At 41.2% G+C, this 248,271-nt stretch overlaps 2 protein-coding genes and 1 long non-coding RNA gene across 4 annotated transcripts; 2 read left to right on the forward strand and 1 right to left on the reverse strand.

Annotated features, from left to right (window-relative positions):
- Positions 1-17,386: 17,386 nt before the first annotated feature.
- Positions 17,387-166,196, forward strand: Syn2 (synapsin II). Its single transcript, XM_040738367.1, has 13 exons — positions 17,387-17,923; positions 121,427-121,484; positions 122,641-122,732; positions 124,725-124,881; positions 129,261-129,350; positions 138,886-138,948; positions 139,312-139,454; positions 143,592-143,666; positions 144,105-144,207; positions 145,383-145,532; positions 158,394-158,454; positions 162,234-162,483; positions 165,310-166,196. Exons 1-13 carry the CDS (start codon positions 17,523-17,525, stop codon positions 165,443-165,445), a joined length of 1,779 nt encoding a protein of 592 aa, XP_040594301.1. The 5' UTR covers positions 17,387-17,522; the 3' UTR covers positions 165,446-166,196.
- On the reverse strand, positions 127,202-136,508 carry Timp4 (TIMP metallopeptidase inhibitor 4). Of its 2 annotated transcripts, none has more exons than XM_005066117.4 (5): positions 136,247-136,480; positions 135,010-135,107; positions 134,497-134,611; positions 132,295-132,419; positions 127,202-131,593 (listed from the first exon to the last, which is right to left on the reverse strand). In XM_005066117.4, exons 1-5 carry the CDS (start codon positions 136,383-136,385, stop codon positions 131,396-131,398), a joined length of 675 nt encoding a protein of 224 aa, XP_005066174.1. In that variant the 5' UTR covers positions 136,386-136,480; the 3' UTR covers positions 127,202-131,395. The 2 variants fall into 2 exon arrangements, with proteins under 2 accessions (XP_005066174.1, XP_040594303.1); XM_040738369.1 differs by having other exon boundaries at positions 131,476-131,593; positions 132,290-132,419; positions 136,247-136,508.
- Positions 166,197-170,360: 4,164 nt separating the features above from the next.
- On the forward strand, positions 170,361-177,630 carry LOC110340169. Its single transcript, XR_002381937.2, has 3 exons — positions 170,361-170,535; positions 174,363-174,543; positions 176,271-177,630. It is a non-coding gene; the product is annotated as an uncharacterized LOC110340169 (long non-coding RNA).
- Positions 177,631-248,271: the final 70,641 nt, after the last annotated feature.

A 248,271-nucleotide genomic window follows, 5' to 3' on the forward strand; every position in this document is an offset into this window, starting at 1 on the left:
CCCTCTGTGGCCTCTGCTTCAGTTCCTGTCTCCAGGTTCCTGCCTTGAGTTCTCGCCTTGACGTTCCAAAATGATAAGTCAGATCTGAATGTTGTAAGGTGAAATAAATACTTTCCTCTCCAAGCTGCTTTTGGTCATAGTGCTTTTCTCAGCAATATAAACCGTAAGTAAGACATGTGGGTTCTGGGAATCAAACCCAGGTCCAAAGATTTGTCTAGCAAGTGTGTATACTCATTGAGACATCTCACAGGTCTTTTTTCTTTTTGTTGAATGTAGAAACTCAGTATATTAAGAAAATTTGTCCTGTGCCTGTGGTGTGGATTGGAAGCTTCTTTTTTGTTGTTGTTTTTTTCCCCAAATTTGTCTTCTGCTTTTTGTATTTTTGTTTTGTGAGACAGGGCAACACCCTACAGCCCAGGCTGGCCTAGAACTCATTACATAGTTCAAGCTGTCTTCAGACTTGTGGCAACTTTCCCACTTCAGTCTCCTGAGTTCTAGGATTACCAGCATAAGCCATCATGCCTGGCTGCCTCTAGAATTTGTGAAAGCTTTTGTTTCCAGGGAGAAATAAAATCAGTCAAATTTATCAAATTTTCAATTTATGACTTTTGCAATTTATCACTCTTAAACAGCTATTTCTTATTCCAAGGTTATAAAATACAATTTCTTATTTTCTTCTACTATTTTGGTCTTAATCCATCTGGAAATTTTCTGGCATAATATGTGAGAAACGGATCTAAGTGACATTCTTTCCAAGGAAACTGGCTTCTGAGATAACTATCCAGTTATTACAATATTTCTTGTTTTTATCATTTTGGCGTCATTGATTTGAAATGCCATGTTTATTCCATACTCCATATCTGGATACACTTGGGTTTGTTTCTGAGTTTTCTATTTATTGTCTGCCACTTGTTATGTGAGCACCACAGTTTGTATTACTACTGCTTAATACCCATTCTAGCTGTGTAGAGACCACCTCTTTTTACTGCCTATTTTCAGAAACCTCTTCTGTCTCACTTCTTTTATGGATTTCTGAGCCAATTCCCCAGTTAGTCCCTCCCCAAATGTTGGTTTATTTTATGTTTGACTGATTACATTTCCAAACTGTTTTAGGCAGGAACAACATCTTTATGATGCTGTCTTCCTAAGACCATGATATACTTTTTTTTTTTTTTTTGCTCTTGTTCAGGGATTCTTTGCTGTCCTTTAGTCACATTTTTTTCCATTCCATATACCTTTGTCTTTCCTTTTTCTTTACTTAATACCAGTACCTTGTTTACTGTTACCAATTTTTTTGATTCACCCATTTTTTTTTTTCGAGACAGGGTTTCTCTGTATTGTTTGGAGGCTGTCCTGGAACTTGCTCTGTAGACCAGGCTGACCTTGAACTGTGCCTCCCGAGTGCTGGGATTAAAGGCGTGTGCCACCAACGCCCGGTTTTTCACCCATTTTCAATCCATCCTCCAACTGAGGATGTTCCCACAGGCAAAAGCCTTAGGATTTACACAATCCACCCTCCAACTGAGGTCGATCTCTCAGGTTCCCCTTTCTTTCTTGACCTTTGTTGGGCGAAGGCCTGGAAATTTAATCTGGCACCCCTAACTTGGTACCCCTTTTTAATACATCCTCATAGCCTTACTTACTGGCCAGCCTTTTAGATCTCTCAGTTCCCCTTTACTTTCCTGACCTCAGTGGATCGGGCGAGAGGCTGGAGATTTTTTATTTTACCTTTTTCTTTCTTTTTTTTTTTTCTCGAAATAGGGTTTCTCTCTATCATTTTGGAGGCTGTCCTGGAACTTGCTCTATAGACCAGGATGGCCTGGATCCTACCTACCTCTGCCTCCTGAGTGTTGGGATTAAAGGTATATGCCACTAACACCCGGCTCCCTGAAGATCATGGCGAACCTCCTCCCAATCTGGGACATTTAAGCCTCCCCCAGTAATGAACCATGGACTCACTCATTCAATCCATTTTAAAAAGCCTTCCATGGTTTTAGCCTTGATTGTAGTCCCCTGTTCTTCAAGTAACTTTTTTACTTGATACTGTAATTTAAACTTCCAGGGACTATTTCCCATCGTTCCTTTCCCTATTTTCCCCCATCCGTCCCTGGCTGGCAAAAGGGACCACCCTGTCCACTTACCTCGCTTTCACATCTTGCTGCGCCGGCTGAGCAGCCTGTATCCAAGAATGTGGCAAGGGTATCGGGATTGATGACACAGAGACCAGAAGGCTCCTCAAGAAAGCTCTCTTTTATTCCTACTCTGGCTGGTTATTATATACCCTGACACCAGAGGCCGTTAGTCTTTGGAAAAGGTCGAGGTCAGGGCGATCCCGTGGGTGATCCCCTTTCAGGAACTTATTGCCCCGCGCATTGAATTGTTTTTAGTAAACATTGTCTTACAGCTAGCTGCCTGGTCCCAGGCTGATGGGGAAGTGGGTCTCTGGCCAAGGTCTGTTGTCCCCACAAGTATTTCAACAATGATTTTCTCAACTTACCCTGATCATACAGTTGTGTTTGAGTTCACTGGGGCAAAAGATGGAGATCAGAACCTGTCCCAGTGTACCCAAAAGCTTATTTTATAAAAAATAAACAAACAAACAAGTTCTTAGTTGGAAATTAAAGAAAATTCTAGCAATTAGATCTCAGTTCCCTGAAGCCAGTGACTGAGTCACAAGGGAATCTCTTGGCATTAAAAAGTGTTTTGCCTGCAGGTATGCATGTGCACCCTGTGTGTGCAGTGCCTGTTAAGGCTTGAAGAGGGCAGCAGAGCCCCTGAAACTGGAGTTAAAGATTGTAATGAGCTGCAAACTGAAACCTGGACCTTATAAAGAGCAGTCAGTACTCTTAAACACGGAGCCATCTCTCTAGCTCCACCCCCTTTAATTATAATGTTCCCTTTGACTTTGGGTAGAGGGCTTGAGGATACCCACCCCAGTTACCCTGGGGGCAATTAGAGCCATGCAGAATTAGGCCAGCATATCCAAAGTTGTGGAGTTTCCCCTGAAGCCTGTAGTGAGTCTGTAGAGGTCTGGCTCTTCTGGATGGCACCAAGCACATTCAGAATCTTTGTCTACAGTCCTCTGCTCCGTAACGGTCAAGGTGACTTCACAAGGTGACTTCTGGGCCTCTGAATTCCAGTGCCCAGAAACACTTATTTATTGAGTACCTCTTGCAGTGCTGGGAGGTAAGACACAGAAATGAAATGAATTAAGTCACATTTTCTGCTTTAGGGGAGCCCATGGTCCAGAGAGGAGATACACAGAAAGTCACTTCAACACATTAGGAAAAATATGCAGTAGGAATGTGTTCAGCTTGTTCTGGCAATGCAGAGAATGCAGCTGTGAGATTTGTTTAAGATTGATCTGGGCCTTGAATAATGTGAAGTTGTTAGACTGGCAAGGACAGCAGATTGTACCAGTACCCTGTAATTTCCTAGTTCAGTTCCTGCTCTAGTGCAAGGAAGTGCCTGGCTGTTGTTCAGGGTGGAGTTGATGCTGCCAGGAGCAACACTTAACCATCTTCAATAGAGTCTGGTGAATATATGACTGAGATTTTTAAATCCCATTAGTGAGCTATCCTCCCAATGAGTCCTACCATGTCTACCAGGGTCCCTGAGTGGAACTGGCTGCCAATTGCCCATGCTCATGATCACACCTTTTTTGTTCCCTTCCATATCCGTGTATTTATTACCTCAACTGGGGCTTCTTTGGATGGCACATTTAAGAAATTATCTGACTCAAACCCCAGTCTTGGGATCTGCTTCAGGAAAAATGGCCCAGTCACATGCCTAGAGGATATCTCAAGCATAGGGAAACAGCACCAACAAAGGGGTATGACAGACAGGGAGGCCAGAGGATGAGCTAGAAAGGTAGAAGGAGAATCATGAGTTCATTGCTAAGAAGTGGCTTTACCCTCTATGGAGGAAGGATGGTGGAATTAAAATGGAATTTTACAAAGCCTCTTAAATGTTTGGTGGTGGGTATGGTCGGTGTCTGGGAAGCCAGGGGAAAGACCTCCTCCTCATCCCTGGCACTTCTGCCTAAGGCTCAGGTCTTCAGGTGCTGGCTCTGTACTGCCTCAGCCAGTCGCCTGCTTTCCTTCTGAGTCTGTAACTATCTTCATCACCTGCCAGGCTGAGCTGTTGCTGGGGCTGCAACCGCAGTTGCTGGAGGTGGGAGGAGCTCGAGTACCAGACAGCCATACCACACACACTGTTACCAGGCCTGGGGCTGCAGTCTGTCCCCATTGGCTAACAGACGGAATTTTCCTTTCTGCAGCTGTGACTTGCCACTCATCACTTGCCTGTCTGCACCCTGGGTGCGGGACTCCTCTGAGACTTCCTATTCAGACAGTCATTGTTATTCCTGTCTTGTGGGCTCTTGTCAATGGGGAAATTGGGAAGCATTTGCAAAGGAGGCTGGGAGAAGACCAGGTGCTTCTCCTGTCTTCTATACAGAGACAGGGTGCGTTTTTCTGCTGCAGTATTTCATAAACAGTCTTGTGTCTTGTTTTCATTTTCCTTCTCTTTGCTTCCTTTTCCTCCGTTCCTTCCTCCCACGTGGCTAAGGGCTAGGCATTCGAGATTTAGAGACAGACAGAATCTCTGACCATGGAAATATCCTAGACTAAGGAGGGTGGGAGAGTGGAGAGAACATGACCCATTTATAACAGTGTTGTGTGATAAGTTCTAGAATGACTTATTTATAGATTATAGATTTTAAATATCAGTCAATAGGCATTAATAAAATGTCAGGGCATAGGGGAGGGAAGCGTAGGCAGGAAGAGACCCCAGCAATGGTGGTAGGTGAACAGCAATTGTTAGGGCTGGTCATAACAGTGAATGTCTATTAGCTGTTAGGGACCATAGATGACCTTTGAACTTGAATCCTCAGGGTAACACTGTGAGGTAGGTACTGAGGATGCTCAAAGGGTGTGGATAAATCACCTGAGATCAGAAATATGCAAATAACACAGTCAAGATTCCAAAATGTCTATATCTACCACAATACCTGTGGCTGTCCAACTGTGGCATGCTTCAAGGTGAAGGGAAGGGTGTCCTAAGCAAAGATAACAGCTTGGGCAAAGGATAAGAGACACAGTACAGATTACACAGGGTAGATGCCCTGGACTGCCATGTTCTCTAATCCACAGACCTTCCCAAGCATTCATTATGACACATAGGAAAATCAAGAGGTAAGTGAATGTTCAACTCTTCCTTCTGAAGATGAGAATTTGGGTCTGGTGAGGTGACTTAGAGGGTAAAGTGCTTGTCCTCGAAAGCTAGATGACCTGAATTTGATTCCCAGAACTCATGTAAAAGTGGAAGGAGAGAACTGACTCATGCTACCCCCTTTATCATACACACAGAATAAATACATGATTTTTTTTACAAGTTTATAAATTTGGAATTTAAGTATGAATCTCAGTTTCTTTGTGACAGGCGGTGTGACCTTGGGGAAATCCCTTCCCGAGTCTCCAGTTCTTCATTTATTTAAATGAGAATGAGACTCCTACCTTGTAGAACCGATACAAGAATCAAGTTCAGATTAAAGCACTCATCATTATTGATCTGCTCAAGGTGACTTTAGGCTACCTAGGTTCAGCTCATGATGAAGAGGTTGGCTGAATCATCAGTCGAGGAGACTTTCAGATAATTGGATGGGGAATGCCTTCTATCCGCCAAGAAATGAGGGTGCTGGCAGACAGCCTATTGCTAGCCTGCTTCAAATGGACCAGATGCTATTTTGGAGATGAGAAAAGACATTCTTTTGACACCAGCAGTGCAGGGAGGAGAGAAAAACCAGTAAATAAAAATATTGACTTATTCCTGATCAGGAATAGGGGGCAGGTAAGCCAGTTGGATGTCTTGAACCCTCTGTTATTTATTGCTGCTTGCTGGCAGTAAAGGGGACGAGGTGGGCGAGGAAGTGCAGACAGGCTTGTTGGGCAGAATCTTACTCGAAAAGACAGCAGTCAAGTGTGAGATCTTGGAATATGATTGTTGTCTCAGATCCCTGAAGCTGGATGTTTTTCAATAAAAAAATGGGGCCATCTGCTTCAAGCTGGCCCTGGCACCAGGGAGCCTTTCTTTGGGGGACAGCCTTGTAGATATATAATGTAGTGTCATGGCTTGATGCTGGAGGAAAATTTCTTTTCAATGTACAAATATAGTAAGGACAAAATTAGAAGTTATTCACTTTTATTGTGCAACTTACTAATAGGTTATCCATATCCTTATACTGCTCATTTGCAAAAATGATGTCTACTTCATAACTGCTGTTGCCTGGATTAAATGAGATATCTAATGCATAGATAACATGTCATGCTTAGCACATAGATGGTCCTCAATAAAGGTGGTATTAGCATGACATTCCATTTCCCCAATTGCAGGGAGGGTACCTTTTTCTTTTCCTTTTAGTTCAAACCCTTACATTGCTATTAGAGAGACTGCACCATGCCTCCAAACTGAAATCTTCACAGAATCTCAGGTTGCTCCCAGGGCTTCAAAATTTAACTGCCTCGCAGTTAGAACATATATCTCATTAAGTTACTTTCTTTAAAACAACTTCAAATAAATTTTTTGGGGGGAGACAGGGTCACATATATTCCAGGGAGTCCTTGAACTCACCATGTCTTGTTGCATGACCTTGAACTTTTGATGCTCCTGCTTTATCTTCTGAATATTGGAATTATAGACATTTGCCACCCGGTTTATGTGCAACTGGAGGATTTAACCTATGCTTCACACATGTGAGGCAAACACTCTACTGACTGAGCCATACCCACAGACTTTCTTTAAAATAATTTCTATCATGAATATGTTCTTGCCATCTGCCAGACTTGATATTGGATACTATTTATGTGAAATCTCATTTAATTATTTAACAGTTTTGCAAGTAATAATTAGCTCTATAGATAGAGAGGTTTATTAAAGGAATGGTAATATGTTACTTGCTAATAAGTGATTGAAGCAGGTGATAAATCCACATGGGTCTGACTCTGGAGCTCTAATTAGCATGAAACTGGTGTTAACCGAGACAGTTTAGGAAGCCGAGAACTGCTTGTTGACTCTGTAAACAGCTCAGCTCACTCCTTTTCCTACCTGGAAGGTACCTCCATTAAACAGGAACTGTCCCAGCAGTAGGGGGAGGAGGTTGCCTTAGGCACGGATTAGTCTTGCATCTGGTGTGGGCCGAATGCTAAATAGTAGGGATGTGCTTTCACTCATCCTTGAAGCAGTATGAAGATGCTGCTGGAAAACAACTGCTGATATACCCTCTGAGTTTTCCAGGCAGAGGAAAACCCACTCTGTGCTGCTCATGTGTGACAGGTTGAGATGCTCCTCCGTCACTATGGCAACAGCCAACACACCAGCATCCAGGCAAGGGGCCAGGCAGAGCTGCTCTTTGGGGAGCTATGGTCTTAGCTGGGTGAAAATAAGAGTGGGGTGTGCTGGGGGAGGGGGAGAGGTGTCTCATCAGCAAGAATTTTTGCTTGGAATCTAGCTGTTTTCATGGCAATGGTGTTTACATGGGGGTCCTTGCTACATTAAACCTCATATGTTTCCAAGATTCTGGGTAACCAGAAGTGTCAGGGAAAATTACAAGGAAGAGACCATCCGGGCGTGTTATTTCAGCTCCAGTTTCCAATAAGCGCATTTATTTGGAAAGCTGCTGATGGATGGCAGCTTTCTTAGGGGCCTGTCAGTATATCCTAATGGAGAATCTCACAGGCTTTGCATTCAGTCAGACCTGCTTCATTTTAATTCTAAGTGCTAACATTAGCTGGTATAACCTCTCTGATTCTCAATTGCTTTATCAGCAAAAAGGGGAAATTTAACATTTCCCTTGTGGGGTATGAAATGAGATAGTACATGGGCAGTTTCTGGCATGAAGTCAGTATCGAATCATAGTTATTATTGGGTCCCCAGTAAACAGAGACTTGGCAGGGGGACTATCTCTGACTCCTTAAAATCAGAACCAACTGGGAACCTGTGCTTTTCTCTTGCTTACTAAAGCCATCTGCACTGTTTAGCGTTTGCTCCCAGGCCCCGCCCTTGCCTGTATTCCCTGGCTCAGCCTGCTGACTTCAGGTTTGTTTGCCTGGTGAGACTCCACCCAGAGAATCTCACATCAGACCTTGGGGATCACCTGCACAGCTTCCTCATCCTTATTTTCCACACTGGAGAACAGACTAGCCAAAGAGAGTAAAGAGCCTTGTTCAAGGTCATCCAGAAAGGTAGAAACGATTAGTTGAAGTGGTTGTTGCATTTATTTTAGCAGGTATGACTAAGCCTGAGAGTCACTGAGAAAGGGACAACCTTACACCCCACACCTGCCTGAGTTCTCTTGAGTGTTTAACACTGGGATAATTACGTGTGGGAAGAGTTTTTTCTACTTTTTTTTTTTTTTGGGTAATTTACTTGTGCTGCTAAGCTCTGTGTGATCCACTAGAGTTAGAAATATCAATAGCTAAAATTTGCACAGCGCTTTACAGCTTATAAAATGCACTCACTCAATCTTGAACTTCTCAATAGTTGTAACAATTATCACATTCTTTCACAGCTGAGGAAACTGAGGTTATCGGTGAGTTGGGTAGAGATATGCAGTTAACATAATTTAGGACTTGATTTAGATTTCTATGGTTCCTAATGATGGCACACTGGCCCAGCTGTGATTGGATGCTGAGGCATAGCTGTCCTCTGCTGACTATTCAGAAGTAGAAAAGGAGGGAATCCATGGGGCCCAGGCTAGTAGTGGAGATGATGGATCCTTTTCTTTGTTTGTTTTTGTTTTTCTAGACAGGGTTTCCTTGTGTAGCTTTGGAATCTGTCCTGGAACTCACTCTATAGACCAGGCTGACTTCAAATTCACAGAGAACCACCTGTCTCTGCCTCCTGAGAGCTGGGATTAAACGTGTGCACCACCACTGCCCAGCTGAGATGATAGAGTCTTAGAAGGAGCTCCAAAACCACCACAAGACAGTTTGGAAAAAAACAAAACAAAATAATAACAACAACAAAAAACCCAAAGAAACATGTCTCTTCTGGTAGAGCTTTGCCATTTTCAAAGTTCCTCTTAGGGCATGTCATGAGAGGTACCGGTCAGGTAGATACTACCACTTCCTGTTTGCATAGGAACTAAGAGATCTCAGCAGCCTGTGGAGGACTGCAAAGTCAGCAAGCTAGTGACATGTTAGGATAAGGTGCACAACTTCTGAATTCCAAACATTTCCATTTCTCTTTAGAGCACATGCATGTGAATGGGCTTCCTGAACCTGAGAAGTGAGCAGGAGCTACAAGTGATGGTTTAGAAACCAGACATTTTTCTCAGCAGCCACTCAGGTCTTCCTCCAAGCTAGGTTTCTGTCCTCCCCCTCCCTCCTTACCTTTCTCATTAAAAATTTAATAATAACAACAAATCACTGAGGGGTGATGAAGGGGGAGAGAGAAGTCAGAGCACAACAGAGCTGGTTCTCTCCTACCTTCATTTAGGTTCTGGGAATCAAACTCAGGGTGCCAGACTTGCACCTATACCTGCTGGGCTATTTTCCCCACCAACACCCCTTTCTGTTCTTGAAACAAGGCCTTACTATATAGACCAGACTGAACTTGAACTTGCAGCCATCCTCCTGTCTCTGCTTCTTGAGTGCTGGGATTACAGGTATGAGCCACTACAACATCTATCCTAAACTAGGTTTTTGAGTTCTGCCTATCCAAAGTATTCCTACCGCTGCTCCGATGGGGGATGCCCTTCTGTATATATGTTTCTCTTATTGGTTGATAAATAAAACAATGATTGGCCAGTAGCCAGGCAGGAAGTGTAGGCGGGGCTAGCAGATCAGGAGAAGGCTGGATAGAGGAAGTCAGAGAGGTATGACCAGAGAGAAGCCATGTAGTGGAGGAACGAGTAGCAAGTCTGGACCCTTCTCTGGTAAGATAAGATCATGTGGAAATACTTAGAAATGGGATATAATAACTACATAAATGGGAAATAATAGAAATAGGCTAATATTTAAGAGAGAGCTGGTCAATAAGAAACTTAAGCCATCGGCCAAACAGTTTAATAATTAAAGTGTCTCTGTGTGCTTATTTGGCAGCAGGACCAGGTGGGACCGAAACCTCCATCTTCACTGCTCAGTCACATCCTCAGCTCTTGCCCCTCTGAGCTTTCTCCATTGCACTGCTGCTCAAAGGAAGAGATATCAGAGAGCTGAGAAAACACTATATATATATATATATATATATATATATATATTTAAATTTTAGCAGGATTATTTGATCCACAGTTGTCAGATGATTACTTTTGCTTACAATTCAGTGAGAAGATAAAGATTACACATGAAAGGAATGCAAGGAATCCTGGGCTTTGACAGGAATACACCTCTGAGACTGACTGTTGGCTCAACTGGTCACTGAGGGACTAAGGGAGGCAGGAGGGATACCTCTGCTGATTGCTATGAGAGAAATACCTTTTAACAGGAGGTGGGGGTGGGGAAGGCTGGTTGGTTTCGGAGACAGACAGGAACAAAAGTCCTTAATGTTGCCAGGCTTTTATATTTTGTAGAGTTTCCTAAATCCAAACTCAGCTATCTCTTCAATTCTAAGTAAAAGGTAAGACAGAGTGATAGTGTGGCATTCTACCTGCCTCTGGAATCTAGACCCACAGGCAGGGAAAAGGGAAGGCTTCCATTACAACTGGATAGAACCCAAGCTTAGACTAATGCACAGGATGAAAGGATTCTGGTGAGGACCTCTGGATTGTGGAGGACATGGCTTAAACACAGGTGATTCACAGTTGTACCCACTGATGAACCCTCCTGATGATAGGCAACAGGTTAATGGTCACCTACACACAAATATTAGAAATAGTCACTATTTCTCCATTAGAACATATTTGTCTTAGGGGTTTTATTGCTGTGAAGAGACACCATGACCATGGCAACTCTTATAAAGAAAACATTTAACTGGAAAGGCTCACTTACAGTTTCAGAGGTTCAGTCCATTATCACCATGGTGGGCGCCTGGTAGCAGGTAGGCAGACTTGGTGCTGGAGCTGAGAGCCCTTAAATCTTGATAGGCAGGTAACAGGAAGTTAAGTGACTGTCATACTGAATGAAGCTTGAGAAAAAGACCTCAAAGCCCACTCCCACAGTGACACATTTCCTCCAACAAGACCACACTTCTTCTAATAAGGCCATAACTCCTAATAGTGACACTCCCTTTGAGGGGGATTTTCTTTCAAACTACAATATTCTTATATTTCTCTTTTTTTTTTTTTTTTTTTTTTTTTTTACGAGACAGGGTTTCTCTGTATTGTTTTGGAGGCTGTCGGACCAGCCCGGCCTCGAACTCACAGAGATCCGCCTGCCTCTGCCTCCCGAGTGCTGGGATTAAAGGTGTGTGCCACACCACCCAGTTGGTAGAACATATTCTTATTAAAACATACCTTAAGATAATGAATGAGTTTGTATAATATTTAATAAACATTTTTTTGTCAAGCAGCCTTGTAAAATGTCTAATAGAAGTATGGCTTTTTTAAAAAACATAAATTTTTTAATAGATTCTGTAGGAATTTCACATTGTGTAACCCCAGCCCCATTCACTTCCCAGTCCTTCCATATCCACCCTCTACCATTGTAACCTCCACTACAAAAGAAAATAAAAAATAACATTAAAAAGAAAGCACATGTCATTGGCTTCTTTGGGCAACCTTCTCCTCTGCTAACCCCAGCTTTCTCTCATACCAATCACAGCGGTGGCTGGACTTGTACCACTCTGCTCTTCCATCTTGCCTGCCTCGCCATCACATATCCATTTGTGGTAGTGGCTTGGGTGCTGTAGTGTGTCACATAGTATACCCTTTTGTAAAGGGGTCTTTCTTTGTCTGTCTTGAACCCACTGAACTGGTTTCTCTCCACCCACTGGTCCCAGCAGCTACTTATGAAATAACCACTCTGAGGCTTAATATCAGTTACAACTGTTTGGCCATTGGCTTAGGCTTTTTCTTTGCTAGCACTCTATTAATTATTGACCCACTTATATTAATCTGTGTATCACCATGTGGCCTTGGCTTACCTAGGTGATGCCTTGGCATCCTGCCTCCCTGGCAGCTACATGGCATCTGTCTGTCTTCCTTCTTCCTGCCTCTTTGTTCAGAATTCATGCCTAGCTAAATTCTGCTTGCCCATTGGCCAAAACAGCTTTATTCATCAACCAATAAGAGAAACACCTAATCACAGCATACAGAGGACATCACCCATCACCCATCACCTTTTTGCTCAAACAGCCATCATTGCGATGGGTTGTTCGTCTGGTTCAAAGCCTCTGGCTTCTGCTACACCATGGATACTGGACCCTCACCAAGATTCCTCTCAGATATCTTGCTGTTGTCCACAGTCATGCTGATCCTGTGGCCATGGTTCTGCAGGATTGTCTCCTTCATGTGCTTCAGCAGCACATAGAAGGGGTAGGAGTTGGGATGGGTCAACTCAGGGCCCTGAATCTGGGCCTGAGTGGTAGTTGAGTTGGTCTCTGATGGGTTTCTCCTACACCCATGTAGTGACCAGTGAGGGGTGAGGCCAGATCTCCCGTATTGGGCAAGGGGCAGGGCAAATTTATTATGGTACTTGGACTCAGGCTGCAGCCCAGACTATGGACATCCAAAAGGCTTTCGGTGGCAACATGGGCCGTGGACTTCAACACAGACCCCAGCTCTGTTTCACCACGTACTCCATCTTTCCCATCTCTCCATCACATACTTGCTCATTATCGTGGGCCCAGGGTGGGTGCTTTAATAAACATTTTTGATCTCATTGAAGACTCTAAAGCCAAGTAGTTTTCGGAGAATAGTAGTTCTCACCTTGGTGACAATTATGTCCAATAGCTATTTTACCAGCCTGTGTAGATCACCCTGAAAGAGGCAGAACTAATTTCTAATCTTGAGGTGGGATGGATACAATGACATAAGCACATAGAGAAGTCTCTGTTATCTGAGTTGAATACAATCCAAGACCCCTAAGGGCCCCAAACCATGCTCATATACACATGATGCATTCTCCTATATGGACATGTCTATAACAAAGCTTAATTTATAAATTCAACACAGCAAGAAATTAAGAATAATAACTAATAATAAAATGAGATAATTATAATATACTATCATAAAAATTATGTGAATGTGGTTTCTACTCTCATACCTTACTGTACTATAAATGTTAGCAATTAAGCATATATTTTTTTCTTTCTATAATAAACTGAGAACTTTTATCTTTTCTTTTAAAGGCACTTTATGACTTGTCCTTGGCATTTTCTCTCTGGTTAGAACCAGTATTCTTGTGCTTTGAGGTCATTAAGTAGAATTTGGTTTACTTGAACACGGGCACTGAGATACCACACTAGCTGTGATATCAGAGGTAATAACTAAATGACATAGTGGGTTAGCAGTGTCCACAGCATCAATGTGTTGGCAAAGGAATGATTCATATCCCAGAAGTTCCATCACAGTTGCAGAGGCATGCAATTTCAAGCTTTAAAAAATGTATTTTTTCTATTTTCTGGAATTTTCTTATTCAGGGTGTGTGTGTATGTATATATATGGAAGTCAAAGGATAACGTGTGGGAGTGGTTTTCTCTGCCACTATGTAAGTCCCAGGGGTGAACTATGTTTTTAGGCTTGGTGGCAATTGCCTTTACCTACTGAGCCATCTCAGCAGTCTCCCTGGAATCTTCTACTTAATGTTTCTGGATCACAGCTGACTTTAGGTAACTGAACTGTGGAAGACAGAACTATAGATAATAGAAGAATACTGTACTGGGAACAGTCTCTCTAAGTGTCCCCTATATATACTGCAGGGCACATCACATACCACACAAAGGTCCAAGGATTAAAATAACATAGCCAGCAATAGAGCTACACAACCCTCATACTCACCAGCCCACCCTCTCTGACCAATCTCCTGCTCTCCCTTTCTGGTTACTCACAGTCCTGCTACTGTTGAATCTCCTTTATCATCAGTAGCATACAATGCCTTATGTGTTTTCCATACTCAAAACATGTTTTTAATAGGCTGGTTTAAAAAAATGCTATATACATACTACAAGTTCAATATTTAGTGGGAATTCCTTAGTGAAATATATTAGAAAAATAACAAAATCATCCAAAAATAGAAGTTACATTGTGCTGAACAGTTTTATGTCAACTTGATACAAGCTAGAGTTATCTGGACAGAGGAAACCTCAATTGATAAAATGCCTCCCTAAGATCAAGTTATAGGGAATTTTCTCAATTAGTGATTAATGGGGGAGGGCCTAGCTCATTGTGGGTGGTGCTATCCTAGGCTGTTGGTCCTATGTTCTATAAGAAAGCAGACTGAGCAAACCATGAGGAGCAAGCCAATAACAGAAGTCTCTCCATGGCCTCTGCATCAGTTGTTGCCTCTAGGTTCCTGCCCTGACCTCCACTGATGGTGAACTATGATGAATATACCCTTTCCTCCCTGAGTTGCTCTGGTAATGATGTTCCATCATAGCAAAAGTAATACTAACTAAGACATACATAGTCTCTGAAATATTCCCAACAGAGAAACATGTTTGGGATTTTCTAAACAAACAAACAAACAAACAAAAAACTTTTAGGAAGGAAAAATATGTTAAATTATATTTATTTGATTATCAGTGACATCAATTTTACTCTTTGGTAGGAAAGAACTGAATTATGTAAGGATACAGTTCAATTCTAAAACAATTGAGTCCTTACTATATGACAGATAATATACTTGATATTGGGAAAGATGACTAAGACACAGTTCTAAACTTGAAAAGCTCATACCCTAGTCGCCAGGAGATTTGACAGTCAGTATAGAAATAGCCCATTCTGGAGGAGCCATGAGCTCACAGACATTCATTTCTTCTGAGCCTGAATGGTTCCTTCACTTCTCTATGGATGCACTCTTTACAAAATTATTTCTATTTATGTGCATATATGTGTGCATGGTAGTTTGAATAAGAATGGCTCTCATTGACTCATATGTTTGAATGGTCGGTCCCCAGTTAGTGGAACTGATTGGAAAAGACTAGGAGATATGGCCTTGTTGGAGGAGGTGTGACATTGGGAGTAGGCTTTGAAGTTTCAAAAGCCCATGCTGGGTTCAGTCTCTCTGTCTCTGTCTCTGTCTCTGTCTCTCTCTCTCCTCTCTTCTCTCCCCCTCTCTCTTTTCTCTCTCTGTCTCCCTCTTCCCCCCACCTTTCTGCTTGCATGCCTGTAGAAGATCAGGATGCAACCTCTCAGCTCCCTGTCCACATGCCCGCCTGCTACCACAATTTCTGCCAAGATGATAATGAACTCATTTGGTAAAACTGTAAGTGAGTTCCCAATTAAACATTTTCATCTATAAATTGTCTTGGTCATGGTGTCTCTTCACAGCAACAGAACAGTAACTAAGACAGTGTGTCTGTGTGAATGTCCTATGTGTGTGTGTGTGTGTGTGTGTGTGTGTGTGTGTACCCTTGGAGGCCAGAAGAGGGTGTTAGATCCCCTACAGGTGGTTGTGGGTCACTTGACCTGGGTGTTAGGAACCAAACTTGGTCCTTTGGAGGGGGAACAAGTGTTCCAAACTGTGGAGCCATCTTTCCAGTCCTGTTAACTGTTACCAAATGCCTCAAGACCTATTTTAAATATTACTTCCCCCGAGAAGCCTTTCCTAAGCCTCTGAAGCAAATCAATCCTGTCTCTAAGTCACCTTATTCAGCTGTGTTAACAGAATTTCTCATATCTCAGTGTGGTTAATTGTTCCCATCTCTGTATGTCATCCTCCTTGATCTCCAGGTCTTAGTTGTGAGTTTACCAGAGACAAGGGTTGCTTTCCAGTCTTATTGGTTATTTATCTATTTTCACTATTGGCTGCAGACCTCTGTGATACCATCAGCTCAGAGCTGAGTACCAGCCGGGATGTACAAAGTGAGACCATCCTGGTAACATTAGTGACAAGACACTCACTGATTCCATTCAGCCCAGTTAATACTTTACTGAGAACCAATTCAAATACTGAGGATTGAGGCACTACTACTGAAATATCTACTGTGTACCAGATGCTTTACCAACATGTTATCATTTACTCTAACAGCTTTGAAAAGTGCTATATCTTTTTTATTAGCTGTGGGAAAAAAGGTTCAGAGGAGTAATTTGTCCAAGGTATACTTCACTCAAGGTGGTCTGCCTGTCAAGTGTATCTGCTGTATTTTGCCCCAGTACAGTGTAGGGAACGAAAGTACTCGAACAGAGATCAAAACAAAGGTCTGAAGGGCACACAAAACTTAGAGAGTACACAGAGAAGTTGGCAATCTGGTAAACCTTCATGGAGATGGTCAGTTAGAGGACTACGTCTCCCTACAGCACTGGAAAAAAAAACCAATGCATTTCAGGGAAGCAAATTGAGGGGTAGTCTGAGGGATCCTGTGGACACCTTCCCAGCTGTCACGTGGCTTCCTCTCTCTGGTCAGTGAGGTGACAGAACTGTGCATGGTTAGGTGGGCCACGGAAATTGCCTCCAAATGCCGTTTCTGGTCAGTGTGAAGAGATCATGCTTAGGTCCCTTCCTCCTCAAGGAAGATGAGATGGCCCTCTCTTCACTGTGGTCTGGACTCACTCCATTTGGGTTAGGGGAAGGTCTTTCCTACTCAGCACCAAGCTTTTCACTCACTCACTCACTCACTCACTCACTCACTCACTCACTCACTCACTCTTCCCTTTCCCTCCTTCATCCATCCATCCATCCATCCATCCATCCATCCATCCATCCATCCATCCATCCATCCATCCATCCATCCATCCATCCATCCATCCATCCATCCATCCATCCTTCCATTCAGGTCTCAGCATACAGGGTGTGTGTTAGCAGAGACGGATTAGCCTGTTTTTTCACACCTGGGGATTGGGGCCACTGGCATCTTTCTCCTGAGTTTCAGGAAAGGGGATGCTTCGTTTTGCTCACTGAATGACATGCCTGGGTGTGCGCGCGTGCACACGCGCCAGAGAGGGTTGGCTCTTTTTTCTCACCTCAGGGTAGGGAAGCTGACACCTCTCTTCTATCCTGAGGACGTGAGGATGGTGTCTTCGCCTCCAACTGGGACACGACTCTCCTCTCCAAACCACGAAGGTGGTGGTGGTGGTGGGACTCTCGGCTTCCCTCCCCTCCCCTTGGCGAGGGCGTCTGGTTCCCACACAGTCACGCTCTGGTGGCGGGAGGCCAGGTTCTCCCCTCTCCCCACGCCAGCGCCTGAAGGCAGGGCGCGCGCGAGTAGGCGGGGGCGGAGCGGGCTCTGCGGCGAGGGGCGGGGACAGCAGTAAGCCACACCCTCAGCGCCGCCCACCGCTCTCTCGTTTTGCAGCCTGACTCCCCAGACCCAGAGCGCCGCGGCTGTCTGCTGGGTTCGCGAGCCGCGCACCTGCTTCGGTCGCCCCGCGCTGTCCTCCCCGCGCCGCTTGGCCCGCCGCCTCGAGCGCCCTCAGCCCCTCAAGCCAGATGATGAACTTCCTGAGGCGCCGGCTGTCGGACAGCAGCTTCATCGCCAACCTGCCCAATGGCTACATGACTGACCTTCAGCGCCCGGAGCCGCAGCAGCCCCCGCCCGCCCCTGGCTCCGGGGCCGCTCCGGCCTCGGCGGCCACCTCAGCCGCCTCGCCCGGCCCCGAGCGCAGGCCGCCGCCCGCCCAGGCGCCCGCGCCGCAGCCCGCGCCGCAGCCCGCGCCGCAGCCCGCGCCGCAGCCCGCACCGACGCCGTCGGTGGGCAGCAGCTTCTTCAGCTCGCTGTCGCAAGCCGTGAAGCAGACGGCCGCCTCCGCCGGCCTGGTGGACGCGCCCGCGCCGGCCGCTGCCAGGAAGGCCAAGGTGCTGCTGGTGGTCGACGAGCCGCACACCGACTGGTAGGCCCCTGCGGGGTCCGCCGGGGGCAGGGTGTGAAGATGGACCCTCGAGGTCACCCGGGAGAACACCCGGGACGAGCAGGTGTCCATGTGTGGGAGGGGCGAGGGCAACCACCAACCTCCCAGAGAGAGACCCGGGTCCTGAGGTGAAGGACTCGGTGGCCTCTGGGCTGGTGGCAGAGCCAGCTACCTCATTAAGCACCGGTGGGGCTTAAGAAATAGTGATAAGTCGACCACACTCCCGGGGAAGGCCGCACAGCCAAGAATATTTGGGCAGCACAGATTGGCCTTGATGGTGGTGGTGGAGACACCACAAAGTTGGGAGGGAAGGGAAGGGGCAGTGGATCTGAGAAGAGTTGGGGGAGGGAGGGTGAGGTGTACAACATTTTCAAAGAACTAATAAAACACAAAACCAAAACACAAAACAAAAAAGAAATACACGGGGGGGGGCAGACTTAACAGTTCAGACACATATAAGCTGAGGTGAAAATGGCCCCAGATGGCCATTAAAATAAAGCCTCCCCCCAAAGATTCTGGTCTGCAAAGCCTGGAGTGAATTGAGAGTGGATATTAGTATTTAAGGTGATATAGTGATAGTAATTTTTTTTTTTAAACCAGTACCTTTGAAATCTGGTGTCCTGTATTGACATCAGGGTGGGTTAAATCACAGATGTGTTAACTCAGAGTGCGATTGACATCTGCTTAAAAATAATAAGATTACTGTATATGTGCAGTTGGGAGGGGATATATGCTTTTACATTTTTGTTTTTTCTCTCTCTTTCTCGTGTGTGTGTGTGTGTGTGAGAGAGAGTGTGTGTGTGTGTGAGAGAGAGAGTGTGTGTGTGTGAGAGAGAGAGAGAGAGAGTGTGTGTGTGTGTGTGTGTGTGTGAGAGAGAGAGAGAGAGAATCATAGTGAATGATGGTGGCTTTTTCCAACCAAATGATGAAGACCTAAGTAAAGCATTACAGATGGTTAAAGGGCACAAATAAAAGGATTGGCCGTAATGCAGTAAAGGGGAAACTTCAAGAATGCTTTTCCTTTTCAAGAGATATATTGGGGATGGTGTTAGGTTCAATGGAGACAATCATGGATGAGGTCCACTGAAGACTAATTAATAAGAGCTTAAGAGTGGTTCCTTTGATGTAGCAGGAAGCTGATGGTGGGTCTGAAGACATGAAAGGCAGGGATTCTGAGGTGTTTTTTCTTTAGAAACGTGAGGAAGGGTTTTTATTTGTTTTGTTTTTCCCAAGGGGTTGAGGTTGATTGGTGCTTGCCAAGAGGAAGACACAGGGACCCCAGAGGTGTTTATTTCTCTGCTTCACTGTTTTCCTTTCTCTGTCATTCCTTCACTGAGAGACTTTGGAGGGAAGAGGGGTGCTGGTCTGAGTTGGTGGGAGTGAGATGTATGCCTGCAGATGTATGTCCTGCTGACTGCGGTTACCATGTGGGAATCATTTCCTTTGGGTGATATGTGTGATTGGCCTTTATTTTTCAAGATAGCAGAGTAGCAAACACCTTTATTAGGAAATAACAGAGGTACCACCAAGAGGGTAATGGGGAAAGTATGACAATAGTGCCACTGGCAGTCTCCTAGAAGAATTACTCTCAGTTCAAATCAACAAGTGTTTATTCAGGAGGAAGGGAGGATAACTAAGCTCTATTTAAGCACCCATAATTGTATGTCAGACTCTCTAGTAAGGACTCTTAATGTGATATTCCATTGGGTTGTCACCATAAAAGTGAGGCTTAGAAAAGGTAAGTGGTGAGCTTACAAATGGTTCAGTTACGTCGACTTTAGGACTATTTGGCTTCACTGCTGCCATCCCACTGTATTGTCTCATTATTAGAATGCTACTATGATCAATAGTAATAATACACTTCCTTTTAGGGGTTGGACAATGTTGGGAGCCTTTTGGAAAAGTCACTCATTTGGGTGACACAACAGGTACAGTTAACAAAGGAATCTAGAGTTATTGGATAAGATTATTTCAGGAATTAGTGAGATCGGATTATTATTATCTTGGTTATTGGTGAACTCATAAAAGTGAATAATAAAGAAACACCAGGAAACTGGAAGAAATGAGTCTGACATCTGTGTTTCATTTTTCTGTGTAGGAATCTGATTCTTATGAGCTTTGTCCTGGTCTCTCTCTTACCCCACTGAAGCTATTTGTTGGCACTAATTGCTAGTTAGATACCCACAGATAGGTAGATCAATGTTTGTATGTGTATATCAAGGTTCACCCTGAGTCTGCTTGGTTAGAAATGGGAGGTTTGAGATTTGAAATGCTCTGTAGATAGGATTATTTTCTAGGAAGAGTGCCTGGTATAAACCAGAGACTCTGCTTTGCCCTAGAGACTAGACTTCTGATGGAAATAATAGGATTCATTTTCCTGTGGACTGACTCTCAACTGCTTTGTGTTTTTCTCCAAAGTAATAACATTGATTTATTAAAACTCTTAAGCCCAGTTTGAGTCTGGGACTTGATGGTTGTTCTGTGTATCTGTGTTTTTTTTTTGTAGTTAATAACAATTCCCAGAATTTTGTCATCCTCTACTATGTCTAAATTTGTTTAAAGCACAAATATTGTGTTAATATTAGTTAAATATTGATGAGTGGTTTTATTGAAAGGTCTCTATGAATTAAGGAGCAGGTGGCTGCTTATGATAAACATAGTAGCTTACAGGGGTGCTTTGTGCTCTAAGGGCTAATTTAAATAATTTGTCTCACAGTGTAAGCTACATAGACAGACTTGAGTAAGCATGTATAATATATACCCAATGACATTTTTATGTGCTTGAATAGGCAGAATGCAGTATTCCAACAGAACTTAAGAGTATTGGTCTCATCTGAATTAAGAATGCTAACATAGAGAGGATTTTAACAAGCATCTAAATAATTTTAGCTTTTAAAGAAAGGCTTAAAATAGGTAGCTTCTGAGATCATTAATATACAGAAGATTCCTTTGAATTTCTTATCAGTGTAATTGTGGGCAGTGTAATTTGGAGCCCTGATTTCTGACTTGGAAGATGTTTCTTTCTTTTTCTTGAAATTCCATTATAGCCTGAGAGCTTTAGATTAATTGCATGCAAAAAGTTTGTTGAAGAATATGTATGTGTCTCTAAAAAATGAAATCAAGTTCATGATATATTATTGAATTATTATTGGCTTTTGTTTTGTCCTATATATATATATATATATATATATATATATATATATATAGGTTCATAGCTAAATTTGAAATGCAATTAAGACTGCACTTTAATGATTTTTACGCTTTATCATAGAGCAGGTGATCATTTGGCACATTATTGCCTCTTCTATTATATTCTCACTGGTGAGGAGGTTAAGTTTTCTACCAAATTTTCCCTTGCCTTCATGTAAGCAAACAACTGTGACTCCAGTCAACAAGTAAGCATTTCATATTGGCATACTTCAGCATATGATTTGGAAATCAGTGTGGCACAGGCATTTTTAATCATCTAGAATATGATGATTGCCACAGATGTGATTAGTGAACAGATGTTTATTAAGCATATTTATATGGTACTAAGAGAAATGATAAATAATCTTTGTCCTCTAAGAGCTTACTTTCCAGCTGAGCAGATAAGATAAATATACATTTTAAAAAAGCTTACTAAAATCTGTTTCTTGTGTTCAAAGTATGGTCCTTCAATCAACAGTATTGGCACCAACTAGAAACATTTTGAATAACAGAATCTCAGGTCCTACTTTCCTCCCACTGAAACGTATTTTGCATTTGAACAAGATCTTCATAATCAGATTTGAGACACAATGAACTGAAGGATATGTGACTAGTACTTTTAGTGTGGCAACATGATAACTACTATCATTTATTGGGCAATTACTATATATGTTATACTAAGCCCCATAAATCTCATTTGCTCTCTGTGATCATAGTGTGATTTAAAAGAATGAGAGATGGAGCTGGGCCGTGGCTCACACCTGTCATCTTAGCATTCAAGAAGCTGAGGCAAGATGACTGTGCTGAGTTCAAGCCAATGAGATTCTGTGTAAAGAGAGAAAGGAAAGAAGGAGGGAGGAACAGACAGACTATAGTTAGAATGAAAGGAAGAAACGAGACTTGAACTGAGCTTCAAAGAAACTGGATTTAAAAGAAACAGGTTTGACTTAGTACATTAACAAAATAAAAACAGTGCCAATAAAGGAGGCCACAAAGAAACTGGATTGATGTGCTATGCAGTCTCCATTTTTAATGGTTAACTTTTGACCATTTTATTAAGGATAGGAGAATGACAGATATGAAGTCTGTTTGGATCCATGTTTGTGAGTGACTCTAGGGAAATATTGGATTGGAACTTGGGAGGGGAGGAATTCAAAGGAGGTTTAGGGTTTATTTCTGACAAATATTATGTTTCCTATTTTTAATTAGCAGGAATGTAAAGTTTCCATATTATAACTGAAATATGGTCATCTGTGATAGTTATGAATGGGAAAATTTGACTTGAAGAAGGTAAGTGATTTCCTCAAGATTATTAGGCTAGTAACTGACATGACCAGAACCAAAATTTGTAATTTCAGCCTCTAACCTTTCTTATCTTTTCATATCTATTTTCAGTTCTCTCAACTATTGGTAGAGGCTTTTGATCTTATAATTACAGCACTGAAACTTGAAGGAAACTAGATAATCATTTAGCTTAGAGAAATGAAACAATCTGTTGAAGGTCAGATAAAGGGCTGGAGAGATGGCTCAGCAGTTAAGAGCACTTGCTGCTCTTGCAGAGGAACCTGAGGAACCTGAGTTCAGGTCCCAGCACGTATATCAGGTGGTTCACAGGGGCTCCAATGCCCTCTTCTGATGGCAGATGTCCTTCTGTATATATGTTTCTCTTATTGGTTGATGAATAAAACACTGTTTGGTCAATAGAGGCAGGAAGATAGGTGGGTCTAGGAGAAGGGGAGAATTCTGGGAAAGGTAGGCAGAGAGACATGGGGGGGGGTCAGATGCCATATAGCTGCCAAAGGAGTAACAGGTCTGGGCATTCTCTGGTAAGCCAAGACCACATGGAAATACATAGATTTATAGAAATGGGTTAATAATTAAGGCAGAGCTAGTCAATAGGAAGCCCTAGCCATTGGCCAACAGTTTTATAATTAACATAACATCCATGTGTTTATTTTGGGGCTGAAAGGTGGCTGTGGGACCAGGCTGAAAAGAAAAACTCTAGCAACATTTACATACCTCTCTCTCTCTCTCTCTCTCTCTCTCTCTCTCTCTCTCTCTCTCTTTCTCTCTCTCTCTCGCACACACACACACACACACACACACACACACACACACACACCCCATATTTGTACATGTGACCAAGGAGGACAGAGGAGGGCATTCATTGGACATTTGATTTTTTTTGAATCTGGAGTTTTAGGCTTTTGTGAGCTGCAGGGACCTGACCCTGGGTCCTTTGCAAGAGCAGGAAGTGTTCTTAATAACTGACCCATCTCTCCAGCCCCCTTTATCTTTCTTCTTTAAAGAGTCATTGAGGAGTTGTTATGATCACTTGAGCATATCACATAATACCTGGGATAGAAATCCCACTGTTAATAGGTTATTTATATTTCAGCATAGGTCATCCTAAAATTATTGAAAGATAATCTTGAAGACCTAGTCATAAAAAGTCCAAAACTCTTCTAATATTCTTAGGACTTGGGCTATAAAGGTGACCCTCTTTTCAGGAACCATTTCCTAGCTTACTGTTTTTGTCTGTCCAAGATTAGTTACTGACTTTCTGTACTCAAATTCAGTTCTGTAGCAACATTAGCCTTTTAAAATACTTTGCTAAAATATTTTGCTAAACAGGAAGATTTCCAGAAGTGTATACTTTTCTCTAAAAAGTACAAAACAATTTTAACTGGAATATGATTCATTGCAGTTGAGCATCTACACAAACCAAGTGCTGCAACTACAGGATGAATTGGGTACATGTATCTATTGGAATCTTCTGGCACATAAAGAAAGGATAGGATTGAAACAACTTTTTAGTACATTATGATACTTAGTGTGCGTGAGGTGCTACGGTACCATAGGGTTAGGTTATTGGGATTATGATACTATGAGGAAATGTTGCATAAAAATGTACACCATGCATTCTTAGGTAACATTTTGCATCTCTGGACTTGATTTTCTAAAATCTGTCAACTACAAGAATTGTTGACACACATTCTGTAAGATCCTTCTTTGCTATATCATATCTATGGTATAGTTTTTACTTATTTTCTCCCAGACTTTAGCTCTGTAGCTTTTTGTTGTTAGTAAGACCTGTAAATCTTTGTCAATACATGGTTAAACATTTATTTGAATAGAAAGTACACTTTTGAGTACTCTATATTTAGTACCTACTTACAGTTTCTCAATCACATGGTTTCCTAGGGGAAAAAGAGCCAAGCCAGTAACATTTGTTGGTGTGTCTCCTCATTAAGGGTAGGACTTTTTAGCTGAATTCTTTCCTCTCAGTAGACCAAAGACTTTTTTATACATGTAAAGTTGTTATTGAACAGAATTTATTTCTTGATTCCTGTGTTCTGTGCTTCACAGTTTCCTCAACACCTCTATATTCCTTTTCACATTGTATCTTCACAAAGATCCTGAACAGTAGGTAGAAAATCAATTTGACATAAACAGACTCAGAAAAATAGCTGATTCCCCAAGATTGACTAGTTTATACTGAAGAGTTGAGATCTGAACTAGATTTGATACAAAATCACCAAATTTTCCATCACAAGTTTGTTTTGTTTTGTTTTTGGGACAGCTTCTACTCTGTTTCTTGGGCTGGCCTGGAACTCACAACAGTTCTGCCTCAGCCTTCTGAGCTCTAGGATTACACATGAGAACTACCATACCCCCACTTAAATATTTTTCATTTATAAAGATGGTTTATTTTGTAATAACACATTTTTTTGCTTTTTTTCCCGAGACAGGATGTCTCTCTGGCTTTGGAGACTGTCCTGGAACTAGCTCTTGTACCAGGCTGGTCTCAAACTCACAGAGATCTGCCTGCCTCTGCCTTCCGAGTGCTGGGATTAAAGGTATGCACCACCAACACCTAGCTTTGACATATCAACTTTTATAATCTCTTGACAAGAGATTTGAGAAATTTTAACCATCTTACAGATTGTTATAAAATAAATTAATATTGTATTTAGTACTCCTACCTTTTTTCTTCATCAGTTTGAGGCAGTGTGAAGATACAGGACAAAGGATCAGAAGACCTAGAATTGAGCTCTGACTGTTCTATTAGTAATAAGACTTTATCAGAATTACATAATCTCTTCAGCTTTTCCTTATTTGACAGCTTTTCAGTGTGGGCCTACTATATGCCAGGCACTGTTCTGGGTTCTGGAATAAAACAGACAAAATTAGTCTCCTTATCTGAAAGATGGACACAACAATTATGTACTTCAAAATGCTGTTGTGAGAAACAATTTCCTGAAAAAGCATTTTGTAAAAGATGAAGAGCCCTACAAAGTAAGTTCCAGAGCAACCAGAGCTGTTACATAGAGGAGTCCTATCTTAAAAAACAAACAAACAAACAAGCAAACAAAAAACCCAAAAGAAAAATGAAAGAAAGAAAAATAAGAAAGGTGAAGAGCCACCCATGCTTTTACTTCATACATCCCTGTTTTCAGTTGTAAGTATCCAACCTGTTTGGGCACCACCACCCCCTTATTTCCCATTTATATGTGTGTGTGTATAGTATATGCCTGTGTACATGTTCACATATATACATGTATGTGCACATACACATGAGTGGTAGATGCCTGTATACACATATACGTGTGTGTGTGTGTGTGTGTGTGTGTGTGTGTGTGTGTGTGTGTGTGTGTGATGTTTGCTGTCTCATCTTACGAGTCTCTACATTGTTTTTTGAGACAGGGTCTCTTACTGAACCTGGAATTCTCAGATTTTACCAAGACTATCTGGCCAGGGAGCTCCAGGGTTCCACCTGTTTTTCCATTCCTAGTGCTGCTGGCCTTACAGGAAGCAAGATTGTTTGAATTTAGGAATTTGAGGCCAGCCTGGGCAACACAGCAATACTTCAGCTAAACAAATATTTTTTTATGGTTAGTGTTTTTTTGAAGGTGTGGTTTTTCTGGGTAGCCCAGGTTGGGTTTGACTCACTGTTGTAGTTCAGGCAGGTTCAATCGCCTGGTCCTCCTGCCTTAGCTTCTGCGCACTGGGATGACAGGCATGTGCCACTGAACCTGACTAGTTGTTTTAAATTTTAATTTATTTACTGTGTGTATGTGTGTATGTAGAGAACAATTGTGAGAGTTTTTCCTCCTATGATATTGGTTGCTGGAGATTTAACTCCATTGATCATGCTTGAAACAAGAGTTGTTTTTACCCAATGAGCCATTTCACTGGCTGAGCTGTTTTATTTATGTATGTATATATGTATTTATTTAATTTTTAGAAAGAAGTATTACTTATTTGATTCAGTTGTCTTTAACAATTTAGGGACAGGACTACCTAAGTTCTTATTTTACTAACATAAATGCTAAAATAGCTTCCATTTTACTTATGACTAATTAAGGCAGAGGTTAAGAGTGAAATGAAGGGAGAAGCATGGAGATGTATTTAAGAGATGTTGCTTATATTCTTTCCCTTATCCAGTCCATTGTTCATATTGCTTTCCAAGTATTTATGAACAAAACAGATAAAAGCATCCTCAGATCTTGTAATTTATCTCCTTCTCAATGTTCTTCTCTACCACACTACTAATTATGAATACTTTCTCACTTTATAACCCAGCTGCAGTATATCTTTTCAGGCTCCTTTTGGTGCTCTCTTGGTCACTTTACCATCCTGTGGATTACCTTCTCCCTGCACTTGTGCCAGACTTGAAAGGTTCTATGATGTTATTGTTCAGTTGCTTTTGTTTGGAATGTTCTTGGTTTGTGTATTTCTTAATATTTATTTCTCTTATTCTGTTCTCAGAGAATGAAAGTACCACTTATTTGAAAAGTCCTATTCCCTTGCTGTAGATTTCTTTCTTTTTTTTCTACCCTCTTCATACTTTCATTTTGTACTGATTGCTTCTTTTATTGGTTGTAAAGAAGCAAGAGAAAAAAACCCTATTCTTTGACCTCTTAATTCTTAACTCTTTTGGAAGTGAGACTCTCTTGTTTCTAATTCCTTATCCCATAATCATCCTTCTCTACAGATCTTGGGTGTCTGCTTTCTCTGTAATACTAAAATTTATTTTTTCCCAGGTACTGAGCTGCTAAAACCCAATGAGGGTGCCATTCATTGATGTTTGACAGTGTTTATCTTTCTTTCAACAGCCCCCTGGCCTCTGAACACTGTATTCTTTGTTGTCTTCTTGAAGTTTCTTTGCTTTTTTCATTAGATGGAGTTGTTCCTTGGGGGACTATTTTCTGGTCAATTTCTTTTTTCATTGGCATTTTTTCTACTGGTCCATCTATTCTCAAGATGTCACTTTCTAAATATAATCAGCTCCTCCTGCCCACCCCCTCCCCTTTTTAACCTTTTACCAGAAATTTGTCCTAATCTTCATTGGCTTTGTGGGCTGCTTGACATTTCCATCTGGGTGGTTAAAGACTGCTCAAGATAATTTGATCTGATATTGAATTTCTTTTTTTTCTATCTCAGTTCTTCTCATATTCTGTTTCACTTAGAGATACACAATGACTTTCTTTTCTATTGCTGTGATGAGATACCACAACTTATAAAGGCAAATTATAAAAGAGATTGTTTCAGAGTATTAGAGTCTGTGATGGTGGAGCAACGACATGATGGCAGGGACAGCTGAGAGCTCATGTATTTGTTGTTGTTTGTTTGTTTTGAGACAGGGTCTCCTTATGTAGTCCTTATGTATGGCTGTTCTAGAACTCACTATGTAGTGCCAGCATTTAATGACTTCTAAGTGCTGGCATTAAAGGTATGTACCACTATACTCACTCATATCTTGATCCATAAGCAAGAGGTAGAAAGACATACTGGGAATGGTGCAGGTCTTTTGAACCCTCAAAGCCTGCTTCCTCCAGCAAGGTCATATCTCTTAATCCTTCCCAAAGAGTTCCATATGAGTCTGTGGGAACCATTGTCATTCAAACCATTGTAACAATGATTACTTTCACCTAGAACTTCTGCAAATCTCTTCATGATTTCTATTTAATAACTTGAAGAGCTATTTGAATGTAAATTTGACATTTTTAGACATTCACTTAAAGCTTTCAGTAGCTTCTTATATCCTATAGGTAAAGTTCATGGTCCTCCTGTGATTTGACATCTTTGTTCCCCAGCCTCCTCCTAACCATTTCCAAACTTCATTTTCTAGTAACTCTAAACTGTTTGCAAATCTTTACAGAGATTGTGTCATTCCTTCTTATTTTTGCTTATCTATTAACTCCTCTTGTAATTGCCTTTGCTCTTTTTTCATTTTGTCCCTTGACCAAATTCACATTTCTGTTCTGAGATTGAAACAGTATCTGCTTTTTTCTAAACACTCTTCCAGTTACCTAGACTATGTTGTCTGTTGGACATCTTCACATACTCTTTCAAGTTTGTGGATCTCTTTCTCTTGTCACATTTTCTTTATTTAGAGTGTATATATGCCATAGTTTATATGTAGAGACCAGAGGACAATTGCTAGAGTTGATTCTCCTCTCCTACCATGTACGTTCTGAGGATCAAATTCAGGTTGCCTTTGTAGCAAGCTTTCTTGGACCACCAGCCCCCAAATCATGACATGCAGACTTATTATTAATTATGAATGCTTGGTCTTATCTTAGGCTTATTTCTAGCCCCTTTAAAAAAACTTAATTCATTTCTATTAATCTATGTGTGACCTCAGACTTATTTACCTCATCTATGTACTGTCTATCCTTTTTCCTGCTTCCTCCATGTCTGTTTGTCTGGCTGCCTGGCCTCTAGATGTCTGGCTAACTACCCTTTTCTCTCTGCCTACCAGCCCCACATATCCTTTCTCTGCCTAGTTATTGGTCATTCAGCTTTTTATTAAACAAATCAGGAGCCTTAGGCAAGCAACATATCTTTACATAGCTAAACAAATGCAGCATAAACAAATACACACAACTTTACATAGTTAAACAGGTATTCTGCAATACAAACAAATGCAACAAATCTTTACATAGTTAAACAAATATTCTGTTATACATTTCCCCCATTTTGTCTAAATAAAAGAAAAGGTTTTAACTTTAATCTAGTGAAACTATATACAATAAGAACAATTACCAAGGAAAAATTACATTTATAATATCCAGTCCATTTGTATTTGGCAAATTCAGAGGAAATACAGAGGAAATTATTTATCCTATCTTGGTGAGTCCAACGTTTTGTACCCAATTTCCCTTCTATCATAACTGTAACTATGATTGTCTAGTCTTAACCTCCATCAAAGACCCCAGAAGAATATAATATTACCTGAGTAAATAGGAATTGCAGTGCAAGTCACTTCCAAACTATAGAAATCACAGAGAGATTTGGCTTCCTGGACAGTCACCCAAGGTTCCTGTTCAATATTGAGCATCTATCTTCAGATAATAGGCATAGACTATCTGGTAGACTTTTTTATGAAGCAGGAGTTTTGAAGGACTGTCCTAAATTGCTTGGTAAAGTTTGGCAGTCACTTTCCTTTGTGTCTTGCAGAATATCTGACAGATTTTTCTGTGGAGCAGGAATTTTTTTTTTTGGTTTTTACCAGACAGGGTTTCTCTGTATTGTTTCGGAGGCTATCGGTCCAGCCCAGCCTCGAATTCACAGAGATCCGACTGCCTCTGCCTCCCGAGTGCTGGGATTAAAGGCGTGCGCCACCACGGCCGGGCTGGAGCAGGAATTTTGAAGAACTGTTCCATCTTGTCTGGACAAAGTTTGGCAGTCACCTTCTTTTGTGTCCTGCATGTCCAGTTTGGATAGTATACTGTCAGTAGTTGAGGCAAGGACAGCTGCGTGACTAAATTCGCCACAATGAAAGCAAACTCTATATGGAGGTTCTTTGGTGCCCATTATCTTTTTATGAAGAAGATTGGTACTGTCAGGAGCAGGCATGTCTCACTGTCGTGAAAAACCTTAGGTTATTAAACATCTTAAATGCCACATTCTGTAAGTCTGAAGCACTTGAAGATCACCTGTCTTTCTAAAAATATGTGGTTAGCCTTGAAAACATACCTAACATGACTACAAATTTGATTATTATAGATGATTAACTACCAACATTCATTTCTTTCCTTCCTTCCTTCCTTCCTTCCTTCCTTCCTTCCTTCCTTTTTTTTTTTTTTTGAGACAAGGTTTCTCTGTGTAGCTTTGGAGCCTGTCTGGGAACTAGCTCTTGTGGACCAGGCTTGTCTCAAACTCACAGAGATCCACCTGCCTCTGCCTCCCAAATGCTGTGATTAAAGGACTATGCCACCATCGCCTGGCTCAACCTTCTTTTCTTTCTTTCTTTTTTTTATTCATTCATTTTGTTTTTGTTTTTCAAGACAGGGTTTTTCTTTGTAGCTTTGTAGACCAAGCTGGCCTCCAACTCACAGAGATATGCCTGCCTCTGCCTCCTGAGTGCTGGGATTAAACTGCCTGGAAACCTGCATTTCTAAATTATGCATTTTAAAATGAGCTATACAGTAGCCCCCAAAAGTATAGAGATACACATATAACAAAATTAACTTTAAATTTGTATCAATATACCAAATCCATACCAATGTAAAAATTTGAGATTAATAGTTGTCTCTTTATCTTATATTTCTATATCTCCCATAAACATCCATAACCCACCAAATGACCAAAAATCACCCACTCCACTTCTTAGGATGTGGGCATTGTGTTCTCTAGACTGCTTCCTGTTGTCTGGGGTGACAGCATCTTTAGGGAACCCTGAAAAATTTATGATAGTAGTCAAGTCTTGGGAAAATTAGTTGTAACATTTGTCGTTATATGTCATACATCTTGTAGTTTTTTCTTGGTTTATTTTTTAAATGATCTCTGTATAATCTCTTCTCCAATGCAACACATTTTCTGAATTTCATTTTAAAGTTAAGACATCCATATCCATAAAGTATCTAGGCTGGTTTAACTTAGCAGTTATTTTACAATCCTTTGTCTCTTAAATTCAAAGTCAGTAAGGCACCATACAGAATCTAGATTCCCTGTGTATTTCCCAGCTTTACCGGGCTTATTCTTTTTACTTTACTCTTTCTTTAAAGACTTTATTTAATTATTTTTAAACTATTTATATTTTCTATGACTGTTCTATACCCATTTCCTTTTCTTTCTTAAGTACCTATGTACATTTTTAAACATACTGTAACCTGGTTAGAGTTTCTTTCCTTTTTTTTTTTTTCTGGTCTGGACCTGCTTTACTATGTATCTATTCTCTGACTGTCTGAGTCAAACCTTAAATGCACTGGCAGCTGACTTTGTCCCGCTCAAGTCCATGAGAGCTGAGGTTTACACCCCCCAGACCTGGCCAAGAGCTGTGTTTAATTGGGACTGCATTTAACTGGGAGTTGCCTTTAACTGCCCCATCTCAGGAAATTGGTGCCTGTGCTGTGGCAGGCGTTTTTTACTTAGCTTGTTGTTTCTGCTTAGTGTGCCAGCTGCTTAAGTGCTCTGCTGCAGAGCAACGCCTCTTAAAGCAACCATATCTGATTTTTGCTTGTTTGTCTTGTTTTGTTGTTTTTTGCTTTTCAATTTTCTCCTATGTAGAAATTCAGGCCTCATATTGGGTGCCAAAAGTAGTAGGCTTTCTTGGACCACCAGCTCCCAAGTCATGACATGGAGACATTAATTATGGATGCTCAGCCTTATTTTAGACTTATTTCTAGATAGCTTTAAAAAAACCAACTTAATTTAACTCATTTCTGTTAACCTGTGTATTACCCCAGGATCATTTACCTCATCTATGTGTTGTTCATCCTGCTTTCCTGCTTCCTCTGTGTCTGTCTGTCTGGCCCTGGTTGTGTGGCCTCCAGCTGGCTGTCTGGCTCCTCTTTTTTCTCTGACCATCAGTCCCACCTCTGCCTAGCTATTTGTCATTCAGCTTTTTATTAGACCAATCAGGTGCTGAGGCAGACAAGGTAAAACAGCAACACATCTTTACGTAGTTGAACAAATGCAGCACAAACAAATACAATACATCTTTGCATAGTTAAACAATTATTCTGCAACACAAACAAATGCAACACATCTTTACATAGTTAAATGAATAATCTATTCCACACCATGCCTTCATCTGCTGCGTCATCTGGCTGGCCCAAGTCTGGGCATATCTTTATCTCTAGATGCAACATAACAATTTGTTTGTCTGCTTCCACTTGTAGACTGAGTTCTTTTGAGCATAGGCTTAGTATTTTATTAATTTCTATAGCCTTACCATAAAACGTAATGGCTATACATAGTTTGAAGTAAATAAACTGTTGTAATATTGAGTTGAGCAGAAAAATGTTGAGAGATCGGAAAAGGGATTGAAGGGAACATTGTCAATATAGAATTATTCTAGGATTAGATATTGTGTTAGTTGGTGTTCCAGTGCTGGAAGAGATACTATGACCATGACAACTCTTATAAAGGAAGTTACTTAATTGGGGCTTGCTAACAGTTTCAGAGATTTAGTCCATCTGTCATCATGAAAGAGAGCATTGTGGCCTGCAGGCAGACATAGTATGGAGAAGTAGCTGAGAGTTCTACATCTGGATTTGCAGGCAGAAGGAAGAGAAATACTCTGGGTTTGGAATGGATGTTTTGAAACCTTAAGACCCATCCCCAGTGACATAATTCCTCCCATAAAGCCGCACCTCCTAATCCTTTCAAATAGTGCCACTCTCTGTTCAATAGTGCCATTCAAACCTATGGACCTATGGGGGGCATTCTCATTCAATCCACCACAGACATATGTGCTATTATATTGGAAGCCAACCATTTTTTTCTCTTCAAATATAAGCTTTAAATTGCTTGTATGAAAGATAAATGAATTAGCATTTTTCAAACTCTAGAAATTTAGCTCTGACTGTGAAAACCATACCTCCCATGCCAGTGGGACACATTATTTGGTCCATAGCAGTTCTAATTGAGTGAAGGCAAATGGAATAAAACATAGGATTAATTTTTTCTAACTCACTTAACTATATTGTCATTTGGCTTTTGAGGAACTGTTTTTTGGTTTGAATTCTTCCAGAAACCTTTCCCTGTGTTTAAAACTCCAGTCTTGAGCCAGCTTAGCTGCCTGTTCTTTCTCCAGAGAAGTAGTTCCCATGTGTTATTGCTTTGCCTATATTCTTACAAAAGCTTTTGTACCTTCTCCAAATAGCTCTTATGAGCTTCCTGCTTACTGGGAATGTGGGAATGTGTAGCAGGCTCACAGCTCACAAATAATGACATGTAAAATCATTATTAATTATGAAAGCCTGGCCTTTAACTTAGGCTTGTCTAACCAGCTCTTATAACTTAAATTAACCCATTTATGTTAATCTATGTTCTGCCAAGTGGTGTTACCTCTCTTCCATCTTGAACCCCCATTTCCTCCCCATGTCTGGCTGGCGACTCTGCCTTACTTCCTCCCAGCGTTCTCTCTCTGCCCGGAAGTTCTGCCTATACCTCTTGCCTAGTTATTGACCATTTAGCTTTTTATCATACCAGTCACAGCAATACATGTTCACACAGTGTAAAAATATCTCATAACAGGAAAGATTTAATTTGCTGATATACAAGGACTCTTCAAAATTACCACAAGCAATATGTTTATTTTACTAGAAAGAAACAACTGACTGATATGTTGCTGGGTCATTTGATGTAACCATGTTAGACTACTTGGGTTAACCAAATGTGCTATGACCTTGTGTCATCATTTATACTGCTAGAAAGGGTTTTCTTCTCTTGTGCCATTGCCTAGGTAGTTCTGAATAAGTGGAACTCGTTTATGTCTGTCAGTGGTTGCTTTATATTCTTTGATCAGTCACCAACTGTTTTATTCTCCCTATATATATATATATGTTTGGCCTTCAAAAGAAAAAGAACACAAAGTAGCAAATATGTTGGAAGAACAAGCCAAAAAATATACTGTACAGCCAAGAGTCCTGGTTACTAGTGTATTTTATTTAAGACTTTTGATAAACTAATAATATAACTGCTTTTGGTAACTAAGAAATGGGTAACTAAGGTGATAAATATATTCATTTATTATATTACCATAACCATTTTACTGTATAGTTATCACACAGTACACTGTACATTTTAAATATACATAATAAAGCTTATTTTTGAAGTATATTTAATAATAAGACATTTAATTATTGATTCCTCTAGATACAGGGCTGTAGTTAATCCTCCCTTAAATGTTTTTCAATTTATGTTATAAATCAATTTTGAGGGCCTGATATTGTGATTTCTTTTATTTTTTTTTTCTTTAAAAAATAAAACTTGAGAGTAATTGTTAGGGAATAAACTGAGAGATCCACAGAGCGATGAAGAGATGATTACTCTCCTCTCTCCACTTCCCAGATCAAAAGGACTCCTCAGCTCCTCCTCTTCCTCCTCTCTCCCTCTGAGTCAGCTAGGGAACTCTATGGTCCACTCCAGCCAGCTGAATGTGAAATTTGCCTTCCAAATTGAGGTCAGACTCTATTTGTGATATCAGAGCAATCAACACAAGCAAATCTCCTCCAACAAATCAGTGTACTTGTTTACCTTTTATAGTAGTTAACTTACTATATTATAATGTTTTGTTTAACAGTAATGCTGGTCTGTTTGTATTTTTCAAGACAGGGTTTCTCTGTTCTGGCTGTTCTGGAACTCACTCTGTAGACCAGGCTGGCTTCAAACTCAGAGATTTCTGCCTCCTGAGTGCCTGGATTAAAGACATGTGCCACCACTACCTGGCTCATTTAACAGTAATGTTTTAACACTTCTAGCACATGACAATTTATAAGATTTTGTGTATATAGCCTAACCTGGTGGTGCAGGCCTCTATTCCCAGCTTGTGGGAGGTCGAAGGAGGAGAGCTGCAAGTTCAAGCCTTGCCTAGGTTACAGAGTTGGTATTATGGGAAACCCATATTGTGAAATGGTTATGCTAGAGGAACACATTACTATAGTCATCATTTCACATAGTTGGCAGGCAGTTTTCTCCAGTACAGCAAGAACAATTATAATCCCCTTTACTTAAAAAATCTTGAATAGACTGCACTAGAAACTGTAGCTCTCATGTTTTAATAGTGTGTTTTAGGGGGCTTGCATATCCTACACATATGCTTTTAAAGGTCAAATACCATATCCACCTGTCTTCCTTATCTCCCCAACTTCAACAGTTCTGGGATTCCCTTCAAGGAAACGACTAACATAAAAAAAAAACCAAAAACAACTCAGTTTCCACCATGTTAACTTCATTGAATCTACTATAGACAGGTGTGCAAGAATTTTCATACATGTGGAGTAAAGGGTTGGGCCTCTGACAAGGGAGGCAGCTGTGAACAGTGGAGCACACAATAAGACTAAGATTTAGAATATAATATCCTTTGTGAAAAGACTTTAAGGACTGTCAAATAATGATCATAAGGATACTAAAAAAATCAGAAAACTGATGTTCAGGCACTTTGTAGTGGAGTCATAGGCCTGGGTCCAATAATATTGCTCACTCTCTTCCTTTCAGTAGACTTCACAGAGTAGGCATACACAATAAAACCCAGGCAGAAGGAGTTCATGAGGCGTGTCAAACACAGACTAGACCACATAGATCAGGCACAATGAACTCTTTGGGCATGTTGATCAAGTTGTTTCTGACAACAGCTGAGACATGGTGGTCCCTATGTATTCCTCTTTTCACTTATAGCTTGAGGGGAGTTCAGTGTCGCTGACCAAGAAGGTTTAGGATCCGTGTTGATTCTAGAACAGCCACCCTTTCTGGACGATATCTTCTGCTTGATCTAATTGACTATAACTTATTTAAGTGTAGGTAGGACAAAGAAGGCTTTTAATAATTAACTGTAGGATTGATCAATGATTCATTAAAAACTTACAAAATTATCATTGATGAACAAAATCACCTCTTTAGTTTCTTATAAATATGAAAAACAAACATCATCCACACCAATCAAGATAGCTAATCAATGATTAGTGAATTATTTATTTTTGCAGTATTATGTTTTAACCTGGAATCTCAGGTAAGTGCTTGAATTTTTATCTTCAGCTCTCTTTCAGTTAGAGATAGGATCTCTCTCAGTAGTTTTAGGCTGAGCTTGAGCTCACTCTGTAGTCCATGAAGGTCTTGAATTTGCCATGCTGCCTCAGCTTTTCATGCATACAATTACAGACCTGTTCTACCAGATTTGAATATATTTGTAAACATTTTATAAACTGTACAGTGCTATGAAAAACATTAATTGTTATTGCTTGATATTGACACCCTGTATACTTAGTGAGTCTGTTGATAAGCTTGTTCTGAGTTTCTCTAAGTCATCTCTGGTGATGTGAAATATCCTCCTGCTTGCTTGCACCTCCCAGAGAATGGCTTCATGTTCTTTGCTTCTCTGGGACACAGAGTTGACTTTGTTTACTTGAGCCTTTCTTACTATGGGTCTTGTCTTTGATTCTGAAAAAAAATGATGTGGGACCATTCTCCCATTCCAGTTCTTCCAGGAACAACTGAAATTAATTTAGGATACAAACCTCTTATCTGTTTCTATCTTTAAGGGGCCAAACTATTTTCTACAGTAACCCTAGCTTAATTTAATCCTGTATAAACAGGCTTGGACTTTTTTGGAGGACATAGAGATCCCCTTTGCTATTATGGACTTAGTCTTCAGAGGACCCTACTAGTAAAATGATAATGTAGCCCCAAACTGTTCTTTTACACTTTATTAGGTTACAGTGATGTTTTATGAGTTCTTTCATATTGGATCTTGTGATGTGACTCTAGAGATACATATCAATATTGTGATTTTTAGTCCTGTATCCTCCTGATGAATAACTGTTGTTGAGAATTTAATTTCTAATGTGCTGTATTCTCTGTCATTTTAATTGTTAGAGAAGAAAAAGAGGGTTCCAACAAAAGAGAATGAATAAACATCTCTTAAGTCAAGTGCATTAGGTGCTAGAAAGCAGTAAAACTAGTAAAATACTTAGTACAAAATGTGGTGTGTGTGTGTGTGTGTGTGTGTGTGTGTGTGTGTGTGTGTGTTTTCAGTTCTGAGAATTTCTGTGGATCTCAAGGAAAACAAAACCAGTACAGAGGACACAGTTTCAAACATTTATACCTCTGTGCTGCCATGCATTTATGTCACCACCATAGGCAATTTTAGGGACCTCAGTTTCTATTTAAAAAATTAGATATTTAAGCTCTTCTGTCTTCCAAGGCCCTTCTAAATTAATTTCTAGAAATTGAGTGATTTCTAAAATTTGAATTCCTTGGCAGTATAAAGAGTTGTTCAGAGAAGAAGATGATGACTGTGAACTCTAAGATTTTTACAGAAGGGACAGATTTGATCTGAAATTTGAAAGATGAGTAGGATTTATTTAGCTTAGTGAGAAGAGAAGTATTTCAGTTAAAAGGCAGGCAAGAACAAAAGCAAAAGCAAAATCGTAACAATGACAAGTATGGTATGTAGAGATTTAGGCTAGTTGCCATGAGGGTTTTGTGCAGAGAATAAAAGGTATATACATGGTAATAGTACATCATGTATTAGCCATATACAATGTTTCAGGCAGAAACCGCTTTGTATAGAAGTGTTAACTTATTATGTTATGAAATAGATTACTGTTATTAACCTAATTTTGCAAATGGAGAAACTAAAGCTTGTAGGCTTAGAATTAAGAGTCTAGCTCCTATGCCATACTCCCAGCCATCATACTCAATTTACTAGACAATACTGTTCAATATTTCTCCTCATCCAGACATTCCCATGTTTGTGATACAGAAACATGACTGAGGTGGGACAATTTCTCTTTCTATTTCTTTATTTTGTTATGGTTCTGGGGCCTTGAAAATGTTAGATAACTCTACAAGATGCACTGATATTGAATGATATTTTATTCCTTCTTTTGTATATTCATCTTTTTAAAGAGGAGATAAAATCTATCCCAGAGAGTTCTTAAGAGAATCAGTTGGAATAAACTTTGAAAATGCCTGCCATCATTACTGGTACACGAAAGATTTCAATAACTATTTCACTATGGCAGGCAGATTTTTATAGCACTCTTATGACAATAGCTCACCGCATAAGTGTTTATGGGAGTCTTCAACTCAAGTCACATTGTAGACAGGCTTGTATGACACCAAAAACAATTTTGAAAAATGAGACAAACACAGGTGAATATTTTACTCCTCCTTCAGATCTTTATAAAGAGAAGATACAATATATTTCATAGGGTTCTGAGAAGAATCAGTTGAAATAAACTTCCTTTTGGTTGATATAGTTGGTTGCATGTAGTTGGGAAAATACTTACTATGGGTGTTTTAAAACAATGTCCAAGGAGGACGCCTTTAAATTGGCTAATTTTTAGAATCTTTATACTTATGTTTGAATGCTGTCACATCTATTTGTTTAACCTTTTACTTTTCTCTAAGGAGGTTAAAATCATTATCTGATGCCACACAGCTGGGAAGTTATGGCATCAGGTCTAAAATCTAGGTCTTTGATTTTGATTCTGTATATATTTCTATAGATTTCCTAGACTGAGTCCCAGGTGCCTTAGGGCTAGGTGATTGGCTACTCTGTTTGAAAACACATGTTATCTAGGCAAAAGTTCAATACTTCAAGCCACTTCATGAGCTTCTTTGTTTTCCAAATCATTTAGTTGAATCATTTGGTGTTAACTGAGAATTTTTTTGTAGAATTGCTATATTCTGATATAAAAAATTAGCAAGGAGCTACTTTACTTTTTTCTTTTGGAAGGAGACAATTGCAAACTCCAGAGCAGTTTAAGTCAGAGCCATTACAAGGTGCTATCCCTCTCCAAACACTCATTTCCTTGTACTTAAACTTCCAGTTATGATACCCGAAGTACTGTTTCATATGATGTCTCAGAGAGCTTTGCATGCTATAGCACACTCAGTGGATTTCAGTATATTATATGGTTGGAGACTGTAGCAACTGGGGGAATGTAGAGTAGACATGTAAAAGAATTTTCCACTTAATTTCTTCTTAAGCATTATTGTAGGCAGTTTTTCTAGTTATAAGGAGTAAGAATTCAGGAGAAGAGTTTCCCCACAATATCAGGGCTACTGATTCTAGTTAGAGCTGTAGGAAATAGTAAATTTTTGTTTTTTTGGTTTTCCCTTCTTTCCCCATTGGTCTCTCTCATCCTTTGTGATAGACATATGAGGTAGGAACTGGATCCTATTCCCAAGATGAATATATTTTCTGAGACAAAATTGATATACAAAGTCTTATTTTCCAGTTTATGAAGTAGTGTGGAATATTTTGTCTCCCCAAATATTTTCTTTCACATTGAAAGTACAAAACAAAATACACAGGTCTAGGTATGTGAATCATATAGCTACACCTATCCATTATTTAGATATGTGCAAATCCATACATACATTCTTATTTATCCATCAGCACTCATTGAAAAAAAGCAATGTATCTCTAATAATTGATTATCAGTAACACTGAAAATATAAATGTCAATTATTTTCCTGTTATCACTGAAAAGAGTAGAAATAAGTGCTTTGTAGGAATAAGAAAATTACCCAAAACAAGTAAAATCTTGTGATATTTCTTAACATATGTTATATAGGGATAATTCATAGACGAACCTGTTAATCTTTAGAATCATTAATATTAAAATTCTTTATAGAAGATATTTTATAAGGTTAATTTCATACTATGAGTTTGGGTTTGGGTTTAAATGTAAAGGAAGGAATTTACTTTGCTTACTGCACAGTATTTCCAGGTCTCATTTTCTGTGATGTTAAGAACTTTAACATTATATGTTATGCCAGTCCACATGCAAAGTTCAGTTCTTTATGAGAGGCCGAAATTTTAGATTTACTAAATGTAGAGAATATATTAATGAATACACAGACACCTTACTAATTATTTTAACAAGTGATAACAGTTTTGTTATTCTAGGATATTATCTATCTTACATGCCTCATTTCTCTCTCTCTCTCTCTCTCTCTCTCTCTCTCTCTCTCTCTCTCTCTCTCTCTCTCTCCTCAGATGTTGGAACATATATAAACATATGTAAACAGGTACAGCTCATAATCAGTCGAACTTATACTAATGACTTCACACTAGTGACATAAAATATCTCTGTCATGTTTCCAGAGGAAATGTTAGACATAATCTATGCACTTCTCCCTTGTAATATGTACTGTGAAAAGCATCTGATTTTTCAGTCACTGGTGAATTTGGTGCTGGTCCCACAAACCTTGATTTAGCAAAGCAAAAGCCCCTCCTTTTCTGCTAGTCATTGTAGTTTTTGGTAGTTCGGATGCCAGAGTTTCATGATGACTTTTTTCAAAGTTGAGGGCATTTATAGTATAAGTAGGGATGACTTTACTGTGTATCGGCAAAGCTTTGAAAAGGTTGCATGGGTTTGTGGAGACAAAGATACAGGTAGAGTATCCCCAGTGGGTGACAGTAGGAATGTAGCTGGCTGCTTAGCGTCATTAGTGGATGTTGAAGAAGTTGGGTTCTCACTTCACAGGTAGCAGAAAAAGCTGGAGGATTTTCTTCTTAGCTGTTAGTTACTATTCCTCACGTAATGCTGTGAGGATCACATCAATACTGAAGGTGATTCATAGCTAGTAAGCTTTCTTTTCAGTACACCGGAGACTCATGTTTACAACAGCTGAGACAACTTCCTCAGTGTTATTAGGCAGCCCAGGCTCATAGGTGGAGCCCCTCATTCTGACTTCAGGCATTGTTGTATGAGGATAAAAATTCATGTTATTATCTTGGAGCGCATTTGCCACCAACTGCTGAACTCCAGAAAGGGGTCTTGAAACTAGGATCTATGATCAGATTCCCAGAGAACAAAAGACAGGTTATGTTTTTTGCCTCTGAGCTTCCCAAGTTTGCGTGTAGAACTCCTGTCCAGGGCAGACATGCCCCCACTGGTGTATAACCTAAAATCCAAAACATTGATAATAGCCAGGAGGAAATCATTCTGGAAATGGATATCTTCTGTGAGGGAAGTCTAAGCTTCAAGATCAAATTCATTTCTACTGAATCCCAACTTCAAGTTTACCCAGTGTTTTTAACATTGTTGTCCACCACTCCCTCAAACATTTCCTCCAGCTCACCTGGAAAGATCTCCAATGCACCATGAGGTTTAGGGTTACTGCAACTGAAAAACCAATGGTGGAAGATTTTGGGGTGCTAAAATTTGGGGAAATTTTGGTGAATGGAAATGACGAGATTGAAAACTTGAATTATCAGCTTCTTGGGAAATGTAGGCCAAATTACCGTTGGTATTTTTATTTCCTGTCACTTAGTTTCCAGCAGGTGGAGTTAAGCTGAGCTCAACTATGAGTTGTAATGGTTATTAACAATAATTTTTTTGCATTTCTATAAAAGAGCTATAAAAACTAAAACTTATGTAAATGGAAAAAGCAAATTTTAAACTCCAAATTTATGGAAAAATAGGAATCATTCTTCCTTGCTAACTTCATAAATGGGAAGTCAACTTTATGAAAGCATAAATTATTATTTGATTTGGCAAAGTAGAATGTGAGTGATTTCTTGTAGTGTGTAAACTATGCAGCTGTGGTTGAACAAGATGCACACAGCAGACCCTGAGAGGACATTGTGATCTGTACTATACATGTGAGTAGAATTTTACCATTTCCTGTATACATTGACTTTGCATATTGTTATATTTAATTGTCACCTAAACTTGAGAAAAATGAGTGTAGTTTCCTTTTTAGGAAGCCAAAACTCAGAAAGTTTGTGATTTTCTTGAAGTTGCTATAATCAAATAGAAAATTTGAAATTTAGACCCTGCTTTGTACCTTTTTTCCTTCAACTACCCTCTTCTCTGCATCTCAACTCCATGCTAAGTTCTGCATCAGTCAATTGATGATGTTCTTGCATGGAAACACCAAGTTTAGATAAAAATTGCTCAAACTGGAAAGAACCTGTATGGTTTGTGACAGGTGGTGCGTAGGTTGATTGAAAAATAACTTTAAGGACCGTCTCTTTTCCTTGTGTTTTTGTTAATTCTTGTAATACTTTTTAAACTTAGATCTCCTTCTGTTGCCTCTGGTATATTTCAGTCTGATTTTAAGTTCTCAGGAGAGGAAATTTTCACTCAAGAACTCAGTTCCTTTAAGGCTTTTTATTTTTCTTATACCATAAATTTATATTTTAGAGCCCAGGGTGGTGTCAGACTTAAGCTTCCACTAACAAGACTATTTTCTGTTAATGTATTTTTTCTGCCCTCTTTTTACCCCACATAGTTCCTCTGAATACATACAGCCTTGTCTCTCCAGTTCATTCCAGCTATAGTTATATGGAAAGTTCTGGGAGCCAAAGATAAATTTTAGAGGAAGGGAAAAGATTTATGAAGCTCCTGCTTCTGCGTTGGAGTCTTCCTTGAAAACCCCAGGGACTCCCTACTGTCCTAGACATCTCCTAGACATCACATTTTACTTTAGACCTTAGGAACTAAGAGCTGGTCAGGAGCTCTGAAAGAAGAGCCTCCAGACACTCTTACCTGAGTTGATTTTGCTTTTCTTGTAGTTAAACCTTAGAAACAGACATAAAGAGTTTTTTGTTTGGTTTAACAGGTCCAACTCTTCTCCTCTTCTTGGGGTTGTTTATTTTAAGGTTTCCTATGTATTTTATTCATTCTTCTATGGACTATTCCCTAGGAACGGGTGCTATAAGGCTAAGGATGGGAGACAGAATTAAACAAGCAGTGCAATAATGTGTTTTTATTGCTATGTCTACATGATCAGAGGGGTTTTAAATAGAAAGTATTTCTCTATATTTTTACCATAGCAATAGAGTAGAGAGTGTTTGCTCTTGCCATAATCTTTGTCAATATTTATGCAATATAAATTACTTCACATATCTGTGGCTAGAGTTAGTCTATTATTTATTTTTAACTTGATATTTTAAACATTCTAATATTTGTTTATATTTGCTTGAAGTATATGAACTGTGCAATTTTAAATGATGTGCTCATTGTCAATGAAGAGGAATGGATGATGATAGCTACAGTGACTTTTTGGGTATTTGTTTTAACTTGGTAAAAATAATCTGTGATTTTGAAGTTAAGAAAGGGATTTTGGGGGAGGTGTTTTGAGATAGGGTCTCACTATGTAGCTCTGGCTGGCCTGGAACTTGCTATGCAGATGAGGCTTGCCTCAAACTCATAGAGTTCCACCTGTCTCCACCTTCCAAGGGTTGGCATTAAAAGGGTATATCACTATGTCTAGCCCTAGAAAGGGATTCTTTAAGATAAAGTTAGTGCTTCAGGTAGGACTGAAGTATATGGAGTATGCTTTGAGTTTTAATGGGCCAAAGGACTGTTTTTGTTTTTAATATTTATTTTATTAATAAGTTTTATTTATTTTATTGTTATTATTTTTTTTGAGACAGGGTTTCTCTGTGAAACAGTCCTGGCTGTCCTGGAACTTACTCTATACACTAGACTGGTCTCAAACTCACAGAGATCCACCTGCCTCTGCCTCCTGAGTGCTGGGATCCAAGGTGTGTGCCACCACTGCCTAGCTATTTATTTTATATCTCGACCACAGTTTTACCTACTGCCTTTCCTCCCAGTCTCCTTCATACCCTCCTTGTTCCCACCCCAATCCACTCCTCCTCTGTTTATGTTTAGGAAAGGGCAGATCTCCTATGAGTAACAACAAAAATGGCTCATCAAGTTGCAGTAAGACTAAGCACCTCCCTATGTATTAAGCCTGGGCAAGGCGACTCAGTATGAGAAGTAGGGTCTCAAAAGCCAGTAAAAGAGTCAGAGACAGCCCCTGTTCCCACTTTTAGGAGTACTACAAGATGATCTGCGGTAATATTTTGTTTGTGCTCTAACACATAAAGCTTACCCGGAGATCAGAGTGTGGAGCTAGCCACTAGGTAACCATAGAGGCCAGGCAGTGGTGGCACACATCTTTAATCTAAGCACTAGGGAGGAGGAAACAGGAAATGATATGGCTGGGCAGAGAGAGGCCCATTTCAGGTTGAGGAGTTGGTGAGGTAAGATTGGCTGTGGCTTGCTCTTTTATCTCTCTGATCTTTCAGCATTTACCCCTATATCTGACTCTGGGATTTTATTACTAAGACCAATTAGAATTTGAGCTACAAGAACCAAGTTACACAGCCATAACATATATGCAGAGTGCTTAGGCCAGTCTTGTACAGGCTCTCTAGTTGTCGGTTCAGACTCTGTGAGTCCTTGTGAGGTGAGGTTAGTTGATTCTGTGAATTTTCTTGTGGTTTGACAAAGGGATGTTTTATTCTTTCCTTAACATCTTGCAGCTTGGCTAATAGTAAACTTCAAGTAACTGCTGAAGCAATATGAAGTTAGAGCCTTGACTAGTTATTTTCTAATATCTCTTGTATATCATCTTATATTATATACTATACCATGCATTCTTCCTGCCAGCCTGGTCCCAGAGCCACATAGGTCACAAATGAACATGCAGGATGCTATATTAATTATGAAGCTGTTGGCCGTTTGCTATGGTTTCTTAATGGCTAGCTCTGACTTAATTATTAACCCATAATTACTAACATATATTTTTATAAGGTCTTATCTTACCAAGAACGCAGCCTCATGCATTCTCTCTTCCTGGGATCGCATGATGACTCTCTTCTCTTGACTACATTTCCCAGAATCCTCCTCGACTCCTAGTCATACCTATCTTGCTTCTTTATTGGCCAACAGTGCTTTATTTATCAATCAATAGAACAACATATACACAGAAGGACTTCCCCCATCAACATACAAAATACTGTATTCTGATATTGGGGGGTCTTGGAATTGAGTATGTATAGTATGGTACTTTCTCATAGCTTATTGGATATTGTAACTATTGTAGAAGAATAACACCCATGCAGGGGTAGAATAGACACATGATAATAATGAAGTGGAGATTGGTGGGAAATATGCTCTTAAGAGTTGTAATAGCCTGTCAGGGGCTGGAGAGATGGCTCAGTAGGTGATTGCTAGTGTGCATCTATAACCCCAGCACTAGGTAGGGAGGAGGCAGGAAGAGTCCTAGTCTGCCAGTCTGTGAACTTCAGTTTCCATGAAGAGACCCTGCCTTAAAAAATAAAATGGATATCGATAGAGAAGACACTTAATGTTGACCTTCAGCTTTCATATGCACACATACATACATGCACATACAGGAACATATACATACTCAAATACTGTCCCCCACCTACAAATAATATGTCAGAAATAAACTTACTCTATTGCAGAGAATCCCAGGAATATGGGAATTTTTTAATCTTAGTGTCTTTGTCTGTAAATGTGCATGAGCATTCCATAGTCTAGGATTATCTTAAGACTTAATTGAAATAAAGAAGGTTATAAAAGTGTTCTATATACTCTAAAGTCTACATCAATAAAAACTTATATTCACTATCACTGTGGTGTAGGGAACCCGAGAATAGAAGAGTAAAATTGCCATTACTTTTTTTCCAGGAGGTTGAGTTATTCTTTATGACTTGTAACTAGTTTTTATCATTGTAAGATGACATTTAAGTGCATTGAAGTTTCTGAACATATTATCTTTCCCCTACCTCCTTCAAGAGATTTTGAGGAAGAATGGAAGGTCAAGAGTTGGTTTTGGGAAGATTGTAGGTTTGTTAAAGCTGTGTCATATTAGCACACAGCTATTACTGCCTGATTACTCTTCATAGAGGTCAATGAAAAGATGATAGAGTTCAGGATGTATTTTGTTTGAGCTATTTATTTCATTTTATTGAAGCCATTGGTCAAAATGAATTGATCCTAAAGTGAGGTTGGGACTTGGTATGGATTGCTATTTGTGCTTTATCCTATGGTTAGTGCAAAGTAGTGATAGTTTGGTCAGAGGCTGATTTGATTAGTGCAGTGCTTAGTAAAGTGTAGAAAGTATGGAGATGAATAATGTGTACAGCCATGATATATTGGAAGCTTGAAATAAACAGAATCTGAGCAGTGGAGAAGTGGGGATGGATTTGTGGTTTCAGGATGCAGTCCTGGGTTAAAGGAGCTCATGGACTTCATGATCCTCATTCTGATACTTCTCCAAGAGGTTCTTTTATGAGCTTTAAAAAGATTGCATTGAAAAATGACATCAATAAAATATACAAGTAATGATTATATATCTACATAACTTTTGTGAAGTATTCTGATACAGTTCAAGATATGTTACTAGCTCCTACTCAGTCTCTATAATACCAACTCTCAGCATTTCTTCTTAACTAGATGACTACCAATTTTACTTCCTTCATTGCATATTAATTTTACCTATTTTATAAAAACAGAATCATACAGTATAACCTTCATTTTATCTGGTTGTGGTGGTTTGAATAGGAATAGCCTCCATAGAATCATGTGTTTGAATGCTTGTCCCTTAGGGAGTGGCACTATCAGGAGTTTGGCCTTGTTGGAATAAGTGTGGCCTTGCTGAAGGAAGTGTGCCACTGTGGAGGCAGGCTTAGAGGTCTCATATATGCTCAAGCCATGTCCAGTGTGACAGTTTACTTCCTCTTATCAGCAGATCAAGATGTAGAACTCTCAGCTCTTTCTCCAGAATTATATCTACTTTCATGCCACCATGTCCTGCCATGATGATAAACCTCTGAAACTATAAGTCAGTCACAATTAAATTTTTTCATTTATAAGAGACATCATGCTGTGGTCATGGTGTCTCTTTATAGCAATAGAAAACCTAACTAAGCAACTGGTTTTGTTAGTTTGACCATATATTCATGAGATTCATCTGTTTCCTTTAACTAGCATTAGTTTATTTCTTTCACTGCTGATTTGTATTGTTATGTGACTACATCACAATTTATCTATCTATCCTGTTATTGTTGTATATCTAAATTTTACCCAGGAGACTTCACTATTAAATTGTTGATCACCTTGTCTGCATGTTTCTTAATTTGTAAATAGAATATGTTGGTTAGGTCATTCTTGGGCTCTTTTTAGAGTCTATGGTGAGAAGACCCACATGGGGAATATGTAGTGTCATTCACATTATTTGAGCCAGAACAGCTCTTGTTTAGTTGTTACATGTTTTACTGAGCTTCTTACTGAGGTTTCAGTTAAAGCAAAGTGTTATGTGCCAAATAATATGCTTGAATCTCTCTACTAGAAGGTAGAAGTTCTCCACTAAGATTCTTGTCACCTTTGTGACAGATTATGAATGGTAACACTGAAATAAGTAACATGTTTGCTTTTAACTTTTTTTTTAACATATGCATAAAGCCTCATATTGCTCTTTGACTGTAATAGGGGAATAGAGAGGAAATTAATTAATTTGCCAGGAATAGATGGTTAGTAATGGATTAGCAAATGAAACATTTGGGCTAGATTTAAAGGAAGAGAAGTTGACTGAGTGGATTGGGAGACTAAAGGAATTATGTATTTCAGGGAGAGGAATGAGGCAGGAAAGCATGGAAAGACATTGCTATTTTGGAATATTGTGTTTAATGTGGATACTGTTTATTATGGGAAGAATGTGACTGAGGAACACTAGGAGATAAGATTGGGAGTGTCCCTGGGCTCCTTTATAAAATGTTTTGAATACTATAGTGATTATAGCTAATAAATAATAATAAATATATTTTGGTTGTAAGCCTAACCTTTAATGACTGAGCCATCTCTCCAACCCTATAAATATCTTTTGGATGAATATTGAGCTCTACTAGATGAAACCAACTTAGTTTCATATCTTGATGAGTGCAAAGTCAAAAGGCACAATGAGGAAATAAAAGTAAAGGATATTCTGCTTGTAGTAAGTGAGGAGAGTACTAGGGTTGTTTGCAAAGTTACTCTCTCTCAACTAAGAAAACATGGACTTTTATTGGTGACTCTGCACTCATTCATATAGGGAAACAAAGGTAGGGGTGAGCACATTCCTGAGCATGCTCATTTCTGAGGTAGGCATTGGGGTACATTCCTTTAATCCCATCACTCGCAGGTGGATATTTGTGAGTCCAAGGCCAGCATGGTCTGCATTGAGAGTTCCATAACATCCAGGTCTACATAGAATGATCTTGTCTCAAACAAACAAACAAACAAACAAAGATAAACATTAGTGAGCCTAATTAGTTCAAAATCATAGAGCACATGTTTACAAAAGAAAGATGACATCCACATTCTGAGCATGTTCAGCTTAAGCTCGCAGAGCACATGTTCCAAAGTGAATGATGGCATGTACCATGCTAGACAGAGAATGTATATTCTAATGAGCACAGTGTACTCTAGATCACAGAAAGAATGAGATCAGGGTAACTTGGTAATCTTTTGTCTCTCCAAAGAGGGTTAGCTGAGTAAAATGAACAACTTTGAAGGTACATTTAGAAGATACATTTATAGGGGCAGCAGCTTCCTCATTGTAAAGTTAGAATTTGACTCTTAAGTCACCTGCCTCACTTGGCAGCTAACAGACGTAGGACCCTCACACATACAATATTTGAATGTTAACTCAGGCAGGGGCAGTGTTACACACAGAAGTGATGCTAATTATAGAAAGGTTTGATGATGCTCAAGGATATTGGAAATATGTTTACCACTTGTATCAAACAAAGGGATAAGGAGTTGAAGGCTATACTGAGGAGCAGCAAGTCTCACACTGGTAAATTATTAATGCTCTGGCTTTTTAAACTCATCAGTAGAGCTGGAGAATTATAATTTAACTTCCTATGTAAAAAATTGGAGTAGGCCTCCTGGCTCACTTTCCAGCTCCTCTCTGTAAGGGACATTTTCATTAATTCCCCAGAAACATATGTGTATTGTAATGTACTTCATTTATAGTAATTGGAGCATGCCTTTCCATTTTTCTGTCAAATACCCATGTCCCCTGTCTGTTGATCTTTAGAGCCCCATATAATGAGCCTATGAATTACATTAGGTTGGAAATCAGATCTTTAATTAGACACATATGAAGGATATTTCACTCATCAGCCTTTTAATTTTTTAACCATTGTGGTTTTCCGGTGTCTCTGGGTGCTGTGCAAGTTCTTAAGAAGAACTTCAAATTGGGGGACAGTATTTTTTTGGATGGGAGAAAATGTCATTTTATTCACTTACTAATCACCAGAGTAAATCGGTAGTTGTTGAGATGTTACTGTTAACAGGTTCTGTACATTACCCCTCTGAAAGCTTGCATTTTTAGAGGGATCGTCTCCATTTTACACACAAACAGTGGACTAACTAACTTCCCAAAGCACATCTACAAAGTGGTGAACAAGAAATTGAGTTTAGGTGTGAATTCATAATTTGTTCTTGAACTTCATTACTGAGACAGCAGAGTAGTTATATTGTGAAGTCAAACTGTCATAGCACAGTAGAGAAAGTTTAGGAGGAGAACTTTAGGTATCAGAAAAGGTTTTTTGAGAATGAGCACTTCCTGAGAATTGCAGCCTTTGAGAAGTATACAGAGTAGAGTTAGGAGCAGTTCCAATATTTCCTTTATCTTGGGAATGAAGTATCAAGCCAGAACTGTTGGTAAGTTAGGTAAGTTCCAGATGTGAGTCACAGTAGGATATAAGAAACTGTGATCTGAAGCTTGGACATTTTAAAATTGGGACATTATTTACATATTTATAAAATTCACTACTTAAACATAATTAATTGGTTGTTGTACATTCATAAGGTTGTGTAACTGTCAGCACTATCTAATTCCAAAATCCATTCCTCATCCTCAAAAGAAACTGCATACCTCTGGCATCATCCTTAAGTTCTCCTTACTTAGTCTCAGGCAAACACTAAGTTTGTTTTCTCTCTCTGTAGATTTCTCTCTTCTAGACATTTCACAAAAATGGAATAATATAACATGTGGCTTTTTGTGTCTGGCTTTTTAAATTTTATCCTAACATTTCGAGGTTGTTTTACCTTTTAGTATTTCAACCTTTTCTCTCGTTTTTTGAATTTTAAAAATGAGGTAGGGTCTCTTTGCATTGTTTTGGCTGTTCTGGAACTCTTTATGTAGACCAGCCAGGCCTTGAACTCACAGAGATCTTCCTGCCTCTGCCTCCTGAGTGTTAGGTGATATGTGCCAGCATGTCTGGTTGGAATTTTATTTCTTTTTACATAGTATCCTCTTGTCTACAACATATACCAAATTTACCACATTTTAAAAACCTAGACATCACTTAATGTACATTTAATTTGTTTCCATTTCATATGTTATAAATAATGCCACTATGAACATTTGTTGATTAGTGGACATCTCCTTCCCTTATTCCCTCTTCTCTTCCTTTTCCTCTTCCTCTTTTCATTTTCTACCTCTTTTTTCTTCTCTCTCTCCCTTCATCTCCAGCATCCTTTCTTCTTCACTGCCCTCCACCCCAAGCAGTGTACTCTTAAGTATGTGTAAATGAGTAGAGGTGCTGGGTCTGTATTTAACATTTTGAGGAACTGCCTGACTACTTTCTAATAGTGACTGCACCATTTTACGTTTTATATGGGTTCCCACCATCAATTTGTTAATCCTTGACACTAGTTATTGTTTTTGAAAAACAAATACTGTCATAGTCATCCTCATGTGTATGAATTGATGTCTCTGTGGTTTGTGCTTACATTTCCTTAATTAGGAATGGTGTTGAACATCTTTTGATGTGTTTACTGGATGTTTATGTATTTTATTTTCATAGAGATATATCTATACAGTTCCTGTTCTCTAAGTTAGCCAGGCTATTTGGTTAGTTTAATTAGATTTTTTTATTTCATTGTAAGAGATCTTTATAGGTTGTAGGTACAAATTCCTTGCTAGATACATAATTTTTGCTGATATTTTCTATTTCTTTGATTTGTCCTGGTACTTTTGGTAGACCTGAAGCACAAGCTTTAAATTTAAATTTATAGTTCAATTTATCATTTAAAAATTATTTTGTTGTTTGTTTTGTGTATGTATAGGAAACTGTTGTTGGGGCTGAAGAGATGACTCCTTGGATAGGAGTAAGTACTGCTTTGAAAGAGGGCAAAGGGTGAGTCATGTCATAACCGCCTGGATTCGTTCTAGGATCCAGTCCCCTCTTCTGTTCTTCTCTGACACTGCACTCACATGTATGTACACACACACACACACACACACACACACACACACACACACACACAAACACGATCCCCCCACACAATTAAAAGTAAAAATGAAATATTTAAAAAAGAAATTATTATCAAGTGAAAATTCACAAAGATTTATATCTGTGTGTTTTTCATATCCTGAGGGATTCAACCCAAGATCTTGCACAAGTTAGGCATGTACTTTACTGCTGGGCTACACCCCTAGACCTAACAACTACACTGGCTTTCAATGCTTTTGTGGTTTTATCTCTTCCATTTGGGACTTTGAATCGTCTTACCTAAAGTTTTGTTTATAGTGTGAGTTAGGAGTTCAGCTTCATTCTTTAAAATGTAAAAATGTGTGTGTGCATTTTTTCCTGGACCTTTTATATTTCACTCAAAAAGGGGTGGGGAAAGAAAGATAGATAAAGGAAAAGGATGTTATTGGTAGAAAAGCCAGGCATCATTTATCCACCTGGAGATACTGGGGTAACATGTGTTTCTCTGTTTCTTCTATATCCTGCAACCTGGAGGTAATTTCTTAGAACTGGAACACAGGGAAGAGAAAAAAAAAGATGAAGATCTGAAACAGATTTTGTTTCTACTCAGAAGAGAAAGGGATGGGTGTGGGTGTGGGAGCTCATGTGTCCAGGCATCAAAACTTGGCAGAGAACTTACTAAGAGCAGATGGAGTGAGGATTTCATAGCCTGTCAGACTGACTCAGACTTGCCTCCCTGCAACCAGCCACCACTGGGGATGGCTTGCATATCTGGCAAGAGCTATAGGATCATGCCATTACTCCTCCTGCTCTAGTAGTGGAGAACTCACTAGAGAAGAGCTGCCCAGTGTTCTGTAAGGAGCTGATGTGTTTGACCTTGGTCCTCAGGAGTGATGACTGGTGCGATGGGCATTTCTTAGTCTAACATATGCAAACAGTCTAAAGTGGCTCCTACAATCTGTACTGCTTTAGAGAGGGCTTCTAAATTTGATTGGAACTTGCCTGTGCATTCTCCCATCTCTTTCTCTGCCCTGCAATTATGAGAAATAGGAAATGGAGGCTTTTGTACAATCTAGTGATTGGCTTAGTGGAGTTAGTGCAGGACATGCTATGGGTGGGTGGGTGGCCTAGGAAAGGCTTAGAATTATTGTCTAAAAGTAAGCAGCTTTTTAGAAATTACAGATCTTGCACCAGTCACGATTTTAGAAACCTGTGAAGATGAACATGCCTTGTGCTCTTGCTTTTAGCTTCTTCCTTGCTAATCTAGTCTGGAAATGCTGCCGAACTCTCTCCAACAAATCCCTGCTTTCATCATGGCACACTGTATTCAGGTGCCCCAGTGCCTGCTGATCTGCACCAAGTCCATCATACTGCCTTGCTTTGAAATTTATGTCTAGTCATGTTTCTTATCTTCCTTCCCAGCATTTGTCACTTGCTCCTGACAGGCTTATCTCCTCTCTGTCCCCCAAGACTGTGTATTAATCTCTTCCTGTACCTCTTTCTCAATCAAAACAGTTCTTTCTTCTCTAGCTAAATCCTGTCTGTTCTGTAAGATTTAGCTTAACTTTGTCCTCTTTTAAGTATTATAGATTAATATCTTCTCTACTTCTCAGACATATATAGCAATTTCTAAATAATTTAATGGCAAATGGTGTCATATTTTAAATGTATTAGTACTGACTATGAGCCCTTTGGAGTCACAGAATATGCTTCCTTTTATTACCTTTGCTGATATATGGTTGGAGAGATGGCTCAGCAGTTAAGGCTGTGTACTGCTCCTGCAGAGATCTGAGTTCCTAGTGTTCATATTCCAGGGAACTAGGCTCTCTCTTCTGGTCTCCGTGGATACTGCACTCATGTGCTCAAACCCACATGCAGACATCATCACTTGAAAAATGAAAGTCTTTTAAAAAGATGGTAAGAGAGACAGTTAGAGAGACAGCTCAGTGGTTAGGAGTATGTGCTACTCTTCAGAGTACTTTGTTCCCCAGTGAGATTCCCTACCTTGGAGAAAACTAAATTTTCATTTGCAAGTGGTTATCAATTGGAGATAGCTTCTGGGTTAGGGATGGGGGCATGTGTCCACTTCTCTTTCAATCTCTAGGATGCCATCTGGTACAGACCCATTCAGGCTGCATGCTGCCTCAGTCTCTGTGAGTTCATATGTACTCCAGTCCTGTTGTATTTAGAAGGCCTTGTTTCTTACCCAGTAGTAGATGGCCAACAGAAAATGAACTTGATATCATTGAAGGTTCTTTGATTCATAATGTTGGATGAGGGCCTTTTTCAATTTTAAAATTTCCCTCTCTCCCTCTCCCTCTCTCTCCCTCCCCCTCTCTCTGTCTGTCTATCTCTGTCTGTCTCTGCCTCTCTCTCTCCCTATTGGTCCTTTGCAAATATATTATGGTTTCTAGTTTTGTGTTTTTATGGGATTCCTGAGTGTGACCTTTGCATCAATATATGTTTCTTGCACCTTTTCTTGGATGTTTTTCTTTCTGTTTGTTTTGTACTGTTCTGATTTGTTTTTGTTTTAGCTTATTTTATTTTATTATTATCCCTTAGAAGACTGTCTTCTAATGGGAAACAGAAAGGGCGTGGATACAGATGGGAAAAAGTTCAATAAAAGACAAAACAAAAATGAGTGCATACTACTCTTGAAGAGCACCTGAGTTTGGTTCCCAGCTATATCTGGCAACTCATGACAAATCATATCTCTAGTTCCAGGTGATTCAGTACTTTTGGACTCCTTAGACACTTCTATACACATACACATACCTACACACACACACACACACACACACACACACACACACACACACACACACAGAGAGTATGAAACAAATCTTTTTAAAAAAAAGTGCCTGACAGCATCAGTACTTTTACTGTTATCTAAATTAGAAGTTTTATAAATAATAACCAGTATTTACATAGTATTTTAGAGTTCAGAAATGCCTTTTACTTTATCATCTTTTAATTCTCTTACAAAATTGTGTGACACTCTCACTCAAAGATGAAAAAAAATGGAATCTTGCAGATGTGAAATAATTTGTTCAATGACTCACAGTTGGTCATTGGTGTAGACAGGACTGAAATCCAAAGTTTGAGTCTATTGGAAATGCTACCTAGCTTTGAAATTTGTAAAAAAAGAATCTTAGTTTTTCTTAAGGGATTTATGGGTATCATCTGATGCTTTGGAAATACTCTTGTAGCTCAACAAAAGGTTACATTTTATAGACTGAATAGTACTGAGTGTGCAGACAAGAGTGGATGTAAAATAAGGAAGGTGCAGACTCTACACTGTAGAGCAGTAGCAGTGGTTCCCAACCTTCCTAATGCTGCAATTCTTTAATACATTTCCCCAGCCATAAAATTAATTTCTTTGCTACTTCATAATAATAATTTTGCCATTGCTATGAAGTGTAATGCAAATATCTGACATTCAGGATATCTGATAGCTTTTACAGGAGCTATCAGATATCCTGTTGTTAGATGGGGTCTTGACCCACAGGTTGAAAACTGCTACTGTAGAGAATTGAATAATGCTCCTTCACCCCAGTTTATGCCCATGCTTACCCAGAACCTTAGAATGTGGCCTTATGTTGAAATAAAATATTTTCAGAAATAATTGTCTAAGGATTTTGAGATTATATCATGCTACTTTCAAAATGGAGCATAAATCCAATGGTGTATCCTTGCTAGAGAGGACACAAAGAGAAAAATGGTCTTTCACAGGGAGAGAAGGTCACGTGTTGCATCCTAATCATGTTGAGTCCTGGTACTCTGACTAGGGTGGCAAAAGGATAAAGAAATGACAGACGTGTGAACATAGAAAAGCTGGGATTGGGTGGGATGGATTCTCTGACGAAGAAGCTGCAGTACCTCAGAAGTTCAGTGTGTTTATTTATACAGTTGAAAGGGGAGTAGTTATTGCATATAGCTGAACAAGGACACAGGATTATTGCATACAGGTGAACAAGGAAGCAGGTTTAGCTCTCTGAAGGGGAACAGTTTCAGTCAGTAATATGGTGTGTGGGGAACTAAAGTGGGACATTTTCTGTATACATTGTCAACAATCACACTCAGACCAGTGGAAATCTTTGCTATCTTTCTGAGCTTACGCCTGAGAAGACCTGTTCCCCATGGTTCTAAGGAAGTGGGGTTCTTGACATGGCCATCCCCATGTTAATAACACATTCATTAAGGACTTTACTTGATTGTGTTAGCCATGCAAAGATGGAGACTTCATATAGGCAGCTACAAGCCAGGAACCAGCTAGGATTGCTGACAGTCACCAGAATCTTGAAGGAACAAGGCACAGTTGGTCCCTTACAGCTTTCAAAAGTAAAGTGACATGGGCAGAACCTTGATCTCATGTTTCTAGTCTTTGAGACTGTAAGGAGAACACATTTTCCTCATTACATATTTGTAATTTACTGAATTTTAGCCAATTCTATGCTGAATTAGCTAAAATTGTAAAAGTGGATTAGCTAAGAAGGGCCAGAGGTCTCATGCACCCTTTATTCTTGAGATTGTTCCAGTCTTGTCTCTCCTAACTCCACCTTTCACACAGTGACACCTCTTTCGTAGGCTTCCCTTCACCTGTTCTCCTTACTTCTTTGTTGCTATTCCCTCTCATATGAAAGAGAGAACTATTTCTCTCATATAGCAGCTCATCTGCTTCACTTCTTTTGCAGCATGTCTGTTATAGTGTGAATCCTGTTTTGTCTTCTTTGCACAGGCATGCTCCAATTGTCTTGGGGCTGGAGCTTGTCTTTCCATTCTTGTATCTCCATATCACCTACCAGGAACCTCATTCATAATACCTGCTATTTGTTGAGTCTGTCTTCCTGATCCCATGCTTAGCATTTTTTCTAGCCTCTCACTATGCAGTGCTCAATACCCTTTTCTTTATTTTTCTTTTTGAGAGAAGATCTTATTAAATTGTCTGCGCTGTTCTTGAGTGTGTCCCCTGGCTAAAATCCGTTTTCTTTTTCTTTTTTTTCCATAAAAACCACTTTATTTCTAATTCTTCCAGTTAGACTGTGAACTCCTCAAAGGCAGAGTCTGCCTAACTCACTTTGAGTCTCCAGGTGATGCTGAAGACAAATTCAGTAAAGTAAATGGAATATGAGGCTCCTTACATGTTTCACGTGTGGTGGAGATCAGCACCATTGGAAGCCCCCTTTTGCATTTAAATAGAATCTTTGTTGCAAAAGAATCATCCTTTTATTTCCCTCCAAACATCTCAATCTTGTAATGAGAAGCAGGTGTTCTTTGCTTTTCTTGGATGGATAAATTATAAAACAAAGAGGTGAGCAGAAGGCTCAGGAAAAGCAGGCAGCAGCTGAGGCAAGAGTGGGTTTGGGCTATTATACATCACTAGCTCACAGACATCACAGCTTGATTTCCCTCCTGAGTCTCTTCCCACATAGGGACCAGGGGCTGATGTGACTGCTGCCCTTCTATCCATAGTCAAGTTCAGTTTCCACTGCCTAGGAAGGCTCATTCCAGAGCAGAATTAGCAGGTATGCACATAAAACCTTATAAGGAAGACTAAGTAATTTGGAGCAACTAATGTTGAAGTAAATTAGTGTCAAAGAAACACAAGTTTTGAAGATGTCCTGTGTTTGAAGCAATCCTCATAAATCTAATGATTGCCTGGACATTTACTCTGCACCTTCCCAGATACTTCTCCAGCCTTCTTTGCCTTGCTTGAAATCTGTTTTCATCTTGCCATTTTCCTTGCCATAGCCTCCAGCTAAGTTTTCCTTTCAGTAGTGAGTATTAAATCCAGGTCCCAGAGAATTATGGGTAAGCCCTCTGCCTATAAGATACACCCCTAGACAAAGTATTTTTAGCTTTGACAATTTAACACTGAAAGTTGATTGAAGCCCTCTTTTAACAGTGTGCTCTCCTAGGGAGGGAGGGGTATTAGAACTGCCCCTGAAATGGGGGTCTGATGTGAGCTCTGACTTGTTATTTGTGTGTCTGAGTATCATTTCCTCTCTTAGTACTGGGATTGTGGTTTTTCTGGTGAGTAGAACCTCCCTGGAACTCACACTTTGGACAGAGCCCATTTTATCCCTGACTCCATGGATGAGCAAGTAAGTCATAGCTTGCTAATTAAAGCACCAAATTCTCTGGCCACCGAGAGTTTGGATCTGTCATCTGATTTTTTATCCAAATTTTTGGTTGTGAGCCTAGTCTTTAATGACTGAACCATATCACCAGCCTTTGATCCAAATTTTTTAAAGTCGATATTTACTTATTTAATTTTTGCATTGGACATGAATCTGGAAGAGTGTAAGGCTGGATCAACAAGAAAAGCCAAAACAAACATGATAAGAAACCAGGTCTTTTGAATTCCTAAAAACTACTCATCTTAAAATCTATACTTTGAAATATGTGCATCAGTGAATTGTTTTTTCCTCACTTATACTAGCACATATAATTTAGACAAACTTCAGTGAGCTGCTGCTTCCTCATCTTTAAAATGACTACACTGGGTTTTTAAGCAATAGATTTACCTTTTCCATAATATCTATTTGAAACCATGGGATTTTTTTTCTGTTAGAATACTCCAGATTGGTAGTCTAGGTGTTCTTGTTCTCATTGTCTTTAGCCGTTACATGGATCAGAGGTCAGGAACTTTCCAGGCATTCATTCCAGGAATCTGAAACCTGAATTTTCAACCCACCGTCATTTCACTGTTTTACCACCAGGGGGCTGTACAAGTGTTCTATAGTGAAAATGGTGTTCTTTGTGTTGTTTATTTTAGTATTTTTATTTTTAAGTGACAGCAATGATTGACATGTGATTATAATTTATAATAAGTGAGAACTTTGGACAGATATCTGATGCAATAAAGCGAGTGGATAAAAGTAAGACTCAAATTCATTGATCTTTTGCTGCAAGTAGAAATTTGGTATCTAAAATGAAAAAAAATCAGTAACAATGAATGTACTTCAGGTTTGTATGAGTTAAACAAATAACTTTATTGCTTCAATGTAAATGATTACTTCTGTCCTTGGGTGATTCTGTTGCTTAGAGAGATCACCACTGTGATTACCATCACTGATAATATACATACACAGTGTTTTGCATTTTCCACAGTTCTAGGACTGTGTCATACCCCAGACAAAATTCAACTCTTTTTTCTTTTACTTACATAGTTCTAAGCATGTTTGCTCATGCAAGGTCAAATCCCTGCCTCCCTATGTTCTCCTAGGAGGGCAGTTATAAGAAACTGATTTGTGGGCCCTGTGGAGTTGGAAGGTACAGTCCTCCAGAAAACCTCCTGGAAGCATAGGGAGAATGGTATGGAATTGCACTGTGGAGAAGTTAAGAAGAAAAGAAGCTAAATTCAATTATGCTTAGAAAAAAGAAAAGCTTTAGTTTGCACCATAGTTTGCAAGGAAAAGTCTTGGGGTTTGGAGTGGCAGAACAGTCACAGGTTTTAATTAGTTCCTTCCTGTTTGTTTTTTTTTTAAACCAGAAAATCATTTGTTCTGAGTGCTTTACACTTTCACTTCACAGTATTTATTATAACTACATTTAACTAATTATTTCTTCAGTTATTAGTCTGTGCTATAAGTTTTTATAGTATTTAATCAATAAAAATAATGTATTTTTCAAAACTGGGAGCTGGCTCAGTTACTTAAATGCTTGTCTTCCAAGCACAAGGAAGATCCCAAGAACCCATGTTAAAAAATTAAAAAATCTGTGTGTGGTGCCATGTGTATGCAGTCCTGGTGCCAAAAGACAGAGGCACATTACTGGGGCTTTCAGGACAGCTAGCCTGGCCATTTGGTAAGCTCCAACCCAGTGGAGACCTTGTTAAAAATGAGGTTTACTGAAAGAAAACCTACAGAATCAACTAACCCGAGACTGAACCAGTAATCAGGGAGCCTGCATGGGTCTGACGTAGGCCCTCTGCATATGTTATAATTGTGTACATTGGTCTTCTTGTGGGACTCCTAACAATGAGAGTGGGGGCTGTCTCTGACTCTTTTGACTGCTTTTGGGACCCTTTTCTTCCTATTGGTTACCTTGTCCAGCCTTAATAGGAGGGGTGATGCCTAGCATTACTGCAACTTAACATGCCATGTTTGACTGATTTCCATGGGAGTCCTGCCCTTTTCTGAAGAGAAATGGAAGAGGAGTGAATGGGGACTGGGGAAAGGGAGGGTATAGGAGGGGAGAAGGGAGGGAAAACTGTGGTTGGGGTGTAATATATGAGAGAAGAATAAATTTTTTAAAAACTTGAGATTTACAGTGCCTGAGGAGGGATACTGAAGTTATCCTTTGATTTCCACATACATGTGCACAAATGTACCTGCATACATGTATACTCACACACCCCGATTGTACTGTTGACAGCTATAGTTTCTGCACCTAGAACAGCAACAATATTTGTTGAATGAATAAATGGAAATCCAGTAAGTTGTATGGGTGACTTAAAATCAGCCCAAGTGAGTTTACTAAGGATTTTTTTGTTCTAAGTGGAATGGGAAGCTGTCCAAGAGTTTGGGTAGAGGAGAACCTTTGCCACCCCTGCCCAATCTACTGCAGAATGGACTCAGAGAGGAGGCTAGATGCTGGGAGGTGATTACAAAGGGAATGCAGAAGCTCAGGAGGGGTTGTGCTGTCATGTGAAAGTGGAGCTAGAGAGAAGTGGCATGGTATAAGAAATAGTTAATAGATAAGGTTTCCTGGGCTTGATTGGTTAAATAAGAGATGAAGCAAATGAAGATACCAAAGGATGTTAACTGAGGTTCTGGCTGCACAGTATAGATGTGATCCTTTCTGAGAGGAGGAGTCTGAAAAAGCAGGTTTTAGAGGGTGATCGGGAGTGGATTAGGCATATAAATTTGAAGTTCAGGTGAACGTACTGTGTTCCATGACTGATCTATATCAGGACAGAAAAAAACTACTTCAATATTTTTCTCATGATGGAGTGATCATTTATTTAGTATACTAAGACACCAATTATATATCACAGTAAACTTAAGGAAAAGGTAAATTTCATGGAAAAAACATTATGATACTGTGAACTGTCTTTAGAAGGAAAATTAATGAGGTCTAGATCTCAGGTGGTTTTGATCTTGAGTAAGAGGAAGGCACCTGGTTTATTATTTTAACAGTAGTGGTGGGAAAAACCGGGTAAAGCTACAGAAAGTTGTGTAGATTGGATGGTGGGAAGTTAAGGATGCATCCATCTGGTGACTTCTATTTTTCTCTGTTTAGTAGGCGGGTAGGTCAACGCAGAGAAGGAGAAGGATGATAGAGGGGAGCTATTTGAGGGAAAGGAAAATTTTGAAATGATTGTCTTTTGACCAAACAAACATGACTTGTCATGTGTTGGGAACTTTTGTGATGTGACAGTCTGTTCTGTTGTGCTACATTTGTTTTCTGGCATTTTAACAACTTGGAGATTCAGAAGGTGAATGAATATGTGAGCTGACCAACATTTATTTTAGATTTCTAACAAATGAAGAAAGAGAATGAAAATAAATTTAGGTTATTTAAATCCTAGATTACAGAGTTTTAAACTGAATATAGAGACAGGTGAGGTTCTGAGACAGTGATTATCAAATATCCAAAAACATCAGGTTTATTTGATGTTTGCTTTAATTTTTTGAGATAGGGTTTTTCCGTGTAGCTTTGTAGACCAGGCTGGCCTCAAACTCACAGAAATCTGCTTGCCTCTGCCTCCTAAGTGCTGGAATTAAAGGTATATGCCACCACCACCTGGCATACTTTAATTTTTAAAATAAAAAATTTATGCCTTTTTCATGTGATTGCTGTCAGTATTATGGGAACAGCATATGAGTCTTGTTTATTTTGAAGGAAACACTTAACACACTTTTTACTCTACATCATTGAGGACTAAAGTATATCAGTAAATCACAAGGAAACCATGCATTTTTGGAATAAGTCAGTCTTGTCTGCTACATTTTACTTTCCTCAGAATATCTGAGAGTTTTACCTGTTTCCTAAAAGTGTAGCATTCTTATAATGATACTTGCCACATATAAAGACTTAGTTGCAGTTGTAGGACCCTGTGAATTAAAAAAATACAGACCATGGTGGCTGATAACACTTATTCTGTCACTTACTGTGTACTTGGCATCATGCTAGGGATGTAGTGTTGAAGACGATCTAAACAGTTCCCAGTACTGAGTACATTAGTGTGTTATTTCACCCTCTCATCAGTCTTTTGAAGTTATATACTATGCCTCTCCTATTTAAAAAGCAGGTGAAGTGAAATTTTGGAAGGTAAGTAACATGTTTAGGTGTACATCCCAATTCTCTACTAGAATTGCAGCAGTTAATAGAGTATCGTGTTTTTTTGATCGTTGTATCATTACATCAGCTTGTGTGGGAATGTTGTAATCACATGCATATCTAAATCCTGAGAATGCATGTCAGTCTTTTGGATTCAGAATGATATAAGATTGTCATGGCTTGTGAATTTGCAACTTGGAGAGTATATATAGAAAATGACTTGTAAATTCCTGCTTGGAACTTATTTTGCAATCATGATGTTTTCTTCTGTAACAGTCTTCTCTTTTATTCCTTCATATGCTCACTGGAAAATACATTATGTTTTGTGTCACATCTTTGCCTCGGTGGCCAATGTATTTGGAAACATGCCTGTGTCCAGAGGCATCAAAAGGCAGAAATCAGTTAGAGCTGGAATCAGTACCCTGGAGAGCTCCGAGGTCTGTGCTGCTGCCTTATAAGTGAACCTGGCAGCTCTTGGATTGTCAGTGAACATTTTTGCAATGATTTCACAATCCTATGATATTAAGGTTTATCAGAATAGATTCTTCTTTTTATTTTTTTGTGTTTTTCAAGATGGGTTCTCTGTGTAGCCCTGGCTGTTCTGGATATTGCTCTATAGACCAGGGTGGTCTCAAACTCACAGAGATCCATCTGCCTCTGCCTCCCAAGTGCTGGGATTAAAGGTGTGTGCCATCACTGCTTGGCAATTCTTCTTTTTTAAAAGTCAGGATCTCAGTTCATAGCCATGGCTGACTGGGACTTTCCATGTAGACCATTCTGGCCTCTAACTCACAGAGATCTGCCTGCCTCTGCCTCTCCAGTGCTGGGTTTAAGCATACCAAGCTTGGCCTGACTTCTTTGTTTTATATAGAGATAATAAAGAAATCCAAAAGAAGAATACCAAAAGATAGATGTCTTGGCAAAAGGAGTATGGTAAGCTATGAGAAAAGTCAGAACAGGATTCAAGGCTTTATGTACAATTCAGTATGAGATTATGACAATAGAGCAATTTTTTGATTCTGTAATTGTCTCTCAAGGGCAGTTTAGACAATGTGGTTTTTTGAAAGTGAAAGATTCTTTATAATTTTTTAATGCTAAAAATAATTGATATTTTTTGTGGGTATTGGAATTGGACCCAGGGCCTTCACAAATGCAGTAGGTACTCTACCACTGAGCTCCATTCCAGCTTGTGTTGTACATTACTGGAATTTTAAGATGATAACTGCAGCAAGGAGATAGTGTCTTTTCTTCAGATCCCCGTGGTTCCTTTTGGTGGGAGTTCTTCTTTTTTACTGAAATCATTGTTCTCAGTGACAAGCTGCCACATTCTGTATTTCTTGCATGGGTTCAAGAGAATACTTTCATGAGCAGAGACATGGTAGCGCTCTAGTCTTCAAATTTCTACTACTCTAGTAGATTTTACAGTATAGACAGATTCCTAAATGTCAGGACTAAAGGTCTTGGGAATTCTGTGGACTTCCTGCTTTGTTTTCTGTGCTGCATGTTCTGAGCTACTCTGCTACCAGAATGTGGATCTGCATTCTCCAAAACAGAGCACCCAGGCTTGTCTTTGCATCAACCCGGTTGGAAATGGATTACTAAGCATCTTTTCTGGACCAGAGGGAATCATCTTTAAGTAGTACAGTTATAAAGACCATCCTTTGGCACATACTCTGGACCTGCATCTTCACAAGGCTTTGTGTGTTCTGGAGGTATCAGGATCCTATCCCTTCAGGCAGGGTTTCCTCAGGCATTCATTCAGCTCCCCTAAGAAAAGAGCTTTTCAGAATTGACTTCCTGCTTGTTCCTTTGTTTTGTACTTCAATGATAATTATGCACCTGTCAAATACTTCCATTGCTAATATGCTGACATATCCTTATTTAATCCTCACACCAGTCATATGGGATTCGTAGTATTCACAGTTTAGCTTGGAGAGTCAGCAAACACTATTGAATGTTGGTTATGTGCTGAGCATTGTGCTAGAATCTCTCATTTATACACATTTGTGCAAATGTGGGCACTCAAGTGCATGTGTACACATGTAATTTTTAAGGACTCAGTTTTTCTGAAAGGTTATTACCCACATTTTATAGAAAAGAAACTAGAATTTAAAGAGGTTAGATAGTTTGTGTTCTATTTATTTCTGGTTTTTAGCACTTACTACCTCATTAGAACTGTGCTTAGCAGTAGAAGGAATGTTTAATGCACACCACAGTTCATGCAGTGCCTGAGGGAGGCACACTTTTAGAAGATGGAAAAGAACTTAAGTAGCTGTTAAGCTTTCATTCTTGGTTATCTTCCCAGGGCAAGAGCTAAGTCACAAGAGAGCAAAAAGATGCAAAATTGTAATGTGGCTGAAAAGTTAACAGATCTGTAGAGGGGTTGGGCCTGAATTGAGGGACCTGGAGCTAGCTACTCGTCCTGTGGCAAGCATAATAGAGTTGGGTTAAATGGCCTAGGCCAGTAGCTGATCTGTGGGAGGGCAGAGTAGTGGCAGGAAAACAAGTTTGAAGGCTGTTCTAATCAAGATCACCTGTAGCTGCCAGGTCTTTGGAAAAAGATTAATTTTATTCCAAAGAGTTGTAACATATCCCCAATTATTAGTATTGAACATATAGCTTAGCCTTCCAGTAAGTGGTAGGTTAGGGATTTGAACACAATAGCCAGTACACTTATTTTCCTTTGACCCCAAAAGGCAATTTGTTGTTGTTAGATTATGGACCTGACCCTTTAAGATGCTGGCCATTCCAAAGACCAGAATCCCATATCCCAAAGAAGTCAGGCAATAGCTCCCCATTCTCACTCCTAGCTTATGCAGCTGTCTCTGAGATAGTTTGGAGTCTTAATAGTTGGCCCCAAACTAGATCCCACCACTGAGATGGACCAGAAATCTATGATGTGCTGTGAGTTTGACAGTTCCTAGTTTATGGTCCTTCACAGTACCTGGCTCCTTCATTCTCCTTTATCACTCAAGCTATTCCAGACTAATTCATGTGGTTTAAAACTTCCTACACGTCTCCAAAAACTTACTGAAGTCACATATCCCCTTTATTCATGGGGTTTCCCTGAAAGGTTCCTCTCTGCCTCCCCACCAGTATCATCATGTCCATAACAGTTCTTCCTTTCTTACTCTTACTTTACACTTTTAATAAAGCTCCTCTCTAGGTTTTAAAGGGAGCCGCTCTTTTCCTTTAAGGCCCTTGTATGCTATTTTTAACACTGTTCTATTACTTTCTAATGTTCTTCCACTGCAAGGCTGGATCATGGTCTTGAAGTTCTTTCTCCTAATAAAGCTAATTCCTGAAGGGCAGTTATGTGTCAGCTACTCTCAGGAACCAACAACCAGGCTTCCCCTTCAGAAGAACATATGTTCTTCTGAAGATGACTTTTCTGTATTTAGCAAAACACATATGTGGTTTCCATCGTACTCTAAAACAGTTATGTATCATTTCTGTTAGATATATGAAGAGACTGATACAAAGGTAAACAACCATGCATGGTTAGACATTGGCTTACATTAGATCTGGATTTGGGTTCTGATTGAGCCTTCTTTCCTATTTACTTCGGAAATGAATGACTAAAAACAGAACCAGAGCTCAGATTCCCTAGAATGAATGTCAGCTCTTCCAGTTATTAACCTTTATGTGTCTGTGGTATAAGATGATAGTAATTTGTTTCTTTTCCTGACAGTGATTGTTCCATCTCAAGAAAACTGTTCCTTCCAATGCTGGACAATTTACTTCATTCAGTCTCACTTAACCCCACTCTTAGTCCTTCTGATAACACTGAGCATTACCATGCCAACACCCACTGAATAAATCAAGATAAAAGCACCAATGAGGGTGGGTGTGAAGACAGTGCTGGGATAGGGGAAGAAAGCTTAAAACCCAGAAAGGGATGGTAGTACTGGAGACCTACTTGGTATGACTTTTCCAAGCCACATAGAGGTTCTATTGGGGTGTAATCAGTGCTGAGCTCCACTGTCAGAGGTGTACTCATCTTTACTACCACTTATCCAACTTTCTGAGAGGAGGCTTCTTGTTCCAGTTCCACAGTACATCTAACTACTTTCTCATATTTCAGAACACCTTAATATTTGGCCTCAAACTAGACCAAAATCTACTTCTCTGGTTACACGCAACACAAAAGTCTGTTGCCAAAGTCATTCCTCAAGAGAACTGTGATTAAACCTGAAAGTGAAAATACCGGTAACAACTACCAACTCCAACTAAGTATTTAGAAGCTGTTACTTCTAGTCTTGTGCTATAAACAGTTGAATAACATGAGGATCATTAATTTTTCCTGTTCTCATCTAAGAACTGAGATTCCAGGATAGACTAATTGTGATGACTGATCTTGGGAAGAGGAAACATCAGCTGAAGAAATGCCTTCAACAGATTGGCCTATAGATATGTCTGTGGGGGCAGACATGATTGCTAATTGGTATAGGAGAGCCCAGCCCATTGTGAGCACTGCCATCCCTTGGCAGATGAGCCTGGGCTATGTAAGAAAGGTAGCTGAACATGAGTCTGGAAACAAGCCAGTAAGCATCATTCTTCCATGATCTCTGTTTCAGTTCCTGCCTCCAGGCCCTGCCTGGAGTTCCTGCTCTGGCTTCCCTTGATGATGGGTTTTAACATGTAAGCTTAAATAAATCATTTCCTCTCAGTTTGCTTTCTGCTGTTATGATGTTTATCATAACATGTTATTATGTTCATCATAACAACAGAAAGCAAACTAATTCGAGTACTCTACAGTAGTGGAAATATAAATCTAAGAAGCACAGCTGAGAGCTGCTTCTCAGAGCAGAATATGCTAGTTATAAACTGGTAGGAACACCTGACTGGACATTATGGTGAACTGCTGGAATCTCAGTGTAGGGCCAGGGTGAGAAACTTTTGGAGTTGTTGTCTTCAGAAGAGCTTCAAGTGTCATAGGTATTACTTCTAGAAACCCAATCAAAATTAAAAATGTGTATTTCAAGGGTTAATATTAATATGATATATATGACTGAGAAGGTTCTAGTGTCCATAGCATACAAGGAATTTTTAGAACTCAATAGTAAACAGCAGCCCAGTCTTTAAAAATGCAGAGGAATTGAATAACCATTTCTCCCTAAGAACATGTAGAAATGATTAGCCATGCATGGCAAGTTTCTGAACAGTCATAAGGGACCAAAGTTGTGATATTCAACTTGGTAGTCACTAGGACAAGTGTGATCAAATAGATAATTACAGATGGCTCAGTCTGTAAAGTTCTTGTTGCACAAGGACCCAAGTTTGATCTTCAGCACTGTGTTAAAGAAAACCAGCAGCAATAACAAAACAAACACCATCCCCCCAAACCAGAGCATTGTGATATGCTCTTATAATCCCAGGGCTGAGTGGTAAAGACGGGGGTGGGGATGGGGGGGTCTCTTGTGCTTGTAGAGAAGCTAGTAAATGAGCAAGTTGCAGGTCCTAGTGAGGGACCCTGAAGAATGACAGCTGAAGTTCACCTCTGGCCTCTACATGCAAGTGTATATGTGAAGGCACACATGCAAACACACAAAAGCCATTAAGAGTGCTGGCAGGGATGTGGGTGGGGTTTGGAATAGTGCCCTAGGGACCTCTTATGCAACTATGGGAAATATAGAATAGTGTACTTAAGACCTTTTATTTTACTGTTGGAAATATGAAATAGTGTACCTGGGGAAAATGACAGTTCCTTGAAAGATTGATTATACACAAAATTACTGTATTAGTTGGCAATTCTACTACTAGCTATACCCAAGAAAATTTAAAACACCTGTTCACATATAGCTTACAAATGTTCAAAGCAGCATTCTTCATTTAGCAAAAAAGTAGAAACAATCCAAATGTCTGTCTAGTGATGAATGGATAAACAGAATTTGATGTAGCTAACACAAGTGTCAGTCATCAATAAAAGGGAATAAAAATGCTGATACAGGCTACAATGTGAATAAACTCTGAAATCGTTGCACTCAGTAAAAGAAGCCAACAACTAGAAGCCACCTATTGTATAACTTCATCTACACAAAATTAAATGTCCAAAAGGCAACTCTGTGGTTGCCTGTGACTGGAGGTAGGACCTAGAGTGACTATCAGTGGATACATGATTTCTGTTTTAGTCAGCAAAAATGATCTAGAATTATATAATGATGAATATAGCAAAACCTCTGTATTATGCTCACATACTAAGGTCTGTGAATATCTCAGTAAAAATAAGAAAACTAAAACAATCTGAATAAACTATGCACTCTAGTTCATAATAAATTAGTATTAGTCATTAATTTGTGACAAATTTACTAAACAGGTTTGAGGATAATGGAAAGCTGTGTGTTATGATTACATTTTTTTCTGTAAATCTAAAACTGTCTTAAATAATAGTTTAGTTTTACATAATGAAAGCAGTTGTTTCAACACCAGAAGTAAAATAAACAAAATGTTGCTGGGTAAAACAGAGAATTAGAGTGTTTTGTTCTAGAAAAATAGAAAGTTAGAATGAAAAATATCTGGTCAGATTATAAAGGATAAACTTAATGTTCACTAAAATCTCTTGGAGGCATTGCTAGAAAATCTAGCCATATCTTATGCCTTCTGGCCTCCTATTATCAGGGAGGTGGCAAGCATACAATATGCTGTAACTGATGAGAGGCAAGGTAGAGGGAACGTGAGAGCATTGAATTTGGACTGCTAAGTTCCAGTTCTGATTTTGCCCAAGAGCCACCTGTCCCCATTCCTTACCCACCTTACTGAGGATTGAATCCAGGTCCTCATACATACTAGATGAATGCTGTACTATTGAGCTACATCCTTAGACATTTTTAAATAGCAAAAGAATTGTTGTTTTAAATCATATTACAGCATTATTAGCTTAAAACTATTTTTTAATAATTTAACTTTAGGAAAATTACTGTATTTCAGGTCCTTAGATTCTTCAGCTTTACAGTGAGAATGTGGACTAAGTGATAGCTGCAGTCCTTCCACAGTTAAAATTTGAGGTCTTATGTGGTGTATTAAGTTGAGGCTGATAAACTTTACATAGAGCTCTAGATATGTAATAGAAGTGTCAAGAATTACAACCATATTCATAGCTTGATCCTAGAGCCCAGAAAAATCAATATTTTCTCCTAGGCAACACTTCTGTGGTGATTGCCTCTTCTCTTAGCTCTTCACACATGGATAGAGTCTTAATCTCCCAGATGGATTCAAGTTATGGTCTTTGAAGCTTTAGAACATCAAAACTGATATGAAGGCACACAGATGCAGCATGAGGAGCGACTGCATTTGGTGCTGGTGGTGTTCTCAAAGTTGTTAGAAATCCAGTGAGTATCTGCTTGGCTCCTTCATGGTGTTATACATGAAATCTCACTAAGCTAATAGAAGGGGTGCTTCTCTACAGCATTTATATTTTATAAGTCTCAGACTCCCTTGAGGGGGGGTTGAGGGAGAGGAGGGATAGGGAAAAGATGAATGAATATATTATTGACTTCTATACATCTATGTCAAACTCCATCTCTTTATCATACCTGCAAATGTAAAGTTGTATTTAAATGTTTTAAATGAAAATTAAACTCAAATGTACTAAATATATTTGGTTTTACTTAGCACTTGATATCCCTGGTGTGTGTGTGTGTGTGTGTGTGTGTGTGTGTGTGTGTGTGTGTGTGTGTGTGTGAGTTTTGTGTGGTTTATGTGTGGTGCATGCCCTTGAGTGTATGGTACACATTTAGGGGCCTCGAGACAGCATCTCTCATTACACTGTGTTGGCTAGGTTGTGTTGGTCCTTTTGCAAGCTCTTGGGATTGGCCTGTTTTGAGTTCCCAATGCCTGGTTTTCCACCTGGGTGCTAGGGATTTGAACTGCAGTCCTCATGTGTGCTGAGCAACCTCTCTTATTCACCGAGCCACCTTCCCAGCTTCATGTCTCATGTTTATAGGAACATTTGAAGATCTACCTTTCCTGTCTTAAAATGTCCTTGTGCCAATCTGGAACTTAACTGACAGGTTTCTGGCAGCACAAATTAGGCTGGAAGTCGTTTTCGCTTAGAACATTGATAGCATAGCTATGTTTCCTTTTGGAATCCAGCATTGGCCCTGGAAAGTTGGAAACTACTTGGTACCTGATATTTTAAATGTGAACTCTTCCCATTCATTTACCTGAAAGTAGTTAGACTTTTCTCTTTGGCTTGCTCTTCTTAAATTTATGATGATGATCTCCTCCCCTGTATTTTTGCAATATTTTTTCAGCATGTTTTTTCTCCTCATATTCCTATTGAATTTTCTTACTGTGATAAAATTTTCTTCAAGATTTTCTACTTAAAGTGTGCAATCCAATAGATATATAATAATATATATAAGATATGATAATATATAACATCTATATTCAGACTTGTGAAACCAACACTACAATAGATCTTAGAAAATATTCATCACCTCAACACAAAGCCATCAAGTATTCATACCTGCTATCTCCCCTCCTTTACGGCCCCTAGGCAAGCACTAATGACATGCTTTCTATCTTTATAGAATTGCTATCTGGACATCTAATTTAGAGAAAATTATTCAGTATGTGCTTCCTTGTGAATAGTTTCTTCCAGTTAGCATAATGTTTCCAATGTTCTAATATTTCTGGCACACATCCATGCTTTATTCTCTTGCAAGTGGCATTTCATTATATGTCTCGTTTGTGCTTTACTTGTTCATCAGCTGATAAACATTTGGGTTTCTGGTTGAGGCTACTATGAATAATGTAGCTGTGAACATTTGTGTGTAAGTTGGGTGAACATGTGTTTTAAATTATCATTGTATACCTAATAATAGAGTTGTTGGCTTATATGCAAACCCCATGCTGAACTGTTTGAGAAACTACCAAATCTTTCCACAATCATCATTTTACATTCCTATCAGAAGTCTAATTTCTCCATATTCTTACTAAAACTTGTCACTTCTGTTATATTTTTCTGCTTTGGTACTTCAGTTTTGATTTGCCTTTTCCTGATGTTTAATGATGTTAAATATTCTTCATGAGCTCTTTTGAAGAAATATCTTTTTAGATCCTGTAACTATTTTTAAAAATTTGGATTGTCTTATTGAATTATGTTTTTTGTTTGTTTATTTGTTGCTTGTTTGGTTGGTTTGGTTATTGTTTTTTTGAGACAAGGTTTTTCTGTGTAGCCCTGGCCATACTGGAACTCACTCTCTAGACCAGTCTGGCCTCAAACTTAGAGACTCACTTGCCTCTGCCTCACAAGTGCTGAGACTAAAGGTGTGTGCCACCACCTCCTGGATAAATTTGTTATTATAGATTTGTGAATATTTTCTGCCATTCAATGACTTTTTACTTTATTGGGAGTTTCTTATTTTGTGTTTTATTTTTGTGATGTTGAGGATTATATCTAGAGCCTTGCACAAATTAGAAAAGTGTTGTACTACTGAGCTACTCTTGAAGGTTGGTGTCTTTTGAAATACAAAATTCTCATTTTGATGAAGTCCAGCTTATTTTTTTTCTGTATTGATTGTAGTTTTGAAGTCAAGTTCGTTGTTTAATCCAAGGTCACAAGAAATTATGTCTATCTTTTCAAGAATTTTATAGAATGCTTTTTACATTTAGGTGTGTATGTGTAAGAGAGACAGAGACAGAGAGAGACAGAGAGGGAGAGAGACAGCACTGTCTATTGAGGAGCAAGTTTTCAAATGCCTGACGTTATGGAGTCATCTCTTCAAACACCACAGTTGATGAGCTCAGATAAAAACCTAGATCTTATTTAGTCTGATTGCTTTCTATACAGCATTTAAGTTAGCCTCATCCTATTACTAAGCAGATGGAAACAAAGGTGGTTTTTTACAATATGGAGTTTCTTCTTCTCTAGAGAAATAGAATTGATACCACAGGAGGAAGCTTTTACCCTAAATGCTTAGATGATATAATGGGAAATCTCTTGTTTTATTTGTAGGAGAATTACCATGGGTATAATTATTATATCAACTGATACACAATATGTGTGTTTTAGTACCTAACACAGGATAGAGGATGCCCTGCCATTGTGGTAGAATCGTAAAATAACCAAAAGTCTACATTTATCTGCTTATCTTTCTCTTTTTTTAAAATCAGTGTTGCATTTCATGTAAAATTATAAAATCAAACCTTCTAGGCCATTATTTGAAAAGATGTTCTACTTTCCCTCTTTTCTAGGTTTAAATTTTTTTATATGCTGTCTGCTATCAAGGAAATATTTTCTTTTGCATTTGGCCTGTGATTTAAACTTTGTCCATTTTTTTCATTTCTTAAATTTCATTAGAGCTAAATACAAGCTTTGAACTATTGAGAAATAAGATGATATGCCTATTTATAATGCTACATCACAAGTAAGCTTTTAAAACAATGTATTAATCATTGATTTTAAAGAGCATGTAACTGTAATGTGAACATCCAACCTTCACTTAGTACTTAGTACATACCAGGTTCTATTGTAGCTACTTTAGAGCAAGCATTACTATGTTGACCACATGTGCTAATTTTGATTAGGATAATATAATGACCATTGGAAGTAAAAAAAATCAGGTTTTAAAGATCAATACTACTAGGTGCCAACACTATTCCAGATATTTTTATGTGTTTTAATCCTTATAACAACCCCTTAGGTAAGTATCATTATGCATCAAAGTTAAGGAAGACTAAGTAACTTGTCCAGTATCACATAACTGTGTGTTTTAAACACAAACCTGTGTCTTTGCAAAGCTCTTGAGCTCCCATAACAATGCTTCTAGAAACGAGTGTGCCTGTTACAGCTCAGGAAGGCTAATTATTGCATGCCAAATGCCTCTGAAGTGATGGGTAATATGAAATAACATTCTTTCTAAGCTAACTTCTACCTGGGAAATTGTATAGTTGTAGATGGTAAGGCAGAGGAGGAAAGAATGCTGAAGGAATTCTGAGCCAGTTGCTAGCTGTTGGAACAGAACGTGATAAAAGGAGACATGTTATGGAGGAAGGGTTGCAGTTCCCTTCCTGATTTTTTCTACCTTGTTTTACCATTAAGTGAAGTTTGCAAACAGGAGACAGTGGCCATGGTGTCTCCTCCCTAATCTAGTCTCCAGAGTTAGTTAGGTTAGTAGATACAATTTAGCACTGAACTTTATGCAAGTAACCCAATTAAGGTAGATCCATTGCTAGGAAAATTCATGTAAGAGTAATTTAAGCCTGCAATAGATTTCAACTCAGCCTTGTGTAAGATCTTTAAGGTGATTTGTGGTTCCAGTGGTGGTGAAAGGAAGGAAAGTTTTAAGAATTTGAGACCTGAGAATGTAGCTCAGCAGTGAGCTACCAGCTTACCATGTAGGTTTGGTTCTCAGCATCTGATAGGAGGATGGGGGTTTGAAGGCTGAAGAACAGGGTCCCAGGAAGATATGACAGGTACCATGTCCACCCGCATAAATGGCAAGATATAGACTAAGGAGCTGGCAAAGGAAGACAAGGCTCCCAAACAGACACAGAAGGCCAGGCATGATGGCAGACACCTTTAATTTCAGTATTTAGGAGGCAGAAGCAGGTTTAGAGAGCAGCTTGTGAGTTCCATATCAAGTTCCAGACCAGTCAGGGCTGTATAATGAGATCCCATCTAAAACAAAACAAAACAAAACAAAACAAAAAGTGTGGTGAGGGTGGGGGAACACACACACACAAAGAGCTAAAAGCAATTTAGAAGTCTCAGAGGAAGCAAGCTTGGAAACTGAGTTATATACATATATAAGAATTGGGGGTGGGGAGTGGGGGGTGGAGCTGGGAGGGAGAAGGGGGAACGGGGATTGACATTTGAAGCATGCATGTTTTTAATTTAAATAAAAAGAAAAAACCTAAAATCCATTAAAAAGAATAAACATTTGTTAACACAAACAAACAAGAACACCCCCCCCACACACACACATATAAAACAGGGCTATTAACATACCTCAGCTGGCAAATGCACTTACCATCAAGCCTGGCAACCTACTACTCACATAATGGAAGGAGAGAACAGACTCCCACAGATTGTTCTCTGATCTTTGTGCCACGGGTGCTGGAAAAAGAAAAGTCTGCCCTTTTGTATGCAAATGCAGTTGTCTCCTCAAATACAATGTAAGTGGGTCTATAATATGAAGTCACAGGAGGACCCACTTTAAAGAACATAGCATATGTAATAGCTCCTTTTGTTGGTTTCAGAAGGAATGAATTATTGTTCCCAGATATTTTGCATTTCTCCAATAAAAGGGTTGAAAGAATTTGCTTTTTAGCATCCCTTATTTTAGTACATATTATCATTAGGTTGGTAATTTTATATGGTTGAGCTTTTAGTCTCTTGTTGTGTTTTCTGCTGTTAATGCTAATCATGCATCTTCCAAAAGAGTACTCAAAAGGCTAGTCAATTGATCAGTCTCGTATTAAACTCAGAGATGGTGTTCTCTGCCTTTCTGCTATGGTTCATTTGGTTCGGCTGAGTTTTTTCTAACTGTGCTTGAAAATCAGAGAATCAGAATCCTGACAGTATTTTTCTCAGTAACCATCTAATCCAATCTTATCCATCCTTCCATCACCATGTATGTCTCTTCCCAGACTATACTCAGTCTTTGTCTGTGTTTAGATCTCATCCTTGAGTGGCTAAATGGATTTACTTGTAATTTCTTTCCTACTTGTATGCTTCACTCTTTTTTCAAGGCCCTACTCAAGTATTACTTAGTTTCAAGAGCTTTTTTGTATTGTTTACACTGTCTTTTTTTTCCTGTGTGCATTGGTTTTTCATTGACTTCAGTGTCTGTTCTAAATCTGTAGGCATGTTCAACTGGTGGCCTCTGGGACACATGTGGTCAACGATAGCTGTGAAAGTTGTCCAACAAAAAAAATCATAATCTTACTTAGAACATTATGAGTTTGTGTGTATGATTTAAAAAATGATTACACAGTTCCTGAACCCGAATTTTGTAATTAACAACATTGTGTCTGAGTTTTTAAAGATTGGAGCTAAAGGTCTGTAGGCAGAGACTAATGAAGACTGAATTTGACGAACTGTGCATCTTTATAACCATCCCAGGTTTGGCAACTCAGGTGGACAACAGGCCTCAGGATATGGTCACCAGAACTGAATTCATGACAGTGAAGGAATAAAAATCAAAGACAATATAAAGAAGAGGCACATGGGCAAGGTGTAGAGAAAACCACGTGTAAGTTTCCAGGAGTTACTTATTTCCCCCAAAGCAAGTCAAGATTTGAGTTTGAAATGCTATATGCCAGGGAAGCTCATTAGAGACCCAGTGTGCCAAGTTTTTTGTTGTGGCTGGTCATATAGATATCTTCTGTCTCATGTACACCAAAATTGAAGACCTTCAGAAAGTAAAGCACATGTTCAGTATAAATCATGCTGTATAAACATCACAGTCAAAGTAAACTACTCTTGTGAATTCTGAGAATGGCCTCAATCCCAGCCAAGGCCAGCCTTGTAAGCCAGCCTTGCTAAGGGCTAGTAATCTCATGCTTGCTAACTCTTGTCTGCAAAGCGTGGTGTTATGAAGGCCTTTCTGAAATGCTGTCAGAAACTGAAATTGATTGACTTAGGAAGGAAATATGAGCTTGTTACTAAGAGGTATATGTGTTAGATAAAAACCCAAATGAGAAGTTAAAAATAACTTAGAATGTGCATTGCTGATGTCTGATCTTGTGCTTTCAGAGTCTCATGATATAATTTCTCCATTTTATGTTTATTTTTCTCATGTGTTGGTCCTTTATTATGCAGGAAAAGTAACTGAGCTAGAAGTCAGAATATAAGTTTTGAATGGGTGATGCTACTCTTCCCTGCTCTCCTTAGTAGTTCTAATGTATTTATAAGTATTTGGATGTGTACCTCAGAGGTTCTTATCTCTGGTATTTCTGCCTCTTAAGAAAGTCTGTTGGGTTACTTTGTTTAAAATTTCACTATTGTGTTTAATGATTATTACTCTCCTTAGTTATATCTTTTGGACAATTCCCCATTTTTGGATGCAATGCCTTCTAGGGTCACTGTCACTAATCCCCCATCACTTAGATTAAAGTCTGAACTTTGCTTTCTTCTGGAGGCTGGTGGAACAAGTCACGGGAGATAGGAAAGATCAAGTGCAAAAGTGAGGGCAGTAATGAGTGTTATGAGTGTTTGTTCTTTCCTCTCAGAACTTCCCTGAGATTTGGAAAGCCTGGTGCTTAAGATAATACATAGAAAAAGAAAACTAACAGTGATCAAATATTTCTGAGTCTTATACTGTTGTAATGACTGTCTTGGTGGACTATCATGTTTTAACATAGAAAGCCTGAATAAAGAAATGCTGCTGCTTTCGCTGAATAGCCCTTCATAATCGTATCCCCCTTGTGTTTTCAGATAAGGATGTCTTGTTTAAACTTTCAAGAGAAAGTAATATAATCAATCTCATTTTATGAAGATAGCAATAGTTTAATGTTGCCGAAGCAAGAACAGTTAAAAGAAAAGAAAATTATAGGACAATATCTCTACTGAAAGTAGATAGAAAAATCCCCAACAAAATCCTAGAAGGCCAAATTCAACAGTATATCAAAAGAATTATTACAATCAAGTGGATTTATCCCTTGGATACAAGAAAGTTTTAACGTATATAAAACAATGAATGTGATGCAACATGAAAGCCAAAAACTATAGGGTAATCTCAGTAGGGAAAGCATTTTACAAAATTCAACATTTATGCATGATATAAATTGTCAACAATTAAGTTTAGTATCTCAACCCAATAAAGCTTTATAGGACAAATTCACAGCTAATATCATGTTGTAAAGTCAGTGATAAAAAATTGAAAAATTTTCAGTGGCACATGTCTTTAATCCCAGCAGTTGGGAGGCAGAAGCAGGTAGATCTCTGTGCTCTGTGAACTCGAGGCCAGCCTGGTCTACAGAGTCAGTTCTAGAACAGCCAGGGATAGACAGAGAAACCCTGTCTTGAAAAACAAAACTAAAAATTTGAAATATTTTCATTTAAGGTCAGGAATAGGACAAGGATGACTGCTCTTAAAACTTCTGTTCAGTGTAGTACTAGAAGTCTTGCTAGGAGCTATTAGGCAGAAATAAGAAATAAAATGTATATAAATAGGAAAGGGAAAAGTGAAATTGTCTCTGCTCATGATACCTTGTTATATATTAAAACCTCTAATAATTCTACCAAAATGAAAAAAAAATAGATCTGGTAGACAAATTCAGTAAAGTGTGGGCTTCAAAACCAATAAGGTTTCTGCACTCTCTCAACAAACATATATAAAAAAGATCTTTAAGTAAACAGTTCCATATACATTAATATTTATAAAACCCTATCAGTAAATTGACAAAGTATAACAGAGGAAAAAAACTCTATGTATCAAAAACTTGAAAATATTTAAGAAGAGATAACTGGAGGTGCCTTTTCAGGTTCAGGTAGAAACCAGATGCAAGGGAAATTCCCAGGAATCTATAAGGATGACCTCAGCTAAGACTCCTAGTGGATATATAGCCTGAACTGGCTGTCTCTTGTGATCGGGTTGGTGATTACTCCAATTGTCATCAAAGGCCTTCATCCAGTAACTGATGGAAACAGATACAGAGACCCATAGCCAAACATTAGAATGAGGTTGGGGAATCTCAATGAAGATTGGGAGGAAGGATTGTAAGAGCCGGAGGGGTTAAAGACATCACAAGAAAACCCACCAAAACAACTAACCTGGCTCATAGGTGCTCACAGAGACTGAACCAACAACCAGGGAGCCAACTTGGGACTGACCTAAGCCTTCTATATTTATGTGACAGTTGTATAGCTTGATCTATTTGTGGGACTCCTAACAATGGGAGCAGGGGCTGTCCCTAATGCTTTGTCTGGCTCTTGGGATTCTATTCCTCATACTGGATTACCTTGCCCATCCTAAATGCATACAAGGGGAGGTGCTTGATACACCATGTTCTGCTTATATCCATGGGAAGTCTGCCCCTTTCTGAACAGAAATAGAGGAGGAATGGATTGAGGGTAGTGAGATGGGGCAGAGAGGAGGTGGGGGAAGGGAATGGGAGAAAAGGAGGGAGGGGAAACTGGTCAGGATGTAAAATAAATAAAGTAAAAAGAATTTCAAGATAACAAAAATATTTGAATGTATGTTGCGCTTGTGGATTGAAAGGATGCTGTTGTATTTTATACTACCCACAGCAACTTATAGATCCAATTGAACCCCTTTTAAAATTCCAGTGTCATTGTTCCCAGAAATAGGAAGTTCTATAATAATTACAGAACCACAAAAAGCATCTGAACATTCAGTTTTGAGGATAAAAGAACAGATCTGGAGATATCACACTTCTTAACTTCAAAATATAAAGCTATTGTGATAAAAATACTATGATACGGACATAAAACATATATAAACTAATGGAATAAGACATAAAATTCAGAAATAAGGCATACATTTATAGTTAATTGGCTTTCCTTGGAGGCACCAAGAACACATGTGAATAAAGAACAGTCTCTTTAGCGAATAGGGCATGGGAGAACTAGATATTCCACAATTCAGGACTGAAGTTGGATGTTTATCACACACCATGTACAAAAAACAACTCAGATTGTATTAAAGACCTAAATGTAAGACCTGAAACTAAAACGTCTAAAATAAAATTTAAGTGGCTATTTTATGATGTTGAACTGAATGACGAGAGAATCTTGAGTAGCTTTGAAGGATAAATAACTTTTCCTCAGACTGCCAATGGACTATAGCGATGTACACAAGAGATTAATTATTCCAGGCTGAGAGAATAACATAAAACAGAAAAAGCAGAAAGTGTGTATATAAAGGCAGATGTTATGGTGTGTTGATGTGATTATATGCTGTATGGAAAGGAGTCAGCAAAGGATGAAACCAGAAAGTCAGAGAGGGTCAAAGGTGAAAAGATCCTTGAAAGCCAGTCACAACACAAGTTGGTTTTATTTTTGTTTTTATTGCTTTATCAAAAGAGTAGCATGAGCTAGAGTTTTTAGAAGATTAATTAATATGACTGTCTATCCCCCAACTCTCTGAGTCTTTTTTTTAGGATCATTTTGTTCTTTATTCCTGAGTCTTTGAATCCCTGAATTTTAAATACAATACTTCAGACACCCAGATCTTTGTTTGCTGAGAGTAAAGAATTCCTTAGGAATGAAAGGGATCTTAATTGTTATCCAGTCCCCTAGTTATCACATCTACCTGTGCATCTTTGCACATCTTTGTTGAGCCTGATTTTTCTTTTAATAAAGTTTACAGTAAGTTCTTATGAACCAGGTAGAGATAACTACTGGCTATATCAACCCTCTTTCTGTCCAGGTTCTACAAAAATATCAGTCTTTTCTTCAAATATGAAAATTTTCTTCCAATTCTAAGTTTATTATTCTATTTATGCTTTAAAATTAATTCACCTAGTTACCATTACCTAGTTACCATTTCTCCAACTTTTTCTTGACCTAGGACTTTTTTCTACATACACCTAATTTCAAACATAAACCAGAACTGTATTAGCAACAAAAATACCCAACCTATGTGTTGTCAGTTCTTTGCAGGTCCAAGTTTACTTTAGAATTCTTTTTTTTTGTTTTTTTGTTTTTCGAGACAGGGTTTCTCTTTATTGTTTCGGAGGCTGTCCTGGAACTTATTCTATAGACCAGGCTGGCCTTGAACTCACAGAGATCCCCCTGCCTCTGCCTCCCTATAATAGCCCTATGTGAGAGAGATTATAGTTTCCATTTCAAGAGAGGCTATACAATATATTCAAATCCCATAAATAGTAGATTTGAAACTGAGGTTAACTGTGATTTTTCAATATTTCTTGTTGCCACCAATCTTATCTTTTGTTGTATTTACTTAATTTCGATTTCTTCTTTATCTTAGTCAGGCCTAAGTGTTTACACAATTTTCCCTCTTAACTAAATCTTTATTCTAGCCAAGTTCAGTTCTTGTATGAAGTCTTATCATACTCTTGGAGATCTTTCCAGGCTCCCCTGAATTCAGAACACTTATTAGCTATTCTGCTTGTATTAGTTGCTTTCATGTTGTTGGACTAAATACCTCACAGAAATAACTTAAGGAAGAAGGGGGTGTTGGCTCATGGGCTTAGAGGGTATAGTCCATTGTGGTAGAGAAAGAGGCATGGCTGTGGATCAGGACCATGGATTATTGGGTGGAGGCTCTTCACAAGTTGGATATAGAGAGGGTTATACTGGATCAGAGAGGATATAACCTTTTAGACCTATCCAAAGTGACTTCCTTCTGCTGTCTTTGTTCCATAAAGGCTCCACAACCTCTCAAAACAGAGCCACCATCCGGGAACCAAGTGTTCAAATACACAAGTCTGTGGTAGCCTTTTACATTAAAACCCTAGCACCACTTACTTGAAATTCCTGTCCTTTTATCCATTCTTTCTTGTATCTTCAGCCAGACTATAGCAATTACATCTTACATACTAGTGCAGTCTATACCATGTAGTGTTTCACCACATTTTACATAGTTAGTAAATACTTAACTGACTGACCATTTAGAACCTTCAGGAGATGGGAGAAGTGTTTATTGAGTCGGAGTTTGAGATTACTGGAGTAATTCTGTTGTGGAATATTACTTTAACTATGTAAAGGTGTGTTGTTTTTGTTTATACTGTATCTGTTTAACTTTTAAAGATGTGTTTCATTTGTTTCACCTTGCCTACCTAAGGCACCTAATTGAACTAAATAAAAGCTGAACAGCCAATAGGCAGTAGAGGAATAGGCAGGGCTTGTGGGCAGAGAGAATAAGTAGAAAGAGGACTCTAGGTTCAAGAGAGAACAGGAGAAAGAGAGGGAGAAGCCAGAGGCCAGCCAGGCAGGCAGCCACCAGGAAGCAGGAAAATAGAACATACAGAATGAAAGAAAGGTAAAAGGCACCAAGGCAAAATGTAGATGAAGAGAAACAGATTAAATTAAATTATAAGAGCTAGTGGGACAAGCACAAGATAAGGTCAAACATTCATAACTGATAATAAGACTCCATGTCATGATTTGGGGGCTGGTGGTCAAACAAAGCCTGCTACATAGTCTCTCTCTCTCTCTCTCTCTCTCTCTCTCTCTCTCTCTCTCTCTCTCTCTCTCTCTCTCTCTCTCTCTCTCTCTCCTCTCCCTCCCTCCCTCTCTCCCTCCCTCCCTCTCCCTCCCTCCCTCCCTCTCTCTCTCCCTCCCTCTCTCTCCCTCCCTCTCTCTCCCTCCCTCTCTCTCCCTCTCTCTCTCCCTCCTTCCCTCCCTCTCTCTCTCTCTTCTCCCTCCCCCCCTCTCTCTCATTGCTGTTTTGAGATGGGGTTCTCACTATATAACTCTAGCTATCCTGAAATTTACTTTGTAGACCAGGATGGCCTTTGCCTCCCCAGTGTTAGAATTAAAAGCATGTGCTTCCACACCCAGCTTGGAGTAATTCTTTACGTTTCCTGAAAGATCATGGTACCAAAGAGTGTTGGTGACCTGACCTGAAAGTATCTGTATAAACTTTTGACCATTTTTTCTGACCATCCTCACAGGGGTATGACAAGATTCTTCCTTTCCAAGGGCTGTCAGCCATCCTTATAACCTTTCCTGTCTTTTGGGATCACATTGGCTTTGATCACTTCCTTTCTTTTGGTTTCTGTGTCTTCATTAGTAAGTTAATATTAAATTAATCTTGAAGTATTCTTTTTCCAGCTTGGGTATTCTGTTAGGCTGTTGTCCAGGCTCTACTGACCTTTGGAGGCAATGGTATAGCTGGACTCTTTGGCATGAAAGCCAACTTCTGGAGAATAACACTTTCATTTAAGCTCCTGACTCAGTGGCATATTGGTATTGTGTTTCCTGTGGGATTTAATCAAAGGAAACTCTGGACATAGCAATGGCTTCATTTTAAGCCTTAGCAGCTGCAACTGAGAATGTGAGATGGGAAAAGATGATTGATGTCACTGGACCCATTTTGACAACTGGATAGTTTCAAAGCACACCATGGCATCTGAGTTATTTTTGAATCCTGTGGGTCAGAGTGTGTTTAGTTCCCTTTCCTGGGAAGGTAGAGAATCATTAAAGAACATTTGGTCTTGGTAATGGGCTGAATTTTCCTTTGTTCTGTTAGGAACTATAACAAGGAAACTAAGTAGTAAGGGTACTTTTATGTGGGAAAACTAGACACTTTCTGTTGAAATCAGCTTACTTTTATCAAGTGTTTTCTTTTCCACACTGTCTTTTTTTCTGATGATCTTAACTGTTCTAACTAGTCATTTTCAAAAGTTCTTTACTTTACCATGCCATGTCTATCCATAACCACTTTTTTTTACCTTTCTCTAAATTTCTAGGAGGATCCTGCAATGAAATTTAATCCTATTTCTCAGTTTTGCATGATCATCTTATTAATGTGTGTACATTATTTGTTGTTTTAGAGACAGGGTCTTGCTATTATCCCAGGATGGCATTGAGTTTCTTATGGAACCCAGGTTAACCACAAACTTGCAAGCTTTGAACACCCAGCTGTATGTTTAGTTTGCTTCAGATCCTATTATAGATGGGTGTGAGGCCCCATGTGGGTGCTGGGAATTAAACTTAAGACTTCTAGAAGAGTATCCAGTGCTCTTAACCACTGAACCGTCTCTCCAGCCCTAAGTTTGTTTCTGTTAGTAGACTTACTTGCTTCTGAAAGGCAAGAACAGTCTTTGCTCATTCCCATAACACTAATGCAGTTTTTAAAGGACCATCACCTCTATTTGTATGCATTTGGTGCTCATTTTTCCATAACCAAACGTGTTCTCTCAGCAACACTTAGCACAGTTAGACATCCCACCTTTCTTTTTCATTGTCTTGGTGGTGGCTCACTTTCAATATGCTTCCCTAGTCAATTACTATGCCTGATCTCTAAATTTTGAAATTCCTTTGGGTTCAGATCTGAGCCCTGTTCTTCATGAAGGCTTTTCTCAAGTAACAGCTATGATTGCCACAGATTTTTACCATTTTGATTTTTTTTCTGTTTCTCTCCATTAGGATTTACCTTTGGATTTCTGTTATTTAATGGATCCTTTCTTCTTATATTTCTTTTTCTCTTTCTCTCCCTCTGTCTTTTCCTTCATCTATTTTTGGTGTAGTTCTAGGGATGGAGCCCAGGGCCTCAGACATGCAAGATAAACACTAGATCTTTGAGTTACATATCTAATGCCCCTTTCTGTTTTATTTTAGAGAAGTTCTCACTAGTTGCTCAGGCTGGCCTTGAATTTACTTGGTAGCTCTGACAGGCCTAGGCCTTGTGATCCTCCTTCTGTTTCAGCCTTCTTCCCACAAGTAAAGGCTTCACTTATATTTCTTATATACATGTCACCCAAATTTTCCTTCCTTCAAATTGGGCTCACCTATGATGTTAAGTTCTAATTGTCAATCTAGCGCAATCTGGAGTCTCAGTGAGGGATGTCTAATTCAAACTGGCCTGTGGATATGTCTGTGGAGGTTGTCTTGAATGTGGTAATTGATGTGGGAAAACTTGCTTACTGTGTATGGTATCATTCTCTGGGTCCTGGGTTGTTTAAGAGTGGGAAAAGCAAGCTGAACACTAGTAAACACACATTAATTCATTGCTCTCACATCTTGACTACGGATGTAATGTGACTAACTGCTTCAAGTTCCTGCCATCTTAACTGCCCCACAACGATGAATGGTTACCCTTTCTCCATTAAGTTGCTTTTGTCAGAATGTTTCATTACAGTGACAGAAAAGAAATGAAGACAGAAATTGTGGTGGTTGGTTTTAGTTGTCAACTTGACACAATCTAGAGTTGTCTGAGAAGGGTTTTGAGAGTGTCAGCGAGGAATTGTTTTGATGGCATTGATTGATATGAGAATACCTGCCCACTGTGGATGGCACAATCCTCTAGGAAGAGATTTCTGAATTGCATATAATAGAGACAACAAACTTAGTACTAACACGCCTGTGTTGAGTCATTGCTTTCTGCTCTTAAAAACATTTACTAGATAGGTAGTATACTTACTCATGTACTACAGTGTGTGTATGTGTGTGTGCAGGTCAGAGAACCACTAGTGGGAATTGATTCTTTCCTTCCACCATGTGAGTCTCAGGGATTGAACTCAGATGATCAGGATTGGTGGCAAGAGCCTTTACCAGCTGAGCCATCTTACCTCTCATGACCTTGTTCTTGACTGTGGACGTAATATGGCAGGCTGCTTCAAATTCCTGCTACCATGAGTTCCCTACAGTAATGGATTATAACCTGAAATTGTGAGTCAAATACACTTTTTCTCCCTTAAATTTCTTTTGTTAAGTATTTTATCATAGCAACAGAAAGGAAAACTAAGATAGTAACACCTTTCTCCAACTTAATGTACAATATTACCATCTATTCGGACATAATAGAACATTGTGGTCACTGGTTCATTTCAGCTAGTTTAACATGAACCAAATCTTTTATATTCTTGTATTTGTCCTTCCATTTTCCCTACCCCAAGTCATCATCAGTTTTCACATACTTTCTATTCTTCCTGTTTTCACACTTATCATCCTATAACTCTTTCTCCATAAGAGGGGAAAAGAAACAAAAAAATTGATTAAAACAGGCTTGAATGGGTTAAAGATGCAGTTAAGTGTTTTTGTATTAAAGGACTGACTCTTGTTGGCTGTTTTCATAATCCCACAGAAGGTCAGGGGGTGGCTCAGAAGAGCACCCAGGTGTCTGAGACCAGTCCAGGGCCGCAGAGGAACATTTTCAGCAATCTGATTCCAAGTGACATTTCTCAAAATTGAAAGTACATAGATTTCCATTTATTCTGTTAGTTACAAGACTTCTGCTCCTAAATGGTACTCGAAGGTTTGTGATCATCACCTTCTGCTGTTTGTGACTTAAACCAGTTATTTAAAATATGTTCTAGTAACGGAATGAATAAAGCAAAATATGAGAATGCTTTCCTTTAAATAGAGACTATCAATGGAAAGATAGAAAATATGTAATTGTGCACATACATGATATAGATATGTAACTGTATACTTAATTATAAATACATATAATACTTATACATATATATATATATATAGTAGAAAATCTGAAGTCTAAAAGTACAATAACTGAAACAGATTTAAGCAGGCTAAGGAAATCAGTAGACCTTAAGATTGGTTAGTTGAGATTATATAGTAGGGGTCTGCCAGGTCCTCCTGCAGTCAGGACTGTGGGAAGGGCCAGTCCAGCCAGCCACTTCCTGGGGCTGAGCAGGCTGGTGAGTGTTGGAGACCTAGACTCCTCTCCTAATTATCCGAGAAAACCTCACTGAGTCTGGAGACTTGTCTAAGCAGAGTCTCACTTTATTGTAACAGGCATTCGCTTATATAGGGTTGAGAAAGAGGGTGGGGACCTCAGGATGGAGTGAGGTGTAAAGGCCAATAATATTCCACCATGTTAGCAGTAACTGGACACAGGCAGTTTTGCTGAGTCAGGTCGCAAAACTCTAGCCAGGCTCAGGATATTCCACTAGGCCTCGTGTCTGGTACTTTTTAGGCCCAACAGGGGTCAAAATAAATAAAAGCAGAACTAAATGGAGCCTCAAGTACCTGTAAAATACCAGCAAGTGTCCCAATAGGAGACACTGTGAGAAAGAAAAAGGCTAAAAGAATATTTGAATTAATGTTAATACTCCCCAATTTAGTAAAATGTATGAAATGATATAGCCATGAAAATTCACGAATTCTTGTAGAGCAGTGGTTCTCAACCTTCCTAATGCTGTGACCCTTGTGCTGTGGTGACCTCCCAACCATAAAATTATTTTTATTGATATTTCATAGCTCTAATTTTGCTACTGTTATGAATCATAATGTAAATATTTGTGTTTTCTGATTGTCTTAGAAGACCTCTGTATAAGGGTTGTTGAATGTCAAACTTAAAGAGCAGAAAAGAGAGAATGATTCACCATATACAAGAGATAGTAACAGCTTATGTCTCATCAGAAATCATATTGGCACAAGGCAATGAGTCGACACATTCAAAATACTGGGAAAAAGTAGACTTTCTGCCAAGAATCTATATATTTTTTAATCTGACATTTTTCTTCAAATATAGAGGATGGGGACTGGAGAGATAGCTTAGTAGATAAATGCCAACCAAGTGTGAAGACTGGAGTTCTCACATTAACCCAGAACCTGCATAAAACTTGAGGAGGATCTGCAGGGCAAGCAGACTACCCAGAAGTGGTAAGCTTTGTGTTCCTAAAGGAACCAACCCTGCCTCAATAAATAATGTGAAGACTAAGGAAGAAACTTGATGTCAACTTCTGGCCTCCACATGTACATATACACATGATCTTTCTCACACATTTGCATGCACATACATATTTGCACCCACATACATGTGAACAGGCATATGTACATTCATGCACACCAAATTCATACACATGCAAAAAGAAAAGGATAGTTCACATTGTAGGCTAAAAGCTTCTAAATTTTAAAAATATGTTTTTATTAATTTTAGTTTTTAGGTTTTGTGTGTGTGTGTGTGTATGTGTGTCTTGGCAAGTGGGTATGTGCATGTGAGTGGAAGTATCCTTGAAGGCCAGAGGCATTGGATTTCCTGAAGCTGTAGTTACAGGTAATTGTGAGCTACCTGACATGGGTGCTGGGAACCAAACTCAGGTTCACTGAAAGAACAGTAAATTCTCTTAACTACTGAGCCATTTCTCCAGTTCCAAGTCTAAAAGTTTTTAAAATAGAAATCATACCAAGTATTTTTTTCTGATCACAGTGCCATAAAACTGAAAGTCCACATCCACTATGAAAAATAACAAAAAATCATGAAAATTGAACAGATTAATATTGATTAAAATTAAGAAAGAGATGATGGAAATTAAAATATTGTCTCCTTAACTCTATGCAATTCATCAAAAACAATATAAAGAATGAATTATAATTTATAGTGGCCAATACTACAGTAAGGACATACAAAGATTTCACTTATACATCTTAAGTAGTTAGAAACATGAAAACGACAAAAGGAAAGAAAGTAAATAGCAGAGTGATATAAATGAAATGCAGACTAAAAAAGACAAACAATAAAAAGAGTTAGATCTTCAAAGGGGAAAAATTATAAGTCTTTGCCTAGACTAAGAGAGAGGCTACAAACAAGTCAAATCAGAAATGAAAAAGAGACATCACAGTTGACACTGTAGAAATATGAAGGATTGTTAGAGATTACGACAAATTTGGTAACGGGGGAAAATGGATAAATTCCTGGACACATGCCCTATCAGGACTGAGTCATGAAGAAATAGAAAACCTGAACAGGTTGATAAGCTATTATAAGATTGAATTCATAAACAAGACCTGTTAAATAAAAGACGAGGACCAGATGGCTTCACTGCTAAGAACTACTAAACATTTAAAGAATTAGCAGTCCTAAGTGATTCAAAAACCTTCTTAAGAGAAAGGAATCTCAAAATTTATTTTAAGGTCAACATTACTCTGATAAAAAACTGAAGAAGGACAAAAAGAAATCCCCCAATAAACAGAGATGTAGACATTCTCATAACTACTAGGGCACGTGATTCCCCTTTTAAGACCCATGTAACACTTTTCAAAAGCAAAATAAAAAAATGTAAATGAGAATGTTAGTGGTGCTATGGCTAAGAATGAACTTGATTATCCTTTAAAAGTGTTTCTTGATTTTCAGTATTACTAGGCAGCAGTGAGCACAGAGTAGGTGCTGGCTGTTTCTGAAGACATAGTCATCCCTTTGAAATGCATCTATTTTGCCCCATTTCCAGACACTGCCACAATTTGAGAAGTAACTGCTTGTGTCTCTGACAACATAATTGAATTGTCTGAGCAATCTGGTTTCAGCTATTCAGCCTAACCTGAAAATGCCAGCTCATGCAGTGGCTGTCTTATTAGACCAGAAGTTTGCATTCTGTTTTGCAAGAGAAATAAGGATTTTGATATTCTGAGGCAGAATCTTTCTTTCAGTGTTACTGATCTGAAATGTAAACCTTTCTATGTGTCCAAAAAACGGAAGAAAAAATTTCCAAATATTTTTTACTAATATGCCTCACCCCTACCCCTATGTAATTTGAGTTAATTTCTACTTCCTGAGTCACTGCAATCTTTTATTTATACAACAGTGTCTGGCATGGTGGACAACTAACAAATGTTTCTGATAGATAAGAAGGCTAAGAACAACAAGTGATGATCTGTTTTCCAAGGTGTTTGTCTCTCCAAGTCTGAGAATATGAAGGAAAAACAAAACAAAACCTGATAGCAGTAAGATAATTTCCTGTCACCTAGGAAATGAAAAAAACAAACAAACACAAATTGTAATGTGTAAGTCCTTTGCTGCATAATTTGCATAGCTGCATTATAAAGTTTTCTCTCCTAAGATTTTTGGGAAAACTTAAGAGTTTTCTTGGACTTCTAGGAAAATTCTAGTGTGGCTTCAAAGGAGTCTCTAACCTATCCCAGACCAACCTAGCCATCTTGGTGTGCATGATAAAGTGCTACAGTTCTATGGTTTCCAATGTGGACATGGTTCATGTAGTTCTTTTGCTGTGTGACACCTATTTACTAGTTGACAGCTCTGCAGGTCTGTAGTCAGACATAATGCTTGTAGGTTTTGTGTTTAGAGTTGCATTGAGATGTTAACTGGGTGAGTTCTTTTCTGAAGGTGCTAGAAAAATCTGTTTTCTAAGCTCATTCTTATAATTGGCAGAATTCATTTCTTGTAGTTATAGACTGAGATTAACCAGCAACCACGATGGCATCTGGAGGCCACTTACATTTCTTCACATGTGGTCATTCCCATCTTACATCATCTTGTGCTTCAGATCTCTGAGTCTCCTCCCGAGAAGATATAACTTCTGTTTTAAAGAGTGTGTTAATTATGGTAGGCTTCCCTGGCTCAGCTTCCTGTCTTACCATTGACTTTGTCATGTAATAGCCTGTTCATGGGTGTAAAATCCATCACATCTGCTAACCTAGGGTTTGAGTAGGACACCTGGAACCGTTTTAGAATTCTGTCTGCCTCACCTGTATTCTGTTTCAATTTTTTTTCTTTAGATCTATTGGTTTTGAGGCAAGCTAATGGCTAGCACAATATTTCGATTAGTAAGTAAAAACCTACATCTTCATCAACTAAAACTTTTTAAAATTAATTATCAGCGACTAAAATTAATGTTGGGAGTTATATATGAGAATAATGTAGTAAGTGTTTAGGGAAGTAAATTTAAAAATGAATAATTATTCATTATGTAACTCAGGGATTTGGCCACTATTCTGATGCTTGTATACAGTGACATATTTAAAAATATACAATTCTACTTGTAATTTCTAATTTTAATAAAATGGCATAGTTCAGATGATAAGATCTTCTAGTGTTTTTATTGTTGTTTAAAAGCAAAATTCCACTGTTTATTCACACAAGTGTCCTTTGTACTTTTTTCTGCCATGAAAAGGTGAACTTTAATAGGTGATGAATATTGGATTCAGGTCTTGGTCCTACCATTACCTAGTGAAGTGTGTGTGTGTGTGTGTTGTTTTATGGGGGTAAGACAAATTAGATTAGAGAAGATAATTAGATAAGACAATCATTTGCATTTACATTTTGATATCCTGTGTAGCTATTTCAAATATAAGTCATCTGGTCAAGCATCCTATGTCATGAATATATGCCTTGCATGTTTTGATTCTATGTATCTCATAGAAGCCTTCTTATTTAAAGGAAGTATTAACTATTTCTTAATGCCCCCATTCAAAATAGATATGGACATTAGCTTCTAAAATAAATTAATATTTGGGATTGAAATGCCATTACCTTGGGACTATCTAATGTCAAATGGTTTTCTTCCTGCTTGAATGTTTTCCTTCTTACAACTTATTAAACCCGTAGTTTTCTATAATGGATGTTGTTGCAGTATAATGACATTTACTCCACTCTTATTGACAATCTGCTGAAAAAGTAGATTAGCAGATATCTAACAGAGAGCTTGTAAGTATAATGATGCCACTGTAATCAGGCTGGATAATGTAATTCTCTACTTACTTTAGTTGTGAATGGTCATTCAGAGAGGCCATTCTCATTTGAGATGACTCATGTGGGGTTTCTGGAATATGACAGTGTGCATTAAAGGAAGCCATGTAATAGGAAGCAATGTCTTTTATTCATCATCTTTGTCCTTTCTGTACAATGTGAACTTTAATTCAACATTTCTTAAAGTGACCTGACTATAGGAACCCTACCATAGAACATTCAACAAACCATTGAACAGAGTGGGAAGCACTGTCTTTGAAAGTAAGGAAGTCAAACCAACTCATAGGGAGCATCCTTGTGTTTTTATTGCAAGTAGTTTAAGTATCACTTATCATTTGGCTAAATTACCTCTATAACAACTGGAGAATCTGAGATCCCCCTCAAGTCTGAAGAGACTTGTCCAAGATATTGTTAGTGGCAGAGTTTGGTTAAGAAGATATCTAGTCTCTCAATTTTAAGTTTTCCCAGGTCTTTATACAACTGAGAAAAGTACATAGCTATGAGCTCCCCCCACCAAAGATGGCAATGTCTTTAGCTTTGGCTAAAGTTACCCTTTGGAAATAGGGATAGAAAGAAGAAGGACCTCCTATTCTAGGGGATCTGGTGCTTCTTCTGGCAACTGAGGACAATGCACATATGTGGTTGATAGCTATACAGGCAAGGAAATCATTCAAAAAATAAAGTACTTATTTAAAAAGGGCATCTGATACTAATTCATACATCTTTCTTTCTAAGAATAAACATTATGAATGAGGTTCTGCATATATAATAATTGAGACTTTCTTGTTTGTTTAAGATACCAACCAATTTAAGAGCCAATTTTCCCAGAACTTCTTGCTTGTCTACTTAAAAGACAGAGATGGGGGAAATAGAAACTGTGAGGAATGTAAAAAAATATGGTTATAAAGATTAAAGATGAAGTTCAGAATGTCACTGACAGCCTGTACTCCTGTTCCTAAATACTTGCCTTATTATGTGTTGAAAAATCTTTCATTCTTGCTTCATCCAACTTGCTTTCCTTCCTTCCTTCCTTCCTTCCTTCCTTCCTTCTTTCCTTCCTTCCTCCCTTCCTTCCTCCCCCCCCCCTCTCTCTGTCTTTTCTTTTTGTTTTTTTGAGACTGGGTTTCTCTGTGTAGCTTTGGCTGTCCTATAACTAGTTCTGTAAACTGAACTGGCCTCAAATTCACAGAGATCTACCTGCTTCTGCCTCCCAAGTGTTGTGATTAAAGACTTGCACCACCACTTCTCAGCCAGAATTCTTTCTATGGAGGTATCTTACATCGAATTAAGTGGCTGGACTTGGGAAAGGAGCATGATCAAGAGTGGGAGGGGCAGAGAGGTATGAGGCAAGAGACAGGCAGAAAGCATAGCAACCAAAAGCATGGATTGAGAAAAGCTGCATTTTCATTCTTCTGGTGTCTGCTGATTTTGAAGTTTGTCATCACAGACAAGACCTTAATCTCTCTGGACTTGTTATCTGATCTCTAAAATAAAAAACAATATCACTCTTTCCAAGATTATGAAGATTGCATAAATCAAAGCATGGTTGATTTTTGTAGGGGTGTACCATGTAGTGCAGGTTGGTTGAAGAAAGAAGGCACTCCAAGATGAAATTTTAAGGTCTATGTGGCAGCAGGAAGGTCCAGCCTCTTCTGATGGACTGAACCCTGACCAGTCATACAAAGGTGTATTTATTGATTGTTACACAAAGTATTTCCTCATACCAAGGTCCCTAATCTAATTTACATGTCTTTCTAAAGGAAAGCATCATGTGTCCTCATGATTCTAGCCCTTTATTATATATTGTTTGCAATACACAGTAATACAAGAGCCTCAGGTATGCCAGAGGCATCTTGTGACCAAAGTTATGGAGTGGCTACAAGACCCTTCAGCAAAATAATTCTACAGATCTCAGGAAACAATCACTGCTTTTCTCAAGGAACATGGTGACTGGCAAAGTGAATCGGAATCTAGGTCATAGCATCATGTCGTCAGGCAGGCTTCTAGGAAGGAAATGTTCAGAAACCACTCAGGACATTGGGAGAGACCCATGTAGAAGAGCCCAGGGTGGCTGCTGGTAGAGTTGCTGTAGTATCTCCAGGACATGTAGAAGCAGTGTCTAATGTTGAGAAGCACAAGGTTAGTGAAAGTTACCTGGAAAGGAGAGGCTTTCCAGGGGGTACTCTGAGCCTAGAATGGTACCTAGCCCTCCTTGAAATCTGAAAACACAGACATGCCTACCTCACTTCCCAGATTAACTCTGTTTTGTCTCTGGGGACACTCCAGCAACTCTGTAGTCAGATCTGATTAATTCATTTCCTCATTCAGCATTGTTTAATTGACCCTGTCAGCTAAATTGTGACATGGGCTACTAATATTTGTTTTAATTCTATTCATGATGTTCATCCTTGTGGCAAATATTCTGTGCTTTCAAAAGGTTTATAGCACAGTTACAAGGCAGTTTATTCCTTTTTAAAAGATTTATTTATTTGTGTGTGTGTGTGTGTGTGTGTGTGTGTGTGTGTGTGTGTGTGAATGCTGCTTGTATGTGGGTCTGCATAGGTCAGAAAAAGGCATTAGATCCCTTTGAGCTAGAGTTACAGATGGTTGTGAGCTACCTTGACATGGGTGGGTGCTGGGAACTAAACGGGTTCTCTGGTAGAGTTGCAAGTGCTCTTAACCACTGAGTCATCTCTCCAGCCCCTATTAATCCATTAGTTGATTCAAGGTTTTTGCACATCTTTAAATTGCTTTCTGTTATTATATAATAAGGGTTTTTTAAAATTCTGGATACTAAACTGTTACCAGATATATGATTTGCAAATCTTTTCTCCATTCTCAAGTAACTTGCCCTTTACTTTCACATTGTCAAAGTTTTCTTCCTGATGAAGTCCTGGGTTTTTATTTCTTGTACTTTCTATGTATGCCTAAGCACATATAGCCTATTTAAGGTTTCTTCTAAGTTTTATAGTTTTACTTGTAGATGCCAGTTCCATTTTGAGTTAATTTTTATATAGTGTTAAAATGTTAATGGTACAGCCAATTTAGTTACAATTATGTGCTAAGTACTCCATAAAATTCCTTCAGCTCAACTTGATAGATGCTGGAAATTTTCTATAACAAAATATTTAAGGAAAAAGAAACTTAAGTTTAGAAAGTTTCTTTTTGGGTACCATCTCCTAGCCACCACATTCACAACTTTACAGTGTAGGTGTAGAGCTTAAGGTAAGATGAATGTGGCAGACCCCAAACTATGTGGTAACTTCCTATTCCAGATAGCCAGATATTTCTTCTACAGCATGCCCCCAAAGAAACCTGCCTCTCATCCCTATTTTTAAATCCTTGATTACTGTTGTTGTTGGAGAATGTCTTATTGCTCTGAAATGATTTCTTGTTTTTCATTCCAAAGAATGGTCTAATTTTAACCTGAAAAAAGACATTTCTATAGAAAGAAAACTCAATTGAGAGACAAAAGATCTACATTCTAGAAGAAATGGCACAAGATCAAACTGATGATCAGTGATAGAATTTGGACCTGGAGCACTTTAATCCAATTTATCAGACAAATGACTTTTCAAGATCATTTTTTAAACATCAAGTTTTGTTTTTACTCATTTATTGTATGTGCATTGATGTTTCATCTGCATGTATATTAGTGCACCACCTGCATGAATTACAGACAGTTGTGCGACACAATCTGGGTGCTGGGAATCAAACTTGTGTCATCTGGAAGAACAGTCAGTGCTCTTAACTTCAAAGCCATATCTCTCCAATCACCTCAAGACCAATTCTTTATAATAATTGGGGGAAAAACCCTAACAACTATCTATCCCCATTCCAACTCTGCTGCATGGACAGTGACATGCTTTGGAACATAAGCCCAGAAGTAAAATTGACCTTTCTAAGACAAGAGTGCATAACCTGTTCTCAGTGGGAACATGAGGATTGTGTCAACTTTTGCATCTGGGGACTGTTTTCTGCTTTATCTACAACAAGCACCAAGAAAATTGCATGTTAATAATATGAATTTTTGAGCCACATAGCAGATGAAACATTCCAGGTTTCAAGTGTCCCCTTAACTTTTTATTCATCCCATATATTTCATTTACTTATTTATTTACTTTTGGTAACCCATTATAATGTCTTTGTCAAAAGAAAAAAAAAACAGTTCCTGGGAAATTGTGTATAAAGGACATAGTATTACAATTTATATAGCTGCCTTAGTCCCTAGGGCCCTCGCTGGAAGTCTTTGATTTTTTTTCCTCTCTAATTTTATAGCAGGCTAAGAAGTTTTACTTTGGCAGTGTTGTCTTCTCCTAGCCCTCAACCATAGCTGATAGCACATAGTAGGCATTCTATGAACTCTTAATGGGTATTAGGTCATTATTGTCATCCAAAGAGCAGAGGTTTGCCCAGCTCTATATACCCATCTCCTGGAGTACAATATTGATAACTATGTGACAGGCATTCAATAACTGCTTAAAAGAATTCTCTGAATTCAGATTTTTACTTCACTTTTAGATGACTGCTTCTATAACAAGGTGTTTCTCAGCAGAGAGAGTTGGAACCCTGAATGAGTCACTGAATCAGGATCAGAGGGTTAATGATAGCCAGAAAAGAGACTGCCTATTAGCTGATTCATAGGGCTATAAATCAGCTCTTTTGAGAGAAATGACCTACATAAATCAAAGACTGGCAATAATGAACTCACAGCCTCCAGACAGTAAAAATTGTGGATGTTGTTGAACTTCTGAGAAAAAGCAATGAAAACTCTTTCTTAATAGAATTTCTGGGCTTAAAACTGGTGATTTTTTTGGTGTGTGAGTTTGTTGAGTTTCAGACTGCTAATTAAAAGGGAGAACATGATCAAAAAAAGGTTGGGAGAAGACAGGAAGAGTTGGGAGAGAGAAGGGAGAAAGGTAACAAGTAGACGGGGAGATAGCTCAGCTTGTAACACTTGCCTTGAGTTCAAATTCCAAGAGCCCGTGAAAGAGGTATGGTGACACACACTTGTAATTCCATCAGTGGGAAAATGGAAGGCACATTCAGGTGGATCCCTAGAAGTTTGCCAGCCACCTGGCCCGGCCTGTGTGCAAAGTTCCAAGACATTTAGATACCCTGTCCCAAACAATAGGTTGTCCTCGGACCTTCACATTCTGTTTGTCCACTTCCACCCTCAATGAATCCATACTAAATTCATAACAAAGGGAGGTAGGAAGGAAGAGAGGAAAAGAGAGACAGAAGTGGGAGACACATACACAGAGAGAAGGGGAGAGGAGAACATCTGAAAGAACTGTGGTTGTGGCCTTGCATGGTTTTGTGAATTGCAGGTATCTGGTGGCAAATGGCCTTTCACTGTCTCAGATGTGGTGTCCATTGCTACCATTCTTCCATGGAACTATGGAGCCCAACCTGAACTCTATATGTTTGGTTGGGAAGGAAAAGAAGAGGCGTTCAGTAGTTATCTTCCCCCATACATATGAGAGGCTTTTTGTTTGTTGTTTGCAAATGTTGCTGTAGGCTAGATTCTAGAGCATTCTTGGCAGGAATTTAACCTTGGGGCTAAGCAAAGGGCATTTCAGTGTCCATGTTATCTAGGTATTTTCTGTAGACACACTGGATGGAATGTACATAAAGCCAGTCTTTCTCCACTGTTGCAGAGATGTAAGAGACTCACTTAAGTGTCACCATCATTGTGATTTCTCCCTACTCACAACAGCTTAAATGTAAGGTCACTAGACCCAGTTCTTCCTAGAGAAAACTTACCAGTCAGTGTCTCCTAGAGGGCTGTGGAGTCTTTTAGCACATGTTTACTGAGTGACAGCTTTGCCAGGTACCTTGGGTTAGACACTGAGGTAAGTAATTTATTCCCTAAGATTGCACCAGAAACAATCATTAGGAAAAGAAGTCTCTTACTTAAATCTATTCTTAAAATCTCCATGCGGATGACTTATTACATCACTCTGGATTTGGGCCCACATAAGATCCTGTCATTCATTGTTTAAAAAGGCCCAGAGAGGCAGAGGGCTTTTTCAGTACCAGCCCACTATCCTTAATAGCATGTGGAAATGGATCCAAGAAAAGTCTGGAAGACAGGAGTTGTGGATGGAAGTTTCTGTCCCACTTCGTCCTGCAGCCATTTTGTCCCAGATAAACACACAGAGGCTTAAATTAATTATAAACTGTTTGGCTGATAGCTCAGGTTTTTTTATTGGCTAGCTCTCAATTATTAACCCATTGTGGCAGTGGCTTATCTGTAATACTCTAGCATGTTACTCCTTCGGGGGCTACATGGTGTCTCTCTTGCCACTCTCTGCATTTCTCCTCCCAGCATTCTCCTAGTCTGGTAGTCCTGCCTATACTTTCTGCTTGGCTACTGGTCAATCAGCATTTATTCATCAACCAATAAGAGAAATATATATTCATAGCATACAGAAGGATATCCCCCATCAACAAGTTCAATGCCAGCATCTATTATATAACTCGTTAAAACATTTGCGTAGAGGCTGCACTATAAATTGTCAGGCACCAAGGTTTCTCTCCTGTTACTGTATTTTCTATTTTTTGCTGCTCATACCTTGAGGTTTGTGGCAGCATTTCCAGAAACAGGAGTTAGATCATCTGGAATGAATTGGAAATTTCAATTTTCAATTCCTGTACCTTCTTATTGTGTCCTCCTGTGCTGCATCTTGATTCTGAGATTTGACAACATGGAGTGTTGGATGATATGGTAGCCACAGAGGTGAACATGATATGTAGTGCACTCACAGAGTGTGGTCTGGTTAGGGAGATAGTTTGTAGTAGGAACAAAATAGCAAGATGATTTCAAATAAGTGATATTTGTGCGGAAGAGGTAGCATGAAGTGAGGTAAGAGCAACGAACCTGCACTTAGAGCAACAGATTCAAAGGCTCCCTTGTGAATGAATCTATTTTTCTTTAGCCAATTTACCAAAAAAAAAGAAAAGAAAAAAAGGTAATGATATTGTAAAGTTCTTAACTTGCCTAACCCCCTAGGTTCAAGTGAGAGACTATATGAGGAACTTCGAAAAACACAGATTAAAATACAGATAGATGGGAAGTGATAACGCCCCATTTTAATGTGAGGAAGCAAATACAGAGAAATGAGCACCTGTGGAATGTTCCCATGCTTATGATCAACATCTATTTGTTGTTCAGCCACAGAATTGTTAACATAAAAAATAAAAGATTCAGAGACTGATATTGGGGTTCAAGCTCCAAGCTGAAGATCAGAAAAGCAAAGCCGTTGACCACTAGCTCTTACCCCTATCTCAGGCTAAAAGGGTTGATCCACAAGCTCTTCACCAATCCTCAAACTTCTGCCTCCCTTCAGTGTGGTGAGTCCTGGGATTAAAGGGTTTGGGATCCCAAGGGGTGAGATCACCTTTGTGTGAGCTGTTTATCTTTGGGACTGGATCACTTTTGTGTAGCTCGGTGTAGTCTTGAACTAGCAGAGATCCATCTACCTCTGCCTCCCAAGTGGTGGGATTAAAGGTGTGTACCACTGCTGCCTGTATAGTTTGTGGCTGAATTTGCTTTCTGAATCCTCAGGCATCTGGTAATAAATCATAAATGATATATCACTATATAGAAAAACATTTCTTTTGCCCTTTATCACTCTTTCACATGCTTTGCTTTCCATAGATTATTAACAATATAATGGACATATTTTTGACCCCATATAATTGTATTTTTGCAGAATGTGAGGAAGATTTTTGGGGCTTTTATTTATTTATTTATTTTTTGGCAGGATTTGCTAAGTAGCCCAAGCTGGCCCCAAATTCACAATCTTCTTGCATTGACCTCTCAAATGCTGGGATTACAGCCATGTGCTAACACATGGAGTTTGTGGATTCATATTTCATATATTATCTTATTTGTAGAGGTTGGCAGAGATTTAATGAGGCATCCTCTAATAAAAATATAATACAAATTGCAAGCATAAATTTTTAAATGTTCTAATAGCCACAGTAAAAAGAAAAAGAAAACCAGGCAAAATTAATAATGTATTGTATTTAACACATCGCTTCCAGAGTTTTTTTTAATTTGTCTTTCATATAATACATCCCAACTGTAGCCTCCTGTCCCTCCCTCCTCCTAACTACTCCCTGTCCCCTCTCCTTGAGATCCACTACTCCTCTGTTTCCTTCAAATAAGACCAGGCTTCCCAGTGATACCAGCTGAACTTGGCATAGCAAGATGCAATAAGACTAGGCACAGATACTTAATCAAGGCTGGATGAGGCAACCCTGTAAGAGGAAATAGGTCCTATGATCAGGCCAAGAGATAGTCAGAGATAATCCAACTTCCATTGTTAGGAGTCCAACAAAAGCCCCAAGCCAAAGGACCATAGCATGTATGCAGAGGGCCTGGTGCAGATCCATGCAAATCTCATGGTTATCTCTTCCAAGTATTTCTTAACATTTAATTAATATAAAACTTTTTGTACCCCAAACTGGGCTCAAATTCACAATCCTTCTGCTCTGTCTCTTGAGTAGTAGTAGGATTGCAGTCTTCTGCTTTTGAGATGCTTATCAACCTGGCAGGTTTTAGAATCACCATGGAAACAAACTTCTAGGCAAGTCTGTGAGGGATTTCTAGATGAGGTTGATTGAGGTGGGTGGCACCATTTCATGGGCTGGTGGTCTAGGGTTGAACAACAAGGAGAGTGAGCAAAGTCTTGGTCGGTGTGGCTGCATTAAGCTCTTCCTGCCACGAAGGACTACCTTGAACTGTGAGCCAAAATAAACCCTTCCTTATATTGCTTTCCTCAGGTATTTGTCTCAGTAACAATACAAGAACACAGCCACCACATCAGGCTAAGACAGGTTCCTAATGAAATGTTTTACATTCCTTTTGCATGCTAATTCTCCAGAACTGGGCATGTGTACTCCTCATTGCACATCATCTACACTAGCCACTTACAGGTGCTAAGCAGTCACCATGGCTGAAAGACTGTTCTGTTAGAGAGTGGAGCCTTCCAGCCTCCATTTATCCCTCTCCAGTTCTGTCTTTCTAACCTTTATTCCTGTCCTCATTATTTTCTTGCAGTGGTTTTGCTTGTTTCCTGTCTTTCTGCCCTAGAAACAGTCTTTTCTTCCCTTTGGTTCAGTCTATGCATATATGTATTGCTTACCTTCTCCTTCAGCTGTTTGAAATCAGCTGCTGTTCCCTGTGTACTTTTCCTTCTCTGTAAGCATTTGGCTCTTCTGAACTGAACTCCCATGGCACCTTACTTATAGATCAGTCTGTTCCCTACACACGCTCTGTAAGGACAGTTTCCTCATTTCTGCAACTCACCCACTTAGCCTAGGGTCTAACATCCAGCTGAAACTTAGTAAGTTTTAACAATTGAACAAATGAGTAAGTTGTTTTTGAAGACCTCACTGACTTTGTTTGCCCACCTCTATTTCTCTCTGAAGGTGCAATCAGGCAACTTTCATTATTTTTTATTTTCTTTTCATTATTTTCAGTGTGTGGGGGGGGTATGGGCAGAATTTTAAACAGATTCTACAGTTTTTTGTTGGGGAAGTCCTGTTATTTGCCTGTTGTTTGTCAATAAAGTACTGTTGAGCCTATAGGAATCTAGATAGGTGGGGCTAGGAGTCCAGGAGGATTCTGGGAAGGAGAAACACAGAGAGTCAACATGTAACGCCATGGGGGAGAAAGCCTGGAACTATTCTCCGGTAAGAAACATACTTAGATTAACAATTATGGGGTAATTACTTAAGTCAGAGCTAGCTAGTAAGAAACAAACAAGGCCAACAGCTTCATAATTAATACAGCGTCTTGTGTGTTTATTTGGGGACTACAAAGCGGCAGAGCCCAGGCAACTGGCGGGAGATAAACCAAAGCGGCTAGCAAGGTAGAGCTTCCCTTAACAGTTTTTCTTTTTCAATATTTTTTATTACTTTAATTTTAAATAGCTTGCTTTACATGTCATTCCCAGTTCCCTCTCCCTCCCCTCCTCACAGGCCCTCTCACTATACCCCCCAGCCTCCCCCGCTATCCACTTCTTTCCACATAGGGATATCTAGAGTCTGTTATTTCACTCAGGGTAGGGTCCAGGCCCTCCCCTAAGAGTCCAGGCTGAGAGATCATCCCTCTTTGTATTATGGACACACAAAGCCCATTTGTATGCCAGGGATAAATACAGATCTACTGCCCAGGGCCCCATAGGTTGCCCAGGCCTCCTCACTGACTCTCACACTCAGGGGGTCTGGATCAGTCCCATGCTGGCCTCCCAGCTGTCAGTGTGGGGTCCAAGAGCTCCCCCTTGTTCAGATCAGCTGTCTCTGCTGGTTTCGCCAGCCCATTCTTTGCCAATTTTTTCATCGCTCCTTTCTCTCTCTGTCACTGGGTTCTATGGGTTCAGTTCAGTGTTGAACTGTGGGTGTTTGCCTCTGTTTCCATCAGTCACTGGATGAAGGTTCTAGGATGGCATATAGGGTAGACGTCAAGTTCATTATCAGGAATGGGCATTTAGGGTGGTCTCTCCACTATTGCTTAGCTTGCCAGTTGGTGTCATCATTTTTGATCACTAGAGGTCTCACTGGTGCCAGATCTCTCTTCAAACCTATGACTCCCTCTATTATGGTATTTCTCATCCTGTTCTCACCCTATTCTACTCTCCACTCAACCTTCCTGTTCCCCCATGACCTACTCTCTCCTCTTCTCCCCCTCTCTTCTTGCCAGCTCCCACTCCCCCCCCCACCCCTCCAGTGGCCGTGTTCAACATCCATAGCCATCAGGGAAATGCAAATCAAAACAACTTTGAGATACCATCTTACTCCTGTCAAAATGGCTAAAATCAAAAACACTGAAGACTATGCTGGAGAGGATGTGGAGAGAGGGGGAACACTCCTCCACTGCTGGTGGGAGTGCCAACTCGGACACCCACTTTGGAAATCTGTATGGAGATTCCTCAGGAAAATGGGAATCAATCTACCACAAGACCCAGCAATTCCACTCTTAGGCATATATCCAAAAGATGCACATTCATACAACAAGGACATCTGTTCCACTATGTTCATAGCAGCATTATTTGTAATAGCCAGAACCTGGAAGCAAACTAGATGCCCTTCAACTGAAGAATGGATAGAAAAAATGTGGTACATTTACACAATGGAGCACTACTTAGTGGGAAAAAAACAATGGAATCTTGAAATTCACAGGCAAATGGATGGCACTAGAAGAAACCTAGTGAGTGAGGTAACCCAGTCACAAAAAGACAAGCATGGTATGTACTCACTCACATATGGATTTTTAGATGTGGATCAGGATAGTACCAGTCTGCAATTCCACTGACAGAGAGTCTGGGAAACAGGAAAGAACCTAAGAGAGATATGCATGGTACCCCAGAGAAGAGGAATGAGGCAAGATTTTTTTTTACAGCAGTGCTTGCTTTCTGCAGTGACCTTTCAGGTTATCTGACTTCACTGACTTGTGTCTGGAAAGCCTGTGGGATCCTTTTAAAGGCTTGGCTACTCAACTGTCTGATTTGTGCTGTCTGGTGTTTTGTCCAAGTGTGTTGCTTCTCTTCTTACCTTCATGCCTGCCTCTGCTGTCTGAGCTCCTGTATAGTCAGGTCTGTTGACCTCACCACAGCCACAAATGACTGATGCTGCAAAGTCCAGGGGGGTTCACATTTTAAAGCAACACTTCTGCTGTTGTCATTCCCTCAGAGATACAACCCTGTATATGAAAATGGGACTGCTATAGTTGGAACAAGTTAGAGATACTCCAGGGCACCACAGAACGTGGCTTAAGAGCCACCAGTCCTGTTAACTCCTTCTTAGTCCAAATGGGAAACAGGCCCAGAAAAGTGAGATGGTGTACCCAGTGCAAACACCATGCTAGCAGCAGAATCTGGACCAGAACCCAGGTTTCCTTTCCAGGTCAGTGCTCTCCTAACCACAATTTACTGCTTGGAGCTTCATTTCCCAAGGGGAGGAAGCAGGAACAATGAGTCTTTTATTGTATTCCCCTTGATGCAATCTGACAGGGTCTACTTCTCCTTCCCTTGTAGAAGATCAGGTTGGCCCCCTCTTGTTATTGTTTTTCTCTGGGACCCAGGCCGGGGCTTGCCTCAGCCTTTGTTCTGCTCCCAGTTTTTGTGGTGCCAAGAAGGATAGGGAGAGAGCGGATTCGGGCAGGTCAAGGTGGCACAGATGTTTCCTGTCCCTTGGCCAGTCTGGCTGTGTCTTTCAGAACACAGAAGCTGAATGCCATGACCAGGTGTGTTTTTTGGGATCTTCCAAGCCCTTGGAGGTGGTAGGTGTTTATAACCACAATTTCCTCATTACCTTCTGTTTTTCATAGGCCCCTAGCCACTCCCTGAGGGAAATAGATTCCAGCCTCTACTCTGAGAGTCGTCCATCATTCAGAGCTCTTTGTGGTCTCATTGTTTTTATCCCTAGTGTCTTAAATCCTGCACCCATGCTTCTCCCAGGCACTCTGTTCTCTGCCCTTTACTCCTCATTCCTGCCTATTAAAATCACACACGACTTTCCAGATTATGCTTATATTCCACTTCTTTCAGAAAATCTCAGTTTCCAATCTTATGCAATCTCCCTGTGTTGTTTGTTTAACTTTGTAACCTTTGTCTTCTATTGTTTCCCTCCTTGTATTTTATGCCCAGCATCTTTTTTTTTTTTTTTTTTTTTTGGTTTTTATGAGACAGGGTTTCTCTGTATTGTTTCGGAGGCTATGGATCCAGCCCGGCCTCGAACTCACAGAGATCCGCCTGCCTCTGCCTCCCGAGTGCTGGGATTAAAGGCGTGCGCCACCACCGCCCGGCTTATGCCCAGCATCTTTATTCATGTCTTCTTGTTTAATATTTCTAGGCTGTTGACCCAGAATGTCTCGCTCTATTCTTTTCCTTTACTTTTGTCTGACTCAGTCCTATTTAAATTTAGGATGAGCTTACACATCACTTTTCAAATTGTCCTCCCCTACCCAAACTTGGTTAGATTCCTCTTATGATCCAATGTACACCCTGTGTTTCCTCTGTGTACCAAAGTATTCAGTGCTCCCAGAGAGATAACCTCTGCCTTTTCTTTTTGTTCCTACCATTCAGAAACATCTTACTCATGGCTAGTGCTTAGGCTATATGTAAGGGATGAATGAATAATTTATATTACTGAATTTTGAGTTATATTCTACATTTTGATAGTTATTTATCTACTAGTAGATTAAAATCCATGAGCATAGGGATGTGAAAGATATAATCTATTTGATCCTTAAGGAATTGTTCATAGTAAGTGCATTAGGGTTTCCCCAGACAGACCAATACAATAGGATAGATAGATAGATAGACAGACAGACAGACAGACTAACTGTCTGGCTGGCAAATCCAATCCTCTGAAGAACTCAAACTTGTATTGCAGAAAAATCTGAAATCTGTTGGGTAGACCAAAAATCTTGGAATTCAGGTGGGAATTTGTGTTAAAGACATACAGTAGAAGTCTCCCTTTATCTGGGAAACCTGATTTTTTTCAGTAATACCTTCAACTAATTAGATGATCTATAGCCATGTTTACCAATTAACTCCTCTACTTACTGTCACCTAATTGTTGATGCTAATCATATCTACAGAACACCTCACAGCAATATCTAATGTTTCACAAAGTAATTGGGAACCATAGCCTATACAAAGTGAAACATAAAATTTTTATCATCACAGTAAGTGACCAACCAATAAAAGCAAGCTTCTTGAATTAATCTTCTTATCTGCAGTTCAAAAATTTTTCTATTGCTGGCAATAATTTTAACTCAGTAACCTGGAAATCTTCTACAACTGAATTCTAACAACTCTGAATAAAAAATAATGTTCTTTGAAATTCATGAATGAGTTTTCAAGAAAGTTAGAGCATATCCAGGGGCAGAAAATGAAGACAGACTGAGTAGTAAGATTAGACAAGGATATTCTACTTTAGTAACCTTAGGGCTTAGCTTTTAATACTAATTCAAGACACAGGAAATAGTGACCTGTCACAAGATGGGAATCTTGGAAACTGAGCCTTTGGAAGAACTGAGACCTTTAATAAAATGGTGGCTCTCATTTATACATGTACATAACAAACTTGTCTGTATAAACTCATGCTCTTAGTAGAAATTCATAAGCCCAAATCTACTTTCACTTTTGTCTATACAGCCTGAGTGATTTGAAGTCCCACAAGTTCAACACTTTTTAACTTAAAGTATGCCCAGCTAGTGATAGCTTAGCAGAAAGTTTGGATCCCCAGAACCCATGTAAATGTGGAGTGAGCATGGGAGTTTATTTGTAATCCCAACCTCAGAAGGTAGAGATGAGATCCCCAGAGCAAGATGACTGTCAAGAAAAGCCATATAGGCAAGCTCTGGGAATGACTGAGAGGCCATGCCTCAGGGAATAAGATAGAAAAGCAGCCAAGGAAGACTCCCAAAGTCAACCTGGGACCTCCACATGCATCTGCATGCTTCATGTGTGCCCTAGCATTTATACACACTTACATACCATATACACATGAAAAGGAAAACAGAACTGTAGAGGCTGCCTAAACAAGAGTTTACCTTTTCCTGTTTGTTGTAATTTTGCTGCTTTGGAGTCTTGGATCTTGTGAATGTTAGGCCAATACCTATCACTGAGCTATACCCCAGCTCTTAAAAGAGTGAAGTCTAGTGAAAACAGAATTGGTGACCAAGAAGCTAAAGCTAAAATTGTGATGAAATGAAGAGAAAAATAGGAAATCAAGATTAAGAGACATGGAAGGTGGAATGAGAACTCTCAATGTATGCCCAGGAAGGAAGGAAAGAGACACTATTCAGAAGTAATGGCTGAAATTTTTCCAAAACTAATAAAAGACTTTAGAATGTACATCGGTTTCAAGGATTCAACAAGGCCATATTTTTACATGATACACTGAAACCACAGACTATCAATTATGTAAGTAGGTATTAAGAGCATCAAAATACAAAAGGAACCCCCAACGAAGAATCACAATTAGATTGTGATACAAGGCCAAAATATTGAGAGCAAAAAATTAGTCAGTATAAGGCTGTGTGGTGGTGGTGCATGCCTTTAATCCCAGCACTCAGGAGGCAGAAGCAGGTGGATCTCTGTGAGCCTGGTCTACAAAGCTACACAGAGAAACTCTGTGTGGAAAAACAAAACAAAACAAAACAAAATTAATCAGTCTAGAACTTTCACTCTAGCTCTGTTAACTTCGTTCAAAAATGAGAATATAACACAGAGAGGTAAGGATTTCATACTGACATTTCATAGTTAATTTCTGAAATTAATATACAAAAACAATTATCATCAGGAAGTAAATCCAAAAGGAAGTAATAACATGAAAAAGCAATAGTTAACATAGAAATTAATAAATATGTGTATATTAAAAAAACAAAACTCAGAAAAATCTTGACTGCATAAAGCAACAAAAACAATGAATCTGCAGAGTATAAAAACAAGATTAAAATGTCAAGCAATAATAGTATGTGACAGAGAAGAAAGAGAAGCAAAGAAGAGTGACCAATCTTATTCTAAGATTAGAGAGGAAATGAGAACTGCTTGAAGACACCTAGGTAAGCAAGGTATGCATCTATCAGAACTAAAGGGTAACCATAAAAAGTAGAAATAAAATGGTATAATTACTAAACCATTAAGACAAGTGGAGAAAGATGAATTTAGCATTACTTACCAAAACTCCTTCATGGGATATGTTTAAAACATTAAAAAGAAATGAATCAGGGCTTAATGTAATAACATGAACGCATGTCAAAAAATGTAACACTGGTGGGAAAAGTAGATACAGAATAACAAATACCACTTATACAAAGTTCCCTAACAAGCAACATACAGTTTGTAGGTACAGATACATGCAGGAAAGTTATATAAACACATGCAGATGAATGACAGGCATTAATTCAGAATTGTTATCTCCTGTGTGAGAAATCCCAACAGTGGGTTTTAATGTTGTATTTCTTTTATAAAAATCTGAAAAGAAAATAAAGAAAAATAGTAAGATTGACAAAACTGGGTGGTGAATAAACAGGTATGTGTTCCATCACTCTTTAAATATTTCTGTATGCTTGAAAACTTACTTGATTTTGGCAAGTAATGGACTTAAATTTGAAGGAAACTGTACCTGGTTGAAAATTCTGTACTAATTAGTTAACTTTCACTCCCCTACCTTAAGACAAGCTGTAAAATGGTCTCATAACTTTAAAAAGCTTCTGCTGAATCTGGTTACAATTCAGGACTTCAGAGAAATAAACAGACTTGGCATTTCTCCAAGGTCGTATTTCCCTAAGTGAAGATTTGCCCAGAGGAAGCTACACTGAATAAGAACTCAGGTTTATCCAGCTTCTAATAATTTCTGCCTATTCAGGTCTGTCCTGACCATCCAGGAGAGGTTCATTAAATTCTAATTATGGTCTGAGAACTTCACTTAGCAATTCTGAAGAGGAGACTTCAGGCTTAGGCTGAAGAACCTTACCATGTGAGGAATGTTTGAGAGGAGAACAATAGTATAGCCTAAAGACATAAAGTCTCAAAGGGGTCTGTTTGCTGTTCCCAAATGGTGGGTGTGGATAAGAAAAAAGTAGACTAGTCTAATGAAGAGAGGCCCAGAACCAAACAGCAAGTTTCATGATGGGAAATTTTAGCCCAGTCTGAAAGTGAAACTAACAACCCCCACTCCTGTAACTCTGGTTGATGACGGTTTCTTATGACTGCTGTACAGTAGATTTGATGACCTGGTTTTAAGTTTCCTACAGAGAAATGTTAGAGATAATTCATTGGGTCCTTAAGACCATCAAGTGAAGCTGGCCATATGCAAGGACTGATGATCTAAAGAACAAACCTACTTTTGGCCTCCTGTATGTTTTAGGAAAATTTTCAAAGAACAGAATCTGAAGCCTAGGGAATAAATAATATTTTAGAAGATAACTCCCTTCATGAGAGTATTGTCAAGATTTCTACTTCACTGTCACCCAAATTCCAACTAATTTGCTTTACATATCTAGTCTGCAGAATCACATCCCTTGGTCACTGGCAAACCGAGAAGAGAACTGGCCTCCCCCTGCCACTCCACCTTGTTCTGATGCCCTGCTACTTCTCTGCCATGTGTATCCTGCGCGCCACCATAACCACACCTGTTTATCAGGGCTTTGAGAATTACACTTTCATATTGCAGTACTTTGTCAATGCCACTAAGATGCCTTTCCCATATCACATATGGAACTATTTTCATTTTGGAAAGCTGAATCTATTTATCTATTAAGTTTCAGCTCCCCAATGAACATAAGGAGTTTGAAATATTTACCTAATAAGACTGATAAAATAAAGATTTAAAGTACTTATACAGCTGAGCATTATGACATATACCTATGATTCTAACTCAAGGCAGAGGAGAAGGATCAGAAGTTCTAACTAGCCTAGTGTATATAGTGAACACCAGTCCTTTCAGGACTGTTAAAGGAAAATATACATTTGTATATATGCCTGAGCTATAAAGAAGCTGAAAAGCTTAATTCCAAGAGTTTAAGAGTTGTTTATGAGCCTCATAAAGGAAAGATCTTAAAGTCAGGTTTGGTGACACACACCTATAATCTCAGATCCCCAGTGGTCAAGATGGGAGGATTGAAGGCTTGAAACAAGCCTGGGATACAAAGTGAGATACTCTGCCTTAAAAATAAAGGAAAAAGGGAAAAAGTTTTAAACAACAGCGGATACTGGTGAGGATGTGATGAGGGTCAAGGAAAGAGAGGGGAGACCTCTCTGTACACTCTTGGTGGTAATGTGAAATAGTCAGTCACTGTGAAAGTCAATAGGTAGGTTCTTCAGAACAATTGAAAATAGGACTACTATATGATCCAGCTATATCACTTCCTAGTATTCTTGAAGGAAACTAAGTCATATAATAGATATATCTCTATATCCAGGTTGATGGCTGCTTAGTTAGGGTTTCTATTGCTGAGAAGAGACACTATGACCATGGCAACTCTTACAAAGGAAAACATTTAACTGGGACTGGCTTATAGGCTCAGATGTTTTTTAGTCCATTATCATCATGGTGGGAGCATGGGGATGCACAGGCAGATAGGGTGCTGGAGAGGTAGCTGAGGATTCTGCATTCAGTTCAGCAGGCAGCAGGAAGAGAGACACTCTGCCTGGCTTGAGCACTTGAAACCGCAAAGCCCATCCCCAATGACATACTTCCTCAAACAAGACCACAATTACACCAACCATGCCACACCTCCTAACAATGCCATGCCCTGTGAGCCTATAGGAGCCATTTTCATTCAAAATACCACAGTGGCAGTACTATTCACAATTATCAGATCAGACTAGATGCCCACCAATGGATAAAGAAAAATTCATGTATATACATAGTGGTATATACAAGTATGAAAATGCTACAATGAATCCACTGTTTGTTCAATTAATATACACTAATAAAAATTTAAAGTTTGGGATTTTTTTCTATTGAAAGACACTGTAAGAGAAGAAAGAAGATTAATGGTTTTAAAAGTTGCCTGTTAGTCAGAAGGGCATCAGATCATACCTAAAGGTGTTGACTGTCTCTACTAGTATGCCTAAGTAACCCTTCATGTTTCCTTAGAAATATGTGTTAAAATATTAATGGAAGTTCTTATGCTCGATTCTTTAATCTAAAATATTAAATAAATGGGGACATGCATTAACATGAATTACTAGTAATTTCTGTGACTTTTTAATGGATACCTTTTAAAGGTTATATTTGTCAATGTTACTGTTGGTTTTATTTATTTATTTTTGGCACAGTCTCCCTACATAGACCAGGCTAGCTTGCTCTGATGGAGATGGTGTATGCTACTACACTTGGCTAAAAGTTTTTCTTTTTAGGTAATGCCATATGTGGGAAGAATTGTGAAGCAGTGACTTGGGAGGTGGTGCTCTCTCCCCATCAGTTGTCACAGGAAAATTGAGTAAGGTGAATAAAGTGCTTAGCATGGAAACCAGCACTAACTACATGATAAATACCATCTGTTATTAATTTCATTGTGCTCAATATACTCTAGTGCAGGTGTTCTGGGTAGGTAATCTACTATGCTTCTTTGATACCAGTTCATTTTTATTCTTTATGTTAGAGCTAGGTGAGACCTTTCCTTTCCCTTACCCAATGCCTGGCATACAGTTGAGCAAATAATAGGTGCCTAATCTAAGAGATCTTTGTTGAATGAGTAAATGAATGAGAATTATTGCCTTTTAAGGATTTATAGAATATATTTCATCATAACAGTACTGAATAATTCTTTTCAAATAAATATATGCAGATACTAAAAAGGACTATGTTTTCATGATTGGGTTGGTTTTTAAAAGTAGTCTTTAGGGCTTGTTGAGTGTGAGGATTATTTTAGATCATTAGTAGTGGTTAGAAACAAGGACACATTGACAAAGAGGAGAGCCAGGACAATAGCTGGCATGAGCTTCCCATTACACCAGCATTCCTACAGGATTTACATGGTGTGATCTTTTTCCCCCTCTAAGATTCAGTTTCTCCGCCTATGGAAATGAATAGAGGACACTTAAAGCATATTCTCCTTTTCCTGTTGTTAGACTCAGGTACATCTGGGAGCTGTGGCAGGTGTCTTCCCGGACAGTGCCAGATCTCATTCCAGAGTGCCAGAATCAGTTGTGAGGACCTAATCTGGTGAACAGCATTTCCCCCTGAAGTGGTGCCAGCTGGAAAATTGCAGACTGGAACGTGCCTCCTGCTCTGAGATATGGAAATTCAAAACGTTTTTACCTTGAGATCTGGAGATGTTTCTGCTGAGCTATGCTAGTGAGTGGGCTGATGATGCCAGCTACTGCAGCTTACACTTGGACTGAGGAAGGAGGCTCGGGCCTTCTCTGCTAATGGGAGCAGAGCATGGGGAGAGTGCCCCAATTCTTGCAGTCTGCTCTGTGAATCATACTCTGGTGATTCAGCAGCCCAAGAACCAGCTTTACAGCATTCTGCGATGCTCAACCTTTTCTGGTCCTTGTCTCATAGGCACTGGAAACAGGAGTCAGAGCTCAGTTTACCCATCCTATTATCTCATTTAGGATCTCTGTTCAACTTTGGTGGTTTGGGAGCAAATTACCATTCTTACTGTAAAGAGGTAGCTTTTAGGGGTGGAAGGGGAACACGGTCAGCCTCTGTTAGATATTTTCCCCCTAAGGTGGGGATCTAACACAGGGCAAGATGAACATCATCCTGCCTCTTTGGTGGTGGTTTTTGTTTTGTTTTGGGACAGAGTCTTTCTGTTTAGTTCCCCCTGTCTTCAGATTTGTGATTTTTCTGGCTTCTGCTGTCTAGTGCAGGGATGACAGGTGTGTGCTATTAGATTTAGATCTATTGTTATATCTTGAACTAGTCAAACATTTCCTTTCTGTGGGTCTGTTCCTCATAAATAATAAGTAAAAAGCCCCTAAGCAGAATTTTCTCTTAAAAAGATGAGAGGAGATTGTGTTCTTGTTATATTGAGAATAAAGTATGCAAGTTCTTCAATAACTGCCATGTTGATTTGTACTGGAAATAGCACATTGAGGACTTAGCATACACAGGCCCTGGGTTTGTTCCAAAGAGCCAACTCCCACCCCACCAAAAAAATTTAAAAAAAGCAAAAAAACAATTAAGATGGAGCTTGGTCCTGCCATATGTTGAAGTAAATGTTCTTTGTATTTTTTGCATATGGTTGAGCTGGGTATGAGATACGTACAGCAGTTCCCATAACAGCAAGGTCCTTGCTGTAATGTTCTTTATCCCTGTCTCTGTGTCTGTCTCTCTTGGTTTGTCTGTCTCTGTCTCTGTCTCTGTCTCTGTCTCTCTGTCTCTCTGTCTCTCTCTGTCTCTGTCTCTCTCTCTCTCTCTCTCTCTCTCTCTCTCTCTCTCTCTCTCTCTCTCTCTGGGAAATAGAATTGGCTTACATGAGCATGAAGACTAAGAAGTCCTCAGATTTGCAGTTAGCAAACTGGAGACCCAGGCGAGCCAATAGTAGAAGTTTCAGCCTGAGTTTAGAAGCAGTTTGGTGACAGTCTAGCAGAGAGTCTTTTGTGCTTTAAGATGATTCCAGCCATATTGGGGTAGGCAATGTGCTTTACTTAGTCTACTGATTCAAATGTTAATCTGATGCAAACCCACTTTCACATGCTAAGAAACTTTGTTTAAATAAATGCTGGGCATCTAGTGCCCTACTCAAGTTGACACATGAAATTATCTGCCATAGGTGTACCTCGAGTAAAGTAGAAATGAGTAAGTGTGAGAGTTGTTGAATGATAGGAAGTGTAAGATCTTCAAGGAGTTCATACCCTTATGGGCTCTATGATATAATGGGAAGGAGGAAATTTAGCTAGTAACACTAGTCTTTGTCTACTTGAAACAACAAGTTGATGGGTTTCACATTAGGCTGTCTTTAAATAAAAATATTTATCTTTATTTTTGTGTATAGATGTTTAACCTGAATGTATGTTTGTGTACCATCTGCATAAGTGCCAGAAGAGGTCAAAAGAAGGTGTTGGATCACCTAGAACTGGAATTACAGACGGTTGTGAGCTACCATGTGGGTGTTGGGTACTGAACCTGGGTTTTCTGTAAGATCAGCCTGTTCTCAGCCACAAGGCCATCTCTCCAGCTTCTCATATTAGGCTTGCAAAGAAAAAAGAAATGACTGTAGAAAGAAGAGATAGGGACCTTAAAGGATGATGACTTTGCAGAGGATAGGGCACCATAGTGGTAACTGGGAAGTGATAGGTAAGTAACTGTATGGTAAGCAGAGGCTGTTATGTATGCTTATGCAGGCTTTTCACTGTAAAAGTGGCTGGAATATAGCCTCCCACTCTGCTTTCCAAGTCAAGTGCCTCTAGAAATGTGACCTATACAAACACCCAAAGAAAAGGGTGCCTTTGCCTAGTTCACTTAGTCAGGCACAAGTTTGAAATGGAGTGGTTGTGTGTCCTTGTGGAAAGCATTTGTGTCTAGATTGCTGTTGAAGGATAGAAATGTGACTGAAGGTGGCAATGACTGTTGGTATGATTTGTGACCCTCCATAGAAGGTCAACCTGAGCTTTCTCAATGCCAACAGCCCTGCTTATCTCACATGAAATACATTCCCTATCTTTTGAAAATTATATTTGCCTGATCTTTTCCCAAAGCAAACTTGATAACAGGCCTACTTTACTTCAATATCAAAGCAGCCTGATTTAATTATATAAGCCAGTCATGGAAAGAGAATGTGTCCCGTGACTCCAAAGCATTCTGTTCTGTAGCTCCACTATAATTACAAACAAATGTATCCAATCTTCCCATCATGTGTTCTCCTGAGTTACAGATTTTCCCCCTAATTTTGATAATCTTGTTATCTTGTAATACTGCATCATTTAATTATTCCCCAAAATAGATGCCTTCAGAAAATCTGCTCAGAAAAACTGATTTGTTCCCAGCTGAAGTCACAACTGGGTGCTTACTTGGAAATCCATTATTTTCAGAGCTTTGGGGTTGCTGATTTTCTAAAGGGGTCTCATCTGCCTGCTCAGGCTTGAAGGCCTCCTGAAGAGCACTTGAAGGAATTTAATAAACTCAGGAAAAAGGACTATATGTGTATGCTCAGTGGTCTTTAAGCACAGGACTCTGTCAGGTTGAGCCTGGTTGCCTTCTCTGGTGTTAATATCCAGATGTGGAGCTGCAGCCAATTCAATAGCCTTGTAAGTATTTACTGAGTGACCGCTTTATTCCAAGCAGTGGAACAGGCCTTGGGGATACAAAAATGAGTATTACACAGCCTGTTGGACAGAGATGTCCAACCTCTAAAATGATCATCAAAAAAAGCACTTGATTTTGATGACTTATGACACCCACTAACTTCTAATTTTAAATAAGCCAGTCAATTCATTGGATACTCATTTCCCCATAAAATCAGTAACATTGGGGTAACTTTGCCATAGGAAGCACTAAATATTATGAGGATAAATTTTGGTTGGGGTGAGTGACATCTGTCCATCCACCATTCTTTCTCTCTGATCCACACTCATACCTTCAGTTTAAGGAAAGATTACTACTGTAGTTTCCTAAAACCAGAACTATTGCACTGGGTTCTTCTTTTCTTTTGCCATTTCCACCTTCATAGTGTTGCTGGTGTAGAACAGAAGACACAACACACCGTATCACTAACCACTGCAACTTGTATAAGATGGAGTGGGGCAGAGAGAAGCCCTCTGTGTGTACTTCCCAACATACTTGTTGTTGGTGATATTTTTCTTTTCATTTCTCTCTCAGTCTTTTTGTTATTGTGGTGACACATCTCAGGCATATCTTGAAGGAATAGTTTTCTGCCATTTGGGCTTCTTTACCGAACAATGGTTAATAATATTCTGAGACTTATTTACCCCAAATGTGTTTTCTTACACTTAGTCACATTAAAACTCCTCTGCCACTTTTCTGCCCACGTGCACATCTTCGTTCAGTTTATCCTTAATCAGCTTGGCATTTTAATCCCTGGAAATGCTGAATGCCATCTGCAAACTTGGCAGTTTCCCCATGCACTCTCTTCCAAATCATTTATGTGAATGTTGACTAAGCTGTCATGCCACTTGCTCTATCTAAACATCTCCTTCCTTGCAGAGTGTTTGATACAATGACTCAATCACAGAATTAATGATATAAAACTAACCCTTCAACATTGCATTCACTGGGGTCTGTGCCAGTGTCTTCTTGTTCTTAATTTCTTATTCCTAAATCAAATGTCCACAACAGGAATTTTCCCATGTACTGAAAGAAATTCATTAGATTTCAATTCAAATTTGAGTTAATAATTTCTTCACCAACATAAGGCCCTGTGTGACTATATTAAGACTCATTTGGTCTCTGTTCCAGGACATCTACAGTGAAGTTCTGTGTCTCTTTCTTTCATGTTATTTATTCCTGTTTTTCAGTACCAATGCCATACCCCAGGTAGTCTCTTAAGTTCCTAGGCCTCAAACAAGTGATTAAATTGTGAGGTGAGTGCTGTGCAATAATGGGTTTTTCAGTTGTTGATAGAGCAGCACATTCTGAGGTCTGGGATAGCACAAGCTCTCAGATGTCCTTGAGCCCTGATTCAATCCCTTCAGTCTCAAAGTGGTTTCTCAGATCTTGGACTCACCCGATCATGTCCACCTCACTGCTTAAAGTCTTTGAGAGTATTTTTGTAAGTAGTTGGGAAAACATGAGCATAGACTCAGTAAAGATGTTACTAAAATTATTCACTTTGTTCATGATTTTTATACATAAAAATCATTGCCATTGTCATTATCCTAGGCTAGCAAATATATGAAAACAAAGAATAGATTTGAGATTCCTAAGACAGAAGGAGCAGAGGATGGTTTCTGGTTGGATGATGAAAAGTTGTGAAAATGTGTAGTGGGGCATTTACACAGCACAGTGAGTATAAGTAATGCTATTGAATTGCATGGTTGACATGGCAAGTTCATGAATATTATTTTATAATAAAATTAAATCATTTACCAGTTGAAGGTAATACTGAAAAATTGGCAGGAGAAATGAGTTTTTGGTCTTTCTTTGAAATAGTCAACCAAAGCCAGGTATAGTGATACACACTGTTAATCCCAGTACCCAGAGGCAAGAAGATCAAGAGTTCAAGACAAGCCTGAGCTATCTAAGACACTGAGACACTGTCTACAAACAAGCAAATGTTAAATCACAGTCCTAGCAACAAAAATGTGAAGGTCTGGCAAATAGTGTTGAGTTTTGAGGCTAAAATTTTCCACAGCAAAAAAAAAAAAAAACAATTAATACTTTATTAGGGGTTGGAGAGATGACTAAGGGATTAAGAGCAGTTGCTGCTCTTGCAGAGGGTGGAACTTTGGTTCCCAGCACCAACATCAGGCTGTTCACAACTACCTGTAACTCTAACTCCAGGGGAACCCAACTCCCTTTCTGGCCTCCTTCAGTGCCATGTACACACACACACACACACACACACACACACACACACACACACACACACACACACAATAGTCTTGGCTAGTCTCACATACTCAGCCTGACATATGAGGGCCCATTTTTATGCTAAGCCAAAGTGAGCTGTACTTCTTTACTTCCTCAAGCCTCCAGGCCTTTGCATTTCAATCTGTGTCTTCCTTATGTGATAAGTTCCTGCTAACTGTTTACCATTCAGTCTCTGAGGAGCCCTTCCCTACTTCTCTAATGAAGGAACTGGAATTGCCCTTTCTTTTGAATTCCCATGGTACCTGTTTGTGCTTCTGTGACTTACTTCCTGCACCACCGTTTTGTGTAGTTGTTTCTGTCTTCTCACTAACCTGTGAGAAGAAATGCATTTACCTGCCTTAGAGGTTGAGAAAACTTTCTAAGCTATGGGAACCTTTTGTTCTTATGCAGTTGTGATTGTGCATTTTAAATGTTAAATACTTGTAAAGAGAAGATTGAAAATTAGAGATGTGATTGTTAGTCATAAATCTTAAGACCTATAAGGAACTTGAGCAACTACTCATTGGTATCGGTCTTCTGTAGACATTTTTATCTACCTGGCAACTGCCAATATCCCACCACTCCCCCCCTCACTTACCACTAGCTACTCAGCAAATTCTTGCTGAATTTACTGACATATTATAGTCGTGTGTGTGTGTGTGTGTGTGTGTGTGTGTGTGTGTGTGTGTAAAAGGTATGTTTTCTCTGCAGATGTTTGTGTTTTAGAAGAAACAAACTTTGAGATGGCTTGTTGGGAAAAGGTGTTCCCTATCAGGCTTGATGACACAGGTTGGATCCCCAGAACTCACAAGGTGGAAGAACAGAACTGACTCCACTTGTTCATTTCTGACATACTCATGCAGGCTGTAGACAACCCCAACCTCACAATAAATAAAATTGAAAACAGAAAGAAATATTTAAAACAACAAAACCCCAATGCTATTGTTATGTTGTGCTAGGGATAGAACCCAGGGCATTGGCCATGCCAGACAAGTGCCCAAGCTCTTAAGGCTCACCCTGCACCCCAAACTGGGAGGGGGGGAGATAGTCGGAATGTTCACCAAGCAATAAGCTAAAATTGCAAGACACATCTGTCCAGTAGGTGGCAGAAGGAGCTCACAAACTCAGCAGGGCAGGCCGACTTGGTTTTATCTTTCCTGTGTGTGTGTGTGTGGGGGGGGGGATTCCTGTATTTCCAGTTTTTCAAACTCTTTGAGGGCTTGAGGTGCTTGTTCAATAGGACAAGGCTTGAGTTAGAGTCAGTGAGAGCAGAACCAATTACTTTGCTAGACATACATTTCTAGACCAGTGCTAGGCATCTACAAGATCCTTGGCTATTTCCAAAGCTTTTGGAAAATCTTCTATGTGCCCTCTGAACCGAATTAGCAGTTATCCTGCAAATTTCAGTCATCTGGGGAAGATTTACATTAGACTGCTTCCTGGCCTCTGTCTGCCACTGTAGATAGAGTTTGAAGGCATGTTTTCTTGTGTAGAAGGGTAGGGAGAAAAACATGACAGTCTGGAACTGGCACATGTGAGAAGAGATATGTAGGCCTGCAAAGTCAGACAGGGTCCTCTCAGCCCTGAGGATGGCTTCTGGTCTCCTCTGTTGGCCTCCACAAACCATCACTCCTAACATCTACAGACAGTAAGGAAATCCTGATTGTAAGCCTGCTAAGTGCAGAAGTTGATGAAGGATTTGGCTATTTAAGACATGGTAATTATAATTATAGAGGCCTAAGTTCAGAACATGCACTCACACAACACAACATAGTAAATATTTTTAAATCCAAAAGATTCTGGAGAATCTAGGATTTATACAAGGGATGATCTTAAGTGATGGAGGATGGTGGCATCCAATTATTAGACAAGTGACTTTGAAAGGTGATATTAGATGCTGCTGCTGTGAACCTAGTGTCATAAGCAGACAATACATATGGTAAAAGTCTGTAAGATGAGGAAATCACATGGGTTATATTAATAGAAAACAATTTTTTCTGTCTTTTCTAACAGTAATTCACATTTCCATAGTATTTCAGAGTTTCTAAACACTTCCATTTGATTTTATTCCCTTTTTAAAATTTATTTTAATGAGTATATATTAATTATATGTAATAATGGGTTTGTTATGAAACTTCCACACATGTATATGTGTTCTGACCATACTCACACATATCCATTACCTTCTCTTATTTCACTTTCATACCTGTAATCCCTTCATAGCATCTGGAGGTCAGATATTACTAAATATGATAAAATACATAAAATATTTAATGTTTGGTTCTCAGCAAGTCTTTACTGCTAATTATTAAATTTGTCATTAGCTCCTCCACCCACATTTGTTTTGTTTTCTTTTGTTTTGAGATAAAGTCTTAATATGTTGCCCAGGTTGGTCTCAAACTTCTGGGCTCAAGCCATCTTCCCACCCATCATGCACCACTAAAGATATTCTTTTCCTTGAATAACAAGAGTTATATCTAGATGCCTCTGCTCATTTTAGCAATAAGGGGAGATGTTTCATTACCTTGTCCGTTAAGGAAACGGCAAGGCACTAGACTCACATGAATCCTCAGCTGCTAGGCATATTAAGAAAATGTTACAATAGGGGGAAATTGACAATGCAGGCACCACAGATATTTTTAGACCATGCTGCAAGGATGTACATCTTGGGTTCTGTTTAGTATTGAGCACAAGGGGGATAAATCTGGATTATTTTATAAGATTGCCAATCAGAAAGTCCATAAGTACCTACTCTGTTGCCATCTTATGCAAGGGACAGTTTGGGAAAACCAAGGTAGGTGAAGTAGATTTCCCAAACTTTCAAACAGGAACACATGTGATAAATCTTTTTCTTGGGTGGGAAGCAGTTTGATAGTTCTGTAAGAACTGTAGCTGTGTCTATTTCTTGCATCAGGAATGCTACAAAAAAACATTTGTTTCATGTCTGTATAGTAAAATGTACACCATGTAGCACCAGAGAAGAAAAGATAAGCACACTGCTATGTGTTAAAAAAGACTATCACTGAGACACACTCTTGAGTGAGAGAAAATTAAGGCTCAAAAAAGTTTTTGTAGCAAGATGGTGTATGTGCATGTTTAGAACATACAGTCATGTCTACACCCCCTACTCCACTGGAAAGGCATGCTGGGAATGATAATGGGATTGTATGTGATAAGAGATGAATGGGAAAATGGAACATTTGCATTTTTATCCTTTCATGTTCTTTTGAGTACAGATTGGTTGAATGGTTTAGCCATATAAACAACTTTGTTATTATTTGTTTAAATGTAGGATCCTTCCTAAAGGTCACACAGCCTGGGAAGGCTACAGCCAGCACCCACACCCCAGACTGAGGCTGCAGAGCTTGTCCTCTGGACCCCGGCACACTGTTTCTTGCTAGTGCCCTCTTAAGCTCAGGGGGTGTCTGTCATTTGCTAGCAAGCTACGGAACTTATTCCATGTCTTTTTTTCCCTAGAAAATGAATCAGAATGTCCAATGGCCAATTACTTCATGAATGTGTTTCTCCTCTAGAAGAGGGCTCTGTCTCATCTGCTGCCATCTTGGCTCTTTTATGATGACAATACTGTGGCTTAGCCAAGAAAGCGAGTGACCCTGGGCCAGGAAACACAAACTATGATTTCCAACAGGACAAATTACCTTAAGGAAAAGGCATTAGGATAGCTTGCAGCATTGGAGCAGAGGAAAGGCATGAAAACAGTTCCATTAGCCAATTTGGTCAATGGGCAGGTGCAGGAAGTGGCAGATAAACCCAGCCAAGATCTATAAATATACCCTAGTATCACTGTTTAAAACCCACAAATAAATGAGCAAGTTAGAAAACTTGGCAGTGTGTGAGTATCTAGATGCAAACTTTCAGTTCTCAGCTTAACTCATGATGTCTTCTGTGAGTTTGCATGCTGTTGAACTGTTTGGAGTTTCAGTTTTCCCAACAGTCTGATGAACAGCAAGCATCCTATCTCTCTTGGCTCCTTCACAGAGATGTGAGAAACTAATGTGTCAAAGAATGTACTTTGACACTACTAATCTTCATATAGAATGAAAGGTTACTGTTGAGGTGTCTGAGGCTAATCTTATTTGAGACAGGAAGGCAGGAGCAGTATCAAGAAAGCACTCTGATAGCAATGTAGGCATACAACCAAAGAAAAGCTGTCTTGTAGGTCACATACTTTAGTTCTTCCTTGTTATAATCATGAGCAAAAGACCGAGAGAGTCAGTATCTGCAGAGCAGTGCCAGTGTCATGTATAGACAAAAATGTTAAGAGAGTAGCATGTGCTACAGGGCCCCTGACTGAGGAGCTTGCTGGACTGTGAATGCTGATCAGGGTCCTGGGAGCAAGCTGATGTGAAACTTAGGAAGAAATTGGGGCAGAGGTGGGGGCTTGGACTTCAGTGATCCAGCTCCAGGATGGCCCAGTGCCTCAGAGGAGCAATTTCAGGGTGGCCAGGGACTTGGATAGTACAAATGACAACTTCCTAGAACGGTCTGTTCTAGAATCCATAGAGCGAAAGGAAATAGCCTGGCCTCATCCTGAGTAAGTTGACAGGAACCAGGATAGGAAGTATTTATAGTGGTACAAGTACTCGTGGCATCGTTAAGTCTCTTTTGAGTGGAAGAAGAAAAATGGGGGAAAATCAGTGCATCACATGTGGCAAGTCAGTTTCCATAGTGTGGGAGAGCGGGAAGAACAGGTCAGCAGAGGGAGATGGCGCTGTGTGGTGTGGGGCCACTGCACTCACTGTCCTTTGTGGCTGTACCAAACTTGCTAAATGACCTTGGAAATGTCTTTTTCTTCCTGGGAATCCTGAATGCCTTTGTTTCAAAGAATTTTCTCCATTTCTGGTGAGTCATTATGAGAATTAAACAAAACAATCTTAGAAGCAACTAGCATACAGCTCCTAGACCGCAATGGCAAATGAAATATCGGTTTATTTCTTTATTTTGAAGAGAGATTTAGAAAATCTCTAATGAAATAAGCCAGTTGGAAATGTAGAGCACTGAAAAAAAGCAAGTATGATTTAGACTAGTAGGCACAGCTAACTAGGCCCTTTTTTATAAGCAGAGAACAAAGCCTAAATGAGCAGAGAAGAAAAATCCTACAGACAGAAGAAAAATTAGAGGCCAGGAAAGAAGGAATGTAAGTATGTGCAAGGATGTGATCTCCTCACACAGGTCTGATGCCTTAATGCATCAAGGTGAAGTTCCTCTCAACACTGGTAGGTGAGGAAGACACTGAGCTGCATGACTCAGCTTGACTCATTTTCCTGAGTGTCTGTGATACAAGATAAGTTTTATGCTCAGTTGCAGTTACTTGCCTTGGTTGTTGGCTCTCCTAGTGTGTGTATGAAGAAATCAAGAGTTAATGGTGATTTCTTTTTAGTTTTGATTCCAGCTTTTATTATTATTATTATAGAAAAGATTCTTCTCTCATACAATACATACTGACCACATTTTCCCCTCCCTCCACTCTTTCTAGCTCCCTCCCCTTCCCCTCTTCCCCAGACCCTGCCATCTCCTATCAGAAAAGAACTGGCCTCAGAGAGACAACAGCCAAATACGATAAAACAAGATGTAGTAAGACAAGGCAAAGGCCCTCATACCAAAGCTGAACAAGGCAACCCTCCAGGAGGAAGAGTCCCAAGAGCAGGCAGTCATAGATACATCCACTCCCACAGTTAGCTGTTCCACAAAACACCAAGCTAACAGTCACAACGTGCATGCAGAGACCTGGTGCAGACTCATGCAGGCCCTGTGCTTGCCACTTTAGTCTCGGTGATATGCGCCCTGCTTTGTTGGTTCAGTAGGCCATGTTCTCCTGCTCTGACTCGTACAATCTTTCTACCACCTCATCGAAGGGATTTCCTGAGTTCCAAGGGGAGGGAAGCAATGGAGACCTTCAATTTAGACTCTTTCCACAGGTCTGGATGTGGGTCTCTGCATCAACTCCCATCTACTGCTGGAGGGAGCCTCTTTGATGACAACTGAACATGGCACTGACCTATGATATGGCAGGATACTGCTAGGAATCATTTCATTGATATTTTTTTTTCTAGACTTATCATGTCTGGTTCTATCCTAGGTCTCTGGGCTAGCCAGTCTCCAGTTCCTGGCCATTCAGGCAGTGTCAGGGATGGGCGCCCTCTTGTGGATTGAACCCCACGTTAAATCAGACATTGGCTGTGCCATCATTCCTCAGCATATTTTGCAGGCAGGGCAGACTGTAGGTTGAAGGTTTTGAGGCTGGGTTGACCTCCATGTTTCTCTTTCAGTAGCCTGCAGAGTACCTTCCTACATCAAAGAGACTAGAACAGAGGGGTAAAGGCTCCATGGAGGCTCCAACTTGACCTCTCCATATTTAATGAGTGGATGTTGTTCTTTGCAATACCTCCTCTTCCTCCCTCCCCTGTTAGGGTGCAGTAAACAATCCTTTGTCCTAGCATCAGTCTAGGTTGTTTGGGGATCTCTATGGGACCCCTTCAGTCAACAAGTCAACCAAATGTAACTCAGTCCAACAGCAACTTCTTTAAATCCTAAAAGTCCACAGGTAGATGACAATTACACATGGAGTAAAACACAGGGTTAGAAAGAAGATAAGGAAACCTCAGAGGTGTGTAAGATTGACCTAGTCTTTTCCAAGAACAACACAAAGCATTCCTGTTTCTAGGTGTGTGTGTGTGTGTGTGTGTGTGTGTGTGTGTGTGTGTGTGTGTGTGTGTGTAATACAGGGGATTAAATCATAAAGGTTGAAAGTGAAAGGGAACTGTGAACTATTTTGCAGGTGGATAAACTGAAGCTAAAAGAAAGGACTTACTTGAGACAGTAGCAAGTGAAGAGACAAGTCCAAGTCTCCCAACTCTCAGTCTGGGGAGAGTACTTGTCTGAGTCCATACACTTGCACAAAACTAATCTGTATGCCCTCCTCCCTTTCTCTAGGGCCAAGTGCTTTCGGGGCAAAAAAGTCCTTGGAGATTATGACATCAAGGTGGAACAGGTAATCAGCCCTCTGTCATCCCAGAGTGAACCGTCTAGTCCTGGCCAGTGGAGTGCAGTGTCCTCACTGGGCTCTCGACTCTGTATTTCCTGTCATTTCCTTAATTCAACAGTTCATAAACAATGTGGTTCTCCAAGGTCTCTTGCAATGCAGGGTCCCCAAACTGAGAATTCTTAAAGCAGTGTCTTCCTAGGATACTGACCACACCTCCATGTTGTTGGTAGTGATTCTGGTTGGGTACATGTCTTTTGTTCATTGTCTGCCTACTCTTACCCCTGAGGCTATACTTCAGAGGGCACCTAGAAAAGAACATCCCCTTGTTTTTATAGGGAGCTTGAAAGTCTGTTTTTATTTGTTGTTGTTGTTTGTTTGTTTTACCTTCCTCTGCCTCTTGCTCCATGATAATAAAAAATTAGGTCCTTTGTAGGGAGATGTCCTATTTAAATAACATGTTTTCTATGTAATAACAAGTTATTCCTTATTTATGTGTTAGGATTTACAGAATGCTATGGTACTTTCCTGCCTATCATTACAATGATTGATTGATTTTTGCAAAATGATCTCACTAGGTGGCCCTGGCTGGTCTGGAACTTGATATACAGACTTACAGAGATCAGCCTACCTCTGCCTCCACAGTGCAAGGATTAAAGGGGTACATCACCATGCCTAGTTTATATTCCATTTTTTAAAAACAACTTGTTAGATATTCTAGATTCATTAAAAACAAAAACAAAAAAACTATCCCTGTGTTGGAGACTGAGGAAATGGAAACCTGAGCAGGACAGGTACCTTGCTTGACATTCTGTGTCAGGGACGGGGAGGAGGAAACCCAGTAGCCTAACCCAGAACTCAGTGCTTTCATGCAGAGACTGAGAAAGGAGATGCTTGCCTTGGTCACATTCTGTGCACGTAGAAAGGCTCAAAGGATGCTGAGCTGGGAGTCTCCTGAAAAGTTCAGAAAAGTCACCTAACTGAGGCAGTTTTCTCCTTGGGTAGATGGGGATAGTGATCTCTACCACCTGACTCAACAGGCTTCCTAGAGTATTGGGTGAAATCTAATGGATGTGAAAATACACAGAAACTAAATAAATGCTTGGTGTTGTGGTGGCTGTTGAGTGGAGAACTGAGGCTCACTGCTGTACTCTTTACTCTTCAGGCGGAATTTTCAGAGCTTAACCTGGTGGCCCATGCAGATGGAACCTACGCCGTGGACATGCAGGTGCTCCGGAATGGCACAAAGGTTGTCCGGTAAGGGCCTTTCTGTTCTTGGGGTTGCTGTCACCTCTGACTTGATGGGGGTAGTTTCAAAGTCAACTTGAGATAGTACCACTATGTGTTACAATCTTACTCCAGCATTAGAGAAAGCAACTTGAAGTTTCACAGAATCACTTAGAGGTAGCTGAATTCTGTTAAGACATCTTCCTACCTTCAAGTCAGCATGGGTTTGTGCTTCTGTCTTCCCAAATAGTTCCCCTGGGAAACCAGGTTCCATTGCCTTTTAAAACACCTGACCGCCATATTTATGCCAATTTGCTTAGATTCACTCGCAGTTGGCAGCAAAGACTTGTGCTGGATGCATGTCCTTGTGACACTCATCCTGTAGCCTTTCTTTATTCTTCATTCCCAACATCTCATATGTCTGACGGGAAAATCTAGTATTGGAATAGACATTGTAGATGAAAGAAAACGACCAAGTGCTGAGCATTTCCTTGCCAGGTGGTGTCCTGGGTACCTAGGTGGTGGTTTCAAAGTCTGGGAATATGGTATATGCACAGCAGTTCCTTCAGGGAGGAAGTGGGAATTCCAGATGAGAGAAATGGTTTCCATTCTCCACAGAAACTTAATGTTGCTTTAGGTTTTCAGACATAAGCCTTATCCAGGAGGGGTTCAGGACCTATATCTCTCTCTTCCTCACCTCAGTCACAGGACCCTGACTCCTAGGAGGCAGAATCTGGGTCAGTGACAGGAAAGGTCAGACTGGGGATGTCTGGGACCTAACAACAAGGAAATGGGCTTGCCCTTTCTGAAATATGAAGGACAATGTAGGTGTGAAGTGAGCTTAGGGAGGTCCTACAGCAGGATAGACAGGCTTCTCCATCCATGGGTCAAATGTGTCATGGAAATGCATACCTAGGCAGGTAGTGACAGAAGGTCCAGCAGCAGGGCTCCAGGGCAGGTGCCAATATGGGAACTTAGATTGTTCCTATAACTGGGATATGAGGTTGGGATTTGATGTCAGGAATACAGGTGGACTTCAGTGTCCAATAAGAAAGGCCTATTGGGGTTATCTGGACTTTACATCAGGTCCCAGAACTTGGGACAAAGGTTAGAGTACCCTCAGCAGATGGCATATTATCTTGGTAATAAGTGTTTGAATGACTCTGGAAAGCTTTAGCCTCACTAGAGCTGATCTCTGAGTTGGGTTGGGCTGGATCTGTAGGTGGGGGTTGGATGGGTGCCTGGGCAGACGACCAGGTAGGTCATTGTACATGGTGTCAAATGCTGAGCCGCAGAGCCTTTGGGGCAGATGCTGCCATAAACTGCCTCTCTGGGACGGTCTCTGAAGCTAGGGCATGAAGACAGGCAACCTAGTCCTCTAAAGCAGCTATGGCTAGGAGCTTTGCTGGCTAGAGGTGAAAGTAGGGAAGCTTTCCCATGCATGGGAACATTCCGTACTCTAAGTGCTTCCTGCAGCCCCGTTGCTCAACCTCAGTTCTGCGAAAAATATTTGCACCCCTCCCTAGCGTCCGTTTTGGAAGAACAACATTGGGAAGTTTGGCATCTGCCCTCGGCCAACCTAGTGCCTTGCTCTCCTGAGGCCTGATGAGGGCATTGCCTATTTTAAGGAGCAGCTGTAAGGAAGTGAACAGCATATGAAAATCAGAGATCTGGTAGTAGTGTGGTCTTCCAGGACCTGACTCTAGCATCAACTCTGGAAGCACAGGAGATTCAGGCTTTCACACCACCCCATGAAGACAGATAAAGGTCTCTCTCCTTTAAGGTGTGGGCCTCTAAACATGTGCTAGAAAAAAGATAGCATTTAGTTCAGATGAATGGAACAGACTCAGAAACACAGTTCTCAGAGCTCCATTGAAAAGAGCCATGATACCCCATCCTGAAAGGAGTAATAACACCAGGGTCATGGACTGGGTGGTCCTTGACATCTCTTCTGTCTTAGGCTTTGGAAATATGTCACTTGAGGCGCTGCTTAATGGAAACTTGCCTCTGTATTCTTATCAGGTCCTTCAGGCCAGACTTTGTGCTCATCCGACAGCATGCATTTGGCATGGCAGAGAATGAGGACTTCCGCCACCTGGTCATTGGCATGCAATACGCAGGCCTCCCCAGCATCAACTCCCTGGAATCCATTTACAACTTCTGTGACAAGCCATGGGTGGTAAGGCACCTTTCCTCCACTTCCCCAGAGTACTTCCAGCACTCCATTAGTAGCATCAACTGAGATCTGAGGCTTGGGCACCGGGAAACCTGGTGGAGTAGGCCATCACAGTAGCATGTATCAGATGTGCTGGGCTACACACTTCTGCTGTAGAGGAGACCTCTGACCTTTCCCCCATGCTGCACAAAGATCCTGTGACAGAATCCTTACAGGTCTGTTGGTCTTTCCTTGACTAGGGCCACAGTGATAGAAGTGCCTGCCTCTTGCCTCTTAAAATGGGTAAACTATTGGAAGGACCTAAAACTGATAGAGAAATCCAACTCAGAGGGATATTAGAGACAGAGTTCTACTAGCATTTCAGCAACCTCAGAGTCAGATTCATCCACACATGTGAACCCAGCAGTTAGTGTACTGGGTTCCTTTGAGGTACTGAAGTCTTACCCATTCGTGGGAAGAAAAAAAGAAAATGAGGCACATAAAAAAACTCCTGCTGTTTGGTGCCATCCCCTGAGATTATTCTATGTAATTGCATTTAATCTTCACGATAAGCTTACCAGGGAGGTATTATTATTTTCACTCTTGCACAGAGCAGTAAGACCCAGGAAGGATTAAGTTACTTGCCAAACTTACAGAGCCAGGATTTCTGTATGCCACACTGTCTCTCTCACAAAGTGAAGAAGAGCTGGCTTGGCTTCCTCTTCCCCAGTCAGTCTAGAAACCTTGGAGGGCTGTGGAAGGCATTAAGAGAATGAAGCATGGGGGCCTAGGGTGACGGAAGACTCTCCTCTGCTAGCTCCGCTGTCCCAGGATGGCCTCATGGAAGGAAATGCTTGCACCTAATCATGTCTTCTTCATCTTCTTGTTTTTCAAAAATCAAATTTCACACATGCCAGATTGCCAAGGATCACCAGGCCTATTGTGACATTTCTGAACCTTAAACTTCTCTGATCTGGGAGTTGGAGGGATATCCTACAACCACATGGGCCCCTAGCTCTGCTATTGACTTTTTGTTCTTCCACACAAATGGACAGCTTTCCTGTTCCCTGGGTACCAGAGACCTTACAGTGTAGGAGGAAGAGGTGTGTGTGGACAAGGAGGAAGCTTGAGAACTGTTGTGGTTAAGGAGAAGATGGGTTCCTAAGCTTCACTAGTGGCTTTCCCTATGTGTGGCCTGTGACATCTGGAATCCTACTGTTCTGCAGAAATTGGCTAAAAGGGTGTTGTGATTTGAGTGTGATGCCTATCTCAGAAAACACATATGAGACAGTTATCAAATCTCTTCTCTAGGAACCTCCCATTTCTCCTCAGTCACATGATCTTCCTCCTGAAATATGCCCTAACTTACCCCATCCCCACTTCCTGTCAGAATTTGGTTCTCATAGCTACACAAGGTGATTCCACTGGTGTCAGTTTTTGCTGAGTAATTTAATGATGCGGCCCTATGACTAACCATCATCTTTTGTGCCCCAGTTTTGGTGTGTACAAACTGTAACTAATAGTATATGCCATTACTTTGCCAATGTGGTTATTATGGTTCCCTGATTATCTGTGACCTCCTAAAGAAAATAGTTCCATGCTTTTTTCCTAAACTGTGGCAGAGGCTAGAGAAAGGCGGAACAGAAAGATCCCTCACAGGATCTGGGATCTGGTAAGGGGTCACATTCTCACCCATTCACAATCCCAGCACACTGCCTTTGGCATTGCATGAGAACAACAGGGCTTTCTGGCCACACACCAAGTTCTCCCTGCAGTCTCACTAAGCAGCTGCCACACAAATGACATTTTACGTATTGTTCTCAGCTTGTCAGTAGAATGATGGTGAGGGGAAGTGTCCCTCTGATACAATAACTTTGTTTCTTGTTTCCTAAATTTCTTACTGTGGGTGTTCTTGGTGTTAGGAGAGGCATCCAGTGGGCTAGAGAAGGGTACCCCTTGCACCAGAATGACTCTAAGCAAGTCTGCTGTCCCCAGGCAGTCACTGGCCAAGGCAGTCACTTGGATTTCAGAAGGAGAGAAATAGTTCTGTCAATGAAAGCAGAAATCCAGAGAAAGCAAGAATGCCACCATCCCTGATTGCTCCACTGTAGCTGAATTTTGGGTTATTTGGAGATTGATAGGCCTGGGTTAAACTAAAGCATTTAATATCTAGGAGAGACAGGGATAACATATTATTCAACTAGGACCCCAAACCCCATTTCTTTAATGAAGTATTTCTTGAGTCATTAGATATGTGATTTAAATAAACATCTTTCTGTTCACACCCAACACCACACAAGTTCTTAGATTTGTTTTTCAGTCTGCATAGAGGAAATAGCCTTTATCAGATATTACCTTTGTTTAATTGGTAACTGTGTACTTGCAACTTAATCTAAGTTTCCAGGGAGGCAGAGGTTTGATGCCAAGTCCAGTCCATTAATCAGACAGGGAATGGGGTAAGGAGGGTAGAGTGGGCTTTCAGGGACCCAACTGGAGCCTGGGAACTGGCTGTCATTTTAGTCTTGGCTGTCCCAGGGCTCTGGGAGTCTGCCTGAGGCCTTCCTGGCATCCATGTAGTTGTCTGTGTAACTCACCCACACGTAGGGAAGATAGCGCCCCACATGTCTTGGTGCCATGCCAGAGTGTGGGCTGCAGCAGGACAGAGGTCTTTAGGCAGAGCTGGCATCAGTTCCCTGGGGATGCTGGAGAGCCTCAGAAGCCTAGGCAGAAGAGGAATCCTGCCAGGTCCAGGTGGGCAGGTAGATCTGAAGATCAGGTGAGGTAGTAGGAAGAATTGGAGAAGGAAGGAAGGAAGGAAGGAAAGAAGGAAGGAAGGAAGGAAGGAAGGAAAGAAGGGGCTGAGGGTCAGTCGGAGCAAACTGAAGAATCCAGTGATGAGAAATAAACAGAGAACAATAGAGGATGCAGTGGGTACTGAATAAAGAAACTTGGGCACTCTCCCAGTATAGCTTCAATGCAGGTATGCTCTCAGGCTTCCCTAGCCTGTCTCCTCAGCCCTGGTGTGGAGGCTGAGGCCTCTCTCAACAATTCTAAAGGAAGTCTTTGACCTCTGAAGTTACTAGTTCCCCACAAAAGGACCACAGTCTGATGGAGGAGTTTAAGGCTAATGCAATAAAAGATGTTCTTCCTAATGCCCTGTGTGAGAAACTGAAGGAACACACCCTTCTCTGCTTAAATCTGAAAAGGGAGCCGGGGAGGGACCTTTTGTCCAAAGGTAACTAGTGGGTTAAAAGAAAAACACTAGGAGACTTCACTTTGCTAGAAACTGTCCCAGAATAGCTCATATGCTAAGAACCCTTACAGAGAATGGGACCTGAACTTTGGGAGAAAAAATGTCCTAGCTTTCCTGTCTTTGACAAGGTTGGTCCAACAACTCTCCCTTGCAACTGACCATGCTATTGGCGATTTGTAACCTGAACTGAGCCCACTATAGAGAAGATGCTAGATTTCCCCTACTGCCCATGCAGGGGTTGGCATCACTGGATAAATGTGAACCAGGCAGCAAAGATCTGTTTCCCATGAGAAGTGCATGATCTGTAGAATCTGAAAAATAGCTACTCAGAGGATTGGGGAGAAATTCAGATTGGGAGTGAAGGATCTGGCAGTGGCTCTTGCTCAAGAGAGTGACTCAAGGCAGCTAACCTCTCTGTTCTTAGTCTGTGAGTATTTTTGCCACAGATTAAAGGGTCTAGCAAGTTGAGTGCTTGTAATTCCAGCAAGTCAGTACCAGGAAGATGGATCTGTACGTTTTACCACTGTGACCCTCCAGTCTTCCTGAAGAACAGCCACATTCATGCCACCTCTTGTGCAGACTCTGGTGGCCACGTATAGCACATGGGAGGGTTGTCATTTATTTCTTTGCCTGGCGATAGAACTTCTGAGACTTGGCATGCTACCTCTTCAGCTTGCTCCATTACTCAGAAGAGTTCAATTTTCAGTCCTAGCTTCACCTCTTTTCAGTTCTATTATTGATTTTTATTTGAGATAGTATTTTATCATTTAGTCCAACACAATGGCCTGGAGCTCACTCTGTAGTCCAGGATGGCCTCAGACTCGTCATCCTCCTGCCTCCACTGAGTGTAACACACTGTGATTCAAGTGAAGGTCCCTACCCCTTCTCAGCCTTTTCAATTTGAAAAGAAGATTGGGTGGAAACTATCAAAATTAAGCAGGTCCTCCACGAATACCAGTTTTCTTTTTGCCTTCCTCTACTAAAGCATATATCCTTGAAATTGCATGTGCCTTTCCTTTCTCAGTATTGTCAGTTTATTTAACACAGTGTCTTCTACAGAGAAAAATGCTCTATTATTCATTTGACAAGTGGATGTTTTGTCTGGCCCAGAAGTTGAAGATACAATGAAATTCTTTCTTGTCTTTTGCAGTTTGCCCAGATGGTAGCCATCTTCAAGACCCTGGGAGGGGAGAAATTCCCACTCATTGAGCAGACATACTATCCCAACCACCGAGAGATGGTAGGTGGCTATGTGGCGCCTTGACTATGCTGTTCCTACTCTTGGCCACATGGTGACTCTGGAGGTCTGGCAAGGGCCTCAGCAAAACCTCAGGTAGCTATAGCTGCTTAGCTGCTTAGAGCAGCAGAAGTGGCCAGATTCTAGCCAACAGCTTTTTGTTTTTCGATTCTGGGGACAGAGGAGAAAAGCAGAAACAAAGGGCATTTTAATGTGAGAGAGTAATAAATCTGTGAATCAACAATCAGGAAGTTTCACAGTTTTGAATATAGCTCAAGCTTTGCCATGTGTCTCTGGGGTTGTTACAGTCTCTCACTATATGCCAATTTCTCAACCATGCCGAGTGGGAATAGTTACCCTTGAACAGGATATCTGATACGACGTGCATATGATTTCAGAGAGATCCCTCAAGTAATAGCCTTCTGGTGGGTGTGAAGCCTCCTGAGACAGAAGCTGTTGCTTCTGTTATTCTCCACTAGACTTCATTTCCTTCACTACCTCCAAATTGTGACAAAGCAGAGTTAATCCTATGCCTTCTCTGAATTCACCCCTGGAGGTCAGAAGGAAAAGAAAACTGGTTGGTTGAAAGCTGTGAGGATGTTTCATATGGAACAGCCTGGAGGTTACTGTCCATCTTTCTCCCCACCCCACTCCCTCTGCCCAAGGATGGTGTGGATTATTACTGGATGTTCTCACTTGGAGACTCACTGCCAGTGTTGTGTTCTGGGACAGAGATCATGTTTGGTCCCCTCCTACTCACTCCTCCAAAGGGGAGCTCTATCATTGCATTTAAATCCAGCACCTTCTTCCAACACAGCACACATGGCCCTATCACCAGCTGACCACATATCAAAATGAAAAACAGTCCTAAGTTGTCAAAAGACCTGATGATCCCAACCATCTTTTCCAGAGATTTCCCCAGGAAAAGGTTCTGGGATATTGAGTTCTATGAATTAATAAACCGTTGAGGCCATTGTCAGTGTTTTCCCACTTAGACAAACCAGGAAGACTGAGGAGCCTCCAGGGGCTGGTATCTAGAGTCCAAGTCACAGAGGTGAGGGGACTTAGCTGAAGGGTGGAAATACTCTGAGTGAGTCGCAGCTAGCTGTCTGCTGCTGTATCACCAGGCAGGGATAGCTGCTGAAGAAACTTGAACCAAGTGCAAGCCGTGTTCCCTGTTAGCATCTTTTCCCCCAGAGGGTTTTTTAAAAACTGTCTCCCTTCTACCCTCTACTGCATTTTGGCCTTAGAGAAGACCATGCTCTGGGGTCACTTTTATTGTTGTTTCATCTTTTTGTTTTTGCTTAAAAACAAAGTTCTAAGGTAGGAACAAAGACATTAGCAACCTAAAGGAGGCTGAAGAAAGTTCCTGGACATGAACTGAAGGTAGTAGGGATATTTAACATGGAAGGGAAATGCTTGTTCTTGTGTAGTAAGTCTTTCCTTGTTCAGAGATGTGTGCTAACTGGGCCAAACCTTCTGCCAGCAATAGTATCAGGGGACTTGCAGGGCACCAGGAAGAGTGGGCTGTGCAGCTCTCACTGTGTTCTTGAAGCAGATGAAAATGTGTCAGAGGATTAGGGAGTGGAGGATATGGAGCTTTAGTGCATTCTTTCATTTCAGCCAACCAGCCTACTCAATATACAGTCACCCCCTTCCATGGCATACATCATGAGGTGGAACCATCTTACGACACTCACAGCTTCTCCCTTACATTTTCCTGACTAGAGAAAACAAAGCCAGAATAAAAACTTTCAGTAATAGGTATAAACTAGACTACCAAGGTTTAGGAGACAAGGGAGAGGGGCTGAGGGCAAGGCAGCTAAGTCATACTACCTTCCCCAACCCTTGATAAGTTGTAAGCTGGAGATATGGACACAAGTTGTGGAATGTTCCACAACTGCCATGATGCTGGCCAGGCCACCCATTTATCACTTCCTGTCATCTGGCAGCAACATGGCAGGTGGTGATGGCCAGAGTACCACAGAGAACTGGCTTCATTTTCAGGACTCTTCCAAGGATGTGGTGGTCACTGGTACTGGTCTCTACTAGGGCTGGATGATGTCAACATACTCCTTCCGGAGGTGTAGGTGGCCCCGGTACCAGCTGCAGATGCCATCAACGTGCTTCATGCAGACATAGTGCTGGGCCTGGTACCCATAGAGCTTCCGTTCCAGCAGCCAGTCTGTCCAGAGACACTCATTGGGGGCTGAGATGGTACAGGGTACCGCGTAGCAAGTGGTGATCTAGTCATAATCACACAATATCAAAGTGAATAGTACCTTTTTCTGTGTCCTCACTGCCATCTCAACTGCCTTTGTCTTTTCCCAGTCTCAAGACACCTCCTTAGCTCTCCTCCCCCATCCTTCCTAGGGTCACTGGACTCAGCCTTGATGACTCCCAACTGTCATGACTAAATACTCTTCAGAGTCTTGATTTCTTTACCTTAAAACTAAAGTCTTGTTTCTTTATAAATTTGCTATAGACTAAACTAAAATTTGAAAATAAATAAGTTATCACAGGGTCTGGAAAAGGGTACTCTGTCTTCCTGTGCTCCCTTTTCTCATTTAGAAAAACAAAAAGCAAAACAACAACAACAACAACAAAACTGGTGTCTTACTATGTTGCCTAGGTTAGCCTCAAACTTCCTCCTTCCTGCCTCAGCCTCTCAAGTACTGCTATTACAGTACAGCTAAGCCACCACACCTGGCTTAGATTTTCTTTAAATGATGATTTAGCGTCATTTCAGCTTGCCCTGTGTGATTGCAGTGTCCCACCCAAAGCATAAGTACTACTTTGAGATAGGTACTGCAGTCTATGCCTTCATGACCCCAACTCCATGGTACAACGTAAGTGCAGGAAGTGAGTAAGTACATGTATGTAGAAGAAAACATGAAGGATGAGAACCAAGGCTCTAAGCTTGTCCCTTACCCACAAAAAACCTTACTTGGCAGCCACAGTTCTGGTGATAGTGGTGATTCAGACTCTCCCTCTGCACCCAGGACAGGTCCTCCCAGGGCTCAATGTAGTTGCACAGATGGATGAAGACTTTTCCATCACTGAGAATCTGGCCTTTGTGTGTGTGTGTGTGGGGAGAGAGAGAGAGAGAGAGAGAGAGAGAGAGAGAGAGAGAGAGAGAGAGAGAGAGAGAGAGAGAGAGAGAGAGAGGAGTCTAGTCAGGAAACTGCATAGGACTCCCAGGGCTTCCCATCATTAAATAGCCCTTTTGTAATGGCCCTCCCTCCCTCCCTCCCTCCCTCCCTCTCTCCCTCCCTCCTTCCCTCCCTTTCTGTTTGTGCTGAAATTATGCCATATGTATGCTAAACACACACTATACAACACAGAGAAAACTCTAGTCTCAAATGACTTTATGACAACAGTGCCTACTTTGGACTCAATGAAGGGACCAGACAAATCCCTATATAACCTTTAAAGTAGAGATTAATTCATGTTGTCTGTGTAAGGAAGGCAGAATTGTGGAATCTAGTGGAGATCTTTTTCTTTAGCACAAAGCAGAAAGGAGGTGGGATTTAAAATCAGCCTGTAGCTTGTCAGAGCTGGTGACTCATGCCTGTAACCTTAGCCCTCAGGAGACTAAGGCAAGAGGATCAAAAGCTTGAGGCCAACCTGGACTCCATAGCAAGACTCTATCTTAGAGAAACAGACAAACAAACAAAAGGTACAAATAGAAACCAAATAACAAAATGACTGACTGCAGGCTTGGGAATGTAGCTCAGTAACACATGCTTAGCTTGTATGAGGGCCTGAGCTAGATCCCTAGCCCAGGGAGGGAGAAAAAAAGCCAGACTGTGGGTATGACTCCTCCTTTTATATACTAGCTGCTGTAACCAACCATAAAGAAGGTCACAGGAGCTTTCAGGTAGAGGATGGGAGTAGGAAAGCTGTTGGTGAGATTAAATAAGGGACTGTATATAGAGTTCTTGGTATAGTTGTTGGCCCACAGGAGATGTCTACTCCTTTTCAATATCCACACTGGGCTCTCCTGCCCAGTTGATATCTGTCTTGGTGAATATTTTCCCATAGTTCATTTTGTCTCTCAGGGAGAAAGATGCAGGGTACTATGTCACTGACAAATGACACAGAAAAACGACAATGGTCACAGTGTTCTGGCCACAAATAACTTTTACCTATCAATGAAGGGACCATTGGCTTCTCCTGAAGGCATGGCACCACTGATACTTTTTGTAGAGTTATGTTTTCTCCACCCTTGGTTATTCTTGACCTCCTCCCCACACACCATGTTCACTTTTCCCTGATACACCTCAGTGCCTCAGTGAGGGTGAGACCCACAAAGTGGGTGCTCAGGAAAGGGGATGGGTGTCAAGAGATGTAAAGAGACTAGTCTGCTCATGAAGGAACTCTGTAGAGGCTGCCCAGGGCAGCACAATCTCACATCCTTAGAGCTAGGAGCCCCTTTCATTGTGTCCTCTAGTTCCTGTCACTCTTCAAGAGCCATGTCTGGACTATGGAGTCTTTGAGACTGTGACCTATTCCTGAGTCTCCACTTTACTGCCCAGACCCGGCAGTATGTAGTAGATGGTTATCTTCTGGCTCTACGGATAGAGTAGAGCTCTCCCTATTCTCCCTGTGGACCCGTGCTTTTGTTTCCCTTGATTTCTTTACAGATGTTTTCCATCTTGTGGCCAGCTTAGAGCCCACTCAAACAGTGAAGCTTCCCTGCCTGTTCACAACCACACTAGCACCTCTTTCCCAGAATTCCATAATACGTTAGTACTGTATTTCTTTAGTCCCAAAAAATATTCTTAGATATTTTGGATGGATGACTCATTTACTGTTCTGTCCCAACTAGTTCAGTATAGAGTAGGCTGGCCCAGGAGGAGTTCATTGGGGTGGAACTGTAGAGTCAAGCTACAGTGATAGATAACACAGGAAACACCTTCAGGAGATGTATTTGGACTCAAGATGCCAAAAGTCTCATACCAATTAACGCTTTCAAAATGGAACTAGCTGTCCTTGGTTGGTAGAGCAGTTTGTCCTTAAAATAGTGGAGCAGTGGCCAAGATCGCTATATCAGGGACTCTTGCATTGAAAGGGAGTTAGTTTCATTGCTCCTCCCAACTAAAAGGCTATGGTCACTATCACAACTCTGCTTAGCCCCTTAGCTTACCAGTCAAAAGATACTGCTTCTGGCTGTTGGTCTCTAGCTTCACACCGCAGAGAGACGAGTCAAATGGTGTGTAGACATATTGAACATCATTGGCCTTCTCAAACCCTTTAAACATCTGAAAGGCAGTTATGGAAGAGCAACAGTGGGTCAGGTCAGGGCAGTAGGTTAAAAGATACTCATTTCTTTCCAAACCTTAAGCAAAAGTTGAATTCAGGCTGGGTGCACAGATGACCTCGCTGGTTTGTTTGTTTGTTTATTTTTAAATAAGTCTAAACCTTGATTTATTCCAGGGAAGGTCCCACGGACAAAGAGCTATAAGACAGGATAGACAGCAAGTCCCCACCCGGAACAGTCACTAGCCCATACTAGCTAGCTCTTACAGTTCCACTTCAGCACCTTCCTAAGGAGACCTGAGACCATTGCTTGACTCTCACCAGGTTCATCCCTCCCATAGCACAAACCCCATCCCTCCATCAGACCATCATGGCTCAGCCCCTGTCCTGCCCCATGTACCTTTATCTGTTTGATTTCATACCGGATCATTTTTTGAGTGTCAGTAGGGTCTTCACTGGCAGGAACTACCTTCTCACTGGAGATCTTGGCCCGAATTACTACACAGAAAAATAAAGGGGAGGGGGAACTTCGGTACTGTTGGAGTGTGCAATCTCAGGTCTGGATTGCCTGGAGTCCTCTGAATGTCCAGAGATTGGTTCTTGTGTTTTTGGGTTCTCAGCAGTATGATGCATATGAGAGAAGGGGCTTGCCAGCTTCAAACCCTTCAGGGTTATTAGGTCCTTAAACTGTGTTCTGCCTTTTAACCTGTCAGTTTCTAGAGCTCAAGTTCTCCATAGCCCTGAGTGTAGCCAGCAGAAAATAAGAGTCTCTTCAAGGCAACTAGTATGAGACCTATCTATTGATACATCTTAGAACCTCATAGCACGCCTACAAGCGACAGTTAAAAAATATTTATAAAATTTGTAAATGTCTCCACTCTCCATTGAGGAAGTTCATCACTTGCCATCTAATCAAGAACTGTTTTTTGTTTTTATTTTTTTTTCATGTATTGAACGCTGAACCTAAAGTCTCACACTTAAGAGGCAAATACTCTATCATTGTGCTACAGCCCCAGCCCTGGAAAATTTGTTTAAAAAGTTCTTGTTCTCTCCCTGACCTTGCACTAGGCGCTAGGATCATCGACAGTGCCATCTTCCTGCAGAAGGTGGAGAACATTTTATTTAAAAAAGCAGCATCCACTACAAAGGGGGCAGCAAGGAACCAAAAAGCCTTTAGGAAATGAAGGGTGAATAGTAGTTTGCCAGGAAGTTAAAAGTGTGAAAGAAGGGTCTCCAGGTAAGGGGAGAGAAAGGACAAAAGATGTAAGTCCTGGGGTGACACATTGGCAACTTCAATTGCAGGCAAGGAGGCAGGTGTTACCGTGCAAACGCCCCACCCCTCAGGAGTTCTGAAACTTGCTGGCAGCTCTAGTGACAGCGAGGGTCCATCGAGCTGAGCTGACAGGAACTATTCTGGAGATCTGTGATAGAATATTTATTCTCCTACAAATCAGGCTTTGTGCTTCCAAGGTCAATAAAGCAACAGCATGTCTGACCTATCAGCTGCAGCAGGAGACACCCGTACAGGATCTGAGCTCCGCCCCTTCCCTCAGATTCCAGGTCTACAGCTCAGCCCAACACCAGTTTTCCCACAGGCAACCCCTGTTGTGGTCCTCAAGGGCCACGGACAGACTCACCTAGAGCTGAGTGGCAGACGTGCTGCTGAGGGTGCGCAGGAGCGCAGGTGCACGCCTCACCCAGCCCCGGGGGCCGCAGCAATGCCAGCAGCCGCAGCACCAGCGCCCAGCTCAGCGCATCTAGGGGGCTCCAGGGCATGACACTGCAGAGCCCCAGCTGAGCTCGTGGGGTCTGCCTGTCGTAACAAACAGCCCCTCCAGGACTCCTCCAGAAAGCCTCATGCAGTCCAGTCTTTATGAGGTGGCTTTAGGGCCAATCCCGCCCTCCATGGGCTCCTCCCTCCTTTGGCAGCAGGCCACCCACAGCCGCAGGACCCAAGGCCCTCCTGACCAGACCAACAGACCCAGTAATGCAGAGGGAAGCGGGCAGATTCCGAAAGAGGCAGCAGCCTGAACGTAGATGGAAGACATGGTGTTGTGGGCAGAGAGAGAAAAGCAAAGACCAGCGCAGAGACAAGAAGGCGCAAAGATGAGGGACTAAGGCTCCTGCAAGAGGAGCAAGTGAGGGGAGGCATAGACACAGGGAGACCCAAGCCAAGTCAGAGGCAGACAGAATTACAACAGGCAAAAGAGACAGTGACAGAGGAGGACGGACCCCTCGCTGAGCTGCATACTGGGAATGAGACAAGCTACTCAGGGCTTCTTTCAGCCGCAGGAAGTGTTTTCAATGCCCTATTTATGAGGCTCCAAAGCAACAGCAAACAGTCAGGGAACAGGACAGAGAAAGTTGGGGTGTGTGTGTCTTGGCGCTGTCAGCTGGGGGGTGGGGAAGGATGTTAGAGAAAGTAGCCAGTGCTTTAAAACCCTTTCTCACAGCCAGAGCCATAGACTGCAGAGAGTTGAGGGCAGTTCTTTCCATGGAGCTTAAAACCAGGGTGTCCTGTCGGTCAGGACAAACTTTGGACCTCAAAGCTCAGACTGCACATCATTGCCCCCTGGAGACGCCATGTTGCAGAAGGTGGAGCCGCTTAGCAAACAAGCCAGGCACTCCGGTCATTGTGACCCAAGCCTTGTCCACTGTTTGTCAGCAAAGTGCTCCAAGAATCTGAATGAAAAGAAATTCGTGGAGTGACTGCCTCAGGGAGAGCTGGAGGCTGGGTCCTGATTCTGGCTGCCACTGGGTCGTTCTGTGATCTTTGCCTCTCTGGGCCCCAACTTTTTCCTCCATAAAATAAGACTGAACTATATGATTCCTCCCTCTCTTCATTTTGCAGTCCAGAGAATCAAACCCAAGACTGAACTATATGATTCCTCCCTCTCTTCATTTTGTAGTCCAGAGAATCAAACCCACATTTCTGATCACAACCACCTCTATTTTTCTAGCGTCTAGTGACAGCTATGTCCTTGAGAAGACACCAGTTAGATGGCAGTGGTAATGCTTGAAAAGAAGGGAGTTGGGAGAGACTGAAACCAGACAGAGACAGGTGGTAGGTCCAGGTGTCTAGAGTAGTTCTTCCCACAATGCTTAGACCAAGATAGAGTTGTCACTCGGAGGGGTCTTCAAAGCATCTGCTCAGTCTTGTCAGTTTACAGATATGAGGGCTAAGAGGTTCAGTGCCATGAGGTGACTGGCAGGTGAGAAGCAAAGAGAATTAGAATCTTCATGGACAGTGTGCTGTCTGTTGCTCCCCCTACTCCATCATGTTCCTGCTTGTGCCTGCATCTTTTTGCAGCTCAAAATCCTGCCTTTGGAGGGCCCTTCTTCTTTTAAATCTTATTCCTCCTCTGTTAAAACAAGGCTACTTCAAGGAAGAGTTTACTGTGTTAAGGATGTCTTCCAAGGGTAAACATACCAAAATCTTATGCCATCTCTCTTCTGAATCCTGAGCTGGACAGAAATAGACCTCAGCATATTAAGTCTGTGTCTGGTACTGGGCTTGTGGTGCTGGTAAGCAGTGAAGAGGAAGAGGACAGTTAGGACCAGTGTGGGAAAGATGACAGGCAGAGATGGGCGAAAGTGCATGCTCAATGGACATCAAAGCACTCCGAATGCATTCCAAACATTTCTAGTCTTTTACAGTACAATTGTTAAATTTACCCCTTCATGAATTAAAAAATTCTCCTTAGCTGAGAGGAAGTCCTGCTAGGATTGTCTAATGCAGAAAAAATTAAAGCAGTGAGATTCAGAAAGCATGATGTAGGAGAACAGGGCACAGATAGTCTGCCTCTAGGCTACTGTGTGGCCTTGGGAAAGTTGCTGTCATTCTATGGGTCCCATGTGTAAAACAAGTGCTGTGTACTAATGATTTCATTTTAATGATCTTATTAGTTATTCAAGAATTTCATGCAACATATTTTAGATAATATTCACCAAAGTTTTTTTCATTATTTACGTGGATGTATGTGTGCCTGCATGAGTTCATGTGAGTCATGTGCATGCAGGAGTATTCAGAGGCCAGAAGGTGTCAGAAGCCCTGGAGCTAGAATTACAGATGGCTCTAAGACACCTGGTGTGGGTGCTGAGCATTGAACCCAGGTCCTCTGCAAGAGCAGTAAGCCATCGTAAATGCTGAGCTCTCTCCAGCCCCTACATTGATTCTCTAAAGGGTGCTTCCAAGGTTCTTTCCAAGGAAAACATTTCAGGATTCCAAAGAGAAAAGACCTACTGACCAGTCCACTTCTACCTTTTCTGTTCTCAGCTCACACTGCCTACATTCCCTGTGGTGGTGAAGATTGGTCATGCTCACTCAGGCATGGGCAAGGTAAGGCGGGATGGCTGGTAGTGGTCTGGCTTTAGTCAAATGGGGCTTTTTCAGCAAACCCATTTGTAGACTATTTTTCCTTTGTCAGTAGATTTCTCCCAAGGACCTGAATAGGTCTCTTGGAAGCCATTGATTTTGACCAATCATACAGTGATGAGTGCAACCAACCCAGCTGGCCCTTTAGATCTTTTGCAACAAGTGTATCCTTGGCTCTGTGAAGGGACTAGAGACAAATGAACTTCTGGGGAGATGGAATACTCATGTTTGCCAGTGTCAGAAACTGTGTGATTGGCTTGGAAGCTCTAAGCTTTCAGTGTGTGTATGCACATGTCCCCCTTCCTGTCTGTCTTACATCAACATTAGGTCAAAGTGGAAAATCACTACGACTTCCAGGACATTGCTAGTGTGGTGGCCCTCACCCAAACCTATGCTACAGCAGAACCCTTCATTGACGCCAAGTATGACATCCGGGTTCAGAAGATTGGCAACAACTACAAGGCTTACATGTGAGTATGTGTGGAGTGTTCAATGGATACTATCCACTTTTCTTCAGTAACTACAGTTTAATCTCATCAGCTCCATAAGGTAGGACCAGGGAGAAGATGCCACTGAGTCAGGCTTCTTAGCCTAAATTCTTTGGAAGTCAGAGGAGAGATCTGAGAAATAAAAGTATAACTATTTCACTAGTCTCCAAGTGGATTTTACTTTCTCTTCAGACAGGAACAAAGGTTGTAGACTACAGTAGTGGCAGTGTGTGGGCCTTTTCACTAGAAGTGGTCACAGGTATTCTTGAATCACAGTCATATAAGTTATAACAAACGTTGCTAAAACCAACTCTTCTCTTTCCTCTTCCAAAAACCATGGCAGTCGTTAAACCTGTCACTACATCATGTTCATAGAAATGCTTATTTTAATATTTAAAAAATGTGCCATGTGACCCTATGTGCTTTTTTTCATACATTACACGTTTTGTACTTGAGAGAGATCTGTACGCTTCACCAGACTGCAAGAGCACAGAATCAGCTGAGCCCCTAATGTTAACACCCAGCCTTGGAAATGCTGCTACCTCCTTCCCAAGAGTGGATGGCTGTTTCACTGAGCCACATCCACCAGGAAGAATGTAGATGTCAGGAAGACAAAAGACTTCAAGATCTGCCTGGCCTTCTGTCATACTCATGCAGACAGTGTGTAGCTCCAATTTTGAGGATGTTAATCTGTGGCTTTTTAAAAGTTAGCTTAGATGTAAAGATTTCTTTACAAATAAAGAGCATTATTAATACATGAATTTGCTTTCTGCCACTCAAGACTTCAGTACATGAAGTTGGATGCCTTCCTGTGTCTCAGCCATACTCACCTGTTCCCACTGTCCTTCTCCCTCCTCTTTTCATTGTTGGTACCTCTGGAGGTAGGGAGATATTCCTTTCCTGCCTTTCTTTCCATACCTGCTTTAAACTTTAGTCCTTCCCAAAAAGATCGTTCTTTTCTAGGGTGAATTTCTTGTGGGGAGAATGATAAAATCACTGTTTCTCACCTTGTAAGCAGGAGGCACCCACAGACTTCAGGGAACACCTTTGAAGAGAGATGAAGCATGATGGTGGGAGTGTCTTTCTGATTTGGGGATTTGGGGATTTTAGTTTGGGGTGTGATCTGTGTGTGTGTGTGTGTGTGTGTGTGTGTGTGTGTGTGTGTGTCTGTCTGTCTGTCTGTCTGTCTGTCTGTCTCTGTCCATGCCTGACCATTAATTTTCCTAGTTATCATTCAAAGTAATGGATTTCATTGTGCCATTTTCATGCACACTTTGTTTTTGTTGCACTCCCCCGTCCCTCCTCCCAGTATCCCTTCTCTGCTTTCATGGCACATGTTTTCTGTTACCTCTTCTTTCTCTTTCTCACCCCAGCCCAAGGCCCATTTTCTAGTTCTTATGGTCCTCTTTCTAGTTTTATAACCTAGATATATAAAAATTAGAATATAAGCTCTGTCTATTAGAATGTGGTATTTGTGTGAATCTGGGTTACTTTGATAATTTCTAGTTCCATCCATTTTTCTGCAAATGTCATGTATTCAGTTTACTTTGTAGCTGAATAAAATTCTGTGTGTGTACCATGTTTTCTTTATTCATTCACCTGTTGATGGACTTCTAGGCTGTTCCATTATTTCCTGACTGTTGAAAGTAGTAAAGCAGTAATATGAATGTACAAATATCTCTGTGGTAGGACTTGAAATACTTAGGATATATTCTGGAGGTAGGATAGCTGGAACATTTAATATTTCTAATTTTAGTTCTGTTTAGGATTTCTTTGGTTTATTCAAGGTCTTTTGTGTTTCCCTATGAATAGTAGGATTTCTATTTTCTACTGTGAAGAATGCTACTGGAGTTTTGATGGGATTGTATTGGCTCTATACCTCTTTTGATAATTAACCAATTTCACAGTGTTGTCAATTCATAGCTGCAAGAGGTTTTTCAGTAGTCTATCTAGTGTCTTCTTGAACACTTTTCTTCAGTGTCTTAACATGTTAGACATCTCTTGTTAAGTTTATTACTAGGAATGTTTTTTATTTAAGCTATTATAAATAAGACATTTTTCTTAGTATATAGAAAATGTGCTGATTTCTATATGTTAATTTTGTATTCTATAATTTTACTGACAGTATTTATCAGGTCTAAGAGTTTTCTGGTGGAGCCCATATGGTCTTTTAAGTATGGGGCCATGTGATCTTCAGGTCCAAGTAGACTGAATTCTTGTTTATGGTCCATTTTATTTTATTTTTTATTTTACTGTTCTAGTTAAGAATATGAATTTTTAAAATAAGAGTAGGGAAAGTAGGCAGTCCTGTCTTATTCCAGATTTTAGAGGAAATGCTCTTAGCTTTCCCTGTGTAGAATAATAATGCCAACAGGCTGGTAGCCACTATTATGCTGAGGTGTCTTTCTTTTGTTTTTTGTTTCTTCAGAATTTTATCATGTTGAACTTTATTAAATGTCATCTCATGTGACTTCTGCCATTAAATCTATTTAATATGGTGCTATTGTGTGTGTGTGTGTGTGTGAGAGAGAGAGAGAGAGAGAGAGAGAGAGAAAGGAGCCAATGACCTTGATGTATCTTTAAAAATTTGCATCACTTTTATTTGTCTGTATGAGCATGTATATTCATGAGCACACCTGTGTGTGTGTGTGTGTGTGTGTGCATGTGCATGCCACAGTGCCGGCATGGAGGTCAGAGAGCAACTTGTGGGAGTTGGTTCTCTCCATATGAGACCTAAGAATTAAACTCAGGGCACTCGTCTTTGTGGCAGGCACTTATATCATCTAGGTCATCTTGCCAGCCTTCTTCATGTATTCTTGAATTTGGTCTGTATTTTTTTTTGAGAATTCCTGAATCTATATCTAACTTTAGAATTGGTCTAAAGTTTTCTTTTTTTTGTGTTATATTCTTGCCTGGTTTGTCTATTTGACTTTGTATAATGGAGTAAATTTAGTGGCTTTCCTTTCCTTTCCATTTTTTTAATTTTATAAGTTTTAATGTCATGTCTTTCGTGAAATCTTTATAGAACTCAGCAATGACTCCATCTAGTCCTTGCTTTTCTTTCTGGTTAGATTTAATTACTGCTTCATTAATATTGCTTGTTGTGGGTTTAAGATATTTATATAATTTGATTTAATTTTAGTTGGTAATAGTTTTTAGAAATTTCTTCATTTTTCTAGGTTTTTAGCTTTTTGGAATACAAGTTTTCAGAATATTCTCTAATGATCCCTGGCTGTTAGTAGAGTTTCTTGTAGCAAAGACTTTTTTTTAACATGGGAAGGAAGTTTTATTGGGTGAAGGGAAGGCAGAGAGGAGAGAGAAAAAGAGAGAGACAGACACTCTCGGGCTTTTTTATCTCTACTTTTTTTTGTTTTCTTCTATTTCTTCTACTTAGTTCATTTCAAAAAAACAGCTTTTAAGTTCATGGTTCTATGTGTTACTCTTAGTCTCTATTTTCTTAATTTCTGCCTCGTCTCTATTTATTACCAGTTACTACATTTTGGTTTGCCTTCTTGCTTTCCTGGGATCTAAAAGTATGCTACTGGGTTATTTATTTGGAACCTTTCTGATTTTTTTTAACACTAGGACTTTTCTTTTAGAGATGCCTTAGCTGTATCTCAGAGCTTTAATCAGTGATGCTCTCATTTTCATTTGATTCTAGGAAGTTTTTAGTTTTCTCTGTGACTGTTTCAATGGCCCAGTATTCATTCAAAAGTGTTCATTTGCCATGTAATTGTGTAGTTTCTGTGATTTCTTTTGATGTTGCTTTCTAGTTTTATTCCACTGTAGTCTGATAAAACATAAGGATTTATTTCATTTTTTATTTGTTAAAGCTTGCTTTGTAGCCTTAATCTGCTTGACTTTGGATGTTTTATGAGTCTCAGAGGAGGTATATTTCTTATCTGTTGGATGGATTATTCTGAGATTGACCTTAGTTGGGAGAACGGGGCATCACAGGTGACAGGTGACTCTAGGCCCAACAGATAGACCCTTTAGTTGCTCAAGAGAATTCTGGTAAGCAATGTAGCAATGAACTAGTGATCTGCAGTTCTGGAGTTCTGCGCTTTCTTTGCTGGTGTGGCTCACAGACTGTCCTTTTCTGGTGGGGCTTTGTTTCAGGAGAACATCTATCTCAGGGAACTGGAAGACAAACACTGGCTCTGCAATGCTGGAGCAGATTGCCATGTCAGACCGGTGAGTGAGCGATGTCCTGTCTCATGTAGAGGAAGGCTGCTATGAATAAAGAGGTGTTAGACATAAGCAACACCTGAAGTGAGGGAGGCTCTGTGTAGACTAATAAAATACAGAGGCTCTGGCAGCCAGGGAACAAGATCAGGCAGAGCCAAGTCAAATGGTGTTACAGAGATAAGGACAATGTCCCACAGAAACTCCAATAAAGAAATAGTATTGTGGGCTGGAAGACCTTCTAGATGAGGTGAGGGCTTGGGCATTTGGGTGGGTTCAGGGGCTCAGAAAGGGGAGGCACCATAAATAGGCACCGTGCTCAATGATATAAAGGAAAGGAAAGAAGAGGTGAGGATGGGAAAGGTGAGGACCGTGAGACCTTAAGGGAATGTAGGCTTGGTGTCAGCTTAATGTCTTAGCCTCAGGACATCTCCCTGTCCCCTCCAGGTACAAGCTCTGGGTAGATGCCTGCTCTGAGATGTTTGGTGGCCTGGACATCTGTGCAGTCAAAGCTGTACATGGCAAAGATGGGAAAGACTACATTTTTGAGGTAAGTCTGGTCCAAGGAACACCCAGACTGGGTGAGAATCCCACATTACATTTATCGTCTTCTAATTATGGAGGTACAAGGTGGTAGGTTTGCATAGCAAGCTTCCTCTCCAAGTGGAGAGCTGTTGGCCAAGCCACACAATGAGTAATAGATGGGACATCTAGGTCCCTGGTTCCCGACCTACTTGTTATAAGAACATTTTAGTGGTTGTATCACTTTTACTCTGAGAAAGCCACATTTAAGAACTGTTCAGTCAAACATAATCAGTTATGTGAGGAAATGGAGTCTCTCTACCATGAATATGTGCTTATGGCTGCAGGGTGAATCAGTGTCAAGTTGGCACCTGAATGCAGATGGTTCTTTCTAACATCTCTTAACCTTAGAGATATTGTACTCTGTCTGGTCTCCTAACCCAGCTTTTAACTCTCCTTTTAACTTTCCCTGTCAAAGGGAAAGCCATGGTAGTGGGAAACCCAGCACTGCCTCCTCACTGGGTTCAGTCTTCTTGGGAGTAGACAAGTTGGTGTTTCTAGAATACTAATGTCAGGAGGCTAACGTGGGTTTCAGATACAAAATATACTCTATAGCCTGCTTAGCATGGAACCTTCTAGATAACCATATCACCCTCTCTGGGTAAGCCTGTTTATCCTCTGCAAATGAAAGTTGGACCACAATCTATGGTCCTCCTAAAGCAGGTACTTCCTAAAGGAAGGAAGCATTGCCCTAGATGCAGAAGAATCAAGATCAGTGGCGAGCAGAGAAGCCATCCTGGTCAGGAGCAAGGGCAGAAATCAGGCCTGTTAATAGACAGAGCGTGTTTGGGAACAGACTAAAAAGTCAAAGAATGACAACTGCTTGCTCTAAGACATTCTCTTCCATGTCTTTCTGCTCCTGTAAACTTCCAGTTCCAGGCCATACCCTCGCCTGCTTTTTTTCCCTCTTCCTACTCCCAGTACCCAGCACTCTGCATCTCAGAGCTCTGCTCTGGGTAAATGGAAAGGAAAGGGGTCATGGCAAATGTTTGCAGCAGGAGCAAACGGTTCCTGTCTCTGCTAAGGAACACAATTCCAGCCAGCCATTTCACTTTGCTGGTTTAAATGTATCCATTCCCCAAAAGCATAGTGGGCCTTTATATTTCCAGACCTTTTCCTTACCTGGGCCACATCTTCTTCTAGGTCATGGACTGTAGCATGCCACTGATTGGGGAGCACCAAGTGGAGGACAGACAACTCATCACTGATCTAGTCATCAGCAAGATGAACCAGCTACTGTCCAGAACTCCTGCCCTGTCTCCTCAGAGACCCTTAACCACCCAGCAGCCACAGGTAAGAAACTGCAAAGAGACCCAGCACAGTCATGAACCATTTCTGTAGACACTGTAGCTCTATGAAGAATCAGGATCAGATACCTACAGGCTTAGCTGGGATCCAAGGTGCCTTCCCTCTTCCTTTTCTTACATTCCTTCCTCTCTGGGTTATCTTTAAGTGCCCCCTTTAGAGGTCTCCTCTTCAGCGACCTGCAGTATCAGTTACAGAATTGTGCAGAGGTAGAGTGCTGGATCTTCACCCTGAACTTGAAGACTCCAGGAAGCTATGTCCCACTTCTCCTGTGACTCAGGGTGTCTTATTGTGAATTAGATCTCCGAGGGAAGTCTTAACCAGATAGTTCACTGACTCTTCACTGCCATGTGTGTAGTAACATCTTTCTGAAAAGGAGGGAAAAGTTAGTCCCTAGTTCCAGGGGAGACTGACACTGCAAAATTCAAGTTAGAAATCTGCTTTTGTTCCTGTGAGAGAGAAGTGACCTTCTCTAGTTTGATGTGGTACAGGACTCTCATCACAGTGGCAGCATCCCAGATACAAGCCTGCTGGAAAATTCACACAAACTTTTGTAGAACCTTAGGCCCAGGAGCTCTACAGCAGGCCAAAGAATGGATAACACCTTAGGCCTAAATTCTGAAGGAGATATCTCATCTTTCAAAAATATACCCAGGACTCTCACTTCTGAACTTTTTTTGTAATAGAGTGGTAAGATCTTGGACAGCTAATCAATGAGACTTGTGAACTTCCCCTAAACATCTGTGCAGCTTTGTAAGGAATCATTTCCTCTTAATGAAACTCAGGTTTTGACGTTTTTTGTTAGGATTTTCTTAGAAACCTTCCCTTCAAAATTCAACCTGGAAGAGTTAGGAGAATAGAACAGAATAGTGTAGAGTGTCAGCTTTGAAATGAACATCACCCAAGTTATGAATTCTAAACCTGCTTCTGTTGACTTTATGGCCTTGGACAAAGTCCATAACAATAGTTAAGAAAAAGGAACCACAGTCCATATCCCTAGAATTTTATGAGAATTAAAAGAAGAAGAAAACCTCCTAAAATAAGGAGAACAATATGAAGCACCCAGTGAAGGCTAATGTATGCCATGGGTGCATTCTGGATTTGGATCCTACAGTCTGAAGCCTGGAGAAACATCAGCACCTTATCTGGAGATGAGCGAGTCCCCTTCGAGGTTACACTGCACTCGCTAGCAAGCCATCAGCCTTCCAGTATTCCTTCAGTGAGAAGGAATAGAGGGATGGCAGTTTATACTGGGCAAGGAGAATCAGACTAGGTTGTTTAGGGTAGAAACTAATTACCCTAGATACCCGAGCATTGCAGAATCTGTAGATAGAAACGTTGATATTTAGGATAATGAGCCTGAATTGCCAAGAGAAGAGATCAAATATTTCAGGCAGTAGTATATATGCTACTTAAGGTATGTAGAAACATATGTGTGATAAGTATTTTCCCCCAAATTGACTAGCTCTCATGCTCATTCTGATGTAATATCTTTTGTTTTCTAAAATGTTCTTTAGAGCCAGGCCTGGTGGCATACACTTGTAATCACAGCCCTGGAGAGGCAGAGGCAGGCAGATCTCTATGGGTCCTAGTATTACCTTCCAGTACATAGATTGCCTTGGTAGGTAGTTAATGATAACCTCTAATCACATTGCAGATTTAATTTCAGCACAGGAAGCCTAATGGACACATTGAAATAATATCTAAGTCATAATATCCCCTATTTTATAAACACTAAATATTTTCAGTTTAAGCATCTTAGCACACCATACTGAAAACCAGGAGACTGGGGGGAAAGCCAATTTCCTGCTCTGTTATAATACCTGTCCTCTTTCTATACTGTTTCCTCACTTGCAAAGTCGAGTTAAAGTAGATGATTTCTAGGTCTTGTCCAATACCAGGGTTACCTGAAGTTAGCCAGACCACAAAGTCTGAGGGCATAGTCCTCTATAAGACTGCCTTTACTTCTGATATCAGCTGAAAGTTCTGGAATTCCAAAAACCACTGGGGCTCTGACTAGAGCTCTGCAGGAATCAGGGAACACACTGAAATCTGTTGTACTCACAGTCACTGTGTTATAGAAAACAGTTCAGATCAACACCAAGCCACATGAAGATGCATAGTGAGACTTTGAGAGGGTTCTGAAAGCAAACCCTCCGCCACTTTTGGGCATGTCTCCCTCCTTCCATCCACATGTGATAACACACACACAGGGATATTGGCAACCAGAGCAGTTGCCTGCTCTTCACGGTCCAGCTGTTGCTGGGACGTCATTACTTAACCCCGATGGATTGATTTGATTGAACTGTATGCACATGCCTCCTTCTCTAGATGTCAAACTAACACAAGTGGTCTAAGGGGCCCACTATGAATAACAAAGACACTTTGATCCTTCAGAAAATTACAGGAGTTTATAGGTTTCTTCCTGGAAGCCAGATGCAAAATCAAACACCCTTCCTGAACCCCCCTACCCCCAACCCCCACTTGGCAGAGTTTCTCTGTGTAACAACCGTGGCTGTTCTGGAACTCACTCTGTAGACCAGTCTGGCCTCGAACTCAGAGACCCTCCTGCTTCTGCCTTCTGAGTGCTGGGATTAAAGATGTGTACCACCACCTGCCTACTTTCTCTTAAGGCAAGGCTGAATTCTTTCCTGCACACACGATTAAGTTAATATAAGTTTCCTAAATGCTCCCCCTCCTTGTGAGCAGTGACCAGACTTGCTCTGTGTTCTTTCCCTTGGCTAGTGAAGAAGGCCTTATAACCTTAAGAATTGTACAGTGGATGAGATGCAGTTCTGCCCAAAAGCTGTTTGTGTCCTGACTTGAAGTGGTGACTGAATTCCCTAGGCAGCATCTTCTGTGCCTTCTGTTAACTTCCTCCTGAGTCTGTGCTTTGGCCTCGGGCTGCCCAGAAGTCAGTGGACACACAGCAACAGTCTGACACCTGGCAAGATGCTGTGATGGCCCTTAAGCCACAACTCTACTGGTCACATTTCCAGATCCTGTTTTGTTTAGATTGAGAAGACATTCGTCATTCTAAGCCCAGGCACACAGATTGGTCACACCTTCCGACCAGCTGCCTTCTCATTCTTGTTGTCACACATCTCCCTGCCTCCCTCCCTGTACTTTACCCACATGAATCTGTTTCTAACGCCCATTCTCCACCTGCGATCTGGATCCCACCTTTGGCTTTAAAGTGTCCCCTCTCTTTTCCTTTATTCTTTTTCAAATGATCACATCCACATATAACACATTCACCATTAAACAACACAGAACAGTTGGGTGGTGGCACACACCTTTAGTACTTGGAAGGCAATGACAGGCAGATCTCTGTGAGTTCCAGGTCAGCCTGGTCTACAGAGTGAGTTCCAGGACAGGCTCCAAAGCTACAGAGAAACCCTGTCTCAAAAAACCAAAACAATGACAACAAAAACAAAGAATAATAAAATACTCTTCGATACGTATTCCCATCTAGCTACTGCTCAATTTCTCCCCTGCTGTTTCACTGTCACTTCTTTATCATACCACGCTCAGTCCACTCCAGTCAGCATCCCACCACCACCACCCCACTGAAATTGCCCTTAGCAGAGTCATCTCCATGTCACCAATTCTGGTTGTCACTTCTCGTCTTGTCTTGGTTTCACAATAGTATTTGATACAGCTGACTCTTTCAAAGACACTCCTTGATAGGCCTCTGTGAGTGTATTCTTGCTTGTTTGTCATTCTACCTCAGTGGCTTCTTGTCATGAGAGTGCTACAGAAATAGACAAACATGTTTGTGCATTTCCACAATTTATTGAGCGACAATAAATTCTCAAGGTGCAATGCTTTTTTTTTTCTTGTTTTTCGAGACAGGGTTTCTCTGTATTGTTTTGGAGGCTGTCCTGTTACTCACTCTAATGGAAAGCATCTACCAGGTTTTCCCATCTTTTCATGGTAACCTAGCTAAGGCAACACAAGCTCTTTCATTGCAACCGTAATTACAAATACTAACTCTAAGATTGTACATCACACCACAGTATCTCTCTATGTGTGTATGTAGATTAAAGAGTGACCACAACAGGTTAAAATCAAGAACTTTTCAGAAGGAGGCTGGTAGGAATGTAAATAATGTCTATATCAATGAGACAAGGAACCCAAGCCCAGTTGCAGGGAAGAAGCTGAAGAAGCAGCTGTCAGCTCAGCTGAGAGTGGAATGTGGAGTTGAGTCTGACTGAAGGGGCTAAAGGGCAGGCTAGGTCTAGAGGAAGGAATAAACAGAGGGACAAATGGCAGGGTCTCAGTCTTAGGGACAGAAGGAAGTTGAATGTGGGGACTGAGTTGAAGCCCAAGGATAGTCAGGAGTTCTCTGTCTGCCAGTCCTTAGTGCACACACTCTGGTTAGGTGACAGGTTAGTGGGGATATTACCACTGCAGTTCTGGGTATCTACCTCTGGGCCTAGTGAGAGAGTTAAACCCTTTCTTTTCTGGTGTGTCTAATAAGTTCTTAGGCCCAGTTTCCCTGGTGTAATTTAATAAACCTGATAAATTTATATAAGGTGGTACCCTTTTTACTCCAGGAACAAGTCCTTTGTCAGTCTATGCCAAATAGATGGTGCTATGTGTATATACATCCAAGGACACAGGCTTCCTCCATCTTCAAAATGGAGCCAAAAGCTACTCATGAAATGGAGTCCCTCAGGGCAAGGCACAGTCTAAAAATTCAACTGCTTTATACAATGTGGAATAAATTAATAGGGCAACATGATCTTAATATTTCCTTCCCACCTTTCTTTTCTGACGCTCCTCCTTCTGATAAATCTTGAGATGTACCCTGAACTTGCAAATTCCCTGATGAGCTTGGCCAGCCTCTGTCTATCCTGCCTTGACCACTCCTTGAAATTCTAAGTCACATCTCTAAGGCTCACTAACCCCTTTACTTGCCTGCCTGAATACAGCATAGCCAAAGCACAGCTCTTTCATTTCTACTAATACCTTATCCCTTTGCTTTGCCTAAATTTCCCCAGGCTATTTATATAGGCTCTCACCCACCTTTCACCCATGTGCCATCCTACATGTTGTGCTCTATGCCATAGACACACTTGTCCCAAAGGCATATGTACCTCTCTTAGCCTCTCCTTAAAATATTTCCCCTCCTTTGTTTTTCTGCACAGCTCACTGTTTGATACAGAAACTTTCACGACAGTGTAACTAACATTTCTTCAATCATCCAGAATTGCCACAGCTTAGCAGTTGATACCTTTCCCTTCTTAAGTTTTTTCCCCATTTCCTATCAGCTAAGATTGTTTGATTCTTTTTGTCATTTCTACTTTAGAATGTAAACTCTTTGAAAGTTGGAATTTGTTCACCATTTCATCTCAAGATCTTAGCAAAGCCTCTAGACTCTACAATTCATTGAAGATGCTCCTGTGAGACTCTATAACTTGGGATACTCCTGGAGAGTTTTGATCTCATGTGACTTCATTGATGTAGTGCAAGCATACACAAAAGGCCATGATTATCACTAGGCAATATAATTCCATGAACCCACCATCATGTTTGTGGCCAATTATTGAGCTAAATATTGTTATGCAGCACATAACTGTTTATCACCAGTGTTCTAATAGGGTGTTTGAGAGCAGTTTGCCCTGGTTGGGTCAGTTGTCTCTAGAAAATGTAAAGCACAGTAACAAATATAAATCTATGTTTAATATCTCTGCATTTAGTAACAGCTCTTTACAAATGACAAGGGTACAGTGTTCCTCCTATCTGGGCAGATCACCTCCACCACTTCTGTCCCTGTGATAGGCTTTACAGAACATAATTGATCATGTGTCCCCATTTGGAATCAATGCCTTTAATGGCCCTATCATCTTGTTTGGGCGTATGAATCAAGATCCTAAGGAAGTCTTGGTCGTGTGCAACCAGAAGAGATAAAAACCAAGAAACACTGCCTGGGTCCCAGCCTACGTGTCATGTCTTCTGCCAAGCCTCTGCATGTGTCTGTCATGTATGTCATTACTCAGTCAAGCCATTCTTGTTAGCTTCTTTTATAACCATGGAACCGTGGACTGAAAGAGAAAGCTCCTGGCTTGCATCATATAGTCCTATGATCTGCTCATAGCTCAGTAATATCAGTAATGTAGAAGAGGACCAGGACAGACTTGTGACAAGCTTGTCCATCCCTCTTTCTCTGTCCATCCCTCTTCTATCCCTAGAGTATTCCTTCCTATGATTAGAGATTACCTGAAGGAGGCTAGCTGGAGGGAGGACGATGAACAGTGGGTATACTTTGCTTTTCTGTAATTCTGTCCCTTACCTAGAGTGGATTAGACATGGAAAACATAAGCTAGCTAACTGCTGTGCATCCTTCTAGGAATCAGGGAGGTAATGACTACATCACCAAAAGCAGAGAGGTGAATACAAAGTTTGATTTGACTGTCAATGGCCTAATCTCACCCTGGTTGGACTGTTAGCCTCCAGGCTGCACCAGGCAACTGAACCTCTACAATGGGTATGCTGTTCTCAGGGTGGCAGTGACACCTGGTGGCCAACAATTGCAGAGCCTCTGTGGTCCACACTTAGGAGCCTCTTTCCCTGTTACCCTGGCTCTCCCATTCCCCAAACACACTCAGTCTTTGATGAAGTCCACTGCTTCATCTCTAGGACTTAGGAGAAATCCAGTATCTAGGGCTGCTGAATGTTCAAAAACAGTTTGACAACTGGGAAATCCCTGAGAAGTGTGGGGTGTGTGTGGGTCATCAGGATCTGAGACAGGCATGACAGTGGGGCTCCCCAGAAACAAGGGAGAGACCTTCAGGTGGCCAGAACTTTCATATTTTGTCCAAGAGAGATGGCTTCCTTGTTTTCGGCTGGGTTTGTTTGTTTTCACGTCTCTTTATATTGGCATCACACTTTTATTTTCCTGTAAAATCTTCCAGAAATAAAAGAACAAATGATAATGCAGGGATTTCAGATGCCAATGAGTGAAGCAGGGCCTGGTCTTTCTTCAGTGCCCCCTTGGTTATGCATTTGGCCAGCTCACTATTTGGCTTGTGGGAAAGACCCGTAGATTAGCCCTTTGGAAGCAATGATGTGCATTTGTTCCCTGGGATAAGGTGAGACTTTCTTCTTCCTGAGCTGATCACATCACACAATTGATGTCGCTTCTTGTCCGAGGGTGGTAGTATAACGGGGTGGATTCTAACTGAGTGTGATCAGAGGACAGATCAGGATGTCAGTGGCTCATCTAAGCTATGGATGAAAGTAGAAGGACTGTGTGTAGAAGATGTGGTACAGTTGGTAGAGTACTTGTATCACATGCATGAATCCCTGGATCAATCCCAGCACAGGCATAAGCCAGGTGTGGTGGCACACTTGCAATCCCAGCATTCTTATGGTGGAGGCAGAAAAACCAAAAGCTCAAGCCCATCTTTGGCTACATAGCAAGTTTGATGCTAGCTTGGGATACATGGTGCCCTATCTCAAACAAAACAAAACAAATTAAAGGAATTGCAGTTGGCTGCCAGCTGTTTCCAGAAGCTGATGACTCAGTGTCTTTAGCTTTCTGATGCCGTCACGGATTAGAAATGGTCCCAGAGGCAAATCTGCTGGAAGACAGGCTTTGACCTTGAATAAGGAATCAACTCACCTATACTGAGAGCAGAAACTGTCGCTCTGGACTGTGCGATTGTCACATTAATGTTCAGACCTCAGCAGGATAAGCTGCTTATTAGGGAGGTGGTGAAAGGGCGGGTGGGAGCTGATGGAGCAAGTCAGTCTCAGAATCTTCCAGAGCTAAAGTATTGTGTTCCATGCTCCATGCAAACCCCAAACCTGGGAGAAGTAGTAGGAAGAGTTCAGAACAAAAGGACTGAGGGCCTGGGAGACAGTTCTGTGGTTGGGAGCACTGGCTGCTCTTGCAGAGGATCCAGGTTCAGTTCCTAGCTCATATCTCTGTCCTGGAAAATAGTGACACTTCTCTCTGACCTCTGTGGACATCAAGCACACACATGGTACCCATACATACATGCAGGCAAACACTCATGCACATGAAATATAATAAATAAATTCTCCTGTGAGCTTTGTAAGTATGAGGAGACCAAGACTGTGAGGGGATCTCTTCACCCTGAGAAGTGCAACCCACTTAGAGAGGGGCACAACTGTCCCTCGGATCCCACATTGGAGCTGTTTCACTTGTTCTAAGAGGTAAAGTTAGGACAAACCAAAGCCTTCCTGCTTCCCACAGCATGACTGGCTTCAGAGAACATGTTCCCCAGTGAGTAGAAGCTGAGAACTCAAGGAGATTGAGGGCAGATTCAGATAAAGCCACCAGTGACTAGATCCCTTAACAGACTATTAAGAGAAACTGGCTATTTTAGGACAGTCTTTACTTTCAGGGACATCTTTAATCACTCGAAACTGACATTCTGACCCAGGGTGACCTGATCCTAAGAGCCCCCATAGGACTTGTGGCCACTGTGGACCATTTCTGGTGTGCTCAGGTTATGGGAGGGCCATAATCCAGGCAATGGTCTTTGCCCGAAGAGTGATTCCCCCGGGAGGGGAGGAGCAACAGCTCATCCCTGGCTACCTTTTATATGCTTGTAGAGGAAGGAAGGGGGGCAGTGGCAACTGAAAGGGTGAGTCTGGAAAGGTCTCAAGGTGCTGAAAACATGCCGTCCCCTTTGCTCTACAACCTCCTGACCACATTCCTTCCTGCTGCTTCATTCTCCCTGGAGTACTGGACCGGGGAAGCAAGGCCTGGGGGAACTGATCAGAATAGTTCTGTGCTGTGGCCAGTAAGGAGCTTGGCCTGGCCCCTTTCCTGGGGCCAGACCCTGGGACCCTTTCCCAATTTCCTGTCTCAGATATGCTGAGCAAGCATAGGCCTTCCTCCTCCTGGTGGGGGCAGCTGGTGTTAAGCCAACAATTCTCAAAAGTTGAGTCATTCAATGTCTTTCCTTCCTCAGCTTTCCATCCTGTTGGGGCCTCACTCAGATAGAAGGTCCTCTGCCAGAGTGTCTAACAACAGCTACAGGGTGGAAAAGTAGAGGTACCTTAAGCAAAACCCCATAGGTCCTCAGCCATGGGCTTGGTTTCTTCCCCAGACCATTGATCCTCTCTCCACTCACTTCAGGAACCATTTATTCTTCCTAATCTGGCATTTTTGCAACTGAGTGTATCTGTCCCAAACTAAGGCACTGATAAACACAGAGAGAAGACATGGTCTAACCCAATCCAGAAGTCACCATGTAAGAACTACTGTGCCCAAGATGACAGGAAGCTATCTAGCAATGTCTTCTCCACTGATGCATGACGTCCTCACACTTAGCCTTATTTAAATAAAAGCAATTATCTTAACTTATCATTCACTGCCTATGGCTTTACAGTTTATAAAGCTCATCTGTTGTTTTTAAGCGTCCAAACCCTTATGTGAGATATTGGGCTAGTGATTCTGTGCTTGTTCACATATCAGGAAAGACAATGAAGATGATTACCCTGAGTCACCTGGCTGCTAAGGAGAGTTGGAGCTGACCCCCAGCTCAGGAGGCTCTGTGCAATACTGGGTACCATGACTTTTTGATGTGCCTGTGACAGCATGGGGAAAGGAGAGAGAGAGAAACCTGAGCATTTGTGGTACTGTATGAGGAAACTTGCTCTTCTCCCTTGATAGCTAAATGCTCAACCTGTCAACCTGAGAGTCTGCACTTCGCCAGCTGCTTCTTGGGACGTTCATCTGTCCTGCCCCCCTGGCTCCCTTGATTGCTAAAGCCCTACAGACTCAGCAGCAGAGTAGGATATTAACCTAGTTAGTCTCTGTGGGCAGCAGCACACTCCCACCGGGTACCTCCAAGTCTGTGCCTGTAGGATATCTCTGTTCAGGTCCAGCAGCCTTGGGGCTTTTCTTGCCTCAAGACTGCACTGCTAAGAAGGGCTTATCTATTACCTCAGTCGTCCAAAGAGCTGAAAAAATGCACAAAGAATTAGTGGAAGCCTGGAGCCAGAAGAGCCAGCAGAAGTCATCTGCTTGTGACGACTTGTGTCCCCTGTACAGTATCTCTGGCCAGAGTTTTTCTAGGTGCTGGTTGCAGAGCTCATTGAGGGAAAGTCACCATTACCTAGGCTACCCTTGACATGATTCACTCTGAACACTGGTACTGCCAGGCTCACACCATTTAATCCTGTAACCTGGCCATTTGGGAAAATTGAGATTCAGATACGAAGTAACTTGTCAAAAGTCACATAAAGAAAGGTGTTTCCAGTCTCTCAACCTCTTATCTCTTCACAGACTCTGCCTTTAGAGAGGTACCTAGAAGTGGTGCCAGTGCTTTCTGATGAGGCTTGACCAAGCAAGAAGGCAGTGGATCTGTTTAGCTCCCTTATTAAGACACGAATGCACCTTCTGCCACATTAGTTTTGTCAGTGGCATTAGACTGACACCCTCTAGCAGTCATTCCCTAAGTCCAGGGTTTTGTGGGGCCTTGTCCCTGCCAACCTTTCTGTGCACATCTGGTCATGGGGGCTGGACTAAACATTCTTACCTGTCTGAGTTAACCAGCTTCCTGAGAGCAACCCGGCCACTCAGGCTGACCATGAGTTCCTGCCTTGGGCTGGCTATAGGCCAAATTTTGGCAGTGACGCCAGAGTGGCCAGACTTCTGTGGAATTCAGCATCCCAGGAGGCTCTTGGTGACTGGAGACAGATCCCGTGGTAGCCAAACCCCATAGGGAATAAGCCCTCAGCCTTTAGCAGACAGCAGGCTTGTGGGAGGAGCCAGAGTGTCTCAGCCTGGCAAGGGACAGTCCTAAGGGACGCTCCTCCTGGCCTCCCTCAGTCCCTGAGAAGTCTTCAGTCCACAACCTCAGTGGAACCAGGGATAGGAGAAGCTCTTTAGGCGCCATCAAGGGTGGCCAAGGCACATTCCCAGGCTCTAGCCCTGAGGACTGCCTCTGGGACCTCCTCTCCTAAAGCTTTGGGAAGGACACTTTGGGTTTCATTTTCTCCTTAATGTCTCACATATATATTTCTGTGGCTGAGGAGAGCTAGAATCAGCCTGTATGGTGAGTGCCTTCTGTGAGGCCTGAGGAAGAAAACTGGCAAGAACTAGTCTAGAAGCTCCCCAGGCTCGACTTGTGCTGCCCTGTCTGAGTATCTGTCTTGGATAATGAGAAACCATGACACTGAACACATGGCCTAGAAAAGAGACTAAACAATAAGGTTTGGACCAGAAGGCACAGGTACTTTAAGGATATGTAGGGAGCTGAAGACTAGAAAGGTTGATTCCAACAGAGCTGAAGCAATTGGGAGTGTTAATAAAGCAGTATCTGCTATATTCAACCGTTGTTAGGGGTAAGGGAGAGACCACATAAAGGGTCCATGTATCTGGCACACAGTAAACACTCAAGAAATTTCATTTGCAAACCAAGAGAAGCTAAATGACACAACTAGGGAGGGATTTTAGAAAGGTATTTGGCCAAGAAGAAGAACAATTAGAGAGATGAGTTGAAAGGATTAGGAAATTCTAGGGTAAGCAAAACCTGATAATGTTTGACCAGAGATGGTAAATGGAAGATGGTGCCAGAGGGAAGAACAGAGGAGCGCTGGTGCATGAATGGGTTGGGTGGCCACCAGCTGGCTTAATGGGCGTGTGTATGTCTCAGTGTCAGGGCTCAGCACAGGTATCCTGCAACCAGTTAGAGTGCTTGGAATTGCGGAGGCAGGGATGGAAATGCTGGTTTCTGTGGTGACACTGAAGGTGGTTGACAGGTAAGATGGGCTTCCCTGCCGAGGGTTACTGAGGACACTGCAAAGGTCATGCCTGTCACTGTACAAAATCCTACACAGCTGGAAATGATGTCATCTTTGAAAGATTGAGATACTGGGAAGGGAACATTTCTACTTCCAGGGTAGGAGCTGGAAACTGGCCATAGGAAGCTGGAAGAGAGAAAGAGCCCAGGAGAAGTAGGAAGCAGGGATAAGGTTGGGGCCTTATCTCCAGGAGTGAGGGGAGCTGAGAGGGAAGTGAGAGGCAGCTCAAAGGCACATTTAGCCCACTTCTCAGCCCTGGGTGGGAATGTCCACTCTGACATCACCATTGGCCCACTTGGCACACCTTGGCTTTAGAGAGTGCTTCCGGTGCACTCAAGACAAGCTCCAAATGTGCCTAAAACACAAGTGTGAGACAAACCAAGTCACATGCATCTTTGATCCTGTCAGGACATAATCAGAATCACAGCTGGGAGGAGAGGAAGCGTGGGAGTGGAGCCATGTCGTCGGGCTGACTGCAATTCTGCAGTTGGAGACAGCAAAACAACTTGGCCTTGAGCACTTTACCAGTGTTAGCATCTTACCCTTCTGGGTAAGAAGGTTCTGAGAAACAAATATCAGCTCCCTCCTTCAGGTCCCTTTCCCAAAGAGTGGATCAGACCCCTAGTTAGCCCCCAAACTGAACCGACCCTACAGCTCATCCCAATTAGACAGGAGCCACCCCTAAGCTCACACTTCTACCCCACCCAACCCCAGACACGGCTCCTCCCCTAGAGCCACGTGCAGCCCAGTTGCTTTCCTATCAGAAGCTGGTCCTGTAAATTCATAGTGAACCTGGGTGTCAGGCTGTGTGGTGTGAGAACAACACACAAACTTAAGTCTACAGTGAGCAAAATGAAAGAGGCTTGAGGGGGTCTTAGGCTTCCACCAGTAATCCCAAGCCCCATACTGCCTACTCCTTAACCAGCAGCAGTCCAGAGGCTGAGGACATCCTGAGCAGACCCGGGATGCCAGTGCAGCCTGGCCGCTGCACTTCTCTTTGGTGCTTCCTTGGAACTTTGTTTTTATCTCTTGTGGCTTTTTTTTGTTTTTGTTTTCCAGAGTGGAGCACTTAAGGAACCGGACTCCAGCAAGACCCCACCTCAGCGGCCACCCCCCCAAGGTTGTTTACAGTATATTCTCGACTGTAATGGCATTGCAGTAGGTCCAAAACAAGTCCAAGCTTCTTAAAGTGATCAGTAGTTAATTTTTCAAAGCAGAAAATTTAAGCCAAAAACGAAAAAAGAGAAAAAAAGGAAGGCGGGGAGGGAGCGGCAGACCCTCCGGATGGTGCCGCTGCTTGTCCTCTCAGTGCTGACTGGACCCTTTCTCCTATGCAGTGTCAGCTCCTTGTCTGGTTGTTTACCTGTCGCTGTTCGTGCTTGTAATGCTTTTACGTTTTCTGTATAACTTGTGGTTCCAGGGCTGTTTGTCAACAGTGTACACAAGAATCGTGCCTCTCAAGTCCAGTGTGACTATCTTCTGGGTGGTTTGATAGTGTTTTTAAAGCATCACATAGCAAGGGGTGAGATCTGTGCATAGGGTGGATGGGGAGAAACAGCCACCACCACAAAGAGACAGCCAGGCTTCTCTCCTCCTCCCCCAGGCTCAGACTCACCTCCTCCCACTTACCTCCACAAGTGCTTGGGATCTTCAGTGAACTGTGTCTTACTTCTTCCCTGCATGACTAGGGTAAATAGATAGCACTTCTAAGAGATTTTCAAGGTCTACTTTTCATAGTTCCATCTGTTGAATTTGAAGGCATTCATCTTTTTCTCCATCCGCTACAATCTGGTGTGAATAAGCTGGCTGTGCCTGTAGAGCTCTTGTGTTTTTAGTGATGAAATACAAAGAACCAGCTGCTTCCAGAAGTGTGCTCTGTATTTTATATACCTGTGTTCCCTTCAGTTTGATTAATTAACTGCAAGGCTAAAACATAATAAGGGGCTGCCAATGTGCAATATCCAAGTGATTTCATCTTTTCTGTGTGCTGATTCTCAGTGCCTGCAGTTGTTTCTTTGTTGTTGCTATTTCTAAACTGGCCGTGTGTGCTTCTGTGAAACTGGGGCTGCTGTGCATTCCTCAAAACTTGACCTGGGAACAGAACTGATTGCCCAGCAGTGTTGAACAGTGTGCAGGGGATGACTGACATGAGACCAAATCAGATATGTCTCCTGTTCCCTGAGTGGGCACTCTACCGACATAGCTCTGGGCTTGACCATTTTAGTTCTCAGTCTGGGCCTCTTTGGAGAACCCAAACCGGGGAACCTTCTGGAAAAATCTGGCTTAGATGTCGGTGTGTTTGTTGGACAGAGGCTCCATACCTTGGAGAACCATTGCCAGTGTGTCTGTCCTTCCTTCTGACGAGGAGCCTTAGGAAGATGATGTAGTTGTTAATTAAGCCAGAACTTGAGGGTCAGTGCCTCATCTTGCCATCTGTGAGCGGGGCTGGGAATGTGTTCCAAGTGGCCTTCTCTAGTCCCACAGCCCGTATGGGAGCTCATGTCAGCAGTCTGCCTTTTAGAAGAAATGCTTCTGGCTCTACTTTTACATTCCCCACCTTTGTGGTGACATGGCCAGGTACTGGCCCACCAGGTCTGAGGAGTGAGCAGTGTTGGTTGTATGTAACTGAGTCAAGGGTTACATGCCTTGGTTTCTGGAAAATTCTGAGGCTCTAGAAAAATGTGTATAGTGTGAATGTTGTCATCTGTGACCCTTCCCTTAGATAAAGATGGTGATCAATTGGTTGTAAATATATACATATATGCATATAGGCACTTCCAAGTGGATTAAGAAGCAGGCCCTTAAACACCTACTCTAAAGAGAGTAAAGGAATGTTTCCCAAAATGGAGGGATACAGTTTTTGTTTTTTAAATTTTTTTTGTTAAATGGTGAGCTGATGGTGGTGTTGCTTCTCTGCATGTTATCAGTGTGTTACATCCAGGTGCTTTCCATGTGACATTTGTGAGCCACAAATACAAAGTTGCCATTTGAATTTAGTCAAGCTACAGGGTGGTGTCAGCCAAGGCCTCTCAGGTAGGGGTTAGATGCTGATTACAGCTCCCACTGCCACACGCAAGCAGACAGCATCACCTGACTATCATGTGCCCTCAGGCAGCATGCTAAGGGACAATTCTGTGGCCTGGGGGGGCACATCTGTCACAGTGTAGGGTTTCTGTTCAGGTGTTCTGTTCCCATTTCTTTTCCCATGTTGTCCCCTGTTTTGTACTGATCTGGCTGGGTGGTCCTCAGCCAATACTGGAAGTGTGATGAAGCACCCCTCTTTTGTGATTCTCTTGTACAGCTCAATGTGCAATAAAGGAAAAGTTATATCTGTCTTCAGTGTTAAGTTGTAAAGTTTCTGGCTATTCGATTACCTGTGTACAGGTGGGAAAGCACTCAGGTTTGTGATACAAGAGGCTGAGCTATCCCGACTTGAAAGAAACACTGATGCAGTAACAGTGCTAATGAAGTAATAATCTTGGCATCAGATTTCAGGGGACAGAAGCTGGTTAACATGAAATAATTGGCTGGTTGTGTGGTTACCTGATGTGGCTTTGAACTTCTTATACATGCAGAATTCCACATATGTATTTTTATGTGTAACATACCCTGCTATTACTTGGAGACTGATGATAAAGGGGAGCCCATGCCACATAGAAGGAAAATGAGCTAGTAATCCTGGGTATGCAGTAGCACAGACACACTTCTGCCTCTGCAGAGGACATAGGAGTATTCTGGTTTCTAGGAAACTAACAGGGCCAGTCTTAGCTGTGGCAAGCCCATGAGTGTAAACTCTGGGATTGAGGCAAGAAACTTGATTTTCCAGGACAACTAGGAATCATCTCCATTAGTCAGTGTGTGCCCATGGGTCATCTTTTGACATAAAAGATGTGCAGATCCCCTCTGAAAATATGAACTGATTCCATACTTTCTGTCCTTCACCCCTTAGACAAAGGAGGGCTTTTTCTCAACAGGCCATCTATCTGATGGTTCTATGTCTCATATTGGGTAAAAGGTATGCTGTTATTAAGGGGGCTGTTTGCCAGATGGTGCCCACAACATCCCTGGGGGAGCTTGGGGTTTGAATGTCTGGAGAATTTCCCCCACACACCTGAGCAGTTTGTCATGCTGAGGCCCCTGAGGATGGCACTCAGGTAAAGAGGGCCTGGGAAGAAAGGGTTGATCCTGGTCGTGGGAGTTCATGCGCCAGTGAAGCCCAGGTGGGATGGGTGTGGCAATAGACACCTGCAGGCTTGGAGCAGGATGAAGGCAGCTCCATGGAAACAATGTCAGTCACTGATGAGCTTAAGGCACAGAATCACTTCTGAACAACTTTCTTGGCTGCTATCGTCTTTGAAATAACTACTATCTTTAAAAGATAATTGTAGGACTTTTAAATGATTTATGGTTGGAGAAACTGAGGCCCAGAGAAGCTTAGCATCTTGCTAGGGGTAGTGTCACTGGTAGAATATTTAAATGTTCTGATTCTAGTGTTTGTCCCCTGCTCTCTCCTGCATCTTCTATGTAGATCTGGTTTGTTTTTGTTTTTTTTTTTTTAAGGAATTCTTAGAGTGGGGTGGCTTCTTCCTGGGGACTTCTGGGAAGCAGAATGGAGTCCCTCTGGTCTGCAGACCTTCTGTAAGGGAGCTTCTCTCTGTGGGACTTTCCAGTCCTCTGCCTTCTTCCCTGCCCTTCTGCCTTCTGCTGTGACTAAGTTGCTGAGGCTATGAGGAGCACTCAACAGCTATATCTTGTCTAAGGACTCCCTTCCTATCCCTCAGAGCCTTGGGTAGCTTATCATTTTAATAATAATCTAACCACACCATTTGAGATATAGATTCTACTAAAGAAACCCTTTGAGATGGTTAAATTATGAAGTTTTTCTTGTACTGAACCTAGGGGGCCCTGGGCAACCCCAAGGAATGCAGCCCCCAGGCAAGGTGCTGCCTCCACGTCGGCTCCCCTCAGGACCATCACTGCCATCTTCTTCCTCTTCCTCCTCCTCCTCTTCTTCTTCCTCGGCTCCTCAGAGGCCGGGCGGCCCCACCGCCACCCACGGAGATGCATCCTTCAGCAGCAACTCCCTGGCAGAGGCCCCACCGCCCCAGGCTGCTGCATCACAGAAGCCCCAGGCTCACCCACAGCTCAAGTAAGATAACCCAGCAGTTCCTTAGCCCTTTTCTGTCCCTCCTCGTGGGCTGTAGGCCTCTGACCTGTGACAGAACCACCTTCAGGTTGCCACAGAGAGTTGGTGATTTGGGGGATGGGTTGGTAGTGGTGATGGTTGTGGGTGTTTGGTTTGTTTGTTTTTTGTTGTGTGAGAGAAGAATGCCCATAGTGACTTGGGAGGGGAGAAAAGAGGGAAATTAAATTTTGCCTCAGGTTGAGCAGGATGCCCACACCCACTGCTTTCTTCATGAGGAATTGCAGCAGGTACTAATCCACCTCTGTCTAGCCTTGTGCTAACTTGGGGCTCCCACTCTTTTTTTCCATGTCTCCTAAACTTAAAAACAAAGAGACAAAAAAAAAAAACACCTTAAAGTCTTCCTGACTTCTGACTCAAGGGTATGCAATCAGCAAGGCTGCCCAAAAGTAAAGGGAGAAATAGTTAACTCCATCGCAACTTTTACCTTCAGCTGTCTGGAGGAAGTGTAGGTAACAAATTTGGTACCCAGGAGTGCAAAAGAGATCCATCCTCCTTGGTATCCTCATTCTCAGGGGTCAACCCGGAGGCCCCTGCACACTGTTCTGCTATATAGAGAACTGTACAGAGCCCTTAGGAAGCAGTAGTTCTGTCCTTGGAAGGGTGGCCCCAGTGTGGTCTGCTCCACCCACTTCCCAGAGCCACACATGCTAGTTTTAATATCCCTATGCAGATTCTGTCACCACTCCTGGCAGAGATAGCAGAGGCTCCAGGGACATCGGTGAAGTGATTCTCAACGTGTGGGACACGAACTTATGGGAGTCAAATGATCCTTTCACAGGTGTCACCTAAGACCATCGGAAAACACAGATGTTTGCATTATGATTTATAGCAGTAGCAAAATTATATAGCTATGAAGTAGCAATGAAAATAATTTTATAGTTGGGAGTTACCACAACACAAAGAACTGTATTAAAGAGTCACAGCGCTAGGAAGGTTGAGAACCACTGTTCTAAATGATGGACAATAGTGAATATTCAGAAAAAGAGATAGAGAGAGAGAGAGAGAGAGAGAGAGAGAGAGGAACTTTCAGAGTCCAGGTGATCACCTGGGGGTTGTACACATAGAAGACAACTTTGCTCAGAGCCACCAATTAGTGGTAGAGTTAGGGCTGGGTCTTGAGTGTCCAGATGCTCACTTCTCTGGTCTTCTAGTCATACACATTGAAGAGGCATGGCTACTCTTGTTCTCCAGCTCAAGTCAGTAGTACTTCTAATATCCAACTTGTTGTGCCACCTCCTCAGTTCAACAGTTTGTCCTTGCTGATTGGGGTCATCACAGCTGCCCTGGCCCCAGTATAAAAGCAAGCCTCTGGTTTATTATCACCTCTGGGTTGAAGCAGATGAGCACAGCCAACCACTGGTGATGAGCTAGAGGCTTGTACCTGCTGCCCTCTGCTTGTGCATGCAGAAGTCTCCTTCCCCAGAGGCCAGCATGCTAGGGCTTGTCACCAGCCCTAATGAAAGGCAGGACACCTGTCCATAGTTCCTGTGGGAGGAAAGACTGACACACAGGTGGGACTTTCCTGGATGCACCCAGCATTTAGAAAAGGATGGAGATCCTAGAGGAGTCCTAGAGCCATAAAGACCCAGTAGGAGTCAAGAGATAAACCAGGCCACTGGGGAAGCCAAACCTCAAGTTTCCTCTTGCATTGTGGTGTTGGCTCCCCCCCCCCAGCCTTCAGCCTTCACAGTTTTTCTTTCTGAATCACTTGCTATGAAAAGATAAGTTCCGTGTGTGTGTGTGTGTGTGTGTGTGTCTGTGTGTGTCTGTGTGTGTCTGTGTGTGTAGGGGTAGTTGTTTTTTTATTATAATATTGCTTAATAACTGGCCCAATAAAGTGCCTCTTTTACTCCTATACACCCTGAATCCCTCAAACCGCCTATCAGGTTTCCTCTGAGAAAGGCTACAGGGGTGACTGTGACCACAGTAAGAACAGGGACATGGAGCTAGAGATGTAGCTCGATAAGTAGAATGCTTGCCTAGCATACACAGAGCCCTGGATTTGATCCCCGGCCCTGCATAAAACATGGAGTGATGGTACATGCCAGTCATCAAGCACTTAGGAGATCGAAGCACAAGGGTATGCTCAACTACACAGGGAGTTCAAGGTCAGCCTGAGCTACATGAGAACCTATCTTAAAAAAAATATAATAAATGCAAGACCAGGGAAACGGCGCCATTAGACTTTATAGATCAAGCTGAAGGCATTAGACTTTGTGGATCAAGCTGAAACAAGAGAAATAGGAGGAACCAAGAGGACCCAGAGGTCATCATTCTACCAAAATCTTCATGCCACATATGAAAAGCCAGGGCTAGAGTGACACATGGCTTGCCTGAAGCCAGACATGACTCTGTGGCAGAATCAAGTCTCTGAAGTTGAGTCCATTTTGATAGTTGATGAAAAAAATTGGCCAGGAGCCCACAAGTGCTGGTGTCTTCTTTCATCAAAGGAAAAGGGTGTGAGATGCCCATACTTAGAAGTTAGGGACAGAGCCTTTGAGTCGCCCACTCTTCCTGTTTCCCCTCGCACTTTTGCCCTTCTCTCTGGTCCCCACGCTGTTCCCATCCCTTCCTGTTTCAGCAGTACTGAAGGTGAGGAAGTAGCCAAGGACTTCCTAGTGCCTAGCACCGCCCTCTCAGCCACCTCCCGCTACCCTGTTCTCCCTGGGGAGGGAGTGGGGAATTCTTGTTGTACACCCTCCCATCATAGCCCTTCGCTGCCTCACTAGGAACACCCTCCTCATGTTCTCTCTGGTTTTTATCTTCAAGCAAGTCGCAGTCCCTGACAAATGCGTTCAGCTTCTCTGAGTCCTCCTTCTTCCGGTCTTCAGCCAATGAGGATGAAGCCAAAGCGGAGACCATCCGGAGCTTGAGGAAGTCCTTTGCCAGCCTCTTTTCAGATTAGCTCTTCAGATACACGAGGGCGCCCGGCCCAACCAGGAAAGGCATCTAAGACATTCACCAACAACAGTCTGCCATGTTTGGTGGCGATGTCCCATGACTTGACATGTGTGGTCCCTTCTTCTGTCCCTTTGTGCTCAGTAATTCGTGCAGCCTAGAAATGACCAGGCGACAGTCTCAGGGCAGGTGCCTACCCTGAGAGGGCCTGACAGGAGAGGAAAGGGCTGTTTCCCTGTAGTCTTAAGAGCTTTATTCTGAAGTCATTGTTGCTGTGAATTTAGTGGCCTTATTGTGACAGAGCCATTGTGTCTTACTCTTCCCTGTGAAGTCAGAATCTCCGTAATGGAGGACTCCTAGTAGCTTAACCCAGCTCAGATGCAGAGCTCAGCATGTCCTTATAGTCAGTGCTACCTGTGGGAAGAATACACTTACCTAGAAGTACTGTTGGCTCTGAGTTTTAGGAACTTTCCCCAAAGCTGGGTGTCCTATAGCACCTGTTGAAAGCACACTCACCTGACCCTGCTGTGGTAGTGAAGTTCCTGTGTCTGTTGAACCAAGAGAACCAGGACTGCTGTGTCTCCCTCTCTCCCCTCCAGAGAGCAGTTCTGTTGTGTGAACTGCAGTAACCTTGGCCTCCCAACGCTGCACTGTAGAAGAGAATGCATGCCGCTATAACAGCAGTACGCCAGCCTTTGTGTTCCTCACCTAATGAATGTCAAGACTTCGGTGTAATAAAAGCAGCAGCATTAACCAGCCTTTGATTCAGCCCTGAGGTTCCCCTGTCTAGGTTGAGCACATACATGGGGCATGCAGATGCGTTTGTGAGTAGGGAGTGAAAAGTCCAGGAGGGTAAAACTGCTGTTGATGGGGGTGGGTGTGTGTGTGTGTGTGTATGAGAGACAGCAGGTGTGTGTCTGTGTTAAGAATGTGTCTGGGCCGGGCGTTGGTGGTACACGCCTTTAATCCCAGCACTCGGGAGGCAGAGGCAGGTGAATCCCTGTGAGTTCGAGACCAGCCTGGTCGACGGAGCGAGTGCCAGGACAGCCTCCAAAACAATACAGAGAAACCCTGCCTCAAAAAAACAAAACAAAACAAAACAAGAATGTGTCTGGACTTTACATCACATGCTGACACTCCTGTCAGCTCCCCAGTGCAATTGTCTCCTCTAGAACTGCTGAGTTACCATCAACAGCTTGGCATTTCTACCCATTTGATTCAATTCACAGACTCTAATCTGCATAGCACCCCAGCTGGCATATCAGCCAAGTTAGACCCACTCTCCCATCGTTCATCAGTATCCTCAGCTGTAGCTCAGGAGGCCTGAAGGCCTGCTGCTGGGGTGGGCTCTGAGGGATTTTACTCTGACACCCTCATGATTCTATGAGGGTGTTTCCAAAGACTCTGAAGATAAATTTCACATGTTTAAGAAAAATAAGTGTGTTAGCATTTTAGCTACATAATTCCCTGGATGCAGTATGAATTCAACAAGTTAACACTCCTAAAAATGCCACTGTCTAGCCCCTGCTCACAAGCAGGGATTCCAAGAGGTCGGAGAATGAATTTTGGTGGTGCCAAATCTCCTTACTGAGTCACAATTATCCTGTGTTTTAGGATCTAAGGACCGAGGCAGGTAAGACAAGACGTAGAATCCCACCTCACCCATTGAATGGCACTTGATGGGTGATGTACTTCCATCCACAGTACACATACTTAGGGCACGACAGCCAAACAAAAGACAGGATCTCTCTCTCTCTCTCTCTCTCTCTCTCTCTCTCTCTCTCTCTCTCTCTCTCTCTCTCTCTCTCTCTCTCTCTCTCTCTCTCTCCTTCCCTGCCCCCCTCCTGGGAATGGATCCCAGGGCCTCAGAGCCTCACTCATGCTAGACAAGTACTGTACCTCTACCTGCATCCTAGTGAAAGAAAAGGGTCACACAAATCTTAGGTTTTGTTTGAAGAAATGACAGCACATCAAAATTCAGCAACTTGTTTAAGGTCATCCAATTGGTCAAGTGGTGGAACTAAAATTTAAACCCAAACAATAGGGGCTCTGAATGTGACTCCTTGGGTACAGCACCTGCTATACAAGTATGAAGACCAAAGTTTGGATCCTCAGAATTCTTGGAGGAAAAAATCCCAGGTGAGTCTGGTAGCCTGCCTATAATCCTAGTGTGTGGGAGGCAGGGATAGGGAATCCCTGGTGGAAACTGGCTACCCTGACCAGCTGAAACAGTTCAAGATTCAGCCAAAAACCCTGTCTCAATATATAAGGTGGAGAACAAAGAAGGAAGACATCTAGAATCAACCTCAGGCCTCCACGTGCTCACACATATACATGTGTCTCTGTATACATGTGCTCACATGTAGATGCATACACATATGTATACTGCAAAGAGAAAGCCAAGCAATAGCACAGTAGAGTTCATAGCCTTAATCACTTTGCTATATTTTAATCAATCTTGCAGGGTCAATAAGAGATAATTTTATCAATTTTTCATAGGATGACTACATAATATACAAACCTAGCCAAGGGGGAAGGAATGAGAGGTGGTGGGCTTGTCACCAGTGTTGACCCATTGGCCTAAAACCATGAGTAACATGCACTGTGCATCTTATTCTGTTCAAATATAATTCTGGTTCTTAAAAAAATTACTCATTCTTCCACATGTGATCTCAAAACCAAAACCACAAGTAGCTTATTTAGAAAATGAGTCACCCTGGAAGGACTGTTGGGGCAACAGAAAGGGGAGGTATTTACCATAGTCATTCAGTGCCCTAGTCAAGGGATACAGGGATTCTACCCAGCCCCTACTAACAGATCTGGACCAGAGGTGGGGGTGTCCCATTGAGAAACAGACCTCTTGGCATTTAAAAAAGATGGTCACAGAGACTCGGGAAACAGTACCACACAATAGTTCAACATCCAGTGAATAGTGTGAGTAAAATGATCAAAAGTTGGGTCAAATGGTTGACCCTAGTCTGCTGTAGATTCCTAAACTTTTAGTCTGTAGGCCAACTGACTGCCATGTATATTAGATTACCTTTCTGTAACTTATTGGAATTCCCTCTGACATCCTCAGCTCAGACGAGTAAACAAAAAGCTTCATCCCTGCCCTTGTGGGGCTCCCCACCACGCAGATCAAGGTGAATAAATTCTGTTCATTATGTATTTGTAGGTAATTCTTTTTTGTATACTTATTAAGCTCAACAAATTTCATGGAAGAATATAAAACTGAAGGTTTCTGCATTCATAAAATCCACAACTGTCAGGGGAGATGATGTAAATAGAAAAGGCAAGTGTACTGTCTTAAGGAATGCAATCATGGTGTCAGCTTGGAAAATAATAAAGCTTGGTAGCTATCAATGAGAACATGGGAAACTCTACACTTATACATTGCTGGTGGGAGCATGTGTGGGCACTACATCCAGTGCCCAGCTATGCTTCAGGAATCTGATTTCTGAACACTGCTAGGGACTTCATCTACACAAGGAAGCAAAAGAATATTTGTTGCAACATGGAAAAAAAAACAACCAAACATGAAAACAAACAACTGTTCCTCATGAAGGAATTAAATCATATATTGTAACTCATTCATAAATAAGACTGATTTAAAATGTGAGGAATTCAGATGAGTTCTGATAAGATGTGGAAAGAGAATGAGTAAGATGAGTTACGTTAGTGTAAGATGGACAACAAGCTGTACGTGTCTCAGTGGAGCATATGTCTAGCTCCAGGTCAGAAAAGCCTACATGGTAGGTAGGAGAGAGCTGGGAAGAGTCCACAAGATTGAGAGGCCTGTCTGCTGGGGGAGGAGTGGGTGCAAAGAAAACAAGAGTTTTTCAGTTGAAAGCAGCTACTAGTTTTACACCTCTTTACAGATGAGAAAATTGAGGCTCAGACACTTAGAGCATTTGCCACAATCCTAAAGGGAGTTAGTGACATAGACAAATAAATGAGCTTTAGTCCTGTCTCTACGGTCATTCAGAATATGTCCTTCCTGAGACAAATGGAATGGAGAGGTGTATCATTTTTAAAGAGCGGTGTATCAAGGTCAGAAGGAAGGGTGAAGACAACAGTGTTAGCCGGCGGCAAGAGCCTGAGTCAAATTTGAGTTTGTACCCAGGCTCTGCTAATTATTGGCTAATTGATTTGACCTTACAAGTGATTAGCTTTTCTGTCTCAAGTTTTCCTTTTCTGGGTCAGTTTCAGGATTAAATGAGCTAAATGTCTGCTACCAACAATGGCTGCTTCTGAGACCATCATAATAAATTCCACTTCTGTCTATCTCAAAGAGCACACTTGTCAGCACCCAGTCCCCTTTCATATGACTCCTCCCAAGGAAGCCAAGTGCCTTTCTCCAGCTCCCAGATTAGTGAGCCTCTAGGGCAATTTAAACCCATCTGAAATGACCTGAGGCTGTAGCTGTTGACCGACAATTAGAGTTGAGGGTGGACACCTGGAGAAACAGATGCTGCGGCTGCCAGGCTTCCCACTGGCAATGATATAGTGTGAATGCACAGACACAGACACAAGCATCAGTAACCTTTGCAGGCATAGAAATAAAAATCCCATTAAAGAGAGATTCTCACTATGTAACCTTAGTTGACCTAGAACTCACTACATAGACCAGGCTAGCCTTAACTCACAGAGACCTGCCTCTGCCTCCCAAGTCTTGGGAGAAAAGAACAGGCACCACTATCCTGGCTAATAGTTTTCCAGTATATTTTTTAGATTTATTTTTTCATTTTTATTATTTTTAATGTGAGAGTATGGGGTGGGAGCTGTATGTGAAGGCTGGTGCCGAAAGAAGCCAGAAACCTGAGATCACCCTAGAGCTGGAGTTACAGGTAGTTGTGAGCCAAAATCCTAGCTGAGCTGGGAATTGTACTCAGGTTTGTTGGGAGAGCAATGCAGGTGCTTTGCATCTGAGCCATCCCTCCATCCTATGGTGGACCTATTCTTAAACACACCTCCTACACTGTCACTCCCGCCATGGCTTGGATTCCTCCAAAGCAATCCCTCTGGGAGACCAAACATTTATTCTAGCCAGACTGCTACTCTACTTAGGCACAGAAAATAATTGCCTTCAGATCTGTCGTAAGTACATTATTTGAATTTCTGTGACTTTTAGAAGATCAGGAATTTTAAACCTAGGAATCCAGAGATTTCCTTCATGAACTGCTTTGTGTATTCTCTGTGTGTGGTAGCAGAGTTATGACATAAAGGAAATAATTAAGAATTGTCATTTTAGGGATTTAAAGGAAACAGTCTCCCTGAGAATCAAATTGAAGGGTTGATCTATATTATAATGTGAGGTTCAAAGCATATGACCATAAATGTGTGAGAATTTTTTAAGACAGGGTGTCATAATTGAATGCTCTGTTTCTATTCATAAGTACCCGTGAACTTCAAGTTTGTGAGCTGTAAATATGTAGAAAAATAATGCAATTAGTCATTGCTCCTGGTTTATCCTCTTACTGAACACCCCAATCAGTTTGAGAATTTGCAGTTTCTCTTATGGTCACACACACTACATACACTAGTCCACTGGACTGTATTTTCATGTTTCTTTGTGGATCCCATTCCCCCTCTATTTTTATCAGGGTGATAACCTGACAGTCAGGGTGGAAGGGGCAATCAGAAACCTGGTACAGGGGCCTCACCCCATTTCTAGATGAATGCTCCTTAAGGAACACTCCTCTAATCATTTTCAGGCTCTTCCATATCCATACCCATCTCCTCTGATAAGAATTCCCACCCGTCTGTTAACTCCTTCAGGCAGCTCTCGGAAGAGAACCACAACTACTCCAGCAGATCAGTCTCAGTTCCATGACCCTGGTTAATAAAAAAAAAAAAAGAAAAACAATTCTAGTTCTAAATCTAGTTTTCAGGGGAAGGTTGGCTCTGTTGGTTTAGTCCCGAGACAGCAAAGGTTTGAGTTCTTGAATCTCTCTGGAAGTCTGTGGTAATGACAGGAAATCACTTGGCCCATAGACAACTCCAAAAAGGATGAACTACCAAGAGGAGATTTCAAACCACCCTGGTTCTGATTAGCTGTGGCAGTGGATTGGAATAAATTTAGGCCGTTCCTTTTGCCTTGGAAGTTTCACTAAGGCTGATACACCATAACGCTAATCTAGAGAGCCTTTGGGTTTGAATAGTCAACATTAATACAAAGGGTTCATCTGGTAGAGTGCTTGCCAGCATGCACGGGGTCCTGGCTTTGATCCCCAGCACTGTATATGGGTATGGTGGGGCAAGCTCACATCCTCAGCATTTAGGAGGTGAAGGTGGGCTGATTAAAAGCTCTAGGTCATCTTTAGTTACATAGATTGAGGGTGTCCCGGGTTACATGAGGCACTGTCTCCAAAACAAAAGAACCAGCATTACAGCAAACAATATAGTCCACATAATGTTAGAAAGACAGTTGGTTATTTCTTCTTAAGGACCATCCTTTTGTTCTGCTGGCCTTCCATATTAGGGCCTCAGTTCATACCTCCACTGCCATAGCTTTTTCATGGGGCTTCCTGCTGAACTCTCCTACCCATTTTTACCAGATACATTCTATTTAAAATATCTGACCTTGTCATTTTCCTGATCAGAATCTTCCTGGTGAATCCCCAGGCTTAGGAAGCAGAGTTCAAACTCCTGAACTTGGTCTTGAAGGCCCTCTGGAGAGTAATCTCTACTTCCCAGAGAGATAGCATGTCCAGTGGTTAAGTAAGTCTACATGACCTGGGTTCATGTTGGTACTGGGTCTACCACTCGCCAGCTGGGAAACCTTGGCAGATGACTAAATTCTAAACCTCAGCTTCCTCATTGGCTAAACCTGCCTCCTGTGGTTGTTGTAAAGATTAAGTGAGATAGTACATCCCAAGCTTCCCAGGCTGGTCCCTGACACAAAAGAGGAAGACCTTGGAGCTGTCTGACTCTCATCCGTGCTGCTTTACAACTTCATCTCCCCATTTCAGTTGCAACTACACTGATAGAAACTTCAAGATCCTTGTTTCTGTCTTCTTACACCACCCACAGGCTCCAACTACAATGCCTTCTTGTCAGCCCCTTGAAATTGAGTGCATGTGTGAGTGTGTGTGTGTGTGTGAGTGCTTAAGAATACCTGCGTGCATGTGTGCCTGTATGTGCATGCATGCACAGAATGCATGTGCAGGTCAGAGGACAATTTGCAGAAGTCATTTTTCTCCTTTCCACCTCACATTTTCCACCATGTGAGTCTTAGGGATCAAACTCTGGCAAGGCTTGGTGACAAGTGCCTTGATTCATGGAGCCATCTTGCCAAGCCCAAAGTTGCTTTCCTTGTCCTCATTGCTTTAAAATCATATACATCCTTCAAGGCCCAGTTGTAATATCACCTATCTCATGAAATACTTTCTGCCCCATTAACTACTCTCTCACAATGGCTCTCCCTCCTTTAATCTCTTCAAAAATACCCATCACCTCTAATAGTTATGAATGATATGTTTTGAAAGCTCATGTCATTTTGTTAAAAATGTACCATCTATTTTATCTTTCATAATTTCAACCACTCTTTTTGTGTGGTTTAACACACCTTTAGTGTGTATGTGGTATATGTGTATATGCACACACTGTGACAGGTGTGCTCACTGTGTGTGCACATGTGGAGGTCAGAGGACAACTTTTGGGAGTCAGTTTTCTCCTTCTACCATGTGAGTCTGGAGGCTTTAATTCAAGTTGTCTGACTTGACAGCAAGCACCTTTACCTGCTGAACATCTCACTGGACCTATGCTTTTTTTTTAACTGGGCCCCTTACTGAGCCTTGGGCTTACCCTTTCAGCTAGGGATCCATCCATCTCCTTCTGCATAGCTACAAATGCACACCCCAGTGCCCAGATTTCACATGGTTGCCACTGATCTGAATTTGGGTCCTCATGCTTGTGTAGAGTCTTAGGGTTTCTATTGCTGTGAAGAGACACCATGACCACAGAAACTCTTATGAAGGAAAACATTTAACTGGGGCTGGCCTACAGTCCAGAGGTTTGGTCCATTATTATCTTGTCAGGAAGCATGGTGGCACACAGACAGATGTGGTACTAGAGAGGTAGCTGAGAGTTCTGTGTCTGGATCCACAGGCAGCAGGAAGTAACAGTGACATGCACTGGCCAGGCTTGTGCTTCTGAGACCTCAAAGCCAACCCCCTAAAGACACATCCAAAAAGGCCACACTTCCTAATAGTGTCACTCCCTATGGGCCTAGGGGTCATTTTATTCAGACCACCACATGTAGCAAGCACTTTACTCACCGAGCAACCTCCCCAGCCCCATTGTTTATTTTTTAGTGTTGTATATGCATGTGTGTGTGTGTGTGTGTGTGTGTGTGTTTATTTGTGTGCTTGTGCCAGTGGGCCTAGAGACTGGAGGTCAGCCTTCAGCATTGTCCCTTAGGTATTGTCCCCCTTGTTTTTTTGAGAAAAAACTGGGGATTATGTCCAGAATATGCACTTTACCACCTGAGCCCCAGCTCTGTTATTGATTTTTAACGTTAAATTGTTTCTTTAGCTTTCTCCAAAGGCCTAGTTTACATCTGAACCCCTTGCTTTCCACAGATTTTTATTGCAAAGATTTTCAGAGAGGTGAACTGGCCAGTGAACATCTTGTACTCACTGCCTACATGTGCAACTAGCATGCCCTTATCCTCGATTCTCCCACATGGTGCTTCACACACTTCCCACAGGCTGTTTATTTGTGTGTTTTCTGTGGCCAGTTGCAGACAGCAGTCAGCTTCAGGAATCACTCATACAAAGCAGTTTGATCTGCTAAAAACTTTGAAGAAGACCCGAGTCATCCAACTATACACATTTAAAAAGTTAACATTCTAAGATATCAAGCAATTAGTTTAACATTGCTTAACCAAAGAAAAGGAACTGAAAAATCTACTATTCTGCCAGGTCCCAGAAACAAACCAAGTAAAGGCTCTGCCCTTGTGGACCACGAAGTTTAGTGGGGGAAGACTGATGTTGGATGCAACATTATAAAGAGGAAAATAATAGTGAAGGAGCCAGCTGAGTGTGGTTGGAGAAGGACTCTAGAAATGAGTTATTAAAAAAAAGTACAAAGACATCCCAAAAGGTAAGTACTGGGCCTTTAGTGCTAATCTCCAAATGCTTTCATGTGTCAGTCATCTCTTTATCTTCCACAAGACCTGGTGATGAGCCTGCGAAATTGTTGTAATCACAGCACATGCCCCACACGTCCCTGCAGAGGAGAGCACGTGCTCAGAGGTAGACATGAAAGTGCAGCCTGGGCAGGAAGCGTGGGGCTGTCCTCCTGGCTCAGTAGCTAAAGCAGTGACTAGAAACACCAGCCTCTGGGGTCTAGGGAAGAGAGGCTGAGGGTAGATCCCAGGAAGGCAAGAGAGACTTTAAACTCGGGGAGTATGACTGGGGCAAGAGCAAAGGATTACAGAGGTAACATTTAACTGTGAGGGGCCCCAGAGCGGGCCTTACTTTCCCGGCATCCTGAGAACATGAAGGAAACATGGCTTTTCCTTGGAACTGTCATAGGTTTCCCTCCCGATGAATTGTTTGGCAGTTCATGGTGTTCCCTTCAAGTTTGTATTTCTGGGTTCTCTTTTACCTCTGTAAGGTAAAGAAATGGATCCATATTTGGTGTAAAGGAAGTCAGATCTGGGGCTGCAGCTCACTGGCAGTACTTGTCTAGTATCTGTGAGGCACTGGGTTCGACACCTCCCCTGGCACCAGTAAAGCAAGGGGAAGTTAGAGATGTGTCACGTCCCTAAATTCAGGCTTTATACTTCTGACGTCAGAGGTTAACCATGAAACAAAGCAAATAGGTTGGTCAAATACATCCTCAGTGGGATCCTTTCTCCCCGGGTTGCCATTTTCAAAGGCATCAGTGTATCTAGACAGACAAGCTTCCTTGTTTCTTTGCTTTCAAATTATTTTGTATTTACTAAATATACCAGCTATGGATAGTCCTCGAATTTTGCCTAACGAATAGATGTGACCAATGGGAAGCGTGAGTGGCAGAGCCTTGTCTTGGATCCTCCAGTGTCTTTTCTTTTATTGTTGATATATTCCCACTACTGCCAAGAGAGCTTGCCTTCCTCTCCCCGACATGGGGCTGTGTGATTGGACCTTTTCAGCTAGTGGCTTGGAAGGCAGCACAATCACTCTATACTTGGAACAACTCACTGAGATCTTCCAGTACCACAAAGCAGTCCTATTGGGCCTTAGAATAGATGGGCAGGTGTAGCACAGCCACAGCCAGTTTACAGCTGCCGGGATCTGGATGATAAATACATGCCTATGTTGTAAGAAATTGGTATTTCATACCACAGCTGAGTGATAAATATCAACAAAAATGTATTCAGAATAGGCCTCCCCTGGAGTTTTGCCTTGAGTGGGTGAGGTTTCTCAAAAAGCTGGTTTTTGAGCTGGTTATTGCAACATGACATTGCGAGCAGATGGTTTAGAAATGAAGGGAGACTCATTTGAGTAAATGGGTAGCATTAGAAGAGTGAGGCGGATACCCAGGGCAATGGCATTCATGGAAATTTCACTTCTTTGTGTTAGTCTGTTGTCTTCATTTTACCCTAGAAGCTCAGCTTCTGTCAGAACTGTGGCATTTGAAATAGCAATTATTGAGAGAGGGGGTTGTTTTTAATATTCAAGCATCCTACCCCAAAATTAACCCCCAGTGCCCCAGGCACCAACAGGCTTTCTTGTTGGGTTAGTTTTGATGGGTTTTGTGCTGGTGATCCAACCCGGAACTCTGACATGCTCCATCACCCCAATCAAGACTTTCTTGATTTTTGTCTGAAAACTTGATTCTAGATTTTATCATGTGATAAAACTGGACGTGGAGCAAACCTAGAGCAACTCTCCATCTGGAAGGTTCCATCTGGGAAGGCAGTGTAACCCAGCCATGCCTTCTGCAGGATCTCCTGAACCTTGAGGGGATGGACAGGCACCAGGAATAGAATGAGTATATTCTTGCCAAACCAGTTGACCTGCATCTCCAGCTACTCACTAATTAGGCCACCATTTTGGACTTTGATGTTGCAGTTTTCAAAAGCAAACACTGCTTTTGTTCAAAACCCCGAAGTATAGCCTCATAATGTGCTTGCTACTCCCAGAATCAGCTTCCCCCATCCTTTCTAAAATGTTAGACCAGATAAAAAGCCCGGAGCGCCACTTTCGTCATCGTGTAACCCTGACTCACATACCCAGAATAATTCCCCACAGCCTAGAGCACAGACACCAATCTTCTGCTTATCATCAAGGCCTTCAGCAAACAGAAGCCAAATCCACTCTGAGCTTGCTGCCCCAAAAGTCCCTGCCCCACATTAATGGTCTCCGAACTGTCCCCCCACTGTAACTTCCGGCTCACGTCTGCTTCTTGATTTTTGTCTGAAACAAAATCAGTTTCCTGCTCCCTTCTGTTTGTCCACATATCTCCACCTTTAGAGCCCCCTCTTACAGTTTGCCATGAAGCTATCTCTGATGACCCAGTGACCAAGGATCCAGACCTATCACTGCTGTACTGACATGAGGCTACAGAGACCTTTTGGAGCCCATTGTCTGCCTAAAAGAAGTCAAAGATGAGCTGCAGAGATGGCCCAGCTGCTAAAGCTTAGACTCACAACCAAAAAGAAGTTAAAAAAAAACAAACCCCTGTCATTTGTTTTTTGATTCCCTTAGGGATTATAGCTTGAGCTAAATGTATAGGATACTTATGACTTTCCAGCCTTTTAGGCAGGGCCAGTTTCAGCCCCCTAAATGCTCACTAAGGGGCCGTTCATTTGTTTAGAATTAGAGATAAATCCAAAGACCCAAATCACCTCTTTAAAGCATTATCTGCTCAAAATCCTTTCAAAACCTGGACCCCCCTTCAAAGTTCTGAGTCCTCAGGACTCGTGGAGAAAAAGCCCTGTAAGACAGGACATGTGCTAGGAAATCCATAAACCATAAATGTTAAGCTTTCTCTTTGGTTCTTGAATATTATTTTTTTTTGAGACAAGGTTTCTCTGTGTAGTCCCAACTGTCCTGGAAACTCCCTCTGTAGACCAGGCTGGCCTCAAACACAGAGCTCTGCCAGCCTCTGCCTCCTGACTGCTGGGATTAAAGGTGTGAGCCGCCGCCACCACCACCTGACTTTGAATACTATTAAAAGGGTTTTGATGCAGAACTTAAATTTGCAGAACTGTAATGGATTTCTTCTTATTATCCAGGGATGGGGGTAAGTCACACCCCCTGATGTGGTTAGTCTCTCCATAGTCCCCATACCACGCCCTGAGGCAATCCTTGTTCCCTGCCCTGGAAAGCCGAGTCTTTAAACACAGTTTATTACTGTTCTAGTTCCCACTAGAACCAACCCTGCTACCCAGGGTATATGGCAGGTAATTGTTCACCAGCCCATCTCCAAACACCAGGCATTCAGCATCCCACCTCAGCAGCAGCTAAGCAGAGCGCCGTTATCAAAGGAAGAGGCAGATGCAGCTCAGTACAAACTCCTGGGGTGCACAGGGCCTGGCCCTTCAACAGAGAATAACAGGTGCTTGCGTGTGCCCAGTACTGTATCTGCAGTGGTGGGAAAGGCCGAGTCGCATCTGGATCAGTGCCCACAGCCTCCAGCCCACAGGAGGCAGGCCAGCAGCAGGAGGTGCTCCACAGAGGGCAAGTACCTTGGAAAATAGGATTGGGCTCTCTGGCAGTATTTTATCCTTACCACCGCTTCAAGCCTGGGGCTGATGGCTGATTGAAATATCATTTTAATTAAAACATTTACCCTAAGTGACAGGAGCAATCTAATGAAAGATTATGAAGACTAAGCATAGTATTAAATGTGTCTGTACATTGCTGTTTTGTCACAACAACACTCACGGGCCTCCTTTCTGTTAGGAAGGCCAAGATCATCAGGGGCCTCTGTGGTTAATAGCACTGGCTGCTCTTGCAAAGGACTAGGTTTGATTTCCAGAACCCACAGCTTACAACTGCCTGTAACTTCAGTTCTAGGGGATCTGATGCCCTCGTCTGACCTCCATGGGCACCTGAATGCATAAATCTAAAAAGAAAAACAAAACCAACATTACACATCTGAGATCAGAATGTACTTTAACTCTTGCTAAGAAGATGGGGTTTAGACAGTCGGGAATGGTGGCACACACCTTTAATCCCAGCACCGGGGAGACAGAGGCAGACAAATCTCTGTGAATTCAAGGCCAGTATGGATGACAGAGTGAGTTCCAGGACAGCCAGGGCTACACAAAGAAACCCTGCCTCAATAAACAAGGCATGGAACAGATGTGCATGTGAAAGGAATTATGGGAAGAAAGAGTCTTTGGACCAAGTTTCACATTCCAGAACTGGACAAAAGTACTGCTTTGACGTTTAGGAGCACAGTGGGGAATTAAGCTCCCTACCAGTGGTTTTCCAGAGCCTCTCAGTATAACCCCAGGCAGGGCAAAACCAGAGCCCCTCTGAGCCCTGACGTAGGTGTTATTGCCTTTAAGGAGCCCTGGGCCCTCAGAGGCCTGAGGGCTTGGAGACAGAGGGAAAGAGAAGGCTCAACTTTACATGAAGGAAGTGACTTGTTCAAAAATCCAGTAGGCTCTCCTTATCCTTCTTCTGGGTCACATCAATGGATCAGACCTACGCTGGGCTCTGGCTGGCATATACTGTTAGCCTGGGATGGTGGCAACAGTACTGAACAAGTACAGACTATTGTCATTATTTCCTAAACAATACAGAGCTCCTGTTCCTATGGTGTTTCCATGGTGTCAGGCATGATGGGAAGTTAGAAACAATCTTAAGTGCTCAGGAGAATGTGCCAGGTCCTATGCAAACATCACACCATGTAGAGGGGACTTGACCATTTGTGGGTTTCAGCAACCACAGGAATCCTGGGGCCAACCTTTTAGATAATATTGTGTTTTAAAGACAGTCTGAAAGTACACTCTATGGTAAGGTCGTGGCTTCTCGAGCCAAATTAGGAAAAAGCAAGATGGCCAGGATTAGCTTTTTGTAGGTCTGTTCTAGTCCATGGGTCAAGCGTCACTAAGCGCTAGATGGGAACATGGATATCAAAAAAACATGACCAAAATCAACATTTCTGAGGGAAAAGGCTTGCAAATCCTCTAAGCATAGAGTTCAAGCCATCTTGTGGAAGCAGGAAAGCACACCTTTGCACATCAAATGAACTTTGTGTTTTCTGCTGAAAATAGTAGCTGTGCCCAGCTACAGATCAACCAGGCACTGGCCAAGGTCCCTCCACAGTACCAGTGTGGGAATGGGACTGACTGGCAGTCCTTGCTGCATAGTCAGGTAGAGTTAGTATGTGATATCCACTCCTAGCATGGCCACACCATGAAAAGCCCGTGATGGGATAAAGTGACACGAGGCAGTAGCCCTGAAACCAGACGGCTATGCTTAGTGGTGGCCAGAACTGGGGTTGGAGTTCTCCACTTTTGCCACCTGTGCTTTGTCCTGAATTCATCTCCTTTAAGAAGTTTTCTACCCAACTGAAGTCACTCCACTCTGCCCTGCTGCCAGGCTCGGCATGAGTCACGATATGAAGACGTTGGTTTCCTCAGAAAGCATAAAATCAGAAGAGAGAAGCAATCATTAAAATCAGATTTTTCCCTGATCTGCATAATAGACACTTAGAACTGGAAGGGATGTCAGAGGACATCAAGCCCCAACGTACCCATCGCAAACTTGGCACGGAGCTGTGCAAATCAAGTTTGCAAGGGCCCACAGATCAGCAGCTAAGCTTCATGCTTTCAAATCCTGTTATTTACAATTTTGCAATATTGCAAAAGGGATGGAGAAAGATAAAAGAAATGGGAAAGCGTCTATTCTCAAAATATATTATCAAAGAGTTCTGTGATCAAAGGAGAAACATGAAATGATTCCTTAATTTTCTAGAAAATGGATATTTTAGCATCTCAGCAGTATGATTAAGTGATGCCAGAAAGAAATTGGTAATAGTAATTACCCATGTTAATGAACATCAAAATAAATTAAGTATGTAATGAAGAAGTAGAGTTATCAATGGGAAGGAAGCAAAAGAAAAATTGATAAGGATAAAAGCAAAAGATAAAATTAAAAAATTAAATGGGCCGGGCAGTGGTGGCACACACCTTTAATCTCAGCACTCGGGAGGCAGAGGCAGGCGAATCTCTGAGTTTGAGACCAGCCTGGTCTACAAGAGCGAGTTCCAGGACAGCCTCCAAAGCCACAGAGAAACCCTATCTCTAAACACCAAAAAAAAAAAAAAAAAAAAAAAACCAACCCAAAACAGAAATGGAATTTAAAAAGCTGGTTCAATTGGAAGAATTAGCTAACTTTTTTTTTAGTGAGAAGCATGAAGATACCAAGTAAGAAATGGTAACCTGATGGTCAGAAGAAAGAATATCTGGAAGTCTACATGATAATTGGATAGAATAGTGATTCTCAAACTTCGGGCGCTCCTAAAATGCTATGATGGGGCCTGGGGTGTGGCACAGTGGTGAAGGGAGAGCAAAGCACCCAAGGGGCTCTAGGCTCCACCCCAGGACCCAAAAGAGGACTGAAAGGGACTTTCAGTATGTTGGTTGTATCTGTGAAGATTCACTGTGACCAACAGTAAATTGGAGGATTAAAAACCATCCATCATACCGATTAAGAAGTGCATTAAATAACTCTTAAGATCAGTTTGAGAAAAATTGGCATGTTTACAGTGCTGAATGTACTAGTCCATGAATATGGTACGTCCCATTTACTGAGGTGTTTAATTTTCTAAGTAACTTCCTGTGGTTTTCCTCTGTGCAGCTCTGTCATATCTTTTGACAGATTTCTCTTCTTTGAGATTTACTTTCTTTCCTGTTATGCAGGTGTAATTTAAGATTTGCATTGTCTCAGCAGAGCCTGGTGATGCAGGCTTGTAATCTCAGCTATCTGGGAGGCGGAAGCAAGAGGATTGCAGCTTCATGGCCTTTCTGGCTACAGAGAGATTTGAAGGCCAATCTGGGTACCTAGTGAGAGTCTTGACTGAAACCTGGAAGGAAGAAGAGGCCTGGGTTACAACTCAGGGGTCAGAGACTTGCCTAACACACATGACACCTGAGGTTCAGTCTCTAGTGCTGATAAAAATAAGTTGTATTCATTTATTTATGTCTAGTGTACAGAAATACAGTAGATGCTTTTGTAGATTAACCTGGTACCAGTAATCCAAGCTCACATACTTCAGTAGTTGGATAATCTTGGATTCTATATATTGCAATCTTATCATATGTGAACCATGACATTTCTATTTCATTTTTTCTTGTCTGTATGCTTTTTTTCCCTCTCTGGACTTAAACTTCTTATATAATGCTGCCCGATATAGATATAGCAGATACCTTGTAAGCAGAAAATTTTCCATTAAATATAATCTGGAGATTTCTTTTTCTTGTCTTCTTCAATACACTATTAGATTAAGGAAGCATCCCTATATTATTCATTATTTTGTCAAATGATGTTTGTTTGGTATGCAATCACCTGGGGTTTCAAACCTTCACATTTTTCATTTGTGAATTAAATTATTTGACTTTCAAACTGTAAATCAATTTCTAACTCCTGGGATTAACAAGACAGGAATTGGGGGTGATGGGAGCTGGAAAGATGGCTCAGTGATTAACAACACTGGCTGGTCTTGCAGAGAACCAGGGTTCAGTTCCCAGCACCCACATAGTGACTCACAACTGCGTGTAACTCCAGTTATGGGGATCTGATGCCCTCTTCTGGCCTGCATGTATGTGGTGCGCATACACACATGAAGGTAAAACACTCACCCTCATAAAATAAAACTGTATAAATCTTTTTGTTTTAAAGATTTGAGCCAGTCAGTGGTGGTACACACCTTTAATCCCAGCACTAGGGAGGCAGAGGTTGGCAGATCTCTGAGTTCGAGGCCAACCTGGTCTACAGAGAAAGTTTCAGGACCAGCTTCAAAGCTACACAGAGAAACCCTGTCTTGAAAAACAAAGCAGAACAAAACAACAACAACAAAACTCTCAAAACCAAAACCAAACAAACAAACAAAACTAAGACTTGGTTATAATGTATTATTTTTTTAGTTGCACACTGGAGGTTGTTGGGCAATGTTCTGTTTGTATTCTATGTGAGTCATGGCTTCCTTACCTACTTTTAGTATCACATTGTGTTGGCTTGATGAAACCAGCTGGATCAGGATCTCTTCCTTTCTTTTCTGTGAGAAAAACTTCCCCTAGAGTGGTTTTCCCCTTAAATATCTGCAAAACTTACTGTTGGAATGGTCTGTGCCTGGAATTTTCTTTACAAGAAAGTATTTAATCACAATTCAGTCTTTTAGTCAATATAACATAATGCACATTTCCTATCCCTTCCTATGTTGATATTGGAAGGATGTGTTTTAGAAGAAAATTTTCCATTTAAGATTACAGTTTTTTTAGGATAAAGATTTTTTACAATGTCATGTCTCAGATATTATTTATGTCTGTCTCTTTGTTGCTGGTGATTCTACTCTCTATGGTGTCAAGGATGGCCCACAGCAGTTCCCATCTACTAGAATTTCTGAGATTTCTTCTCTACTTTTCTGTGACCCTAGAAAGGTATCTTAGAAGCCACAAATAATTGGAAATTATATTCATTTACTTTGATAATCTCTCCTTTACATTCTGGGGAAGGGCATGTGGGTCATGGCACAATGTGATTGTCATAGGACAACTTGAGGGGGCCCATGCTCTCCTTCCACTGTGTGAGTACCCATAATTGAAGTCACCCATCCACTTTGTCAGCAGGCATCTTTCCCCACGGAGTCACTTTGCTAGGTAGCAGTCTATCTTTTAAACAGAGATATTCATCTAATTATTGTTCATTGTAATTGGACTAATTACATGATATTTGGGCTCAGTTGATCATCTTTTTTTTTTCTTATTTGTCAAATAGGCCCTTTCCTCCTCTCTTCATGTTTTCTTTTGAGTGACTCAAAAAATGTTTATTGTCCCATTGTGGTCTTTCTCTTGTGTGTTTGATTTTTAATTTCTATGCGCGTGTGCCACTTACAGGATGTGTTCATAGCCAGCTTTATTGACATATACAAGTTCTGTACAAGCCACCTGCTTGAAGTGTCTGATTCAATGCTCTTCAATATGTTCACAGCTTTATATACAATTAAAATCTAAGCTTAGCACATTCCTGTCACTCTAGAAGGCAAGCATGTAGCTCCTAGTAATTTCTCCCTACTCTTCCTTAACTTCATATGGCCATTAATCTACCTTATGTCTATAGGGGTTTGCCTGTGTTGGGCATTCTCTGTAGTGGGTGTGTGTTCATGTGAGTGTATGTGAGTGTGGAGACCAGGAAGAAGCTGATGTTGGGTGTCTTCCCCAATTGCTCTTCTCTTTATTCTCCCCCACCCCAGACAAGGTTTCTCTGTGTAGCTCTAGCTGTCCTGAAATTCACTCTGTAGACTAGCCTGGCCTCAAATTCACGGAGATCCACCTGCCTCTGCCTCTCAAGTGTTGGAATTAAAGGCATGCGCCAACATGCCTGGCCCATCTTCATTCTTTTAAGCTGGGGGCTTTTATTGGACTTGGAGGACACTTGCTGCCTAGAATGTTTGGTTGGACAAGCCTTCTGTCTCTGCCTCCCAGTGCTAGGATTGTACCTGCACTCTTTAGGGTCCAGTTCCCATGGTTTTATATCTGGGTGTCGAGGATCGGAACTCAGGTCCCAATGCTTACAGAGCAAGCACCTTGCCAACTGTCCCACCTCTTCAGCCAGGGTATGCTTTTTTTAATTTGGCAGGTTTTGCTTTGTTGCTTTACTTTGTTTTTGAAGACAGGCTCTTGCTTTGTAGTCCGAGCCAGGCTTGAACTACTGACCCTCCTGCCTTTGCCTCTCAAGTTGTCCTGAGATCACAGGTGTGCCCACCAAGTACCAAAATATGTTTTCTTTTGTCATTGACGTCTTTCACTCATCATATTTTTCTTTCAAAATTCATCCATATTATAGAATCTACTTCATTCTGTTTGCCCGTATGTACTTTAGGTCTCTCTCCCCATTGCCATCAACACACACATTGATCTTTCCTTACTCCCCCTCATTTCTGATGCATTCACTTAGTCTTGGGGGGACTGGTTCCAAGAATCTGTGCAGATACCAAAGCCTGCAGGAGCTTGATTCCCTTACACAAAATGGCATGGTAATGGCACACACCCTACACGTTTAGTCCTGTGTACTTTAAATTCTCTGCACTACCTAACTCAATATAGATTTTATGTAAATACTTGGTTACACTGTACTGTTTAGGGAACAATGGCAAGGGAAGAAGTCTGTGTGTGCGTGCCCAGAACTGAGAGAAAGTTTTAAAATGCTTTCGGTTCATCATCAGCTGAGTGTGAGGATGCTGAGAGCAGCCGTGTGTGCCCTGATTTCTGGAGAGGAGCCTGGTAAATAAAGTTATTTTCTTTATTTAAGATCAGAAAATGGACATTTATAAAGAAAGGTTTCAGGAAGACATGGAGATGATTTAAGATACCACAGGGAATGCCACTGGGTAGGTCAGTCTCCAGTTATCAATTATTGATAGCTCTGATGGCAAAGCATCCATCCCAGGACCTGGTGCTTGGGCCTAAGTGAAATACCTTAAATGGCTGCTTAAGGGTTATGAAAGCAAGGAAGTGTCCACAAGGAAGTCGTCCCCAGACTTTGTGGAGGTCTAGACTGATCTAAATCCCAGGGCTATGGCGCCAGAGATTTTAGACACAGTCCAGTCTATCTGTGACCGAGAAACCTTTGTGTTACAGGTAACTCTACTTAGCAGACGTGTCTGGAAACCAGCCTTTTCATTTTCTTTTCCTTTTTTTTTTTTTTTTTTTTTTGATACTGGGTTTCACTATGTAACCTTGGCTCACTATGTAGACCAGGTTGGGCTCAAATTCATAGGGATATTGCCTGCCTCTATCTCCTAAATATTTGGATTAAAGGGGTACACCACCACATCTTAAAATACTAGTTAGAAACTAGCATTTTTAAGCTGTCCTAACAGTTTGGTTTTTTCATTAATAAATTAATTCATTTATTTACTGTTGTACTGAGGATTGAACCAGGCTTCCTATGTGCTAGGGAGTCATGGTAATCTGAGCTACATCCCCTTCTCCAGTCAATTTTATATAAAAGCCAGCCCTCGCTTCTACTTCGTGTTTGCATATATTTATCATAGTCTTCAGAATTAAGTTTTCTTGTTTGGAGGGACTTGGATGTAAGTCTCTCATCTGGTCGCCACAAAGTTCTATATTGTGTACATGTTATTAGGTAAGTCTAAAATAAAAAGGAAAAAGAAACCTAGTATTTATCTTATTATTTCTAAATGCCGTGCTAAGTCTCTTTAGCTTAAATTATCTCATTTCATCTTTAGTACAGCCCTCTTTAATTTATTCTTGCCTTCAAGTCTTTTGCTAGAGGCTCTGAGATCTTGTTACTTGCCCAAGGACATGCAGCTGAAAAAATACCGAACTGTAATTTGAAGCAGGAAAATAGTTTAGAAGTAGGGCTCCAGGATCAGTAAACTTGAGCTTAATTCCTGTATTTTTTAGAATATTAACTGTATAAGCATGGTTGAAGGTGCCCACCCTCCAAGTCTTCTGTTTCCTCCTCCTCCTGTCGTGGGTGATAAGAACAAACAGTCCCATTTCACTGACTCGCTGTGAAGAGCTGACAATGAAAGGGGAAAAAAGAGTATTTAGTGTCTGTTTCCAGGAGCCTGGTTGACCCTCAAAAGCAGCAGTGGTTACTGTTATTATTATAATTATTAGGTCTAACTGCACATGTGTTCCATCATGTCAGTTTATCTCCAAAATGGAATGTAAGAAGTTGAAGGTACACAACACCATTCGCTCTTCACCATTGATTGCTGTTAATGCTGAAGACCTAATTTACACAGCATCCTCTTGGGGCTGAATTTCCTACATGTGCTCTGTTTTTTGTTGCACATTTTGTTGCAAATGTACAACCAATGGTTCAGGCTGGCACATATATGTCTGACTGTTTTGTTACTCTTGTAATTTGACCTTCTGTGCAATCTTTTTGTTTTGTTTTGCTTTTGGAGACAGGGTTTCTCTGTGGCTTTGGAGACTGTCCTGGAACTAGCTCTTGTAGATCAGGTTGGTCTCGAATTCACAAAGATTAGTCTGCCTCTGCCTCCCGGGTGCTGGGATTAAAGGCATGAGCTACCAACACCCGGCCTTCTGTGCAATCTTAATTTGCTAATTTCACTTTGGGGTGTATGAGGGGCTTGCTGCTACCCCATTCTCACAGTCACGTGGTGGTCTGTCTTTCTGTTCACAGCCATCCCAGTGGCTGTGCATTTCACAGTGGCTGAAGATGCTGAACATCTTTTTGTGTCCTTCCTGAAAATGCCCATCAGTTTTCTGTCATTAAAGCAAAATAACCAAGACAAACACAAGGAGAAAAGCTTTGTTTTGGTTTGAGAAGTTGCAGCTCATGGTTGATTGGCCCATCACTTTGAGCCTGTGCATCATGGTGGGGGGCACAGAGAGGGGCTGCTGAGAAGCATAGAGGAAGAAGCTTGAGTCCCAATAAATCTTCACTGAGGTACTTCCTCCAACTGGGCACCACCTCCTAAACTTTCTAGTAGCTTCCCAAGGTGCCATCAGCTGAGGACCAAGTCTTTAACGTATGACCTTTATGAAGAGGAGAGAGGCGCAGTTAAAACTTAAAACTACATTGTTGATTTTTTTTTCCTTTGGAGAAGTGTCTAGTCAGACATTTGCCTATTTTTAATTGTGTTATTTGTCTTTTATTACTTGCTAGTGTCTCTTTTAATTTTTTGTTGCACTTGTTTATCTGTATGAGGGGGTGAATGTGTCATGGACACAGTTGTGCAAGTCAGAGGACAACTTACAGGAGAGTTGGTTTTCTCTTCTACAATGTAGGTCCTAGAACTTGGGTTAAGGTCTTTAGGCTTGATAACAGGCACCTTTACTCTGAGCCGTCTTGCCAGTCCAAGTTATTTGTGTGTGTGTGTGTGTGTGTGTGTGTGAGAGAGAGAGAGAGAGAGAGAGAGAGAGAGAGAGAGAGAGAGAGAGAGAGAGGGACGGAGGGATGGAGGGAACGAGGGAGGGACAGAGGGAGGGACGGAGGGAGGGAGAGAGGAAGAGAGGGAGAGGGAGAGAGACTTTATCTGTGCCCTTCATATTTAAGATATGCTTTTGGTAAAGAGCATACAGCTGAGATTTTCTCATTATTGAATATGTTAATTGCACAGATTAGTGGGATTTGATGTAATATTTCCATGAAATCAGTCAGTCATTCTTTCTTCATCATTCTCCTACCCCTGGTCCCCCTTCCCCGCCACTGTTCCAGTCCATAGATAATCCATCTTAATAACTTTTTATCCCTCCTCCTTGCTACCCAGATTTTTAAAAAATTGTTGCCCTTTGATTAGAATGCTCAAACCATTTACATTTATTGTAATTAGGTATGGTCAAGTTCAGATCTGTTGTCTTGCTACCTTGTTTCTTTATTTGCTGTCATTGTTGTTTTAATTAATTAATTAATTAATTAATTAGAAATGGGGTTTCACTAAGCTGCCTAGGGAGCTTGAACTCTCAATCTTCCTGCCTCTGGTTCCTGCGTAGCTGAAATTAGTCATACATCACTGTACCCAGCTTCTTGTTTTCATTTCTCCCATCTGTTCTCTGTTCCTTTTTTGGTTCTTTTCATGCCTCCTTTTGGGTCAACTTTTTAGAACACTAGTTTTTATCAGCAAATGGCAAGTTGATTAGCACATGGTGTTGCTTTTCGAGTTTGCAGTGTGCATCTTTGTGTTAGTTCAGTCCTGTGATGTTTTAGCTCCATACACTATGTGGTGTCTGAACAGGATGTATTTTCTAATAACAGAAAGAAATGAGGTGGGTAGCCCCAGTACTCAGTTGACCACATAAACAAACATTAAACTGAAAACCACTGAGATTAGAATGGACTCTTTCAGAGTCTGGAACCTGATCTGACGTTTATATTAGCTATGAGAGCACTCTGGGAGGAAAGAGGCTGCTGGGCCTTGGGAAGGGAATTGGTGTAGATTCAGCCACCCTCTCCTGTTCTTCAACTCCATACTGCTATAGGGTTGGCATCCTTACCTCAGGGGGACCTTGTTGGAGACAGTGTAAGTGGTAAGGACTTTATCTCCCCAAATCTCTGGTGGTACACTTTGGCTGACTTGGTGGTTCTCTGGAGGACTGGACATGGACACCCTGTTTCAGCCCCCTTAGGCTGTATTGCCTTCCAGGTGTCTATCAGGAGGTTTAAGGAGACAGAGCCTTACCCCCTTTCAGCCTGTGGTCCAGGGACTACAGATGTTCCAGGATAACTATGGACAGTTTGTAGATTTCAATGTCATGTTGCACTGTTAAATGTTTGGATCCCTCTATGGTAGGTCCCAGGCTAACCTTATAAATATCAGAAAAGAGATCATACATAGTCTTTACAGCTGTCCTCATCAATCCCTAAGGAGAGGGCAGGTCTGGCTTCCAAGTAACCACATTATGATATTCAAAACAACGTGATCTAAATAAAGCAGGACGTCTAGACACTGAATACTGGAACACATGAAGTCATCTGTGTAAATACCCTTGACATGCTCAGAGGAACCATCAACCAAACACTAACAGATATTTAATGGCATATAATAGAATAAAAATGAATAATGGTATAGAATTTGTAAAAATAAAATTTCAGAACTAAGGCCAACATAAAAATCAAAACAAAACAAAAAGAAAACCAAAACCAGAAGGTACAAACTACTAACAAGCAAGCAAGCAAGCAAATGGCTGAGAAGATGAACAATGGCAACAGCCCAGTGTACAGGAAAGAAATAAAAACAATGAGGAGGAAAAAATGCGAGAAGCAGGGGCACATGGGGAATAATACCAAATGTGTCAACACATAGGAAAGAGAAAAAGGAAAAATATTAACAAAGAATGGCCCAAACGCCTCCAATTTGATGAAAGGCATGAATCAGATTACCAGTGCCTAAAGAGAATAAACTCAAAACCACAGGAAGGCAGTGAGAAAGAAGCAGCTTGTTCCCAGGGACCTTCAGTAGATCACCTGATCTCTCATCAGAAACTCCAGAGGCCAGGAGGCACGGTGAAGACAGACAGATGTAAAGTCCTGAAAGGAAAAAACAAAAAAAGAAAAAAATTAAAGAAAAAAAAAAAACAACCCCAAACCCTATTTCTAGAAAACCACCCTTTAAAAAGAAGAGGAAGCAGTACTCCCCACACACACTAGCTAAAAACTGGCAGATCCCTAAGAAATGTCCAAGAGGCACCTTCAGGTGGGGAGGAAATGACACCAGACATAACCCAAAGCAACGTGAAAAACAGGATAAAGGTGACTTCACAGATGAAGATAATATCCCGGGTAGTTGTGCTCTTGTTATGTAACTATTCTTTTTTTCTACGTAGTTTAACAGACAACTACGTGAAGCCACTGTTTAAATCTACCGACAGACGCACCAGGTTTAAAGATATATTGTGTGGCAATAACTATCATATGAAATGAGGGATGGAAATGTGTAGGGGCTAGGTGTGTATATGCCTGGGAAACAGAGTTGGCTGCTTGCAAATGAGGTTGTTACAAGCATCAGATGTTAGTAGTAGATTCCAGTAACTTAAAGACGCACAGAAATGAAAGATGGGAGATTCAACAGTGCTGTGCTGCAGAGAGCAAACCAGTCTTTCAAAGCTGATAACAGATGGACAGAAAATACAAGACGGACAGCAAGAAAGAGAAGTCTTTCCTCATCTGTGGTTGGATTAAGTGAAGGAAACTTGATGTCAAAAGGCAGAGACTGGCACAATGACTTTAAAACATGGTCACCTCTACAGTGTCTGCAAAAAATCATAGATGAAACATTGAATACTTCAGAGGAAATGGACTGAGAAACTTATGCCATGCAGAGAGTAGCTAGGGAGAACTGGGTGGCTTTATCATTACCAGATAATGCATGTAGATTTTGCATAGACCAAAGTTTACAGAACACATGCTGGCACATTTTGATAAAGGCTCAACCCAGGAAGAAACAATAGTATATATGTGTGTGTGTGCGTGTGTGTGTATAATATTGTGCATATATACATATATCTCATATATGTACACATATATATGTGTATATATATATATATATATAGTGCGCGTGTGTGTGTATGTATGCCAATAGTGGAGACCCAAGATATATAAAGCAAAATTGGACAGAATAAAAGGCGACAAATAAACAACTGTGGTAGTCCTTGGAGATGTCACAACACACTTTCAATAACAGTAAAACAAGATAGAACCAATAAGGAAATGGGGGCCATGAACAGCCCTATAAACCAATTAACCCTAACAGACAGGCATATAGCATTCCATCCAATGACTGTGGATTAAGAGACATTCTCAAGGATATAACATGTTCAAGACTAGAAAACAAGTCTCAATAAATCTAAAAGGAAAACAGAAGATATAGGTAGAAATTAACATGCACTTATATAACCAGAGGGCCGAAGAGGGGATTGAAGTTTATGGATGTGGTAGAGACTGTACCGAGGCAGGAAATTATAGGGAAAACCTACCCTGAAAAAAGAAAAGAGACCTCAGTCAGTAACCTAACTGTATAACTTGAGAGTTTAGGACAAGAACAAAGAGAACCTGAGCTAACAGAAGGAAAAGGATACTAAACATAATAATAAATAGAAACAGAATTAGGAATGAGAAAACAATAGGAAATATTAGCAAAACCAAAAGACAGTTCTTGAAAAAGGTTGACAAGACCTTTAGGAAGGTAACATAAAAAACAAACAAACAAAAAACAAAATTAGTTACTTCAGAAGCCATTATTGATGACTTTACAGGAAAAAAAAAGTGTATGGAGGGGATTGTAAGTGAATATGAGAAATACTTTTACACAAACTGGGTAACCTAGACACATTACCAAAAGTGATTTAAGATGAAATTGACAGTCTAAATAGACATATAATAAGCAAGGTTGAATCACTAATGAAAAACCCCTAAACAAAGAAAGGGCCTGATTCACAGTGACTATGGCTCCCTGCATAAAGGAGAGCCCATTAGCACCTTTCCACAGCATCTCATCATGGGTGAGAGAGGAGATCATACCCAAATGACTATTGTCAGCAAATAGTTGCTGGAGGAGCAGGAGTCATTTTCTTCAGCCAAGTAGCCACTGGCAAATTGTTCATGCTCCAGTAACTAACTCTCCACTCGTGTTCCTATAAACATACTGGTCTGTTAGGGATGGATGTTTCATTGTTTATCTCCTAGATCTTATTGTACCTTTATATTTCAGAGATATTTTTGCTAGGTATCTTTTTCTTTCGGCATCAAAACTTATCTGACTGCATGATTTCTGAAGACAAGTCAGAAGTCACTCTATTTTCCTTTATTATACTGTGTGTCTCTTTTCTCTGACCGCTTCGAAATACTCTCTTTATAACTTCTTTTTAGCAAATTGACTACAATATGTCTCGATACTACTTCCTTGGTGGCCATTCAGGGAACCTTCTGGATTTTCAGGTTGTAGAGGTGTTTTGTTTTGTTTTTAATTTGCTCTCTGTTGCTCTAATAAAATAAACTAAACAAAAACAACTTAGGAAAGGAAAAACGTTTATTTCATTTTATGCTTCCATCATGGAAGGAGGTCAGGGCAGAAAACATGGAGGAATACTGCTCCCTGGGCTTGTTTTCTTTGGCAAGCTCAGCGTGCTTTCTTACATAGTATAGATCCACCTGCCTAGGGGTGGTGCCTCCCACGGTGGACAGAGCCATTCATATCAACTATCAATCAAGACAATCCCCCACAGACATGCCCATAGGCCAATCTGACAGAGGCAGTTCCTCAACTTAAGTTCCATCTTCTCAGGTGACTCTATTTGTATCATTAACAATAAAATAGTAATAATAATAAAACTAACCAATATAAAATGCTTGTGTTGTTCTTCCCCTTCCTCCAACTTTTGTGGTAAACTGGCTTGTATTTCTTTTTCTATTTACTTTTGTTTGGTCATTTTTTGTTTTGTGTTTGAGATTGGCCTTGAATTTATGATCCTCCTGCCTATACCTCCTCAGTGCTATGATTTTACAGGTTTATACCCTGTATCTGGTATCCTTTTTTTCATATTATTTCTGTCCTTTTGTTCTCTTGGATGTTGGATCATATAACATTAGAGTTGTTAATATTTATGTTAGGCTACTTGATAGTCATGTTAGATGACTTAATATTTGTATTAGAATACTTAATATTCATGTAAGGCCACTTCATGTTGTCATACAAGCCCCAAAGACTTTCCCTATTTTTGTGTGTGTGTATTTTTCATGTGTGCTTCTATGTATTTGTTTGTTTGTATGGGGTTTGGAAGAGAGGGGCTCATGCTTGCTAGGCACATGCTCTTCTACAGAGGTATATCCCTAGCTCTCTTTGCTGTCCATAACTTCTAGAGTTACAGCTTTGATTCTCCATATCATCTAAAGTGTTATTAACCCCATCAGGTAGATTTTCCATATTATGTGCTATGTTTTTTTCAGCTGGAAAATGCTCATTTCACACTTTAACACATCTTCAGGTTCATCTTAAACCCTTGCATATATTTATAATAACTAAGTTCTTGTCTGGTAGTTCCATCACCTCCATCACTTGTAGGACTGTCTCTACTGACTTTTATTATATGTTTAGGCCATACTTCCTGCTTCTTTGAGTCTGGTAATATTTTATGGGATAGTAGATATTATGATATTTTTGTCATAAGTATTTAGATTGTGTATCTTCCTTCAAAGAGTGTTGTGAGGGTTATTGGGAGCTATTAAAATACTTTCCAGGACTTCAAGTTTTTTTTCTTATGTGGCCATGGTTAATTTATGGTTAATTTAATGGTGTGTGTGTGTGTGTGTGTGTGTGTGTGTGTGTACACATAACATGCTCAGCCATGCCACGACCAGGTGTAGAGGTCAGAACATACCTTTTGGGAATTGGTTCTCCTCTTTCAACTTGTGCATTCTGGGGCTCAAACTCATTCTTGCAGCTAGCACTTTTACCCACAGGGCCATCTGACTGGCCCCAAGCTAGCCCCAGTTTTAAGGCTTAGCCTTTTGAAGTCTTTGGATAAAGAAATTCTGGGAAGTAGAGGCAGGAGGATCAGGATTCAAAACCAGTCTCAGCTACACAATGAGTTCAAGACCAACTTTGGCTACGTGACAACCCGTCTCAAAAAAACAAACAAATAAGCCAGGCGGTGGTGGCGCACACCTTTAATCCCAGCACTCGGGAGGCAGAGGCAGGCAGATCTCTGTGAGTTCGAGGCCGGGCTGGACCTCTAATTGCCACGCCTGCTGCGCAGCCTGTAACCGAGATGACACAGAGACCGGTTGGTTGCGTTAAGAAAACTTTATGCTCCCCAAATCGGCTTAGGAGAACTTCCCAAGAAAAAACGCTTCCCTTCAGGAAAAAACTTCTGCCATCCATATAGGCACAAATCTCCAACAGAGCTCTCACACACCTCTCACAGCTCTCACAGCCCTCTCACCCTCCTGGCTGGTGGTTAAATCTCCAGCACCAAAATCGGGGGAAAAACAACAGGGAGCAGGAAGAAGCAGCTAGCCGTTGGGGAGGGGATCAAAGTCATGGTGTTTCAGTAAGCAAGCCCTTATGGGAGCCCTATCAGGAGCTTATGGCACTGAATTGTTTTCAGTAAACATGTTTTCAGTAAACATTGTCTCACAGCTGCCTACTACCAGGCTGATGGAGGGATGGGTTTCCAGCCAGGGTCTGTGATCCCCACAGATAGCCTCCAAAACAATACAGAGAAACCCTGTCTCGTAAAAACCAAAAAAACAAAACAGAAACAAAAAACAAAAAACAAGCAGACATCTCCTAGCGTGTTTGAGCTCTGTGAACTGCTTATCTTAGAACTTCTGAGAGCTGTGCTCTTTCCAGTGGGGTTTGCCTTGCATAGGGTTATCCTAAGGATGCTTGGTTTACTGTTCGGCCACAAACTAAAGAACTTAGACAATAGTTCTGCAATTTTCCTTCCTCATGAAAAACTCTACCTCACCGCCCTCTGCAACACTGAAATCTCCATCCTCTTGTTCAGGACTTGCATACTCTTCATGAGTCCCCACCCCCTTCCCAGACAGCAGTCCTGACAGCCAGGGTGATCATACTTTGCTTGCTACTGCCCCTGAAGGTCTGTCCCATGGTTCATGTGGTCTCACATCTGTCCAATGTTGTTTCATAGACTTTGCCCAGCTGGGAGTCAGATCTGGTACCAGTAATGCCCCCATCCCTGGAAGTAAAACTAGATTCCACTCTCTAGTCCCACGAACAATGAATGTTTAGGCTCCTCCCACTCTAGGTAAAGTAGAGATGGGTGTGTGAGTGAATAAGTGAACGAATGAGTGAGATGTGGTCAAATAGATTGCCTCTGGGTCTCCCACGGCTTGGAGAAACTTCAACAGCTTGCCTGAAACACGTCATGTGGATAGTCTAAATGAAGACCCATTCTTCCCTGAGGCTAGGCATACTTCAGAAATTATACCTCCATGATGGACTTTTAATTAATCATTAACACCATCAGAATGCTGCCTTCAATGGCCTTGCCATATTCCTTCCAGCATTTAAAAGGTTACAAGTGTGGAGTAAGTTCCAATACTGTCTGCTTTACTAAAGAACAAATACAGAGTTCCAGTTTGTGCTGTCTGGGATAGGCGCATTCGTTTTCATCATTTCACCGAGGGGAGAAATTATACAATTTCCTTATAAAAATCTAAGATTCAGTTGGGGGATTATGGCCAACTGCCTTCCTTGACTTACATTCTGCATTTGGGTTTTGCTAAGCGTGGGGACACGGTTACTATTTTGTGTCTCCATGTTTTCTGGTAGATGTCTTCCTCTCTGGGGTTTATCACACATTTTATGCTTTATCTGAGAAAAAAATTAACCATGGCACTGACTTTTTTGAATTTGCCTGTACTATGGCCGCTGAGCACCTGGTGAGAGGCTAAAGCAGTGAGTGAGGGAGACCCATCCATTTTCACTTTTCATCTGCCCTCAGTGTTCCTCAGCTGTCTGAGGACAGCACTGTTGCTGGAACTCTCAGATGGATTTAGTTAGCAGAGGTTGTCCAGGGGGATGGGACGCCTATGGCCTCTGTGGCCACATGCACATACTCTGAATAGATACACACACACATACACAGAATTAAAAACAATAAAAAACAGATTTTTTAAAGAAAAATGAAAACTTTTTAAGTTTTAAAAAATGTAAATCCAGTCCTTTAATTTCAGTACCTCCTAGTTCTTTGACTTTATGAATGGAAAAAGGTGGCATGTATCCACTGGCTTAATCTAAGGTGTCAACAATCCCTCTCTGAAGCTATTGAAGTAAGGGGAGTGCCCACAATTACTAAAGATCTTCCGGAGATAAAAGAGCAATTGCATAAACTTCTGGCTCCGTACATCACAGTGAGTCAGCATTTCTCAAAAAGCTCAACTCCATTGGCGGTCCTGCTCCACACACTCAGAGGAATAATTTCTCCTCACATGTAGGTGAGTCACTGGGGAGGCTCAGATACACACTCCTGCAGCAGCCAAGGCTACGCAGAGATCAGCCTCCACCAGGGTTCCCTTTATCCACTTTCTCTTGGATGTTTGCTTTTGACCAGAGATGATGACTTGGCCAAGACAGAATTCTCTCTCCTGGCAGTTAAGTTTGGAGCTTAACAAGGGAGAGATTGGATGGCTGCAGAGGTAACGAGCTGCCTCAAACTCCTTACCTTGCTGCCAAGCTTTGACAACCTGAGTTCATTTCCCAGAACCCACATGGTGGACAGAGAGCACTGACTCCCTGGAAGTTTTCCTCTGATCTCTACATGCATATGTGGCAAGCGCAGACACAGACATACTCACTCACGTTAAACAAACAAATAAATACGTGTTTTTTTAAAATCATGTCTAATTCACCTGGGAGATTATGTACCTGGTCCTATGCTTATCTATCATGCTCTGTAGGGGGCCTGAGTAGGAAGGAAAGAAACAGGATACAGAGGCATTGCTACCAGGCCACCCTGCCAACAGCTCTATACTAAAGTCTTTGCTGAAACTGTGCCCATTAACCTCTACCTTCCACATTTACACACAGAGAAAAATCTGGCCTCTCAGAACCCTCACAGGAGGAATACAGTCTGGGTAGCCTGGTGTCCTGGATGGCCATGAAGAAGCAGCCAAGCTTCTAAAATAGAATCCTTGGCTAGGTTGCGGCTCCGTGGTAGATCATGTGTTTAGCCTGCTGGAGGTTCTGAGCTCCATCTCCAGCATCATAACATAAACTATGGAAATCCTCGTGACACGTTTTTCCTTATAAGTAAAATATATAGAGTGCCATTTTCTTGAAGACATACTATAAATTATCAGTTACAGTGAGCCACAGTGCAACAGGACACTTAGCATAACAAGGCACTTAGACATATTCCCCAGCACTGAATAGTTCTAGACTTCTATTCCCTGTAGTTAAGATGTTTTCCTCCCTTGGACCATTCATTCTCTTTGGGAGTGGTTACATCTTCCTACTAGGAAGAGGATATTAAATTGAACTAACTTTAAATTACAAAAATCCAACTTAAATTGAATGTGGCATAGAAACTGTTGTTGTCAGGTTTTGTGTACGGCTTTTATAAAAATAAAGTTCATTAGATTGGGAGCCCAGACTTCATGACACCCATTATCTGCTCAACTCTATTGTTTATTTACTTTCTTTGGGAGACAGGATATGTTCCAAATTGGTGGGGTTGAACTTTTGCCAGCTACAGTTCCATCACTCTGTCATGTCGAAGAGGTGACTCCCTCACCATCCATAAAAGGAATGTACAGAGCTCCATGTTCCCTGATTATACATAAACATATATGTGTGCATGTATGAAAATGCCAAGACAAAACCTATTGCCATGCATAATTAATGTATACTAATAAAACCTTCTTAAAATTGATGTTTCCATGGTATTTCCCCAGTATAAACAAAGGGGATACACTGTAAGAATCCCAATTAATACCCAAAACATTGGATAGCACTAAACCCTCTCTGTAGAGGATTTCTTTCCTGTACATACTTCCAACAAAGCCGAGTTTATAAATTAATATGAAGATGTTAGTGTAGAAAGAGACTAACAATGATGAGTAATAAAATAGAAAATTATATATGTGACTAAGTTACATGAATGTAGTCTCTTTCTCCCTTCCTCTTTAGTGCCTCCCCTTCTGACTTGCTATTCTTTCTTTGACATAGGGCCTCATGTAGGCCAGGCTAGCCTCAAACTCACTTGTAGCTGAGAATAACCTCAAACTCTCAATCCTTCTGCACCAGCCTCCCAAGTGTTGGATTTAAGGGTGTGTACCACTAAACGTAGCACTTCCAACACTTGTACCATTTTACTTAATGGAAGCACTTCTTTTTAAAATAATTTTTTATTATATGTGCATTGGTGTTTTGCCTGGGTGTATGTTTGTGTAAGGGTGGCAGATCTTGGAGTTACAGACAGTTATAAGCTGCCATGTGGATGCTGGGAAGTGAACCCCAGTCCTCTGGAAGAGCAGCCAGTGCTCTGAACTGCTGAGCCATCTCTCCAGTCCTCAATGGAAGCACTTTCCAGCTTTCCCATGATGCATCTGAATTGCCAGCATCAATGCCCTTGGGCTTTGGGGCCCTCTTAAGTAAAGCAGGCACTATAATAGTGTATAACATTTGTGCTGATAACTGAGATGACACACAGGCGGGCAATATATACAGTATGGATATAGCAGACAAGGAGGTGACTCACGGCTGGGGTGGGACAGGGTGGGACTGGGAGATTTCTTCATGCCACTCAGAAGTACAATTTAAAACTGCATGATTATTTACTTCTGGACCTTTTTGTTTCCAGAAAATGTCTCCCTATGTGACTCAAGTTGACCTTAGACTCCATATTCTCCTAGCTCAGCTCCCGTGTGCTGAGGTTACAGGTGTCACCTCCATACATGGCCCCATTTAGTATTTGGGGGCCACAGATGGTACTGCAGTTGTCTGAGACAGGAAAGCAAAGCTGTGGATAAACCAGATCACTGTGTCAGCTAATGTTTATAGCTTTGAGCCACCCACTGCTGACAAGGGTTCTGCCTACTTATGGCCACAAAGTATGGAGAGTATTTTTGTGATATAGCCTTATTTAAGTATTAGAAATATTTCTTTTCATCTTCCTATTTTCTTTATTCTTTTAAACCAAAGATTTGTTTCTAAATTATGAATATATATTGTCTCCATTCTTGGCCTTGCAATTTCCTAGGTAGATATATATTCCTTCTTTTCCTGATTCCAGTATCTGCCACACTATTTTGACAGTTGGCTCTGATAACCTCCCTCTGGCATTAATTTCAACCAGAGGTTTCTAGTTCGAAACTATTTAAGTAGCCTGGTTAACCAAGTTGAATATAGGGATTAGAAAAGCCACTGAAAAAAAAATCTCAAGCATTCTAATACAGTGAAAATTTTAATTTAGTTAAATCATTTATGCACAAAATATGTATCGCTGCCCCAAACCAACACACCACAGACTACTATAACCTGTTTCACAGATTAGCAGTCACGGAAGGGGTCTTGGACACCAGCCAACCCAGCATATCATTCTACAGTACAGAGCCCAGAAGTGAGTTCCCTAGGGTTTCACACGCACGGGGTGGGTACAATCGTCACGAGAGCTGGAATGTGCCATTGGATCTCAATAGTCTGTTTTACCACGTAACCACGGAATTCCTTCTCCTTTCTCTCTCAGTCTCTCTGTGAACCCGGACTGCTTTCTTGACTCCATTCTTTGGTGACCACAGTTATTCTAACTTTGTTGCTATTTCAGCCTCAAGTGGGTTTCTGGCATTCCTAGTTCCTAATTCAGTTATGCAAGCCCTCAGCATAATTTAACCAACACGAGTTAGCGGGGGTGAGAAACTATGTAGACACTTTCATCAATATCAGCTTTTTTTAATAGCCTGATATGATTTTTTATGAATTCTCACCAAGCCCGGTGTCCTAGGCTAATTATCAGAAAAGGTGCACATTCCTTTTGGAAAGAGCTTCCTGTGCTATAACACACTTCTTCCTGGGAGTTTTCCTGTGATGTGTGATGGGCTGGAACCCTTTCTGGTCAAAAGCAAGTGTAATCTGTTATTCTTCCCATGAAATAGGTAGGCTCCATCTGAATAAATTGATTCATTAATGGAGAAAGAAACAAATATCCAGTTATATACACAGTGACCATGGAAAGTCGTGGGGTGAGCTCTCAACTTGAACGAGGTCTTCGAATTTCTCAAGGAAGACAAGGGTGGTGCCGAGGAGAGGGAGCAGGGACTCTGATTCGCTTTTGCAAATATTTTCCTTTCCTATCTCTGCTCTTTGTCAGTCTCTCTGGAGTCACCAGGCTGACAAGAACTGGACAGTTTCTTTGAGTAAATCATTTTTGCCTAGAAATCCTGCAGGACAGGTATGGCCCGACTTAGCTGCAAATGATAATCTAGCAATGTCGTTATGCAAGTTACAGGGGACCTGAAGGAGCACAAAGCTACCTGCTGTGTGGTCATGGTATCTGCCTAGGAAAGTGATAAAAAAAACCTTAGTGTAATGGAGGGGGAAGGGGAGGGGGAAGGAGGGCAGTGTTTCCTTTGACAAGACATAGAAGGCTAGAATTTCCCACAGCTCACCATTTGGGTTAAACTATCCAAAGAAACCCAAATCTTGCCTTAACCTGACTTATAACTTCATTCTCTAGCTACATCTCTAAAGATATCTCCAACTACAAAGATCTGAATTGCAGCAGTGTCTCCCTGGTTTCTTATGAAATCTCTTCCGCTGGCTTTGTAATGAGTATTCTCATGCGGTAAGTGGGCAAATCCCACTCTGCTTCTTACATCTACCTGAAGTGGGTAGCCTACTCCAGGAATGACCATGTTCCCTACCCTGGATTTGCCAGGTGCTGACAGCTGTTAGTCAGACATGTCAGTATTACACTGTTGCCCTGGAACCAGGCAGTCTCATTGAGAAATCCTCGTGCATCCTTCTATGCCAACCTCCCACCTACCCCAGCATCGCTGCCACCAATGCTAACACCCTGGCATCCTTTTCTTGGGCACCAGCACTCAGGCTGAGACCTGCTTCCTGACAAAGGTGTTTCCTTCCTATCTGGCACATCCCAGACAGAAATCACGTTTCATAATGTCTCTCTCCCTTTGTTCCCAATGGCTCCTTGCAGCCCGAGTCCCTGTTATCACACCTGGGCCAGAGCTGGCTCCCAGAACAACGGAAGAGGCTTGCCAGCAAACTTGCCTAGGATGTCTCTGCAGGAGGAATCTTGGGACTGGGGCCTGTTTAGAAATACCAGAGATAATGTGGGAAAAGAAATGCCAATGCCTCCTATCCGAACAAGCCAGAAAACCACATCAATCCTTATAAAGATGCCAGGCTTAAGGGGGTGGCAGGTGCCCCTTGTTGGTATGAGTGCTTTGCTCTGTGTCTATTGTCCTGATTGGAGCAGGTTGTCACTGACCTTCTCAGGACATTAACTGAATAGCTGGGGTCTATGGAAAGGCCGTCATCGAATGCTTGCAGCATGAGAAGTCCCTCCCTCTGCTCTATCTTTTTAATCACTAAGAATGTTGATTCATAAAGTCCAAACTTCTGCTGGCACCATCTTGGCCTCCCATGCCCTGCCTTGGCCTCTTATGGTCACCTGCATAAAAGCTCTGGGTGAGTCAGCAATATGAGAAAAAAGGAAAGAGGTGTGTTTCTGGCTCTCACACACATGACTCTGAGCAAGGAAGGACTGCAAACAAAGGCTTCGAGCTGAAACCAAAGGGTGTGGGAAGCTTCACAGCGCCGGGCAAGCGAGGTTGAAGCAGTGTGCTCAGCAGGTCGGACATGTGTACTTTCTTTCCACTTAATAATCAGAAAGGAACTAAGTCCCCACTGAACTGCAGGCAGCTTCTAATGGTTCTTGTGGGAAATGCCAGAGACAGTGCTAGGATCTCCTTCTTCCTCTGCTGTGAATTTCACTCCTCGTTCCTTGGTTACTTGTGGATGAGAATGTGTGTTTGTCCCTTACGTTAGCCTGCTTCAGTTGATTTTATAGAAGGTAGTGTTTGAGCTAAAGCAGCTGAACTCAAGAAGTGGAATCTCCCTCCTAGCCAAGGACACAGCAAGTTCCTTTTCCCCCATGATGTGTTTGAGGCCTTGAAGCACCACCCTCCAGGGTAATTCACGTTGGCCCGGGATGATGTTAGCCTTCTCATGCTTCCATGGAATGCTGCTAGGTAAGAGACAAAAACTCCACCCAAAACCTGGAGTCCCCTGTGTCCCCTCATGGACCAGCAGATCCTTTGCAAGAATCTTGAATCGTCACCCTCAATATGAAGCTTAAACATCAAGAGAAACATTATGAAATCTGATCTCTATCTTCCTGGCATAGGGGACAGCATGGTATTCGGCTGTAAAAGCACACACACACAACACTGTGAGGACAGGCCTCAGCCTGTTTCTGCATCTTAGAACCCCTGTTAAATCCCAGGGGACAGAGAGAAGCCCTAAGCAGACCTGCCCCAGTACAAATCCCAACTCCATCAATGGTTAAGTATGAGCACAAGAGCAAGCTACTTGGTTCCCCTCCTGTTCAACATGAATGACAATAATGCCTGTCTCCCAGGACTACTGTAAGGATAAAATTATATTTGTAAAATGTTTAGAGGAATGTGCGTCATAAAGTGTTTGTTGAGGGGTTGGGGAGATAGGTTAGTGCTGGCTGTGCAAGCTCCAAGGCTGTGTAAGCTCCAAGTTCAGGTCCCCAGCCCCCTGTACAGTCAGGCATGGTAGTACATATCTGTGAGCCAAACACTGAGAAGCAGACACAGGCAGATCCCCGGAGCTTGATACCCAGACAGTCTAACTGAAATGTGAGCTTCAGGTTCAATGAAAGACCCTGTGTCAAGAAATAAGGTAGAGATACAGCTGAGGAAAATACACATTGTTGGCCTCTGGCCTCCAGGGTCTGCATGGATATATACATACCCCGTCTCAACTACTATTGAATAAGTGAAGGTATACACTGCAATGTGACAGTTGCTGTAACAAAATACAACAGGCTCAAACTGCAGCAATTTGTTTCCTCATAGTCTGTAGGCTAAGGTCAAGATGGGGTCTACCTAAGGATTCTTTTCAGGGTCTGTAGATGGCCCCTTCTCTCAGTATTATCATATGGTTTTCCATCTGTGTCCATGTCCAACGTTTCTCTTTACCTAAGGACACCAAAAATAATGGATTCAAGTTGGCCCCAATGACCTCATTTCACTTTTGAAGATTTCATTTCATTTATGTATATAGGTCTATGAGTGTATGCCGTGTGTGTGTGTGTGTGTGTGTGTGTGTGTGTGTGTGTGTGTGTGTGTGTGTGTAGACGCTGTCACATTCTAAAGTACTGGAGGTCAGGACATCAACATATAAATTTCCTTGTTCCTCCAGAAGCAGTCACATGTCACAGTAGTTGCTCAGGCACAAGAGAGAGAGAGAGAGAGAGAGCACCTTGCCTCCTTTATTTCTAGTTCAGTTGCATTGCTTTTTGTTTGTCTGAAACAGGGCTTCTCTGTATAACAGCTCTAGCTGTCCTGAAACTTGCTCTGCTGACCAAGTTGACCTCGAACTCACAGAGGTTCCCCTGCCTCTGCCTCCTGCATGCGGGGATTAAAGGTGTGTGCCACCCACTGCCCAGTGCCCAGCTGCTTTTTTATCTCACACTCACTTAAGACTACCCTCACACGCTTTTTCTTTACTCTTCATTGTATAAAATTTACATAAAATCCACCATTTTTATCCTTCTCAAATGTGCAGTTCCGGGGCAGTGAGTGTGTTACTGTGTAATTATCGTCACCACCCCGCTCTAGAGCCTTCCTGCTGCCCCCAGCAGAGACTGTACTCATTAAACACGAGCCATAAAAAGGAGTGAGATTCTGACACACACTGCCCCTCTGGTGAACCTGGAGAATATTGTGCTAATGTCACCAGAGGGCAGGTGCTGGATAGGTCCACTCACATGAGGTTCCTAGAATTGTCAAGTCAGGTTTGAGTCAATGGGCTGAGGAGGGGCTAGGAGAGAGGGGAAGTTACTATTTCATAGGGACAGAGTTTCAGTTTTGTAACATGTTACCAAAAGTGAATAATAATGGGAAGATGAAGTTTCCTGCAGGAGTCTTCTTCCCCTTGCCTGCTGCAGGCATGCTGGCATAGCCTGACAGCCCAGAGGCACTCACAGCACTGGAAGCAGAGACTCCAGCTCTTGCCTTCACTTTGCAGAACATTCTCTGCTTGGTATTTTCCGCCATCCTTGTGCCATTCCACCTTCCCTATATGTGTCACTGTCGCGCCTATGTGCTGTTCAAATGACCTCTTAGGCAACTGCTAAAAAATAGAACCAGCAGACGCAAGTCCTACTATAGGGGTGGCAATGTGTCCCCACTCAAAGAATATTTGCATCTAGGCAGGTGACAACTCAGTCTCAGCCATGGAGTGGAGTAGAGGGGAGGGCATGCCTTGGGAAAGTGACTCCAGAATAATAGAGGGCTGGGAGGGTCCCTGCTCCAAAGACACCATTCTGCCTCTTCTTTATCTCCCCCTTCCAAGCCAGGCCCACAGAAGACCCTGTAGCCTGAGCATCCCTTACCGAACCTCCCTGATGGTGGCCTCAGTCTCTGTGGCGGTATAGCTGTAGCGGAAGAGAGCACTTGAGATGTTCTGATGTTTGGCCTCATGTCAGAGTTCAAGTGACAAAGTCCCTGCTTTTATAGTTTATAGTCCCTGTTTACAGATATGCTGAGCTCAGAATGGCTGTTTCTTCATGTGCCAACTCTGAAACCATTTACACACACATACACACACCTATTTTACTGGCAGTGCTAAATAACTATTTTACTGAAAGTGAGCTAGCAGAACCTTCCTTTTAAAACAACCCTTTGCGTTTCTAACATGACTTCTAGAGGCAGACCTTTAGAAGTCAGTGTCCACCAAAAAGCATCTCAATGAGACAGAACATAGATCCTTCAATATTGCCAGAGTTCAAGCCCTGGGGTTAGCTCCTGACTGGCATTAGAGCTTAGGAGATTTAGTAGCTGTTCTGGATATAGGAATATAAACATGTCAGCTCCCCATAAGCCTTCTTAATGATAGCTCTTCTATTGTTCTCAAGGGAGACACTCAGAGAGTCGAGTGTCAGTCTTCACCCTAATGAATGGGCTTTCTGTTCTCCCGCACCTTGAATTATGTGAAGAAAAGATCAGATCTGTTAATATGCTGTCTTTAATTGCACTTGGCCTAAGGGATCTGCCAACCCCTATCTTTCTTCTTATTGCTCTTTCCTTGAAGTGTGAAGCCAAGGAAAGCAAGACTTTCCTTTTGCATACTTAAAGCCACCCCAGTTAAAGCACTGACATGTAGCAGGAGAAAGTTGAAAATGAGAATTTGTTGTCTTAGGAAAAACAGCACAGAGAAATCTCAGACTACAATCAGCAAGTAAAAGCAATGCAAACACCAATAAAACAACAGCCCATCCGGCTACACCAGCTATCTTGGTGATAGATGACTAGAGTTCCTTCAAATGGCAAATCCAACCTTATAGCAGGTAGGCCAAACTAACTCTTGAGAAGTTTGACAACGTATCCAGGATTTTGTTTTTTCTCTATTCTCAGGCATTTTTTCCCTTTGTTTGTCATTTGTAGGAGTGACTAATATTTGTAGCTAGATGAGATACCTTTAGCCATTCAACTTTCATTTTAAATGTAAAACACACAGCACATTTTGAATATTAGTGAACTCGTTATGGCAAATCCCAGAGCCATAAGTCCAAATAGGATTCATTTTTGGTTTTTGAAACAAGGTCTTGTTATTGTAGCCCTTGCTAGCCTGGGACTTGATATATACTTCAGGCTGCTCTGGAATTAAGGCAATCCTCCTGCCTCTAGATCTCAAATTGTTGGAATGACAAGCATGCATCAACATGCCAACTTAGGCCTAAGGAAGCTTTATAAACAAGTGCTCTTTTATTCCTTTTAAAATTTGTTTTGTGTGTTGGTGCTCATGAAGAGGCCAGAGGACAACTTTATGAAGCGGGTTCTCTCCTTCCACCTTTCTGTAAGTTCTGTGGACCAAACTCAGGCCATCAGACTTTTGAAGCAAGCACTTTTGCCCACGGAGGCATCTTGCTGGCCCATTTTTGTGTGTGTGTGTGGGGGGGGGTTATTTTTGTTTGTTTGTTTTAAACACACCAAAATAAATAACATATTCATTTTCCTGGGGACTAAAACCTTAGCCTCTATTTCAAGTCTTTCTTAACTTGAATTTCAGTGTGTTTGGATAGACTAAATACAACCTAGACATTAGAGGCCGGGAGAGGAAGGTGCTTTTTCTAGGATTCCCTTAATTCTCACTAATTAACACTTTTACTAGCAATCAGTCCTGATGAGATTTTATTGAACTTGTTTTGCCAAATTCGGCACTTTAACCATGATGCTAAGAAGAACAGCATCTCTGAGGGTCAGGTGTCAGGGAATCTGCGCCTGTGGTACATTTTATTAGTGTTGCTGTCATCACATTAAAAAGTCCTTATTAAGCCAGTATGTCTCAGCGGTGCTGTGGTAAGCAGTGTGTAAAGGAGAACTACATGAAGGCAATTCCCATTTTGATGGGCACAAAAGGGAAGCTGAGGAGGAGGCACAACATGACAAGTACAGATTTGTCCCGTGGGAGGGGATTAGGAGCTGAAGAAGAATGGGGGCGTGGAGGAGTCATTCAACGGGAGAGTGGGTGCTTAGCCTACACAAGGGCTCAATCACTAGCACCAAAAGGAAAAGAAATTGGGGAGTTTCTGGTTTGTTTTACAGACCAAAGAATCAGCTAGGCTAGGTGGCACGCCTTTATTCCCAGCATGAAGGAGGCAGAGACAGGAAGATCTCTGTGAGTTTGCAGCCAGTCATGTCTACATAGGGAATTCTTGGCCAGCCAATGCAACCTAGTGAAAACCTGCCTCAATCAGTAACAACAAAAACCTAAAAACAAGGTAATCAATCATAGAACTATAAAAACAGACTACGCTGTGAGGGTTGCCCAGGCAAACCCTCTTATTTTATAATTCAGAAGAGTGACACTGGACAGAAAAGGTTAAACCAAAGTTACAGAAAATTGGACTTACTTGGTGTTATAGACTGGCCCTCCCAGTTCTGACTAAAGTGTTCTACCTATCACACTATTTTGCCTTCATATTTTCTAAGCACAGCCATAGTTGTATATTGATGCTCTCTTGTAGTTGGAGGTTTTTGTCCCACCTGGTCCCGCAGCCATTTAGTCCCAAATAAACACACAGAAGTTTATATTAATTATAAACTGTTTGGCCTATAGCTCAGGCTTCTTATTGGCTAGCTCTCTCTTAATTATTATTTCTATTAATCTGTGTATCTCCACGTCGTCTTAGTTTACTGGTAATGCCCTAGCCTCTTGCTGGTGTCTCCTGACTCTGCCTACTACCTTTCTCTATCCCTGTTTGGATTTCCCACCTGGCTAAATCCTGTCTGTGCATTAGCTGAAACAGCTTTATTCATCAACCAATAAGAAAAACATATATTCACAGAATACAGAAGGACATGCCCCAATCACTCTCTTAGCCAAGATTCAAACTTCTCAAGCTAGCAACTGAAAGATTTGTTTAAACTGGGTGGTGGTAGTGGTGGCAGTGGCAGCAGCACACACCTTTAATCCCAGGGTGGATCTCTGAGTTCAAGGTCAGCCTCAGAGTGAGTCCCTGGACAGTCGGGGCCACACAGAGAAACCCTGTCTTGAAAAAACAAAACAAAACAAAAAAAAAGATTTATTTAAGGAGATAAAAGATAAAAATGAGAGACAAGAGGAAAATAAGTCTGAGAGAAGGAGAGGGAGCAAGGGCAGGCTGCTGTCCCCCAGAAAGAAGCAACCCACCTGCAGAGAGCAGGGAACTGAGCTCTAGGGCCAACAGGCCTGCTGAGTGTCTCTGGCTTTGGGACCACAGGCTGGTTACATGAGGCCTCCATGTTTGCTTCCTCTGCGGATCCAGGGGCTGTCTCCTGCCCTGTTCTTCTTTGTTCTCCCGGCAAGAAAGGCCGGGCAGTTCCTGAAGAGAACCCGGGGTGTCATGGAAGAATGAATGAGCTTCCCACAGGGTCACGGGCCCAGGGCCCAGAAGGCTCCTCCATTAACGCTGCCCCAGAGCAGGAAGGGCTGTTTCAGTCTTGGCGACTTCTTGATTCTGATCATCACGAGTGTTAGAACTGTGAGAGGCAAAGCCTTTGCTATTGGGCTGTAGGGCACTCATAGGCATGTAAACGTATGTGTTAATAAAGCCATTGGAAACAGACTCCCTCCTCCTTCCTTCCCTTGCCTTCCCTCCCTTCTCCTCATCTCTATCTTTTTCTGTTTCTCTCTTCCCCCTTCCCCTTCCCTCTCCCCTCCCCTTTCTCCTTCCCTCCCTCCCTTCCTCCCTCCCTCCCTTCCTCCCTCCCTCCCTTCTTCCCTCCCTTCCTTCTTCCCCTCCTGAATTTTACATATGGGATAATAGGTGAGCTATGAGAATGGCTCTCTCATCTCAACAGACAAAGTTGCCTTTGGCTGTTGTTGCCTCTTCAAGAACAGTGCTGTGGTTCCAGAGAATACTCAACCTTGCATTGGTCTCAGATTTTTTTTTAATTTTTATTTTTAATGGTAATTGGAGCACCCTGATTGGCTGCTTTCTACTGCATTAAAAACAAAAAACTGCTTCCAGGTGTCCACTAGAGACAAAGCTAACTACTAAAATAAACTGAACAAATTCCTGTTCTGGCGTGGAAGTCCTGGGCTACAAATATTTCTGTTTTTCATCTGTGCAAAACACATATATATGACCATGAAGGCAAGAGTCCCAATCATAACTGAAAGAGTCCCAACCTAACTTGAGACAAATTAAAACAAAACCCCAAGCTCCACACAGCCTGATTCACACAACCTGATTCTCGGGGCCTGAGATAAGCTGGGCGAGCACCCTGCCAAACCATCCTGAATATGTAGAAATATCTGCAAGGCTTGGTGTGTTTGGAGGTTTTTGTGTGGGTGTTTTGTCTACATGCCACAGGACAAGTAGATGTTTAAACATATAGATGGCAACCTTAAGGTTTTTGTTTTGATGTGACATTTCCCAATATAATCAAGAAAGATTCCCAATTGGTAACTGACACTAAAACCTACAAGAATGCATCTGCCTTGGTTTACTCCACATGGGCACAAGAGGAAAGACCAGCACAGTGGTGTGGCATTGAGTGTTCATTTTCCACTTACAAGTATGGAAATCCATAAACCAGGGAGGAATTCTGGGGCCCTAAAGCTTTGCTTATTGCTTTTTAGAACATTCTTCCTTTGTGCTTGTTTTCCATCTTTTCTTTTCCATTTTATTTTTTAACATTAAAATTTTTTCTTTGACTTATTGGAATGATGGAGAAAGCTAAAGCCTGTTTCTTCTTATACTCAGTCCCTGTACTTACAAAAGTGGACTGAGACATCACTGCTAGTCTCAGAGGTGGCTGGTTTTATTTTTTGTTTGTTTGTTTTGACTAAGACAATTCAGGGTATTTCCACTTAGTTTTCAGATTTCTACCAAGGTAGGGACTGTAGTGGGGGAGCAGGGGACAACTGTATACCACTCACATTCTTCTCTTTGGTGGTCTCCAATTCTCCAGGGAAATCTCAGCCCAAGAGAGAACTGAAAGAGCATGTCTTGGTAGTGCCTGCCCTGCTGTGTTTTCCCCTCTACACCCTATGTTCAACACAGAGATGGCTTTTTCTTTAAATTCACATACCTGTCTTTGGTCCACTCTCTACACACCCCATTTCTTCTTTTCAGATATCCCAAAATACCACTAATAATAACCGAAATACAAAATGGAAATAGTATCTTGCTAGTCATCATAGCATGCAGAATTGGGAGGTTTAAAAAAATCTATCCCAACAATGTACATATATGTATACAAGGTAAACAAAATAACCCTAAGGAATCGGGATTCAAGAGGGGGCAGAAGGGTGGTAAGATCCAGAGGTCAGGGAAGACCTGGCAAAACTCTCCTAACACAACAGGACCAATACACTCATGAGCTCAGAGCAGCTGCAGCTGCCTGCACAAGACTTGTATAAAATCAAGCCAATCAACATTCCAGCATGAAGGGAGGAGGGGCTCACGAGCACCCACCCTTGGGAATGGTTGTAGACAGTTGATGGCTTCTGGAAAGGGAAGTCAGTTTTCTTTAAGGATGTAGGCCCTGGTAAGTCAACCATACTCCAGTGGGTGGCACCAGGCCCAGGAGTATATATGTACATCCCAAATTGAGATGGGGAGGTGGGGTGGATCTGGAGGAATTAGGATTGAATATGATCAAAATATATTATATTCTCAAAGAATTAATAAAAAATGTAAAGAAACCATAATTCACTTCCCTACACCACCAACCCCCAATTCCGTTTCTTAGCCCTTGTCCCAGACCGTCACGTTTTCTTGCTTCATCCGCCTTCTCTCCTGATGTTTCCCTTGGTGTTTCTAGCCACAAAGCTTTTTCTTTAACCGTCAACTTGGGTGTCGTCCAACTTAAAATTGTAAAAGGAGTGAATTAACACTCTTACTCCCCTGTTCTTTACTCCCTCCCTGAACAGTCCTCTCCTTTCTTTCATTCTCTCAATGTAATGTTATCATAATTTGGAAGGGGACTGAACACATATTTGCATTATTATTACTGTGTAAACATATCACAATTGAACCAAGAATCAACCATGAGTATGGTCTGCCCCTTTCCTCAGATTTGCTTTTCCCTAGGGTTGATCACCGCCTTCTCCTTTAGTTTGTCTTGAGTACCAGCTCTACTTCCCATCTTCTTCAAAAGAAATGTAAATTTCCAGCATAGACTCATTAGGCAATTGATCTGCAAGTATCTTTCAAAATATTGGAGAGACATCTCTCTGGCAGTTCCTCCAACACCACCCCAGGCAGGATTAGCTGTTCTTGCTGGCTGTCTGCTTAGTGTCAGCCTGGCCTTCAGTCATCCTGAGAATGGCCCTTCCTTTCTCCAGGGCTGATTCTCCTGTTTCCTGGATTCTTGTCTCCTGTGTAATTAGTCCACTCCATTCTTATGTTAGAGCACATCCTCCAGTATTGTCTTGAGAAAAGGTGAGCAGAAGGCAATTCAAGAAAATCTCTTTGTAAATATCTTTAATATTCTTCTTGTAACAGAAAAGCTACAAGAAGAATACTACATCAAATATTCATCTCTTTTCTGTTCCAAACACTTTGTCCATTTATTGTTGTTTTCTTTTGTGCATACAAACAGAAGATAAGGAGAGGAATAGGCGAGGAAGAGAGATTGAGAGAGGAGGGAGAGAGAAAGTACATTTGTATTAAGTAAAAATGAATCTGAGCAGTTTGGAGCCAGCTTCTGTGCATATGACCCTTTATCCCTAATTATCTATATAGTCCCTATGACTAAAAGTATCATTTTACATATCAGCCTCTTTGGTAAATATAATGTTGATATAATACTCTTATCAAATCTTCCCCTCCTTATTCTAACATCAACTGATCAGAAATGTGTAATGAGTCTTTCTCTGTCCCACCAGTCAGCTCACAAATAATGACATGGAGACTTCTTATTAATTTTAAAAGCTTGGCCTATAGGTTTGGCTTGTTTCTAACTAGCTCTTATAACTTAAATTAACCCATTTATATTAATCTATGTTCTATCATGTGGTATTACCTCTCCTCCATCTTTACCTCCTGTTTCCTCTCCGTGTCTCCTGGATTCCCCTGTGCACCTAGATTCTCCTCCTCTTCCTTTCTCTGCCTGGAAATCCCATCTATACTTCCTGCCTATCTATTGGTCATTTAGCTTTTTTTACACCAATCACAGTAAATACATCTTCAAACAGTGTATAAATATTCCACAACATTTCCCCCTTTTGTCTAAATAAAAAAGAAAGGTTTTTCTAACATAGTAAAACTATATACAATATGAACAATTAGTCAAGTAAGATTACATTTATAATATCCAGTCCATTTGTATTTGGCAAATTCAGAGGAAATACTATATTATCTATCCTGTCTTAGTGAATTCAAAGTTTTGTGTCTAATTTACTTTCTGTTCTAACTCATATTAACCAACCCAAAACTATCATTTTAGACTTCAAAACATTTTCTTAGATAAACAATTTAAGCTTTTATGTCTCTCAATCTTATATGCTTTATAACTCTTATATAATTAAAAAATTGGTAAAAAGGAAAACTTTAACTATCTAGTGTTCAACCCCACCAAAAACCCAAGAAGGATATATTTACCTGAGTAAACAGGAAGTACATGGCAAGCATCTTCCAAAAGTATAGAAATGACAGAAACAACTGGCTGCCCGGACAGCCACCCAAGGTTCCTCTGTAATGTTGAGGCATCCATCTTTGGCCTACAAGCCTAGAATATCTGATTGACTTTTCTGTGAAGCAGGAATTTTGAAGGACTTCACTACTTTATCTTGGCAAAGTTCAGCAGTTGCCTTCTTTTGTGTCCCGCTCATCCATTTTGGACATCATACTATCAGCAGTCAAAGCAAGAGAAGTTTTTTTTTTTTTTTTTGCCAAGTGCCACGTTGAAAACAAAATCTACACGGATGTTCTGTGATGCCCATCATCCTTTTTTGAAGTAAAGTAAAAAAGGAGCAGAGGTGTCTCACTGTCATGAAAAACATTATGTTATTAAAATATCTTCAATGCCATATAATATGTAGGATTCTGAAGTGTTTGAAGACCACCTTTCTATCTCTGTTTAACCTTGAAAACATACCTAACATTACTACAAGTTTGATTATTATAGATGACTATCTAATAACCTGTATTTCTTAATTATCCTAAATAGCTTTCAAGGACTAGAACTTTGCATTACATTTTTAAATTTGCTGTATAGGTACAATACCTTAAGTAAGAGTAGAAATATACATATATATATATACATATACAGTATAACAAAATAACCTTAAATTTGTATCAATATATAAAATATTTGAGACTAGTGGTTATTCAAAAGTAGACTCAATATTCCACCCCTTTATCCCATCATTTCTATACTGTACCCACATTTTCCCCTTCAGAAAGAGATCCCTGAATCTAATCTCCTTTATTCAGCCTTTTTTCCTGACTACTAACCAATAATAGCTGTATCCAATACCCCTAAATGGTGACAAACATCCATAACCCACCAAATAACCCCAAACCACCCATCCCACCTCTTGGGAATGTGGATGTTGTGTTCTCTAAACTGCTTTCTGTTGTCTGAGGATGACAGCGTCTTTAAGGGACCCTAAGAAAATTGAAATAATGTTCAAGTCCTAGGAAAGCTAACTGTATCACTTGTTGTCCAGTCTCTGTGTGATAAGATAATGCAGGGCTTATCTGAAGTCCTAGCTGGAGTAGTCTGTGAGGCTGGACCATCTCAGCCAGCAGCTTTGAAATTTTGAGAAAATTGCAACAGAGGCATTTTGAGAGACTGGATCACCTGGGCTACTTGTCTTTATTGTTGTCTGGTCCTTTTTTCTGAAAACACAAACTTTTAAAGGTAACATTTATATGGTATGGAATGTACAATGTGCACAAGTCAGTTAAAGATGTTTTTTTTTGTTTTTTGTTTTAGCAGGTAAAAGGCATCTATTAACTTTATGAGTTTTTTAGACTGTATAACCAAACCTCTATCCATGCCATATGAAAACATTGAATATAATAAGTCATGAGGACTCTGTAGCTAACAAGATTTATCATGTCTCATCCAGTCTCAGAGTTGTCCCCATAGTAGAAGGAACAGCATATATGCCACCTGTCCTGTAGTTTTTCTTGGTTTCTTTTTTTTTTTTTCATGTCTGTAGGCAACATTTTCAGGTCTCTCTCAATCAGATCTGATTTTCATTAAAAGGAACCATAACTTTTTGTTTTCTCTGGAAACAAAGGCATAACTTCTCCCCCAATGCACCATATTTTCTTACTTCCATTTTGAAGTTAAGAAATTCTTAAGATATATATATATATATATGTATATATATGGGTTTTTTGTTTGTTTTCTTGTTTTTCAAGACAGGGTTTCTCTGTATTGTTTTGTAGGCTGTCCTGGAACTCACTCCGTAGGCCAGGCTGGCCTTGAACTCATAGAGATCCACCTGCCTCTGCCTCCCAAGTGCTGGGATTAAAGACGTGCGCCACCAATGCCTGGCGTAGATGGGTTTAATGTAGCAGTTTCCATAATCCAATGTCTCTCAGCAGCTCTTGTTTTTTATACATTAATAGTTAAATAATTCAAAGTCAACAAAACACCATACAGGATTTGAACACCCTGTGTATTTCCCATCTGTATGTGACTTTTTAAAATATTACTTTACTCTCTTCTCTAAGACTTTACTTGTTATTTTTCAACTTTTTTTCTATGACAGTTCATACTTATTTTCTTTTCTTCAGCATCTGAGCACATTTTAAAACATACTGTCCCTTTTTAGAGGTTTTCTGTGCCTGGACCTGGCTTTACTAAGCACCTGTAGTATTCTTCACATCATGAGACAGATCTTACATTGCCATGTCAGCTGCTGTGTGACTCAGCTTAGCACGTGGTGCTGGTGTCTGGCTCTACCCTGCAGTGGCTGGGAGCTGTGTCTCTATGCCATTGAGCAAAGACCCACCTGAAAGACTGCAGGATTAGGAATCCACGTTGGCTCCTTGTCCAGAACTTTTCTTAGCTTCCTCAGCCCCTGTTTGGATATTTGAGCCTCCATGTTGGATGCCATATGTAGGCAGATTTTTCTTTGGGCGCCAGCTCACAAAAAGTGACATGGAGACTTATTATTAATTATGAAAGCTCTGCCTATAGCTAAGGCTTTTTCCTAACTAACTCTTTTCCCCCCATTTTAAAATTTTATTTAAATTAGAAACAAGCTTGCTTGACATGTCGATCCCAGCTCTCTCACCCTCCCCTCCTCCCCCACTCCCCACCAGCCCCCCAATTCCCAACCCCATTCCCTCTCCGCTCCCCAGGGAGGTTGAGGCCCTCCATGGGGAATCTTCAAAGTCTGTTAATTATCCTGGTCAGGGCCTAGGCCCTCCCCCATGTGTCCAGGCTGAGAGAGCATCCCTCCATGTGGAATGGGCACCCAAAGTCCATTTGTATGCCAGGGCTAAATACTGGTCTACTATCCAAGGCCCCATAGATTGCTGAGGCCTCCTCACTGACACCCACGTTCAGGGGGCCTGGGTCAGTCCCATGCTGACCTCTCAGTCACCGGTCTGGGGTCCAAGGACTCCCCCTTGTTCAGGTCAGCTGCCTCTGCAGGTTTTACCAGCCAGGTCTTGACTTCTTTACTCATCGCTCCTCCCTCTCTGCAACCGGGTTCCAGGAGTTCAGTTCAGTGTTTAGCTGTGGGTGTCTGCCTCTGCTTCCATCAACCACTGGATAAAGGCTCTAGGATGGCATATAAGATAGTCATCAATCTCATTATTGGGGGGAGGGCATTTAAGGTAGCCTCTCCACTATTGGTTAGTTTGCCAGTTGGTGTCATCCTTGTAGATCTCTGAAAATCTCCCTAGTGTCAGATCTCTTCTCAAACCTATAGTGGCTCCTTGACTCAACCTTCCTGCTTCCCCATTCTTCCTCTCCCCTCCCCTCCCCCCATGCTCCCAATCCCCTCAGGAGATCCCATCCCACTCCCCTTCTCTGGGTACCATGCATATCTCTCTTATGGTCCTCCCTGTTTCCCAGACTCTCTGGTGGTGTTATAGGCTGGCACTCCCCTGCCTCGGGTCTAAAAACCATATATGAGTGAGTGCATTCCATGTTTGTCTTTTTGTGACTGGCCTAACGAACTCTTACGACTTAAATGAACCTATTTGTATTCATCTATATTCTATCACATGGCATTGCTTCTCTTCCATCTTGCACCCCGTTTCCACTCTGTGTCTCCTGGCTTCTTTTGTATGCCGACCTTGTCCTCCTCTTCCTTTCTCTCCCTGGCAACTTCACCCATACCTTCTGCCTAACTATTGGTCATTCATCTTTTTATTACACCAATCACAGTGAATGCATCTTCATACAGTGTACCAATATCCCACAACAGAAATGGATTGTGTCTGTTTCTTAGGATCTCATCGAGGCTCCCATATTGTATTTAGCTACCATGGGTCTTCAGTCTCCTTTCATTTGAAATATTGCCATAGCCTAACTCTGTCTTTTATGAACTTAAAAATAATTTTAAAAACCTTGTCCTTATAGTTAATAGAATTCTCCTCCTTTTTACCTCTTCATGTTTTCTAATGGTTACATTCAGGCAATTCATTCCTGGAAAATACCACATCAATGATCCTGTGTCCGTCCTAGGACATCAGATTTGAGTACCTCTCAAGGCCCACCTGCCCTTTGGTTACCTGGTTAAGATGCTGTTCATTTTTGTTTTATATAGCTAATTTTTTCCTCTTGCATTAGGTGGTATGGGAAAACCTTTCAAAATCATTTTGATATCTTCTTAACCATCCAGGTTTCTTTGTATCCATTAATGATTCTTGCTGGAATAAATATTTACTAATACAGTAAATGATTTGTAGCTGCCTGCCCTTCACCTGGACCAGTAAATCCTCTGCATGCCAAAAGCAAGAACCCTGCAGCTTGCTACATGGGCAAGTTACCTGGGTGCCAGTCTGGTGCCCTAACCTTTAAACAATGGGACCTCCTGGGAGGTTAAGTCATTAAAGGAATTTTAGGCCGTGGGCTCTTTCTCTTTTTCTCTTTGCCACCACAAGATGAAAAGTTTTGCTCCCTACCCTATCCTGTCTTGATGTAATTAACCCACACCAAAGGCAGTCACTCTAGAGTTACTAAAAGCCATTACTCCAGTTATCCATGGACTGAAACATCTAAAAGTAGGAGCCCTAATAAACCATCTCTCTTTATAAATTGATTGTTTGGGGTATTTTGTTACAGTATCAGAAAGCTGGTGTCTCTCTTTCTTCCCCATCTGTCTATTCACTCATCTATCCATGTTGTCAACATCTGTCTACATAGCATACATTTACTGTCCATCCTTGGTGTAGAGTCTTAGATTTTCCTCAATGCTTTTCAATTAATTTCCTCATTTGCCTTTAGAATTCTTGTTTCCCAAACACTTGTACAAGCCTCTTGTTTTCTTATCTTTCCTTCCCCCTTTTACACCTGGGTCTTCTAGTTCTTTCTAGGACAATCCTTAGCTTTAAGTTCTAATCCTTGTGTCAATCATTTTATCTTTAGCTATGATCTTTTTAATTTTTAAGAGCTCTTGTTTTTTATTTGTCTTACTTTGTGGATGCAGTGAGGTTTTTTTCCCCCTTTCTCAGATATTATTAGCCCTGTCTGTTTCCAGTCTTTCTCTCAATCTCTCTCTCTCTCTCTCTCTCTCTCTCTCTCTCTCTCTCTCTCTCTCTCTCTCTCTCTCTCTCTCTCTCTCTCTCTATCTGTCTTCTTTGTGGCAATGTTATTCAAAGGAGCCAGTGGTCTTTGGCAGATTATCTCAGACCAAGCACAGGCAGGATCTGCTAAGCTTCATTGAAGAATGCAGGATGTTTAGATGTTTGTCATGTGGTAGTTCTCCAGGGAAGAACTATCTGATCCTATAATTGGGAAGAGTGGGGGCGGGGAAGAGAAAGAATAGTTGAGGGAAATAAGCAGGGATACTAGACCCAAAGGGAGGGCTTCTGTCAGCCTGTTCAAGGACACTCTCATCACACCTATAGTTCTGTACCCAAAACCTCTGTCTCTTCCAGACTCTGCCAAGAATAGCCTTCTTTCTTCTACAGGGCATTGAAGGGCACTACTTAGCTGGGTGGACTAGTGGGGGAATCAGAAGAACTAAGTGTTCTGGAAACAGAGTTTAACCAATCTTCATTTCTCCTGTTCCAGTCAGTTTCACTTCTGTTGCTGTAAGAGAAAAACAAAAACAAAACAAACAAACAAAAAACAAACCAAAAACCAAACAGACAAAAAAAAAAAAAACACCCTGACAAAAAGCAACATAGAATTGTTTGGCTTACAATTCCAAGTTACAGCCCATCATTTTGGGGAAGCCAAGGCAATAACTCAAGAAGTTTGTCACATCACATCCACAAGCAAGAACAGAGAGGGAGCAAACATATCCTTACTTCCTTGTTCTCAGCTAGTCCTTTCCACTCTGCTGCTCAGGAACTCTGGATGGGGAATGAATGGTACCGCTCGCAATTGCCTGAGTCTTCCTATATCACTTAGTAATCAAGACCCCACACACATATAGACATGCCTGCAGGCTAACTTGACTTAAATAATAATAATAATAATAATAACAGCAACAACAACAACAGTAATAATAATTCCTCATTAAAACCTTCTTTCCATGTGACTCTAGGTTGCATCCAACCAGCACACTGTCCTTCCCTAAGTCACCTGATATACCAATTCCTGAACTTTCAGGGACTCCGAAGAACGAGTTGCCACCTTCTGTCACTTAAGGACTTCAGTCTTCACCTTCTGTACTCTACTGTCAGTCACCACAGGTCCCTCTTGTCATTTCTACAATCCTTTGTCGTCTCCTTCCAAATTGCCTTTATTCCAGTGTTTTTCTATGCATATGAAGTCCCTATTCTGTTACTTCGATGGTTTCTCAAAGGGGAACATATTGTTTGAGTCACTATATTTCTCTGGATTGTGAATGCAAACATGGATCCAGCCAAAGGAAGCCAAGTATAAAGTCACTGACAGCAATAGTGGCCTTGAACACTCTGCTCAGGACTGTGCCTGAACTGCAGTGTTGTCAAGTTTGTTTTGTAGTCATAGGGAAAGCCATGGACCTAAAAGTTTCATTTGTGGTAAGGTGTGAGATAGCTGCTTAGGGAAGGATGTGAGATTATATTTCCCTTTAAGACATACCCCCATGCTCTCTGTCTCTGTCCCTGTCTCTGTCTCTGTCTCTCTCTCTCTGTCTGTCTCTCTCTCTCTGTCTCTCTCTCTCACACACATATGCTGGCACACACACACACACATCTCATCTATACCACTCCATACAACTTTGCAAGACAAACCTAGAAAAGTTGACATCGCTGGAAGGGAGACCTCATGTCAACATTATACAGGCAATCAACATGTCATCATCAACAACAAAAACCAGAGACTAAGGAAATGGCTCTGTGGGTAAAGGGCATTGCTGAACACACATGGATACCTGAATGTCTGTTGTAAAATGCCAGGGGTGGTGGTGCATACCTGCAATCCTAGCACTGGAAGGCAGAAACAGGAGGTTCTGGGGCCCACAGGCCAGCCAATCTAACCAGTCAGTAGGTTTCATGTTCAATCTGAAGCTCTGTCTCAAAATATAAGGTGGAGGGTCAGAGGGATGGCTCCACAGGCAAGGATGTTTGCTGCCAATCATGACTACTCCAGTCTGATCCCCAGAGCCCACATGGTGGAAGGAGAGAACCAACTCCCACAAATTTGTTCTCTGAACTCTACACAGGTTCCAAGACGCAGGCTAAATAAGTAAATGTTAAAAGTTTAATATATATATATGTATATATATATATATATATATATATATGGTAAAGTATCAAAGAGGGAGGTGTCAACCTCTGGCCTTGAGTTGCACATGGATGAGCACATGTGTCTGCACACAAACATGCACTCCCCCCAATAATGCAAATACAAAACTAGAACATAGGAAGAGAGCTGGTAGAAAATTTCACCAAGAGAGGCTAAGGAATGTGCACTGAGTGCCTCTTGTATTTGATGACTGATAGAAGCTCATTTCCTGGACTTTTCTTGCTAGGTTACCATTAACATCTGCAGCAAGAGGAAACTAGTGTTTGACAGCGGCCAGACAAACTCAAGTCACTGTGTAGCCCTAGGTTGTGGAGCAGCTAAGAAGAGTAAACTCCCTGGGGTACAGGGAGACTTGCCTCATAAGACTTGAAAGTTAGGCCATAAAATATAACCTAGGTGCCTTTTTTATGATTCCATAACTTACTAGAAAATCTGAAACTTGACTGAATTGATGGCAGATTTTGTAAACGTTGACTGATGTGTGTGAAATCACAGCCAGTGCATAGTTGTGTTTATTCCTCTTGTGGGTGAAGTCTAGCAGCAAAGGGCAAGCCCATTGCATGACTCATCAAATTGTAGCAGGGAAAATCCATGTATCATCTGGTACTCCAGTAAAACTTAACTAAATCTGAGTTCATTCATACTACCAAGGAAGAAAGGATAGTGGCCATGACAATCCCTTCCCTGAGTTTATGGGCCTTGGTGTAATGTTCAACTCTTGAGGCAAGGAGTTGCTGCTTAGGCTCATGAGAAGCATTGTCTTAAAGGAGATCTGCCCATTTATAACTGGCTTACACAGCAATAAATAGACCTTAAACATAGAGGAGGAGAGAGAGATGTACAAATCCCTCAAAGAATATCAGCAGAGAAGAAGTACAGCTATACTGGAAATCACAGTTCAGCAATGGAAAACTTGCCTGGCAGGCTCCATCCATGATCAAGTGAGATTTACCCCCACAGGAGCTAGAGAGATGGCTCAGCACCTAAGAGTACCTATTGCTCTTGTAAAGGACCCAGGTTCAGTTCTTAGCACCCATGTGGGCAGCTTACAGCCATCCGTAATTCCAGTTCAAGAGGATATGATGTCCTCTTTGACCTCTGGTGGCATACTGCATGTGATAATGCATATAGGTAAACACTCAAACACATAAAATAAAAGCAAGCACAACTTCCTTTAAAGTGTGCTGCTGGGATGCAAGGATATTTTGACAGATGCTAATCACTGAATATGATAAGCCATATTAGCAAAATGAAATATAATAGCTCATGAACATGTCAGTAGTGGTAAGAGCATTTGACCAAATTTACACGAAGCTAAAAAGCTTCCACTTAGAACAGATGCAGAAATGTTCAGTAAACCGGAGAGATGGCCAATGAAATGGGAGGCAATATTTGCAGACCATGGCTCTAAGGAGAGCTTACTATCCAAAATATTCGAGGAACCAGTACCACTCCAAAGCAAAACACAAACAAATACAGTCTGACTGAAAAGTAGGTAAAAGACCCAAAGAAGATGTACAAACAGCTATCGGGTTCATGAGAAAAAATTTCAATGTCACAAATCACCAGAGAAACACAAGTCAAGATCACCACATCACCTCATCCCTGTCAGAGAGGCTGCTATGACAAAAAGGACAAACGTAGAGAAAAGGAACATTCATATACTATGTGAGAATGTGAAGTTTTATGGAAGAATACAGATTTCTAGGAAACTAAAGTTAGAGGTACATATGATCCAGCTTCTAGTCTATATTCAAAGGGTTTCAAATCAGTATGTCTAAGACACACAGGCACACTCATGTCTACAACAGCCAGGCAAGAAGCAGACAAGTGCGCACCAGTAGATGAAGCAAATGAGGCATATGTATACCATGGAATACTATGCATTCCCTACAAAGAAGGAATTCTATCATTTTGATGATGAATCCGAGAAGTACACTGGGGGTTGGGAAGCGGGGAATGAGACAAATCGTCCAGTATGATCTCACGTATGCAAAGAACCCAACATAGTCAACATATAGACATAAAATGCAGAACAGTGGCTTCCATGGACTGCAGGGGAGTTTGATGGGGTAGATGCTGGTTGAAGGAGTTCAGATGAAAAGAATTAAGTTAGTGGTCTGTTGCATTGTGTGGTGACTGTGGTTAATGGTGTGTTGTGAGTTTTGAGACTGGTGTAGTCTTTAGTCTTCTCCTCAAAACAAAAACAAAAAATCGTTGTGCTGGCACATGCCTTTAATCCCAGCACTCAGGAATCAGAAGCAGGCAGATCTCTGTGAGTTCCAGGAGCAGCCTTGTCTGAGTAGTGAGATCCAGGGCAGCCAGAGCTACACAGTGAGACTGTCTCAAAATAAATAAAAAAAATGTTTTGAGGTGATGTACATATTAATTAGCTTGGTTTTCTCTTCCTATACTCCATGCACCAACCAAAGGTTTGTATTTTGCTCTAAACTCACACTTATTTTTCAGTGAAAAGTTAAATAAAATAGAACAAAAAAATAACATTTGCTAGCCAGAGTGGCAGAGGTAAAAGCTGAGGAGGGCACAGTGCACTACTCCCGTGTAAGACAGAAGCAGCCTCTACAGAATGGAACTTGAGGAGCCAGGTTTCTCTCCTTGAGCTGACATTCTATTGTCAGGACTCTAGCCACAAGGGACAATCAGCAGAATGTAAGTGATAGACACGAGAACATCCATTGCACTTCTAGAATTTGAAAACTTCAAAGAACCTCACGTCACTGTACCAAAGGAATTACCTACAGACACTGTGCAACTGGGTCTAAATGTTATGCAGTGTTAACACTGTGTTCTGAAGGAAATGTATGAGCATGAGAAGAACATATGATTGGAAAGTTCAGTGGTCAGAGCAGATTCTTCTACTCACATTAAATAATGATCTGTCAGACACAGAAAATAATCTGAGGAACGGTGTGGTGTAGCTCTATGGTAGAATGCTTGCCTAGTATGTCTGAGGCCCTGGGACCCCTCCCTGCCACCAGACTAATCATAGCAATAACTAGATAAATTTCCTTTTCTACTTCAAGTATTCCATAATAAACATGCACCCTCAGTTTATTTACTTACTTATAGACAGGATTTTTTCATGTGTCTGGGGGTGGCCTGGAACTCTCTCACAGAGATCTGATGCCTCTACCTCTGACTCTGGAGTGCTGGGAATAAAGGATAAAAGTGTCCACCGTCAGCTTGTTTTATTTGTAAATTATGTGTATTGTTTGTTTCCCTAGTCAGGCAAGAGCTCACCCTACACCCTTCTGGTAACACACAGGGCATTTAGGATGTATGCATTCATCACTTAGCTTTCCAGTTGTATCATTTACTCTTCTTGGGGTCTTCTCATTTCTTTTCAGTTCCACTGAAGTCACAGTGTCCCCAGACTTGTCATGTTTGTTCTTGTCACAGCATCTCTCCTCAAGTTGAGTGTTTTGTTTTGTTTTGGGTTTTTTCTTCCCAGAAAGCCCTAAGAAAGAGTCCTAAAAACAAGGCAGGGCCTCCATTCTTGGAAGCTGGGGTATCTATCACTCAAAGCAGGAATCGGGAAGATGGCCCAGGGAAGAGCCCTTCTCAGGGGAATCCAAGCAACGCATTGAAATGAGAGGCAGAGTTCCCAGTGCTGGGCTGACCACCCCACGGTCACTCCCTAATGCTATTGGAGATTTCCCAATTAATCTGAAAACTGACTCAGATTCTGAATCTTAATTTTAAAAAAAGAGAATGGTTTGCAATGATCTTATGGGTGTCTGTCTTCTTCGTGAATTTGTCGAGTTCTCCAGCCTCATTGAATGAGACCATTACCTAGGTCCCTTCTCTGTCAAGCCCGACACAAATATGAGCTTACCGGTGATTTTTACATCATGAAGCTGATGAAAACCGACTTTCTTCTATGGTGCACAGGGGTTTATCTCCCAGGCCTGTGTAGACAAAGATGACGAGCCCTGGCTCTCTGTGGGCCCCATCCCAGGTTGGCTTCCCTTGGGGCTGAAGCGATCAGCGATCACTATCACAGCCCACCTGGTCTGCTGTCCCAGGCAGCAGAAAATCTAGTTTGCTCAGAAATGTCCTTAGGGGGGGAAAACAGCAAACATCTTGCCTCTCCTCCTCAGGTACATTTTCTCTTTAGCTCTTCCTCACGAACCGTCAGAACGGCAGCTGGAGTCTCTCTTTTGACCCACACATTCAAACGTCTAGGCCACCACTGTCCTTTTATTACTTCTATGGCATTGTTCACAGAACCCAGGCCGTCAGGCATGCGGCAGGTGATCTGCCACTGAGCTATATCCCCAGCCCCATGACTGCATTCCTAAAAGAAGCAATTTCCTGACTTATTTTCATTGCTTCGACATCCTAATGTGACACACGCCTTTCCTACAGTGAACCGACTTTGGCTGCCACCTGTAGAGATCTCTTGGTAAATGTGTCTCTCTCAGGTGTCAGAAAAGCTCTAAGTAGCTCCAGTTTTGTATGTGTGTGGTGTGTGTGAGTGTGTGTGTGTGTGTGTGAGTGTGTGGTGTGTATGTATGAGTGTGTGTGTATGTGTGAGTATGTATGAGTGTGTGAGTGTATGAGTGTGTGTGTGAGTATGTGTGTGGTATGTATGTGTGAGTATGTATGAGTGTGTGTGAGTGTATGAGTGTGTGTGAGTGTGTATGTGTGAGTATGTATGAGTGTGTGAGTGTATGAGTGTGTGTGTGAGTATATGTGTGGTATGTATGTGTGAGTATGTATGAGTGTGTGTGAGTGTATGAGTGTGTGTGAGTGTGTGTGAGTGTATATGTGTATGTATGAGTGTGTGTGTGAGTGAGTATGTATGAGTGTGTGTGAGTGTATGAGTGTGAGTGTGTGAGTGTGTGTGTGTGTGTTGGGGTGGTAGAAGGGATGACAAGGGTACCCCACCACAACTTCCTGGTGTTTCTTCCTTCAGAGCAGACCAGGGTCCTCCATTCTTATTCTCTGATAAGCATCTAGTCCTAAATTGCCCTGCTTGTTTTTTGTTATTATATTTCAAAGGAATAAAGGGCATGGGAAAAAGTATGTGCAAAAATGCACAATCTAGAGCTGGTCTTAAAGTTTTATTATTTATTTATTTATTTATTTATTTATTTATTTATTTATATGTGTGTGAGTCTACATGGAGGCCAGATTTTCTTCTCTCTCTCTCTCTCTCTCTCTCTCTCTCTCTCTCTCTCTCTCTCTCTCTCTCTCTCTCTCTCTCTCTCTCTCTCTCTCTCTCTCTCTCTCTCTCTCTCTCTCTCTCTCCCTCCCTCTCCCTCTCTCTTTTGAGACAGGGTTTCCCTGGATAGCCCTGGTTGTCCTGGAACATCACCTTTCTCTGCCTCTTGAGGGTTGGTATTAAAGGTCTGGGCCACCACCTAGAGCTAGTAATTTTGTGTTTGTTTGTTTGGCTGGTTGGCTGATTGGTTTTTTGAGACACAGGGTTTTTCTCTGTTGCAGTCCTAGCTGTCCTAGAACTAGCTCTGTAGACCAGGCTGGCCTCGGAAGCTCTCACAGAGAACTCAAAGAGATCTTCCTGCTTCTGTTTCCTGGATGCTGGATTAAAGGTGTGTACCACTACCTCCCAACACTAATACTTGTTTTTAAGGGAATAATTTAAATGTTTTCCACAATCCACATGATTCTAATTTCTTTTCACCAAAGATAGGAAAAGGATCAAATACTAAAAATTTAAAATTAAATTTTATTTACTTGTGTAGGTACACTTTCCCCAGTGCACACAGGTTAGTGCTACAGATGCTGTGTCACTACATAGTGCTAAAAACTACACGACCCATGATGTTTTTACTCTAGTACTTCCCTAAAGTGAGACATGAACTCTGACACCCACCCCACCACACCCCCCACACACACTAGAAAGCAATAGTTTCTGGCCTTCCTACCTCCTGATTTCTTTGTAAATAGTCCCAGTAGTGAGTGTGACAATCTCAGAAGCAGCTCTGGAAGGGGACTTAGGCTCCAAAAAGAATTTGTCAAAGGAAGACTGAAAACATTCCAAGTGTACACTCTGGTGATTTTGCATGTGTTTGTTTTGTGTAATGGTCACCTCAATGAAATTAATTAACAAGCTAGCTGACAACACACCTGCAAGACAGACCAGTGCTTCTAGAGACTGAGACAAGAGAATTCAGAGTTTAAGGCCAGCCTGGCCATAAACTGGCGATACCTCATCACAAACAGAGCAAAACCCACACAGTGGATGTGCACCGTCCCCAGTTCTTCCTGAACTTGTTTTACAACCAAAGTTTGTATTCACACATCCTTATAACCTTGCCACCTCTGTCAGTCATCCTAACCTCTGCTTTGTGGCTCCTTCCTTTCCTTTTAGATCCTTCAGACGCACACATGAGGCCAGGTAATACTTTCTTTCAGTGTTTATTTTGCTTAAAATCACCTCCTCCACATTATATCCTTGTCCAAAAATGGGCTTTTTCTCTTTTGATGGCTGTGTAATATTCCATTGTCCATTTACACTGAAGGAAGTCAGTGTGCTTGCCGTTTGGGTGCTTTCCAGTAGATGAAGAGTGGACCCATGTTATGGTTTTATGTAGGGCAATCATCTCATTTGTGGATATCTGAAGACAGGGACAGCCCACAGCCCAGTCAAACACGTTTTTCTTACTGTGAAATAGCTCCATTATGTCTAAGAAGGCCACACCTAGGTATTTAACCAAGAGAAATGAGAACTCATCCTCACATAAAAACCGGTGCAGTGAAGTTCATGCCATTCATAGAAGCTCAGCAGTGGAAACAACCCTAAATGTCCATCAACTTAGGTATGGTGTGTCACCCAACTTTCCACTACCGTGAAAAAGAAAGCAGCAGTTACTTCTGTAATTTACGAAGAGAAAGCTACTCTAGTTCCCATCCTTAGAGGCTTCAGTCTGAGACTGGGTGCCCACACCATTTTGGGGGACTGTGGCAGGCAGTTTATCATAACGTCATGTGGGGTCAAAGCTGTTCACCTTGGAGCCAACAAATGAAAGTGAGAAACACAGAAGGGCTGACTGAGTTCCAGTGTCCACTTCAAGGGCTTCTCCTCAGTGGCTGGAAGACCTCCATGCTAATACCAGGAACATCCAATTAAGTCGAAATTTTAGATAAACGATGGGAATGTTTGATTTTTACAATACATGCTTCAAATGTTCATAGGATATACTCACATTAAAAAATGTCTTGCTGTTTATCTGAAATTCAAAGTTATATTTAGCTATGTGTCTGTCTTAGTCAGAATTCCTATGGCACTGTGACCAAAAACAACTTGGAGAGTAAAGGGTTTATTTCAGCTTATACTTCTATATTGCAGTCCATCACTAAGGGAGTCAGGGCAGGAGCTCAAGGCAGGAACTGAAGCAGAGGCCACGGAGGAGTGCTGCTTACTGGCTTGTTCCTCTTGGTTTCCTCAGCTTGTTCTCTTATAGTACCCAAGACCACCAGCCCAGGGGCGGTATCTCCCGCAGTAAGCTGGGCTCCTCCCACTTAAAGAAAATGTAGTTTATCTTGAAACGGTTTTATGTAAAGGTGGCCATAGTGGGAAAAATGAGAGGCCATTTATCTCAATGCTGGGGAGGGGGCATACTCTGTCTTGAGCCAGATCAGAGGCTCCCTGAAGACTGGGTAAAATTAAAACGAGGGTTGAATGTGAGGTGTCCTACCTTCCCTGATGCAAAACAAACAAACAAAAAGAAACAAACAAAAGCCCCATTGCTTTAGGCTAAAATGGGGGAGCATTTATTAGGAAGGAAGAGGTGAGCAGGCAGAAAGGAAGGAAGGGAAGAAGGAAGGAGAGAGGGAGATTGCATGTGCTTAGTTTTCTCCTTGCTTATGTCCAATTATATTACGAAGTGAGAGACTTTAAAATTACAGACAGTCTTGAGTTAGGTTTGGGATCCTGCCCCATGATTAATCTCTATACATGTGACCCCTGTCAGGTCAGCTTCATTTCCAGCACCCTTGAACCTGGTAAAGCAGCAAAGGTGAGGGGGAGCTGACTCACCAGAGACAAAGTAAAATCCAAGTAGCCTATCTGTGAAGCATAAAGGTTTTACCAAATGTTAAACGAAAGATACAGAGCTTAAGAAAAGATCTGTGGACTGTTGGACTGTTGATTGATTGATTGATCATTCAAAAATGAAAAACAAGGAACTGGAGGGAAAGCTAAGTGGCAGAGTGTACACTTGGCACACATGGGGCCACTGGTTCAGTCAGTCATATATATACCAAATCTTAAAAGTGAGTAAAGAAATAAGCAAAAATATGTATTTTACTATTGAGGATGGGAAGATTAATTTCTGTTTCATTTATCTATTTTTTAAATGTGCTGCCAGAATGTATGTGTACCATGTGTGTGCAGTGCCTGAGGAGGCCAGAAGAGGGTGTCAGATCCCCTGGGACTAGAGTTACAGACAGTTGTGAGTTGCCATGTAGGTGGTGAGAATTGAACCTGAGTCCTCTGCAAGACCAGCAAGTACTCTTAACCACTGAGCCGTTCCTCCAGTCCCTCATGTACCTATTTTTAAACACATGACTACAGACATTTCAGAGGACAAATTCCTTGCATAGTAACAAAAATAAATTCTAAATGTTCTCTTAAATGAAGTGTATATGTGTTTGAATTTCATCTTCCATGTGCCAGGTTATATGAGAAGTGCCTCAAATTATGAAGCAAGTATAGGAGAAGCCTGTGGGCTTGTTTAATTTAGAAAGAGGTGGAAAGGAGCCAATAAATTTTTTGGCTTTAAATAAGACCCTGGTGACATGTTTCATTTTGATTTTTGAGATTAATTAATTATGGGAAAAATCATAGCATTTATTTAAAGGGTCACATGGGAAAAGTCATACACCAGGAAAGGCCTGGACTGAGACTGAGGGGCATTTCCAGGATGGGATGATTGGCGTGTGGAAAATTACTAGGAAAGAAATAATGCTTAATGTTCATGGTTTCCAAATTAGAAAGGAAATTTTGTTTTTGATGCCACTGTTGTGTTCGAACCTTTATAATCTTTTGGGGGCAAGATTATGGAGTACACTGCAAATGAAAACTTCCTGAGTTGTTTGTTGTTATCTAGCACAATGCTGGATTTATGCATGCCCTTGTACTTATTATGCAATATAATGCATATGGGAAGGTAATGGGTTATACCATCAAACATTTAAATGGAAGAGAGAACATTCTAGGGCACACTGAAATGGGAAGGTTGAAAATAAGGCTAAATGAAGAAAGAAATACAGATGTTTTACCAGGTGGGAACTGGTTGCAGCAAGGCATTTGCTAAGATCCCTACTAAAGAGGCAGAACTCTACTTTCTGCTTTTGCAGAAGATGGAGTTCAGGTCCCAGAACCCATATAGCTTCAGGCTCTGCATATATGTAGTGGATATGTATACATACTGGCACACATACAAAAAATAACAGTAAAATAATTTTAAAGTTTTTTATTATTTTTAATTCTGTGTATGTGTTTCAGTATATACATGTGAATGAGGTATCCATGGAGGCCGGAGGTGCTGGATCCCCTGAAGCTGGAGTTACAGGCAATTGTGAGCTGCCTGGTGTGGGTGCTGGGAACTAAACTCTGGTCCTTTGCAAGTGCAGTACATGCTCTTAATGGGTGAGCCATTGCTCCAACTTTGGATTTTTTAAGACCCCTGAAAAACCAGTGTTGTTTGGCTGTTTGTTCTTTTAAGATAGGGTTTTACCATGTAGCCTGGTATGGCCTCAGAGCCATCATCCTCCTGCCTCAGGTGCTTGAGTGCTGCATGAGATCTTTAAAGAAACCTACAATGCTTCTGTGAAGATTAAGATGTGTTAATACAATGTGTTTGTTAGCACACATCTACTATGTCTAATAAAAAAGAAATTTTAAGGTCTGGCAACCTTTTTGATCATTCCACATTGTTAGCTGTGTGCTCATTATCTCACTAAACCCACAAACATATAATTCATAGCAATGCAACAATGATCATTTTTAAAAAGAAATTTAAAGTGCAAGGCTTCTATCTATGTGCCTGAAAATAGTTTTATATACTGAACTCCCCCACCCCTTCTCCAAGCTGAAGAATATTTGAGGAACTTTTCTACCATAAAATACAACTAACACATTACCTCAGGGGTGGGAGATCCACAAGCAAAAGATCTCTTTAGGAAGCTGAATTTCAACTTGTCTTTCCTTCAGTTCTTCCTCCCCTTAGTCTGAGGTTTGAAGAAAATAAACATAATGGCCAAGTCACATGTCTGTCACATACCCGGATTCTCTGTCAGCTTCCCTTTTTTATCTCCTGCCTGTTCTCCCTGTCAGAGTTCTTTTACAACTCCTAAAACATTAGTGAAAATCAAAATCACAGTTTGTCCCACATTAGCGACTTTTACTCAAAATGCTTTAGTCATAATTTGGCGCTTTTTTTTTAAACATCAAATATCTCTTTGGGCATCTGCCTGTAACTTCAGATGTGGCAGTTCTCCTCAGATCGCCTCACACTTTCCTATGAAAAAGATTTTTCCTCATGTTGTCAGACATAGCCCTCAGCTGTAGTCTGCAAAACTTTCTCCCTGCTTGGTTGGCAGCATAATAAAAGCTGTGAAGAATACCTTCTCAATAATGACTGTCCTACACATTCTAACAGAATTGTGCCAAGAACAAAACTTTCACTTTTCTGCACAGTAGCCAGTGGGAGAGTTGACTAATTATTTTTCCTAATTTCGGGTGACTATTTATTCAGCGGCTGCATTTTGTTGGCGATACACGGGGATACAGGTGCAGTTCCTTTCTAGATTTTTGTATTGTCTGAAATGTTCCATGTTTTGGTCCAAAATATACTTTATGTTCCACAAATGAAAGGAAGACCTTTGAGGTAGGTCTCGGTGATTTTTAAAAACACTGCTGCTGGGTTCTGTAATTCTCTAGCACTGTTCAGTGTCTGGTGCATACCCAGCATGATGTGCTTGCCCAAGTTTGACTTTTGTTGTTGTACAAACTCTAGGACTAAAAGCTGAATTTTTACAAAATTAAAAAAAAACTATCAAGGAAAAAAAGACCAGGACTTGGTGCCTCATTGTGAAGATCTTTTTAACAATGTGGCTTGTTTGAATTCTCTGTCCATTGACAGACTATACAAGTTCCATGTGCTGCTTGTGAATATCGCTCTACATGACCTCTGTTTCTGACAACCAGGGTGAGAGCTGGGGTGGATGTTCTTGTGAGCTACTATTTCCCCCTCATTAGCAGCCCAGGATTTGATTATGCAAAACTGAGAAGATGGGAGACACTTCAGGGATAAATAGATGGAGTTAATATGACAACGTTTGTGAAGGGTGACAGTACACTTGCTGACAGCATGCCAAGTTGCTTGAGCAGATCAACCCACTTGCCTCCATGAATCTTCACCAGTAATTTCTACATTTTAATCTGAAAGGTTAGTTACTGGTGGGCAAGCATTCAGAGGAGTGTTTGGATATTGAGAAACATTCCCTGGTGCATTTAAACCACAGGCACTATCTCTCATTTTCTAGTACTTGTTTGGTTTCAGGAAAATCATAACAGATAAATTCTTTCCCTCAACTTGTAACCATGGAACATAGTGACCAAGTGATCATTGCCAGTATCACAAGTACTCTATCTTTCTTCAGACAATGCACTCTGCTTCTGGGCTGTCAAATTTCCACGCTTCAATATCCACCATTCCAGGAGAGCACATCTGCTCATATTTCCCATGACAGACACCCTATTTTTGTGGAGATGTTGTTCATGACCTCTACTGAAGTTTAAATTGGTATGTGTTTTTATCCTTTATTTGTTTATTTGTGTATTTATTTATTTATTTTATTTGATGGTCTAGCCCCCACCTGCATTAATGGTCTGAGTGAATTCCTTCAATTTGATATTTTCTTCATGATTTTCAATCAGATTTATCAAAATGATACCACACCACATGTTGCCCTTTGCTCTTTATCCCCTTCCCACCCCCACCCCCACTCCCCCACCCCCACTCCCCCATTCTCCTACCCCGCCACCCCCACTCTGCCAACCCCCACCCCTGTACACATTAGCTAATTATTTAAGCTGGGAATTTTTTTGCAAAGGTCTAGAAAAAGAACACAAGGACACTGTTGCCAAATATCAGGGAGTAAATGGGGATTGTATTTCTGTAAGCACCATGTAGATGCTGGGGGGGGCAGTTTCCGGTTAAATACCTCAGGCATTTCACAGCAGAAATCAACTCGGTCTCCCACAATACAAAAAAATAATGTCACAAAGGTGACTCTAAGATACATAGTGACAATAAAGAGCTGAAAGGACGCAGTGGGCGAAAGTCCTAACTAACTTGAAAAATATTTAACTGAACAATAATGGAGCCATGCCAGATGCTAAAAGTCACCAGAGATAATTTTAATTGTTGTAGGTATAATGGTGTTCAATGACAGCTGTTTTGGAACAAAAAGGTTACTTCCTGCAAATTTCAGTAGGTTTTCTCCTAAAATAAACTCTCATTGATTGTTAAAAATTACCAATTGTCCTTAATGGTAATGAACACTGACGTCGGCTTCAAACATGGAGTCACTTCTCCATGTTCATTTGTAAACATTATCTGGAGGAAAAATTAAAGGCATAATGTGGCTCTGTGTTATTTCTCCCTATGGAGAGATTACAGGGTTCTTATGTAAGAGAAGTTGGAAAAGAAAAAAACTAAAGTAAAAACTCCTTGCAAGCTGTTACAACTTCCCTACTGAGTCCAGCTTCCCTGATGTTTTCCCTTTAACAATTTTTTTGAAATGACAATAAGCATTTTAAAATTATAATTGAATAAGTATTAGTGGTAATTCAACAAATTAGTAAATAAGTGAGTGTTAGCAGTAATTTAACAAATTAGTAAGTAAATGTATTTGTTGTATGGTGGCTCAGTGCTACTAAAGAAAACTTGCTTTAGATGTTGTATTTTTCTATATGTTAAAATTTCATCTTCTTTTTTAACCTAAGACTGTAATTGTATGCACTGCTCTGAAATGACCAAAGGAATTTACTTCCTTTTTTTCTTTTGGTACAGGGCATGGTGCCCAGGACCTTGCATTTATGTGTATGGTAAGCACTGAGCACTGAACTATAGTCTATCCTGCTGTGTGTTCTTAGAAATGTTAGAGATATGGCTTGATAGTTATTTAAGTAAAAGTAGTTTGGGGAAATGCCAACATAAAGAGGTTCCATTTTTCAAGTTTTTGGTTTGAGACAGAATGTCTCAAGTTTGCTGTGTAGCCAAGAATTATAGACTTTTGCCACCATGCCAGGTTTGTGTGGTGCCTAGTACGGACTCAGTGCTTCATGGCAATGGCCAGACCCGAGCTACACATACAACCTTGAGTTTGTTTCAAGTCAAGAGACACAGTCCTCCATGAATTTGCTATTAACTCACTTTAATGCTTCCTTTTTGTTCTAAGTAGGAAAACCAAGGTGTATTTATTGTTTTTTAAATTGGGGAATTCAGAAGAAGATGAGAGTAACCTGAGTGCCCACAGTCCCCAGAGAAAGTCACCATTCACACAGGAACTTACATTCCCTAAGCCTTCCTATGGGCATGTGCACATTCATCTTTAAGTGGGAACTGACAAAGTTTTAGTTTTAGAGGCAGGCTCTCACCATGTACCCCTTCCTGGCCTGAAGCTTAATTTGTAGACCAGGTGCGCCTCAAACTCACAGATCTCTGCCTGCTTCTGCCTCTTAAGTGCTAGAATTAAGGACATGTGGCACCATGCCTAGTTAAAGTTTTATTTTTTGAAAAATATTTTAGTTACCAGTTGAACAACAATAACTAACAAATTTTAAAAGAACAATCATTGTTCTTGGATACTGTAAGAATTCCCATTATCCTAAAATATTTAGTATTTTCTTTGTTTTTATTCCTGCCTTATGAGATTCACAGTATTAAATTATACATGCTCATTAAATAGAATTCTGCTATTTTCTACTGAAACATTTCTTTTAAGAACACTTGGTTTTAAGCAAAAAATGTTTACATAAGACCTTTTGTGTATCACAACACATTAAAACCTATGTTTTTAAAAGAGTAATATAAGGAAAAATTTTATGAGTGTATCTCCTCAAATAAGTAACTAAACATGGAAATAGTTAGATGTAATTGCTGGCATTTGCTAATTAAGGGCTTTGGAGCACAATTATCTTTTCTTTTCTCTTACATAGAATAAATTCTAAACTTTATTCTGTGCCGCCCTGGGCACAAGAAAACAAATACTACATGTTCTCACTCATATGTGGGAGCCAGAAGCATGGGTCTCCTAAGAAGATAGTAGAGTGTTGGTCAGCAGCCACTTGGAAGGAGGGATGGGGTAGAGAGCGAGTGGATCATAATATTGAAATACTCCTTGGAGGAATAAATGCTAAAGTTCAGAAGGATGAGTATGGTTTATAACAATTGATTTTCATTTTATTTTATCTCATCCTGGGTATTGAACCAGGTTTCTGGGAATGCTAAGCACATACTGTAGAATTTAGCCACATCTCTATACCAATTACATATTTGTAAAGAACTCTGAGAAAGTCGAACCCTTTCAACACAGAGAAATTTTAAGTAAATGAAAATATCAATTGCCCTGATATGATATATGTGTATAATTTTGACACTGTATTTCATACATATGTATAACTACTTTGTGTCAATTAAAATTTTTATAAATCAGTAAGACTATGGCACCAGTTACTTAGGAGACCGCAGTGGTAGAATCTTGAGTTCTAGACCTGCTTGGGCAATATAGGGAGATGGATCTTAAGTAAATAAATGCAAATTTTCAAAAGTAAAACATACACAAAATTTACCATTAATAGTTCTATATGTTCTGATATGAAGAAGGTACTTTTTAAAAGTGAAACATTCACAGAACAATGCACTTAAAATAATTTATGCTAAGCACTAATAAAGGTGTGCCTTGCTAAAAGCATGTGTGCATGGATAAGAGTCTTGGGAAAAAATGTCTCATTTAGGCAATGAAGTAGTGGTGGTGTTGGTAGAGAACAATTGTTCTAGAGATTTCTGTTGTCCTTTCAACAAGGATGGCCATACAACAGAGAATAATTATTTTGAAGTGGAAGAAATAAAGTAACCCAACACCGTTAGTGGTAGGGATTCTGAATTCTGAGTTGGCTTTGCTTTTCCATTTTGGGAATGGAACAAGGACCTTGCGCATGCTCAGTGAGCACTTTCCTGAGGCACCACGTTCCAACCCTCCGGTCATTTCTGAAGCAATTTAATCTCCAAAAAGGTCAGAATTTCCTGAGTTGAGCAAAACCATCACAGGGAGGAAATGTCCAAAAACTCTGAGTATGGATTGCTTTATACATCCTTGTGGTCAAATTACAAATAAAAACTGGAATGGATAGTCCTCTTCAAGTGTAATTATGGGATGTTGGTCTAAGTAACGCTTTACATGTTTGGTGTCCTAGGGATGAATTTGGGGGATTGGAATGCTAATCACTTTCAGGAGCATAGCAGGGTCCGCAGAAAGCACCTCACTGAGCACCAAGGAGCTCTGGGTAACTCAGTCACACATGAGAATAACCAGGCAGGGGTGGAAAGGAGAAGCAGAGAGGCATTCTCGGAGCCTAGCAGTGACCAACTCACCATCCTGAGTCCAAGTAGATTAGGCCTGCTATGTATGGCAAATAAGTTCTGAGGCATGAACATGAATGAGGTCTACTTCACCCTAAATTACACTCATTAGGTCAGTCAATTCCAAATCCTGTTGTTTGTTGCTGAAGACTTTTCTTTTTTGTTTGTTCTGAGACAGGATCTCACTGTACGCCTGTCTGGCTTTTAAGCTTTGTTTTGATGTGTGGGATTTGAACCCAGGGCTTTGTACTTGCCCTGCCACCGAGCTCTGCCCCCTCATCAGCCTCTCCCAGCTTGGGCTGTCTCTGTTCTTTCTCCTTAGTGTATGACATGTGCAGGTCTCCTTCCTATTAAAGACAAAGATAAGACATCTACTGAGAATTAGTGTCCCCTCTGCAATCTGCCCGACTTACTCCACTGACAGGCCTCTCAGAGCAGGTCCTAGTCTATGTCTGTGTTTTCTCAAGACAGCGGTTGACCAGCAAAAGTCAAAGAGCTGTGCTCAGAGTTTAGATGAATTCACACAGATCCTCCTGCATCCACCTCTTGAGTGTTGGGATTAAAGGCTAGTGTGTCACTATTCTAAAAAACAACAATAATTAACCCGTTATAAAAGAAAACAAACCCAAAACAATAACAAAAACATACAAAGAAAGCCAGGTGGATCCACAAGGATGAACCCAACTAAGAATCTAAGCAATAGTGGAGAGGCTTCCCAATAACGAGATTGATGACTACCTTATAAGCCAGCTCAGAGCCTTCACCTAGTAGCTTATGGTAGCAGAAGCAGACATCTACAGCCAAGCACTGAACTGAACTCTTGGAATCCAGTTGTAGAGAGGGAGGAGTGATGAGGAAAGGGGTCAAGACCATGCTGGGGAAACCCACAGAAACAGCTGACCTGAACAATTGGGAGCTCATGGACCCCAGTCCATGTTGGGGAACCAGCATAGGACCAAACCAAGCCTCCTGAATGTGGGTATCAGTTAGGAGGCCTGGGCAATCTATGGGACCTCTGACAGTAGAACCAGTATTTATCCCTCATGCTCAAATGGACTTTGGAAGCACATTCCCTATGGAGGGAGGGATACTCTCTCAGCCTAGATACACAGGGGAGAGCCTAGGCTCTGCCCCAAATGATGTGACAGACTTTGATGATCCCTCATGGAAAGCCTCACCCTCCCTGGGGAGTAGATGGGGGGTGGGGTGAGGGGTCCATGGGGAGCATGAGAGGATGGGAGGGAGAGTGAACTGTGATTGATATATAAAATAAAATTGTTTCTAAATTTAATTTAAAAAAAGAAAAGAGAAAGCCAGGTGGAGCCCAGCAATGGTGGCTGAGGCTGTAATCCCACCAATTGAGATACTGAAGCAGGGGGATTGCTAAGAGTTTGATACCAACCCAAACTACAAAGTGAAACCTATCTCAAAAACAAAATACAAGAGTGTAGTGGAGCATGGCCTTTATCCTAGCACTTAGGAGGCAGAAGCAGGTGGATCTCTGAGTTTAAGGCCAGTCTGTTCTACAGAGGGAGTTCCAGGACAGTCATAGCTGAGAAGTGAGGCCCTGTCTTAGAAACAAAAACAAACAACCAAAAAAAAACACCAAGGCAGGGGTCTCTAACCTAGTTCCCAACTGGTTATACATCTGTAGATGAGGCCCTTCTGTGCCTCAGTTTCCTCATCTGTAATTTTAGGGTGACGATTTTAATACTAATAAAGACTAGAGTTCTAAAACGATAGTCAGTGGCACATCTGACTGTGTGTCTGTAGCAGATGTTCAGTAAACTGCCCTGACAGTTTCCATCTTGCCTCTCACTAAAGCCACAAGGCCTGCCCTGGTTGACCTCATTGTGTCACATGACAGTATTATCCACAAGAGTTCTCTCTTACTGTCTCTACTCCTCCCTCCCCTCCCTTCCCCCTCCCCCCTCCCTCCTCTCTTTCTCCCACTTCCCCTGGAGACAGATCTTAAATCACCCAGGCTAGTCCTGAACTTGACAGCCTCCTCCTGTGGCCTTATAAATGAGATTACAAGCCTTCACCACAGTGCCTGGACCACGCCCTTTTTTCTTTCTATTTCTTCTTTCTCAAATTTGCCTTCCTCTTACATTTGACTCTTTGAAAGTAGGAATTCTGTCTTTCATGCTAACAGAATACAGGCAGAAGGACATACCCTGTAGGGTTGGAAAGTGAGCCTGGCCCAGCCCACCATTTAGCACGGGTGTCTTAGTCATAATCCTATGAGCTGAGAATTTAGCCAGATGATGGTGAGATGGCTCAATAACATTCCAAAGAATTTACCAAATAGTCAATCTGTTCTTAGGTAATTAAGAGTTAACTATATACTAGAGTCCACGGGAATCTTGCCAAGTCAATAAATTACTTGCTGTTTACTGAATACCAACTGTTTCCTCCACACACTGAATATGTTTATGGTTTCCACAGCTTGCCTTTCTATTGGGATTACACATTTTTTTCCACGAGAATGGAAAGAGTCTTTCTGTGAGATAGCATCTTAAGTGATGGCTCTCAGATGGTTGGAAAGGCAATTCTCTACCTTTGCTGGGGCTTAGACTCAATTCACACAATAAAACACAATGATGAATATCCAGCCTGTGCCTTGAACTCTAGAATGTTTTGGCTTTTCCATCACAGACATGGTTGTCCGGTTTTCTTGTATATAAGAAGCACTAAGTCGACTTCAAAGATCCCCCATGGAAGTCCTCACCCTCCCTGGGGAGTGGATGGGGGGGTTGTTGCCGGCCATGGGAGGATGGGAGGGAGAGGGAACTGGGATTGTTATATAAAATAAGATTGTTTCTAATTTAAATAAAATTTATAAAAAGAAAAACAGAAACACTGAGTCATGGAAGGAGGAATAGCACTTAGATTGCAAATGAGAATTTGACTGCCTCCCCAATCAGGAAAGCTAGAGGAGTTAAGAATACTCCTTGCAGTTGTTAGAAGACCTGATTTTTCCCCTTCTTTAAAATTTAAATTAGAAACAAGCCTGTCTTACATGTCAATCCCAGTTCTCTCTCTCTCCCCTCCTCCCCTGCCCTTCACCTATCCCCTGTCCCATACCCTTTACGCTCCCCAGGGAGAGTAAGGCCTTCCATGGGGGATCTTCAAAGTGTGTCATATCACTTGGAACAGGGCCTAGACCCTCCACCATGTGTCTAGGCTGAGAGAGTATCCCTCTATGTGGAGTGGGCTCCCAAAGTCCATTCGCTTATTAGGGATAAATACTGATCCACTACCAAAGGTCCCATAGATTAACCAGATCTCCAAACTGAGTTCAATTCCCAGAGCCCACATTGGGTAACTCATGTCACCTCTGGCCTCTGCTGACACCTGCATGACTCACAAAAAGTAAAAATAAATCTTAAAAATACTTCCAGATTTAAAAAATTATTATGTTTTATTTATTTGTTTGTTGTGTGTGTATACTCATATGTGCCACCGCCCAGGGGTAAAGGTTAGAGGACAACGCACTTGAGGTCGCTCTCTCCTCCCACCAGGTGAGTCCTTGGGTTTGAACTTAGATCATCAGACTTGGTAGCAGGTGCCTTTACCTGTTGATCCATATAGCAGGCCCCCTTCCAATATTTCAATAAGAAAAATATTTATGAATATTTGTGTTGTCAAATTCAAATCTCACAGAATCACCTCAGATGCTTAGCTGTTGGGTTCCTGAGTTTAACTGAGTGGTTCTAGTGAGTCCCTAAGTCCCAGGTCCCATCCCTTAAGATTAGAAACAAAACAAAAACACTATAAACACTGGATGCTCAACCAGCCATATTTCCAAAACACTGATGCTTGATTGTTAAGTTTCTTAGGATCTCGAATGTCAGTGGTTCTGGAGTAATACTTCACAAACAAGTGGGTAAAGCAGCAAGAATTACTGAAGAAAATCATCAGTTCAGAACAGTACAGTTAACACTGGTATGCCAGAATTCTTAGATTTATTGCCGTGGTCCAACCTGCATCACTTTTTTTTTTCCTTCAGAAAGTGTCTATTCTCTGATGTTAGCTAAGTGAAGGAGGATCTTTCAAGTTAAGTGTATATTAGCTATTGTAATCTTTAGGCCCCACAAATAAACGACATTGGCCTCTATTTGTTCCTATTTACTCACCTACAGACATTGCCAAGTACTAGGATTTCAGGCTCTTTCTGTTTGGAGGAAAGTATAACTTTGAACATAACAGTAATTTAATAAATGCGTGTTAAGTCACTGTTTATATTTAGTGTAGAAAATACAATTATTTCAGTGCTTTTGAAATCGACAGAGGAATGTTTTCAGAACAGTCTCCCAGACAGTGACTTCAGAGACCCTCTGGGTCTCAGCATGTGTCAGCTTAGAGGGGCCACAATGCCAGATCCTGAATGCCTTTTGAGCAAAGGAGAAAGTCAGTGCGAAGGAGCTGAACACACAAGCCAGAAGCCTGCTCTTTAGATTAACCAGACAGTTGGGCAGTGACCTTCAATCCCAGTGCTGGGGAGGCAATGGCAGGCAGATCTCCATGAGTTTAGGGCCTGGGTTATAGAGACTCTGTTCCAAAAGAAAACCAAAGACTGAGTCAGATAAATTTCAACCCAAGTTGCTGAAAGAAGGCTAAGCGGTGCTCCACTCGGGAAAATTATTTAGAATGTGAATGCTATCAAAGTCATTTGAAGCGCCTGATTTCAGATTCAAGATGGAAGACTTGAGTAAGGGTATGCCCTTACCTTCCCTCCCCACCTGAATGCTCATGAAAAGATCAAGGCCACTCCTGGACACTTTTCTGTGGACTAAAGAGAGGCAGCCCCTTCTTTTAGGAGGATGAACAAGAGTCTTAGGTTTTAGCCCCTTGTGTACCTGGTTGGCTACCTTTCTACAAAATCAGTCTATCAATACAGGCTAGTGGGACATGGCAGGCAAGTGGAGAAGGCTAAAGCAAAAACAAGAGGAGGGTACTTTAAGTAGACTTTAACTGAGATACAATTCATGTCTAATAAAATCATCCTTATAGTTAATTAGTTAGTGTATTTATTTTATCTTACTATGTAGCCATGGCTAGCCTTGATTTCACAGTCATACTGTCTCAGGACTTCCTAGGGCTGCCATCCACGATGCCCATGTTAAATGCATGGTATACGTGGTTTTCATATAAATAATTACTGTTTCATTCTAGAGCAGTGGCTCTCAACCTTCCTAATGGTGTGACCCTAATTCTATTTCATATTTGTAATTTTGCTATGGTTATGAATCATACTATGAATATCTGTGTTTTCTGATCGTCTTAGGTGACCCCTGCGAAAGGGTTATTCAGCTCCCAGGGGTCGTGTGCCACAGGTTGAGAACCACTGCTCTGGAGTATTCCATCACCCTGGAGGACATTCTATACTTGCTTTCTGTCATTTGTATCCCTTCGCTCTCCCCAAGAGCCACTCCTCTACTTCCGTCTTGAGTTTGCCTGTCGAAGTCATTGCACTGCAAAAGGAATCTCTCTCGGGGCTTCTCTGTCTGGCTTCTTACACTTAGTGTGCTGGGTGATCATCCACATTATAGCACCTGTTGGTACTTCATTCCACAGTGGGGGCATGTAGGAATCTGGGGCCCTGGCACATGCCAGCCTAGTGCTTCCCCACCGCCCTTTCCCCCGTTTTATCTGCCCACCTGCTGACCGACACCTGTGGTCAGTATCCATACCTACACTCTGTGATGCTCGTAATGCTGCTCTGAACACGCGCATATAAAGCTGACTTTCACTGAGAAGTGTACCTGACCTTCCTGCATACACAGTGCATAGAGACTCATGAATGCCCACAGACACATTTTTATACAAAATAAACAAGTGTATTCATTTACATGCTTTAGGAGACTGTAAAAGCAATTTTACTAAGAGAATAAATGGATTTTATAAGAGACTAATGTCCCCAAAAATACTTTGGGAAGAGAAAAAATTTATCTATGCAAGAAAAGACACTGCCAAAATGTTTTGTCAATAAACATACTATCACCTACCCCCAGTGATGCTTCCACCTCCTTCCTCTCCCCCACTTCTCACGACTTTACAAATTTGTCTAAATATATGAATGTGATGCATGACGAGCCTATTAGTCCCCCTGAACATCAAAACTCCAGCAAAAATGCAAAACAGAGCTCTAGTGTGTGCCAAATCATCACATCCCAAAAACGAATTCCAAATTTCACATCCTAAATGTATGAAAAATGCTTCTTTGAGTGTGGGTGCCAGGACTGGTACCCCGATGACTTGAAGGGAAGTCATCCCAATGGTCGCTGTAGTAGCCGTACGTGTAGAAGCCACTTGACTCACATGGCTCAACTTCTGGAGTAAGAAGCAGGCACCCAAGTGCAGGCAGGGGGAGTGGGAACCTCTCCTGGAAAGGGGGACAAGATTCTTTAGCCACACCCTGAAAAAGCCCAGGTCTGGAACTGTGCAAAATCTAGGCCAGGCTTCCCCAAGAGCAAAGTGGGCAGTTGGGTCTAAATGTTCTTAAGAAAAAATTTCTCTAAAAACAGAGGTTCATGGCTACCTAAGTAAGGTCCAGATCAGTGGGTGAGCCTGGGAATTTGGATACACAAATGCTATCAGTTTAATGAATAGGAAGGATAAGCATATGACTTTTAAAGATGTTTTTAATTCTTTGAAAACTTCAATCATTTGTATAATATATTTTGACCTTATCCATCCACTATAAACTCCCTTCAACTCTCCCTAGTGCCCTCACTCTACCTTCCTCCCATCTTCATGTCTTTTTATTATTATCATTATTGTCGTCGTCGGTCGTCATCATCATCACCATTAATTTGAAGCAGAGTTTCTCTGTGTAGCTTTTACTGGCTTTGAACTCTGAGAGATCCTCCTGCCTCTGCCTCCTGAATTCTGGGATTAGAGATATGTGCCACCATTCCTGTCCCTCCCGTAAAAAACAACCCTAAATCTAATTAATCTTGCCCTTACGTGCAGGCGTGTGGGGCATCCACTGGGGCTTGGGCAACCTACCGACAATTCCCCTACAGCCATCAGCTGTCAATAGATCCTCTGCTATGGACAAGGCATAAAACTTCTGTAAGTAATTGAATTGATAACTTTACTGATATTTTAATAAAATAGGGGGATGTGGCTCAGTTGGTATGGGCTCCAACTGCATGTCAGGCTGAGATTTACATGTTGAATACTCTGAATCTGTTATAGATTACCCACTTGTTTGGTTGGAGTCATAACAGGTAAAATGGGCTTGGACACAAAAAGATGAATAAAGTTTGATTTCTGTTCCCTAGATGCCAGTATTTCAGTAAGGAAGAGAGACCTCTCCAGTACAAATTATACCAAACTGATATGTGTCAGAGCAGAGGCCTGCACTCCACGTAGAAGCATGTTCACATCCCAGCATCTTCTGGAAGGCACAGCACACATATAGCAGTCTTCAAGGTAATGAGCATAGTCACAATATGACAATAATAGACATCAGCCCTGAACTGATCAGCCCTAGACAAATGAGAAACCCAAAATCTTCCAGAAAAAAAGTTGCTTCCAATGTTTTCCTTTCTTTTCTTTTCCCTTCCTCCATCTCTCTGTTCCTTCCTTCTCTCCTCCCTCCCTCCCTTTGTTCCTTCCTTCCTTTCTTTTTAGTAGACAGAGCTGGGCTCAAACTTATGGAGATCCATTTGCCTCTGCCTTCTGTGTGCTGAATGTAAAGGTGTGTACCACCTACCCTGCACTTTCTAACTTTCAAAACCAAGAGAAAATGTTTAAATTAAGATTGAAAATCCTACAAGGAAATTTATCATCTGGCATTTGTTTCATAATTATGTTTGAAGAGGGATGAGGATAAGAGTTTTGATGAAACAAGACTAACATGGAGCACATTAATGTTCTATGTTTATGCATGTTTTGTATTTTCATAAGGATTTATTTATTCATATTTATGTGTCTTGGTGTGTGTACATGTGTGTACATGAGCACTTGCAAGATAATTTTATGTGCACTATGTGTATGTAGTGCCCAAGGAGACCAGAAGAGGGCATTGAGTTCCCTGAAACTGAAGCTACAGATACCTGGAAGCTGCCTGATATGGGTGTTCTGCAAGAACCTTAAGCACTCTTAACTGCTGAGCCATCTCTCCAGCCCAGACAGGTATATTATATTTTACACATAATAGATAATTATAATGTATTATAAATATTACTTATATTTTAGAAATATATGTTAGAAAATATGTATGTGTACATTTAGTTTTATAGTATAAGGTCAAAGATTTAAACTGTCTCTCTCTGTCTCTCTCTCTCCCACATGCACACATACATACACATACCCACACTCATACTAGAGAGCCATTCTCAAAAGTAAATCTTGAATTTGTAGCTTTTTCAAGATTTATTCATCAGATGGGATTTTGTATTTTTTTTTTTTGTTTCTTACATACCAGAAAGAAAGAGATACAGAAGTAGAATGCCTGTGCAGAATCTGCACTATAGATGGAAAGCTAGACGGGAAACGACATGTGAAAACCATTACATGGTGCTCTGACATTCATGAGTAACTATCAGAAAAAGATTCGCAATGCTTTTGCACGCTTGATGAGTCACAGTTTTTGAGATTCTGCTGGGAGCTTGGACATGGTATATTCTCAAGTCATCTCACTGATGGAATTTTGAGAATATATTACAATTCCATTGAATACGTGAGAAGACTAAACTTCAAGAAGATGAATCAGGGTCACAACCAGAAAAAATAAAGGTCAGGCATGTAAAACGAGATTCTTGTGCTGAGTTCAACAATTTATATGGAGTGGAGTGGGCAGATCTTGTGTCTTTAAAATCAGGTCTCACGGTGTAGCACACCCTGACTTAGAACTCAGAGTCTTCCTGCCTCAGCCTCCTGAGTGCTGGGAGTACGAATGTGAGCAGATGGACAGTGGACAGTGGAGCCTGGGGGTGGAGCCTGGGGGTGGAGAACACAGGGACAGGTACACAATTTTTCTTCTTAAACTTTACCACTTTTCCTACCCCGCAGTCCTGATGAACCACAGGGGTCCATTTATAGGGAAAAGCAGAGGAAATAAGAAGGCTTGGCAAGTGGCTTTCTTTTTTAATCTCCTGAAAACCGAAAGTATTATTGAGTTGTTACCATGTTTTCAAACCATTAGAATCTTAGAATCTAGTCTAATTCAAAATAGTTAAAATTATCAAATGGAATTTCCTTAAATTTTTCATGATATCATAGGTGTTTACAAATCATAAAAAATGAAAAGTAATGTTTAAAAAAGTGAATGAGTACAAGGAAAAGAAGGTATTACTTCACTCTTTAGAAAGAGTATCTTTAAAGAAATGGCCTGAATGTTGTTGTTTCTCTCAGTTTTCACCTAGAAGCTCTAAATTGAGACACTAAGAAAAAAAATACTAACTTAGCAAAATTCTCCATGGTGTCTGTTTGTTTGTTAGCTTTGTTTTGAGATGGAGGAGGCAGTCAATGTATACCAGGCTAGCTCCAAACTCAAGCCCTCCTGCCTCCAGAGGGCTGGATTACAGATGGGAGTCATTTTGACTATCCAGTTGATACACTCCTGACTATTTTTTCTTATTCTTTTCTAAATTCATCCCTTGATCAAACCGAGACCCTGTAACTGCTATGCAACGATCTTACCACGAAGTAGCTAAATAAACCATCCAGACTTAGATTCTTTAATTAAAATGTTCCAAAGGGTTTAAAAAATTATTTATAGGCAACCACTCAAAACAAAAATACAATGTTCAGCGAAGCAGAGGTGGCAAAAAGATCAAACACTCTGAATTTAGAAGAAAGTTTCCAAGCTTGGTGTTGGGACATAAGAACTTTTTTTTTTTTTTTTTTTTTTTTTTTTGGTTTTACGAGACAGGGTTTCTCTGTTTTGGAGGCTGTCGGTCCAGCCTGGCCTCGAACTCACAGAGATCCACCTGCCTCTGCCTCCCGAGTGCTGGGATTAAAGGCGTGCGTCACCAACGCCCGGCGGGACATAAGAACTTTTTAACAGAGCACATTTGATGAAAGAGAAAAAGGACCCTAATAAAATTCAAAGTCAAACTGGGGATCTGCAGGTAAAATTTCATAAACGAATTTAAGAAAAATCTCACATGTGAGAATATGTTGAGAATTACTCAAATAGTAGACATGCTTTTGTGTGTGTGTGTATGTGTGTGTGTGTGTGAGAGAGAGAGAGAGAGGGAAAGAGAGAGAGAGAGAGACTTGTTCATTGTGTTGAATTGGTTTTGATTTTTTTTTAATTTTGAATGAAGATATTCTAAATCTCCCTGGAATTTACAATGGCTGGAGGTTGATCATGGTTGTCTGGGATACAGAGGAGGGACAAACGTCAAGTTGTACCCAGCAGCTGTAAAGAGCAGAGAAATTCTCTCTGGAATGATGTCCCCTCACCTTCCATGCAGTGAAATACCATCACCAATGCTGAAGTCATTCTATAGGTCCCTTGAATAAGAGAGAAAAAATTCTTGTTATTTTAAATTCCTCCTGTAAAAAGTAATGTGACACTATTTTTAAATTCTTGGGGAATATCCAATTTAAAAATAGTTGAAGTAAATGGAAATCAAATAACTTATAGTCATCTCTCACTCCTTGACAAAACTCCCTTCCCAATATAATAAACACAGTGTGCAGGTGTTGACCTGCCGTCAAAGCACCATTCTTTAGACAAAAGTTATATGTTGCAAACGTCAAATGAAAAAAAAAAAAACACCTGAGCACCTTCTTGACTGTTATAGGAAACCAGCATCAATATTTGGAGGAAGTTCTTGTGGCTGAGGAAACTGAATCAGGTACAAGGTCTTGTCTCTAGAAACTCCATAGGGACCAGTCTCACAGTTGGTACCCATGTGCTGCTTATCATTTTATCCCTGCACTTAGCAGAGGGCCTAGCACAAAATAAGCACTCAATAAATGTTTGTGGAACAGAAGAATCTGCAAGTAGAGTTTCTGCCATGTTTTCCCACCTTTTAAAAATGTCATCTGTGGTTAAGAAAATCATGTTATAACAACTCCTGGAACACATAAACACACACATATAAAACTCCAAAGTCACATTTTCTTTCATACGGAAGCTACATTCTGAAAGTCTGTGTTTTCTATTCTGTTCTTTTTATTTGATTTGAAAAGTATGGGCTTTAAACCACTAAAGTGATTTCATAACCCACTAATGGCAAGGCCACAGGTTTGAAATCTTAGACTATTTCTTTTCTATTGTTTACTCACTTATATTGTAGGTTTCACTAGCCACAGACACTTTGAAAATAATAGAATTTTTGATCCAGGAGACAAATTGTTTAGAAATAGTTCAGATCAACTCTAAACTTTTGTACCATTTATGAATTCTCTGTAGTGGAATTTCCCCTTCATGGCTGTTGATGAATTATGAAAATTTCCCCCACTATAAGCTGATTGTCCTCAAGCTCACACAATATACAAAATTTGTCTCAGAATGGATTACAGACCTATATTTAAGAACCAAGCCAATAAAACTGTCAGAATTAAACCAAATAATACTTATAGCATTGGGCTTATCTTTAATATGACACCAAAATAAAACAAAATGAAAGCTAAAATAGATAAAAATTTAATCTGTGCTTTTAACAATGTCATTAAGAAAGTAAAAGGGCAAGCAGACATGGTGATGCACAGAAGTGATCTCAGGAAGCTGAGGCAGGAGGATCTCCGGTTGGAGGCTAGGCTGGGCTACATAGCAAGCTCTTGGCTAAAAACAACAAACAAACCAACAAGACAGGTTAGAGAAGGGAGAAAATATTTGCAAATTATATAGCTGAAAAGAGATTTGTATATATAATGTGTAAATAACTGTTGTGTATAAAACTAAAAAAAGAGAATGATTTTAAAATGAGCAAACGATTTGAACAGTCTTTTCTTCAAGAAGGTACACAAATGGCCAATGACTACATGAAAAGATGTTCAATGTGATTAGTCACTAGGAAAATGCAAGTCCTAACAAGGAAGTGGAGAAAATAGGCCTCTCGTGCATTGCTGGTGGAAAAATAAAATGCTATTTCTCATTCCTACAGGCAATGTCTAAATTCCTTTAAACACATTGTTACCATATATATGAAATGCAATGAAAACTCACACAAATAACATTATCCATCACTGCTTATAGCAGCATGGTTCATAATACCCAAAAAGTAGGAGCAGGGCTGGAGTTAGGGCCCAGTAAAGTGTTTGCTTTGGAAGTCTGATCCCCAGAGCCCACATAAAAAGCTATGGGGAGGGGTGCACAGGCTTTAATTCTGTATTGGAAAGACAGATTGGAGGGTTCAAGAGGCTTGCTGCCAGATAGTGTAAACAAGGAACTCCAGGTTCAGTGAGAGCCCTCTCTCAAAAAATATGTTGAAGGACCCAAGAGACGAATCAACTGTTAAGAACACTTAATGCTTTTGCAGAGGACTCAGGCTCAGTTCCTAGCATCTATGCGGCAGCTTGTAGTGCCCCTAAGTCCAGTTCCAGAGAATCAGATGCTCTCTTCTAACATTTGCAGACTCAAGCACGCATGTGGTGCAATATATACATGCACAATAAAATAAACAAATTAAAAAGTAAGGTAGACAGCAATTGAAGAAGGCATCTAGTATCAACCTCTGGTCTCTACTTGCACCTGCACATACACATGTATACACACACACACACACACACACACACACACACACACACACACATGAACACTTGCACATAACAAAAAAGTAGTAACACCCTAAAGCAATAGATTGATGAATAAGTATTTGCTATGTCATATAATAGCGCATTATTTTATAAAGAAAGAAATACTGTCAGACATGCCTATAATTCTAGCCTGCTGGAGGCTGGAAGCAGGAGGATTACTAGCTCAAGGCTAGCCTAGATTGCATAAAAAGACACTGTCTCAAATAAACAAAGGATGGAAATAATACAAGCTACAGTCCAGGTGGGTCTTGACAACGTTATGCTAACTGAAAGAACCCAATCACATAGGACTTCGTATTGTGTGATTCCATTCATCTGAAAGGTCTAGAATAGGAAAACCTATCCAGACAGAAAGTAGATGGACAGTGAACCTAGGGCTCATGAGAATGACTGTTCATGAGGAGGAAGTTTCTCTATAGAGTGGTAAAAATGTTCTAAAATTAGCTTATGGTGATAATTACACAATTTTGTAGTTAGACCAAAACTCAGTGTGTGAATTTTGAATATAGGGTATTTGCATTTTAGGTTATGTAAATTATATCTCAATCAAGGTATTAAAATCCCACAAGGGGTGAAACAAGCTACAGGAGGATAGCAATGAGTTCAAGACCAACCAGAACTACATAGCAAGATCTTCTCAAAAAGTTTAAGTGACACAAAACCCAAACCAAATAAACACAAATAGATTGGAACTC

Source organism: Mesocricetus auratus, unplaced genomic scaffold, assembly GCF_017639785.1.
Source record: "Mesocricetus auratus isolate SY011 unplaced genomic scaffold, BCM_Maur_2.0 Super-Scaffold_100676, whole genome shotgun sequence".
Taxonomy (NCBI): Eukaryota; Metazoa; Chordata; class Mammalia; order Rodentia; family Cricetidae; genus Mesocricetus; species Mesocricetus auratus.

Coding starts and splice junctions, on each gene's coding strand:
- Syn2 (XM_040738367.1), top strand. CDS start 17,523: ATGATGAACTTCCTGAGGCGCCGGCTGTCGGACAGCAGCTTCATCGCC. Junction 138,949..139,311: donor CTCACTCAGGCATGGGCAAG/GTAAGGCGGGAT, acceptor CATCAACATTAG/GTCAAAGTGGAAAATCACTA. Junction 143,667..144,104: donor CAGATTGCCATGTCAGACCG/GTGAGTGAGCGA, acceptor TGTCCCCTCCAG/GTACAAGCTCTGGGTAGATG.
- Timp4 (XM_005066117.4), bottom strand. CDS start 136,385: ATGCCCTGGAGCCCCCTAGATGCGCTGAGCTGGGCGCTGGTGCTGCGG. Junction 135,108..136,246: donor CGTCTGCCACTCAGCTCTAG/GTGAGTCTGTCC, acceptor TTTTCTGTGTAG/TAATTCGGGCCAAGATCTCC. Junction 134,612..135,009: donor ATGAAATCAAACAGATAAAG/GTACATGGGGCA, acceptor ACTGCCTTTCAG/ATGTTTAAAGGGTTTGAGAA.